The 288,358-nt window shown below is 39.4% G+C and overlaps 1 protein-coding gene and 1 non-coding gene across 2 annotated transcripts; both read right to left on the bottom strand.

Moving 5' to 3' along the window:
- Positions 1-58,981: 58,981 nt before the first annotated feature.
- On the bottom strand, positions 58,982-231,557 carry RSPO2 (R-spondin 2). The gene is made up of 5 exons (XM_019974109.2): positions 230,353-231,557; positions 145,048-145,236; positions 117,164-117,307; positions 114,968-115,156; positions 58,982-60,890 (listed from the first exon to the last, which is right to left on the bottom strand). Exons 1-5 carry the CDS (start codon positions 230,444-230,446, stop codon positions 60,775-60,777), a joined length of 732 nt encoding a protein of 243 aa, XP_019829668.2. The 5' UTR covers positions 230,447-231,557; the 3' UTR covers positions 58,982-60,774.
- TRNAC-ACA (transfer RNA cysteine (anticodon ACA)) lies at positions 90,665-90,736 on the bottom strand. The gene has a single exon. It is a non-coding gene; the product is annotated as a tRNA-Cys (tRNA).
- Positions 231,558-288,358: the final 56,801 nt, after the last annotated feature.

Below are 288,358 nucleotides of genomic sequence, written 5' to 3'. Positions count from 1 at the left end.
AGTGTCACATTTTATACTGTCTCCACTCTTTCTGCTTTGGTTGTTGGTGTTGTTCAGTTGCTAAGTTGTGTCTGACTTCTTGTGACCCGATGGATTATAGCACAGCAGTCTTCCCTGTCCGTCACTGTTTCCTGGAGTTTGCCCAAGTTTATGTCCATCATGTCGGTGATGCTATCCAAGCATCGCATCCTCTGCCACCCTCTTCTTTTGCCTTCAGTTCTTCCCAGCATCAGAGCCTTTTCCATTGAGTCGGCTCTTCACATCAAGTGGCCAAAGCACTGGAGTTTCACTTCAACATCAGTCCTTCCAATGACTATTCAGAACTGATTTCTCTAGGTTTGAATGGTTGGCTCTCCTTACTGTCAAAGAGACTCGCAAGAGTCTTCTTCAGCACGATATTTGAAAGCATCGATTCTTCGGCACTCAGCCTTCTTATGGTCCAACTCTCATATCCATACATGACTACTGGGAAAACCAGAGCTTTGACTAGATGGACCTTTGTCGGCAATGTGATTTACTTTTTAATACACTGTCTGAGTTTGTCATAGCTTTTCTTCCAAGGAGCAAACATATTTTAATTTCATGGCTGCAGTTACCATTTGCAGTGATTTTGGAGCCCAAGAAAAAAAGTCTGTCTCTGTTTCCATTGTTTCCGCATCTATTTGCCATGAAATGATGGAACCAGATGCCAAAAACGTTCTTAGTTTTTGAACGTTGGGTTTTAAGTCAGCTTTTTTCACTCTCCTCTTTCACTTTCATCAAGAGTCTCTTTAGTTCCTCTTAGCTTTCAGCCATTACAGTGATATCATCTGCATATCTGAGGTTGTTGATATTTCTCCCAGCAATCTTGATTCCAGCTTGTAACTCATTCAGCCCAGAATTTCACATGATGTACTCTGCATATAAGTTAAATAAACAGGATAACAATATGCAGTCTTGATGTATTCCTTTCCCAATTTTGAACCAGTCCGTTGTTCCACATCTGGTTCTAACTCTTGCTTCTTGACCTGTATACAGATTTTCAGGAGACAGGTAAGATGTTCTGGTATTCCCATGTCTTGAAGAATTTCCACAGTTTGTTGTGATCCACACATTCAAAGGCTTTAGAGTAGTCCATGAAACAGGAGGAGGGTTTTTTCTGGAGTCCCCTTGCTTTCTCTCTGATCCAATGAACACTGTCAATTTGATCTCTGATTCCTCTGCCTTTTCTAAACCCAACTTGTTCACTCTGCTAAACTAGGCAGTATTCTCAAAGTCTCCCTTTTCTATAATTCCCATAATTTTTTTTTCTGGAAAAAATTATAGAACCATTCTGATTCACTGAAAATCCATGATACATATAGCTTAGCTGATGTTCTATAATATTTTTATACTTATTTTATTGGCTCTTAAATACCCTCCTCCACAGCCACTATACTAAAGGTCCCCAGATATTTCCACTCAGATTAAATAACTCCACCTACTTGTATTGAGAAGGAAGCCATATGACATATTTCCTCAATTCTCTTCTCTGAAATGTGTCTTGATATCATACCATGATTGGACTGTCTTTGTAAATACAGAAAGTGAGAACGCAAGGTACACAATAGACAATTACAATGATAGACTGCTTCTATATATAGCTAAAAGTTCATGTAACTGCTCAGCCATCTGGCTTATACATGGAAGAGAGTAGACTTACAGAATTGGCTGAGAAACACAAGAGGAATCATCTGGTCGTCTAACAAACATAGCTTGAGTTCCTAATCTGCCAGGAACTGTAACTAAGATGGAAGATAATGGTTCGGTCCCATGGGGCTCCACACAAGAAAGGCTTTTTCCAGTTTGAATTCTCTAACAATCATCTAGTCTATCTTGAAAAACCTATGAATACTCCATTAGTCAACTAGATATCTACTGACCACATGAGATATAGTAAAAATTAGTGGGTTTCTTTTTTCACCCTACTGTAAGAAATAGAAATAATTGAGTTGTTTTTAACTCAATATTTGTATGAAATGACAATTCTAGGTCCTTTATCCAGTGTTCATTTTATACCCAGCACTGTTTTTATTTTCCCATTGCTTTGAAAATGGACCTGTTCTCAGAGTCACCTGTTTGACAATGACTCTTCAGTGGTTTCTTCTAGTCCTGATTACCCCTCTAAGCACTCATCATGCTGCCTGCTGGACATGTCCAGTTGGTTGTCTTGCTGTCTTTCCAAAGTTATTTAATCAAATTTATCCTTAACTCAAAACTAACTACTGTTTCTAAATTTTATATTTCTATCATTTCTATCATTGCTAAAATCTAGCACCATTTTATTCTTTTAGTGATTTTGTTACAAAATCTGATAGTCACCACTGATGTACTGTGTCTCAAGCCTAAGAAATTATTAATCATTGATCATGTTGGTTCATTATTTCTAATGTTCTCTGATTCACTTAAAGAAATGTTCTACCCACTCTTCCTAGCTGTTGACTCTATTCCTGAGGACTAAAGAGTAGGGTACAGTTAAAGAGTAGGGTACAGTATCCCTCAATCTCTCTCTTTCTATTTCTTCATATAAGCACATCCACACTTTTTATTTTAAAGTTTTGTTGCCTATTAATTATAGTCTTTATCACAATGTAAATTAGTTTTGACCATATTTATCTACAGCTACCGAGAGGGAAATTCATTTCTCTCCATTTCAGTAAATAGCTAATAAAATAGAAAAATGGAAGTATACCCCTAAAATACATAAGTCATTTGCAATTCAGAAAAACTGTTTCATTGTTGCTTATTTTTATACATACAAGTTAAATTAGACCACTCTTTACAACATTATTGTCTCCATGGGATTTTTTTTATAACTCTGACTCTGAAAGACTGGGCCTTACCTGGATGTATAATCTCCATCTCCAGGATTAGCAGAAGATTGACATTAGTAGTAATGTCAATTACTAGTAGTAGTACTAATTACAATTAGTAGTAAGGCTAGTAGTAATCCCATTTTCTTGCATTGATTGATGGTAACTCTTCATTAGACTAGCCTATAAGAACCCCGAAGGGTGGGACCTTGTTTTCAAGCATCTGGATTCTTAGATCCTAGCAAAGAGCATTGCATGTAGTAAATTTGTCCAATAAAGAAACCCTGACTAAGATAAACCGCAGACTTGGGGAAAATAATGGCAAATGAATTGTTAAGCAATTGTATTCAGACCTCATGAAACAGTCCATAGGGTCGCAAAGAGTTGGACATGACTGAGCAACTGACACAAGACACACATTCAGAAAATACAAAGAACTGCTCAAAACTCACTAATAAGAAAACAAACAATCCAATGTTTTAAATGGGCAAAAGAGTCAAGCAGACACTTCACTGAAGAAGATATAAAGATAACAAATAAGCACAGGAAAATATGCCAACAGCACACTAACTAAACCCAATGATATACTACTATACACCTATTAGAATTTCTAAAATGAAAAAAAAAAAAAACCTGACCATATCAAGTGTTGGTAAGGATGTAGACCAACTGGATCTCATACACTACTGAGAATGTAAAATAGTAAGATCACTTTAGAAAATAACTGGTCAGTTTTTAAAATCTTAAACATAAACCTACCATAAGACCCAGCCATTCTACCCTTAGGAATCTATTTAAGGGGAAGAGGGTTTCCCTTGTGGCTCAGCTGGCAAAGAATCCACCTGTAGTGTGGGAGACCTGGGTTCGATCCCTGGAAGATCCCCTGGAGAAGGGAAAGGGTACCCACTCCAGTATTCTGGCCTGGAGAATTCCATGGACTGTATAGTCCATGGGATTGCAAAGAGCTGGACATGACTGAGCAAGTTTCACTAAGGGGTAAAAAAGCGTATATTCTCACAAAGACTTGCACACAGATGTTTCATGGTAACATTTTTGGGAATAGCCAAAAGCTGTAAAGGACCCAAATATCCATCAGCTGGTAAATGGACAAATTATGGTATATTCTTGCAATGAAATTTGTTGTTCAGTTGCTCAGTAATGTCCAAGTCTTTGCAACCCTATGGACTGCAGCTTGCCAGGCTTCCCTGTCCTTCACTATCTCTCAGAATTTTCTCAAACTCATGTCCATTGAGTCAGTGATGCCATCCAACCATCTCATCCTCTGTCGTCCCCTTCTCCTCCTGCTTCCAATTTTTTCCAGCATCAGGTTTTCCAGTGAATCGGCTTGTCACATCAGGTGGCCAAAGTATTGGAGCTTCACTTTCAGCATCAGTCCTTCCAATGAATATTCAGGGTTGATTTTGATTTACTGGTTTCATCTCCTCGCTTTCCAAGGGACTCTCAAGAGTCTTCTCCAACACCACATTTCAAAAGCATCAATTCTTCAGTGCTCAGCCTTCTTTATGGTCCAGCTCTTACATCCATACATGGCTGCTGGAAAACCATAGTTTTGACTATATGGACCTTTGTCGGCAAAGTGATATCTCTGCTTTTTAATATGCTGTCCAGGTTTGTTAATAACTTTTCTTCCAAGGAGCAAGCATCTTTTAATTTCATGTTTGCAGTCACCATCCACAGTGATTTTGGAGCCCAAGAAAATAAAGTCTGTCACTGTTTCCATTGTATTTGCAGTGAAATATTACTCAGCAAAAAAAAAAAAATGGACTAGTATAACAACATATATTAAATCTTAAAATAATAATGCTGAGTGAAAGAAACCAGGCATAAAAGAATACATATTGTATTATTCCAGTTATATAGAATTCTAGAAACTTTAAGTAATATATAGTGACAAAAATCAGGTCATTGGTTGCTTGAGGACAGAGTATTGCCAAGGGGTATAAGTAAGCTTTCAGGGGTGATGAATATGTTCATTATCTTCATTGTAGTAATGATTTCATGGATGTTTACATACGTCAAATGTTACCAAGTTGTACACTTTAAATATATGCAGTTCTTTGTATGTCAATTATTCCTTCATAAACCTGAGAAAAAGAGAAAAAAAAAAAAGGAAAACTCTTACTTTCACTGTATTTGAAGATTCCAATCATAGGGATAAATATAAGTCACAGAGGGAGACTTGCATTTTTTTTAAATGAAAATCTGACTAAGGACTATTGCTGCAAATGTAAGATTGACTCATTCATTCACTTGTGCTGTGCTTAGTTTCTCAGTCATGTCCAACTCTTGTGACCCCATGTACGGTAGCCTACCAGGCTCCTCTGTCCATGGGATTCTCCAGGCAAGAATACTAGAGTTGCCATTCCCTTCTCTAGGGGATCTTCCCGACCTGGGGATCATACTCAGGTCTCCTTCATTGCAGGCGGATTCTTTACTGTCTGAACCACCAGGGAACCTATTCATTCATTCACTTAGTATCTACTTATTTAGGACTTGTTATCTTCTAGGTGCTGTTCTAGGCACCAGAAATATATCCTTGAATAACGAAGGCAAAGTTCCCACTTTCTCGCAGATTAAACTGTAGGGATAGAGGAGATGAAATACTTATTGCATAGACAAACTGATTCCCTGTTTTTGTCAGAAAGAGTACAGCAGGGGAAGCAGATAGACAGGAACGATGCGGGGTTGCAGGGAGAGGTTTCTATTTTAATTTGGATGGTCAGGGAAGATCTGACAGGTAACGTTTGAGCATAAAACCTTTTTCATACATCAATGCTTTTAATTCACAAATTTTCATAATTTCATTTTTTGAGATTTTGGATAGGGAAATAATGTTCTGGAGAGCAACTTATAATTCCTTGATCCTTTATGTGACTCACTTCCTCTATCTTAAGTAAGAATTTGGGGGGTTTGGTGGTAGGGGAGTGAGCTACAGAAAGTTAAACAAAAGTTAAAATGTATATAAATTAAAGGCCTGTGAGAATTCTAAAAGCCAGACACCAATTAGGGAGCTAGTTTCAAATTAGAATCATCTCTTTAATTACAACTTGGAAAGGAATTACCTTGCTCCCCATAATAGAACATGTAGCTCCCTTTCATTTTGCAGCTGAGCCTAAGCATTCTGTTTTTTATTTACCTTTTCTTGTCTGTACTGACTTTTATGTGATGAAATCAACACATTCATATCAGTGAATGATGAGATCATTTCTGTCTGAGCATATTGGCCCCCCTGGGTTATTGTCTACCATTTACCATCCAGCCAGCATGTACTAAGCCCCTACTGTGCTCTGTGCATGAGGCTATGGAAATGAATCAAACATAGACCTTGAACTTGAATGGCTAATATTGTCTCCTGTAAATATATGTCTTCTACATATATTTAAATGTAAATGTAAATACATTTACATGTATTTTTAGTAGATACATGTAAATAAGTGAGACATGAAATTGTGGGAGATGTTGACTTACAAGATGAAGGAGAAAGGTGGCTTGTCATGCCCACTATTATGGGTGTCCTTGGTGACCTTTTTGTGAGTGGAGTTCTTTCCCCCCTCGCTGTGTACCATGTCTTTAGCTCTTTGGAGCCAACAAATCTGTTATATCTTTAAATATCTTTAAATGTCTTCCAGCTGTTTACCTATAAAGTTGGAAATAGGTAGCAATAGAATTAAAATATACAACAAATATAAAATGTCTGACAGATTAAATGTACAACCGATGTTACTTTCCCCCATGTTTTACTCATCCTAAAAATCAAGTCTTATTTTACATTTCAGAGGGTCTACAAAATTATGAAATGTTTCAGATACAAAAGAGCTTAAGGAATAAATCAGTAAACTTAGCCTCAGAAACAAAATAATATCAATATAGTTGACATCTATGTATCTGACTCTTTCATCTCTCTCCTAATAGTCAGTCAGTTCAGTCTCTCAGTCGTGTCCGACTCTTTGTGACCCCATGAATCACAGCACGCCAGGCCTCCCTGTCCATCACCAACTCCAGGAGTTCACCCAGACTCACGTCCATCGAGTCAGTGATGCTATCCAGCCATCTCATCCTCTGTTGTCCCCTTCTCCTGCCCCCAATCCCTCCCAGCATCAGAGTATTTTACAATGAGTCAACTCTTTGCATGAGGTGGCCAAAGTACTGGAGTTTCAGCTTCAGCATCAGTCCTTCCAATGAACACCCAGGACTGATCTCCTTTAGGATGGACTGGTTGGATCTCCTTGCAGTCCAAGGAACTCTCAAGAGTCTTCTCCAACACCACAGTTCAAAAGCATCAATTCTTCAGTGCTCAGCTTTCTTCACAGTCCAACTCTCACATCCATACATGATCACTGGAAAAACCATAGCCTTGACTAGACGAACCTTTGTTGGCAAAGTAATGTCTCTGCTCTTCAATATGCTATCTAGGTTGGTCATAACTTTCCTTCCAAGGAGTAAGCGTCTTTTAATTTCATGGCTGCAATCACCATGCAGTGATTTTGGAGCCCCCAAAAATGAAGTCTGCCACTGTTTCCACTGTTTCCCCATCTATTTCCCATGAAGTGATGGGACCAGATGCCATGATCTTCATTTTCTGAATGTTGATCTTTAAGCCAACTTTTTCACTCCTCTTTTACTTTCATCAAGAAGCTTTTTAGTTCCTCTTCACTTTCTGCCATAAGGGTAGTGTCTGCATATCTGAGGTTACTGATATTTCTCCAGGCAATCTTGATTCCAGCTCGTGCTTCTTCCAGCCCTGTGTTTCTCATGATGTACTCTGCATACAAGTTAAATAAACAGGGTGACAATATACAGCCTTGACGTACTCCTTTTCCTATTTGGAACCAGTCTGTTGTTCCATGTCCAGTTCTAACTGTTGCTTCCTGACCTGCACATAGGTGTCTCAAGAGGCAGGTCAGGTGGTCTGGTATTCCTATCTCTTGAAGAATTTTCCACAGTTTATTGTGATCCACACACTCAAAGCCTTTGGCATAGTCAAGAAAGCAGAAATAGATGTTTTTCTGGAACTCTCTTCCTTTTTCCATCATCCAGCGGATGTTGGCAATTTGATCTCTGGTTCCTCTGCCTTTTCTAAAACCAGCTTGAACATCAGGAAGTTCATGGTTCACATATTGCTGAAGCCTGGCTTGGAGAATTTTGAGCATTACTTTATTAGCTCAAAATTCTAGTGAGATGAGTGCAATTGTGTGGTAGTTTGAGCATTCTTTGGCATTGCCTTTCTTTGGGATTGGAATGAAAACTGACCTTTTCCAGTCTTGTGGCCACTGCTGAGTTTTCCAAATTTGCTGGCATTTTGAGTGCAGCACTTTCACAGCATCATCTTTCAGGGTTTGAAATATTCAACTGGAATTTCATCACCTCCACTAGCTTTGTTTGTAGTGATGCTTTCTAAGGCCCACTTGACTTCACATTCCAGGATGTCTGGCTCTAGGTCAGTGATCACACCATCGTGATTATCTGGGTCGTGAAGCTCTTTTTTGTACAGTTCTTCTGTGTATTCTTGCCACCTTTTCGTAATATCTTCTACTTCTGTTAGGTCCATACCATTTCTGTCTTTTATCGAGCCCATCTTTGCATGAAATGTTCCTTTGGTATCTCTAATTTTCTTGAAGAGATATCTAGTCTTTCCCATTCTGTTGTTTTCCTCTATTTCTTTGCATTGATCGCTGAGGAAGGCTTTCTTATCTCTCCTTGCTATTCTTTGGAACTCTGCATTCAGATGCTGATATCTTTCCTTTTCTCCTTTGCTTTTTGCTTCTCTTCTTTTCACAGCTATTTGTAAGGCTTCCTCAGACAGCCATTTTGCTTTTTTGCATTTCTTTTCCATGGGGATGGTCTTGATCCCTGTCTCCTGTAAAATGTCACAAACCTGCCTCTTGAGAAACCTATATTCAGGTCAGAAAGCAACAGTTAGGACATCAGGCACTCTGTCTATCAGGTCTAGTCCCTTAAATTTATTTCTCACTTCCACTGTATAATCATAAGGGATTTGATTTAGGTCATATCTGAATGATCTAGTAGTTTTCCCCACTTTCTTCAATTTAAATCTGAATTTGGCAATAAGGAATTCATGATCTGAGCCACAGTCAGCTCCTGGTCTTGGTTTTGCTGACTGTATAGAGCTTCTCCATCTTTGGTTGCAAAGAATATAATCAATCTGATTTCGGTGTTGACCATCTGGTGATGTCCATGTGTAGAGTCTTCTCTTGTGTTGTTAGAAGAGGGTGTTGGCTATGACCAGTGCATTCTTGGCAAAATTCTGTTAGCCTTTGCCCTGCTTCATTCCATATTCCAAGGCCAAATTTGCCTGTTACTCCAGATGTTTCTTGAGTTCCTACTTTTGCATTCCAGTCCCCTATGATGAAAAGGACATCTTTTTTGAGTGCTAGTTCTAAAAGATCTTGTAGGTCTTCATAGAACCATTCAACTTCAGCTTCTTCAGCGTTACTGGTTAGGGCTAGGCTTGGATTACTGTGATATTGAATGGTTTGCCTTGGAAACAGAGATCATTCTGTCATTTTTGAGATTGCATCCAAGTACTGCATTTCAGACTCTTTTGTTGACCATGATGGCTAGTCCATTTCTTCTAAGGGATTCCTGCCTGCAGTAGTAGATATAATGGTCATCTGAGTTAAATTCACCCATTCCAGTCCATTTTAGTTCGCTGATTCCTAGAATGTCGACGTTCACTCTTGCCATCTCCTGTTTGACCACTTCCAATTTGCCTTGATTCATGGACCTAACATTCCAGGTTCCTATGCAATATTGCTATTTACAGCATGGAACCTTGCTTCTATTACCAGTCCCATCCACAACTGGGTGTTGTTTTTGCTTTGGTTCCATCCCTTCATTCTTTCTGGAGTTATTTCTGCACTGATCTGCAGTACCATATTGGGCACCTACCGACCTGGGAAGTTCATCTTTCAGTGTCCTACCTTTTTGCCTTTTTCATACTGTTCATGGGGTTCTCAAGGCAAGAATACTGAAGTGGTTTGCCATTCCCTTCTCCAGTGGACCACATTCTGTCAGACCTTTCCACCATGACCCTCCCGTCTTGGGTGGCCCCACGTGGCATGGCTTAGTTTCATTGAGTTAGACAAGGCTGTGGTTCGTGTGACTAGATTGACTAGTTTTCTGTGATTATGGTTTCAGTGTGTTTGCCCTCTGATACCTTCTTGCAACACCTACCATCTTACTTGGGTTTCTCTTACCTTGGACGTGGAGTATCTCTTCACGGCTGTTCCAACAAAGCACAGCCGCTTCTCCTTACCTTGGACGAGGGGTATCTCCTCACCGCCACCCCTCCTGACCTTGAACGTGGAGTAGCTCCTCTCGGCCCTCCTGCGCCCATGCAGCCACTGCACTTTGGATGTGGGGTTGCTCCTCTCCTAATAGTAACCCCTTCCAAAAGTAATTTCTATCCAAAATTTGCAGTCTTCAACCCATGCATTTCTTTATATTTTTACTACTTATGTATACATATATACTGCATGTGTGTACAATGTTATTTTGTATGTTTGTAAAACTCTACATAAATAGCTTCATACTTTAGGTATTCTGAAATTCAAGATTTTCCTGCAAACTTGTCTGTAAGATGCATCCTTGTTGATATATAGAGAACTGGTTCAATCACTTCTCTGAGCTCTTCTTTGTGAACATTCCATGATTTCTTTATTTCTGCTATGCTTGGTAGACTTTTAACAAAAGCTACTCCAACACTGCTACCTATAAATATTCCTATATAAGATGTCATATGCAAATGTATGTGTTTCTTAGCATTGTACTTGGAAGTGAAATTGTTGGATTATTGAATATATGCAGCTTCCATTGTATAGATGTTACCAAATTGCCCTGAAAATGTTGTTGTAAGCAACAACCCAAGGGCCCATCGATACATGAATAAAGAAGATATGTTATGATACACACACAAATACACAATAGAATATACAAAAGCAAAAAAAGTCAGTGAGTCTGTTTCTATCTTGTAAGTAAGTTCATTTTTAGATTCCTCTTATAAGAAAAATCATATAATATTTGTCTTTCTCTGACTTACTTTACTTAGTATTATAATCTCCAGGTCCATCCGTGCTGCAAATGACATTATTTCATTCTTTTTAGTGGCTGAGTAATATTCCATTGTATACATGTACCAACTCGTCTTTATCCTTTTGTCTGTCAATGGACCTTTAGGTTGCTTCCATGTCTTGACTGTTGTAAACAGTGCTATAATGAACACTAGGATGCATGTACTGTTTCAAACCATGTTTTCCTCTGGTATATGCCCAGGAGTAGAATTGCTGTATCATATGGTAGCTCTATTTTTGTTTTCTGAGGAAGCTCCATACTGTTCTCCATAGGGCTGCTGCTGCTGCCAAGTCGCTTCAGTCGTGTCTGACTCTGTGCGACCCCATAGACAGCAGCCCCCAGGCTCCTCTGTCCCTGGGATTCTCCCTTTCCATTCCCACCCACAGTGTAGGAAGGTTTCCTTTTCTCCACACGCTTCCCAGCATTTATTGTTTGTAGATTTTTTGATGGTGGCCATTCTGACTGGTGTGAGGTGATATCTCATTGTAGTTTTGATTTGCATTCCTCTAATAATTAGCAATTTTGAGCATCTTTTCATGTGTTTCTTAACCATCTCTCTGTCTTCTTTGGTGAGATGTCTAAGTCTTCTGCCCATTTTTAATTGCGTTGTTTGTTTTTTGGATATTAAGCCACAAAATTTTTATAAATTTTGGAGACTAATACTTTGTCGGTCACATCACTTGCAAATATTTTCCCCCATTCTGTGGGTTGTCTTTTTGTTTTGTTTGTGGTTTTCTTTGCTGTTAAAAACTTTTAAGTTTAATTAGATCCCATTTGTTTACTTTTCTTTTTATTTCTATTACTCTGGTGGACAGACTGAAAAGATACTGCTATGATTTATGTCAGAGTGTTTTGCCTATGTTTTCCTCTAAGAGTATTACAGTATCCAGCCTTACATTTAGGGCTTTCATCTATTTTCATTTATTTTTGTGTATGGTATTGAATGTTGGTTTCATATCTTTTACATGTAGCTGTCCAATCTTCCCAGAACTATTTATTAAAGAAACTGTTTTTTCTCCATTGTGTGGTCTTGCCCCTTTTGTCATAGAATAATTGACTGTAAGTGTGTAGGTTTCTTTTGGGATGTTCTATCCTGTCCCATTGATTTATATTTCTGTTTTTGTGCCAATACCATATTATTTTTGATGACTAGAGCTTTGTAGTATAGTGTTAAATCAGGGAGCCTGATTCCTCCAGTTCTGTTTTTCTTTCTCACATTTACTTTGGCTATTTTGTGTCTTTTGTGTCTCCAAACAGATTTTAAATGAGGTGACTTCAGTGGTTAAAAAAAAAAAAAAAAAAGAGTGAAATCTTGCCATTGAAAACAACATGAATGGACCTAAAGGGTATAAAGCTATGTGAGATAAATCAGACAGAGAAGACAAATACCATATGCTTTCACTTATGTGTAGAATCTAAAGATCAAAACAAATGAACATTTACAACAAAACGGAAACAGAGTCATAGATACAGACAGAGAACAAACAGGTAGTTGCCAGAGCGGAGGAGGGTGGGTGATGAGAGGAATAGATGAGGGAAGTTAATAGATACAAACTTTCAATTTCAAAATAAATGAGTCAGGGTTATGAAATGTACAGTGTGGAAAAAAACGTTTTCAAATGAAAGAGTATGAAATGGTAATTCAATATGGTTTCAACTGACATTTTCCTTTCTACCAGTGGAGCTGAGCATCTTTTCATGGGCTTAGTGGTCATTTGGGTTTCTTCTTGTATGAATAATTTTTGCCAGTTTATTCCATGTGTCTTCATAGCAGAATAGGATGCAGTTGAATCTTTTGGAATATATATTTTTAAAAACTTAAATGAGGGGGATTCTTTCTGCGCTCTCCGTGTCTATGCTGAGAGCTTTGTACTTTCCTCCTCTCTAATAAATCCTATTCACTTGCTACCTTGAATGTTTGCATGTTTGTGGATTCCGTTCTTTGGCTGCATGAATAAGAACTCAGATTCCTGTTTCATCTTTTGGGAGCTCATCTGGGATTCCTCAGTGCCAACTCAAGCACAGACACTCACTCTCAATTCTGTCATTCTGTAAGTCCTGTCTTTGGGGGGACTCTCTACCCGGTGTCAGTGTTTATGCTGAGAACTCTGTACTTTCCTTCTCTCTAATAAATCCTATTTGCTTGCTACCATAAAACAAAACAAAACATAATGAGATTTTCCTACCACCTTTATCCCCAACCACCCAGTTTTCCTCTTTGTAATTAACTTGTTTTCAAATCTGAAATCTGTAAGCAACACATGGGATTATTGTTTTTACCTGGTGATTGTTCCATTTGTGCAGTGAGGGGGAATATAGTAAGTAGAGTGAAACTTAGGGTGCTGTGGCAATTTTTCAAGGACTAGAGAGACCAGAGTCAGTCAAAAGGCATTTATTATCCTTGTGCAGAGAGACAGGGTGAAAATAAAGGAGAGAGAATGGTCATTGATGGTTGAAAGTCACCGAGAAAATTGAGAATGGAAGGTCTCATCCCACTGGAGAGCTTAGGCTGGAACTGTCCTTGAGTACAGCAGTCCTAGGACCCATCAGCTTGGGTATGAACCTGTCTGTCTGTATACAAGGTAAAGAACACTGGGTTGTACAGAGATGAGGGAGTCCATTCCTGGTATCCAGAGTTTCTTTACAAAGCCTGTTGAATCATGCAACATGATGGATGTTGCTTCAAGGTTCTCTGACATTATAATGAATAATATGCCTATGGCTTGTATTTATTGTTTGTTATACAGGAAATACTTTGGACACTAACTCATTGGATTTATCAATACTTCTAACAGATTATTGAACCATTTCACAGATGAAAAACCTGAGGTTCATACTAGGGAATAGTTTACCCGTAGTCATAACCGACATGTTACAGCTTGCCTTGTGAGGAAGTCTAGATTCATTTAAAATTCTTTGGGAAGGAGAGTTTAGTTAGTCTCAAGTTAAAGTTGTTGACTCACCCACCTGCAAGTGAGAATGACCAGTTTATCAGGAAATGGCTGGGTTATTTCATACCACACCTCACATAGCATTTCTTTACAATGAAGGTATCATATGTACAGAGTATATAAATCTCAGAAAGGTGGATGCCAGGTCACCACTGAGAAAGATCTGACTGGAAGCCCAAACAGTTGAACATTTCTAAACATATAGTACTTCTTCCTTAGTGCTATCATCCTCAATCACATAGAGGGAAAAGTTACTCTTACATCACACCTTTCTGGATTTATCGTAAAAATGATGAAACCTCAGATTTTGGCAATTTTCAGTTCTGCAAGGAATTTTTAACAACCTAGCTCTAAGATCCCACACTTGCATATGCTAACCAAAATGAACTCCTCCAGCATTTTCTTTCAGGGTTCCCTAAAACATTCCCCACTCTCCCAAGGTCTCCTTTCTCAGAGGCTGTGAGAAGTACTTGAGTGTGAACTTGAGGGTCTTACTGCCAGTTGTTGTTATTTAGTTGCTAAGTCATGTCCAACTCTTTTGCAACCCCATGGGCTGTATAGCTCTTGTCCAGTGGGAGCCTGGCAGGCTCCTCTGTCCATGGGATTTCCCAGGCAAAAATACTGGAATGGGTTGCCATTTCCTTCTCCAAGGGATCTTCCTGACCCAGTAATTGAACCCACATCTCCTGCATTGGCAAGCGGATTCTTTACCACTGAACCTCCAGGGAAGCCCTAACTGCCAGTGCCAGAAGGTTAATTACTACTAAAAGAAGTTTCTCAGATGAAAATTCAGTGTCTTTTATAAAAAAAATATTAAACATGTGTTTTAAAAGGTAATTTGTTCTCTCTGAAACCCTTTGTGCTTTTCAGCAGAATGAATCAAGCCAATTTGGTGGTGGGGGGTGGCGGTGGGTGTTCATCTTTAAAACTCATTTGACCCCTAATACATAGAAGATGTTTTACTTCTTTGAAGTTTCCTTTCACTCTGAGATGACAGGGTTTTGTGTGTGTGTGTGTGTGGTGTGGTATGGTGTGGTGTGTGTGTGTGTGTGTGGTGTGTGTGTGTGGTATATGTGTGTAGTGTGGTATGTGTGTGTGGTATGTGTGGTGTGTGTGGTGTGTGTGTGTGTATGTGTGTGGTGTGGTGTGGGGTGGTGTGTGTGGTGTGGGGTGTGTGTGTGTGGTGTGTGTGGTATGGTGTGTGTGTGTGGTGTGGTGTGTGTGTGTGGTGTGGTGTATGTGTGTGTGTGTGGTATGTGTGGTGTGGTATATGTGTGTGGTGTGGTATGTGTGTGTGGTATGTGTGGTGTGTGTGGTGTGGTATGTGTGTGTGGTATGTGTGGTGTTGTGTGTGTGGTATGTGTGGTGTGGTGTGTGTGGTGTGGTGTGTGTGGTGTGTGTGTGTGTGTGGTGTGGTGTGTGGTGTGTGTGATGTGGTGTATGTGTGGTGTGTGTGTGAGGAGTGTGTGTGGGGTGTGTGTGTGTGTGGTATGTGTGTGGTGTGTGTGTGTGTGTGTGAGGGGTGTGTGTGGTGTGTGTGGGTGTGGTGTGGTGTGTGTGTGGTGTGGTATGTGTGTGTGGTGTGTGTGTGGTGTGGTGTGGTGTGTGTGTGTGTATGGTGTGTGTGGGTGTGTGGGTGTGTGTGGGTGTGTGTGTTTGCGCGCGTGTGTGCACGCACTGGTTTGGTTTTACTGGAGTGAACCCAGGAGATATGTATTGAAAAGTTTAATTGTGTGCTTAGTGTGTTCTAAACATTTATGTTTATCAGATCGAAATAACTTTGTTTCCAAATGGTAAGGATTATACAATGGTTATTCTCTATATATCATTCTTTCCCCATGAAATTCTTACCTAACTTGAAATAATGATGAAATAATCTCAGTCTAATAAAAAGTGTCATGCCAAATTGACCCTGAGCAGCAATGAAAAAGTAGCACATAAAAGTGGTTAAGCGTATTACGCAAAATTCCCATTACTGTATTCAGCCATCTCGCTTTACGAAGCACTAATATTTCTCTTAAATAGGGTCATGGATCATTAATTCCCTGCCTGGCCTTGCAATCTCTTATTATTAAAAGTGTTACTTAGCAACTTTTAGACATTGAAGTTAATCCAAGCACTAAAAGCCAAAAGGTCTGTTGGTCTCTTCACTCTTACTGTAAAAAAACGATCGATGTCCTGTGCTAAAATATTTTTCATTTGCTTTCTTAGAATTATATTGTATTGACTGGGTTAGGGAAAAAAAGGAGTAAAATATAAATTTCCTTGGTTCCCATAGATGAGAGAACAAAATCACAAACATATTTGGTATTCATCTCATATGTTCACCTCACTATTCTGCATAAATGAAAATGATTTTCTTCTGTCCTCCAAATGTTGGATTCAGTCTTTAAGCAATACATATTATGTAATATCTAGCTGGTAATCCAGCAGGTCCAAATATGCCTTTTTCTGCAGGTTTGATTCAGTGTCTGCAATTTTTTTTTCTGAAAACAATCAGGTTTATGTTGATTACCATATACTAACTGGTGGGGCTATTAGAACTGTGTAGAATGAGAACTCCATTTCCACTGCAGCATGTGAATTTAATGCTGCACATGGCTATCTTGAAATTCATATGTTTTGAAGAAGACATTCAACATTTTTTGTTTTGTACAGATCTCCACATGTTATGTAGCTAATCCTGCTTACATGTCTGTCTTCTTACTGGATTTGAGCTATTGGAGGGAAGAGGTTGGCCAGCTAACCCGTGTTGCATGGATCTGTTGTTTCATGGAGAGCAGAAAGTTTTGATTACTCAGACAGTAAAGAGTCTGCCTACAATGTGGGAGACTGGGGTTCAATCCCTGGGTCAGGAAGATCCCCTGGAGAAGGAAAGGCAACCCACTCCAGTACTCTTGCCTGGAAAATCCCATGGGTGAAGGAGCCTGGTAGGCTACAGTCCATGGTGCCATAAAGAGTCAGACACGACTGAGCGACTTCACTTCACTTCAGTACAACCTGATAATACATTATTTATTTTAAGTTTTGAACAGAAACTTCTTTTTTTCAAGTTGAAGTCTATACCTAAATGATGCAATCAGTGTATTTTAAGTATCTCAGTTAGGGTCCTAAAATGCTTTGGGTACCAAGGCATGAAAAATTAAGGATAAAAGACAGTTTTTCTCAAGAGGAAGTTTAGAATTAAATATGATAGCATAGCTTTCTACCCGAGAGGAGAAAGCATCTTATTATTAGGGTTTTAAAATCTCATTATTAAAACTTGCGGATTTAATAACATAGCTGCTCTTAAACAGTGGCTATTGGCTATCATCATTCTCTTCTCTGTGCTCTGCATATAAAACATACTTGTATTCGTTACTTTTTTTCCTTTCAATTAGATCTCAAAATAGGGAATTTTCATGCACTATTGGTGGGAATAAAAATTATGATAAACTTTCTATAATGTAATATGCAATAATAATAAAAATCTTAAAATATACAAACTCTCAACTGACCAACATTTTAATTCCAGGATTTTCTCCTAAAATGCATTACATCTATAACAGTAAAATATAGGAATAAATAGTTTATTTTAAAATAATATATATTATATTAATGATTGAGGACAGTTACAGAATAATTATAAATAAATATAAATTATAAAAGTTGTAAAGCCATGCTTAAATTTTTATGATTCCAATTTTATTTTTCAATGGATAAATGCATTCAGTTCAGTTCAGTTGCTCAGTCGTGTCTGACTCTTCGTGATCCCATGAACCGCAGCACTCCAGGCCTCCGTGTCCATCACCACCTCCCAGAGTTCACCAAACCCACGTCCATTGAGTTGGTGATGCCATCCAACCGTCTCATCCTCTGCCGTCCCCTTCTCCTCCTGCCCTCCCCTTCTCCTCCTGCCCTCAATCTTTCCCAGCATCAGGGTCTTTTCAAATCAGTCAGCACATTAAGAAGTAGAAATAAACATACTAAAATACTAAAAGGAATGCTCTTTTGGAAGAAGGGATTATAGATAATTTTTTGTTTTCTTTTTAATTTCTATATTAAAATGATTGTTACTTGTTTTTAAAAATTAGTTTTCCACATTTGAGGTTGCCTCCTTCTTTGTTAAAGATGTTAATCTAAAATTATATGCCTGTGTATCAAAGATTGTATTTAAACTACAAAAACTCTTAAGTTCTATATGAATTTTTCAGGAATGGATGTAAACCCCAATGAATCCTTAAATGCAATGATGTTGAACTTGGAAAGGGTTCCCTTATTCCATTCTTTCAAAAAACATTGCCTGAGAATCAGCATTGTGGGCAAACACCAACTGTCCAACTTTGCAAGTCACCTTAACACTGTAGGAAAGCAACAGACATTCCCTGGACTTGGGAAAGAACTTTATAATGACAGATCCCTAAGTAAATATGTAAGACTGGGTCTATTGAACTGGTCTCTTTGCAAATGGTGGCAGAACCTTTGTTTTAACAGAGTAATTTATTCACAGCTCACTTTTAACACTTCATATTCGAAGTGTTCAAGTATCATTTGCAGGTCTGTTTTCATTGCTAAACTTCATGCTGCTTGAGGGCATGCATCACGTATTTTTCACATACCACTCTTCCTAATGCACAGCACAGACACTGGCAGATAAGACACTATATATGTTTTGAGAATGAGTGAGAAATGTGCAAAGGCAAGACTTATTTATCCTAATGTGGGTCATATTGCTTGACCTTTGGTGTTCAATAAAGCTGTATAAGTGCTTTTTACATTTAAATTAAACAGAACCAAGTTTTGGTGTCAAAATTTTGAATAAGATGATGGAAATCGGCCTTAAATTTAGTTATAAAACCTGTTTAGTCCTAGAGGAAACACCTCTACAGTTTCACAGAACATTTGGCTGCCAATTTCAGATTCATTACTGAACAAATATTAGTTGATAGCCTGGTATAAAAAGAACCATAGATGTAGATAAATTACTCACTCAGTCTGTTTCCTGTTGTGTCAAATGGGAATACCACTATTTGCTTGTTGTACCTCACAGTCTTGTAGAGGCCAACTTTAAAAAATAACAAAGCTCTGCAGAAACATTACTTATCATAAGTCCCATGTCAAATGCTCTGGGAAAGCAATGCTTTAAACCCCAAAGTCCTATCTTCAGGGAATTTATAATCAAATTACAAGTTTGAATTGTTCAGTCTAACAATGGTGGGGGAGTGGTTAACAATGGGGGGACAGTTTGTTTGTTTTTTTGGATCACAGAGCAGAAGTACCTCCATGATAAGTCAATCCATCAAAGCCACCTATTTCTACTATAGACTTTGTGAACCTGTGCTTTTTAGCTGCTCAGACTTTCAGACAGTTTGGAACCTTAATTTTTGTAATTTTGCACATTTGAAACAATGACAGGCAAAGATTCTTATTGTTCTTTTTGAGTTTTTTCTGCTTTGAATAACATATAATTTCCAACAAAAATCATGGACCATAACTTTTCCTGAATTGTTTTTCTCAAATTGAGACAGATTATGGGAAAACAGAGGGGCTGGTGGAGTGGGAAAGAAAGAAACAGAGAGAGGAAGAAAAAGAGAAAGGGAATATGAGGGGCAGAAAGGGAGGGTGGGAAGCTGATAGAGTAGAATCAGGACCGTCTTCGAAGGTTGCATTAGATCTTATATTCATCCTCTTATCTCCTAGGCTTGTGAAAAATTTACCATATTTCCTGGATGAGGACACTTGGTAAATATTTAATATCTTCATATAAAAGATTTTTTTAAGTTATAATAAGTTTTCTCAAAATCATTATCATCATTGCTACCAGAGGAAGGGAGAGGTTATATTTAAGGAATAAGCCTATACAGTAGTATAGAATTGGCACCACTAAGAAATTCTGTCACTTTAGGTAAACTTGAGCATGTCTAAGATATGAATTGAATCTGCCTTGAACTGGGACAGTTTGAGTTTTACCTGGAAGAACACAGAAGGAATTGCTCAGGTAATAATAGCCCAGAGATTTATGCAGAGCAGATGTGGGATGTGAGGTAGTGGGGAAAAAACCACTCCTATCCTTCTTTTATCTGGGCCCCAATTTCCTGTAACTCCATTGTCTAGGGAGTCCAGACCAGTTTCTGGACTCACTATAAACTTTACCCAACCTTCAACTATACTCATTTTTATGTAGTTTTATATTAAATCATCCAAGGCCCTCACAGAATCATAGGGTGAGTTTGTGGTAGCTTTTCCCCCAAATTATTCTGGAATGTGTTTGGATTGGCATTTGAGCACCCGTTTTATTTGTCTCCGAGTGTAAATCAAAGAAATAATCATTTCTGGGTAGAGCCAGATCCAAATATCTCCAACACAGCTGAAGTATACATACGGTCAGTAGAATGTTATTTATTTTAATTTATTTTTATAGAATACTGTTTGTACATCAAAAAAAAAAAGTTTTAAAAACAAATCATGTCAGCACTTAATCAGTACTGTGAAGTTAAAAAAAATCATATAATCTGAGAAAATATATTTAATAATTGGTGCCAATTTTTAGATGGTGGTCTTTTGAATTTTCTAAATTTCCTAATTAGGGTGTAGCAAATTTAATGACAAAGAACTGCACACAAGCACCTAATTATAGTGGAGCACCACTGATATTGAAAAGCTAAAGAAAGGGTAACTGACATACCATCCATTTTGCCTGTTGCTATTCCGCAAAACACATCAGAGTTCAAAACTATAAGATGAAACACATTCAGCCAGCCTATTTTCAAAAGCTCAATTGCCTGTGTTTTTGAAATGCACTAATTTAAATTTAAAGACACATATTTAATGTTTCCCCTTTGTAGGCTTTTCAGCAGCAAACACACGTGGCATCACCATCTGTTTTCTGCCTGGTTCATTACCAATTCATCCCCTGCTCTGTGTGATCAGATCAAGAGGGTGGACATAAATTTGGCCACCTGGGCACTGGTGTCATTAATGGGCAGTCCAGCCACACACTCATAAAGTGGTTTTGCTTGGAGCTATAGCTTCGTGGTGCTTCCTTTTTCCATTTGATCAATGTTGAGTTTTGCTCAGTAAGCTCTTAATAGTGTAATTTCAGAACAAACTAAGATCCAAGAGCTTTTCAGGAGTCCTACACATCTAGGAGAAAATAATTAGTGTTTTCAGGGACAAATACAGATTGACAAAACAAGCAGGGGTAGAGTCAGAGAGAGAGAGTAGAAAGGCGGTGAGAGACACACAAAGACACACAAACGGGAACAGAGAAGCATACACAGGGCCTTGTCCCTTTTATTTTAATGCATATGTATATGAAAGAGTTCAGACTATTTCAGTATAATTCTGAGTATGGTTTATGATTGAAAATGGGTGAGTCCATGTTTTTTCTTTGTTGTAATAGAAACCCATAGCTATTCATCCCAAATCACTTAGTTCATCACAAAATAAAGATGTTATATTTAAAACAGATGTTTTACATCCCTAATTAAAGCTTTAACTGACCAAATATCATGTTGCAAACTGCAGTGAATGGAGAAATAATATGATAAATTATGAAGTCAATTAATACAGATAAATCACCCTGTTTCCTTTTTTCTACCTCCTTTAAACATTGAGCAAAATCACGGAAACCCGGTTGTCTTATAAATATGATAGAAAATAATTTATAGTATAGAAATTTAATATAATTGAAAAATCTTACAATTAATATAAAAATTATAACCTGTGAATCTCATAAAATCTTTCTTGTGGTTCTGAGAAGTCAGATTTTAATAATCAAAAAATCAAAGATGTACCATTAACCAAATCCTTTAGTGAAAGCCTACTATGTTTGCAATATTGAGAAATAGAAGGATGGAATATATAGCATGGACTCTCATCTCAAGGATTTACAATCGATTGATGAGATTATTCATTTGAAAAAAGTTATATTAAATCTCAAATGATTTTTACAGTAGAAATTCAGAGAAGGAAGGTATTGTAAGTCAGGAAAGTAAGGTTACATGGAGGAGGTGATAAGAATCTTGTGAAGGCTGGTGAAAAGTCTTCTAAAGTTACTGTAACAAAATACCATAGACTTGGTGGTTAAATAACAGAAATTTATTTCTCTTAGTTCAAAGACCAAACGTCTAAGATCAGGTATTGGAAGGTTTGATTTTTCTTTAGCCCTCTCACCTTGGTTCACAGGTAGCTATCTTCTCATTGTGAACTCATACGGCTTTTCCTCTGTGCATACATGCCTTTTGGTGTTTCTCCTCTTGTAAGAGCACCAGTCTTACTGGATTTAGATCCCAACTGTGTGCCCTCTTATAACTTTATCACCTTCTTGACGGCCTTATCTCCAAATACAGTCACACTGAGGGTTAGAGCTTCAAAGTATGGATTTTGATGGTGCATAATTCAGTGTGTAATAGGTGGGATTTGGATGGGGATATTTTGTGGGATGAGTGGTCAGTGATGTGATACATGATATGATAAGGCAGTCAAAGATCAGCCTCTTAACGTAGAATAATTGCAGGTTATTAGTTTCAGTCATTTTCCTCTTTGGCTTCATTGAAGTATAATTGTGCATTATTTGATATATATTATGGTATATATTATGAAAGAATTCCCCCCATACATCACCTCACATATTTATCATTTTTTTGTGTGAGAGAACATTTAAGTTCTACACTCAGCAAAATCCATCTATACAATACAGTGTTATCAACTGAAAATCACCATTAAATACAGATGGTCCTTGTGATTTTTCAGCTTTACAGTGGTATAAAAGTTATATGCATTCAGTAGAAACCATGTTTTGAATTTTGATTTTTTCCCTAGCTACTGATATTCAGTACAATTCTCTCTCTGTTTTTTTCTCTCTCATGATGCTGGGCCACAGTAGCTAGCCACAGCTTTCAGTAAACCATGCAGTCTTGAGGGTAAAGAACTACTCTGCACCCAAACAACCATTCTGTTTTTCACTTTCAGTATAGCATTCAGTAAATTACATCAACTTTATATTAATAAAGTATTTAATACTTTATTATAAAATAGGATTTGTGTTAGATAATTTTGCCCAACTATAAGCTACCACAAGTGTTCTGAGCACATTTAGGTTAGACTAGGCTTCCTTGAAGGTCAGACAGTAAAGAATTTGCCTTCAATGAGATAGACCAGGTTCAGTCCCAGGGTCTGGAAGATCCCCTGGAGAAGGGAATGTCTACTCACTCCAGTAACCTTACCTGGCAAATTCCATGGACAAAGAAGCCTGGTGGGGTTGCAAAGAGTTAGACACTACTCAGCAACTAACACTTTCACTCTTTCTCAGGTTAAACTATGTTTGGTAGGTTAAATGTATTAAATGTATTTTGACAATATTTTCAACTCATGATGGGTTTTTGGGGACCTAACTATGTAAGTCAAGGAATATATTTGGATATTATGCATCATGTAACTAAAAATTTGTACCTTTTTACCAACCATTTCTTTTCCCCCACCCCTGGCAACCACTTTTCTACTCTCAGTTTCTAGGAGTTTATTTTATTTTTTTGATTCCACATATGATGCCATGCAGTATTTATCTTCATCTGTCTGGCTTATTTTGCTTAGCATAATGCTCTTCAGATGCATCCATGTTGTTACAAATTACAGAATTTTCTTCTTCTTTTTTAAAAAATCGAGTCGCCAGTGCAGGTTCGATGCACGATACTGGATGCTTGGGGCTGGTGCACTGGGACGACCCAGAGGGATGGTATGGGGAGGGAGGAGGGAAGAGGGTTCAGGATAGGGAACACATGTATACCTGTGGCGGATTCATTTTGATATATGGCAAAACCAATACAATATTATAAAGTTTAAAAATAAAATAAAATATATTTTAAAAAAATTTGTTTTTTTGGCTGTGCTGGGTCTTCATTGCTGCACTGGCTTTTCTCTAGTTGCAGCAAGTGGGGGCTACTCTCTAGTTGCAATGGCTTCTCGATATAGTGGCTTCCCTTATTGCTGAGCATGGGCTCTAGGGCACGTGGGCTTCAATAGTTGTGGTTCCTGGGCTCTAGAGCACAGGCTCAACAGTTGTGGTGCATGGGTTTAGTTGCTTTGCAGCAAGTGGAATCTTCCCAGACCAGAGATCGGACCTGTATCTCCTGCATTAGCAGGCGAATTCTATACCACTGAGCCACCAGGGAAGCCCCACAATTTTCTTCCTTTTTAAGGCTGAATAATATTTCATTATATATATATACACACACATATATATGCATTTTTTCATTATCCATTCATCTGTTGAGGGCCCCTTAGGTTACTTTCATACCTTGGCTATTATGAATAATGCTGCAGTCAATGTGTATGCATGCTAAGTTGCTTCAGTCATGTCTAACTCTTTTTTTGACCCTGTGGACTCTAGCCTGCCAGGCTCTTCTGTCCATTCTCCAGGCAAGAATACTGGAATGGGTTGCTATGTCCTCCTCCAGGGGATCTTCCCAACTCTGGGCTTGATCCCGGGTCTACTTATTTCTCCTGCATTGGCAGGCGGGTTCTTTACCTCTAAGCATGTTCTCTACCTATAAGCCCGTTCTTTACCTCTAAACACCATGGGAGTTTAATTATTTCTTCAAGATAATGATGTCATTTCCTTCGAATGTATAACCAGAAGTGTGATTGCTGGATTATATGATAGTTCTATTTTTATTTTCTTGAGAAGTCTCCATGCTGTTTTCCATAATGGCTATACCAGTTCACTTTATCACCAACATCATATAAGCATTCCTTTCTCAGCTTATCATCTTGATTTTTTGATAAGAGCCATCCTAATAGGTGTGAGATGCTATCTTATTGTTGGCCTTTTAGTTTAGTTTTGTTTTGGTAACAAGAATCATTTTAATGGAGACAGTGAAGAGATCGGATTCTGGAATAAGTTAATATTAGTAAAGAGTGAGTGTGAAGTGTTGTCTTTTTAATTCACTCGGGATTATCATTTTCATTATTCAATATTTTTTCCAGTTTTACTGCATTATAATTGACATGTGACATTGCATTAGTTTAAGATATATAACATAATGATTAGATATATCTACATTGTGAAAGGATTATCTCAATAAGTGTAGTTAATATTCATCACCTCACAGTTACAATTATACTCTCCTAGCAACTTGTGCTCCAAAATCACTGCAGATGGTGACTGCAGCCATGAAATTAAAAGATGCTTACTCCTTGAAAGAAAAGTTATGACAACCTAGATAGCATATTGAAAAGCAGACACATTACTTTGCCAACAAAGGTCCATCTAGTCAAGGCTATGGTTTTTCCTGTGGTTATGTATGGATGTGAGAGTTGGACTGTGAAGAAGGCTGAGTGCCGAAGAATTGATGCTTTTGAACTCTGGTGTTGGAGAAGATTCTTGAGAGTCCCTTGGACTGCAAGGAGATCCAATCAGTCCATTCTGAAGGAGATCAGCCCTGGGATTTCTTTGGAAGGAATGATGCTAAAGCTGAAACTCCAGTACTTTGGCCACCTCATGCGAAGAGTTGACTCATTGGAAAAGACTCTGATGCAGGGAGGGATTGGGGGCAGGAGGAGAAGGGGACGACAGAGGATGAGATGGCTGGATGGCATCACTGACTCGATGGATGTGAGTCTGAGTGAACTCAGGGAGTTGGTGATGGACAGGGAGGCCTGGCGTGCTGCGATTCATGGAGTCGCAAAGAGTCGGACACGACTGAGCGACTGAACTGACTGAACTGAACTGAGCAACTTGTAACTTTATAGTACAGTGTTGTTAACTATAGTAATTATGCTATAGACTATATCCCCTTAATTTTTTATTTTATAACTAGAAGTTTATACATTTTGACTACCTTCATCCATTTCCCCTACTGTCAACCCCCTGCCTCTGGCAACCACTAATCTGTTATCTGTTTCTATGAGTTCAGATTTTACCAAATTCCACAATTAAGTGAGATCGTACAGTATTTGTGTTTCTCTGTCTTATTTACGTCACTTAGCAGAATGCTTTCAATTTCCATCAATATAGTCACAAATGACAGAATTCCATCTTTTTTATAACTGAAAATTATTTCATTGTGTGTATACATATATCACATTTTCTTTATCCATTCATCTCTAGATAAACACTTAGGTTGTTCCCATGTCTTAGCTATTTTAAGTAATACTGCAGTGAACATGGAGACACATGGATGTGGAGATATCTCTTTGAGTAGTAATTTTCCTTTAGTTGAATATCCAGAAGTGGCATTGATGGATCACATAGTTCGTTATTTAATTTTCTGAAGCGATGTCACACAGGTTTTCAGTACAGCAGTGAACAGGGGTTCTCTTTTGTGTCTTCACTAGTATTTGTTATCCGTTACTGGTTTTTTATGACTGCCATTTTAACAGATGTAAGATTATATCACATTTTGCTTTTGATTTGCATTTTCCTAATGATTAGTGATCTTGAGTATTTTTTCATATATCTCCTGGTCATCTCTATGTCTTCTTTGGAAAAGTGTTTATTTGGGTCCATTATTCATTTTTTAATTTGGTTATTTTTTTGCTATTGGTTTTTATGTGTTTCTTACGTATTTTGGATATTAACGCCTTATTAGGTGTGTGTTTTGCAAATATTTTCTCCTATTCCACAGGTTGTATTTTCATTTGATTAATGGTTTCCTTTACTGAGCAGAAACTTTGGTTTGATGTAATCCCATTTGTTTATTTCTCCTTTGTTGCCTTTGCTTTCAGTTAAATCAGAAAAAAAAAAAAACAAAACACCACCGCCAAAACCAATGTTAAGGAGTTTACCCCATATGTTCTCTTCTAGGGATTTTACAGTTCAAATCTTAAAGTCTTCAATTTATTTCAGGTTTATTTTGATGTATGGTATAATTTAGGGATCTGGTTTCATTCTTTTTCATGTGACAAGTTCCGACACATTTATTGAAATGACAACCCTTTTGCGTCATATATTCTTGACTTCTTTCTCATAGACTAATTGACCATACATACATGCGTTTATTTCTGGGTTCTCTATTCCGTTGCAGAGAGCTATGTGCTTATTTTTGTATATGTGCTATTTTGTTTTACTTAATGTAGCTTTGTAGTTTAGTCTGAAGTCAGAGAAAATGATAAATACAGCTCTGTTCTTCTTTCACAAGATTGCTTTGGCTACTCAGTGTCTTTTATATTTCTATAAAATTTTAGAATTATTCTTAGTTCTGTGAAAAATACATTTAATAGGATTGCATTAAATCTTATCTGTGTATTGTCTTGAGTAATATCATCATTTTAATAATATTAATGCTTCCAGTCCATGAACAAAGTATATCTTTCCATCTGTTTGGATCCTCTTCAGTTTCCTTCAGCACTGTTTTATAATTTCCTTTTACCTCCTTAGATAGATTTATTCCTAGGTATTTTATTCTGTTTTGGTGCAATGGTAAATGGAATTTTTTTTTTTGGTTTCTGTTTCTGACAGTTCATTGTTAGCGTACAGAAATGAAACATTTCTGTATATTAATTTTCTAGGTAGCAACTTTATTTTTTTTTTCATTTATTTTTTTTTTAATTTTTTAAATTTTTAAATTTTTTTTTTTTTTAATTTCAGGTATGGTATGGGGAGGGGGGAGGGAGGAGGGTTCAGGATGGGGAGCACGTGTATACCTGAAATTTAGGTAGCAACTTTATCAAATACATTGAGCTCTAGTAATTTTTTGGTAATGTCTTTGGGATTTTCTGTATATAGTATCATGTCATCTGCAAACAATTTGGACATCTTATTATCCTTTTTTTTTCTTTTTCTTTTTTTGCTCATTGATCTAACTGGGATTTCTGCCCCTATGTTGAATAAAAGTGGTGAAAATGGGCATTCTTGTCTTGTTCATGATCCTAAAGCTTGCAACTTTTTACTGTTTAGCATAACATTGGCTATGGGCCTATCATATACAGCCATTTTTATGTTGAGAAAAATTCTATTATACCAACTTTATTGAGAATTTTTATCATAAATGGATGCTGAATTTTGTCCAAAAGCTTTCTCTGCACCTGTTGAGATGATCATAGGATTTCTATTCTTCATTGATTAGCAGATATTGAACCAACTTTGCATCCCTGGGTAAATCCCACTTGCTCATGATTCATGATCTTTTTAATGTATCGTTAAATTTGGTTTGCTAATATTTTGCTGATGATTTTTGCATCTTTGTTCTTTTTTATTGGCTTGTAATTTTCTTTTTTGTGATATCTTTGGAGTTGATATCAGGGTGATGCTGACCTTGTAGAATAAGTTTGGAAGTGTTCCTTCCTCTGAAGTTTTTGGTAATAGTTTGTGAGGACAGGTGTTAACTCTTCTCTAAATGTTTCATAGAATTTACTCTCTGGTCATGGACTTTGGAAAATGTTCCTCTGTCATCTCATTTTGCCTAATTTGCTGGTTTTTTCCTGTGTATCTGGTAGGTTGGTTATGTTTTCTGACTTGGAGTAATGGCCTTATGTAGAACTGTCCTATGTATCCCAGTAGCACATTCTACTCTGATCACCAGAGATATGTTCTCCAGGGGTAGCCCCCTGTGGGGTGTGTGGGTACTTCTATTGTGGTAGACTGGCTGCTATGGGTTATCTGGTAGACATGGCTTGCCCCCAGTCCAATTGGTTGTCAGACCCTTCCTTGTACAGAGGCTGCCATATCTAGTTGGCAGGGCTAGGTCATGAGGCAGCTGGCTACAGAAACCCAGGGATACCCAGGGCTACTGTTGGTTCACTGGTGGTAGAGCTGACTCCTGGGGTGGTTGTTTTCAGGGTCTGGATTCACAGATCTAGTGTCAGCCTGCTAGTTGGTGGGGTTAGTTGCAGACATGGTTGGCTTTGAGTTCTGAGATATCCCAAAGCTGATGCTGGTCTACCAGTGAGTGTGGCTAAGTTTTAGTGTGGCTCGTCTCTTTGAAGGAGATCAAGGTGTCTCAGAGCTGTTGTTTGTTGGTAGATAGATCTAAGTCCCAGGGCCTCTGGCTGTAGAGTTCTGGAGGTCTCAGAGCTGGTGTCAGCCCATTGGTGTGTGGGGCTGGATCCTAGAGCTGCTGGTTGAGAGACTCAAGTTGTCTGAGAGCTCTTGTAGGCCTGCTGGTAGGCAAGGTTGGGATCTGAGGGGTCCCAGGTCTGATGCCATTCTGCTGCTGTGTTGACTGTGTCCCAGTAAGGCAGGCTGCAGAGGCTCAGGTGATCATGGGGCTGGTGTCCACCCACTGGTGAGAAAAGCTGGGTCCTGGAGCTAGTGCTGGCCCACTTGCAAGTGGAGCCAAATCCTGGGGTCTCTGGTGCAGGGCTTAGGTGTCTCTGAGCTGGCTTAAAACTATTGGTGGGTAGGTCCAACACCCAGGGGTTTCTGGGTGTAGTTCAAACTGACTGTTAAAGCTGAGTCCTGGGGTTTCTGTCTGCACAGCCCTTAGGCCAGGAGCTAGTGTAGGCCTGCTGGTAGGTGGACTGGTTCCTGACAGCTTTCTGGGGGTTCTAGGGGGTCCAAGAGCTTGTCTCAGTGGGTGGTTGCTGGGATTAGACCCAGGGTTCCTGACTGAGGGGTGCAAGGTATATCAGAACTACTGTTTGCCTGCTGGGGGGTGTGGCTGATCCCAGGGTGAGGCTTTGGTGGGTAGGGCCAAGGCCCAAGAGGTTGCAGGGCTCATGCTAGCTCACTGGTAGATGCAGCCAGGTCTCAAGTTCTCTGGCTACAGGGCCCTGCGTGTCCTGGAGTTGGTGTCAGCCTCCTGGTGGTGGGGCTGGGGCCTAGGATTTCCTGAAGTTGGTATTCACACTCTGGTAGGTGAGACTGGTTCTGAGACTGGAGCTGGATCACTGGCGGTCAGACCTGAGTCCCAGTGTCTCTGGCTGTAGGATCCTGGGTGTCCTCGGGCCACTGCCTAACCACTGGTATGTGGGGCCAGGTCCTGGGTGCTTTAGTGATCAGGATTGTATCCCAGCGTGGTTATGGGCTTAGGAGGTCTTAAGGCAGCCTGCCTGCTGGTAGGTGGGGCTGTGTTGTTGCCCAGCTAGTTGCTTAGCCTGAGGTGTCCCAGTGCTGGTGCCAACAGGCTGGTGGGTGGGGCTGGGACCAGGTGCTAATAAGCTGGAGGGAGATTTCCAAAATGAGGCTTGCCAGCACCAGTGCCCGTTTGATAGAGTGAGCTCTCTATAATGCCTGCCACCAGGGTCTGTGTCCACAACATGAACTGCAGTTTTTCCTTTCTCTTCAGGAGACTTTACAAGAGCAGCAAATGGATCTGACCCTTGCTTCTTTCAAATTATTGCTTCTTCCCTGGGTCTCGGAATGTGTGAAATTTTGTGTGTGCTCTTTAAGAGTGGAGGCTCTATTTCCCACAGCCCTCTGGGTCTCCCCAAAGTAAGCTCCACTGGCTTTCAAAGTCAGACATTTTGGAGAATCAGCTTTGCAGTGTAGGATCCTGAAGTTTGGAAGCTCAGTGTGGGGCTCAGGCCCATTGCTCCTTGAGGAACCTCTGCAAGTTTAATTATCCTCCCATTTGTGGGCCACTCATCCTGGGGTATCATACTTGACTATACCACAAGTTGTTTATATCTTTAGTTATAGAAGATTTTTTTTTGCTAGATTCTGGTCTTTCTCATCAATAGTTAAAATTTTGGTGTGCCCATGACAGGAGGTGAACTCATGGTTTTCCCACTCTGCCATCTTGGCCTGGACCTCTCTTTATAGTTATTTTTAATCTTTATTCAAGAGTTATAAGTGATTTACCCACACACATTATATGATAATATTTTGAATTTAACTATATATTTACCAGTGAGTTTTTTACTATCATATATTTTCTTGTTACTAAACAACATCCTTTTGTCCCAGCTTGAAGAATTCCTTTTAACATTTCCTGTAAGGCCAGTGTAATTGTGATGAACTCCTTCAGCTTTTCTTTGGCTGGGAAATTCTTTATTTTTCCTTTTATTCTGAAGGACAACTTTGCCAGGTAGAGAATTATAGGTTAACAGCTTTTTTTTTTTTTTTTTCTTTTAGCATTTTGATTATGTCATTCCACTCCCTTCTGGCCTACAAAGTTTCTGCTGAAAACTTTCATAGTCTTATGGGGGTTCCCTTATGCATAACATGTTGCTTTTCTCTTACTGCTTTTAAAATTCTCTTCTTCTCTGTAACTTTTGACAATTTCATTATGTTTCTTGGTGTATGTCTATTTAAATTTATCTTATTTGGTTCTCTGTGGGCTTTCTTGATCTGGATATCTGTTTCTTTCCCCAGGTTATGCAATTTTTCAGTCATTAATTTTTTGCATAAGTTTTTTGCTCTCTCTTACTTCTCCTTCTGACACTCTCTATAATGTATATACATTGGTCCACTTGATAGTGTTCCATAAGTCCCTTAAGCTGTCTTCATTATTCTCTCTCTTTTTTTTTTTTTTTGGCTCCTCTAATTGGATGACTGCCCTGTCTTTGAGTTCACTGATCCTTTATTCTGTTTTACCTAATCTGCTATTGAACCCCTCTATTGAATTTTTGTTGTTGTTTAGTTGTGTAGTTATGTCTGAGTCTTTGCAACCCCATAGGTTGCACACCTGCAGCACACCAGGCCTCTCTGTCCCTCACCATCTGCCAAAGTTTGCCCAAGTTCTTGTCCATTGCATTGGCAAAGCCATCCAGCCATCTCATCCTCTAATGCCCTTTTCTCCTTCTGCCTTCAATCTTTCCCAGCATCAGGAACTTTTCCAATGAGTCAGCTATTTGCATCAGGTTACCAAAATACTGAAGTTTCAACTTCAGCATCTGTCCTTTCAACGATTCACAGTTGATTTCCCTTAAGGCTGACTGCTTTGAACTCCTTGCTGTCCAAGTGTCTTCTCCAGCACCATAACTCGAAGGCATTACTTCTTTGGTGCGCCACCTTTACAGTCCAGCTCTCACAACTGTACATGACCACTGGGAAAACCATAGCCTTGACTATACAGACCTTTGTTGGCAGAGTAATATCTCTGCTTTTCAGCACACTGTCTAGATTTGTCATAGCTTTCCTGCTAAGAAGCAAATGTCTTATGATTTCATGGCTGCAGTCACCATACACAGTGATTTTAGAGCCCAAGAAAAGGAAATCTGTCACTGCTTCCACCTTTTCCCCCTCTATTTGCCATGAAGTAGTAGGCTAAATGCCATGATCTTAGTTTTTTTAATATTTAGTTTTAAGCCGGTTCTTTCACTCACCTCCTTCACCCTCATCAAGAGGTTCTTTAGTTCCTCTTTGCTTTTTGCCCTTAGAGTGATATCATCCGCATATCTGAGGTTGATGTTTCTCCCGCCTATCTTGATTCCAGCATATAACACATCCAGCCCAGCATTTCTCATGATGTGCTCAGCATACAGGTTAAACAAACAGGGTGACAGCAGACAGCCCTGTCCTACTCCTTTATCAATCTTGAACCAATCACTTGTTCCATAGAAGGTTCTATATTTTTAGGTTCAGTTGTTGTATTTTTCAGCTCTGTGACTTTCGTATGTTTCTATATTTTCTCTTTGTCAAAATTCTTGTTTTGTTTGTTAATTGCTTTCATCTCCTCAGTGAGCATCTTTATATCATTACTTGTTTGTTTGTTTTTTTAACAGTTAAAATAAAGGGATTTTTTTTCTGAGCCAAATTGAGGCTTATAACCTAGGAGACAGATTCTCAGAAAGCTCTGAGAATTGTTCTGCCTGTTAGAAGTCAAAGTTCCAGTTGTATATGTTTTTGAGACAAAAGATTATATATCAAAATGATATACTAATATTTTACATAATGTTCATCAAAATATATTGTCAAGGTAAGCACAACAAAGTGAGTACTAAGACATTGTGACTCTCCCTAATTTAGCTTAGCAAAAACTATGAGGCTGCACATTACCAAGAGATATAAGAAGCTATTTGAGTAGAAATACAGTTTTAAAAAAAACTATAGTTAAAAAATTTCCTTAAAAATTGATATAATTTGCATCCACATAATTTATTTGTTCTTAACTATCATACATAGATTATTCATGAAAGTTGTATGAGACATTAAATAAGTCATTATTTTAAAGCTCTTTTTTTCATTTTGCTGACAAATTTTGTAACAGATAAAAATGAGCCTATTTGATTTTACTTGACACAGGTACAATACACATGCATAATATGCATAATACTGATACCTTTAAAGACATGTCTATATTAATTTCACCAACAGAGTTAAACTAGATTTTATTTACCAAAAATAATCCTAGATGATATGAAATTCAAAAATATTTTGCTTAGCTTTATTATATTTTTAGAATTTATATTTAATTGTCAAATCAGTATTTGATATATATATATCAAGTGTATATATATATATATATACACACACAGACACACATAGATAAAAATAGACACAGGCAGAAATCGCATAGTTTTTATTTAAAACTTTAGGAGTGTTGCTGTTGTTCAGTTGCTCAGTCATGTCCAAATCTTTGTGACCCCATGGACTGCAGTACGCCAAACTTCCCTGCCCTTCACTATCTCCCAGAGTTTGCTCAAACTCATGTCCATTGAGTCGATGAGGCCATCAAACCATCTCATCCTATGTAGCCCCCTTCTCCTCTTGCTTTCAATCTTTCCCAGAATCAGGGTCTTTTCCAATGAGTCAGCTCTTCCCATCAGGTGGCTACAGTATTGGATCTTCAGCTTCAGCATCAGTCCTTCCAATGAATATTCAGGGTTGATTTATTTTAGGATTGACTGGTTTGATCTCCTTGCTGTCCAAGGGAGTCTCAAGAGTCTTCTCCAGTGCCACAGTTCGAAAGCATCAATTCTTTGGCACTCAGCTTTCTTTATAGTTCAACTTTCACATCCATACATGACTACTGGATAAGCCATAGCTTTGACTAGATGGACCTTTGTTGGCAAAGTAATGTCTCTGCTTTTTAATATGCTCTCTAGGTTTGTCATAACTTTTCTTCCAAGGAGCAAGCGTCTTTTAATTTCATGGCTGCAGTCACCATCTCCAGTGATTTTAAAGCCCCTAAAATAAAGTCTCTCACTGTTTCCAGTGTTTCCCCATCTATTTGCCATGAAGTGATGGGACCAGATGCCATGATCTTAGTTTTTTGAATGTTGAGTTCTAAACCAGCTTTTTCACTCTCGTCATTCACTTTCATCAAGAGCCTTTTTATTTCTTCATTTTCTGCCATAAGGGTGGTGTCATCTGCATATCTGAAGTTATTGATATTTCTCCCAGAAATCTTGATTCCAGCTTGTGCTTCATCCAGGCTGGCATTTAACACAATGAACTTTGCAAAGAAGTTAAATAAGCAGGGTGACAATACACAGCCTGATGTATTCCCTTCCCAATTTTGAACCACTTTGTTGTTCCAAGTCTGGTTCTAACCATTGCTTCTTGACCTGCATACAGGTTTCTCAGAAGACAGGTAAGATGGTCTGGTATTTTCATCTTGTTAAGAATTTCCCACAAATTGTTGTGATCTACACAGAGGCTTTAGTGTAGTCAATGAAACAGAAGTAGATGTTTTTCTGGAATTCTTTTGCTTTTTCTATGATTCAACAGATGTTGGCAATTTGATCTCTGGTTCCTTTGCATTTTCTAAATCCATCCTGTACATCTGGAAGCTCTTGGTTCACATTACTACTGAAGCCTAGCTTGTAGGATATTGAGCATTACCTTGCTAGTACGTGAAATGAGTACAATTGTGTGGTAGTTTGAACATTCTTTGGCATTGCCTTTCTTTGGGATTGGAATGAAAACTGACCTTTTCCAGTCCTGTGGCCACTTCTGAGTTTTCCAAATTTGCTGGGATCTTGAGTGCAGCACTTTCACAGCATCATCTTTTAGGGTTTGAAATAGCTCAGCTGGAATTCCATCACCTCCACTAGCCTTCTTCGTAGTCATGCTTTCTTAAGCCCACTTGACTTCATGCTCCAGGATGTCTGGCTCTAGGTGAGTGATCACACCATTGTGGTTATCCCGGTCTTTAAGACCTTTTTTGTATAGTACTTCTGTGTATTTTTGTCAATTCTTAATCTCCTTTGCTTCTGTTAGGTTCATACCATTTCTGTCCTTTATTGTGCTCATCTTTGCATGAAGTATTCCCTTGGTATCTCTGATTTTCTTAAGAGATATCTAGTCTTTCCCATTCTATTGTTTTCCTCTATTTCTTTGCACTGATAACTGAAGAAGTCTTTCTTATCTCTCCTTGCTATTCTTTGAAACTCTGCATTTGGATTGTATGTATCTTTCCTTTTCTTCTTTGCCTTTCGCTTCTCTTATTTTGTCAGCTATTTGCAAGACCTCCACAGGTAACCATTTTGCCTTTTTGCATTTCAGGTGCAATATAAAACTCACTAAATTTTAAAGAATAGTTTCAATAAGTTAAGTTCCTGATATGCCAGGGTCATTTATTATTTGATGAGAAAATTTTTGTGTACTTGTCTTTTTGTAATTCAGTCACTCAGTTGTGTCTGGCTTTTTGCGAACCATGTACTGCAGCGCTCCAGGCTTCCCTGTCCTTCACTGTCTCCTGAACCTTGCTTAAACTCGTGTCCATTGAGTTGGTTATGTCATCTAACCAACGCGTCCTCTCTCGTCCCCTTCTCCTCCTGCCTTCAATCTTTCCCAGCATCAGGGTCTTATCCAATAAGTTAGCTCTTTGTATCAAGTGGCCAAAGTACTGGATCTTCAGTTTCAGCATCAATCCTTCCAATGAATATTTAGTACTGATTTCCTTTAGGATTGACTGGTTGGATCTCCTTGCAGTCCAAGGGACTCTCAAGAGTCTCCTCCAACACCACAGTTCAAAAGCATCACTCCTTTGACTCAGCCTTCTTTATGGTCCAACACTCATATCCATACATGACTACTGGAAAAAACCATAGCTTTGACTTTTCAGACCTTTGTTGGCAAAGTAATGTCTCTGGTTTTTAACACACTCTATAGGTTTTCTTCTACATCATAGCTTTTCGTCTGTAGAGCAATTGTCTTTTAATTTCATGGCTGCACTTACCATATGCAGTGATTTTGGAGCCCAAGAAAATAAAGTCTGTCACTGTTTCCATTGTTTCCTTATCTTTTTGCCATGAAGTGATGGGACCAGATGCCATGATCTTAGTTTTCTGAATGTTGAGTTTTAAGCCAGCTTTTTCTCTCTCCTCTTTCACCTTCATCTAGAGGCTCTTTAGTTCCTCTTCACTTTAGAGTAGTGTCATCTGCATATCTGAGGTTATTGATATGTCTCCCTGTGATCTTGATTCCAGCTTGTGCTTCATCCAGCCCAGCATTTCTCATGGTATACCCTGAATGAATATAAGTTAAATAAGCAGGGTGACAATATACAGCCTTGATGTACTCCTTTCCCAATTTTGAACCTGTCAGTTGTTCCATATCTGGTTTTAACTGTTGCTTTTTGACCTGCATACAGGTTTGTCAGGAGGCAGGTAAGGTGGCCTTGTACTCCCATCTCTTGAAGAATTTTCCAAGGTTTGTTGTGGTCCACACAGTCAAAGGCTTTAGTGTAGTCAATGAAGCAGAAGTAGATATTTTTTCTGGGATTCTCATGCTTTCTGTATGATCCAACAGATGTTGGCAATTTCATCTCTGGTACCTTTACCTTTTCTAAATCCAGCTTGAATATCTGGGAGTTCTCAGTTCGCATACTGTTGAAGCCTAACTTGGAGAATTTTGAGCATTATTTTGCTAGCATGTGAATTGAGTGCAATTGTGTGGTGCTTTTTACATTCTTTGGCATTGGCCTTCTTTGGTATTGGAATGAAAACTGACCCTTTCCAGTCCTGGGGCCACTGCTGAGTTTTCCAAATTTGCCGGCACATTGAGTGCAGCACTTTCAAGCATCATCTTTTGGGATTTGAAATAGCTCAGCTGGAATTCCATCACTTTCACTAGCTCTGTTCATAGTGATGTTTGCCTTGACATGAACTTTTTAAAATTAATTTTTATTGGAGTATAGTTGCTTTATAATGTTGTTTTAGTTTGTACTGTTCAACAAAATAAATCAGCCATATATATATATGTGTGTGTGTGTGTGTGTGTATATATATACATATACACACACACACACACACACACACATACATATATATATATATATATATATATATATATATATATATATATATATATATATATGGGGAATTATGTAGGTAAGCCCTTTCCTGGGAGAACTTGGGGAATAGTCATTTTCACCTGTTCCCTCAGTCTGGGCTTGGGGTTTTAGCCATCATGGGGAGGGGAAGGAGATGTGCTTCTATACCCATTAAGAATCACTTCTTTGCTGCATTAGTGAGGGATCATGAGTGCCATCCCCATTGGCTCTCAGAACCAGGAGATCAGAGGCCTGTCCCTCAGGCAGCAGCCATGAATGCTGGGGTGTCCGATGTGAGTATGGCTCCCCTCATGGAGATACTTGTGACCTGGAGTGGCCTATGGGGAGAAAATGGAGGAAGTGTCCATCAGCTTCCCTGGCCTCCAGGAACAATAGTTGTCAGCCCCTAAGTGCATGTTAAGTTAAATGCCTGGCCCTTAGGCAGAAGCTTTTAAAGTAAGCAGATTTATTCCTTTCTGGGAGACTAGGAAATGGGCATTTTTGCCTTTTCCCTTTGCATTGAACCTTGGGGGATAGCCACTTAATAACAGTTTTCATGGGTTTCATGGGTGGAAGCTCTATTGGCTGTCAGAGCCAGCCAGTCCAGGGATCCGTTCTTCAAGTGGGAGCACAACAGCAGGGGTGCAGGTATGTCTAGAAGCTCCTTCCGGGGAGATACTAGTGATTTGTAGGCAGCTGCAGGAAGACAGGGAGGTGTCCACTGGTGTCTGTGGTCTTCAGGGGTGATCACAGACAGCCCCTGGATGTGTGATAAGTTAGGAACGTAACCCTCAGGTGTGTGTGTTAGTCCCTCAGTTGAGTCTGACTCTTTGCAACCCCATGGACTGTAGCCCACCAGTCTCCCCTGTCCATGGGATTCCCCAGGCAAGATTATGGGATAGGTTGCCATCCCTTTCTCTGGGGGTCTTCCCGACCCCAGGATTTAACCAGGTCTCCTGCACTGCAGGCAGATTCTTTACCATCTGAGCCACCAAGGAGGCCTCAGGTAGCAGCTTTCAAACTATGCAGATGGACCTCTCTCAGGTAAAAACTGGGAGATGAGCAGTTTGCTTCTTCTGCTCCCTCTGCACTGAGCTTTGGGTAGATAGCCATAGTGAGCATTTGTACCAGTTAACAACCTCTTCTTTGTTCGCTATAGTCTTGTGGGTCTCATGGACACAAGCTTCATTGGCTTTCAGAGCTAGGTGTTTTGGGTGCTTGACCCTCTGGTGGGAGTCTTAAAAGCTGAGGTACTAAATTATAGGGTCAAAAATTCTTCCATCTTCAGGAAGAAGCTGGGAGTTTGAAGCACCCTCTCAATTGTATGGTGCTGTCCTGGGAGTAGGGTTTATGGTAAACGTATGTCTTAGCCTTTCCTATCCATTTCACAGTGGGTATTTTCTCATTTGCCCGATGTGGAGGAGTCATTCCTCTAGTTTATGGGTCTCTTTTAGAGGTTTTACTCTGTAGCTGTACATTCAGTGTGTCTGTGGAAGGAGGAGGACTGAAACTCTTGATCAACCCCCACTATTGGTGTTTTATAGGCTGCTTACACTTGTTGCATAGGGTAGGTGTGTGGAGACAAACTATGGCAATCATGTGTTGCCTTGAATATCTAAGAATATTTTATGAGCCTTTGAGAAAGTATGACAACAAATTATTGCACCATGATTATCAGAATGTCAATCTCTTACATCAAAATGAGACAATTCACTAAAAGTAGATGTTATTGTTCTAATTCTAAATGTGTACAAGCTGATTATTTTGGTTAAATATCCTTTTGATTTTTGTGCTTTTGTGTATCTACTGTTTGCTGCTGCTAAGTCACTTCAGTTGTGTCCGACTCTGTGCGACCCCATAGACGGCAGCCCACCAGGCTCCCCCATCCCTGGGATTCTCCAGGCAAGAACACTGGAGTGGGTTGCCATTTCCTTCACCAATGCATGAAAGTGAAAGTGAAAATAAAGTCGCTCAGTCGTGTCTGACTCCTAGTGACCCCATGGACTGCAGCCCACCAGGCTCCTCCGTCCATGGGATTTTCCAGGCAAGAGTACTGGAGTGGGGTGCCATTGCCTTCTCTGATCTACTGTTTAGGTTTCAACTAATAAGTAAGAGTTTCTTGATCCTAATAAAAAGTGAAACATTACTCTGAAACCAAAGAATTGATGCTTTTGAACTGTGGTGTTGGAGAAGACCCTTGAGAGTGCCTTGGACTGTGAAAAGATCCAACCATTCAATCCTAAAGGAAATCAGTCCTGAATATTCATTGGAAGGACTGATGCTGAAGCTGAAACTCAAATACTTTGGCCACCTGATGCAAAGAACTAACTCATTGGAAAAGACCCTGTTGCTGGGAAAGATTGAAGGTGGGAGGAGAAGGGAATGACAGAAGATGAGATGGTCAGATGGCATCACCGACTCAATGGACATGAGTTTGAGTAAATCCCAGGAGTTGGTGATGGACAAGGAGGCCCGGTATGCTGCAGTTCATGGGGTCGCAGAGTTGGACACAACTGAGTGACTGAAATGAACTGAACCCTGAAACACTGCATTATACAGAGTAATGCCAGACCACGCAAGGTAACTGATGACTTCAGAATCTCAATGGATTAATACAATAAAGGTTTATTCCTTGCTTGTGCAAAAGCAGAATTAGGTTGACCAACTACCCAAGGCAACTGTTTTCTGTGCACTGACTCAGAAATCCAGGCTTATTTCATCTTGTGATTCTGCCTTTTTAGTCACAGCCAAAGAAGAAAAGAAATCATGAAGAGCATATATCTGCTTTTAAGGGCCCCAGCCCCGAAATGACACATATAGTTTCCAGCCAAATTTTATTGATTAAAGTCAATCACAAGACCCCACCTAACTAAGAGGATTGAGAAATAGAATATTCCTTGAAGATCAGAAAGGAGAGAACTGGATATAAGTAAGCACTAGGTTCTCTATCACGTTTAGTTTTTCCAGATAGTAGTAATATGTAGGAGAGACTAAACTTAGGAGAAGCATGTGTGATGGTAAAAAAAAGATTAGAAAAGAAAAAGAAAAACAACAAAAAAATTAGAAACATATTTACTTTAATTTACAAATGTAATAGAAGTACTTAAAACTTTAGCCATCTTATTTTATACAATGAACACTGAAAAATGTACTATAACACTTGTCTTGTTTTCCAGTCAAGTACCATGATTATGTATGTGTGTGCAATACCTAACTCTGTTCAGACATGTATGGTCAGAAAGCTGTTACAAAAGTGGCTCAATAATTACAAGTTTAAAAAATCCTCACTGTTGAAAATTACAAGCCTAAGGACCTATAATTCTCAGAAGTCTGTTTCCTGCTATTCACTTGATATATTTCATTAAATTTTAAAGAAATTAGAAAATTCTTTGTTGGGTCATTGAAATAATTATTTCATCATAAATGTAGATGAAATTGGTATCATAAAATATGGTAACCTGAAATTAAGTATCATTATCACATTTATGTAAAGAATTTCTATAGTTTTTAAGAATTTACTTGAGTTCATTCTATATCAATACTGTTTTCAAGGAGAAATAAAATTATTGGTAAGTTTCACTTCTGGAGTGTAAAATGAGGGGGAAAAAATGGAAAAGATCAAACTCCTTGATTATTACAAAATTTTCCTAATTGTCCTTCACTTCTTCCGGTGACTTTTCCTAAAATGAAGGTGAAAGGAACGATGTAAGCCTTGAATCCCAGCTCTTGTGGTCTCTCTTAGTGACAGATCCTGGTTTTCCTCCCTGGACACTTTCTACTGTCTCTTTACTGGTACTTCCTTTTTTGGTTGGTGTCTGAAGGTTGAGTAAGTCTATGTTTCTTTGCTCCTCTTTGTCCATTCATTCTCTGCATCAGCCCACAAAGTTCCTTGGTGCCAAGTGCCATCTGTACACTGATACAGCTCACAATTATATCTCTAGCCCTGACCTTTTCCCTAAACTCCATATTTATATCCAGCTGCCTATGTGGTATCTCCATTTAGCTATTTAGCAAGCATTTCAAACTATGTGAAAAATGGATTTATTTATGCTCCAGTTTTCCTTACTTCTCTATATATCCTGTTGCATAGGGCAAGAAACCTAGGGGACATATTCTGTTCTTTTATCCCATGTTCCTCCTGACTACCCTCTAGCAACTTCTCCCTTTGGTCTATACTTTGATCATGCTGACCCTTTCACACCTCAAGACCTTTGCACCTCAAGACACTGGTTGTTTCCAGTGTCTGGGCTACTTCTTTCCCAGATGGGCATACACCCAGGGTCCAGGCTTCATGCCAGAGTCCACCTCTTGAGAGAGATCTTCCTTGACACTTCTGCCATTATCACATAATCTGTTCTGTTGTCCATAGTAGAAGAGCACAGGATGACACAGTCTAAAAACCACTGAGCATCTAGGTTGCTTCCATGTCCTGGCTACTATAAACAGTGCTGTGATGAACAGTGGGGTATACGTGTCTCTTTCCCTTCTGGTTTCCTCAGTGTGTATGCCCAGCAGTGGGATTGCTGGATCATAAGGCAATTCTATTTCCAGTTTTTAAAGGAATCTCCACACTGTTCTCCATAGTGGCTGTACTAGTTTGCATTCCCACCAACAGTATAAGAGGGTGAATACATTTGAATCAGTTCTAATGAGGTGGATGAAACTGGAGCCTATTATACAGAGTGAAGTAAGCCAGAAGGAAAAACACCAATACAGTATACTAACACATATATATGGAATTTAGAAAGATGGTAACAATAACCCGGTCTACGAGACAGCAAAAGAGACACTGATGTATAGAACAGTCTTATGGACTCTGTGGGAGAGGGAGAGGGTGGAAAGATTTGGGAGAATGGCATTGAAACATGTTAAATATCATGTAAGAAACGAGTTGCCAATCCAAGTTCGATGCACGATACTGGATGCTTGGGGCTAGTGCACTGGGATGACCCAGAGGGATGGTAGGGGCAGGGAGGAAGAAGGAGGGTTCAGGATGGGGAAGACATGTATACCTGTAGTGTATTCATTTTGATATTTGGCAAAATTAATACAATTATGTAAAGTTTAAAAATAAAATAAAATTAAAAAAAAAAAACAAACCACTGAGCAGCCAAAATGAATAAGCCGGAAAATAGGGGCACTACAACCAGTCTATAAAGTTTCAGTTTTAAAAAGACATGGCATATTCTGTTTTCACAGGCTAATACAGTAAATGAAGCCAAACTAAGGCACTAAGATAATGGGGGAATACAGTTAAGGAATTATAGACCCTAGAAGTATAAATATAGACCCTATAAGTATAAATGACTATTTGATTACATGTGTAATCAAATAATCATTTTGAAAAGTGTCTTTTGCTGTGTCTAAAATGAGTCCACTTTTATAAGAACAAAGAGTACACCACTGACACCTGTTACAGAAAAAAGATGGGGAGGTCTTGATGTTGAAGGGACAGAAGATAAAGTATAGATATGATTCTCTAAACAGAACACAAGGGCTCCGCTATGCTACAAGATAGTTGCCACAATGAAGTTATGAAGGAGAGAACTTAGAACAAATAATTTTGCTTTTTGAGTTTTTACTATTTCACTTCAGGTTTGGGCCAGAAATATACTAAGAGTCTATGGCCAGTAAGAAATAAAACTGGAATTGGAGTGAGATATCAAGAGTGGAAATATCAATTCTGTACTTATTGCCATACACGGGGTGGTTTTAAAATGGCATATGCATTCAATGCACTTATTAGATGCCTCCAGAGGCAGAGTGTGAAGAGCTGAGGCAGAGTTAGAGGCAGCCTCTCAAAGAGTTTGCAAAGGGAGTCCACGAGCCAACAAGTTATCTTCTGTATCAAGGATTCAGGATAGTCCTGGACCAACAAGGGTCAACAAACCCAGCCTACAGATAATTCCAGTCTCCCACTTATTTTTATATAACTGGTGAGCTAACAATTTTACATTTTTTAAATGGGTGGAAAAAAATCGGAGGAAGAGTAATATATCAGGACATGTGAAAACTGAAATTCATATGTATTTGTACATAAAATTTTATTGCACTATAGCCATAGCCATTTGTTTATATATTGTCTTAAGGCTTGATTTGTGCTACAAGAGCACAGGATTGAATAGTTGTGACTGAGACATGTGGCTTGTAAAATCTAAAATATTAAATCTCTGGCCCTTTACAGAAAAAAATCTGATAACCTCTCTTCTCCAAAACAGACATAGGGAGGAAGGGTTGTGGTCAAATGTTATATTGATAAATAAAGTAGGAGGGAGAAAGGGAACCGATAGGAAAGAATTAGAGTTGGATGTGCACCCAGACAGCATGCTGCCATGGAAGCTAAGGTTATAAAACCCATGGAGGAGCGAGCTGGTTAAGACACTAGAGAACTTCAGAACACCAAAAAGGGGCCACTGCTGAGTTACTTAAAGGGGGATATGCATTTCTTCAAGTATAAGTGACTATGTGCCAAGGAGTATATGAAGCCACAGGACCCAATAAGCATAAAACATCTTGGAACATGATTTCACTCCAGGTTTGTTGGGGGATGCTAAAGGCTGGGGGAGTGGTTTTATATATAAACATTTTACTGAGTAGAATGCAAAATTTGTATGATGTTTTATATTAAAATTTTTATGTTGCATAAATAATTTGTATATTTAAATCAGGATGCTGAAACACTTCAAATTTTAAATAAGTCGGCTCCATGTTAGAATCCTGGAATTGTAAATTCACTTTTCTCTGTCTTTAAGGGTACTTTCATGGGAAGGTTTGAAAAACAGGACATGGAATACTCCAGAGGGTATTTCTGAGAGACAACAGGTGCCACCATCTAAGGCTTTAAGTTGACCTGGAAATCAAAAATAATATACCTCTGAAAGGTTATGACTCCTCTGTCAACTCCAATCTATTGGTAGTGTTTCCTTGGAAGAGGTTTGCTGGGAGGGATTCTGAGACTTGTGTTTAGTTCAGCAGTGTTTAGATTAGCAATGCGTTCCAATGTTGGGGGAGGTGATCCATGGCAGTTTGCTTTAATGATTCACCATAGATTAATATGAGAATCTATTATCTTTGACACACTTTTCATACTGTTTTACTGCTTAATCAGAACTACATTAAGCATCTACTTTCAAAGCCAGATTTGCCCTTATGTCTCTGCCTTCATGATTCAGGGGTATCAACAAACATGACAAGCTTATCCAAGTTTACCATAAAAGAACCCTTGAAAATTTTACAGTAACTATCATCCGAGTCCATTCTTAATCCCCACAAAATACATAAGAAAATTAAAAAGACACTATATTCCATGTGAAAATTTTAAATATTTTATTATACAAGGATAGGATAGCATTTGAGAGGCTAGCAGAATAAATGTATTAATACAAAAATAAATGAAAATTTGAGTGAAGTTGGGGCAAGAATATTTAGGATAAAAATGGGAAAGTTTAGAAGAGAGACAAAGAGGATCAAACAGGCTTAAGTGAAGAGGTAGGGAGAAATTCAAGAGATGTTTCTGATGTGGACTCATTAGAATCTAGTAGCAGATTTGATGTATAGAACAATGATAGTAAATGGTGAATACAAGAGTCTTAGCTTAACCAACTAGGTATGTAAAAACATTAATTATTAAATGGGGAAAGCAGGAAGAGGAATTGATTGGGGAGGTGGGTAAACCAGTGATTATGCCATACCATCACAAAGAACTACATTATCCAGGGTCCCTGGTGTCCAAGCAAGTTAAGACAGGTGCTGTTGGAAGACTGGAAGTGACTGTAGGGAGAAGCTAGGGTATTTCTTAGTCTCTCACTTTGCTTCAGGCAGCATTTCTCTTGGTGACTGGAATCTTTTCCGAGATTTCACTTCCGATTAGACAAGCTCTGTCTGGTTCCAGCTTCCCTAGTGGCCATAGCTCTAGCCTGAGCTACAACTCTAGCTCTAGCTGGGTGGCCTTGCCTTCTGGATTTTGGAAACTCCACCTCATCCTGTTACCCCTCTTGATAGTGGCTTTCTGCTGTTGCTAATCTGGTTATCTTATCATCCCAATTTTAGTTTCTCATCTCCTTCATCACTGGTATAAGCAATTCCCAATATTAAATTTCCTATTTGAAATACCTAGACTGTTTTTTTTTTCCCCTAACTGAAACCTAAATGATAAAGTAATAAATTCAGTTCTAGAAATATTGAGCTTCAGATAAGTATGGGGCCCCCTGGTAAAGATATTTAGTGGAGGCTTGGAAATAGTTAACAAAGCCCTGAAGACAGAGATAACAGATACAAGCCAACAACTGCAGGTGGCAGTTAAAGCCATAAGGTTTGATTTCCCAGGTGGAATGAGGAGGTGGAAAGATTAAACCAAAAGGATTAAGCAGTGGGCTAACCCCTGAAAAGTCAATATTTTTTCATTTAAATCAGGAAAGAACTGAAGACTGAAAAGGAGTAACCAGAGAAGTAGAAACCCAGGTTAGGAATGTCACAGAAGCCAAATGAGAAACAAAAGTCCTCAAGGAAAGGGCCCAGTTGAGTCAAAATTGGTGAAAATAGCAGATAGAACACATTAAAAGATTGAGGCAAATAAAGCAAATATTTTCCTTTGTGGCTAGCAAAGGGACTGTATCGCTACATCTGTCAGAACAATTATAATACAGTGGCGGAAAGAAACAAGATTATGAGTTAAGACACAAATGAAAATAGGAAGAGGTTGAACATGTCAAGGAATGTAGGCTACTTTTTTGGGATCCTGAATGATGAAGACCTTGAAAGAAAGAATACCTTAAGTTGGAGGGAGAGGAAGGCCTGCAGCTATGAAAGGAGTGGATACTGAAGGTCTAACTGAAGAGGAGATGGGTCAAGAGTAGAAGTAGAATGGTTATCCTTTTGAAATAAGGAGGATAATATGGGTGGTCAACATGTTCAAGGTTACTAAGCCTGCTTTTTCTAACATGGTATTATCAAGCAGTATCCATCATGCACAGATTTCTCTAAAATGAACAGAAGTACCATTCACATTTGCTCTCCTACTCATAGCTCCCCTCTAAATCAACAACAAAAATGTAGTCCGATGAAAGAATCATGATCATTTTTATATATAAATCACACTCTTAAGGCTGAGTGTTAACTGTTCTCCAAATGTTTCCACCAAGACATGAAAAAATGGATGATATGAGCATCATGAGAAAGAACAAAGATATATTCACAAAATTGGCTTCCCTAAGTGCTAATCTGTCAAACTTTTTTCTCTTGTGATGAGGTCATTTAAGATTTACTCTCTTAGCAACTTTCAAATATGCAATATTTTTTTGAGATACAAATTTATTAACTACAATCACCATGCTATACATTACATCCCATGACTTATTTTATAAATGGAAATCTGTTGCTTTTGACTTCCTTCAACCATTTCACCCACCCCCGACTCACATTTGTTTTTTTTTAATTGAAGTATAGTTGATGTAAAATTATGCAAGTTACAGGTATCAGATCAGATCAGAACAGTCGCTCAGTCGTGTCCGACTCTTTGCAACCCCATGAATCCCAGCACGCCAGGCCTCCCTGTCCATCACCAACTCCCGGAGTTCACTGAGACTCGCGTCCATTGAGTCAGTGATGCCATCCAGCCATCTCATCCTCTGTCGTCCCCTTCTCCTCTTGCCCCCAATCCCTCCCAGCATCAGAGTCTTTTCCAACTCTTCATATGAGGTGATCAAAGTACTGGAGTTTCAGCTTCAGCATCATTCCTTCCAAAGACATCCCAGGGCTGATCTCCTTCAGAATGGACTGGTTGGATCTCCTTGCAGTCCAAGGGACTCTCGAGAGTCTTCTCCAACACCATAGTTCAAAAGTATAAATTCTTTGGTGCTCAGCCTTCTTCACAGTCCAACTCTCACATCCATACAGGACCACAGGAAAAACCATAGCCTTAACTAGACGAACCTTTGTTGGCAAAGTAATGTCTCTGCTTTTGAATATGCTATCTAGATTGGTCATAACTTTCCTTTCAAGGAGTAAGCATCTTTTAATTTCATGGCTGCAGTCACCATCTGCAGTGATTTTGGAGCCCAGAAAAATGAAGTCTGACACTGTTTCCACTGTTTCCCCATCTATTTCCCATGAAGTGATGGGACCGGATGCCATGATCTTCGTTTTCTGAATGTTGAGCTTTAAGCCAACTTTTTCATTCTCCTCTTTCACTTTCATCAAGAGGCTTTTGAGTTCCTCTTCAATTTCTGCCATAAGGGTGGTGTCATCTGCATATCTGAGGTTATTGATATTTCTCCCGGCAATCTTGATTCCAGCTTGTGTTTCTTCCAGTCCAGTGTTTCTCATGATGTACTCTGCATATAAGTTAAATAAGCAGGGTGACAATATACAGCCTTGACGTACTCCTTTTCCTATTTGGAACCAGTCTGTTGTTCCATGTCCAGTTCTAACTGTTGCTTCCTAACCTGCATACAAATTTCTCAAGCAGCAGATCAGGTGGTCTGGTATTCCCATCTCTTTCAGAATTTTCCACAGTTTATTGTGATCCACACAGTCAAAGCCTTTGGAATAGTCAATAAAGCAGAAATAGATGCTTTTCTGGAACTCTCTTGCTTTTTCCATGATTAAACAGATGTTGGCAATTTGATCTCTGGTTCCTCTGCCTTTTCTAAAACCAGCTTGAACATCAGGAAGTTCACAGTTCACATATTGCTGAAGCCTGGCTTGGAGAATTTTGAGCATTACTTTACTAGCGTGTGAGATGAGTGCAATTGTGCAGTAGTTTGAGCATTCTTTGGCATTGCCTTTCTTTGGGATTGGAATGAAAACTGACCTTTTCCAGTCCTGTGGCCACTGCTGAGTTTTCCAAATTTGCTGGCATATTGAGTGCAGCACTTTCACAGCATCACCTTTCAAGATTTGGAATAGCTCAACTGGAATTCCATCACCTCCACTAGCTTTATTTGTAGTGATGCTTCCTAAGGCGCACTTGACTTCACATTCCAGGATGTCTGGCTCTAGGTCAGTGATCACACCGTCGTGATTATCTGGGTCATGAAGATCTTTTTTGTACAGTTCTTCTGTGTATTCTTGCCATCTCTTCTTAATATCTTCTGCTTCTGTTAGGTCCATACCATTTCTGTCCTTTATAGAGCCCATCTTTGCATGAAATATTCCTTTGGTATCTCTGATTTTCTTGAAGAGATCTCTAGTCTTTCCCATTGTGTTGTTTTCCTCTATTTCTTTGCATTGATCACTGAAGAAGGCTTTCTTATCTCTTCTTGCTATTCTTTGGAACTCTGCATTCAGATGTTTATATCTTTCCTTTTCTCCTTTGCTTTTCACTTCTCTTCTTTTCACAGCTATTTGTAAGGCCTCCCCAGACAGCCGTTTTGCTTTTTTGCATTTCTTTTCCATGGGGATGGTCTTGATCCCTGTCTCCTGTACAATGTCACTAACCTCATTCCACAGTTCATCAGGCACTCTATCTATCAGATCTAGGCCCTCAAATCTATTTCTCACTCCCACTGTATAATCATAAGCGATTTGATTTAGGTCATACCTGAATGGTCTAATGGTTTTCCCTACTTTTTTCAATTTAAGTCTGAATTTGGCAATAAGGAGTTCATGGTCTGAGCCATAGTCAGCTCCTGGTCTTGGTTTTGCTGACTGTATAGAGCTTCTCCATCTTTGGCTGCAAAGAATACAATCAATCTGATTTCGGTGTTGACCATCTGGTGATGTCCATGTGTAGAGTCTTCTCTTGTGTTGTTAGAAGAGGGTGTTTGTTATGACCAGTGCATTTTCTTGGCAAAACTCTATTAGTCTTTGCCCTGCTTCATTCTGTATTCCAAGGCCAAATTTTCCTGTTACTCCAGGTGTTTCTTGACTTCCTACTTTTGCATTCCAGTCTCCTATAATGAAAAGGACATCTTTTTGGGGTGTTAGTTCTAAAAGGTCTTGTAGGTCTTCATAGAACCGTTCAACTTCAGCTTCTTCAGCATTACTGGTTGGGGCATAGACTTGGATCACTGTGATATTGAATGGTTTGCCTTGGAAACCAACAGAGATCATTCTGTCATTTTTGAGATTGCATCCAAGTACTGCATTTCAGACTCTTTTGTTGACCATGATGGCTACTCCATTTCTTCTGAGGGATTCCTGCCCACAGTAGTAGATATAATGGTCATCTGAGTTAAATTACATTCTAGTCCATTTCAGTTTGCTGATTCCTAGAATGTCAACATTCACTCTTGCCATCTCTTGTTTGACCACTTCCAATTTGCCTTGATTCATGGACCTGACATTCCAGGTTCCTATGCAATATTGCTCTTTACAGCATCGGACCTTGCTTCTATCACCAGTCACATCCACAGCTGGGTATTGTTTTTGCTTTGGCTCCATCCCTTCATTCTTTCTGGAGTTATTTCTCCACTGATCTCCAGTAGCATATTGGGCACCTACTGACCTGGGGAGTTTCTCTTTCAGTATCCTATCATTTTGCCTTTTTTTTTTTTTTTTTCAAACTACAGATTAAGAGAGTTTATTCAGTTAAAGAACTGCTTTAGTCTTGGCTGCTTTCAGTTAATAGGATAAGAGGGCTGGGAAATGAAGATGAACTTTTTAAATGGCCTGTAAAAAGACAGTGTTATATAATTACTAAGCAAAGAACCTCAAACTCAAGCTGTACTAAATATTCTAATTCTTATTGATAGATCTGAAAGTAAAGTATAACTGCAATTTGAATAACTGAAGTTTTAAAAGCCTGATATCTAGGTTTAACATTTTTTGTTGTTCTTTTTTTTTCAGTTTTTCATTTTAAATTTTATTTATTTATTTTTTTAAACTTTACAAAATTGTATTAGTTTTGCCAAATATCTAAATGAATCCGCCACAGGTATACCTGTGTTCCCCATCCTGAACCCTCCTCCCTCCTCCCTCCCCATACCATCCCTCTGGCTCGTCCCAGTGCACTAGCCCCAAGCATCCAGTATCGTGCATCAAACCTGGACTGGCAACTCGTTTCATACATGATATACATGTTTCAATGCCATTCTCCCAAATCTTCCCACCCTCTCCCTCTCCAACAGAGTCCATAAGACTGTTCTATACATCAGTGTCTCTTTCGCTGTCTCGTACACAGGGTTACTGTTACCATCTTTCTAAATTCCATATATGTGTGTTAGTATACTACTTCACTCTGTATAATAGGCTCCAGTTTCATCCATCTCATTAGAACTGATTCAAATGTATTCTTTTTAATGGCTGAGTAATACTCCATTGTGTATATGTACCATAGCTTTATTATCCATTCATCTGCCGATGGACATCTAGGTTGCTTACTGTTCATGGGGTTCTCAAGGCAAGAATACTGAAGTGGTTGGCAAACCACTTTAGTTACAGGTATACAATATAGTAATTCACATTTTAAAATTTATACTCATTTATATTATCAAATATTGGCTATATGTCCTATGTTGTGCAATCTATTCTTATAGATTATTTTACACATAATAGTTTTTACCTCTTAATCTCCTACCCTATTATGCCTCTCCCCTCTTCACTCTCCCAACTGTACCCAATGATTTGTTCTCTATATCTGTGAGTCGCTTCTTTATGTTCACTAGTTGTATTTTTTAGATTTAGCAAATTAGGGAAACTCAGCAGTGGCCTCAGGGCTGCAAAAGGTGAGTTTTCATTCCAATCCCAAAGAATAGCAATGCCAAAGAATGCTCAAACTACTGCACAATTGCACTCTTCTCACACGCTAGCAAAGTAATGCTCTAACTTGTCCAAGCCAGGCTTCAACAGTATGTGAACTGTGAACTTTCAGATGTTCAAGCTGGATTTAGCAAAGGCAGAGGAACCAAAGATCAAATTGCCAACATCTGCTGGATCATTGAAAAAGCAAGAGAGGTCCAGAAAAACTTCTGCTTTATTGACTATGCCAAAGCCTTTGACTGTGTAGATCACAACAAACTGGAAACTTCTTCAAGAGATAGGAATACCAGACCACCTGACCGGCCTCTTGAGAAATCTGTATGCAGGTCAGGAAGCAACAGTTAGAACCAGACATGGAACAACAGACTGGTTCCAAACATGGAAAGGAGTACGTCAAGGCTGTATATTCTCACCCTGCTTATTTAACTTACATGCAGAGTACATCATGAAAATGCTGGACTGGATGAAGCACAAGCTGGAATCAAGATTGCTGAGAGAAACATCAATAACCTCAGATATGCAATGACACCACCCTTATGGCAGAAAGTGAAGAAGAACTAAAGAGCCTCTTGATGAAAGTGAAAGAGGAGAGTGAAAATGTTGGCTTAAAACTCAACGTTCAGAAAACTAAGATCATGGCATCCAGTCCCATCACTTCATGGCAAATAGATGGGGAAACATTGGAAACACAGTGTCAGACTATTTTTGGGGGGCTCCAAAATCACTGCAGATGGTGACTGCATCCGTGAAATTAAAAGATGCTTATTCCTTGGAAAAAAAAAAGTTATGACCAACCTTGACAAAATATTAAAAAGCAGAGACATTACTTTGCCAACAAAGGTCCGTCTAGTCAAAGCTATGTTTTTTTCCAGTAGTCATATACGGACATGAGAGTTGGACTATAAAGAAAGCTGAGCACCAAAGAATTGATGCTTTTGAACTGTGGTGTTGGAGAAGATTCTTGAGAATCCCATGGACTGCAGGGAGATCCAGCCAGTCCATCCTAAAGGAAATCAGTCCTGAATGTTCACTGATGCTGAATATGACTGATGCTGAAGTTGAAACTCCAATACTTTGGCCACCTGATGCAAAGAACCAACTCATTTGAAAAGACCCTGATGCTGGGAAAGACTGAAGGCAGGAGGAGAAGGGGATGACAGAGGATGAGATGTTTGGCTGGCATCACCGACTCAATGGACATGAGTCTGAGTAAACTCTGGGAGGTGGTGATAGACAGGGAGGCCTAGCATGCTGCACTCCATGGGGTCACAGAGTCAGACACGACTGAGCAACTGAACTGAACTGATGAACATTGGGGTGGATGTATCTTTTCAAATGATAGTTTTCAAATATATACCCAGGAGTGGAGCTGGTGGGTCATATGGTAGTTCTATTTTTAGTTTGTTGAGGAACATCTATACTCTTTTTCACAGTAGCTGCACCAATTTACATTCCCACCAATAATGCATGAGGGTTCCCTTTTCTCCACATCCTCACCATCATTGTGTTCTTTTAGATGCCAGCCATTTTGACAGGTGTGAAGTGATAACTTATTATGCTTTTGATTTGCTTTTCCTTGATGATTAGTGACGTTAATCATCATGTGCTTGTTAGCTATCTGCATTTCTTCTTTTAAAAAAAAATGTCTATTCAGGTCTTCTGCCCATTTTACATCTTGAGATTTTTTTATGATGTGTTGTATGAGCTATTTATATATTTTGGCTATAAACCCTTTATTGGTCACTTAATTTGCAAATAGTTTCTCCCTTTTGGTAGGTTGTCTTTTCATTTTATCAATAATTTCCTTTGCTGTACAAAAGTTTTTAAGTTTAATTAGGCCTTGGACTGCAAGGAGATCCAACCAGTCCATTCTAAAGGAGATCAGCCCTGGGTGTTCTTTGGAAGGAATGATGCTAAAGCTGAAACTCCAGTACTTTGGCCACCTCATGCGAAAAGTTAACTCATTGGAAAAGACCCTGATGCTGGGAGGGATTGGGGGCAGGAGGAGAAGGGGATGACAGAGGATGAGATGGCTGGATGGCATCACCGACTCGATGGACATGAGTTTGAGTGAACTCCAGGAGTTGGTGATGGATAGGGAGGCCTGGCATGCTGTGGTTCATGGGGTCGCAAAGAGTTCAACATAACTGAGCGACTGAACTGAACTGAACTGAAGGTCCCATTTGTTTATTTTTGCTTTTATTTCCTTTAGGAAATTATCCTGAAGCTTTAGGAATCAGATACAAAAACATATTGCTACGATTTATGTCAAATAGTGTTTTGCCTGTGTTTTTCTCTAAAGGTTTTATGGTTTCTGGTCTTAAATTTAGGTCTTTAATTCATTCTGTGCTTATTTTTTGTATATGGTATTAGAGCATGTTCTAATTCCATTCTGCTACATGTAGCTGTCCATCTTTCCCAGCACCACTTGAAGATACTGTCTTTCCACCATGTATATTCTTGCCTGCCTTGTCCCAAATTGGCCAGAAGTCTGTGGGTTTATTTCTAGGCTCTCTATTCTATTCCATTTTTTTCTTTTTTTTTAATTTTTATTTTTTTAATTTATTTTAGTTGGAGGCTAATTACTTTACAATATTGTAGTGGTTTTTGCCATACATTGATATGAATTAGCCATGGGTTTACATGTGTTCTCCATCCTGAACCCCCCTCCCACCTCCCTCCCCATCCCATCCCTCTGGGTCATCCCAGTGCACCAGGCCTGAGCACCCTGTCTCATGCATCGAACCTGGACTGGTGATCTGTTTCATGTATGATAATATACATGTTTCAATGCTATTCTCTCAGATCATCCCACCCTCACCTTCTCCCACAGAATCCAAAAGACTGTTCTATACATCTGTGTCTGTTTTGCTGTCTCACACATAGGGTTATCGTTACCATCTTTCTAAATTCCATATATATGCGTTAGTATACTGTATTGGTGTTTTTCTTTCTGGCTTACTTCACTCTGTATAATAGGCTCCAGTTTCATCCATCGCATTAGAACTGATTCAAATGTATTCTTTTTAATGGCTGAGTAATAGTTCATTGTGTATATGTACCACAGCTTTCTTATCTATTCATCTGCTGATGGGCATCTAGGTTGCTTCCATGTCCTGGCTATTATAAACAGTGCTGTGATGAACATTGGGGTACACGTCTCTCTTTCAATTCCAGTTTCCTCGGTGTGTACGCCCAGCAGTGGGATTGCTGGGTCATATGGCAGTTCTATTCCCAGTTTTTTAAGGAATCTCCACAATGTTCTCCATAGTGGCTGTACTAGTTTGCATTCCCACCAACAGTGTAAGAGGGTTCCCTTTTCTCCACACGCTCTCCAGCATTTATTGTTCATAGATTTTTGGATAGCAGCCATTCTGACCTATGGTACCTTATTGTGGTTTTTATTTGCATTTCTCTGATAATGAGTGATGTTGAGCATCTTCTCATGTGTTTGTTAGCCATCTGTATGTCTTCTTTGGAGAAATGTCTATTTAATTCTTTGGCCCATATTTTGATTGGGTCATTTATTTTTCTGGAATCAAGCTTTAGGAATTGTATATTTTTATATTGTATATTTATATTGTAAAATTAACTGTATATTTTTGAGATTAATTTTTGTCAGTTGCTTTGTTTGCTATTGTTTTCTCCCATTCTGAAAGCTGTCTTTTCACTTTGCTTATAGTTTCCTTCATTGTGCAAAAGCTTTTAAGTTTAATTAGGTCCCATTTGTGTATTTTTGCTTTTATTTCCTTTACTCTGGGAGGTGGGTCATAGAGGATCCTGCTATGATTTATGTCTGAGAGTGTTTTGCCTATGTTTTCCTCTAGGAGTTTTATAGTTTCTGGTCTTATGTTTAGATCTTTAATCCATTTTGAGTTTATTTTGGTGTATGGTGTTAGAAAGTGTTCTAGTTTCATTCTTTTACAAGTGGTTGACCAGTTTTCCCAGCACCACTTGTTAAAGAGATGGTCTTTTCTCCATCGTATATTCTTGCCTCCTTTGTCAAAGATCAGGTGTCCATAGGTGCATAGATTTATCGCTGGACTTTCTATTTTGTTCCATTGATCTATATTTCTGTCTTAGTGCCAGTACCATACTGTCATGATGACTGTAGCTTTGTAGTACAGCCTGAAGTCAGGTAGGTTGATTCCTCCTGTTCCATTCTTCTTTCTCAAGATTGCTTTGGCTATTCGAGATTTTTTGTATTTCCATACAAATTGTGAAATTATTTGTTCTAGTTCTATGAAAAATACCATTGGTAGCTTGATAGGGATTGCATTGAATCTATAGATTGCTTTGGGTAGTATACTCATTTTCACTGTATTGATTCTTCCAATCCATGAACATGGCATATTTCTCCATCTATTTGTGTCCTCTTTGATTTCTTTCATCAGTGTTTTATAGTTTTCTATATATGTCTTTTGTTTCTTTAGGTCGATATATTCTTAAGTATTTTATTCTTTTCATTGCAATGGTGAGTGGAATTGTTTCCTTAATTTCTCTGTTTTCTCATTGTTAGTGTATAGGAATGCACGGGTTTTCTGTGTGTTAATTTTATATCCAGCAACTTTACTATATTCATTGATTAGCTCTAGTAATTTTCTTGTAGAGTCTTTAGGGTTTTCTATGTAGAGGATCATGTCATCTGCAAACAGTGAGAGTTTTACTTCTTCTTTTCCAATCTGGATTCCTTTTATTTCTTTTTCTGCTCTGATTGCTGTGGCCAAAACTTCCAAAACTATGTTGAATAGTTGTGGTGAGAGTGGGCACCCTTGTCTTGTTCCTGACTTTTGGAGAAATGCTTTCATTTTCTTTTCTTTTTTTTTTATTATTTTATTTTATTTTTAAACTTTACATAATTGTATTAGTTTTGCCAAATATCTAAATGAATCCACCACAGGTATGCATGTGTTCCCCATCCTGAACCCTCCTCCCTCCTCCCTCCCCATACCATCCCTCTGGCTCGTCCCAGTGCACTAGCCCCAAGCATCCAGTATCGTGCATCGAACCTGGACTGGCATCTCGTTTCATACATGATATTTTACATGTTTCAATGCCATTCTCCCAATGGCATTGAATCTTCCCACCCTCTCCCTCTCCCACAGAGTCCATAAGACTGTTCTATACATCAGTGTCTCTTTTGCTGTCTCGATCACAGGGTTATTGTTATCATCTTTCTAAATGCTTTCAATTTTTCACCATTGAGGGTAATGTTTGCTGTGGGTTTGTCATATATAGCTTTTATTATGTTGAGGTATGTTCCTTCTATTCATGCTTTCTGGAGAGTTTTTATCATAAATGGAAGTTAAATTTTGTCAAAGGCTTTTTCTGCATCTATTGAGATAATCATATGGTTTTTATTTTTCAATTTGTTAATGTGGTATATTACACTGATTGACTTGTGGATATTAAAGAATCCTTGCATTCCTGGGATAAAGCCCACTTGGTCATGATGTATAACCTTTTTAATATGTTGTTGGATTCTGTTTACTAGAATTTTGTTAAGGATTTTTGCATCTATGTTCATCAGTGATATTGGCCTGTAGTTTTCTTTTTTGGTGGTATCTTTGTCTGGTTTTGGTATTAGGGTGATGGTGGCCTCATAGAATGAGTGTGGAAGTTTACCTTCTTTTGCAATTTTCTGGAAGAGTTTGAGTAAGATAAGTGTTAGCTCTTCTCTAAATTTTTGGTAGAATTCAGCTGTGAAGCCGTCTGGTCCTGGGCTTTTGTTTGCTGAAAGATTTCTGATTACAATTTCAATGTCCGTGCTTGTGATGGGTCTGTTAAGATCTTCTGTTTCTTCCTGGTTCAGTTTTGGAAAGTTATACTTTTCTAAGAATTTGTCCATTTCTTCCAAGTTGTCCATTTTTTGGGCATATAGTTGCTGATAGTAGTCTCTTATGATCCTTTGTATTTCTGTGTTGTCTGTTGTGATTTCTCCATTTTCATTTCTAATTTTGTTGATTTGATTCTTCTCCCCCCCTCCTTTTTTTTAATGAGTCTGGCTAATGCTTTGTCAATTTTATTTTTCTCAAAGAACCAGCTTTTAGCTTTGTTGATTTTTGCTATGGTCTCTTTTGTTTCTTTTGCATTTATTTCTGCCCTAATTTTTAAGATTTTTTTCCTTCTACTTTCCCTGGGGTTCTTCATTTCTTCCTTTTCTAGTTGCTTTAGGTGTAGAGTTAGGTTATTTATTTGACTTTTTTCTTGTTTCTTGAGGTAAGCCTGTATTGCTATGAACCTTCCCCTTAGCACTGCTTTTATAGTGTCCCGTAGGTTTTGGGTTGTTGTGTTTTCATTTTCATTTGTTTCTATGCATATTCTGATTTCTTTTTTGATTTCTTCTATGATTTGTTGGTTATTCAGAAGCGTGTTGTTTAGCCTCCATATGTTGGAATTTTTAGTAGTTTTTTTTCCTGTAATTGAGATCTAATCTTACTGCATTGTGGTCAGAAAAGATGATTGGAATGATTTCAATTTTTTTGAATTTACCAAGGCTAGATTTATGGCCCAGGATGTGATCTACCCTGGAGAAGGTTCCGTGTGCACTTGAGAAAAGGTGAAATTCATTGTTTTGGGGTGAAATGTCCTATAGATATCAATTAGGTCTAGCTGGTCCATTATGTCATTTAAAATTTGTGTTTCCTTGTTAATTTTCTGTTTAGTTGATCTATCCATAGGTATGAGTGGGGTATTAAAGTCTCCCACTGTTATTGCGTTATTGTTAATTTCCCCTTTCATACTTGTTAGCATTTTCCTTACATATTGTGGTGCTATGTTGGGTGCATATATATTTATAATGATCCATGTGTCTGTTTTTGTGCCAGTACCGTACTGGATTTAATTAGTAGCTTTGTCGTATATAGTCTGAAGTCAGAATGGGATTCCTCCAGCTCTGTTCTTCTTTCTCAGGATTTTTTTGCCTATTTACAGTCTCTTGTGTGCCATGAAAATCTTAAAAATCGTCCTAGTTTTTGTAAAAAATACCATTGCTATTTTGATAGGGATTGGAAAGGAAGAAGTAAACTGTTACTCTTTGCAGATGACATAAGAGTATACATAGAAAAATCCCAAAGATGCCACCAAAAAACTATTAGAGCCCAAAGAATTCAATAAAGTTGCAGGATCCAAAATTAATGTACAGAAATATACTGCATTTTATACACTAACAATGAACTACCAGAAAGAGAAGTTAACCTCCAATTTAAAGTAAATTAAAAAACACAAAACAGAAGTTAAGTGAACAATCTCATTTACCATCACATCAAAAAGAATAAAATATAAAGGAATAAACCTACCCAAGGAGGCAAAGACCCATAATCAGAAAATTATAAGACACTGATGAAAGAAATTGAAGACAACATAAGCCGATGGAAAGGTAGTTTTCTTGGATTGAAAGAAAAATGGCCATACTACTGAAGGCAACCTACAATGCAGTGCAATCCCTATCAAAATACCACTCAAGCTTCTTAACTGAGAAAGTTGTAGTTCCGTATTTTACTTCTACAGATGCTAAGATACCTGAAAATACTAAGGAAAGCAGTTTCACATGTTCTATTTATATACACTGTATGAAGTATAGGAATGGTACAGCCACTTGTGGAAAACCACCAGATGTTCTTTGTATAATTACCCTGAAGCTGTGCACTACCCTGTAGTCAGTCAGTCTCTCTCTCTCTCTCATGAGTGCATGCACGCAGTTTGCTTATAACTAGAGGTTTAAAAATCAAGTAGCTTTAATCAATTCCTATAAAAGTTTGAGCAAAGAATATCCAGACATCAAAAATAGTTTGAAGGGAATGGATATTTTCATAAATATATTCTATTTTGTTGATAAGGAAGATAATTTGGGGAATAAATAGCCAAGGACACAGGTAATAAGAGTAGCAGGTAACTTGTGTATTGCTCAGTCTGCACCATGCTGTACTGACCATACCTTACACAGTTTACCTTAAGACACAACCTTACACAGTAGGTAATACCATTACCTCCTTTTTACAGACGACAAAACTGAGACCCAGGAGGACAGTTTGCTCCAGGTTACTTCAGAGTCCAAATGAGACCTCAGGCAGTGTGGCTTTAAAATGCCCACTCTTAATCACTCTGCATGCATGCCAAGTCTCTTCAGTCATGTCCAACTCCATTGCTGCAATGCAATTTATAGCTAAACTAATCTCCTTGATATACTTACAAACACAGGTTTTAAAAAGTTGCTTCTTTTTAAAGACCACTATTTGGGGCTACAGTTGCTAAAATATTGCTTTTCCCCCTAAATGTATCTCTAAAGAAAAGAATATCTCCACAAAAATAATTTTGAATTTTTTAATGCACAAAAAGAACATCCCAGAAACAGAACAAGTATTGATTTATTAACAATGAAGCACTATATAAAGAAGCCCCCTCCCCACTTAGTAAATAGGAATATAGTCTAAATAGATGTGAAAGGAGGTGAACACTTTAGGATTAAATGCAAACCCTAAAGTTGTATACAACATTCATATATGGCTTATCTCATAGCAATATTATTTTCATAATGATGTACATGACATTTATACTTATTGGTAAGATGCTTTTGACTCAAAAGTTAAACAAAAATGCAAAGAGGTAGTTTAGCCAATGCAAGGTGAGAAAAAAAGGCTTTTACCTTGCTTTGTTTTTTCCCTCAAAAAAATCTTCCACCATTCCTTTTGGTTCTAATTTTCTTCTGGATCATCCAAGAAGGTAATAATGCTTCTGGACGAAGCATCATTATCAAAACCCTCTAAGAACTGATACCCCCTAGTGGACAATGGTGTTTTTGGAAACCACTACTCTGAAAGTCACCTGGGAAGTCTCCACAGGGTTCCTCTCTCAGTCTTGAATCAGAAATTCTGGCTTAAAGGGGCCCTGTTAAGATCTGACCAGTAATTATAGGAATTCATCGTGTTTTCTCCTCCAATTCCATGCATGGTCTCATGAGGTGGTCACTTCTACACGGACCCAAGAATATTGGTAGGTGCTCTGTCATTGCAAGTCAGGAACTGCTTTAAATAAAAACTATACATATTGAAGTCTGAAAGTAAAAATTTGAAAAATTCTCTAGCTGGCCTGTGAAACTGCATAAGTAGTAGTATAAGTACTGCATGTACTTGCTCATGGAGTTGTGTTTCATAAAGTCATCACATCTTAGACTCAAAGGCAGTTTTTGGCTTCTGACCTCCAGATGCCTCATGCTTTAGCTATGGTGAGGAGTGGGGAAGGTCTATTGATATTCAAATTCTCTGACAAGGGTCATTTGATCCTATGTACAAACTAGCTTATCCTATCTTTACAATGAGAAATAAGCCCACAAAGAGAAGTTTCAAGGGGCAGCAAAACATTCATCAATTCGCAAAACTAGAACAGTCATTTACGGGACGATGGTTAGGAACCACTAGAAACGGGAGACATAACATTAATTGGGTATGACTTGTTACACAGAAAAAAGCATAAATATACAGTAAATAAGAGGTTTATATGCAGCCCCAGCAGGGTATGTACACATCCGAGCTGCTGTGAAACTGAGCAGGAATTTCTGCCGCTAAGAGCAGTCTCTGGACACAACAGTTGGAAGGTAACAGATGCCGAGAACAACGTGTGGTAACACTAGGCAGATATCCACATACACTGATCCTTGAAAATACACAGCGTGGGAAACACAGGTCACAAGTGAAACAGCACTTTGCCTGCCAAGGGTCGTCCTTCCATAAATATGCACAAGTCAGTTCTCCAGTTGGGGGGTGGGGGGTCGCAGCCTTGCGCCTCCGGGCGGGCAGCCCCTCCGCCTCGGGGCACACAGGGAACCCAGTCACATGCTCTGCACTCACTCCTGCTGCCTTGGCTGCAGGTTGCAATCGCCCACCTTCACAGTCTCCCGATGCAAATCAAAGCATAAATAACACAGAGCCCACGCTTGTGGCTCCTCCTTTCACAAGGTTACTGGGAACAGCTACTGGTCAGAGCAGCACAAATGCCACCATGTCCGGGAGTGTGGAGAGTAGCTGTGTGCACTTTTGCAAAAAACACCACCCCCTGCCCTCCACCCAAAACAAAACAAAACCTCCACCCTCCGTGTCTTTTATTTTACTGGTTAGCTCTGTCTGTAGCTAGGAAGACGCTGTGTTGCTCCTGGGCTCTTTCTATCAGCTTCCTCTTCTTTTTCTTGTTTTTTTTCTCCTTTGCTTTTGGAGTTCTCTTCCCTACAATAACCGGAAGAGAAAGAAATGAAGACATGTCAGAAAAGGCTCTTGCTCTCGGAAAGAAAACACAAAACATTAAGAGTTTTACACAAAGCCCATCTGGAAAACATCACCTATGGAAAAAGCAGCCTCAAAGAGAAAATTGTTCACATTAATTTTGACGGAATAATAATAATTTACTAAATTGGATATGCTGTCTCAGAGACTGATCTTCCTGTTACAGGGAACTGGCATATTTAAAAACCTCCCAGCGGCCTGATCAGTCTTGCAAATATCATTCTGCCACAAAAATTCCATTTATCCCCTCCTCCTTTTAACAATGCTGCCCTGTACTAGACATCTTTACATATTTCTACTGCTCCACATGTCAGTGGGTCAAAAGAAAATAAGCATTTATCTACAGTAAATATACCAGAAGTTTCAAACGCCCCTCTCCCTGCCCCAAGGGAGAAAAAAATGTCTAGCTTTTAACATTATTCCCTCAGTGTTCTCCAAAGGCCAATATTTGAAATGACATATGTGGAATACCTCTTTATTTTCTATAAAAATTCATGAGGACATCATTTATTATGTGGTTTATGGCTTTTTATATAAATCCTCCTAACCAAGGTATTCTTACTGAGAGCAAGAAAAATGCTTGTTTCTGAGGAACTAGCAGGGGTGTGTCTTACTACCAAAAAACAATCACACCCCGTTATTCCTGTTTCTCCTCTTCACCTTAGCCACTAGGAAGCCCAGACCACAGCTAAATAGTTGAAGTTTTCCTCCATCAGGAGTTTGAGGATGCAGTTTTCCCTTGGTCTCTACTGTATTTGACTTCTTCCACTTTGTGGTTACCATTTCCAGTCTTTATAAGGTCTCAACATTTCTTTGCAAGTATGTCTACATAGAACTGTGAGAAAAAAGAATAAGGAACATAGATGTTTGCTTTAGGTCCTTTGCCCTCTTTGGGTTCTAAGCACATAGGAATCATGGGACTTTTAGAACAGGAAAGAGCTTGAAAGTTCATCTGCACTTGTAGTTTGGTACTGTACACCTTCAGTACAGGAAGGTTCTTCCTCACAGAGTGAAAAGAATCCTCCTGTCAGCTCTTTTTCCTCTTCTACCTGTCCCTACTTCCGATTTTATCATGTAGTTGCACAAAACATAAGCTTCTCTTCCTGTGAGGTATAGCTATTCGGTACCACAAATAGAACATTCCATTCTAATCCATGATCTCCATCCTTCCTACATCTAAGAAATCCAATATTCCTGAGATCCTTTTATTACATAGACATAGCTGGTCAGCTTTTCAATCCAGACAGTGGAGAAGGTGGCTGATGACATGACATGGAAAATAAACAGACCAGAGGTTAGGATGATAGATACGTGCTGTAGGAAACTAGAGTCCTCCAAGATTAAAGGAGGTCATGGGACTTTTAAGTGAGGAAGGTGGTTCTCATTTCTCCTCTTTCTGATCAGAAATGGTCTGTTTTGTTTGAGAATGAAAAATAGTCTCACTCATGAGATGCTGGCACCTGGTAGGCACATAGTTGGTATTCAATAAGTACAACTTTGCTGAGTTAAACTTTTTATCACGAGAACAAAGATAGGATGCTATGGTAAAATAGTAAGAGTATAAGGGTACCCTCGTATTAAATTATAAATGTCCTTGAAGTTAACTTCTGGTTCTCATTAAATTCTGGCATTAATGTTATAATGGCATTTTGTCATCTTTAAATGTAGTTAATCCTACCCAATGAAACTTTAGTGGAAGGCTTCATTAATCAAAGAAACTGTAAAGTTACAACTATTTAGTAACACTGTATCTAATGAAGAGACACACCTAATGAGGGCAGAGAAATACTTAACATAAAATAGCATATTTTAAAAGACGCTCCACTTATAAAGTTTTATGAAGGTTTTCTTAGTTCTATGTTCTCTCTCTAAAATATTTTGTTAAAAAAAATTCACTGCTGACTACCATTTAAAAATTCAGTCCATTTCTGTTTCATTTATTTAAAGGCTGGAATTTCTTTTAGAATCAAAACAAAATTAAATGAAAAAATATTTATGCAAACATTCCTAGATTTTAAAATTTGTTAAGATATATGCTGAATATACATTAAAGAAAACTTCACAATCACCATTTCAATTCTTCATATAAATTATGTAGTTGAATGATAAATGTTCCCTACTTTCACTAACAGCGAATCCACGCTTAATGACTGAAAAGAGAAGGTTAGTTTCATGTCACTTACCTAATGTATTATTGTGATGTAACTGTAAGTGCCAAGTGGTTTTTGTGTTTGCTGGCTGATGGAACGCTGTGTGGTAGGAAAGTTATTCAGTATCTGCATAAGGCAGTTCATATTGTGGCAGAAAATTCAGAAATGCTTCTGAACACTTAGTTTTTATGATTGTATGATTATCCCACTGGTAATAAGTTATATGGTACTGGTTCCAACTAGAGATGTTTTGGGAGATTTTATTACAACCCTAAAATTTGCCTTAGATCTCTCTCTTAAATGACATCTCTGTGCTATTGGTTCATTGCTTGGTTTTGTTTTTGGTCAGCCCTATTTCTCATGTCAGAGAAGGCAATGGCACCCAACTCCAGTACTCTTGCCTGGAAAATCCCATGGATGGAGGAGCCTGGTGGGCTGCAGTCCATGGGGTTGCTAAAGTCAGACATGACTGAGCGACTTCACTTTCACGCACTGGAGAAGGAAATGGCAACACACTCCAGTGTTCTTGCCTGGAGAATCCCAGGGACGGGAGAGCCTGGTGGCTACCGTCTATGGGGTTGCACAGAGTCGGACACGAATGAAGTGACTTAGCAGTAGCATCATTTCTCATGTAGGATATATTGCAAACGCCAAAGGCTTAAAGCTGGTTAGCCAAGATTTGACCATGCTGCTGCTGTTAAGTAGCTTCAGTCGTGTCCGACTCTGTGCGACCTCCATAGACAGCAGCCTACCCGGCTCCCCTGTCCCTGGGATTCTCCAGGCAAGAACACTGGAGTGGGTTGCCATTTCCTTCTCCAGTGCATGAAAGTGAAAAGTGAAAGTGAAGTTGCTCAGTCATGTCTGACTCTTAGTGACCCCATGGACTGCAGCCTACCAGGCTCCTCCGCCCATGGGATTTTCCAGGCAAGAGTACTGGAGTGGGGTGCCATTGCCTTCTCCAGATTTGACCATGGACAGTACTAAATGAACTGAAAACATTTTATGGTCCATAGTAGGTTGTTTTGACTTTAAGCCAACTCTGAGTAATAAACTATTAAAACATAACCTACCATAAAGTATGAAAGGGGTCTTGCACACATTTTCTGAACTCTACTAAGACTTTCAGATATAAAGAATTGGGAAGATTAAACCTAATAAAATATATATATTTGAAGGTAAGTTATATTGGACACGTGAGCTTCTTAATTCATTTCCACTTAAGTTCACAGTCAACATCTGTGACTATGAAATTAGACTCAGAGAATGACTTCTGTACCTTCAGATTATTTCACATTACCAAGCACTTTCACCCTGAGCATTTAAGGGCAAATATGATGCCAGTCACCCAAAGAGTAACTCAACTCATGAACCTAACTTTCTTAGTTCACAAGAGAAAATGTTCTGCCCAAGATGAGCAGAAAAGGTTTGAGTTTTATGAGGAGATTGTCAGTCTTCAGGTATGTTCAACTCCAGTGAAAAATTCTACATATCCTGGGTACTTGAGAGTGGCCTTAAGTCACTATTAGAAGAATCTCTTCAAGATCAGGCAGAATTTGATCTACAGAGCAAATATTAACAGCCCTGTTATATAAATGCAAGAAGATGACTGGCCCAGATATTACAATTTTTAAGGAAAACATTGCATTTCATAGAGAAAGGCCCCTCTTAGAGGAAAGAAACCCAGTAGGTAGGCAGTCTTGTAACTGAGTTGTCTAGTAACACATTATGGCTGTGACTTTCAGTTTCTACATTTATAAAATGAAGATACTACAATCATCTTTCCCCTCGAAGCTTATGAGGCATTATGTAAAAAGGTGTTCCTAGGATGAAAAGATGTGTAAAATACCACGAGCGAGACATGATTATCATCAAAATGAACAAAGTTAGAATGATGCTATCAAAGCTACACTAACCAACATAATGACACTGACTTGCACACATGTGGAAATGGTCCAACAGGATAACCTATCAACTCTTCTACAGAAAAAAGTGAACAGTCCCTTATGGAAATACTCGTAACATCTAGCTGTAGATTGCTGCTATTAGAATCAGAAATAGGATAGATTATTTTGAACCAAGGTATCAGTCAGAATCACAAATTACATGAAGCTGTGAAAATACCAGCTCCACTGCCAATCAAACATGAATTTCATTCTTTCATAAGCTCCCTAATTCAAGGAAGGTCTTCAAATGATTTTTCCTCTTACTAGATTTAGCTAAGAGTCTTTTCATCATTGGAACAATGGTTCTTGTACATACATCATAACATACAAAGGCTGTCTAGGGTTTGCATCTTGATTACTAAGTGCTTTGAGAAAGATTTCCTTATGGTAAATACAATACAAAAAAATTGAAAAATAAATTCAGTAGCTGTGACTATGGAAAAAGATAAAAGCTTCTCTCTGTAGACACACATGTACACACACAACAGGGCAAAGTAAGCCACATCATGCAAATGAAATTGACCATAATTACCCTTGTTATAGCCACAACTATGATGAAGAGGCTAATCACCTGAAACCAGTACCAATTTTTACTAAATTTTAATGATAAGTCTGTGATGTTGACTGGAACCTGGGCTTCACTGTATTTATGAAATTCACTATGGGGACTTGGGAGTCACCTCCAGTGATCCTTCAAAGCAGCTGAAACTGAGGACTAGAAGTCTATAACTACTGACTCAATGAATCTTAGACTTCAGATGGGGTGCTGGATGCATAACATAAGGTTGCTTCAACATCTAAAGCCACAAGGACTGAGATATAGACAACAAACAGAAACTGGGTTATTTCTCCTTTTTTGTATGAGCAACTTTAGTTTGCCCAATAGCAAACTAAAGAAACTGAGATTTATTTATTTAAGAGTGATTGATAATTCTCTGGAAAAGTGCCAGCTGCTTCCTGAAATACTTTGAAAGCTAAAAATAAACAGACAAAAGACAAATATAATTCATAAAGGAAGTAAAATAGCTATTAAGTATATTTCAAGAATCAAATCTCATAATTAAAACCTCCAACTAGGATGAGTTGTCACCGGAAAAATTCTTAAAATATGTAAAAGCTAGTGAGACTGTGATAAGATAGGCATCAGGATGCATTATGAGAATATAAAATTGATACAGCCTTTTTGAAAAGCCATCTGGCAATGTGTCAAAAACATTAAAAATATTCTTAACTTTTGACTTAGATCTAGAAATCTATCTTAGGAAAGTGACCTAAAGTTGGACACTTAAGATATTTACACGTAAGAGATGTTTACTATTATTCTAGAAAAATTGCAAATTACCTAAATGTCCTACTATAATTTTTCATGACTTCTTTTTTTATGATTACAGAAATAATAGTTTGTTTTCAGCTATGAATTGAAGTTTTTTGTATTTTAAGGCCATGACAAATTTATTCCTAGGAGTACTACTATAACTTGTCCCTAAAACTTATCATAATGAGTACAAGGAAAAGCTGTCATTCAAAAGCATTCATACTGTGGTGGTAAGCATGTTCCTCAGTAGGGGCATCAGTCACAAAAGTATCTAAGCTGTGAAATCTTAAGAACTACTACCTAAATATTTTAGACATTAAGCTCACAAAGCTTCTTTTATCTAGAAAGGAGTCCAAAGAGGCAAATATGATGAACATGACCGGGACCTACCCCTCTATATTCTACACAGCCCAAGATAAAAATCTTACCACTGTTCACAATGGTTCAGAACAACATAGTGATGGTTATGTATTTACATCATCTGGAAAGCCAGAGAGAGTGAGCTAGAATGAGTAAAGGAGATGAGTCTATTTGGTTCCTTGATAACAGTAGTACAAAGTTCATTAATTGTATTTTTATCTGGTTTTTCAAAAATATAGTTAAATAAAATAAAATTTTAAAAAATAAATAAAATTCAGTGAATTCACTAAAGAAAAAAAAATAAACATTTCACAGAGAGACTGTTGTCTTTTTACAGGACTGGCAAATTGTTCAATAGTTGTTTGATGACTGTGATCAAATTTTCTTTGAGAAAATTTTAGGGACAATCCAATAAACGTCATGGTGTTGAAAAATAACCAGCCACCTACTAAGGAAACTTCACTAGACATCTTGAATTTCAAGTCATAATTTGAAACTTCCAAGTAGTCAGTCAGTCTTTTCATCTTTACGTAAAAAAAAAAAAAAAAAAAGAGCATGTGCTTTTAAAAATATACACACAATCTGGAGATAACTTACTAGTTATCTTGTTCATATTATAAGGCCATTGGTGGAGAGTGACAACCATCCAAAGTAAAGAATAACCAAGAAAATGGGTTTCTCTGAACATATAACATGAAAATGATTCAGAATTCAGAATACGTACTACCTATGCAGATTTATACTAACTTGTAAGCACTAATTCAATAAACCAATTCTGTGTATGTGTAGAATTTTACTGTTCTTTGTTGCAAAAAGACAATTACAAAATGGCTTCCTTTCTCTTTGAGGCCTCTCTACTCTTCTCAGAGACAATTTAGTAGGCATGAGGTCTGCTGCCTATTTCGCTGAAAGGGAAGTCCCATTTAGTTTAAAAGTCTTATTTCATTGTTCAAACTGATGAGCGTAGAAGAGAAAAAGTAATCCTGAGGATGACCTAAACCTTTATGAATTAAGTGTATTACCACTACGATGTCCTGCACGTGGTGTTTCAAAATTTCCTCAGTGAGTAGCTCTGGATAAAATTATTGTGCTTCAGGTATAGGACACAACTTCTATGCCTGAGTCCTTATCAACTCATGTGAAGCAATCAAGATTACAGAAAAGTAACTTGAATAATATCTGAGTTTGTTCCATATAATATTGATCACTCCAGTTGATTTAAGTTCTTTGATATCTGGTACCTCAAACAGAAAAGGAAAATCAATTTAGACCAAGTTCCACAGAGTTTAAGATGAGTAAGAATAAACAGAGAGGTGGCTTCAAAAATATCTCAAGTTGTTTTCATAACTACTTTAGATTCACTGTAAGGACAAAGAGTTTCGGGGTAGTGAAGCCTGAAATATCCTGTCCAGAATTTCATTTGTGTGAAAAAACAAATATATAACTCTACCACAAGGGGGCAATAATTCACTTTTACTGTAAGAGTATCTCTGGTTTAAAATATATATACAGGGGAGTTTTTAGGCTCTCACTTCTTAAATACTTTCTTTTAACCGCAACTGAAGGTCTTTTTTTTCCTTTTTTTTTTTTGGCTGGCAATGGTAAGCTCTGTAGTGGACTAAAGAATACATAGCAAGATCCAAATGCAGGGTGAGGAAAAATATAGTAATTACATTTCTATTAAAAAGATGTTTGAAGGTAAGGAGGCGAAGAAGAAAGAAAACAAGATGAAATCTGCTGAAATTATGCAAGCATGTATTTAGGAGGAAAAAATATTATTCATAAACTCAGGTTTCCATTTTCTTATGAGGAAAGTTACCATAAACTACCTGCAAACACCAGGTCTTTTCCTCTCACATCTCTTTATCTACGAGAATGGAACTGTAAATCTAAAAATGATCTTCATTAACTTCTGGTCCAGGAAATGCATGGAGATTTAATGTCAAGTACAAGAGCTGATCACTAGGTGATGATTCCTAACCAAGGCTTCTGCTGGCGTTGGCTTCCCAACCTCAGTCAGTGGGCTGTGTTCAAAACAGTGGAGAGACAGCAAGTATGCCTGACATCACTACCCTCTGCTCTAGTCCAGCTCTGCTAAATGCTTTAGAAATGAAGCAGGCCAGGCACACAAAAACTCAAGTGACCTATCCAAGTTCCTACAGCTAATCAGCAGCAGAACTGGATTTGGAACCAGCTTTCAGTATTTCTCTCTCAATTCTACAGCTTTAAAAGTCCCTGGATAAGAACACAGCAATAGTTACTTTTCAAAAGACAGAAAAGCGTTAGACAACAACTAATATTGCTCTGACAGACTTCTAGGAGGAAAGTCCATGACCTCATCATAACTGAAAACCCTTTATGAACTGTTAAGTACAGCATACATGATAGCTTATCTGTAACCTAGACTTTCTGTAAATATACACTGCATAGATTTATTGCTTATTCTTTTCCATACCTTTTATCAAGATGCAACCTATGAAATTTCTTGAGGGGGTAAGTGGATTGGTGAACATTTCTGCTCTAGACTACGCACTTTAAGCACTTCATGCACATTCTCATGTCATTGAACATCATCGAAAAATGTAAGAACCAAACCATTCTGCTAGGATGTACAACCACGCACCCTAAGTTTACTCAAAATAAGTAAAATTTGCAGAAAACCATCATGCTCATTTGCCACTCTTAAATTAAGTCAGAAAAACATCAACTTCTGCAGAGAAAATGATACTGATTTCACTTGATTAGGAGTGATGGGATAAGCAGAGAAGAATTTCAAGTTGCTCCAAAGCTGACTTCATACTGTAAGGGAAGGTACCTTTTAAGATAATTCTATTTGAATAAGATGATTTAATCCCTTTGTCTTGATCTTCAATCGATAGCCATTAGGTAAATGAAAAAAGAAGTCCAAGAAATGATATTTAGGACTATCATCATATGGCAAGCATTTATTTAATTTGGATTCAACACAATTTGGAACTTGAAGACATACCTACAAGTAAAAAGAACGTAAGTAATGGTTTCTGTATGGTAGCCACATCAGAGCGTCTAGCCTATGGCACACCTAGGTGTCAGGCCCGACATGAGGACAGTCAACATGGGGTGACATGAGGGGATGGGCGCTCCAGCCTCCATAAATGTGCCCCCTCCCCTGTGCCCTTGTAGAACTTTCAACGTCCCTCCCTAAAATATTTGCCACCTTTTGTTGCAATTTTATGTGTGCTTGTATTTCATGGCTACTAGTTTGTGAATAAGTACAAATAGCCACAATTTAATGCCAATATGTGTCACAGAGTACTGGTTAGAGACTTTCTAAAAATCAAGTTACAGATATTCACTCAAAGAGATCTCAACTGATATGGTAAGTTAGAGCAAAGACTTTAACACCGAATATGGTCAGGAGCCAAAACCATAGGGTCTCTGTCGTCCATCATCAAGTGAACTCTCTTGCTTTTCCTGGGCTCCACAGGGCTTTTGCCCTCAACTACAGCTTACACATGAACTATGAAGAGACCTCTGGCCCTGAAAAAAATCCCATGACCTTTTAGCTCACCTCCCCCTTACAACAGCCTCAATCTCTTTTGCCTGAATTGCATACTCCCAAGGGAAGAATTCAGTGTGCCTTGCTCCCCGCTGAGCTAAAACACACAGTCATGGATGCCTGGCCAGTCCACAGATAGGTCATTGCCAGGTCCAGCCTGGAGTGGCAGGGGAGTCCCATGACACTGGATGGGCCAGGCGTCTAGGACACATGGTTAAGGACATGGGTTTGGGGGTCAGGTAGTCATAGATTCAAACCAGAGCTCTGCCTCTCCAAAGCTAGTGATCTTGGATCAACTGATCAACTTTTTCTAAGGCTTAGTTTTCTCTTTTCTAAACTGATAATATCAATCATATCCACCTTGACATTGCTGTAGGGGTAAAGAAAATGTCAAGTTTCAGATACTCTACCTGGCAGTACATGATAAATCACTTCTAGCACCAGATGAGGTGCCTCACGTGTATTTTCTAATCCTTATGACAGCCTGCAAGGTAGGCATTATTTTCACTTTGCAGATGAGGAATGTCAATAACAGATATGCAGATATGCAGATGACACTTAGATATGAGACTCCAGTACTTTGGCCACCTCATGCGAAGAGTTGACTCATTGGAAAAGACTCTGATGCTAGGAGGGATTAGGGGTATGAGGAAAAGGGGACGACAGAGGATGAGATGGCTGGATGGCATCACCGACTTGATGGACGTGATTTTGAGTGAACTCCAGGAGTTGGTGATGGACAGGGAGGCCTGGCGTGCTGCAATTCATGGGGTTGCAAAGAGTCAGACATGACTGAGCGACTTAACTGAACTGATGAGGAAATAGGTTTAGAGAAGTTAAGTAAATAGCTCAGAATCACACAGCTCGGCAGTGAGTCAAACCAACATCTGGCAGATTCTAAAACCTGTACTCTCTCCATTATACTCTTTGGATCCCTTGTGCCCAGCAAAATGTCTTTGATCTCATAATCATTTAAATGGCTGCTGAACAAACAAATTAATCAGTAAATACTAGACTGAAGAAAGGCATCAACCTCCCCACCCAGTCCCCCCACACATCAGGGTGCTTGTGGGCTGTATTAGCTCCCCAGTGGACCTGGCCTACAACCTCCATTTCTCATATTAATTATTCTCTGGGGTTAAAGGCCTTCAAAGTTTCCTGGGGTCAAGCAACACATTTAGCATTTTGAACTCAGTATCAACATTGCGCCCGTGGTAAAACTCAAGGGAAGACGACACAGGGATGTTTCTTTTTCAGCTGAGAGTTCCAAAAGCTAGATCATGAGCCAGAGACAGTAGAATCCTCCAGGGAGGTGTTTTCCTTTTTTTTTTTTTTTTTAGTGTAGGTTCCCTAACCATACACTCACTTCTGAATGAAACATTCAGGAGGGAAAATCCAGAATTTTTGGCTAAGCTTCAGACATGATTCAGTGCAAAATCAAGATTATATACAAGTCTAGAACATAAAGCTATGCTGAAAAGGGTGTGGGCAGTAGAGAGAAAGAGCTTTGGAACAGCAGAGAGAAAGGAGAGCTAGTGTGTGGGTGCTCAGTTGCATCAGTCATGTCCGACTCTGCGACCCCATGGACTGTAGCCCACCAGGGTCCTCTGTTCATGGGATTCTCCAGGCAAGAATCCTAGAATGGGTTGCCCTTTCCTCCTCCAGGGGATCTTCCTGACCCAGAAATCAAACCCCTATTCTGCAGGTGAATTCTTTACCACTGAGCCACCAGGAAAGGCCCAAGGAGCGCTAAACATCCCTGTAAAATAAATGGCATCCTCCTTCCAACTCAGCTGAGACGTCACTTCCAAGTTATGAAATGAGGCAAACCTCTTTGTGCCTGGACTCCCCTCCCAAGGTTCTGCTTGTGGTGATGCCCAAAGAAAGCAGCAGAGATCAAGCTACCCATGTTGGAAGGCATGCACACACCATATCTTTTCATTCAAGCTGAGTTATTCATGCTGTAGGTCACTCGGGTTACAGCAGGTTCATTTCTCCTGTGATTATATCCCACAAACTTGCTTCACTCTATAGAATCTATCAATTCACTCAATATATTCTGTTTTGAAAGACAATCTATTTGGTTTGCCAAAATTCTAGAGTTGGACCAAAAAAAGAAAAAAATTCTAGTTGAAAAAAATTAAACCTATGATCAACTTTGGAGCTTCTGCCTTACTTGGGTACAGATTTGGCACTTTAAACAAGAGTACCCCTCATACCTGGTGACGCAAAGACTAGGGGTCTTAAAATGTTACTGGCTGTATCACAGAAAGGAGGAGACATATTACAAATCTTTTTCCTTCTTTCAGAAAGATACTATGAGTTTCCTTCATGTTATTAAATCATCACCACGATGCTCTGTTAGCTGTGTGCCAGGACAAAGTGTTTTATATACGTTATCTCATTTCATACTAAAAATATTCCTATGAAATAGATATTCTCTTTGGTCTGACTTTGCAGAAGGAGATCCAGAGGGTCAGAGAGGTAAGGTGACCTCAGGTGACACAGCCAGTAAGTAGGAGAGTTTGGATTTGAACTCAGTCTGGTCCCAAAGCTTACCCTCTTATTATCCCTTATGCTATACTTTCTCTCATCACCTTTGTGGTATAATAACTGTGATCCCCTTAGGGGGAAGCAAATAAGATGGAGTCAGTATTACACTCCTCCCTTTAATCATAAACTCCCACAAATCCTACGATTAGGTCATTCGATTAAACAGTTGAACCATTAAATTCCTAAGATGAGGGCGGGGACTATCACTGGTTTGTTACAAGACCAAGATGATCAAGGGCATATTTTCTTTGTTATTCTTACAAGATAAGGAAAGTAAAAAAACACTTGCCAAAATATATAGTCTCTACAAGTAAAGATCAGACAAATGTTTTGGTCACTGTGAATCTATGTCAACCACCAGAGTAGCAGCAATGGATTTCAATTAGAAGAAAAATACTTTTCAAGGTACTCTAAATAACATTTCACACAATTAATGATGATTAATTAAATCTAAATAGCATGTTCCACACAATTAATGATTAGAGACATCACATTTCTAAGGTTGTAAAAAGTCTGTACCTTTTCCTGGGTTATCTTGAACCCTGGTATCTTTGTGATTCAGTTCAGTTCAGTTGCTCAGTCATGTCCGACTCTTTGCGACCCCATGAATTGCAGCATTCCAGGCCTCCCTGTCCATAACCAGCTCCCAGAGTTCACTCAAACTCATGTCCATCAAGTCAGTGATGCCATCCAGCCATCTCATCCTCTGCCGTCCCCTTCTCCTCCTGCCCCCAATCCATCCCAGCATCAGAGTTTTTTCCAATGAGTCAACTCTTCGAATGAGGTGGCTAAAGTATTGGAGTCTCAGCTTTAGCATCAGTCCCTCCAATGAACGCCCAGGGCTGATCTCCTTTAGGATGGACTGGCTGGATCTCCTTGCAGTCCAAGGGACTCTCAAGAGGCTTCTCCAACACCACAGCTCAAAACCATCAATTCTTTGGCACTCAGCTTTCTTCACAGTCCAGCTCTCACATCCATACAGGACCACAGGAAAAACCATAGCCTTGACTAGACGGACCTTTGTTGGCAAAGTAATGTCTATTCTAGGTTGGTCATAACTTTCCTTCCAAGGAGTAAGTGTCTTTTAGTTTCATGGCTACAATCACCATCTGCAGTGATTTTGGAGCCCAGAAAAATAAAGTCTGACACTGTTTCCACTGTTTCCCCATCTATTTCCCATGAAGTGATGGGACCAGATGCCATGATCTTCGTTTTCTGAATGTTGAGCTTTAAGCCAACTTTTTCCACTCTCCTCTTTCACTTTCATCAAGAGGCTTTTTAGTTCCTCTCCACTTTCTGCCATAAGGGTGGTGTCATCTGCATATCTGAGGTTATTGATATTTCTCCCGGCAATCTTGATTCGCTTGTGCTTCTTCCAGCTCAGCGTTTCTCATGATGTACTCTGCATATAAGTTAAATAAGCAGGGTGACAATATACAGCCTTGACATACTTTTTGCCTATTTGGAACCAGTCTGTTGGTCCATGTCCAGTTCTAACTGTTGCTTCCTGACCTGCATATAGGTTTCTCAAGAGGCAGGTCAGGTGGTCTGGCATTCCCATCTCTTTCAGAATTTTCCACCATTTATTGTGATCCACACAGTCAAAGGCTTTGGCATAGTCAATAAAGCAGAAATAGATGTTTTTCTGGAACTCTCTTGCTTTTTCAATGATCCAGCAGATGTTGGCAATTTGATCTCTGGTTCCTTTGCCTTTTCTAAAACCAGCTTGAACATCTGGAAGTTCATGGTTCATGTATTGCTGAAGCCTGGCTTGGAGAATTTTGAGCATTATTTTACTAGCATGTGAGATGACTGCAATTGTGTGGTAGTTTGAGCATTCTTTGGCATTGCCTTTCTTTGGGATTGGAATGAAAACTGACCTTTTCCAGTCCTGTGGCCACTGCTGAGTTTTCCAAATTTGCTGGCATCTTGAGTGCAGCACTTTGACAGCATCTTCTTTCAGGATTTGAAATAGCTCAACTGGAATTCCATCAGCTCCACTAGCTTTGTTCATAGTGATACTTTTTAAGGCCCACTTGACTTCACATTCCAAGATGTCTGGCTCTAGGTGAGTGATCACACGATTGTGATTACCTGGGTCGTGAAGATCTTTTTTGTGCAGTTCTTCTGTGTATTCTTGCCACCTCTTCTTAATATCTACTACTTCTGTTAGGTACATACCATTTCTGTCCTTTGTTGTGCCCATCTTTGCATGAAATGTTCCCTTGGTATCTCTAATTTGATTACCAGATATCAAAAGAGCAGAACATAGCTAATTATATTTTCCACAAGTATCCTACTGTTTAATAAAATGAGTTTACTTCCCCACAACTGAAAATGGCATTTCACTCTCCAGAAAGTATACTTAGACTGTTAAATATATAAGCTAAAATCAAAATAAACTACTTCACATATGTACACACACATATACACATAAATATCTGTAGTATTTCCCAAGCACTGCTCATGTTCATGATTGTATCACTATGTTGTAGTCAGTTTTGACTTATGTGTTAAAGAAAAACATGAGAAATGAAAAGTTTACATATAACATGAAAAAAATTAATGTAAATGATTTAAAATAAATCATCACCGAACAAGATATATCCAAGAGGAGACTTGCATTCCAAACTACTATAATTTCAGTAAAGACATCACCTGAAATTTGATAAAAACTACATTTCAAGGTCCTGTGCTGAAACTTGACCTAAAGCTTCAATATGAAAATGGTTATTTTAAAAAGGACTTTTGGGAAATATACAGAGAATCAAAAAAGATGTCAATAGTCATAGGATATGTTAACAATTATCTTTTAAAATAGAACTGTTCTCAACCTTTCTACTTTGTTGCTAATCAAAAATAGATATTAATACAATTATAGCTACAAAGCTATCATTACAACCATGTGAAGTGAAAGTCGCTCAGTCATGTCCGACCCTTTGTGACCCCTTCTATACAGTCCATAGAATTCTCCAGGCCAGAATACTGGAGTGTGTAGCCTTTCCCTTCTCCCAGGGGATCTTCCCAACTCAGGGATCAAACCCAGGTCTCCCTCATTGCAGGCAGATTCTTTACCAACTGAGTCACAAGGGAAGCCCAAGAATACTGGAGTGAGTAGCCTATCCCCTCTCCAGGGTATCTTCCTGACCCAGGAATCAAACCAGGGTCTCCTGCATTGCAGGCAGATTCTTTACCAACTGAGCTATCAGGGAATAAAACCAAAATAATTTCTTTGTCTATTGGAGAAGTTAGAGAAAAAGTTACTGAGAACAGATGTGAAAAGCTTTCTGCTTTACCACTTTTCAAAAATTAGGTTACCATTTTTCAAAAATTAGGTAACCATTTTTCTGACAGTAGCTTAATTAGAACTCAGTTGGAAGACAAGGGATGAATTAAGAAAACTTCTGGAAATCACTTCCAGTCAGTTTGATTCTAATACAAAACAGAAATAAATGTGTGGGTGATAAATGTAAGATTGTTACTTATACTTTGATCCTTTTTAGAAGTAATATTAAATTACCCTAATGTGTTTCCACTTGGTCAACTGATGAGAAGAGCTGACTCACTGGAAAAGACCCTGATGCTGGGAAAGATAGAAGGCAGGGGCAGAAGGGGATGACAGAGGATGAGATGGTTGGATGGCATCACCAACTCAATGGACATGAGTCTGAGTAAGTTCTGGGAGACAGTGAAGGACAGGGAAGCCTGGCGTGCTGGAATCCATGGGATTGCAAATATGGGACACGACTGAGCAGCTGAACAACAACAATGTGTTTCCAAGTCTTCTTGCAGAAGAATTTAAAATTCTACCAAATAATGCCATTGAAATATCTTAAATTCTGGTTCACCGAAAGTCTCAGTAGCAATGAGGTATGCAACCAAAATTACCAGGGACAATTTCTCTGAGGGGTGTGTGTGTATTCCTAAGTGCATGTGTATCCAAAATATATCCTCCTCCATAGACTAGGCATATTAGTTAAGAGGCCAGCTTACTTTCATGTAAATATGTGTGTTTGTCTTACAGCATACAATTATATATTTTTGTATTATGACCAGCAAATTATAAGTTTCTTTTAAAATAAGACTAAAAAATTCTGGGGAATTTAAAAATGGTAAACTGAAGAAGGCTTGCAAAATTCCAATGGTAAAAGTTTATGACTTGGAGTCATCAATAATCAATGCTATTTTTCTGGCTCTGACGAAGAATATTCTGCACTGAACAGCAAAGTTTCTTTAAGGGGCCAGTTTTCATCCATAAAATACAGGAAAATTATTCCTATTAACTTAGGACAGAGCACAACTTCAGATCTCTCTTCCAGTTCCTGTGCTCATAAATAAAATATGGAAATAACCAAAAATATGGACAAGAGAAAGTTGTGTGGTGACAGGGAAGAAGAGAGGGAGGAAGTAAAGAAAAGGAGGGAGAGGAAAATGATTGATCATTATGGCTACCATTCAACTCAAATGCAAATTGGTCTAGGGGACCATTTTAGAAATATTTCCTCATTTAGAAATCAATCACTGATGTAACTCAAAGACAAGGAGACATTTTCATCATGATAGGATATGATTTTTGAAGCCTTACTAAACTACTACTTGTTAGAGCTTATAAGCTTATATAAAGATTGCTTTGTCATAGGTCCTATCCTAAGGATTTCCATTATAGAAACACCAATGAAACTAGATCATAAGGAGGTTCTGAACACATGATCTGCTAGGAAAGTGTGCAAGGAAGATGTTATAGAAACAAAATGGCAACATTTGGGTCCTATGCATTTTGTTCTAAGCATTAAAGTAAAAAGGCAGTATGATGACTATAGTTACTATAGTGTGTGTATGTGTGTGTGTGCATAGTCATGTCTTATTCTTTGCAACCCTATGGACTGTAGCCTGCCAGGCTCCTCTGTCCATGGGATTTTCCTGGCAAGAACACTGGAGTGGGTTGCTGTTTCCTCATCCGAGGGGATCTTCCCAATCCAGGGATCAAACCCATGTCTCCCATATCTCCTGCATTGCAGGTGGATTCTTTACTGCTGAACCACTGGGGAAAATTTGCTAAGAGTAGATTTCATGTGCTCTCATCCAACACACGAAACAATAGGTATGTGAGAAGATATGTTAATTAGCTAAACTGTACTAATCATTTTGTATATGTAAATCAAATTATCATGTACACGCTGCTGCTGCTGCTAAGTTGCTTCAGTCGTGTCCGACTCTGTGCGACCCCATAGATGGCAGCCCACCAGGCTCCCCTGCTAAAGTTACACAATTCTTATTTAAAAACTAAAGAAGAGAAAATGGCCATTTGATTTGGTCCCTGGGACACCATCAATGACCTTTAAAGCAGGAGTTCAGAGATGCTGAATGCAGAAACCAGGCTGGCTGAATTAATTCAGAAATGAAGGAGTGAAGCAGAGAGCATAAAGGCTCCACTAGAAAGCGCTGTTCCAAGAAAGAGATGGAAGGAGCGACCAAGAGATTCTTCAGAATGGGGAAATCCGAGGTTACTGACACCTGAGGAAGAGAAGCAAACAGCAGATTGGAGATGCTTTCTATGGCTATGATGTGTCTGGCCACATTCACATGATCAAAGGGATAAAAAAAAAAAGCAGAGAAGGGAGTCTCTCCAGGCAAAACCGCATTAGCACCTTATCTGGTAATATTAGACTTAAGCAAAGGAAACTATTTAATTCCTGTGTAATTCACTCTGTATCTGGAGTGCAGGGAAATCCAGAGACCATGGACATGTTTAATAACTTTCTTTGGTTCCTGATCCCTTCCTCATACCATCATTCTTAGATCTTTTTAAAAGAGAAAGCCAAAAAATTAATGGTCTTTCCAGCAGGAAAAAATTGAATTAATGTATTCTCTGTGCCAAACTGTGATAATAAAAAGTAAATAAATAAAGGAAAAAGAAAAGTAATATTTGAGCTTAAATCCTTTTCCAAATTCATTTCACGTAACTCCACAAATTGCGAATTACACATGTTGAGTACACTGATGAAAGACTGTGGCTTTTCCATTGAGTAATAAGTACTCCCTAATGCCAGCAAAGTTCTATTTTATAGGTAGGAGTCAGACCACTTCCAATTAAGGGTTATCTGAATGTATAATGTTATGCAGGTAAAGTGCTTTTTCCCTAAGTGTTACTCCATGGGAATTTTATATACCATCAACTACAACTGGTATGCACGCATAACATGTATACATTCAAAAGTAAGCGCAATAAGTATGAAGTAGATTTAAAAAATAATGAAGTTTTTACATATATGCTGGCTTAAGTGTAAAGTAATACAGTCCTTCTGAAAAGAGACTTTCACCTGTTTTCTTCTAGGAATTTTATGTCTTCACGTCCTACATTTTGATCTTTAATCCATTTTGAGTTCATTTCTGGTGATGTAAAATGGGGGCCCAAATTCATTCTTTTGCATATGGATATTTAGATTTCCTCCAGCCATTTGCTGAAGAGACTCTCCTCTCCCCATTGAGCATTCTTGCCTTCTCTGTCAAATATTAGCTGACCTGATATGTTTGGGTTTACTTCTCTGTGTCTGCTCTCATGCCAGTACTAAACTGTTCAGATTGCTTTGTACCAGGAAGTGTGAGGCCTCCAGCTTTGTCTTTTCTCAAGATTGCTCTGGCTCTTTGGGGTCTTCTATGGTTCCATATGAAAATTAGGATTGTGCTTTCTATTTCTGTGAAAAACAGTGTTGGAATTTTGATAAGAGATTACTCTGAATCTACAGATGGCTTTGGGTAGTATCAACATTTTAGCAATATTAACTCTTCTGATTCCTGAATATAGGATATCTTTCCATTTGTGTCTTCTTCACTTCCTTTCACTACTATAATTTTTGGTGTGTAGATCGTTCACTCCCATGGTTAAATTTATTTCAATGGTATTCCCTTTTACTGTTTTTGATGCTATTGTAAATGGACTTATTTTATTTCTTTTCCCAGTAGTTAATTCTTAGTGTACAGAAGGGTATGTTTGTATGTTGATTTTGTAGCCTGAAAGTTTACTAAATTCATTTATAAGGTATAAAAAAATTTTCGGTGGAGTTTTAAATTTTTTCTAGGAGCAAGATCATACAATCAGCAAACAGCTAATTTTACTTCTTCGTTCCCAATTTGAATGCCTTTTATTTCTTTTCCTTGTCTAATGGATTGCTCTGGCTAGGAATTCCAGTAATATGTTGAACAGGGGTGGGGCAAGGAAGCACCCTCTCAACCACATGGTCTTTGGTGATGCTTCAGGAAGAATATCTTCAGTGGCCACAAGGGCAGTTGGGGTTCTCAGAGGTGAGCCCCAGTTCAGAGGCTAGGGACCAAGGCAGGCAGCAGTAGTGGCTGGAGCCTGTTGTGAACACACACTTGGCTGTGGCGGGGCCAGCTGCAAACACACACAGTGGTGGAGCCAGGGCAGGCGGAGGGGCTGCGGTCGCAGCTGCAGGTGCACCAGCAGCTGTGAGGGCTCTGGCTGTCAGTGTGACCGTCCCAGCTGCTGACTCTGGTCTCCAGGGCACAGCAGTGGAGCCTGGTGTCAGGAGTCAGGCTGGCAGCATGTGACGTACAGCTGGAGTGACTAGCTGCAGGTGCGCAGTGGTGCAGCCCAGTGATCGCAGACAGGGCTAGATCCAGATCCACAAGCAGCTGTAGGAGCCGTGCTATCAGCTCATCCTCCCTGACTGCGTGGTCTCTCCGTGGGCGTGCACACAGCAGTAGAGGCCAGTGATGGAGGCTGGGCCAGAGGTATGCAGCTGTGCGGCTGGAGGGGCTAGCTGCAGATGAGCCCACTCAAGTGGTTCAGGCCAGTGACCAGGCCAGATCCAGGACCACAAGCAGCCCTGGAGGTCTTGGCTATCAGCGTGCACGTGATGGCTGTAAGACCTCGTCACATGCACACATGGCCATGGAGGCTGATGATGGGCGTGAGACAAGCAGTGTGCAAGTGCACAGCAGGAGGGGCTGGCCCAGAGAGCACACAGAGCAGAGAGGTCAGCTGGGGGGCTCCAGGCTGGCGTCAGCCAGGCACACAGCCACAGAGGGTCCCCGGCTTTTGCTGGGGTGGGAGGGGCCAGGGGAGTGAGGAGGGACTCAGGCGGCTGGTGTCAGCAAACACGAATACCTGGGGGTGAGAGCCCAGTGAAATCAGTGGTGACTGTGCGGGCCCCTGGTTTCTTCGGTAGCAAAAGCTGCTGTTCTCATCTGCAGGACAGGCCACTGGGAGCTGTGCTTTCTTCCTTTGTGGATCTGACACTGGAACACTGGCAGCCGTCTTTACAGGTCATGCCCCAGCTCTGCTGGTCTCTGGTGGAGGTGACTGAAGTGGGTCCTTTGAGTAGTATCCCTGAAGGGCAGGGGAGCTGGTCACTCAGCTCACTCTTCCTCTCCCTGTGGGGGGAACTCTTTGCAGCTGGGGAGTCTCCTTTGGTGCCAAGAATGTGGCCTTGGGGGCCAGGATGATGAAGGCAGAAAAGAAACGTTCTTCCTTCCCTTTTTGTGGGGTTGTTCTCAAGTTGTTTTAGTCAACTGAGTTGCTGAAGTTTCTCTGATTCCAGAGCTCTCCCAGTGCTGTTTTTGTTTGTGGCTAGCTCTCTACTTGATTGATTTTTGTGGAGGGATGGAGGCTGGGGATCTCCTACTCTGCCATCTTAGTGAAATCGCTGATAACTCTCAACTTTATAAACAGAATTCTAGAGCTCAAGGATAACTTTATCATTGTTCTTTAAATTGTACATAGAGGTTACGTGCACTTTTCAGTAGGTATACTATTTCTCTAAAAAAATACAAAATCACCATAAAATATGCCCCCAAAATAGAAAAACAACCCTCAGAAATAACCGTTAACCAAAAGTGTATGTATCTATATATACATACACACATTCTGTAAACAAAAGTGTTACCATTCATAAATGCTAATCAACCACTTGGTTTCTTACAGTGTTTTGCAATGTTTTTTCAAGAAATGAATACACTGGCATTATACTTTGTAATTGTCGTACATTTAAGTATATCGCTGTCCTGTCACTACAATAATCCTCACTATCTGAATCAAATTCATTTCTGAAAAACAGGCTGGATGGCAAATTTTTGGATAGTGGAGGCCAGTCTTCCATTTTTGAAATGGATAAAGTAATTTATTTCCAGTTTATGAAAATATCCCAAATACTTTCCCAGAATATCTCTAAAATCCTTGAAAATATCTATGTAACAATCCAGCCAAGGTTTTCTGAATTAAAAAAAAATAACCTAACGACTTGTTTAATAAAATTCAACAAACTCTTTAATGTGTTTGTGTTACCCAAGCAATGATGCTATATAGTGCTGAGTTCAGTTCAGTTCAGTTGCTCAGTCGTGTCCAACTCTTTGTGGCCCCATGGACTGTGGCACACCAGGCTTCCCTGTGCATCACCAACTCCTGTAGCTTACTCAAACTCATGTCTATCAGGTGCAGTGCTGAAAGCCTTCTACATTGGGACATAAAGTGAGCAGTGAGAAACAGGATAGTGGTGTGACCCCAAGATAGCTGCCGGCATTTTCTTCCCTTCTTGTACCCATATGCCATCCTCTCACCCACAGGAGTCTGATCCTCCACTCCCTTTGAATCTGGACTTGCATGACAGACACGGTACTCTGGAACTTCTTTCACTAGAATCATTACAGCTCCATGCTAGGTCTGCCATCCTGTAAGGAAACCCAAGCTAATCATGTGGAGAGACTATGTGGATAGAGAGACATCAGTTAATACCAACTGTTCTGACCACACCAGCCTAGGACTCAAACATGAGAGTAAGAAGCCTTCAGATGGATGCACCTTCAGGAGTGACTTGATACAACAGAATAAGCACCCCCCAAATGAGAGCCTCCTCGCTGCAACCTGTCTATGCTTGGATCCATGCAAAATTATAATCAACTTCTTCATTGTTAGCTACTAAATTTTGGAATGTTTGTCATGCAGCAATGCACTATCCTATTGAGAAGACTAACTGAGGTAGGATTGAAAGGCACTCCTCCTTGCTTGGAGTCACATCATTGAAACCTTTTGGCTGGCAAGTGCATGTGAATCCATTATGACAGAGTTTGACTCATAAATTTGGAGTAAAACTTTTGCAAGTTACAGAAATATCCCCTTAGTGACAATTCATGATTGTCACTAAGGTAACACGATATGTCAGCAAAGATAACTTAGCTGGGTTACAAGATTATAGGGTTAGATTCTTCATCTTTCAAAATTTAAATGCTATTTCTACTACTTAAAAAAACAAAACAAAACACCAAAACTGGAAGCTTGAGGACAGCTTGACTTTGATTTTTGTCCTTTGGATGTAAAGTACTTTCTTTAGAATTTTCTTTTTATCCTTTTTTTAAAATTATTTTTTATTGAAGGATAATGGCTTTACAGAATTTTGTTGTTTTCTGTCAAACCTCAACATGAATCAGTCATGTTTTTGCCAGGCTATGACTATAGGTAGATCTCTCTTTAACAGACTAAGTTATTTGTCTCTATAAAACCAGGCCACTTTTCAACTCAGATTTTTTACTGTTAATATCTATCATCTTTTCCATCACCATTTTTAGCAATTTGTCCTTATCTGCTAAAATTCTATTCACTTCCCAAGTTTCTCCCCTATACAATTATTCTATTTCCCAAAATGATCGATTCAGTACCTGACACTCTCTAATGAACATGTTAATATGACCATTTTGTGTTTAGTTTGCTTCAACTTTTTATCTTGCCTGACCTCTGTTTATCTCAGTCTATTTGCTATTACTTTCTAACCTATTTTATGAATATTATGTTTTCCCTTTATCTTTTTGAGGACAAACTTTCCCCCTAATTTTTTCCTCTGTCTTATAATACAATATCAGGAATCTGAACTTTGCTAAGTTTTAGAATGATTTCCCTCTTATTTTACAGTAATTATTCCATAAATTCACATTTTCCTCCAAAAAAGTATAGTCTACTCAGATTTAAGGGATGAATTGGTCGGACTGCCTTTAGAGCCTCTCTTTGCCCATCTTGGTGTTGATTAAATTCCATATTCATCTCAACTCTTAAACAGCACTTGATTTAGCCAGCTCCCAACCTAATCAACCTAAAAAGGCTGTGCACCAAACAATTGATGCCTTCAAACTGTGCTGCTGGAGAAGACTCCTGAGAGTCCCTTGGATAGCAAGGAAATCAAACCAGTCAATCCTAAAAGAGATCAGTTTTGAATATTCATTGGAAGGACTGATGCTGAAGCTGAAGCTCCAATCCTTTGGTCACCTGTTGCAAAGAGCTGACTCATTGGAAAAGACCCTGATGCTGGTAAAGATTGAGGGCAGGAGGAGAAGGGGACGACAGAGGATGAGATGGCTGGATGGCATCACTGACTCAATGGACATGAGTTTGAGCAAGCTCAAGGAGATGGTGAAGGACAGGGAAGCCTGGTGCGCTGCTGTCCAGGGGGTCACAAAGAGTTGGACACGACTGAGCGACTGAACAACAACAACCTAATCTGTGCTTCCCAGGTGGTGCTAGTGGTGAAGAATCTGCCTGCCAATGCAGGAGATGCAGAAGACACAGGTTTGATTCCTAGGTTGGGAAGATCCCCTGTAAAAGGAAATGGCAACCCATTCCAGTACTCTTGCCTGGAAAATTCCATGGACAGAGGAGACTTGCAGGCTACAGTCCATAGGTCCACAAAGAGTCATCAGACATGACTGAGCACACACACACAACCTAATCCAATGCTTAGGCATTTGTTCTCTGCTATGACTATGCTGAACTAAAATGGAACCTTCTCTAAATGACTGTCTAGATTTCAGTCACAATAAAGAGAAACACATTAAATTATGATCTTTAACAATCACTCCCATCAGGTTCCCGGCACCCTCTGACTTACCGAAGTTAAAGGAACCACATTTTCCAGGACACAATGTGCATGCTTATGTAAATGCTTATTTTCTGGGAACTGGTATTTGTAAGAAGAGCAATACCTATAGACTTTAGAGAGAAAGATGTAGGGAAGAGGAATCTGGCTTCATAGGCAGTTTATCCTTGTCACTAGGAGCAGAGGCCCTGAAACCAGACAGTGCAGATTCAAATTGTGGCCCCATTAGTCAACTTGTTCAAACCACACAGTTAATGCTGATCATCTCTGTGCCTCTATTTCCTCATCTGGAAATCAAGAACAACAACAGAATCTAACTCACACAATTATTATAGTAATTAAACAAGCTAATGTATTTAATGGACTATTGTAAGTATTCACTATTAGGTATATCACTATTAGTTCCAATTATCATTTTGTTGTTATCAAGCTGAGGCCACAGAACAAAAGGACATCCCTCCGGTTTTCTAACTGACACAAAACTTTCATTTCTGACCCAGGAGCCAGTGGGTTGCAAGTGCAGGAAGTATTTCTAGCTTTCAGGGAGACACAGTCATCAGCAGCATAATGTAAATGACCCTCTGCTTGTGTTTTTAAATATAGTCCTTTCGGTTCTTACTGAAACTTCCCTCTGGATTCTGATGACAAGCTGTGGTTGGTTTTAGTTTACAGTGTCATCCATTTCATCCTTATCAGGGTTTTAGGGAGAAGTCAGGAGGGTCACAAAGGCAAATCCATCTAGATACCATTCTAAACCAGAGGCCATTGATCATTAATCCTAAATATGTTCAAATGCTAAAACCTCAAGTTTACATAACTAAGGGCGGCTCTCAAGTCCAACTGTCTTATGTTTACACCAATGGCAGATGTCAAATTCTAAAAACCACCTCTCACTATTCAGAATTATTAAATGTGGACCCTAAAAATATCACAGTGCTGGCCAGGACATGGAGAACGCATCTACTCCATCAATCTGCCTTAAAATGTGTCTGTATCCATTTAACCTGGAAAAAAGCATATTGGAGACCCAAAGGAATACTTAAGTATTCTTAAAAACCTTAAGTACCAAGGAGCTCTTGATTATGTGAATTCTAAGCCTTCTCCTGTGGTTATAAAAGTACTGTTTTTCAGAAAGAAAAATACTTGGCCACCAGGTTCTGTGTAATCTTTATGTTCTTTAAACCTTATCATTCTTTACTGCCCTTTTTCTCAAGTATATAGTTAACAGTCACTTAAAGTGAAGTCTCTCAGTCGTGTCCAGCTCTTTGCGACCCCATGGACAGTAGCCACCCAGGCTCCTCCATCCAAGGGATTTTCCAGGCAAGAATACTGGAATGGGTTGCCATTTCCTTCTCCAGATAGTTAACAGAGGCACTGCTTAACTGAGAACGTTTGCAGAAATAATTAGGCTTATGTAAACACCACCCATTCTTCTTTGGAAATCTCTTATTTATTGTAACAAAAAACTAAAAGTTTAGTCTTGCCAAATTATGTAAAGACTTCTCCAACGCTGTTTCTAGCCTCACCTTTTGATTCCTTTTACTGGAGGTACTTACATTATATAAAAGTAAGGGAACTGGGAGAAATGCCATTCCAAAGTTTTATGTATACAGCATTTAAAAGTGGTAAGTTCGTAAAGTGGATACTTTTCAACAGTCATCTGAGTTCAGGAAAGCAACATTGCCTAGGAGGTTAAGAACATGCTCCTTAGAGACTGAGAAACCCAACGTAAATCTTCACTCTGCCACGTTCATTCATCCATAGCCTCATAGCTAGTGTCTTCTAAGCCTCAGTTTCTCATTTTTAAAATGTAAGAAATAGTTGTTCCTACCAGATAAAGTTGGGGTTATGATTAAACAAGGAAATAAAGTTTTAGCCCAGTTCATGGCAAGTACTGGGCTGCCCAGCAAGTTTATTTGGGTTTTTTCATAAGATATTATGGGGGGGGGGGGGGGGCGGGGGGGGGGGCGGGGCGGAACCAGAACAAACTCTTTGCCATGCAAATAGTAAGCGCTGAATGTATGTTAGTAGTGGTGGTGGTGATGGTGATGATGATGATAATAACAAAAAGACTATTCATGAGACAGATAGGAAGAAATCTCCTTAGCATCCCTTAAACCAGCCACGTGAGACAAGCTGACTCACAGCCAAACCACAGGGGAGGTTTGATCACATGCCCAACACTACCATAAGCCCGTCAGAGCCCTTCTCTTCCAGCTCGGATGGACTGTTAGCTTTCTGACTTGTATTAGAAGTTGCTCTTCCTCCCACCTCTGGATGGATGGGAACTGCTGCTTTGGATGGGATTTACATTACATCCTCTGACTTAAACAGCTTTGCAAAAGTAATTTTTCCTTGTTTTGAGAGGATAAGTAACCCTACAGAAGTACTTGGGTTCAACAAAGTGAGGATCACGCAACAAAAGGCAAACACCCAAAGGAAAACAGAAGTGTAGAGGAGATAAACTCACTTCAGGATGGACGACCAGAGATACATGCACAGTTCCCGCAGCTGGGGCCGATGGCAAGCTATGCGCCCCCTGTCTAGCAGCTGAAAGGCAGCCAGGTCCTGCGGCTTGGCTCCCTCACAAACTTTAAATACGCGGACTTGCAGAACTGCACCCAAGGAAGCAAATAACATGCAAACTGCTTTCGGCTAAGAATAGAGAGAAAAGACAAGTTTTTCAATAACTCCAAGCTTGAAGAGATTATACAGATAAATGGGTTCAGTTTTGCCAAGGTAGAAACGTTCAATTAAGTTTTCAAAATCTCTAAAGGATGCCTTAAAACTCTCTTCTCTTGCTTTGTCTCTCCCATCTCACAACTAGCTAAGGTGGGTTGTAGGAAATTTAGATAAATTTAGTATTTTAAAGAGCTGCTTTTTCTTCTACTTTTTTCTACCCACCCAAATAGTTTTCCCACTATGAAGGGAAATGTGAAGCCATTCTGTCTATACTATTAACTCTGATTTTTTTTAAGAAGCTGTAAGGCAGAGTATCTACCAGTGAGGAAAATTTTGCCAGTGGAGATTATGCGATCTCTTTTCAGCTAGAGTATTCATAGAAAAAAATCTACGTGTCTATTTTGCTACCTATTTTAAGTCATCTGGTTGATTCTGCTGTGCTCTCCTTATACTGGATCCTCTCTCTAGATGAGTGCCATTAAAATTGTTTTTATCTGTCTTCTTTAATTGGACTGATATTACCAATATCCTGATTAGTTAACATCCATGTGAGGTATTATACTACGCCAGGCATTTCACATGTATTGATCCACTTAGTTTTCATTACAACTTTGGAAGTGGGTGTTATCATTTTACAAATGAGTAAACGAAGGACTTGAAGTTAAGCAGCTACAAGTAAAGGAACCAGGACCTAAATTCCAAAGCTTCAACAATATGTCATCATGCCTGGTTAAGTGAAAGTTTCAAGAGTTCGAAATACAGTAGGAGTGGAGAATAGGAAACCAGATTTGAAAGAATAACAAAGATAAAAGAAGAGGGTTTCAACTTCCCAGGCTCTGCTAGCCCAATCTCTGTCACTCTAATTGCTGTACTGTCCCACTGTCTCCAGTTCTGAAGGACCATGAGTCTTTCAACTGCTCAGCTGATGAACATGGTGAGTCCCTCAGACATCTGACCTAATAAATGTCCTTCATGACACCGTGTTGCCACCAGGATTTCTTGTGAATGACAGAAGCAGTCTGAACCACGATGAAGAAAAACACCAAAAATTATGTAGTCTTGGTTTTGTAATGATTTTGAAGAATGTTGCTTCATCTCTAAATAAGTCATCTAACTCATGGCAGGCACTCAACAAAGCCTTATTGAAAACACACAACTCTGATCTTGCACTTGGAGAAACTGCTTCCTGTCAGGGGCCCAAACACCATCCCCTACGTCAATAGCGGAGCCATGCGCTGAGGTTGAGCTGTTACCAGACTGGTCCTGACCACCGTGTGACTACAATATGGTTCAAATCCTAACTTAACTAACTGACATGCTAAACCACCAAGTAGGATTTTATAATCCAATTTGCTGCTCATCATTCAGGCAGCTGTTTTAACCAAACTGTGCTAACTTGTTTCAGGACATACATAAAATCTAGCATTCCTCTACCCAGGCTAGAAACATGATAGCACTTTGCCAGGGGATAAAAAAGCTGAGACGGCTCCCATTAAAACCTGTGACACAAAATTAAGCTAATTACGAGATGCAAACTTAAGGTTTAAACTACTTAATAATTCTTATTAATCTTACACTGAAAATTGAAGCTAACAATAGACAAGAGTTACTTTATGTAAACTAACTCTCTTTAAATTAATGCTACTTCCTTTATAGTAAAAAGAAATGTTAATATAAAGTAGGTCTTTATTCTTCACATACCCTCCAAATCATAGCTTTGCAACACTTATAGCTCCAAGATAGCCAAAGTCCTGTAATGCCCTTGGTAATTTGAGATCTGCAGTACACTTTTGACACAGCCTCCTTTATTTTCCCTTTAAATGCTGTCAAAACACATGAATGTTATCACTCCATATTACTTATGTTTGGATGCCTGGTGCTCCCAAAACGAATTGAATCATTTTTGGTGTCAAGTTACAGAAACAAATATTATACCAAAAATAGAAAAGCAACATAAACCTTACAAAAGTCCAGTTACATAAAACTAGGAACTAACAATGAATATGAAACAAGATGTTGGCTAAAATTTAAAGTGAGGTGATACTAATAAAATAAATGCAACATGTATTTTTTAAAAAAGACTATCACTAAATAATAGTTAATCTAAAAATGTCAGCAACATTTTTTAAATCTGTATATTTGTTTCAAGGTAATACCTGGATGAAATTAGATTCTAATTTCACATACTAAATAGGTACTCTTCTAAAGTTAGAGGGGGGAAAGACCAGTCAAGAAACTACTAAAGTAGTCAAGGTAGGAAAGACGAAGGAAGAGTGGGACTGAGCAAAGACAAGGAGTGCTCAATAAGTTGTTGAGGTGGTAGAATCAAGTAGAAAGTGAAAATCACTCAGTCGTGTCCAACTCTTTGTGACCCCGTGGACTACCGTCCATGATATTCTCCAGGCCAGAATACTGGAGTGGGTACCCAGCCGTTCCCTTCTCCAGGGGATCTTCCCAACCCAGGAATTGAACTCAGGTCCCCTGCATTGCAGGCAGATTCTTTACCAACTGAGCCACAAAGGAAGCTCAAATCAAGTAGAATCAGTGACCAAATGAATATGGAAAATAAGGATAACAGAGGAGTCAGATGATTTCCGGGCCAAAATGAGTCAGGAGGTGATTCCAGTCTCTAAAATAGGACATAGTAGGTGGCAGAGCTTATTGAAAGAAGAATTAGAAGTCATTTTAAATGTTTTAAAATTTGAAGTATATCAATACATGTAGAAATGTTGGGTCAGGGGTTAGGGTAATGAAGTCACTGAGAGGGAAGATATAATAAAGAAAAGGTCATAACAGACAAATAACACCTTGAGGAGAAGGGCCAAGACTCAGGAATACTGGGGTAGCCTGGAAAGAAAAAGGTTTGTCTTTTTCATGAGAAAATGCAAGTTGAGTAGGTACAGTATTTGAAAATATACACATGGAAAGAAAGGTAAGGAAGTTTAATTGTCTGTCCTAAAGGGAAGATATTGTCATCTGAAGAGTCAAGATTAGGAATAACTTCTGTAAAAAATGAGAAAGAGCTTAGAGACTAAGAGGTAATAGAGTCTTCCAGCTGGGCTGAGGAATTCACTAGGATTGTGAGGTCTTCTGTCCACATGGCTTGTGATTTCCTCAACCTTAGACTGAATCAGGTTTGGAGGATTCTGAAGCATTAGACGTGAAATGAAGTGAAGTCGCTCAGTTGTGTCCGACTCTTTGCAACCCCATGGACTGTAGCCCACCAGGCTCCTCCATCCATGAGGTTCTCCAGGCAAGAATACTGAAGTGGGTTGCCATTTCCTTCTCCAGGGGATCTTCCCTACCCAGGGATCGAACCCAGGTCTCCTGCATTGTAGGCAGACGCTTTACCATCTGAGCTACCAGGGAAGCATTAGATGAGGCTAAGTTCCAGCTATCCTACTGAGCCTGTCGTTCAGTCACAGAAAGACTAACAGCCGTTATGCAACCTCCTCAGAACACTGCCTCATGGAGTTTCCACTTATATATACATACGCCTCTCTGATCTGATGCTGAGTTTAAGTGAACATTGTTACTATCAACATGAAAAAGATGGCATAATTTTTCCAGTATTACAACCAAAACCACATACACGTTAAGTCTGCTGTAAAAGTAAACTTAAGCTCACATAAAACAGTCAACTTTTGAAAAGAAACTGGCCAAAGAAACTGCATATTTGTTCATATGAAATATTGTTGTTGTTCAGTCTCTAAGTCATGTCTGACTCTTTGCAACCCCATGGACTGCAGCTCTCCAGGCTTCCCTATCCTCCACTATCTCCCGGAGTTTGCTCAAAATCATGTCCATTGAATTGATGCTATCTAACCATCTCATCCTCTGCCATGTATATTTCAAATACATATGAAATATACATTTATTGAAATGATCCAATCTCTTTCCTTTACATCAGTGCTCCTAAAAGAAATGCTGATCTCCAATTTATCACCCATATAAATAATACAAATTGGTGTTTAAAAAAAATTGTAAGTATCATCACATGAACAATTCTAAAAAATGTTGAAACCTGTGAACAGATTTCTGGGGGAGCACATATGCCAAATTTTACCTCAAAGGAATATTTTAAAATTCATTTTCTTAGAACAATTTTTCAAAAGAAAAGCTTAATTCTTTTTGTTTTAGCCGCTTAATTTAGCCCCTTAATTCTGTTTGTTTTAATCGGCACTACTCAAGGCTTAGAAAGCTTAGAAGACAAGAGCAGAAGCTAAAACTATCATTGTACAACACAAAAGATTAGAAATTCAACATTTTTATGCAACTTTGTACTCATTTCAATCCATCTAAAAGTTAAAAACTTTATACTTAGACTGAACAATCTAGTCATAAATAACCAGCTGTGATCATTTCAAAACTCTTTTCCATTGTGAAGGTTTTAGACCTTCATCTTAAAAAATAAAATGACCACATAATTCTTTATATCTCTTTTTTCCTAAGCTTCTTAATAAATACACATGCTCGTTGCCTACCATGGGCAAAGGTTCCAAAGACAATTCACAAAAGACAAAGCGCAGCTGGTAAACAAAGGAGTAGAAGAGGGAGCCCCCTCGTTAATAAATGAATATAACTGAAAACAGATGAAATATTTTTCAAAACATAATTGTTTTAAAATAGAACACGTAGTTCTGGCAAGTTGTAGCACAAGGCTAATACTATTTTGCCAGTAGCACAATAATACACATAAGTCCTTTGGAAAGACATTTGGCAATATGAATTTTGGCTAAAAAAACATTCTTTGATATAGTAATTCTACTACTCGAACTAAGAAAATAGTTCAAAATATTAGTACATTTATAATAATAATCACAAAAATATTTTCTTGTAAAATAACTTTAGGGTATTTTTTCCTGATTATAATACTAAGATAATGTTATACAAAATTTAAAAACTTCAAAAAAGTACAAAGGAGGAACATTTTACATAGTTACATTCATTCAGATATTTACTGACTCCTACTTATACAGGGCTTTCCTGATAGCTCAGTTGATAAAGAATCTGCCTGCAATGCAGGAGACCCTGGGTTGATTCCTGGGTCAGGAAGATCCACTGGAGAAGGGATACGCTATGCACCCCAGTATTCTTGGGCTTCCCTGGTGGCTCAGCTGGTAAAAAAAAAATCCATCTGCAATGTGAGAGACCTGGATTTGACCCCTGGGTTGGGAAGATCCCCTGGAGAAGGGAAAGGCTACCCACTCCAGTATTCTGACCTGGAGAATTCCATGGACTGTATGGTCCATGGGGTCGCAAAGAGTTGGATGCGACTGAGTGACTTTCACTTTAACTAAACACTGAGGACTGAGAAGCGGGTGTGACAATCCTTTCCATCGGAAGCATAAACCATGTTGGCTTATGGTTGATTGACTAATACTTGTAACTAGGGATGCTATTGATTTTTTTCATGACAACTCTTTTTTTGTTTAGGAGCCTTGTTGACCAAAAAAAAAAGAACTCTCGCCCAAAGCAGGAAAATCTTAAGTGCTCAAATTTATATTTAGATATAGTAAAAAAAAAAAAAATAGGATTTTACCTGCAAGGTGTCTTCTTATTATGATTATATCATATCTTCCTATGACACTTATATGTAATATGTGTAAAGTAATTATATATATAATTTAATATATATTTTACACAAGTCAGACTTTAATATGGATAAAAATGTCCAGATACACATAAATTATGTACTACTGCAAATCTATAAGCTAGTAATTTTAAAACTTGTTTCAGAAAACATAGTAGTAGTACAAAAGATACCTATCATGAGATAAGGCTCAAAGTGGATATAATCTAATATTCATCTTTGAATTTTGCCATCTCATGGCTTCCTGCTGAGTCCTGGATTTGTGGGAAGTCCTTACACCTGTGGGAAGATAGTCAAGATTGGAGGAAACCGTGACCAGGTCTGAATTAAAGACAATTGCCCGACTAAGTGGGCAGAATCGGAAGACATAAAGGCGCAGGAGTGCTGCATCAGGGCCACAAAATAGTACTGAATACTTAGTGGCAGAAGGTGCCCTGAGCCTCATGAATAAATGACCTAGGTTTATGTGTCTGAGAGAAGGAGCTAGGAATCTGGAATAGTATGACTGCTTTCTAGAAGCTGAAGCTCTCTAGCATCCTAGCAAGTCATGCAGGGTCAGCTGGAGGAGTTGACAGACCCACACTAAGAAACAGTAAGCATCGGGAAACACGAGCTATACACAGACGCTATGTGCTCTCTCCCCCTAAAGCCTGAAAGGTCCCACTTCATGGGAAAGAACAAGAGTTTCAGACATGGGTCCCAGGGAAAGTAGTTAATGAGTGGTAGCCCTGGTGAGACAGTCTCCGGATGTGCAACTGCAAAGCCTTTGCTCTCTTTACTCCTTTGCTCTTTCTGCCTCTCATCATTTGAGGGCTGCAAAACATAGAAACAGAAATAGCAGGTGGCCCCACAGTGGAAGCCCAGGCGGTGGTGGCATCAAGGCTGAAAGAGGTTGACACCAACTGGAGATGCCAGGACATCGAGAAGCAAGACGGTTCAGAGGTGGAATATTTACCACTGGATATGTAACCTGCAATTCTACATTATGACTTTTCTGGATAGTTTTATCACCAAGCCTTTGAGTAACTGACTATTTCACCAAATGGATTTGTTCCATATTACAGGGAGAGTTCCCCCTCCATGTTTTCAGCAGACCACTTAAGAAAATATACATCTTGGTCACATATATACATACAGAGGGAATATGAATGAATGAGGTATATAAATACTGATATTTCTTGTATGTTTGCTTAAAATCCTGAACCTGTCCACAATAGGATTCTTGAAATTGCAACCTAATAGGGCTTTTTCAGGCAACATTCTCGTAACATAAAAATTTAGTGTCCTTTAGAGTTTAAATGTCAAGTTAGAAGAGATTAAGACATTTAATAGACTCAGCAGTTTTATTGTTACAAATAAAAATGTTAGCTTTGCTGCATTTCTTGGCATGTTTATTGAATCAAATATTTGACTTCTGTTGTCAAGTGTATATGAATTCAGAGCTTGAATATATTAAGAAATTAAGATTAACCCAGAAAGGTCCAAGTAATTTCATTCTTGTGACAGTTCACAACTACCCACCATTTTCCGAGGCAATGCTCTTGGAGCCCTCTTTAAAATACATTATCTTAAACCTTCCAGTTATGAATTCCTGCAGAATTACTTAATGTATTTAAGTTAAAGGTTTTCTTTTCAAAATATACAGTCTCTTTGCCCACAACACTATCAGCACAAAAGGTCATTTATTAAAGCTGTAATATCCCACCCACTTAGTGAGAATAAATAAATACAATAAAACAGACCATAACACCCCAGCCTATCAACCAAATGGATTAAAAATTGGGGAACTCACCTGATTGTGGCTCTAGAAATGTTAAATGTATTTGGAAGCTAAACACAAAGCATGGGTTCAGGAAAAAGGAGCCCCTCCCAAGAGGCATATAGTCTCTGAGGAGACCCGTGACAGATGTGCCTATGCACCAAAATAAAATAAAGATCTGGCTGACCAAGCTGAGAAGGAATTTAAACACAACAAAAACTCACGTTAGCACATGTTGGTGCCAAATGTATTCTGAAATCTTTGTGAGTAAAGCATTTTGATGAACTGAGGCTGTAAGTCATGGACTTGAAATGAAAACCTTCTAAGCACCTACCCCTGCCTGCCGGCCACAAATGCTCCCCGCATTTTGCCATAACACAGGCTAACATTGTACTGTGGCAAGAGATTTGAGGTTCTGCTGTTATTATGTTTTTAATGAATGGTGGGAATCAAAACAAAGCTTTGAATCAGCACAGAATACATGCTGAACACATCTCTCAAAGAGGGAAGCCAGGTCTCAGCAAAGACCGATGTGTCTACAGAAGATGGGGAAAGGTGTTGTGGAGAAAGGAAACATGTTTGTGAGCAAAAATAAGATTACAACTCTTGTCATTAACTCTGGCCAAGCCTAAACAAACATTTTTTTTTCTTCCAGTTATTATTGAGTCATATGGCCACCGGCAGGAACTGTTATCACTTCATTTTCTGCAGAATGTTTCAGAAACTTGAAACCTCCCACACTTTCCCCCATGTGAATACTTTGGATTTTTAAACAACCATGAAGTGTTTGCTTCCAAAATTGAATACATTTGATGGCCTGGTAGTACAGCTGATCCCTCACAAAATGTTTAGTAGGGAGAATGAGGCGGCAGAGAAGGTACCTAGAAAGTTACTAGACCAAAGGGCACAATGATTTAAAAGTTATTCTGGGACAGCTACATGGAACAGCAGTTTAATTATGAGCATTAAAACTGTCTCTGTTGTGCTTTAGCCTCTGTTTTGCTGTTCAGTCACACAAAACAGAGAACATTTGCAAGAGCACAGCCTGGAACACTGAACATAAAGAAGTAAAATAAATTTGTTGTAATCTTCCTCACGTTACTGACCTCCATGAAGCACCTGCTCATCTGTACAGAAACATGAAGTAAAAGATGCCAAGTAAGTTAAATGCCAAGTATTATGTCCTATGAACATAATAAGAAAAAGCAAACTATCTAGAATCTCAAAGGCCAGTGTGGAAAGGTGATGAGGAGATGAGCAGCATCTGCTGCTGCTGCTGCTAAGTTGCTTCAGTGTGGGCTACAACCTTGGTAATAAAAAAAAAAAAAAAAATCCTTGATTTTTCTGCAGCTGTTTTAAAAATAAAGTGCCTATTTGGGGTGTTTTTCTCTAAACATCATCTCTCCCCAAAACAAAACAAAACAAACTACAACGCTTAATATCATCTTTGAACTAGAGATAACTTTAAGGAAATCTCTGATACCAACAGATCCAAACTGACCTCTCAGAAGTCAACACAGCAGAACACAGCTTCCTCAACCTCATAGCTTGTAACCCCCAAACCCTTTTCATTTTGCTATCATAACATCATATTCGATTTCAACCAGTTTGAAAGGCATCCTGCCTTTTGCCACTGACCTGGCTAAAGAAACCACTTTGTCCCAGGGGGGTTTCCCCTCACTTTGGTCTACCCTTTCCTGAGCTCAGGGCTAGTTCTTAAATCTTCACAGAGGTGGTCGTTTCTGCTTAGAAGGTCAAGTGTTGAATTTTGCCTAAAAGGAACCTGAAATGTGAAACACCAGGTTTCACAGCTCCAGCCAAGTTAAGTATGTGTGCTTTATAACAGATGCTAGCCAGAAATGCAAAGGATTTCTGTAAAGTTTTAATCCTGTTATCAATCCCTTGAGACACACCCCCTTACCCCTGATCTCTCCCCTGGCTATGGTTCTACATTTTTATGGCATGTTTTATAAAAGAAAAACACTAGTAAAGATACCCTAGTTTCTGGTTTAGAAGTCCCAAGAGATGACACCGAGGTGTAGACTTAGATGGTTTTCTAATTAAAAAGTCAGATGGTCTGTTTCTCTGAGAAAAGCTTCAGTTCCCAGTATGTGCCTGTGGGTGTTTTGCTCATGGCCTCTTGGCCCAAAGCCATTTATGATCTGCCTCAACAAGCCCCTTCCTGAAGTTGGGTCTCTCAAATGGAGAGTCAGGATATCAACGAAGATTTGTATACCTGAAATATGTACTGTTTTATCATAATTTAAAAAATATATTTTAAAAGAACTTGGAGATCTGAAGAACATAAGCACAGTTTTGAAAGGAAAGTCATTATATAGAAAAAGCAACTTGAAAAATTTTAACAGGTGAAAAAGAATCAAATACACTGAACTGTTTTAGCTATTGATAAAAACACCAATTATATGTCCCTTATGATAATTTTTTTTTTTTTTTAGGGTTAGAGGGAGTGAATTGAAAGAGCACCATTGTTGGGGGGGGGAGGCTTAAAAGGGAGGGGATATATGTTTACTTACAGCTGATTCATGTTGCTGTACAGCAGAAACTAACACAACACTGGAAAGCAATTATCCTCCAATTAAAAAAAAAAAGGTATAATATACCTCCTTTATGAACCTCAAGCAAATTGCCATCAACATTTTTCTACGGTGCCTGTTCCCTTCTTTCAGCATTTGGTTCTTGCTTTATAATTTCAGCTGTAGCAGCTTTCAAACTTTTCAAATCTTGAATCACATTGTTAACATGGCTCATGGTTTGTAGAATATCTATTATAATGAGAAACCATGCATCTTACAAAAAAATGCATATTTTGTTAATTTCTTTCAAGCCTGTTGATCAACAAACCCTTACACTGAGAAGACAGCAATTGTATTCAGACTCCAGAGTAACTATTTTCAACTCATCTGGAGCTGTGGCGTAGACCACAGTCAGAAAACCCATTAAAGAGCCTGAGAACAGAGCTGCTACAATTCACTCTCTTATATTCTTCATCTAGAAATTATCTTCTGTGGTGGCTTTCTCTAAATCAAACTGCATGGAAGTCTAGGACTTGGGTATACAGAAGCTTCACCAGATCTTTGGTCTAGATTATGGTGATAATAGTAACATCTGCAACAACTAAATGTGTTAGTTACTCGGTCATGTCCGACTCTTTGCAATCCCATGGACTGTAGCCTGCCAGGCTCCTCTATCCATGGAATTCTCCAGGCAAGAATACTGGAGTGGGTAGCGATTCCCTTCTCCAGGGGATCTTCCTGACCCAGGGATCAAACTCCGATCTCTTGTACTGCAGGAGGATTCTTTACCATCTGAGCCACCAGGAAAGCCTACAACAGCTAAATAAGTGAGTACAAAAAAAAAAAAAATCAGTATAATAAAGAGTACATTGAAATCATTTATACAGAGGTAATTTCTGTACGTGGTACATAAATAAATATGGAACATTTTTATTTCGTGTTTTGGGGCTACATCTGTAGAATCCACTAAGATAATCCTTGCCAGATAATTCATAAATTACTTAAAATATTAAATGCAATGAAATTTACTCCACCATAAGATACCACTCTGATAAAGGCTTATTTCCATCAGAATGGAAATCAGTCAGACCAAGAGTGAACTTAACAAGTGAGGAGTTGACATTTAGGTGATTCTATCCTGTTTTTAGTGGCTAGGAAATGGCAACCCACCCCAGTATTCTTGCCTGGAGAATCCCAGGGACAGAGGAGCCTGGTGAGCTGCCGTCTATGGGGTACCACAGAGTCAGACACGACTGAAGCGACTTAGCAGTAGTAGCTCAAATGGTCAAGCATCCACCTGCAATGCAGGAGACCTGGGTTTGATCCCTGGGTTGGGAAGATCCCCTGGAGAAGGAAATGGCAACCCACTCCAGTATTCTTGCCTGGAGAATTCCATGGACAGAGGAGTCTGGTGGGCTACAGTCCATGGGGTCTCAAAGAGTCAGACGTGACTGAGCAACTAACACACACATTCTGTTTTTAAATAGAAAAGCAGCCTGGTTTCACAGTTGGCAGAACCCAGTAATTCTGTAACTCTGAAGTAGTCCTTGATTGAACACTCTATATACAATGTAGTAAAACTAAGAAGTGAACTCTTTATAGTTAGTGTTCAATAGATCAGGTAGGTTATACCCACTGAAAACTGACCCAGAGAAAAAACATGAAAAAGGAAATAATTTGAATTAGGTTATGCGAAGGTACAGAAACAGATGATTTTGAAGAAATGTAACATACGTAACTTTCTTTCAGGGCTATAGAACTGCCTTGAATTATCTACCACCAATTATCTGTCTTCCATTAAACTGCCACGATCTATAAGCATTTTTGAGTGGGCATGTTCTGTGCCAGATTTTGCAAGTCGAAATTCTAAAATCACTTTAGGGAATCGACTCAAATCAGAAAACTGAGATAAGTATCTCCAAGTGTCCAAAGAGCAGCCCCAGTCTTTTTAAGAATTGATGAGGGTAGCTGCATTGTCCATGGTTACGGAATAAAAGTAGGCTATCTCTTCCAATTCTACAACCAATACACATTAGATTTAGAAGCCTTGGGGATACCAGAAGCTGCTGGCATCCTATGTAAAAGGGGAAGATATATTAGCTGAAGAGCTAAATGTCCTATTTCAGACTCTGTGAACATTCTGAAGATCCTATTGTACAATCGTGGCCTAAACCTCTTGAAATTCTGGCATTATAATGATCTCCAGAGATACACTGGTCTCCCATTCAAGTACTAACCAGGCCCAACCCTGCTTAGCTTCTGAGATCAGATGAGGTTGGGCACCATTCAGAGTGGTATGGCCGTAGACTCCAAAGAGAGACATTGGTAACAATGGTATCACCTAATTTAATCACACAAAAGTTCAGCAAGTTTAATTTCCTCTATGTGATAAGACAGAAATTAAGATTTAAATTTAGGAGTCTTTTGACTCCAAAATTCTTTAATTCCTTTATAGTACTGGCTTTGTAGCCTAAAATATCACTAGGAGGTACAATTTAAAAGCTCCATTGTTTCCTTGGTTGACAAAAGGGAATATCATCTTGTATTTAATATACAAAATATTTTTGTCCCCCTTGGGAAAATCCAGATAATGGGACACGAAAGCTTTTTTCTTGGTCAACAGGAAAACTATTTCTCTAAGTTCACGGGTGAGGGTAGTTTTGGCTAAGAGCTAATTCTGATTTTATCACTATTAAAAGGAATGGATGCTAACACTTCTTTTAAAAGAAGTCTGAATGTGTGGACAGTAGTTCTGGAGCAAAAGTATAAAATGAACTTCTCCTGTCGTTCCTTTTTGTGTTTGAGCTATCTTTGTTTCCTACAGGGCTTCTATCTCCAGTAGCAGACAAAAGCTCTAATCTTCTCAATATGGAAAATACCAGCATTAAAGCCAAATAAAGTCGAGTTTAAGATAAGCACACTAGATTTCATCAAAGCAACTTGGCACTCATCAAAATTCAATCCCAGTTAGCTGATGCGATTTCATCAGGCTGCTTAAGAAGCAGGGAAATAAACAAAATGGAGAGACAATGAAAACAACGTGACAACTGTCAAACAAAATGCCGAGTGCAACATTGAACATTTCCCTGAATGCAGCACAGAAAGCACTAGCTCTCATCCCCGCCACACGCACACACACACGCACACACACACACGTAAGTGTGTGTACAAGAATAAATGACCAAAAGTTTTGAATTTTCAATCTATCTTTCATTGGGCATTCATTGCATAACACTGATTGTGGAATCATTGGTTACCAAATACTAAAAGTTGCATAAGAGATGAACAACTTAAGGACTGTCCGATTTAAAAAAAAGGGTTTTAAAATATGGGTGTCCAAGAGGTCACCACCCTTGTTTGAACTCCTTTAAGCAAGTTCTTAATAAATGTAAGCTATTATAAAAGGCATGGTTCGAATTAGGCTACTACCGATATTATAGTTTTGCAACCAGATATGCTCACATGTCATCCACCTGGTGGAAAATTTCACATAGTGGTTCTTGGGATATACAGGTCTTATGTTTCTGATAAAGCAGAAGCAAACTGGTAACGGCAACACACTGCACAGCTTCAAACAGGGCTACAGAAGTTAGCCAAATAACTCTTAATTCAAAGCATATCTGATGACTGTATTAGGTCAGTCTGTGAGCTTAGAGCTGACAATTACACCAAATAGAGGAAGATCTGAAATGCTACTGACACTTGACATTTGAAGCAGAAATTACTTTAAATTACTAAGGTCATCAATACCACTCTCAACATGAAAATACAAGAATACTACAAGAAATCTTTGCACACATGTTAAACATGCGTGTGGTTTCCTCCTATGGTTTTGATGTAAAATGAAAAGAGACAAAAGGAACAGGAGTCTACACGGTATACATCTTACAGGAATTAGCATTAGTTACTTTTTACCATTTCATTTTCATCAGAGGTTTATTTCCTTTAGAGTTTTCAAGAAAGGGATAGTTTGGAAAGTAGATTTTTTTAATATATGTAGATATTTTTAAAAATAGGCTCTTTGTATCAGCCAAAGTCTGTTGTACATTTTCTCCAAGATAATAATCAAAGGCTTATTATGAATTCAAGTTTCTAGTTTTTGGTTATTATCTAATAATTAAATCAAGGCTATATCAATGACAAAATGATCATAGGAGTTTTTCACCAAAAAGTGAGCAGAAAAGATGTAAGACCTACCAGGATTTTCCCCTAGGAACAAGGGAAGATAATACCTACTGAGTAAAAATGTTAGAGAGGCAGCTGAAGATGAAATAAAGTTGTGTTTGGAGCCTATCATGTGCTTGTCCATCTAATACCATATTTAACTCTATGTAATTTGCATACCCAATTGAAAAACTGTAAACTAGCTAAAGGCAGGATTGGGACTGTCTTATTGGTCCATCACAGAATCTTGCACAGTCCACCTTAATGAAAAGCACATATTTTATTGAATCAGCCCGAGCTGAGTTTTATACCACTATTTGGAGAGAAAACACTGCAAAAATAAAGTGCCAATCAATACAGGAGATGTATGTATGCAAGAACATGAAAACCCTAGTCACAGCACCTCTGAGGAATTCCCAGAGATAATTATATGCTGAACAGAAAAGAGGCTGTGTGGGGGTCTGTGATGACCTAGAGGGGTGGGATGGGAGGGAGGTTCAAGCGGGAGGGGATATATATGTACTTACAGCTGATTCACTCTGTTGTACTGCAGAAACTTAACATTGTAAAGAAACTCGACTCTACTTTTTAAAAAAAAAGGAGGCTGTATGGAAGCAAGAGCTCTAGGTTTGGTGTCTAAGCCAGAACCAAGCTTTGCCCTTATCCTCTATTACCCTGGGGAGTTCACTCATCCTCTCTGCACCTTAGCTTCTGCCATGTAAAGGAAGGGATGTGAATGAATGCAACTTAAACTTGTTTTAGAGAGACAAGTTCCCACCTGCTACCCCACCGCCAAAGGAAAGCTCATTAAAAAAAAAAAAAAAAAAAAACCCAAAACATAAAAAGGGAAAAAGTAAAGCTATTCTCTCTTAGCCAGGGTGAGAGACCAGATACTTCCTTGCCGGGCCTCCTCCTCACAAGCCATGAAGCAACCCACGTCCTGTGAAATCCTGCAGAGAATCTAGTTTGGCTACTCCTGGATCTATGTCTAGAGACTTCTTCCCTTCTATGGATCCCATCCTCCCCTCAACCTATGGATCTTACTCTCTCAAGATTAAATGACGGATACATAATGGGTTGAAGAAATTGAATTCCCATAGCAAAATGTCTTTAGGTCAGTGAAGCGACACACATTACCGTGTCTGTTATATATCCGCATCCTGTACCCATCCTTCTTTCTGAGGATGAGCTTTGAGGTTTCCAAATGAATTATCATAAATCAGCAGAAACTCTCTTCCTTGTGTTAATTCTTCAGTTAGTCTCAATTTTTTTCTGGCACCAGTCAATCCATGAGGCTTAATTTGGTAACATTAATTTTGAAGAATTTACTGAGTTCACTTTCTATTCATTTTGCCCCAATTTTTCCTTTTTTGCTTCCTGACACATACTTTATATCAAGTAGATGCCCCATGTCTACTTATATGGTAGCTATACACATCCATTTTTTATGTTTTTTGCTCATTTGATCTTCTCCCTGTACTCAATTTTACTTACTCAAATCCCCCCATGACTCCAGATCTATATTCTGAATGTATCACCCTTTCAGCCACTGTTAACCTTTCCTAGTTATACTCCAACCTTAATCCTTTTCAACATTTGAGGCTTGCTCTGTCCTAGGCCTGTGCTAATCAGGACTCTCAGTGGCTGTCCCAGCCACTTCTGGAACTGTTTCAGTTTCACCACCTAGATTACACTGTGTGTGCTCGGATGCTCAGTTGCTCAGTCATGTCCGACTCTTTGTGACGCCATGGACTGTAGCCCACCAGGCTCCTCTGTCCATGGGATTATCCTGGAAAGAATACTGGAGTGGGTTGCCAAAATGAGGTTAAGAGAGTTTAATGTTGAATATGCTGAAACCACTGTTAACTGAAATGCAAATTAACCTACATTCTCTCCGACTACCAAAGGATATTACAATCTTCTAGGTAAAGAGAATAAAAAGGCTTTAAGTTGAGTACAGATGACAGAAATAAAAAGGAACAGTGGAGAAACAGAACTGGATAAGCAGTTATTTTAAAAAGATGAAATAATAACAACCCATATTTTCTGATCCTTGATCCCATGCAAAGCAGGTACAAATGATGTTTAATCCTCTTAGAAATCCTATGCAGCAGGCATCTATTATTATGTTCCAAATATAATACATGCTGAAGCGTAGAAAGATTAAACTTTTCAAGTTTTCAAACTTTTTAGGTGGCTGAGCAAAGATCTGAGCTTTATTTGTGTGAATATGAGGAAGAGATTTAAAGGCAGGGCTGAGGTCCTAGGTAAGTGGGAAGCTAGTGATGCCTTTAGAAATGTTAGCCATTCCCAGAAAAACAAGGTTTTGCAAGGATAGTAGGGTAGGTTTCGGCTGCACTTAGTCTGACATGCTGGCGGGACATCTAAGGAAGCATCAGTGGCCAGATCTGGGGGTTTGGGGCTCAAACAGGAGATGGATGATTCATGTTGAATGAGAGCATGACTAGGTAAGAGTAAACCCTGGGAAGAATGGAAAATACAGCAGAATTAACAAGGAAGTTACAACAAAATGTAGAGAATAATAAGAATTCATCAACTTGCATATATGCTCATTTACTCCTACAACAATCCCTTGACATAATATCCCCAGTTTATAAATGACTAAGTTTTAGGAAATTAAGTAATTTGACTAATGCCATTCAACCACTATGGGACCAAGACCAGCATAAACCAAATTTACAACTCTTTCCACTAGTTTTTCATACTGCTTTTTTCCAATATACACTCATTCACTACCATTAAAGGTATAAGATAGAAGGTTGATGACTATTTATCAAAGATAGCCAAGTTTGTGTTGGGGACTTGGAGGGTTAGAGAATTAGTGGGAACAAATACAACATTATTTTCCATCCCACACCACAAACAGTGCAAATTGATAACTATACACTTTTCTCCTAAACAGCATTTAACTCAGATTCCTTCTCAACCCAGCATTCCAGGCAGCTGCTAGTAAACATGCTGGATAAAACCATCTTAGATTATACAATTGAAATAGGATCCGGCAGAATAATTTCATCCTTGCCCTGAGTAATATTTGATTTGCATACTTTAAACTCTCAGAATACTCCAAGATGGCTGGTAAGGGACATCCATTCAAAGACTAACATCATAAATTAGAAAATAGGGAAAAATACATCCAAGGGTCTTGGTAAGTGGCAAATGGAAGTGGCAGTTAGGAAGCAAATCTAGTTCAGTTAAAGTTGCGTTCCCATGGACTATAGCCTGCCAGGTTCCTCTGTCCATGGAATTCTCCAGGCAAGACTATTGGAGTGGGTAGCCATTCCTTCCTCCAGGGGATTTTCCCAACTAAGGGATCAAACTGCGGTCTCCTTGCTTTGCAGGTGGAATCTTTACCATCTGAGCCACCAGGGAAGCCCATAGTTCAGTTAAGGCGAATGCAAAATGTGTCTAGATCTTAAAAAAATAAACCGCACTAATACAAACTGGGGAATGGCTTGGCTTAGAAAGTTGGCAGAAAAAGATTTAAGGGTCACAGTGGACGGCGAGTCAAGGCAAAATCCCGTGCTCTTTAGAGAAGCAAGCATTACAGAAACATGCATAAACATCAGAACCCAGAAGTATTCTCTGGGAATTCTCCCAAACTCAGACTCTGCATGATGCCCCGCCCCAAGTCTAGACATGTGGTTTACCTTCTTCTGTGTGTATGTGCTCCGTGTGTCTGACTCTTTGTACCCCATGGACTGTAGCCCACCAGGCTTCTCTGTCCATGGGATTTTCCAGGCAAGAATACTGGATTGGGTTGCCGTGCCCTCCTCCAGGGGATCTTCCCCGCCCAGGAATGAAACCCTCATCTCTTGGGTCTCCTGCGTTGGCAGGCAGATTCTTTACCACTAGCACCACCTGGAAGCCCACCGCACTGTACCAACACACCCTCAGCCACCCCCACGTTCAATCAGCATTCGTGCCAAACACTCCCACACTCAGAAGTCCCCTAGGACTCCCCTTTGTTCAAGATAAAATTAAAAATCCTGTTCTTTCCAAAGAGGTGCCTCACAGACTCAGTTTACAACTTGTATTTTTGCTGTGAGCTGCCTACGACTGCCATCCTCAATATCTGAACTCCAGCCAGGCTCTTCTGCTCAGCCTCCCTTGGACACAAGAGGTACTTGTTGGCATCTGTATCTTTTTCCTACAATATTCTGTCTCAAACGATCTCCCTATTCAAACATGATTCCCCCCCCCCCCTCCTATATGTTTTGCTCCTCAGGAAGCATTCCCTTGCACAACAGCTAAAACAGGACATGTTTCCTATTATTTCAGGGCCTATAATAATACTTATATTTACAAATTCCATTTTATTTCTTTGGTTACTTTACATGTTTCTTTATATTACTTTGTAATGTGCATTTTCTTCATCTGCAACTAGACTATAAGCGTTTGTTTCTATCACCTCCCACTCCCATTTGCCCATTTCTTTAAAACATAAGATTTAAATAATTGATTTGATGAACCTATAGACATAGCTAGGGGAAAATCACAGCATTCGAAACTCAGCTCCACCACTTAATACCTGAATTATATAAGGGAAGTAAACCTGAAAGAAGCATTAGAAGGTAGCTTGTAACATATTTTAATAAAGTCAATTCAGAATTTCCCTAGTGGTCTAGTGGTTAAGAATCTGCCTTGCAATGCAGGAGACATGGGTTCAATCGCTGGTTGGGAACTCAGATCCCACATGCCATGGGACAGCTAAATCTTGATTGATTGTATAGTTCCATAGAGAGATAAACAGCAAGCAAACTAGAGTCCATGCATCGCATGATGCAAGGAAGAAGATCCCGCACGCCACAATTAGGGCCCAACACAGTCAAATAAATATATTTTAAAAAATCTTTAAAAATAAAGTCAACTCAGTAAGAATTTACTCAAAATCCACGTGGTTCTCTCATGTCAAACCACGTTTAAAGGTCAAAATAATTGAAGGCCAGGCTTAGAGAACAAATATCACAAAAAAGGTATTTAAAATGTTAGTGTGGGGCCTGAGGTAATCACCAGAAGTAACTCAGCATCTAAATACACGACTTCTGAACTTAGTTAAGAACATCTTACCAGGCAGAAAATACACTTGGCTCATTGAACAAGCTCAAAGCAGAGTTGGCCCTCAGTAGAAATGCACACTTTCTAGATTCTCTGGATACCATGAAGTTCTCAGTGGATTCAATATTCACTAAAAGATCCTACTGGGTGACTGTATTCAAATGTAACTGCTAAGTCAGAAAGTCCTGATTCCATGATGCCTGTTCCTCTGTAGACTCATATTTCACCATTAAACCTTCTCCCTTCACTGAGGGATAAACACGTCCAAGCTGCCCTCCACCTCCAGAAACATACATATGTTTGACATGTGTGTTGTTGAAGACACTGTCTGCCTTACTACTCCTTGCTCTCGGGATGATTTCCCACTTGACAAATCTGTTTAGTGTTTACCTTCTCATGGAACTAGAATATTCCCCTTACTGTGAGAATTATTCATTTCCTTAATTCTACAATGTAAGTCTCACCCCCTGTGCACACCTTAATGTGTCTGAAGGTGAAGTATACATACATGTGTGTGTGTCATGCATAAATGTGTGAATATGCATATACATTCATATATACATGAACGGAGAAGGCAATGGCAACCCCACTCCAGTACTCTTGCCTGGAAAATCCCATGGACGGAGGAGCCTGGTGGGCTGCAGTCCATGGGGTCGCTAAGAGTCAGACATGACTGAGCAACTTCACTTTCACTTTTCACTTTCATGCATTGGAGAAGGAAATGGCAACCCACTCCAGTGTTCTTGCCTGGAGAATCCCAGGGACGGGGGAGCCTGATGGGCTGCCGTCTCTGGGGTCGCACAGAGTCGGACAGGACTGAGGTGACTTAGGAGCAGCAGTATGTGGGCATGTGTATATATTCATGTGTTTGTGTATATGTATAGGTATACATGTGCTGTATGTATATACATATGTGTACGTGTGGTGATTTTCTCTCCAAAAGCTGTTATTAAATTGATATAAGTAACCATTTATTTTTAATTAAGATAGAATCATAGCCACATTTTCCCACTACCTGGTAGGAAACCCAAGGTCAAATTTAATTATTTCACCCAACACATTCATATGGTCCATTCTCCTTGCCAGTCCTGAGCTCTTATTCTAAGTTTTTCCTAGTTCTGATCTTTAAAAATTTGTCTTGTTTTAGGATGTTATCAATACTTTTTACATTAAGTTATCATTAAATCCTTTGCGTAATGAGCAGGCTGTAGGGTATGACACCAGTTATTAACGTCTCTGCACGACACCAGTTCAAACAATTTTACTCATTTCCAAAGTCCTTAAAAACAAGAAAATAAGGCTGCTACACAGGATATTAGGTCCAAATATTACACAAACAAGTCAACTGTAAAGCAGAATCTATTGCCCTTAACATTTTGAGTTTAAACTGCAATCAAGTTTTCCACCTGAACTTTGCCCCTCTCTGCTGCACAAAGTAATTTTGTCGTCTTAACCACTTCTGTACGGTGACAACATGAACCACGCTGGGATTTGAGTAGAACTCTGTCATCATTTCCACGAAAATGTTTTCTTTCTGCGTCCTAATCCTGGAGGAGATCCATGAGTCCAACTGGAGGTCAATCCAGTAGCTGGAGCATTTACAGGAAATCTCACCGAGCGACCCGCCTGTGCTCTTTTTGTCAACACCATTTAAAGAGCCCAGAGAGGTGTCTGCTGAGGAAAATAAGTTGTTCCAAGAAACCATTAGAGGATTTATACTCAAGACTCCCTTATCTCATAAGGGGAAAAAAAAAAAAGTCCCCTGTAAGAAGGGGAAAAAAAGAAAATCTACCACTGACACCATGTGTGTCCTATTAAAGTTGTTTTTATTTTAGAGTGTTGTAAAAATTGTTTTATATATTTTACATTAAGATCAGAGTAGCTTACTGCTGGGTAGAATTCATAAAAGAAAGCCTCCTCCAAAACGTTCCTATCCTTGCCTTGTGACACATAGACCTTCAGTGGCATACGTAGTTGAGAAATCCTTTTTACGAGCACTCATAAAAGAGACTAGTACATGTTGCTCCAGACTCTAATTACATGGGGCTCATAGAGATTCCCGGCGGGAAGCTGCCGAGAATGGCACAGAGGTGTGGGTTCACTCACTCGCTCCCTGACCCCTCGGGCAAGCAAGCCTGGCCCCAGGGCAGGCTCAAAATGCAGCTGGGAGAAGATGCTGTCCTAAATCCCCTCATTCACTCCATGTGAGGGGCACTGGCCATGCCCCTGAATTTCTGTGTCTGAGTCCAAGGCTGCACTGCACCTCGCCCTCTCTGGACTTTGCATGAGCTCCCGTGCACAGCACACCAGGCCCCACTTTTCTGCTCCCTCATTCCTCAGACCCTTACCTTCTGAAATGTGAGAACTGAAAAATCTGAAGAAAAAAAAAAAATCATTGCCCCCCACGCCAAGAAAAAAGCCCAGACAAGGAAGAACAAAAACCACCACCACCACCTACCACCAGGTGCATTGGTTATCCCCTACCCACTTTTCCAGAAATAAGTTAAAAAATGTAAAAATAGTGTGTGGGCGTGGGGACAGCAGCAAGAGGGGATGCACCCCAAGACACAGCCTGAAGGCTTATTGTTAAGACAAATGAAGCAGGACTTACAGATACTTTACTGAGAGAAATGTTTGGGAAGCAGGTGGATCTTTGTTAAATGTCAATTTTATATGATAAGCATACATTTACATTTAAGATGTGGCTGCTTATGAGTGACCACCAACTTATAATCAAAATAAACATTACCATTTGCTGCCACATGTCCAGAGTACCCGGGAAACAGTACAATTTTCCTAAGGCAACTAACATAAATCACTGATTTTAAAAGAAACAATTTAGCATAGCAAACAAAGAGGCAGAAAGAATTCCTTTTCTAGATGCTCTCTTCTTCATATAAAAATGTCAATATCTACATTCTTGACAACTCTGAAAGTTTCAAAAGAAAAGAGGTTTTTCTCTTATCCTCTCTCCTCCAAACTACTTTTGAGGTTGGCATGTATAAAACAGACCACATAAATTGCAACTCAAATGTAAACAAAATGTACAGAAATAAAGAACATATGTCTAAAGCATATTTTCTTGACCCCATCTACTGAAAATGTGCTTATTTCCTGCTCTTGGTTTAATCCATCACAATCTACAATCATCTTTAGTTATAGTATCTAATACCTAATCCACATGTTGCTGTCAGTTTATACACAGAAAACAAAAACTAAAGAGGTCTTATTAATATTGCCTTTAAAAAGTAGATGTTTGCATGAGATTCTAGTTCTAGCTTGCTAAATAGTATTTTCTTTTAAACCCTATCAAGTTAAAAGCCAGGGCTTCCCCAGTGGCTCAGCAGTAAAGAATCTGCCTGTAATTCAGGAGATGTGGGTTTGATCCCTGACGTGGGAAGATGCCCTAGACAAGGAAATGGCAACTCACTCCAGTGTTCTTGCCTGGGAAATCCAATGGACAGAGGAGCCTGGTGGGCTACCGTCCATGGGGTTGCAAAAGAGTCAGACACCACTTAGTGACTAAAGAACAACAAAGTTAAAAGCCACTTAAAAACACAAAGTAGATGCTGGTCAAATAATGTCACATAAGAGGAGGAGTGAGTTATTTTCAAGTTGAAATCCTAAGTAGTAGCAGTTTTTATATGTAAATTTTAGCACAGTCCTGAGAAAATATGACCAAGGGCTTAAAGAATTGCTCCATATTGTTACTAACAGCTGCAGTATGGTATGCTGAGGCTGCCGTGAGCAAAAGACAGAAGGCCATCCGTGCATCTGTCCAAGCATTACCTAAATTACTTTAACCACCTGATTGCTTAGATGTGTCAGAAAGAGAGAAGCCATTCCAGGCACCGAGCTACTAAAAATGGGGTTGGGTTCAGATCCCAGGGCTCCTGGGCAGGCCAGGGAGCAAAGGGGCAGAGAAGAGTGCTCGGTGTGGTTCTGTGGGGACAGCCTCAATGGGAGGGCGACCTTGAAAGACTAAGGATGGAAAGAACAATCTTGCACTTGCACTTTTCCCCCCAACAAACTGAGGGTCAATGATACCAAAATTACGGAAGAAGATGGCCTTCTCCTGTAAGGTAGGAATGGCTGTAAGTAGGAACGGCAGAATCGAAACAAAGCCAGTGACTCGACACTTTGCATTTATAAAATGACCTTTGAGGTATGTTTCACTAGCTATCTCAAGCGGGAAGATGTTGGGAGGTGATAGTGATGGCAGAGTGTCATGTTTTTAAGAAACATTTAGTAAAACAAAAATAAAATGATGCACTGAGGTGGAGGGAGAAATAAAGTCAGCTACTTTGATGTCAGACAACTATGGGTTTATCTTTGCATTTTATGATAAGGAACAAGGGAAAGGTACAAGTAAACATGAGCTTCCCACTCTTGGCTTTACCATTAATAACTTGCTACATCTCTGTGGCCCAGGAAAAGAATCCTAGATCTCAGTTCCTTGCTCTTCTCTAATAGGTAATGGGAGAATCAATGATGTTCAAAAAACATAGCCATTGAGTCAAGAGCTAAAAAAAAAAAAAGAAGAAGAAGAAAATTTTCCTTAGGTCTTCAAAAGATCTCCTTCATTCAGATTTGTGATCAAATGTTACTCCCTCAATTTCCCTGAACACCCGACATAATACACACTCAATCCAATCTTTCACTTGCTCCTTATCCTGCTTTGCTTTTCTTCACACGGCTCCCACCTCCACATGAAATAAGGCACTCATCCACTTCTCTAATGCCATGATACCCTCTAGGAAAAACACTGTTAGGACTGTGTACTCATGATTGGTACACAGCACTGCTCAATAAACACCTGATGAATACATTAAAATTAGTTGTCATGGGACTTTACAGATAGGACAGACTATTTCAGGTTGGGGTGGCATTGGTCAATCCTGTGAAAGACTACTGTCCCCTCCAAATGACATTTCCCCCCACCATACATGAACGTCTCCCAACTTTGTAGCTGAGTAGCCATGATTTTGTTCTTCCATTTATCACTTAAATATGATAATTGCATATTTTTCTATTAATATATTGCCTAATGTACAACATAGTGCAGACTTTAAATTTATTCCATTTAAGCTGCAGGTTATATATGAATAGGATAACTTGGTCCCAACATGATTAATTCTATTAGTGAGCTCAGGGTGAGAGGGAGAGAAGTGAAGACAGTTACATCTGCTAGGGGCCAAGTCTTCATTTTTAGTAGTCTGTTCTTTTATCCCTTGCTTCCTACCCTCATTGTTCAGTTTTTTCCCTCTAACTCATTGTCACCCTTTCCCATTATCTTTCTATGATCCCCTCCTCTTTCCTTCTCCATCCTCCTGCCCTCTTTCTCCGTATCTCCCACTAACTAAACTATAAGTCATTTGAAGATTTTACAAGAATCTTGCTCAGTCTTTGAGAGTCTTAGAAAAGGAAGGAGGAAAGAGGAAGAGTGTGAACTGCCAGATGGAAAAGGCTGCGTGAATGCACAGCTGTAGCTACTGGAAAAGTGTTCAGTTCTCGGTCATAAAACAATATTCCCTTCCTCACCCTTCACATGACAACCACAAAATATATCCATGTCATTTTTGGCAATTAGTCTTAGAATCATTGGATTTTAGAACTGGACTGGATCTTCAAGATTGCCTACCCCAATACCCTCAATTTAAAATAGGAAATAGAAGCCAGGAGAGGTCAAGTGACTTGCCAAGGATCATAGAATTAATGAGCTGACAGGGTGCAGAGACCCAGATCGTCTGATCACCTGACCAGAATCCTGAAGAATGAGTGTCAGAAAAGCCCAAGGAACTCTACAGATTACATCATCAGAAATGAGAGAGAAGATAACTGATCAAGAAAAGTTTGGAAATGGATGCTTACTTCATGTCATATATCAGTCCATGACTTAAGATATTTTCAAATATCCTTTCATTGTTTTAAAGCAAATAAGCAATGATAGTTAAGAAAAAATAGGCTAAAGCATTACATTGTTGTTTTTAAATCTTACAGCCATTTATTGTTTCATTTGTAATAGTTTTTAGTGTAATATCTTATATATTTACTTAGGACTACTCCATTTTGCTGACCTCTAACTTATGCCTTCCAGTAATGAAAAGCAGCTGATTTTAATGTGCCCGTGCTCTAGTGTGAAGGAGGTTAAGGCTGCGTTTGTGTGCAATCAGGTTAAGACTGGCTCCAACAGGAGGAAAATCCATACATATGTTGAAAAGATCTGAAAAATGCCTGTATTCCCAACCTGATTACGACTTACATTTTTGCATGGTTTGTCAAAGCAGATCACTGAAATCAAGTCAAGATGTAAAACGGGATAAAGTGGTTTTCTTCTCCATTCTTCCATTAATCACCGTGACCTACAGAAGAAAGGAACCTTTTCCTCTCTCACCTGAGGCAAGGTGGGATACTCCACTGAAAGTTATGCCAATTTTTATCAATTGGTGCTCAAGTTCCAAAATTAATTTTCTAGTTTTCATTTTCTACATTTGTAAATAGAAGTTATTTTATTGCAGAGTCATTTTCCATTTCTATCAATTTTATGTTAGTTTCTTTTTTATAAAACAGAAAACAAATTCCAGTATAACTTTTAAACCTACTAACTGTAAAGATTACTTAAAAATTGAATTTATTAAGCTGGATATGTTGATACAGGGATTAGACAATAGCTTATCTCTGCAAATGTCTGTCCTAATAAATAATATTTGGCAAAATCTAAATGTAAATTAAATAAGAGTTCATGACTGGTTCACTTGTCAAAGAAAATATTAACAGATGATACATAAACTTTTGTTTTGACATGATTTTAATTGCTGACAGTGTCAGGTTATATCTCTTAAGACAGTACACTGCTTTCGGAAGCATAAAAAAAATGCAATAAGCATTATAGGTTAAAAATCTAGCTGTTATCTACAAAATTCTCAGCAAGACCAGGGCTAAGTCAAAATAGTTTCTGAGGGGAGGGGGGCATGCTGGTTCTTGTTACACATAAGCATGTTTGTTATAGGAGCATTTTCAGGTTAATTTTTGCTATTAACGTAAACCACAATTGGGGGACCATGTTGCTGGAAGAGGAGTGGGGGGTAGTTATATAAACAATATACAACAAAGAAAGCCTTTATTCCCAATACCTGAATACATCGGGTTTGTTTTTAGGCACAAGGTTGCAGGTTAAATGCTCTCAGCTATCCAAGAAGTGGCTTATTAGTTTTGTAAGAAAATATTTTCTTATATTTTGACTGAAAAATACCCAGTGTAACCGAACAAAACCATCCTTGTTAGTGCAAAGCAGACCCAAAAAAACTTTGTTTCAAAGACTCAGCAAAGAAAAGCAAAACTAATTCAAGAGGAAAAGCTGCCTTCCTAATAGTAGCTTCTGAATCTGGATCTAATAGTTCTCAAAAGGCCGACTGGAGTCTTCAAGTCTTAAAAGTTTTGTCTTCCTCCATGGATCACAGACATTCTCTAGGAGGCAGCAGAATATGGATATAAATCCATTCTAAGCAGATATATATTCTTCTCTGGGCTACAGCCACAAAGCTGAAAGCTATGCCCCAACAGCAAGAATGAAGGCAAACGAAAGTTTTGATTGTTTCATAGGGCAATTTTCTACATGCAGCTTTCTTTTTTTGCTCTTCTATTTTGTGCACTAGAAAAATCCTAACTTCATTTTTGGCAATGCGGCATCCGCTAGTGATAAAATAAACAGTAACGAGATTATGCTTTCAGAAGCACAGCATCAGCGCTAAGAACTGCATTTCAACATACTGACTCGGCTCCAGCCAGCACCTGAGCTATGTACACTTCTCCCAATTTGTAAGTGGGCCTAATCCTGTTATTACAGAATAATTACTGCAAATCAGCACAATTACTACAAAGACACAAATAAACATACACATACTAGTAGCTGTTTTCCACAAATTATTACCAAAACAGAGAACCGGCTCATTGTGGCAACATTAAGACAATGTTTATTCCTCCCAGTGTTTGGGCAAGTTTATTTTAAGTTGTCATCTTCAACTAGTAGTGATACAGATGATTTTACGGATTCCATAAACTTTTCTAATCTAAACTCTTCTCAACTGAAAGTTGGCTGCTTCTCTTAGAGCAACATCTGCAAAGGCCTGATTTCATAAGAACTGGCTCTTATGGTACATTAGTGAAAAAAAGAAAAAGAAAAACACTGACACACACATACACACACTTTTGGAAATCTCGTTTTAAAAGTTGATTTGTAAAGTTGTCTTCTAAATTACTTTCAAGGTATCATGAAATTAAACAGTCATTTTATATTCTTCACAATTTAAGCATTTGTCTCTAAGGAAGTTCGATGTGGAATTTTACCTTCTTGCCAATGTTATTATCAGGTTTCCTTCTTGGATAAATACTCTTTATTGGGAGCAAGGGTGATTAGGGACGAGGAAAATCCAGAAAGCACATAGTCCACAATAGGGATTATCTGAACTCACCTCCTGGACAATGCCTCATGGCCATCTTACATCTCCTGGATTCTGCAATGGTTGGACAGGGTATCGTGTCTTTTGCTGGCTTTTTAACAATTTGCCGTGTTCTGGTTTCCAGACCCCACTTAAATCCACATGTGCGATTATTTCTGCTACAGGTTCCCCATTCACTCCAGTGGCCAACCTCACATCCTTCTAAGAGAGAAAAAACAAACACAGGTAACAATTTGGTATACATTTCTCCATTGTTACAAAATTTATATAGCAGTATTTCTCTACTCCTTCACTTTCAGATACCAAAAATTAAGCTGTATAGCCCACAAGACCTATATATACCTTTTGGGAAATGTTGGCATTATGGAGTTACAGATAGAAGTAAAAAACTGCCACATAAGTAATTTTAAAACTATTACTTTCTTTTTGTCCTGGTTCATTTTTTGATGGGATGCTAACTGGTCCACTCTAAAGACACTGAGTATATTATCTTTAAAAGATTCAACAGCTAAAACCTACAGTAAAATATACTGTTTTCATACCACGAAGAGGAGACAAAATTTTACAGGTAAATTCTCCATGCCCCCACTGAAATTCACAAGTGTGTTAGTTTTAGTTAGAAGTAAATATTAATACTTTATGAAAAGGATAGGGAATGTTTTTGCATTTTCTGATTATCTCATTTCCTTTAATAGGTGTCTGGAAACCACAGTAGGTATTTCTTATTCCCTAAATTGATGCCATAGTTTAAAAAGTAAACAAATATCAGATATTTGAAAATGTATGTTTTCCCAGGTATGTAAAAACTTTTAGCATCCTCCTTTTTTAACTTCATATAATGAAAAAGTAGGCTACTCTGCAACTCCCCTGGGATAAAAGAATAAAAATATACAGAGTTAAACCTCATCAAATTCACCATTAAAAGCCCCTAGTGTAATAGCAGAAGAGGACGCAGGCACAGAATCCACACACAATGAATATTTCTTCATCCAGATCTCATAAGGCATCATGGTGACTCTTAGGTTTTTCAAAGCTATTTAAGATTTTTATCCAGGGGAATGCATAGGACTGCTGTTAATTTGTTAGGACTACTGTTAATTTGTTAATGCTTAAAAGTTTCATAAGAATTTCCTCTGGACTTCTATAATTGGTATGGGTCTTGCCTCTCAAAAACAAATCCAACATTTTGAATGTGCTCTTTTGGTGACTTTTCTATATTTTTCAATAGAGTGTTGCTTATATGCATGTATTAATTCACACATATATAGAAACATAAGCACACATTTCTTCAAAAATCTCTCATTTAAATGTGTTCTCTGCAAGCTTTCAAATATAGTTATAGACTACCTTGGTATTTACGCAGGAAAAAAGTTCTCAACTGAAGTCTCCATTTTAAAAAGATGGAAAGTCTCACTCATAATACATTGCTCTGTTGTACACCATACCAGATATAAAACATGGCAAATAAAATTCAGGCATGTTGGGGGTGGGGGTGGTGAAGATGCCATTACACTTGATTAGATTCAGCCATTTGACAGAGCTTTACATTTTAATCAGTGGCATTAAAAAGTGCCAAAAGGTTTTTTAAACACAAAACCCCCCCAAAATTTGTAAAAATATGTATTCCTAATTGTTATTTACAAACAGCATATACGTGCAGATTAAATTATGCATTCTACATACCTAAATTTAGTAAAATTGTTTTAATGCACTTTGCAACATGCAGTTAATCATCAACAAAGTTTATGTGGCACAAAAAAAATCTCTTCCTAATTGATTTTTTTAATATGAATGTGTGGCTAAGCAAGAAGATACAAAATTAATACACATAATGAAAATGAGAGACTAACCACATGACCCTGCTTAAAAAGTTCCTTCAAAACAAAATGTTCTTCTCTAAGTTACTAAAAAGATAGTTAAGAAATGGATATATTACATAGATCATAAAAACATTATTCTAAACATTTCAGTAGTTTAACCTAATGTTCTACCCGCAAATTTTGTAGCAAAATGTAATTTATGATACTACCCAATGGCAGAATGACTAAAGAACTCAATAGCATAGAACTTCAATAATTTTCAGTTCTAATTAATAACATGAGAACCAATTCGTTTTTAGGATGGATACATCCAGCATGCATTTTTCCCCCAAGAAACAGGTGTTAAAATAAAAGTGGAAATTTGAAAGTTACATGAAACACTACTCACCCACACATTCCATGGTTTCATCTAATGCTGCAAAACCATCTGGACATTCCTCAAAGCAACGGCCTCTATGCAAATAAAAGCCTACTTTGCACTTGGTACAAAAGTCTTTGCTAAAGCAAGAATCACAGTTTTCTATTCTGCATCCTAAAAACAATTTTAAAGAGAAAGAAAATTTCAGTCAAACAATTTACTGGTTTTGCAAGTAAAACTTTCATAAACTCACCATTGGAATTCTAGTGGTCAGAGAAATATGTGTTTAGCTCATTAGTTTCCTGATGCCATCTCCTTCTACATCACTCCTACCTCTTCCAACAGCTCACCACATCAATAGGCTGAGAAAAAATTGCAGCCCAGGGCCCTAGGCAGCATGAGATCCTGCAGAAATTTTTGCAACTCTAAATGGGATTAAAATAAAGGTTAAAAAGAAAACACCCCCACTACAAATGACACTGCTGCTGGGATTGTAGTCTGTTCTGCTCTTCCAAAGACGTACTATGAAAAATGCAATGGAAACAACCTAATCAGTCTCTTCTGGTCCAAGACAGTTAACTAAAATTCTGTAATGAATTTACTTTCATCAGTGGGTGTCAATCAGGAGGGGGACTGTAGGTCATTTTGTGGAAGACCCACAATGTGCCATACATTTCCACTTCACAACAGTCTGTCAGGGTGAGCGGTAGTACCCCTATTTTGCAAATAAGAAGCCTGAGACGAAGTCAAGAAGTTGGTAGTGGCTGAGTCGGTGCTGAGAGCCCTACACAGACTGCCTTCTAAATCTCTTCTCTATAACACATTAGCTGCATTTCTTTGGAAACAGTTGATGAAAGAGAAGTGCTTTCACGTCTGCCAGGTATGGTTTTGACCTTGACTCCCAGTTCTGACCTTCCCAGTTCTTGACTTTGAACAGCTATTTATACATGCCTCTCTGAGTCTCTATTTCCTCTGTATAAAACAGGGGTGTCACTAACTTTGTAAGGCTGTTGTGAGGATTTGAAATAACACGTGTAAATTGACTAGCTTATAATAGGTGGTCTGCTCCAGTGGATTAGAAACATGTATTTTTCCATCAAACCATCACATTACAACAAGGTATAAAGAGAAGCAATAATTTAGACTTGTACTCAAGATCAGATTCCCTGGTATGCCAGTAACATCTGGGCCAGAGGTAATTGGCATATAGAGGTGAAAATAAATAGACTCTAAACTATTCTTCAAGGAGAAGGAAGGAAAGGTTGGAGAATTGGTTAATTGAAAGGTGAGGTTTTCAACAGATTACAGTACATTATTACTTGTAACAGATTTAATTGCTGGCAATTAACAGCACATAAAGCTCTATGAAAACTCCCTGGCAACCCTTTTACTCTTTTAACAAGCCTCTGAGTAACTGTTTTTGGTGATTTAATGATTCAGAAAAGCTTTCAAATCTAGTTTCTGCAACCAAAGATACAATTGAATAAAAAATGTAATCAAAACATGAAATCATTGAATTCCAAAATTTTAAAAATTAAGACGGCAAAGCCAGAATGTGGACTATAAACACTAAAAAAAGTTTCTGTTAAAACAATTACAATATAAATAATGACAGTTTCTAGACTTATAAAAAGACAGTGGCAACTCATCACCTTTTAATTTTGAGTCTAAACAGGACTTTATGTATTAAATCACCACCCTGAAGCAGCTAATTCAACTTCTAAAATGTTACACAAATTTACAATTGGAAAACCAACTATGTGTGGGTGAAAGTCCATAGTCAAATTATACTATTGCTCTTTTTGGGGAGGATGGTGGGCATAGAAGAACAGTTTATCACCCTATAAAATGTTCATTTGTAGTCTTAAATGCTGTAACCTATATTTTAATAGAACAGTGATCTATTGCTGGTCAGTAGCTTCTTAACCATGGTCAAAATACATGACCATCCTGTCCACAAATTGTTGGCTTTCTTGCTACATTTTTTTTTAAAGCAAGCCGCCTTTCTTGTTAGCAGTATTATTTTCCAAGAAGTAATGATAAACATTCCAAAGTATAAAAGAGAACTAAAGGGTGAAGAGAACAACGCATTATATTTTAAAAAAGAGAAGACTGTACACTTCATAAATCAGCTGTTATCTATAAGATCTGATTCTAACGTGGTCTGCACCAACAAGCCTTTTGGCCAAAAAGTTATAACAGTATGCATTTGGAAATAATTTTACAAGATCCTTTCCTAATCATTACTGTTATGTGTAGGTCCCTTTCCTCATTTCATCCCATGCTCCTAATACCAGTCCATAGAATGATAGGTGTTCCAGAAATTCCACATTCTCTCTAAAGTCCCTTTTTCAGGTGTAAATCTGGCTAAAAGAAGGTTTAATTATTTGTTCTCAAATTTAAGTACAATAAAATATTGATGCATTCAAATTGTAAAACACTTCAACCATGAAAAAGCACAAGGTGAATTATAAGCAATGACTGAGAATAAGCTCTAAGCCACATCATTAAATTAAAAAGGCAAGTGCAGGGTATATAGAATACGATGCAATAAAACCACGACACGAGACTATGTGTGTCTGTATGGAGTAGCTAGAGAAGTTAATTTGGGACTGGGAATAGTGGAATTTTGAAATGTTAAAAGTTATATTTCTGAGCTATGAATTTTTTAATTGTAATATATTTATGTACTAAAAGTAAAACAAAAATGATATTTCAATACATACTTGTGACCTACTTAAATATACAGAAAATACCACTATATTAACATTCCAAGTGAAATTCTTTTGATTTTTACCAGGCAAGACTGAATAAAAAATTATTCAGTGCCAATTTTTTTTTTTTCAGATTTGGGAGCATGAAATTATACCCCTTATAAAGTGAAAGTGAAGTCACTCAGTTGTGTTTGACTCTTTGTGACCCAATGGACTGTAGCCCACCAGGCTCCTCCATCCATGGAGTTTTCCAGGCAAGAGTACTGGAGTGGGTTGCCATTTCCTTCTCCAGGGGATCCTCCCCACCCAGGGATCGAACTCAGGTCTCCCGCATTGCAAACAGATGCTTTTACCATCTGAGCCACAAGGGAAGCTATATATGATAGGGACCTACAGGTAACAGTAACCATCAGGAAAGGATCTTGCATATGATAATGGTAAACCTGCCTTAGCCTTCCAAATAATCATTTGACCATCTCCTGCCAGTATCCTTTGTTTTCACATGTTCAGCAGTGCTTTCCAAATCATTAGGAAAAAAGCTAAATATTTGTTTATTCATTGAAGCATTTAAATAATAGCTTTGATTGGTGGTAAAGAATCCACCCTTATGGCAGAAAGTGAAGAGGAACTAAAAATCCTCTTGATAAAAGTGAAAGAGGACTGTTCTATACATCTATGTCTCTTTTGCTGTCTCCCATACAGGGTTATCATTACCATCTTTCTAAATACCATATATATCCATTAGTATACTGCATTGGTGTTTTTCTTTCTGGCTTACTTCACTCTGTATAATTGGCTCCAGTTTCATCCACCTCATTAGAACTGATTCAAATATATTCTTTTTAATGGCTGAGTAATATTCCATTGTGGATTCATGTTGATGTATGGCAAAACCAATACAATATTGTAAAGTAAAAAAAAAAGTAAAAGAGGAGAGTGAAAAGGTTGGCTTAAAGCTCAACATTAAGAAAACAAAGATCATGGCATCTGGTCCCATCACTTCATGGGAAATAGATGGGGAAATAGTGGAAACAGTGGCTGACTTTATTTTGGGGGGGCTCCAAAATCACTGCAGATGGTGATTGCAGCCATGAAATTAAAAGACGCTTATGCCTTGGAAGGAAAGTTATGACCAACCTAGATAGCATATTCAAAAGCAGAGACATCACTTTGCCAATAAAGGTCCGTCTAGTCAAGGCTATGGTTTTTCCAGTGGTCATGTATGGATGTGAGAGTTGGACTGTGAGGAAAGCTGAGTGCCAAAGAATTGATGTTGAACTGTGATGTTGGAGAAGACTCTTGAGAGTCCCTTGGACTGCAAGGAGATCCAACCAGTCCATTCTAAAGGAGATCAGTCCTGAGTGTTCATTGGAAGGACTGATGCTGAGGCTGAAACTCCAATACTTTGGCCACCTCATGTGAAGAGTCGACTCATTGGAAAAGACCCTGATGCTTGGAGGGATTGGGGGCAGGAGGAGAAGGGGATGACAGAGGATGAGATGGCTGGATGGCATCACCAACTCGATGGACATGAGTTTGAGTGAACTCTGGGAATTGGTGATGGACAGGGAGGCCTGGCATGCTACGATTCATGGGGTTGCAAAGAGTCGGACATGACTGAGCGGCTGAACTGAACTGAAAGAATTCACCTGCAATGAGGGAGATACAGGCTCAGTTCGTAGGTCCAGAAGATCCCCTGGAGAAGGGAATGGCAACTGACTCCAGTATGCTTGCCTGGAGAATCCCATGGATAGAGGAGCCTGGCAGGCTACAGTCCATGAGTTGCAAAGAGTCAGACATGACTGAGGGACTGAGCATGAATCCATAACAGCCTTTGCTAGAACTACAGGTTTCCCTGGTGGCTAAGATGTTGAAGAATCTTCCTGCAATGTAGGAGATTGGGTTCGATTCCTGGGTAGGGGAAATCCTGTGGAGATGGAAATGGTTATCTACTCCAGTATCCTTGCCTGGAGAATTCCATGGACAGAGGAGCTTGGCAGGCTGCAGTCCATGAGGAAACAAAGAGCTGGACATGACTGAATAACTAACACTTTCACTTTTCACTTTTGATTGGTGCCAAGTTGTAATGGTTCCAAATCGGGAAAGGAGTACATCAAGGCTGTATATTGTCACCCTGCTTATTTAACTTACATGCAGAGTACATCATGCAAAATGCTGGACTGGATGAAGCACAAGCTGGAATCAAGATTGCCAGGAGAAATATCAATAACCTCAGATAAGTAGATGACACCAGCCGTATGGCAGAAAGCGAAGAGGAACTGAAAAGCCTCTTGATGAAAGTGAAAGAGGAGAGTGAAAAAGTTGGCTTAAAACTCAACATTCAAAAAACTAAGATCATGGCATCTGGTCCCATCACTTCATGGCAAATAGATGGGGAAACAGTGGAAACAGTGGCTGACTTTATTTTTCTGGGCTCCAAAATCACTGCAGATGGTGACTGCAGCCATAAAATTAAAAGATTCTTACTCCTTGGAAGAAAAGTTATGACCAACCTAGGCAGCATATTAAAAAGCAGAGACATTACTTTACCAACAAAGGTCCATCTAGTCAAAGCTATGGTTTTTCCAGTGGTCATGTATGGATGTGAGAGTGGGACCATGAAGAAAGCTGAGCACCAAAGCATTGATGCTTTTGAACTGTGGTGTTGGAGAAGACTCTTGAGAGTCCCTTGGACTGCAAGGAGATCCAACCAGTCCATCCTGAAGGAGATCAGTCCTGAGTGCTCATTGGAAGGACTGATGCTAAAGCTAAAACTCCAATACTTTGGCCACCTGATGTGAAGAACTGACTCATTGGAAAAGACTCTGTTGCTGGAAAGATTGAAGGTGGGAGGAGAAGGGGATGGCAGAGGATGAGATGGCTGGATGCATCACCCCTGCCTGGTGCAGTGCAGTCCATGGGGTTGCAAAGAGTCAGACATGACTGAGCTGAACTGAACTGAAGTTGTAATGTGATCCAAAGCTCCTCTGACCTTCATACCTTCCTGGTCTCAGTCACTCTTTGCCATAACATAAAACCAAAGCAGGCCAGCTACACATTGAGCAACCTGAACTGACACAAGTGATTTAATCATGAACACCTTGGAATCAAAAGATTTTTAAGGCTAACAACTGCATAACACACTTCAGCCCTGAAAGCCTTTGCTCCCTGGCTTAAGGTCCATCCACAACCCCTTGCCCAGTTCAGCCACTTGTCTTGAAACTGAAGAGAGTTCTAGAAAACCACCATTTGTGCAACCTCATAGATCTGTCCTTTCCCCTCCAGCCAGAAGCCTCTCCCCAAAATTCTTAAGCTTTAAACAGCTCATATTCACATCAACTCTATTAATTCACTTTTATACAAAAGTATATTTTTATATAAAAGTAAAACATCCTCATTACAAATAAAAATTCAAAACAATACAGAAGCTTTAACAGAAAATACAGAAATATTCTTACCTGAATGACACACCATGTCTACTCCCCAGAAATAGCCTCTGTATTAAAACTTCAGGAAAATCTTTATGTCCATTTTATAAACAAGGGAGTTTCAAAATATCAATGGGATCATTCAATACACTGGTAAGCTTTATAAAACTTCATACTGCCTAAGAAAATAGGTTTATCAAACTTGACTAAACATGGGTCTTGTCTATAAAAATCTGGGCTTTAAGTCCCTGTTCAGAAATACAAGACCCTGCTTTATCCAACGTACACGTTTCTAAATTACAGTGCCTCCTCAAAAATGTAATCCACCAAATGAGAACTGCCAGTGTCGGTTTAAGTAAAATACTGTCCAAGTAAAACTGTGTCCAAATGCTAACTGATAGGGCTGTCATTTGGCAAGGGAGGCTCGCTCCAGCCAAGAAAGAGAAAAATAGCCCGGGCATCCCTTCTGTCCTCCCACAGTATCCATCCTGGCTCCATTATAACAGTTCCCAAATTATACTCTAGTTCAGTTCAATAGTTCATTCCATACATTCTCAAAAAATGGGAGTATGTGCCAGGCATTGTGCCATTTTATGAGAACATAAAATTATAATACTCATTCCCTGTCCTGAAGGTGCAAAAGCTAAAGAGAAGGGGCCATGTGGCACTTTCAGGGCATTGCAACATAGCCTGAGATATTAGAAGCATGTGCTGGGTACATTAGAGGCAGAGAAGAAAGATCCATTTCTCTTCTGCTATTACAAAGTTGATTTTTTTTTTTTTTCAGTCTCTGAATTCCTTGTTTCTAATACAGTGCCGGACACATGGTTGAGTTTTAGTGCTTGCCAAGAGAATGCCATTTAAAAACCCAATTCCTTTATATTAAAAACTCATTTGAATGTTTAATATGAGATGGCTTGCACATGCACTGTAAATACCTTTAATATAAAATAAAAACCATGCTGCTAGTAAAAGACTACAAGTCGTATTGGAGGAACAAGTAGTCCAACATCTGAAAACAATTATAATGAGAACGTAAATATGGAAGTGTGGCAGGTCATAGGAGCTATGGAAGTTGGAACCTCTGCTGAGCAGGTGTGAGATAGAGGGGAGAGAAGAATCCAAAGAGGGCAACTCCATCTATAAAACACATTGGAGATGGTTCCCATGGTGTGTGATGGTCCCTGAAGGGAGGCGAGAATGAACTGCAGGTTAGATGGAGGGGGTTACTTGAGTTTAGATGGATGTGGGTGGGGGATTTCACCTCTTATTTTGTTTAGTTTCAAAAAAGGAGGTGAAATTGTAAACTACCTCTACTTTGTGTGGTTTTAAGTATTTGAGTAACAAATGAATAAAAATGAAGTTCAAGATTAGGTCTTCATCTAACTAGATGTAAGAGGTCCCCATAGACTGTGCATGGCTGTTTTATTCCCTCACTTCAACAGATAAGAGCCCCTCAGGGCCAGACATCAGGATGGTAGCTAGTGCATGCGTGCTAAATTGCTTCAGTTGTGTCCAACTCTTTGCAACCTAGAGGCATAGATAAAAAAGCAAAGTTCCTGCACTTCAGGATCTTCTGTCTACTAATAGAAAAGACACCCAGACAGGCAACAAGGAAATAATGTAACTATGCTTAAGTTTATACAGGGTGAGCTGGGGAGAGCTTATTTTCAGCTAACCAGGTGGTGCTAGAATTAAAGAACTTGCCTGCCAATGCAGGAGACATAAGAGATGCAGGTTCGGTCCCTGGGTCGGGAAGATCCCCTGGAGGAGGGCATGGCAACCCATTCCAGTATTCTTGCCTGGAAAATCCCATGGACAGAGGAGCCTGGCAGGCTATGGTCCATAGGGTCGCGAGAAGTCAGACATGACTGAAGCAACTTAGCATGCGTGCATACAAGCTTCTTGAAAGCAGGAAGAGTGTGGAGGTAAGGAATAACCACTGAGAGGTTCATACTCTAAGAGCTAACAGGCACGGGAAAAGGAGTTACAGTGAATCAACAGAACCAACCAACTGGGTGGAGGAGAAGGTGCTCCCCTCCATCCCTCTCCTCTTCCTTTGGTGCCCACTACTCAGGGCCTTGACACCCCGAGAGGGTTTTATTATCTCCCCAGCAAAATCTAGATGACAAAAACCATCTCTTATTTGAATATCACTGTGTGGCTAACAATATAAACAGAAAAATGAAAACCTTAAATGAAAAACAAAAAAATCAACCTTTGCTCAACTCAACTGTGGAAAATGTAATTTGTAATTCTATAGGTTACAATCAGTTATTGGAGAAAGGAAGGAATCAGTGAGGTAGAGAGGACCTTAGACACACACTGAGGAACCTGTTATTTCTTGGTCACCAGGGCTGTGGGCCTCAGGCTCCTCAGTACGTCGTGAATATCTGATCGCGTATGGTTCTCTAATCATCCTTTAGTGTTGGCACCTCGATTCAGAACCTGGCAGACACACCCACACAGAAACAGGGCGCAGGGGGTAAGGGCATTCAGTCTTCAGGTTGCAGTTGCAAGGATCAAAGAACATCAAGTCAACCCCTGGAAAATTAGAGGTTTCTCGGCTCAGTTTTCACTCAACTTTGAACAGAAATTAAAGGAACAGGTTGCTCCAAAAGACATTTGAAATTAGACTTTAAGCAGTTGTTTCACATGGAAAGTACTAGACTGTGCGACTTCATATGAGGTTTCTTAAAATTGTTTAAATATTTTTAGGCTTCTCTAACAACTTCAAATACTGCTGTTTAACATTCCTTCTCAAAACATGCAATGGTTTATAAATATCCCTAAATAAAGTTCTTCAGCTTTATGTTACCCAAGTCATTCCTCTGCAATGTGTACTATTGCAGTAATCCCATTAGAGTAGGGCTGATGAAAACTTATGACTTAAAATCTAAAATTACATTTTTTCTGGTAAGGTCTAGTTACACATAGCTCATCAGAAACTTCATTATAGTTCAACCTAAAGGAAAAAAAGGACAGATTCAGAGGCTTCAGGACTCGGTGTTTCATACTTACCACTGTGCTATTTGAATGATGATGCAGAAACCCAGCATTAATTTCACTAAATTAAGAGAAGATCCAGGATAGAAGTCTGTGTAAAGCCCACCAGAATGAATTTAAGTCAAGAGTGTATTTACTATTTAGGAGAGTTAAAACAGAGTGAAATTCAACTGTGTCAAGTGCAGAAGAGGACACTTTGAACAAGAACCAAAGGCAGAAAATGAGAACTATGCTGAGAATATAGTGTTCTTGCAAATAGTACAGTGGTTAGCAGAGCTGAGCTTACAATCTTGGCTCCCTTACCGTTGTGTGACTGTCAACAAGTCAGTAAAGCTCTCTTTGCCTCAGTATCCTCACCTTTAAAAAGCAGGTAACATCAGGCCCTATCTCAGAGTTGAGAAGAGTCAGAGGTTTAACAGAGGCAAAGATCTCAGCATAATATCTAAGAAAAGAATGCGAACTATTACAAGTGTAAAAACTTGCCAACAAGGATAGTTTAAGATGTCATGTGGAAGGAAGCTCAAATAAGGTATCAGCATACTGTGTGTATGGGTATATGTGTATATATTTATATATCCTATACATTCATATAAATTTTAACTATATACCTGTGAGTATATATGTATATATATGTACTTCTGCTGCTGCTGCTGCTAAGTTGCTTCAGTCGTGTCCGACTCTGTGCGACCCCAGAGACGGCAGCCCACCAGGCTCCGCCGTCCCTGGGATTCTCCAGGCAAGAACACTGGAGTGGCTTGCCATTTCCTTCTCCAATGCATGAAAGTGAAAAGTGAAAGGAAAGTCACTCAGTCGTGTCTGACTCTTAGCGACCCCATGGACTGCAGCCCACCAGACTTCTCCATCCATGGGATTTTCCAAGCAAGAGTACTGGAGTCGGGTGCCATTGCCTTCTCCATATATATGTACTACTCAAGTGAAAGGCATTATCCAAAGACCACTGTCTATAATAAACATAGTATATCCTTACTCTTGTTTAGGTCACACAGCTAAACACACTGAATGTGATCATTTGCTGAGTATCGACATGGAAAGTCATCTATTTCAAACATTCAGAGCCAGGATTTAGGGAAGTTGAGATCTAAATGTAATTTTGAATTTGGTGGGGGAAGTTACATCCTCTTTGTGCCCTGGTCCCTTCACTGTCAAATACGAGGAGAAAATATCTGACTTACCTATATCAGAGTATCAAGTTAAAGATCAGAACGCAAAAGGTTAAAAGATGCCACATGAAATCTGCATTACATTCTAGAGCCAAATAAACCTAACCTTCAGCAGATTGCTTCAAATACTCAGCATCCCTTTCTAAGCACTATAAAGATGTTCAGTTTATGAAGTGCATTAAAGATGGCATGGCCTTTGGAGCAGTGACAAGGATGGGAAAAATCTTGCCCTGACAGCAATTTTAATCCTCAAATTGCAATTTGGTAGAATGAATGGATTCAGTCCAAAAATATATACACTGTTTTTTCAGATAACTACAGAATTCTGTTTTATATGCTTTTTAACAAAGTGTGTTGTTAGTTATTCAGTTGTGTCCGACTCTTTGCAACCCCATGAACTGTAGCCTGCTAGGCTCCTCTGTCCATGGAATTCTCCAGGTAATAATAGTGGAGTGGGTTGCCATTTCCTCCTCCAGGGGATCTTCCCAACCCAAGTCTCCTGCATTGCAGGCAGATTCTTTACCAGCTGAGCCACAAGTGAAGCCCAATATCAGAATTGAAGCCTTATTTCAACTTCAGAGTATATATATGTTGTCAAAAATTGTTTTCTCCTGATTTAAAGTGTTACAACACTTCTTTTGAAAAACTCTCAAATTTGTAAAATATGTTGCTGGTACCTTCACTGCAACATCTGACTATTTAAAAATTATATCTTGCCCACCCACACAAAGAAATCTGAAGCAACATTGAGCCTTGTGTAAAATCATGTGGTCAAATAATAAGGAACTATAAAAGTGTTGGCTTCATTTCTCATATGTTCAAGTGATGGATACTTGAAATAACTCTTAAAACAATGGGGAAAAAATGGGAATACATAGCTAGATGTTTAAAGGGCTTTTTTTCCCATTTAAAGAATATGAAAGAAAAGGACACTATCTCAAAATAAATTAGAAAAGGAATGTGATAACAGTGAACGAAGTTTCAAAAATTATAAACCAAATGAATCTCTCTTTTCAGATTTTAAATTCCTGCCAGTAGCCAACCTCTCATGTAGGTTACTCCTTGTGCTTTCCTTTTTTTGGTAGCTTGTTACCCTTTTATATTAAGGTGGAACCAAAGCAGTTTAATAAATTTCAGACCTGAGACTTAGTCGAACTTTTCCAAATGTTGGAAAATGCAGATCTCTCCACCCAACTAAATGGAAAAGCATATGTAAGCTAATATCTGCCTTGTACTCCACTCAACCTCCACCCAAGGAAAATAGGAAGAATCTCTCAATTCCTTCACACTCCAAAGAGGTAAAAGCCTTTCACCTTTTCCTGTGAAAGGCCAGACAGTAGGTATTCCAGGTGTTGTGGGCCCTACAGTCTCTGTCTAAACATGATTAGATTAGATGATTACACATGACTGTTTTCCAATAAAACTTTATTCATGAACCCCAAACCTTACAGTATCATTTTTATGTGTCATAAAATACCATTTTTCTGACTTTCTCCAACCAATAAAAAAATCTGAAAATTATTCTCACCTGAAGGGTCCTACCAAAAAGGTGACAGGCCTGATTTTGCTGCTGGTCATATGATGCTGACTATGAAAGCTAGAAAATGATGGAAATTCATGGGCACATTAGAAAGGGGAAAAAAATAAAAGAATTTCATTTTTAAAACACCAAATGAAAGCACTTAAGCTTAGAGAGACACAGAGATGTCTTATACACTCTGGCTGTGTTACACAAATACAGTATCAAACAAACATAAGGATGCTACAGTTTAGTTATTTTGGCATGGGGCAACATTACTTCAATGTTCAACACACTATATTGATAAATTTAAAAGGACGACTACTTATCAGTTTGCAACGTTTGCAATCAGTTTGCAGGTCAAAATTCCACCCTATTTTAATAAGCTTTTACTTTCTCAATTATGTGTGGAATTCACTTGTCAGTGAAGGGGTTGACTGAAGAGGAAAAAAAAGAATACTTTTACGAAACAAGATTTTGGCTAAAACCTGCATCGTGTTTGTAGATAGTGATCTGATACATTTACCCAGCTCTGTTTGTGAAAGTAGCTTTGTCATGTCTGCTTCCTCGTTTGATGATAAAAGTAGATATGGTCTTTGCTGTGCCATGCGGTGGCAGCCAACCTTAGGCTTGTCAGTGGACTAACCTTGCTCTGTAAGTAGGAATAATACTACCACCATCATGGATTGTTGAGAACAAATGAAAGAATGTACTGGAAAGCACTTTAAAAATGAAAGTGCAAAAGAGGTGCCATAGACAAAGGGAAATAGTGCAAGGTAGCATCTGTCTTTAACAGAGAATGGTATTGTCGGACTTGGGTGTATCCTGAAATAATAGGCTCATTCAAGACAGCTGCAAAACCCACAAGAAAATTAAATGTAAGCTTGAAAAAGAGCTCTCCTGTTAAATATCAGGACAGACTCCAAACCTTGCTACCATACTTTAAAAATTTTTAATATTTTATAAGTAGTATTGAAAATCACATAGCCGTGTTTGCCGCAGAGAGGAAGCTCTTAGAATATCTATTTGATGTAATCTGTCTTCCAGATCAAATAGCAAGAAAGAGCACCCTTTGAGTTTTCTCTACAGGTTATCTGATACCACTAAAGCAGAGTCTTTCTTGCTACAAGTAGTCACAGCATGGCTACCCTAGGTCTGCATAGTAAACAACTGCAGCGTGAAGCTGAATAACCATAACTGGAGTTGGTAATAGTGTCTCCAGTCTGGCCTACATCTTAAATCCTTGATGGTGCAACCATACTGGTGTTTCAGATCTCAATGATTAAACTAAGATTGTTTGACTGCAGCTACATGAGGACATCTGTGATCTTTCAAAAACACAAGTTAGTCATGTCATTTTCTTGCTTTAAAATTTTTCAATGGCTCTCCTTCACTTCTGGAATCAGTTCAAACCTTCAGTTTTCAAACACAAGATCCTTCTTGCTAGACATACCCATCTATTAATACTACTTTCATTCGTCACCCTGTGTACCTTTCACCCAAGCCATGAAGTTTCCTCAAAACCCCTCAAGTCTCCCAGCACCAAGATACCCATGATGGTAATTCTCATAATTGTTAATAACTATGTTCACTATGCTGCTGCTGCTGCTAAGTCGCTTCAGTCATGTCCGACTCTGTGCGACCCCATAGACGGCAACCCACCAGGCTCCCCCGTCCCTGGGATTCTCCAGGCAAGGACACTGGAGTGGGTTGCCATTTCCTTCTCCAATGCATGAAAGTGAAAAGTGAAAGTGAAGTCACTCAATCGTGTCCGACTCTTCACTATAATCACCCAATTAAATGGAGAGCCCTGAAGAAGACAGAGCATGTCTTATTCTATTCAGTATTCACAGGATACAGGTGCTTGACACAACAGATGACGACAGACGTATCTGCTGAATGACTAACAAATGTAACTGAATCTCTTTCAGGTTAGAATAGACACTGAAGCAGAATCCACCTCATGAATGTTAATGCAATAACATGATTTTGTTACAAACAAAAATACTTAAATAATAAAGAGCTCCTTTTCCAAATTAGGCATCAATTTATTACAAACTACACTGAAGCGCCTATGTTTCATTTTTTGTCTTTAAGAAATAAATGTATACATATTCATGTAAACCAAGTAAAGATAAGGTTTGGAAGGAGAGACTGAACACAGCAGAAAATAGACTTAAAGTACATATAAGGTCACAGAGAAATCAATATTAGAGAAGTGAATGGCCAATACCAGGTAGCACTCCATTACCAAGTTTTTTATAGATATAAGAATTATTATGAATTAGAAGTTTGTTATTAGAATTACAAATTAGAAGGTTACTATGAACTAGAAGGTTATTATTTCAGAGTGTGTTACATAATTTGTCTAAGCTTGCAAAGCTACAAACTTACTGCAAAAGCCCAATCAGAGCCCAGGAGTTCCTTATAATACAGTGTTCTTTTAAAGTGATTTTCCACAAATTAATTTCTTTTAGAAAAACCAAATGCCTTGCAATTGTTAATGGGATTTAAAACATTTAAACTAACCATTCATTTAAAAAACTAGTCAAATAAACTTTGATATCTTTATATAATGCTCAGGCTTGTAACTATACGTAATAGTTTTATCTATATTACATGGTTTATTTTTAAGGAATAGTATAATGGAGAGAATATTCCATTGGAGTCTGTATCTCAGACACTGAGGCCACTCTGCTACTGACAAATCATGTGACTTTAGGGAAACACTTCTTTCATAAGCCTCAATATGCACATTTGTTGGGGTTGGGGGGAGAAGGGGGAGAGGGAACAGAATCAATTAGGTTTCTTCCAGATCTATGTGTAGTTTTTAACTAGTTTAAAGGAACTTCTACATGCTTGCCAGAGGCCTTGTACGGTTGTGAACACACACAGATTAATCAGTGAAAGTGTTTATTAATTGAATAAAACATTCTCTCCTTTAAGAACTATTAGAAATATGCTGTTATTACCTGCTTTCCTCAGCACAGCACAATAAGCTATTGCTTATCTTTATCTGAACTTTGTTTACAGAATGAAAAGATAGGAAATGTCTTCACAGTATACCCAGTTTAAATGAATAGAAAAGAACTCACAGCTAACAACATATTCAGTGGTGACAAGCTAAAAGCATTTCTTCTCAAGATCAGAAAGAAGACAAAGGTATCTATTCTTGCCATTTTTATTCAACATAGTTTTATAAACCCTAACCACAACAATCAAAGAAGAAAAAAAAGAAATCTAAATTGGAAAAGAAGTAAAACTGTCATTATTGAGTAGATGACATGATACTATACATAGAAAATTCCTAAAGACGCTACCAGAAAACTACTAAAGCTCATCAATGAATTTGGTAAAGTCACAGGATACAAAATGAATACACAGAATCTGTTGAATTTCTATAAACTAACAAAAGGGATTTATGAAGGCATTCAGAATCCCAGCATGTTAGAGTAAACTTCTCATAGACTCCCCTGGTTTTTATAGATAAGGACACTGGAGCTCACAATATGAGGGTCATCCATTGTCAAAGAGTAAAGTTGTAATACCTGATCCATCTCCATTCTTGAGCCAGCTGTAGACAAGGCCCACAGAAAGCCCCTCCCTATGGGTAGTCACCATGATCCTGCTTTTCTGCCAGTTAACACTCCCCTGCTCTTCCCTTTAAAGTCTGGTCAAAATAAAAGTTTATAACGCTTCTACTAGTGCAGTAAAAGTGAAGGTGTTAGTTGCTCAGTCATGTCCCACTCTTTGCGAGCCCATGTCAGTCTCCTCTATACATGGAATTCTTCAGGCAAGAGTACTGGAGTGGGTTACCATTTCCTTTTCCAGGGGATCTTCCTGACCCAGGGATCAAACCTGGGTCTCCCGCATTGCAGGCAGATTCTTTACTGTCTGAGTCCCTAGAAAAGCTAGGGACTCAGACAGTCTTTTTTTTTTTTTAAAGAAAAGCTACTTTAAATCAGAATCTTTTGTCAGAAACTCTGTCCACAAAATCAAAGCATATGGGAATCAGATTCCTAGATAGTAAAACACAATTATAAATTCAAATACCATATGTGCCAGAATACATACACTATTGGAATCGTAGAGAATTAGGAAGAGGGAATTATGACAAAGTGGAGGAGGCAGAGAAGGGAGCCAGCATAGAGTCAGGAGCATTGGAAGCCTGATCCAAAAGTCAGTGTATTCCACCACGGTCAACTTAGTAGAATCCACAATCAGATATATGATCATTGATTTTTATACACTGATGATTAATGAGGGATGTGGGGAAGAATACTCATCACAATATCCTTATGTGTTTATGCATATTAAAATGTGTCTTTTACTAAATGCAAAGCCTTCTCTTCCATAATCAGCGACAGAGACAACATAATTATTACATGTAGCAGTGATTCCCGAAGCCAGCCATGGCAGTATGACCTGGAACCTCATTGAAAAGGCAAGTTCTAGGGCACCACGTCCAATCTACCTAAGCAGAAACTCTAGGGGAGGACCCTGCAACCCCTGTTTTTATAGATGATTCTGATGTACATTGCAGTTTAAGAATCACCTCACTTAACTCCTTGCTGTCACTAGAGAAAATTCAAACAAGTAGACTGCCTGCCCAACTTATGGATCCTCCATCCTCATCTTCCAGGATTCCATTCTCAAACTTTCTCCGACTCTCAGCGGACTCCCGCTGTGAATGCCCTTTTTCCTCTTGCTCTTACTCGCCCTACTCCTCCTTTGGGATCATTTCAGATGACACACTCTCTACAAAATCTTGAGACTTACCCACATCCAAGTGCATGTTAGCTGATGTTCATGGGTTCCCTGAGCACCCAGGGCATCACTATCGAGGTTCTTACCACATCGTATTCCCTTGCACTTTTTTCCTAAAAACACACATTGCCCTTGTATAGTGTATATAAGGTAAGCATCAAGTGTTTGCTACATTTGCACACTTTTTTACGCAGCCTAAACCAACTCCCAAATTACAGTGTGCCCTCTTTCCTCACCAGATAAATACATACTATTAGTACTAGGAAAATTACTCAAGACCTTCCTTTATTATTACGCTTCCTTGACTCTAGCACAGCCTCTACTCCAAAATAAAGACTATGAGAGACTCCTTCAGTGTATCCCTAATCCACTTGCTAGTTTGCTGAAGATCAAACCCAAAGTAAAACAACTCTAATACAATAGTTGTTGTAGGACATTTCTGGTTTCATTTAAGTATATAATCAGAATTTCAGTCCCTAAATTTGAATATTATTTTTAGTTGGAGCTATATCACTTATCATCTCCAGATTTCACATCAAGTAGTCTCATTACTGGCCCTTTCATACTTCATGCTCATGCATGTCCTCTGAATTCCTCCTAGCTCTTCACTACTGATCTAGCCACCCAGGCTAGATGGTGACAGAAGGAGAGAATATACCTAAGCCACAATTTCCAGAGCTTTTCATGACTGTTCTCACCTAACCACTGACTTCTCCCTTTTCTGTTGCTAAGTTTGCAACCCCATGGACTATATTCCACTAGGCTCTCTGGGAGTTTCCAAGCAAGAATACTGGAGAGGATTGCCATTACCTATTCCAGGAGATTTTCCACATTTAGTGATTGAACTCGGGTTGCCTGCATTGCAGGTGGATTCTTTACCACTGTCCCACCTGGGAGGGGCTTCCCTGCTGGCTCAGAGGTTAAAGCGTCTGCCTGCAATGTGGGAGACCTGGGTTCAATCCCTGGGTCAGGAAGATTCCCCTGGAGAAGGAAATGCCAACCCACTCCAGGATTCTTGCTTGGAGAATCCCATGGATGGAGGAGCTACACAGTCCACGGGGTTGCAGAGAGTCGAACACAACTGAGAGACTTCACTTTCACTTTTCACCTGGGAAGACTTCCTTTCTCTATCCTCTGTTACATGACACACCAACCCTACTTGTCTGTGTGTTTCAGCAGCACTTTAGGTAATGCTGCTGTATATTACTACTGTCTAATTCTGTATCAGTTTCACATGTGCAGCCCAACTGTATATTCAGTCAATTTGTAAGTATTTTCCAAATAAAGACTTTAACTTTATTTTATTTCTCCTGTAATCCCACAAACACTGAGGTTACACCAACATATCTGCTAGAGGTCTGCATCTTCACAGATCATTGAACAATTATAAAGCCTTTATGGTACTCAAAGTAATATCTATATCCCCTTATTTATAGTTGTTATCCAGATTTTTTTTTAAAACATTCTAACCATTTTTCTAATACCTTGACTTTTTTTTTTTCAAATGCATCATTACACTGTATGATTCAAGAATGGCAGGATTTTCCAAAACGACTGAAACTTGACAATGTAGTAATTTTTAAAAAATACCTAAATGCTGAGTAGCCTGTGGCTCAGATCATGAACTTCTTATTGCCAAATTCAGACTTAAATTGAAGAAAGTAGGGAAAACCACTAGACCATTCAGGTATGACCTCAATCAAATCCCTGACGAGTATACAGTGGAAGTGACAAACAGATTCAAGGGATTAGATCTGATAGAGTACCTGAAGAAGTATGGGCGGAAGTTCATGACACCATACAGGAGCAGTGATCAAGACCATCCCCAAGAAAAAGAAATGCAAAAAGGCAAAATGGTTGTCTGAGTAGGTCTTAAAAATAGCTGAGAAAAGAAAAGACAGGAAAAGCAAAGGAGAAAAGGAAAGAGATACCCATTTGAATGCAGAGTTCCAAAGAATAGCAAGGAGAGATAAGAAAGCCTTCCTCAGTGATCAATGCAAAGAAATAGAGGAAAACAACAGAATGGGAAAGGCTAGAGATCTCTTCAGGAAAATTAGAGATACAAGGGAACATTTCATGCAAGATGGGCACAATAAAGGACAGAAATGGTATGGACCTAACAGAAGTAGAAGATATTAAGAAGAGGTGGCAAGAATACACAGAACTATACAAAAAAGATCTTCATGACCCAGATAATCATGATGGTGTGATCACTCACCTAGAACCAGACATCCTGGAATGTGAAGTCAAGTGGGCCTTAGAAAGCATCACTACGAACAAAGCTAGTGGAGGTGATGGAATTCCAGTTGAGCTATTTCAAATCCTGAAAGATGATGCTGTGAAAGTGCTGCACTCAATATGCCAGCAAATTTGGAAAACTCAGCAGTGGCTACAGGACTGGAAAAGGTCAGCATTCATTCCAGTCCCAAAGAAAGGCAATGCCAAAGAATGTTCAAACTACCGCACAATTGCACTCATCTCACACACTAGCAAAGTAATGCTCAAAATTCTCCAAGCCATGCTTCAACAGTATGTGAACCATAAAATTCCAGATGTTTAAGTTGGATTTAGAAAAGGCAGAGGAACCAGAGATCAAATTGCCAACATCCATTGGATCATCGAAAAAGCAAGAAAATTCCAAAAAAGTCACTTACTTGTGCTTTATTGATTATTCCAAAGCCTTATACTGTGCAGATCACAACAAACTGTGGGAAATGCTTAAAGAGATGGGAATACAAGACCACCTTACCTGTCTCCTGAGAAATCTGTATTCAGGTCAAGAAGCAACAGTTAGAACCGGACATGGAACAACAGACTAGTTCCAAATTGGGAAAGGTGTACGTCAAGGCTGTATATTGTCACCCTGCCTATTTAACTTATATGCAGAGTACATCATGTGAAATGCTGGGCTGGACAAAGCACAAGCTGGAATCAAGATTGCCAGAAGAACTATCAATAACCTCAGATATGCAGATGATACCACCTTTATGGCAGAAAGTGAAGAAGAATGAAAGAGCCTCTTGATGAAAGTGAAAGAGGAAAGTGAAAAAGTTGGCTTAAAACTCAACATTCAGAAAGCTAACACCATGGCATCTGGTCCTATCACTTCATAGCAAACAGATAAGGAAACAGTGACAGATTTTATTTTCTTGGGCTCCAAAATCACTGTAAATGGTGACTGAAGCCATGAAATTAAAAGATGGTTGCTTCTTGGAAGAAAAGTTATGACCAACCTAGACAGCATATTAAAAAACAGAGACATTACTTTGCCAACAAAGGTCTAAACCGTCAAAGCTATGGTTTTTCCTGTGGTCATGTATGGATGTGAGAGTTGGACTATAAAGAAAGCTGAGCACCAAAGAATTGATGCTTTTGAACTGTAGTGTTGGAGAAGACTCTTGAGAGTCCCTTGGACTGCAAGGAGATCCAACCAGTCCATCCTAAAGGAAATCAACCCTGAATATTCATTGGAAGGACTGATGCTGAAGCTGAAACTCCAGTACTTTGGCCACCTGATGCAAAGAACTGAGTCTTTGGAAAAGACCCTGATGCTGGGGAAAATTTAAGCCAGGAGGAGAAGGGGACAACAGAGGATAAGGTGGTTGGATGGCATCATTGACTCGGTGGACATGAGTTTGAGCAAGCTCCAGGAGTTGGTGGTGGACAGGGAAGCCTGGCATGCTGCAGTCCAGGGGTCTCAGAGAGTTGGACCCAACTGAACTAACTGAAATGCTGACCTTAGGGTTAATCAATTAAGGGATGCTTACACATTCAAAATTACCTGTTTTTTAAACTTGTGTCTTTTCATTTTAGAAACAAACTATAACATTCTCCCAGCCCATAACACATTTTTCACAGTGTCAAGACAAGGACGGAATCATAATATAGAGTGAAAAAAAAGTAGCCAGTTTACTGGATACAAAAGTATGAAATCTCAATTCTGTAATTTTTTGTTTGCAAATGATTTTGTTAAAACATACAGTCCCTGGCAATACAAGCATGTATATTATTTTCTTATACATAAAAAAATTACTAGTCCATTTTCTTTCACTTTGGTGCATTTTAGATCCCCTTCCTCGCACGTTAATAAAATCTTGACTGATATGAGGTAGATAGATTCTTTATAGACTGCTTATTAAACAACTGTTCTGTTCAGGGCTAATTTCCTCACTTAGGTTTTAGATCCTAAGTTATTCTGTCTCTTAAATGATCTTGTTTTCCTTAATCATCCCTTTCTCCATCTCAACTGGCTATATTCTGTTCAAACCTCCCTCTACCTTCCCCCTCCCAGACACACACGATTTCCTAATTTGTAAACCTCCTACCTATCATCAGAGAGTCTTTTTCAACAAGATTAGCGGTGAGGGGAAAGAGAAAGTGTCCTATAATCGTGGCTCCTCCCTAAGGCTCCATGTTCTCCCTGAAACCACAGTAATTAGGCTAGCGCTCCAACAGCAGCAGAAACAACCTCCACCAGGGTCAACGACTTGTTTAAACAGCACGGTTTTGGCACTGACCCTTGATACTTCAAGTCTCCCTACCTGCTTCTGGGACTTCATTCTCTAATTTCCCATTTTCCTGGTATTTCTGTCAGAGCCTCCACTACAGGCTTTGCTTTGCTTGCTGTAAGAGGTCCACATTCTTCAGGCTTCAATCCTCAGAACTCTTTCCCTCTGTTGATATTCTTTTCTTCTTGTCAATAATTCAGTTCTGTCTCCTTTGACAGCTCCAGCCCCTGACATCTAAATGCTTATTGGACATCCTCCCCAGGATGTCCTCTCAAGCTCCTGCTGCTGCTAAGTCACTTCAGTCGTGTCTGACTCTGTGCAACCCCATAGACGGCAGCCCACCAGGCTCCCCTGTCCCTGGGATTCTCCAGACAAGAACATTTCCTTCTCCAAGCTCAACGTGCCTCAAATCAACCATTCTCTACCACCATCCTTCTCTCGAGCAAATATACTCTTCCTATATTGTGTACCTCAATGAATTTTACTCTCCAGCTCTCAAGTCAGAGTCATAAGAGTAATCTTAATTTCTCCCCTCACCTTTGGCCAACACCCTCCAATTGATTAAGAAGTCCTATTGATTCTTCCTCAATATCTCTCTCCACTCCTCCACTTCCACTATAATTAACTTAGGTCATTTATTCATTCAATCTATTTACTAAACACCCACAATATGTCAGACACAATTATACATAACATGAGCCTGAACAATACAGACTAAAAATCCCTTCCTTCTTGGAACTTACATACTAGCAGGAGAGGTGAATAGAACAGATAAGTAAAATACACAGTGTGTTAGTTACCCATAAGTGCTAAGCAAAGAAGGGAGGGAAAGAATGACTGAGAGAGGGAGCAAAGAAGAGTGGAAGGGATAAAGAAATGGAAATATTGCAATAGGGAAGGTTAAATTTTATATAGATTGGCCAGGGAGAGTCTAACAAGGATGCAGCTGATTTTTTTTGTTCGTTTGTTTGTTTAACCCAGATGCTTGATCTTGCTACCTTCATTGCAGACTCTCTTCTAGCCCATTTTCCAACTGAAAGAAAAATATTTCCCCAAATCATAAGCTTATCGTTCCCTTACTTGTCATGCTTCATTAACAGCTTGTGGCTTTCAGGATATTTCTATTACCTAAATTTAGCACATAAGGTCTGCACTGACCAAGCCCCCAGCAACCTAACTAGCACCATTTCTGGTTTTACAGTAGAAATGTACTCAACCACCTGCATCTTACTTCAAAATGAATGATTTTTTTGGTGCAACTCCATACCTTTCCATGTGTTTTTTCCCCTTTTTTTCTTCCTATAATACTTAATCCTAATAATTCTGAAAACACACACAGTCTTTATAAGTGGCATCTCCTTCATTGCTGAAATCCACCACAAACATTAGAAAGTGTATTTTACTCAGTTGGTAACTTCATCCATAAAACAGAAACCCCATAGCCTACTTTCCACATTTATTTGAAAGATAAAATGAGAAAAAGTACATCTAATAGCATAGTTGGCACAGGATGGAAGCTAAATAGTTAGCAGCGTCTACCACATAATACACTTTATTAACTACCTGTCTTTCCACTAGACTAGGCTTTCTCAACCTCACAAGTACTGACATTTTGGGCCAGGTAATTCTTTGTTGCAGGAGGCTGCCCTGTGCACTGCACAGCATTGAGTGGTACCCATGGCCTGTGTCCACTAGATGCCAGGAGTACTGTAAAAGCCAAAATGTCTCCAAACACTACTAAAATATTCTCTAGTGGGCAAAAATCATCCCTGGTAGAGAATCAGTGCACTACACCATAAGCAACTCGAAGGACAGAAACTAATTATTACTCGTTATTTTGTCTCTAGGTATCTAGGATTGAAGTCAGCATACAGTAAGTATTCAATAAATGCATATCTCTAGCACCATAGATTAATTTTACCTATTTTTTGAAAAGCATGTAAATGTATATATTATTTTATAGCCTCTTTCATTCACTGTCAGATTATGGGATGTATTCATGATGCTTCATGTTGCAGTTCATCTCGAGTTCCCCATATACTTTTTTAGACACTATCGTTTGGACACTTGAGTTGTTTCCAATTTGTAGCTAGTATAATTAGTGTTGTCATGAATAACCTTTTGCATGGTTTTGGTTACAAGTCAGCATACCAGTTTTGTTGAAGGAGGAGAAAGGGGAGTAATTGGTAAGGATCCACTGAGGATTCCTGGGGGTGCTGTTAACATTTATTCTCAAGTAGTGGTACCATATGTATGTCCACTTTGTGGTAATTCATTGAATGCTCCATTTATGATCTGTGAATATATCATTCTCTTTTACACTTCATTTGAAGTTTTTATTTATATTACTAAGGAAACAGTTGTGTACATAGATGGAAAAAGAAGGCCAAAGATTCTGGCGAATATTCTACAATGCCAATATTCATGTGAAAAATAAATGTTTACCTTCATTTGTGTCATCAGTTCAGTTCAGTCGCTCAGTCGTGTCCGCCTCTTTGTGACCCCATGAATTGCAGCACGCCAAGCCTCCCTGTCCATCACCAACTCCTGGAGTTCACTCAAACTCATATCCATCGAGTCGGTGATGCCATCCAGCCATCTCATCCTCTGTCGTCCCCTTTTCCTCCTGCCCCCAATCCCTCCCAGCATCAGAGTCTTTTCCAATGAATCAACTCTTCGCATGAGGTGGCCAAAGTATTGGAGTTTTAGCTTTAGCATCAGTCCCTCCAATGAACACCCAGGACTGATCTCCTTTAGGATGGACTGGTTGGATCTCCCTGCAGTCCAAGAGACTCTCAAGAGTCTTCTCCAACACCACAGTTCAAAAGCATCAATTCTTTGGTCCTCAGCTTTCTTCACAGTCGAACTCTCACATCCATACATGACCACTGGAAAAACCATAGCCTTAACTAGACGGACCTTTGTTGGCAAAGTAATGTCGCTGCTTTTTTAATATGCTATCTAGGTTGGTCATAACTTTCCTTCCAAGGAGTAAGTGTCTTTTAATTTCATGGCTGCAATCACCAGCTGCAGTGATTTTGGAGCCCAGAAAAATAGTCTGCCACTGTTTCCACTGTTTCCCCATCTATTTGCCATGAAGTGATGGGACCGGATGCCATGATATTAGTTTTCTAAGCATTTGTATCATAGAAAAGCATATGTAAAAAAAAGGATGTTTTATACTTTTTGTCACTAGTACCCATTGTTGGTGAGAAGCAAGGGAAAATGTCTGCTATCAGTAAATATGTACACAGGCACAACATTCCCAGAAGACCATTTGGCAATATATATGAAAAAATCTTTGAAATTTGCATTATGCTTGTATCTCAATTATATCTCAATAAAGCTGGGAGTATGTGCTATGTTTGAAAGTTTATCTTATGAAAATAAATCAGAAAAATGCATACAACTACATATGTGTATATAAGCAAAATAATTTATATACAAGGAAATTCTTCATATAACTGCTTATGATGGTAAAAACTGAAAGCAAATTTTCAATAGATAATTAGCTAGATGTATTACGGTTATCTATTCAGTAGAAAACATGCACTCATATTTAATGACAAGGAAAAATGTTCATAGCACATCACGTAAAAACAAATTACAAGACAGGATGAAACATGTGTAAGGAAAGAAAGACATAAATATGCACAGAAACAAAATGTCAAGAAAAGAAGCCAGAATATTAGTCAGCCATAGAAAAGAACAAAATAATGCCACTTGCAGTATATGGACCTAGAGATTGTCATACTGACTGAAGTCAGACTCAGAAAGACAAATATCATATGATATGGCTTATATGTGGAAACTTAGAAAAGGGTACAAATGAAGTTAGTTGTAAACCAGAAGTAGAGTCACAGATGTGGAGAACAAGTTTATGGTTACCAGGGGATAGGTAGGGGGAGGAATAAATTGGGAGATTAGGATGGACATATGCACACTACTATATATAAAATAGATAACTAATAAGAACCTATTTAATAAGAACCTATTTATAGCACAGAACACTCTTCTCAAAACTGTAATGGCCTATATATGGCAAAATAATCTAATAAAAAAGAGTGGAGTGTATCATCGTCTATATAAAATATAAATAACATGCAACATATGCCAAGTACCCATGAAAAAGAGCCAATATTACTAAGAATGAACCATGGTCATCCTCAGTCATATACTGAGAATTAAGAAATAATCTTCCACTTTCACTTTGCTTCACAGGAGCCTTGTTAATAAGCACTTCCCGCTTGTACCAAATAAGTAATGATTTCTAGGTCAGTAAATTGCAACATTGATTGCATTCACTTACAATAAGTATAACCATGGCAAACCCATTTTCACATGGAGATTCTCTTCCTAAGGCTGATTTACAGTCACTGCTCTCCTCTCCGTTTCTGAGAAAAGGGATCACCTTAGCCAAAATGTAAGTGTTAAGCCCTGTCTCAGAGTGTCTAAGGAAGACCCTGTTGATAGCCTGGGATATTGCTGAATGACTACCCATTCCAGTTTGCCCAAGACAGTCCTGGTTTATGCCCCATGTCCCTGCATAGTTGTTAAGAGCAGCCACTTTCAGTCCCCAATGTCCCAGATAGAGCAAAACATTAATGGCCAGCCTCCTGTACATACACAGGAATGCTAAGCATAGCACGTGGAATAAATGCCGAGCCATCTGAACTCTTGTCTCATCTTCCCTGTACTGTTAGTCTAGAATAAGCACCCACACAGACCATCCATGTGCTCAAGTCCCCACCGCCACCACATAGACGGTCTAAAGCAATCTGAACAGGAATCCAGTTCAAGTTGGCCCCATTTTGCTATGGGTGGCTCAAAAACTATGAGAATGCACATTATTAGCTACCTCGAATCATACACTTTAAGGATAAAGTGCATATTTGAAAAATTTGATCAATGTATTGATACTTTGGGGGAGCTGTGTCTGTCTAGTTTTTAATCCAAATAATTCTATACAATGGAAGTATCAATACATGCAAATTTCCTGTAAGACTGTATATTTCTATCTGTGCTAATGGCAAAACTATTCACCCAACCACCTTAGCCAGAAACCCTATGACCAAATTTGATTTTCTCTGCACTCTGTGAAATTAGTTAGTTACTAAGTCTCATTGATTTTAAATCTCTGAAATTCACTGCCCACAAACTTCTCATCAGAACAAGATTTCACATCTGCAATTGTTACAGTAGGCTTCTCCAACTCATCTCCTGCACTTCTGCAAGAATTAAATAAAGCAATTTCTCTAGTTTACAACCTGCTCAAAACCCTCAGATAACATCCAGACTTCTTAACATGGCACTCAAGACCTTTATTATTTGCACTTAAGCCTCCCTTTTCATCCTCAATTCCAACCATACCTCACACAAAGCACATACTACTCAGTGGTTCTCCTCCAGGGATGGTAGTGCTCCCCTAGGAGGTGTTGGGAAATGTCTGGGGATAATTTTTATTGCCATCGTGATTTGGGGCAATGAAGATTATTTAAGGAGCAAGGACTAAGAATGCTCAGTGACCAGCAGTGCAGGACTTGTGCCTTGTTCAAGATGCCGACAGCACCATAAATGAGACTTCTCATTGCCCAAACACATTATTTTTTCAAACGTGTTGTTTCTTCCTCCCAGATTCTATTTAATCTTCCTCTATTAGTTGTGCCTCCTTCCAAAATAACATTGTCCCTGGATGATAAAACTCCAACACTCTTCCTACCTAAAGACCTCAGCTGATTTAATAGTCATGCACAATGTGTTAGAGGGAATTAAGTCACTCCCGTAACACACTAGTTGCCTGCTGATCTAGTGCTTAGTACATTGAATTATGATTAAACTTCTTACCCATCTGTCGTTTCACTCCATGTGCCCCTTCTCCTTACCCATTCTATCCTCTAAAATTTGAGCTCTTTAAAAAAGGGGATGTTCCTTTGTTATTGCATTTTTTTAACTCCAATTTCTACACTAGAAGTTGAGAATCATGCTATAATGATAAATGATTTTTGGATTAAAAAATTGTACTTGCATTCCTTTCCATAGAATGACATTCCCTAATGACCTTTTTGTAGTTGCTAAACTTAGAATACTTTGAAGTAAACTAAGTATTTTCATTATATCTTTTATCAGTAATGGTGCTTTAAATTAATGTATTAAAGATTAGACTAATTCAGGTATTACAAACTTAAGTATAAGAGGAAAAAGAAACTTCAGACACTGTGGTAAAACCCAAGAGGCTATTCCCAGTATAAAGGTATTTAAAGTCCTTTATTTTTTATAAGTGCTAAGCAAGTATGTCTTACAAAAATCTGCCTACCATGTTTGTGTCCAAAATACATGTTATGAAAAAGTACTTACGTACTCTTAAAAGTGTAGGTACAATATTCGCTGTTGTTTAGTCACTGAGTTGTGTCCAACTCTTTTGCGACCCCATGAACTGTATAGCCCGCCAGGTTCCTCTGTCCATGGAATTTTCCAGGCAAGAATACTGGAGTGGGTTGCCATTTCCTTCTCCAGGGAATCTTCCCAACCCAGGGATCTAACTCATGTCTCCTGCTTTGCCAGGTGGATTCTCTACCACTGAGCCACCAGGGAGGCCCCATGAACAATACATTTCTATACAAAAGATAAAGTAAAAGTGTTCTTATCCCACCCCACTCATTTTTTTTTTTTAAGTTTAAGCTTAAACTATTTCTGTAGTACATTGAAAACATACTTAATCAAAATTTTAAACTTTTAACTCCCCCTAAGTTGCATAAGCAGTAAAATAGGGTGGACAAAAGTCAACTGCTTACTTGCACATCTGTTCATATCTGGGGCTCGATGTCCATAGTACCCGGATGGGCAGGAATGCAGACATTCTCCATACTGGCGCATGCCTTCTCTTCGAAGAAAGAAGAACAACTTCTGTTGACATCGGCTGCACCCATTGTCCTTTGAACAAGACAAGCAACCCTTGCAAATGGGATTTGATACATAACTAGCTGTAAAAGAAAAAAGAATACATGCTTAAATATGCATATGGTCAGACTTCTGGTGAGCACAACATGCTAAAAAGACAAGTATCTCTTTTCCTTCTGCTCTAATCATATAGAAATGCTAAACAAAATAACCTTTGCCATTTAGAAAAAAAACAAAAAGGTTAAAACACAACTAAACTTAGCAACAAAGAAGAAACCCAGAGGCAGACTTGAGGCTGAAAGCTCAAACTAAATGGCTGGAGATGTTGAAGCAGACAGAGGCAGACCTCATGGCAGGGTCCTGAGTCCAAACCAAGGAAACGTGCGTGGCAAACCACATCACTGTAAACGTGAAGCCCACAGTACTGCGAGTAACTACACTTCAATATAAATGAGTAAAGAAGTGTGCACATAAAGAGTTAACATTTGTCTCTGTGAGGAGAAGGGGACGACAGAGGATGAGATGACTGGATGGCATCACTGACTCGATGGACGTGAGTCTGAGTGAACTCCGGGAGTTGGTGATAGACAGGGAGGCCTGGCGTGCTGCGATTCATGGGGTCGCAAAGAGTCGGACACGACTGAGCGACTGAACTGAACTGAGAGTGGAGTCATGAAGGCTGTTTTTCCACGAAACAAGTATTAGAAGCCCCAACTCCAACTGGCCAGAGAAAACATTTCCAACCCTGGATTAGGGGGCATACAGGAGGAGAGAAAAATATAACCCATGAGAAATAACTACACCAAATCTACGAGACATCTGAGTGTGGGATCCAAGTTCAAATCATCAATGTAGTATGGGGTTTCTAAGTCAAGAGGTTAGATCCAGGAATATCCACAAAGAAAAAAAAAAAAAAAAGTATGAAATGACGCTACAGAAATTTTCTACAACCCTGACACCTGGGACTTAAGGAAAACCACCTTAACATCAAAATGAACAAATCACATGTGCAAGCAAACCCCCATGAGGAACAATCAGTCTGAGTAAGAGATTTCATACCTAAAGAATAAGAAAGAACAATATGAAAATAACCTTAAAGTGAGTATCTTTAGCACATTGGAAGGGATGGAATGACTAGAAATCACGTGCAGGAAGAAACAGTATCATAAAATATGCAAATGAGAAAGAAATTAAAACTCTAAAGCTGAAAAAAATTTTATGGACAAGTTGAATGGTAGACTGGGAGAGGGACTTAGCTAGAAAATAGTTTTAAAGAGGTGTACCACAAAAGGTAAGAAATACGTAAGAAAAAAAATAGCATCTGAAATATATAAACCTCATGAAGTTCACTACAGTTAGTGACAAAAAGGATAATTAAAAGAAAACATTCTGTTTCTAGTCCTGGTATAAAATTTAAAAATGATACAACCTGAAATCCCAGTACAATTTCTAAAATATGAAAAAGTCATGTTAACTTTTAGTTATCCTTACACCAAGCAAGGTCATAAATACAAGATATATAAGGCCACACTGACTTCATTTTCCTGAGTTAGCCCACGAAAGTCTTAAGAAGGAATAGAAAATTCATCAATTATTGAAACTTCACTTTGAGACTACAATCCTATTTGCCCTACATATAATCTTTATTGCATAAGAAACAAACATTCAGTATTCAGACTAGCAGCGATACTCTGAAGTATGCTATATACCACACCCGTCCTTTACTTAAAATGTTTGAGTATCCAATATATGTACCTCTACTCGGAGCAGTTCTTCCTAGGTTTCAGTTCCACAAACACTCTCCCCCCACTTCTTCTGGGTTCCCTGATTGTTCTTACAGTCTCTCCTCCAGAGAGATCCCCAAAACAAGGTCTTAACCTAACATTTCAGAGAAGGAGCCAAAAAAGAGCTAAGGTACTCAGGATCAGAAACCAAGGCCAAGATAACCCTTTGCATTGGCCATTGAGGTCTGCTTCTTCCCACCTATTCTAGGACTTCGTCCTATCAACTGTTCAACTGCTTTTATCTACATAGTGAATCTATTTTATGGACTTTTTCTTGCTTGCAAGCCTATCTATGCTTCCCAACTAATTTCTTATTTACCACTTATTTTCTTTAACCTGCAACTGTGGAGCAAAAAAGAATCAAATCAAATGGAAAATCACCTCCTCATATAGAGTTCCTAATAAAATCATAACAAACTTTCCAGATACCCCTTCATATATGTACACTTATACGACAGTTAAAATATGTAACTGGGATTTTTCATAACTGTGATCAGACTTTACATGAAGTATGATAACTTGCTCAAATTTCATCAGGTCGTGAGCATCCTCTCCTACCAATGAACCAGACCAATATCACTCATGTTTCTTGGAAATGTCAGTTTTATCTGTAGCCTCTACCCACCAACACCATTCATTCAATTATGCCCAACACTGTTTTTATGAAGACCACAACCAGTTTTTAGAGCCTCGATTCAAGACCTCATTCTCAGTCTCTGGTCCTCCCAACTCCTGTGTCTAGGCCATTACTAAAAGTTTTCTTCCTCTTGTAGCTCCCGTGATAATATCTTCTGAAGATGTAATCTGAACCCTTACTCTTGTGATTTCCACTAATCTTATCAGAGGCCCTTTCTACCTCTAGCTTAGACACCCTAACCACCCTACCCTCTGCCCTACCTATCTTTCTCTACTTCTCTCTCCATTCTACTGTAGGGTCAGTTTTTCTGCTTTTATTCTCATCATAAGATTTCTATTATGCCTTACTCTCATGAAATAATTACAATTTATAAAATGTTTTCACATAGCTGACTGGAAATACAAAGTGAAAGTGAATGTATTAGTTGCTCAGTCGTGTCTGACTCTTTGACACCCCATGGACGGTAGCCCGCCAGGCTCTTCTATCCATGGAATTCTCCAGGCAAGAATACTGGAGTGGGTAGCCTTTCCCTTCTCCAGGGAATCTTCCCTTCTCCAGGGATCAAACCCAGATCTCCTATATTGCAAATGGATTCTTTACCATCTGAGCCATCAGTGAAGCCCCTGGAAATAAGCCTAGATTATTTACAATTTTCCCGGATGCCTCTGAAGAGGTTTTATTATAAGATTTTGTTATTATTGTTCAGAGCAGGGTGTAAGGAATCAGTATATAAGTTTCAAAAACTGAGACACAGACTAACTTCCATGCAAGGAGGAGATAAAGACAGAGTAGGGTGGGTGGGGTGTAGAACGTGAGTGAAGGGAACAGAATCAGAAAGACTCAGCAGCTCTATGATGGATGAAATGGCTTTGGCAGAGGAAGTGGTGACTGGGGAGAACCCAACTCATTTAATTTTCAGGGCTGTCTAAGAACATAACCCACCTTAAGCAGAAAGACCCTTATGGCATGATATTTGGAGATGTAATTTATGACTCTTTTGTGGGGGGCGGGGAAAAAGCCTTTAAGTAGGAACAACCGGGAGACTAAGGCAAGGACAGGAGCTGCTGGCTGGAGCTCAGCAAAAGGCAGCCGCACACCGCAGAGCGCTCTGCAGTGGTTCACTGCTGCCTTTTGCTCTGCAACTTAACTACAAATATGAACTCGTAATATCAAGGTTATCCCAGACTTAGCTTCATAAGTAAAAAGAGAACTTGGAAGATTTACATATGTAGCAAAATAGTTTAAGGAGAAGGTTATCCCAGACTTAGCTTCATAAGTAAAAAGAGAACTTGGAAGATTTACATATGTAGCAAAATAGTTTAAGGAGAAGGTTCTCTGGACCACAGTCATCACAAAGTTAAGTGAAGCTGTACTTAAAGTTCAAAAGTTAAACCCAGAGCTATCACTATAAATCACACTGCACAGTGAGGAGGATGGAGAGAAGAGAATTACAGAGCCAAGAGACTCATTATAAATTAAAGGCTTTTTGTTTTGTTTTGTTTTTATGTATCAGAAGTCAACTTTCATCTTGACCACAAAGATTTCAGAGTCAACAAAGTGTATTCCACATTTTTAAAAAGGTTTTCTTAAAATCAGTAAATGCATTGCTTTATTTACTTGAACTTTAACTGACAATGAAAATGAAGTAAGGAATACTTACCTGAGTCCATATCTTAGATATCTTTATAACCCTACATAAGAGGAATCCTCTTAAAACAAAAGTGATGTGAGCCACACCCAGCCGTGAGTGCTGTCTCTTCACTTGCCCCAACCTTCAGCAGTGCTCCTCAAAGCTGAAGGATAAGAACATGTGTAATTTTTGCAGTTTGAAGCTTCACGGCCCAAACCTCAAACAAATTTTTCAGTTTAATTAACCACTGTCCAGTGTCAACTATCCTGGTCTCCTCTATGTTGTAAATCAGAAGCTAAATTCAACAAGAACTTCTTCATCCATTATATGGTGACTATACCAATCTCTTGGAGAAGGCAATGGCACCCCACTCCAGTACTCTTGCCTGAAGAATCCCATGGACAGAGGAGCCTGGTAGGCTGCAGTCCATGGGGTCGCTAAGAGTCAGACACGACTGAGCAACTTCACTTTCATTTTTCACTTTCATGCATTGGAGTAGGAAATGGCAACCCACTCTAGTGTTCTTGCCTGGAGAATCCCAGGGATGGGGGAGCCTGGTGGGCTGCCGTCTATGGGGTTGCACAGAGTCGGACATGACTGAAGCGACTTAGCAGCAGCAGCAGCAGCAGCATACAAATCTCTGGGCTTCCCTAGTAGCTCAGATGGTAAAGCATCTGCCTGCAATGCAGGAGGCCTGGGTTCAATCCCTGGGTCGGTAAGATCCCCTGGAGGAGGACATGGCAAGCCACTCCAGTACTCTTGCCTGGAGAATTCCATGGACAGAGGAGACTGGCAGGCTATAGTCCACAGGGTCGCAAAAAGTCAGACATGACTGAGCGACTAACACACACACACCCCAATTTCTATATATCTAAAGCCAAGCAAAAATTAGACCTTTAAACATGACTAGAGTAATTTATTTTGTCAGGATCTTAATAAGTCAAATGGCTCAGCGTATTTCTATGAGATTTAATTCAAGTGTGCAGGTGAATAAACAGATCTTAATTCCCAGCTTTGAAGACCGTGTTTATTTGCTCTCCCCCGTAAGCTTCAACTTTTCCAACCCTGAAGCCTGCTGAGATCCAGGGCCTCATCATTCCAACCAAAACACTTTTCTAAATCTAGACCCACCCAAAATTCTAAAGATGAAATATATCACATAAAACATTAAAAATCCTCTAAAAGGTGTTAGACAGTGGTATTAACACAAATCCACACATATCTCCTTGACGGGAAAAGGAATATACGGGTATAGAAAACAAAAAATCACGAGGCAGAAACCAGGTAACAATTCCTTATATCACTAGTAAGTACACAAGGAGAAAAAAAACAGCTTAAGTAAAACTCTTTACTCTTAATTCTAGTCACGTAATTTATATTCCTCTTAAATTGCAAAGTAAGTTTGGTTTTTTACGAATCCTGATATTTTTAAGTTTGATGCTTTGTTAAATCAAACCCAGTTATGCACATTTTATCCCATAGAACATTTTATGTAGGTGCTGAATGCCCATCTGTTTCTAATATACTCCTAATACTTCTTAAAAGTGTTCCCCTGTTTCTGTTGTAAGCCCTGCCAAACAAGAAGAAATCTAAATTCTTACTAGCTGAAGGCATCCATTCCTGACAAAGAGTACAGATTTCTAATTCTGAAAATAATGAGACTGAATAATATCCTGTTAGCATAGCATCTTAGCCTCATTCCATATTTTCAAGTTAAATAATGTTACAAGTCCAACAGCTTTTCAAAAAAATGAACATTTATTATTAACTTCATTGATCCATCCTATCACAAAATTGCTAATATTTATCTCCACCCAATTCCAAATTCAAGATACATATTTGGAAACAAAAACCCTATCTCTGGCACCAATAATAGAGAACTTGCCTGTCAGATCCTATACAAATCAAGTTGGGCATAGATCCTTCCACTAGAACTTGGCATCACTGGGATAAAAAATCCTGTAATCATGTATAATACCAAGCTCAAACCTGACTAAGCCATCAAGATTATGAATGATCAAGCCATGCAAAATTTGACCCAAATGAGAAATACCTATCTTTCAGAGTACTTTATTTTACATTAAATTTTTTTACATTAAATTTTAAATATTGATAAAAATGAAATATGTAATCTGATCTTTGATGCAAAGACAACAGATTTTAACATGCTAGATATTCACCATTAAAATCATGCCTTAGAAAACAGATGTTAAAATGAACAATTTTAATAAAGCTCTGACACAGGTAAGTTTCTAAATGTCCACTGAAGTTTTAGAGGAGCTAAAATAACATGAGTTTAGGGGAAAAAAAATGAGAAGGGCAAACTTGTGCCAAGAATTCAAAAGTTTCATAACCTGTAGAACTGAAATACACCTTCTCAGAATCATTTTTTACCTTTTGTTATGAGTGCTTCAATAGATACCAATATTTTTAGGAAAAAGACTTATGAAACTTTTAGCTTCTCCAAGAAGTATTAGCTTTGAGAAACCCATGTCCATTGGGTGTCTGAAAATGTTATTAGTTGATAATTAATAATATCATTGTTTATCCACCTAAAACATGTCTTTTAAGAATGAAAGACTGGATATATCCCTAACTTCAGAAGTATTCCTTAGGAAAACAATACTTCTAAAATTTTCTAAGCCTCCCAAAATATTGAAATCATCTCTGAAAGTGATGACTTCCCTAAGGACTTCCCTGGTGACTCAGACAATAAAGTGTCTACCTATAATGCGGGAGAGCCGGGTTCAATCCCTGGGTCAGGAAGATCTTCTGGAGAAGGAAATGGCAACCCATTCCAGTATTCTTGCTTGAAAAATCCCATGGACAGAGAAGGCTGGTAGGCTACAGTTCATGGGGTTGCAGAGTCCGACATGACTGAGCAACTTCACTTTCACTTTATACTTTCACCTTCTGAAAGAAAGTCGTGTCTGACTCTTTGTGATCTCAAGGACTGTAGCCTGCCAGGCTCCTCTGTCCATGGAATTCTTTGGGCCAGAACACTGGAGTGGGTAGCCATTCCTTTCTCCAGAGGATCTTCCCAACCCAGGTCTCCCACATTGCAGGCGGATTCTTTACCATCTGAGCCACCCAGAGAAGCCCAAGAATCCTGGAGTGGGTAGCCTATCCCTTCTTCAGGGGATCTTCCTGACCCAGGAATTGAATCAAGGTCTCCTACATTGCAGGCAGATTCTTTACCAACTGAGATACCAGGTAATATTCTTAATGACATCAGGATTAAAGGAATTTAATTAGATGATGTTTCTGCTCCTACCAAAGTATGTATCTTACTGTACAAAAGCTCAACTCTACTAGAAGATTTTAAAATATGGAGGGAGGAATTTAAGTAGAGTTACAGGTTTATTTTAACACATGAAGTGCTAATATCATCACAAAAAAATGAGGAAAAGGACCACAACTGTAAGCTGCTAATTCCTCTCGAGTGCTCGCACCACACGAGTCATAATCCTCATAGACTGGCACCTCAGCAATACATTTACAACCAAGATTAGCCGTGGCTGTTGTGTGGTTAACCAGATGGGAAATTTTTTTTTAAACACATTACAAGGAAGCAGAAAGCGTGTATGAGGCATGTGTCATGAGTGCTTCAAGTCTGAATTAACTGAGATGTCCCAGGGAAGCCCAGAATACTCAAAAGGCAGGTCAAACAAAGATGATGAACTAAGATATGGTTGCAAAATAAATATGGATGGAATCTTACATGGGTTTGTTTGAGGGCACAACGGACCTATTCAGAAAACAATAAACACATTCCCCTTCTAATTTAACAAATCCTCATTAATATTCAAGGCAGCCTGCCAAAACTGGAGGAAATTGAAAGGTTGCACCAAAGCAGTCACTACAATAATCAGGAAAAATTACTTTGGTTCAACACATTTTACTTTGAGACAAAGCAGTATCCTTTCAACATAGTTCACCCTACATGTAAGCCCCTGAAGCAGATGCAGGTTATACATCTGGTGCTGTGAGCCACAGATTTCCCAAAAGAGCTTCTGAATGCACATGTTACTTTGCAATGCAAGGTACCTAAGTGTTTTTGTTTGTTTGTTTTTAATCAGTACCCATCAGGTCCTGATCCTGAGAGTTTGGCAGCACTGAGTTCTAGAAGCTCAAGGAAGGTTGAAACGAGCACTCTGATGTGCCAGTTCTATGCACTCATCAACTAACCATCAAGTAGAAAGTAAGAACTTGAATGAATTAATTGAGACTCAGAAACATTTTTCCAAAAACAGTCATTAACACCCAACATCAAGTAAAAAGACCCAAGCAAATATGAAAGTAGCTATGTATAGATGCTAACGAAAAATTAAAATCATTAGCCCTCAAGTAAGCATATACAATTCCCCAAAGAGTGAAGTATTTCTCAGAATGAACACTCACTGTCAAAGTCAAGCCCTTTAAGAATTAATTATTCCTCTTCCCCTCACTCCCACCACCAACTCTGACACAAAAATCTTAATGCATATTCCCAGGCTAAATGTTAACTCTGACAGGTAACAGGGGAAAATGTACAATTAAGGATCTTAACATGCTCATCCCAAAACTAAACTATTAACATGGTCAAAGGCATAAGCTCTTCAGTTTCTACAACAGCTATGGCCATTAACATTCATTAGGTGATGAAGTCAGAGAACAATGTAAGATGCTTTGAGATTGCTCATTTGCCCAAAGTTATATGATGTTCTGAAACAAAGGAAGACATATATTTTACATTGTATAAAATGAGCCACCAGCTTGAATCTGGGACGGAGGGAAAAAAAAATCACTCCATCAAACTGTTCTAATGCCAGAAGATATGTAAGTTTAAAGTTAGAATGTGTGGGATCCTCTGAGCCGTGCCTAGAAACTGCTGTGTAGTATAGATTACTCACGTCAAGGGTTGGCTGGGACTTTCTCAACATACTTAAAAGACCCTGTGGAAATGTTGACAGAGTGTTGGTGCTAATGGTAACTCAAACATGAGCAGATCTAAATATATACATTTATGAAGATTGTGAAACCACCACTTTCACACGAGTCCAAGTTTACACAAGGAGATAATCCAATTATTTAAATAGAAAAAAGAAAACTGCTCATAAACAGAGCTGGACTTCTATTCCATAAAGTACTTAAATACTTCTTATACTAACAGTATTTCAAAATAAGTTCTGCATACTTCCTAAGTACTATAAGCTAAGTGCCATGGTGCCTGACCTACCCAACTGCCTATAGGAAAAAACGCCCCCTCTATCCAAAGATTAAATTGGTTTTTTAAAAGGGGAAACAGGGTATGATGGAATTCTCACTGCGTACAAGTTAGTCAACTGTCTCTCATGGACCACGTGGGTCTTAGAATAGAAATTGACTCCTGCTTATTTCAGTGTTTTAATTTTAAGACAATAAATGGAAAGTCAACTGGATAGCTTATTTGGTGTCATAAACACAGCCCTCAAGAACCACCAGTGTCATAACTAACCAGATTAAAGGATCCATGTGTTTTAGATGTGGGTTATACCACTGTATTTTAAAATAGAGAATGAATACTGTTAGCTACACTGTCCTAGAGACAGGTCTCTTCAAATGAAGATAATAAAAAAAATTTTTTTAATTGTCTTAATGAAAAACACACTAGCAAACCCTTAGGGCTGACAAGCATTATTGTCTAACAATTATTCAGGAATACACGATTATGCAAAAATAACAAGTGAAAGATTTATTACACTCAATCTAGGTCACTGTGTGGAGAAGGCGATGGCGCCCCACTCCAGTGCTCTTGCCTGGAGTCCCATGGACGGAGGAGCCTGGTAGGCTGCAGTCCATGGGGTCACGAAGAGTCGGACGCGACTGAGCGACTTCACTTTCACTTTTCACTTTCATGCATTGGAGAAGGAAATGGCAACCCACTTCAGTGTTCTTGCCTGCAGAATCCCAGGGACGGGGGAGCCTGGTGGGCTGCCGTCTATGGGGTTGCACAGGGTCGGACATGACTGAAGCGACTTAGCAGCAGCAGCAGCAGGTCACTGTGGGTGAAATACCACACAGACTTAATTAAAATTAGAAAGGTTCACTATTAAATCTTCAGACCTACACAGGGTTTGCTGCTGCTGCTAAGTCACATCAGTCGCGTCCGACTCTGTGCGACCCTATAGACGGCAGCCCACCAGGCTCTCCCGTCCCTGGGGTTCTCCAGGCAAGAACACCGGAGTGGGTTGCCATTTCCTAGTTCTCAGTAATTTTTAAGCCAATCACCTGCATTTAACATTTATCAAAGTTCATTTTAACATGCTTTGTCAGTTTGTTAAGTTTATAGCAATCAATACCTTAGTTTGAAATCGTGCTACTTAATCGTTCTTGTTCTAAGAAGTTATGTGTATTCAGAACAAGAAGAAATGAAAATGAGGAAAATCAATATGGGAGGAGAAGAAAATGAATACAGAGGAACACACTATGCGACAAATTGCAGGCTATATGCTTTCATCATTTTTGAAAGCAGTGCTTATTACTCATAATTTCTGTTTATCAGAAGTGAATAAACAGATTAGAGAGTTTAAGAAACCTTTCCAAAGTCATACACTTTGTTAGTGACAAATTTAAATCCAGCTCTGACCTCTGATTTCAAAAGCCAGGCTTTTAATTTCCTCATTAAAAGATATATGTACAGCACCTAGGGATAAAATGCATTGTACCAAGATTAAAACCGTGAGAAGTTTCTTTCAAATTAGGCTGTGCCCTTGTAATTTGCTCACTGCCCCATGCTCTGTTTTTAGCTACAAGGAAATAATCAAGCATCCTTTTGATGATTAGTCACTAAGAGTACTAAGCTAATTCTTTCCTAACATAACTAGGACTATACTAAGTCCCATAAATCAACAAAATTAGGATGTCATCCCCAAGAACACTTCAGAGTCAAACTGCTGATATACCAAGAAGGATAATAGGGGAAACTGAGTTACAGGTTTCTTCTGGCAGAAGTTAAAGAGAAATCCTCAAAATTATAAATGGAAAGTCTTTTAACGGTTTTGGCATACAGCAAAAGGCCAGCACTTTAAAAACTGGAATCTCCAATTGACAAGTTCAAAAACACATCACCCCCAAACCATGCAATTTCCTGCAAATGGGCCACTCTCCTCACTGTCTTTGAAGACAAATCCCGCCCTGGACAAGGAGCCTTTGATGTAACACAGCAAGTGTACCTATGTAATTAGAAAGGCTCTGTACGCCATCCAAATGAGTCCAACTAGACTTTCAAGATGCACTGCAGTGAAGCGGTACGGACTGACACACCGACAGGGTTCAAGAGCCAGTTGCCTCTGCTCCCAGCCACAATTCTCCTTTCCTCCTCCAAGCAAACTGCACCTGCAGCGCTGGAAAAGTGTCAATACTAGTTGGTCACTCTCAAAAAGTGGCGAAACCGGATGTGTGCACGTTTACAGACATGTGCTCGCTCAGTCGTGTCCAACTCCTTGAGACCCCATAGACTGTAGCCCACCAGGCTCCTCTGTCCATGGAATTTTCCAGGCAAAAATACGAGGGTGGGCTGCCCTTTCCTTCTCCAGGATATCTTCCTGACTCAGGGATCGAACCTATGTCTCTGGCATCTCCTGCATCGACAGGCAGATTCCTTACTACTAGCGCCAACTGGGAAGCCCGTTTGCAGGTATAGATTTGTATATAGAGTCCCACATTTATGCCTGTATATATAAATATATTCATATACTGTTTTCTGAACCATTTGAGTACAAGTTGTGAATGTTACATTCTACACTGAAATAACACTCTACACTGAAATTTCATGTTCAGTATATATTTCTAAAACAAGACATTGTCTTATAATACCTTCCATATTGATATAATCCAATACTATGTTCTAACTGCAGTCCATATTCAGTTATCCCAATACTGTTCCTTTTAATCTACTTTTTTCCTAGACTAGAATCCCATCCAAGATTATGCATTACAATAGGCTGTCATACCTATCAGTCTCCCTTATTCTGGAACAGTTCCTCTTTTGTGAGTTTGATATTTTGGAAGAGAGCAGGTCAGTTATTTACAGGATATCTATTTGAGTGACTGATCTCACATTTGGGGAATAACGTAGGAACTGATGGTATGGCCTTTTTTGTGTAGATCAAGAAGCACTTGATGAATCTGGTTGCAATACTGGTGATACTAATTTTGATGCCTTGGCTAAAGTTATACCTGCCAGGTTTCTATATTATAAGGTCACTATTTTACCCTCTGTAACAGGGGCCCCAAACCCCAGGGCTGATACTGGCTCCAGACCTGTTAGGAAATGATCGAAGCTTCATCTGCAGCTCCCTGGTGGTACAGAATCTACCTGTAATACAGGAAGGAGACCCGGGTTCGATCCCTGGGTTGGATCAGGAAGTTCCCCTGGAGAAGGAAATGACAACCCATTCCAGTATTCTTGTCTGGAGAATTCCATGTAGAGGAGCCTGGCAGGCTACAGTCTATGGGGTTACAAACAGTAGGACACAGCTGAGCAGGCTAACAGCTTCACTTTCACTTTATCGCTCACATTGCCTGAAACATCAGTCATGTTACCTGCACCATCCCCCTCCACACTGCTGGCATTACTGCCTGAACCATCCCACCTCCCCCCGCTGGACAAACTGTCTTCCACGAAACTGGTCCCTGGTGCCAAAAAGGTTGGGAACTGATGCTCCAGAAGACATATTTTTTGAGGAGATATAGTAAGACTAAGAACCCATCCTGTTCTTCAAACTTCCACACTGGTTTTAGTATTCCTTGATGAGGAGCCATGAAATTAAAAGACGCTTACTCCTTGGAAGGAAAATTATGACCAACCTAGAAGCATATTTAAAAGCAGAGACATTACTTTGCCAACAAAGGTCCATTTAGTCAAGACCAGTTTTTCCAATAGCCATGTATGGATGTGAGAGTTGGACTGTGAAGAAAGCTGAGCGCCAAAGAACTGATGCTTTTGAACTGTGGTGTTGGAGAAGACTCTTGAGAGTCCCTTGGACTGCCAGGAGATCCAACCAGTCCATGCTAAAGGAAATCAGTCCTGAATATTCACTGGAAGGACTCATGTTGAAGCTGAAACTCCAATGTGGCCACCTGATGAGAAGAGCTGACTCATCAGCTCTGATGATGGGAAAGACCCTGATGCTGGGAAAGACTGAAGGTGGGAGGAGAAGGGGACGACAGAGGATGAGATGGTTGGATGGCATCATCGATTCAATGGAAATGAGTTTGAGTAAACTCCGGGTGTTGGTGATGGACAGGGAGGCCTGGTGTGCTGAAGTCCATGGGGTGCCAAAGAGTCAGACATGACTGAGTGACTGAACTGAACTAGCTTGATGTGTGTGCCTGTGCACTCACTAAGTCGTGTCCAGCTCTTTGTGACCCCATGCACTGTAGCCCACCAGGCCCCTCTGTCCATGGAATTCTCCAGGCAAAAATACTGGAGTGGGTTGCCATTTCCTCCTCCAGGGGATCTTCTTGACCCAGGGACTGAAATCGTGTCTCGTGCATTGCAGGTGGATTCTTTGCCACTGAGCCACCTGTGTAGCCCAGTGATTCTTGCCTGAATCAACTATTCTTTGGATGACTCTCAAAGGTGATTCTCTAACTCCGTCATTCTTCTCCATTTATCAGGGGGCATTCTGGCGTTGGAATGAGCTTTCCCTTCTCCCTCATTTGTTGGTCTGCTTGTTTGTTTATATCTGTGGGGAATCACAGACTTTGTTCATTGTACTATCATATGTTATGTTTGTGCTCAACTTATCCTAGATTTGTTCACTGAGAGCCTTTAAAGGTGTTGTTGTTCATTCACTAAGGTGCTGTGGATTTTAAGTTGTATTTTCTGTGCACACTGCCAAGTGCTTAGGGATAGAGAAGAAAGAGATTCATCCTAGAGAGCTAAGATACAGGTGGTAAGATGACCTGGGTCTTGAAGAGAGACCAGGAGTTTGTGAGCTGGAGGAGAATATCCGAAGGAGAGAAACAGGACACGTGCAGATATCTGTACACGGTTGGAGGAGGCTGAACTCTTTGTCCTTGTGTGCCAGATAAACCTTGGCCTATCTTATTGACAATCTACCTTTCAGACAACAGCAGAAACAGCAAAAGGAGACACTCAATACTTAATTGGAATACAAGGAAGCATTTGCTGAGAATTATAATATTCAGTTCAGTTAGTCGTTCAGTCATGTCCGACTCTTTGCAACCCCATGAACTGCAGCACGCCAGGCCTCCCTGCCCATCACCAACTCCTGGAGTTCACCCAAACTCATGTCCATTGAGTCGGTGATGCCATTCAGCCATCTCATCCTCTGTCATCCCCTTCTCCTCCTGCCCCCAATCCCTCCCGGCATCAGGGCCTTTTCCAATGAGTCAACTCTTCACATCAGGTGGCCAAAGTACTGGAGTTTCAGCTTTAGCATCAGTCCCTCCAATGAACACCCAGGACTGATCTCCTTCAGAATGGACTGGTTGGATCTCCTTGCAGTCCAAGGGACTCTCAAGAGTCTTCTCCAACACCACAGTTCAAAAGCATTAATTCTTCAGCACTCAGCTTTCTTTACAGTCCAACTCTCACATCCATACATGACCACTGGAAAAATCATAGCCTTGACTAGACGGACCTTTGTTGGCAAAGTAATGTCTCTGCTTTTGAATATGCTATCTAGGTTGGTCATAACTTTCCTTCCAAGGAGGAAGCGTCTTTTAATTTCATGGCTGCAATCACCATCTGCAGTGACTTTGGAGCCCAGAAAAATAAAGTCTGATACTGTTTCCCCATCTATTTTCCATGAAGTGGTGGGACCAGATGCCATGATCTTAGTTTTCTGAATGTTGAGCTTTAAGTCAACTTTTTCACTCTCCACTTTCACTTTCATCAAGAGGCTCTTTAGTTCCTCTTCACTTTTTGCCATAAGGCTGGTGTCATCTGCATATCTGAGGTTATTGATATTTCTCCTGGAAATCTTGATTCCAGCTTGTGCTTCCTCCAGCCCAGCATTTCGCATGATGTACTCTGCATATAAGTTGAATAAACAGGGTGACAATATACAGCCTTGACGTACTCCTTTTCCTATTTGGAACCAGTCTGTTGTTCCATGTCCAGTTCTAACTGTTGCTTCCTGACCTGCATACCAATTTCTCAAGAGGCAGGTCAGGTGGTCTGGTATTCCCATCTCTTTCAGAATTTTCCACAGTTTATTGTGATCCACACAGTCAAAGGCTTTGGCATAGTCAATAAAGCAGAAATAGATGTTTTCCTGGAACTCTTTTGTTTTTTCCACGATCCAGCGGATGTTGGCAATTTGATCTCTGGTTCCTCTGCCTTTTCTAAAACCAGCTTGAACATCTGGAAGTTCACAGTTCAGGGGTTTATAAGTATAGAATATATAGAAACTGCAACAGTAGAAGTAAAATCTAAGGCTTTAAGAATGTATTTCTTTTTTAAGTTTAGAAGGATACAGGATTGGCTTTGCAGCCAACATTTCTAAGTTAGAAAAGGAATTAAGAGGATATTTTCAAAATAATACTCTACTTACATAATCTCAATGAGGAAAAAAAATGAATGACATGATGTTCTATAGAATTCAATAAGGTTTCATAGGAAATCCTCTGATGAATTTAAACATTTAAGCAACATGTACAAAAGGATATATTCATGAGAAAAACAGAAAAATCACAAAGAAATATGAAGAAGGCTAAAGTTTCCTAAGGTTTATGGGAAATATTTTTAAGAGCAAAATTAACAAGATGACATTGTTAAGCTCAACTTTTAAATATAATGTAACAATAGATGAAAGAGACAGAAAACTTATTTTCTGCTTCCATTTTATATTTATTAAAAATAAAGACATGAAAAGAGAAAATATCACAGATTAATAAAAAATAGTGAATATGGGATAGACAAGAAGATCCTAGTAAATATATCTTTCTTTTAATATTAAGAAATTGATTCCTGAAAAAAATGGAGGGCTTTAAAGATGGGACATGAATAAATGTCTCATTTTCAATAAGTTGGGAAAACTGAATTTCAAGAACTCCAGATTCTAGAAGATGGTTTAGGACACTAGCATTGTAAGCACTCTTAAAATAATTAATATAAACACCTATTTTGGTATTTATAAGTCACTAAGAACAAGTTATTTTAAAATTAACCTAATTATTTAAAAACATCATAATATCCCTTGCTTTCTCTCCCTACCTATGCATCATTGTCTCTTTCTATATACACAGAGATCTACAGATAGAAAGATACAGAAATAATACAATCATATTTGGTAAATTATTTTACAAGTAAGTTGCAGACACCACAATACCTCACATGCAATTATCCTGCATATACCTTCGGAGAATAAGAACATTGTCTTACATATTCACAGTATCATTGTCAGACCTCAGAAATTTAGCATGGACAAAACATTATTATTAATACGCTGTCTATATCCATCCTTTGTCTATATCCATCCATCCACTGGGGATGTCAGCCATCCCCAATGTTTTGTTTTTCCATCTATCCAGAAACTAATTAAGAACTGTGGGCTGCATTTGGTTGTTTCTTTAGTCCTTTTAATTTGGAACACCTTCCCCGCTATTTTTTGTCTTTCTTGACATCGAGATTTTTAGAATCAAAGCCAGTTTTCTTATGGAATATCCTTTAATCTGCATTTGAATGACTATGGCCATATAATTTGGGCTTCCTCCTCAATGGCTCAGAGGGTAAAGAATCTGCCTGCAGTGCAGGAGACACAGGAAATGTAGGTTCAATCTCTGGGCCTGGACGATCCCCGGGAGGCAACCCACTCCAGTATTCTTGCCTGGAAAATTCCATGGACAGAGGAGCCTGGCAGGCTATACAATTAGACATGCCATTTTTCCATCATTGATACAATCATTTAATTCAGGCAGGGACCATCATCAACTAATACCATTAGGTAAAAGTTTATTGGGAAAAAAATATCCCCCAGGAGATTACTTACTAATTCCAAAGAGGGAAGTTGCCTTTATAGTGAGGAGATTTGGTCGAATCCACATTAACCAAGGGATCAAACTGAGTATCACCACCAAAAACAGAACAAGTTGCCTTATGTGCTTCCTGATGTGGTGAAATGGGGAGTCATATTTGTCAAGAATTTTTGTCAACAGATACTTCTTCTAATCACTTTGTAATCACTAAGTCTCCATTTCATTTTCAGGGATGCTCAACTTAATATTGCAGAGACACGTTTCTTCCTCTTTATTCTTTTCATTGTTACTCATAGTACTCTGACAGCAACATATTTCAAAAAGAAGTGGAGCCAAAGAGGAAGATAAGGAGCTAGTAGACAGATGATGAAGGATTGTCTGCTCTCATTAAGAAGCAATTATCAGTGCACCAGCCCCAAGTTTCCTGTATCCTGCATCGAACCTGGACTGGTGATTCGTTTCTTATATGATATTATACATGTTTTAATGCCATTCTCCCAAATCATCCCCTCTCCCTCTCCCACAGAGTCCCAAAGACTGTTCTATACATCTGTCTCTTTTGCTGTCTCGCATACAGGGTTGTCATTATCATCTTTCTAAATTCCATATATATGCCTTAGTATAAAATCCCATGGACGGAGGAGCCTGTTAAGCTGCAATCCATGGGGTCACTAAGAGTTGGACACAACTGAGCGACTTCATTTTCACTTTTCACTTTCATGCATTGGAGAAGGAAATGGCAACCCACTCCAGTGTTCTTGCCTGGAGAATCCCAGGGACAGGGGAGCCTGGTGGGCTGCAGTCTATGGGGTCATACAGAGTCTGACACGACTGAAGTGACTTAGCATAGCATAGCATAGCATACGGTATTGGTATTTTTCTTTCTGGCTTACTTCACTCTGTATAATAGGCTCCAGTTTCATCCACCTCATTAGAACTGATTCAAGTGTATTCTTTTTAATGGCTGAGTAATACTCCATTGTACAGGAAGCTTGGGGCTGGTGCACTGGGATGACCCAGAGGGATGGTATGGGGAGGGATGTGGGAGGGGGGTTCAGGATGGGGAACACGTGTACACCCGTGGCGGATGCATGTTGATGTATGGCAAAACCAATACAATATTGTAAAGTAAAAAAATAAATAAAATAAAGAAGCAATTAATCAGGCCCATACACACAGGCACTTGTGCAAGCACAGACACATATATACATGCCCATACACCCCAAGCAAGTGGGCTGGGGTGACATTAGGTACTTTTTGGGAAAATCAGTCTATCATTGTGGAATAGAAGCATTTCTAAGGCCACCACATGAAGTCGTACACTACAAAGCTCTAGGGGACACTATTTACATATAGCAGTTCTGCCTCGAAAGAATATGAAGCAGAGAGTCCCACCTGATGGCCACGAGCCCTAGGCAGACTATAGAAGTACTTTGTTTTCCCCCTAAATTTTTTTTTCTGGAAATTCAGCTTTCTTGTTTTTTCTTGAATAATCAGATGGTATGGGCATCATACTATCATTCCTGCTTAATAACCATCAACTGAGGTATATGGCAGTTGCCTCCATCAAACAGACATGCCCTGTCCACTTCAGCTCATCACTTTCCATGGTCTAGCATGTGACCAGCTTCACACACAGAGCAGCCAACTGGCCTCAAGGATCACCTTCCATAAAAGAGAGAAGACACTCAAGTTCATGCTCTCATTGACGACATTTTCATAACATTCAATTCACTTACTGCCTGGGAGATGTACAGCATCTCACAAACCACTGTAACTTCCTCTCTGTGAGTTAATAATCATGAAATGGCAACTTTTTCACTGTAGCCTAGTAGAGACCAGTTGGCATAAAGAAAAATAGTATTATTAGATAAGAAATATCGGTGAAAAACAAAATTAGATTCAAGTATTAAACTACTATAAATATTTAAATGTACCTAAATTTCACACATATGTGATAAAAAAAAAAATAATCATTTTGTAAAATGGCTTGCTGCTGCTGCTGCTAAGTCACTTTAGTCGTGTCCGACTCTGTGTGACCCCTGTCCCTGGGATTCTCCAGGCAAGAACACTGGAGTGGGTTGCCATTTCCTTTTCCAATGCATGAAAGTGAAAAGTGAAATGTAAAATGGCTTACATATTTTAAAATCTATGTTCACAGAGCAAAAGAATTTCCTGAAAGGCTGTGTGATAAAGTCAGAAATTGCAAAGAAATTCTTATTAAACAAAGAAACAAATTGGAAAAATTATAGCAACACACAAAAAGAGTACATTTTTTTTGTGTATTGAATACTTGTAGATTAACATGGAGAATGGTTTTCTTAGAAGAGGAAGCAGGGAACTTAAACTGCTAAACATTGATCAAAGAAATGGAAAAATGTACATGAAAATATGTTCAACCTCACTAGTGACAAAAAATATGCAAATTAAAACAAGAAGTCAACCTCATCATATATTAAAGTTTAGGAGTTGGCTGATTAAAAACTATCAGTAAGCATTTAGAAAATGATGACCTCATATACTCCTGGTAGTAACATAAATTAGTACAGATCTTCTGGAGTATAATTTAGCAATACTGTAGTTTTCCTTTGACCCAGCAATGTAACTTTCAGGAATACTACAGAAAGAAATGGACAAATACATAAAGGTATAAAATTCACATCACAGCATTTGTTTTTATAGTGAAAAAGTAGTAAACTGCCACAATGTCCAGCAATAGAATACTGAATAATTTATATTAGATCTAAAATACGGACTTTAAAGATCATTTGTTATATATAGCAATGTTACCATGCAAACAAGGCTCTGTTGATATAGAAAAATGTGAGAAGGCAAATTATAAAAATGATACAGGATTCATTTAAAAACACATACATGTGTATAATGGCATTATATTCTGGAGTATAACTCATTTTTTTTCTTTTAAGTTCATTCTTAGTCCTTAGGTTTTTCTTTATTCAAATAAACAAGTGGAATTCACTGGCTCAGGGAAGAGTTTCTCAAAGAAAGAAGTGCAAATACTCAAATTTTAAGTTTCCAAATGAGATTTTAAAACCCTTAAAAGAAACAAAACCTTCCCATTCCTTTCATTTCACCATGTTATGAGACACTGAGTTTTGACTTTCAAAAACAGAGGCAAAATTCACAGAGAACAAAAGTTTCTTTCCTAAATAAGCATGAAAGATTATCAGAGCCAATTACCTGCTTAGACAGGATAAAGACCCGATGAATCGCCAGGTGGGGGAGGAAGAAGAGAACTCTCAGTTTAGGCGGAGTGTGTCTCTACCAAGGGTTGTATGCCCTAACCTTAATATTCATATCTTGTCCAGATAAGCTAGAGAGTCAGACCAGAAGATATATGTGAAACCCAGGAATACAGGCACATCTAGCTGTGTGCTTCCAAGCTGGACACTTAAGAGCCACGAGATGGAGACGTGGGAGTGAGGTATGGAGAGCCTACGAAGGCCTCTCATGCCCAAAGCAGTCTAGGAGACCATCTGAAATTACCTCACATGCCAAGAAGAGCTCAGATGGGGCTGATAGAGTCCACAGGTTAGGGCCAGAGGGCAAAGGCCTTGAGGGCATGAACTGAGGTCCTGGCAGTAGTGTGCAGGGCTAGCCGTGCACGAGTCAAGACCAGCGCTGACCATGCACAACAGCGCAGAGTGGCGCCGGGATGACAGAGGCCCCTCACTGCTTCTTCTCCCCAGACAAACCTGATGCAAACCTTGCTGAGGAGCCAGTGGTGAGGAGGAGGAAAGGGCAGAGCTCATCTGGGGATGAAAATGGAAAAACACTTAATTGACAGAGTACTCGAATTTACCAGGATTAATTTTCCACTACTAAGAAGAACAAGGCTTCAAGACAGACACTAAACTCAAGTGTAGAAAATAAAGCAACTTTGCTGCACCCCTGGGCATGTGTCTTAGGAAGTGTCTTTATTCTAAATACACACAAAAAATATCTTAGAAATACAGATGCAACAACATTAACAGTGGTTAATGCAAGGAAGGAGAATGAATCCATCATTTTTCTGTACACTCTTTGGCATTTCATCAAGTCTTACAATAAACCCATGTTACCTTAAGAGAAAACAAAATTACTTTGGAAATAAAAGCTAAGTGACAATTATTCTGCCTTAAAATGTTTTAAAGAATTGAAAGTAATAATTCCATTTTAAAAATAATTTTGGTAGCAAAATACAATGGACTACTTTTCTCCACTTCTTAGTTTCTACTTTTCATTATCCTACTTTCACATGTGGAGTGGAGAGAAAAACAGTCCTTAATGCCTGTGATTCATCTACAAGAACAAAGTTGCCCATGTGCCGTTTGCATCATAGGCACTGAACGCATGTGCATACCCCAGCAAAGGTCATAATTTTTCAGGGAAGTGTTACTGTCTCTTTATAAAAAATAAAAATTTTAATTTGCTTAAAATACACCCAGAAACCCAAAGGCCTTAATAACCATAATTACAATTTCCTCCAAATAGAACATTCATAAGCCTTAAATCTCTCTACTGAGTTTTATTGCTAGTAATTAGGCAAAGTACACAGAACTAAGAAGTGTGTGCGTGTGTTTGTGTGTGTTTAATTTAATAGAATCAAGAAACATTTGTATCATTTAGCCCCCACTTTCAATACTGAACTGAAATATTCAAGAAGGAAAGGGAAGAGAGATGGGAAGAATTCAGACGAGGTGGAAAAGGACTTTCTAGATTAGTTCAACATCCAAATAAATGTAGTATTTGGATCATGCTCATATAAGTTATTTGTTTTAATTATTCCCTAAACTTTCCAAAAACATTTAGTGGGAAAGCTGAAACCAAGATTGGTTTTTCAAACTACAGTGCTCTATTAGCAAGTAGTCCTTTCAAGTCCTGCTCTGCAAAATGTGGTCCCTAGACTCCAGGCAGCAGCACCCTCTGGAAGCAGAATCTCAGGCCTCCCCCTACACCTACTGAATGCAAATCCATTTCAAAACAAGATCCCCCCTTGACTCCTACACATTACTTTAATGCATTCAGATCCAAGTTTTGAATGTAGCACCTCCCTCCAAAATAAAAGTTATAATAAGGAAAATTAATCTCAGAGAGATTAATTAACCCTAACCCTAAATCTGCTTTTTGTGCTTGCCTACACATAGATTATAATCAATTCAAAGGGGAATTTTATCTATCAGAAAAATCAAAAATCATAATTAAAGTAAAATCTTTCCATTGTAGTTTTTCAGTCTTAAACTGCAAATTAAAAATGGGTTAATGTTCAAAAGAAACATGGGTGTAAGATTTATTTTCCAAGGTTATTTGTTGACCCTATTTAACCCTCAGGATAGGAAACTACTTGGTTACCAGGTACCATCCTCGTCCAATAAAAGCTACATAATAAGAGATCTCTCAAACAGCTGAAAGATGAGGTTTAAGAGTACATTATATAAAGAAGAAGTAACAACGATTAGGAAATATAGAAGTTAAGATTTTCAAGTTTTCATTCATTGAAATTTACAACCCTCATATTGGAATTTACCCTAAATTTACAACCCACACAAACCTGGCACAGAGTCTACTGGGTCTTGCCACATTGGATCAGACTCACGCTTCTTCCTGTCCAGGATTCTGATGATGGCACCAAGGGACATGCTGTGGGAAGAATGGCTGTTCTTTGATGTCAGCCTCAAAGGTTAGGAGTGTACCCAAAACATCCTAACTCCCTGTAATAACCCATTATGAAGCTGTCATCCACAAAGTTAGTTAAATCATTTTTGAGGTTATTTATATTTTCTACCCCTACTTCCTCTTAGAGAAATCAGTTCCATAAGTTTGTAACTAGATGGGTAAGGTGGTGTTTTCTAGTCCTACTGCTCAACAAAACAGAATAAGGCAGTGTCCATACTATCAATATTATTCACATCTTCCATGATGTAAATGGAAAATGGCCACGTGTCCTCACAGCAATTGTGTCCATTGATTCCTATTGTTTTGTTCTGTTTTCTTTTCTCTCCATGGGCAGGCATTTTCTATTGTGACCATTTTAGACTCCTTGTATCTTCTCCAATTTCATTATAGATCTTTTGAAGAGAGTATCAGTCTATTACAAGGAACCAGTATACTGCTAATTTGTTCACAGACAAGAGAGGACTCTCCACTTGATTTCAAAATTCATTTCCTGACAACTTACGACCAAACTCAAATTCTTAGAGATGCTGTAACCTGTCATGAAAATTAGAAGCAAACAAACTAGAAACTTAACTTCCCATACTGACAATTTTCCTTCTTTGTTAATTTTTTTGTTTGTTGGTTTTTCCCGGTGGCATTGGGGAGCTTCTCTCTTATATTTGCCCACCATTGTGAACATAAATTCATCCACCCGTTTCTGTTTCTCAGGTAACCTCTTGAGAAATGAGTTAATGTGCAAAAATTTCTCTTCTTGTATGGCTCAACCTCATAGTATCTGGCAGAGATGAGCACTGGCAGCAAAAAGTACAACCTACATACCCTTTAAAAATAGTAAGTTACATTGACCATTAATTTTTAAGATACCCAGCTTGGCACAGACTTTAAAATTGAACCTAGCTCTAAACTGAGGTCTCTGTTGTCGCATAGCAAAAGTTCCTAAATAAAATCTGCTTTTACCACTTTACTGTCCAGTTCTAGTTTTCTTTGACAACCACAAAGAAAAGAAAAAGATGCCAAGAACAGGCAGCTATGGTAACTTTTAAGGGCTTCTCTGGTGGGCTCAGTCCATAAATAATCTATCCACAGTGCAGGAGATCAGGTTCAATCCCTGGCTTGGGAAGATCCCCCGGAGAAGGAAATGACAACTCATCCCAGTATCTTGCCTGGAAAATCCCATGGACAGAGGAGCCTGGAGGGCTACAGTCTATGGGGTTGCAAGAGTCAGACATAACTTAACAACTAAACCATGGTAACTTTTGAAGGTGAGGGTGCAGATAAAGAAAAGATACCCTTCTCCAAGGGTAGAAGCACATTCTCCTAACTGCCACCATCCACCCAGGTGCTAGAGAAGAACTAGAGAGGAAATTAAGAGAGTTAGATCAGTGAGTGCTACCACAGAGCCTAGCCTGAGGTTCAAATATGGGAGTGAGGAGATGGCTATAGAAAGTCTTCAGAAAGTATCCAGAATCACCCAAAGCAATCAACTTTGAAGAAGAATAAAAACATTTTCTGGCATGTAAGGTCCCCAAAATATATATTGCGTGTACCTTTTCTCAGTAAGTTATTGAAGGACATGCTCTACAAAAATGGGAAAAAGTGAAAGTGTTAGTCACTCAGTCGTGTCTGACTCATTGTGACCCCATGAACTGTAGCCTGCCAGGCTCCTCTGTCCATGGAATTTTCCAGGCAAGAATACTGGAGTGGGTTGCCATTTCCTCCCTCAGGGGATCTTCCTGACCCAGAGATAGAACCCCAGTCTCCTGCATTGCAGGCAGATTCTTTACCGTTTGAGCCACCAGGGAAACCACAAAAACAGGGGAGTAAGTTAAAAAAGGAGAAAGAAAGGAAAAGACGGAATCACACTAACGCGAGGCAGAAGGAATCGCCAGAACAATTACCTGTGAAGCAGCATATATAGCAATCAGTTTAGACTGTACCATATCAGAGACTCCGAAGTTTCTTCAAAGGATACAATTAAGAAAATAGTTAATATATTCTAACATCCTAGGAAGAGATTCAGGCAAGCTGAAGAGAAGAGTTGAATTAGGGATGCATATATAAAGGAAAAACCATCTCCAGAAAAAAACAAGTTCTGCAGGAAACAAGATGTAATAAATATATATATATATATATATATACACACACATATTATGTGAGTCAGCTGTGTTTGCATGGTTATAATAATATAGACACCGGTTACTCATCCTTCTAAAATTATACTATAACCATATGGGAGGATAGGGAGGAGAAGCGAGCTTGTTCATAGTGAGGAAGGGCAGTAAGGAAAGCGGGTAAGTCCTTATCTCCCGTAGTGGAATTATGCCCCAGACAGTGCCCCAAACTAAAGTGTATAGCAGGAGCAATAGGAGCATGTGGTGGACAGTTAGGACCATAAACACCCAGAGATTCTAAAGGCACTGAAATTAGTCAAGAGAGAGTTAGGAGGAGGGAACTGGGACAAGGACAGTAGTTTTTCATGACAACCTTGGTAGAACTATCTGACTCTAAACCATATGTGTGTTTAACTTTGGTAAAACATAAAAGACATGGTATTTCCTTGTGATATTAGTAATGAGTAATTTATCTCTACTTAGGAATTTTTTAAATGTATGCAATTAAATTAGAAGAAATTACAAGCTAAAGATTTAATTACATAGCACTTACAAAGTCAAAGAGAAATAAATATATAGCTGAATGGTAATATTTTGTGGGTTGTCAGCAGTTAATGCCACAATATTCAAATTCCCAGATTTGTTCTAACTGCTAGCAAGTAACAAAAAGACTTCAGCATCTCAAGTCTCGTTGTACAGTGTCTTCCTTCATTCAGCAATTGAACAATTTATTGGATGTAGAGAAAAGTATTATTTGCCATAATGTTTTTATTTAATTATGGATAAATTATACCCTTAATTCACATTTATATTTCCCTACTAAAAGAGAAATCTTGGCAGAAAGCAAATCTCAAGATGGACACAAAGTTCATCTCATTCTGTGATGAACCATTTTAGAGGGGGTGTCTTCTATTTTACTCAGAGGGAATGAATCCAAGTTATTGTGTGTGTTCTTATATAAAATATTGGGTTTACAAGGAAAGAATGCCTGTACTAATGACACATGGCATTTGTAATAAATCCCTCTCACACTGTGGTATATTAACCAGTATTTCCCAAAACTCCCTTAGGTCAACACAAGAGACCTCAAACAGCCAACCAGATTAACTAGGACCACATCAAGTAAAACCAGGCCACACAGGAGTACTTTCCTACATAAGAGACAAAACAATACATGTATGATTTCAATAGTTTCTCAAGCTGTTCCAGTGTTGGCTAAAACTTACATCTTTCCAGACTTAGCAAAAATACAGACATTATCCAGGCCTAAGGAGTTTCATATTCAGTAAGAATTAAGCGTCTTTGTTCCTCTTTGCCAAGATGTCTCAAAGTCTTAAATAGAAATGGAAAGGGGGTAAAGATGTGATAGAAAATCCAGATAAAGCATTAAAAGTAAATGCATGTATCACCAAATGTGAAGTTTCTTTTCTGTAAAACATGAAGAATCTCAAAGTGCCAGTACTCTGAATTTCATGCTTTATGATCTTTTAGTGAATTTGGTTTTCAAATTAACAATTCATTCTTTAAGAAAACAAATTTTATGCCAGCCCAAGAAGTGCACATATGCTATCGCATATACGTTTGAAATAGTTTTGAAAACTGACATATGGTGGTAGAGTTAAGTGTAGCCAATACAGTATAAATTATAAATACAAGAGAGGTGTATATAAAAGCAAACTTGATGGAAGATTTATTATTTTATTCCCAGTCTATGGACCTCATAGTCTCTAATATTTTCAAGCCTAACAAAATGAATTCAATTCAAAATGTTACCGTGAACTACCCAACACTGACTCTTGTTATTAAAAATATATATATAACCCATACAAACCTTTCCATTTTATATCTTTATTACATTTTCTACAAAGCTGACCCAAGCTCCACGGTAGCCTCTCCCTTTTGGTGGGCTTCCCTCAGCCTTTTGGTCTGAGCCACATAATAATCATATATTTACATGCTACTTTTAACATTCATTTGGAAGTTTTTTTGTTTTCTCGGGGTTTTTTGTTTTTTACTTTTCATTCAAAGCAAGCTGGGTGACAAAGAACATAATCTCCTCCTTTCTTTTTTGTTTTTCTGTCTTAGGAAGGGTGAAAGTCCCTGTTGATTGAGTGCATGTTAAAAATACGACAGTCACATTTTTCTTGCTAATATAGTAATCCCCCACTGGTACAGGATGTTTTTCTCAAAATGTTCTTTAAGAGAATAGACTTGGTGCTTCTTTGTTTAATACTGACATTAGGAAAACGAACAGGTCACTCACCACCTGTCAGACATTATTAATTAGCTACCTACCCTTGTTTCAGGATCCCAGTTTTCTTTAGGAAGGCAATATACTTGGTAAAAAAAAAATTACTTCCCAGACCTTCTGGTAGTTAGGAGGCATTTGTTACATGGCACATTATGCATGGGTGCATGCTAAGTCACTTCAGTCATGTCCAACTCTTTGCAACCCTATGGACTGTAGCCTGCCAAGCTTCTCTGTCCATGGGATTCTCCAGGCAAGAATACTGGAGTGGGTTTCCATGCCCTCTTCCAGGGGATCTTCCCCACCTAGGAATCGAACCCACATCTCTTTTGTCTCATGCATTGGCAAGCAGGTTCTTTATCACTAGCGCCACATCTAGGCAGGGACAAAGGTATATGCCATTCGAGTCTCTCTTATTTTTAACAGGAAAACAACAGCTTTTCCCAGAAGCCCTATTCAGGAGATTTCTGCTTATATCTCAGAGACCAAAACCTTTATCCATCCTAGACACCCATCCCCTCACCACAGTCAGTTACCAATTCCTAATTTTCACTTACCACACATGCATGCTAAGTCACTTCAGTCAGGTCTGACTCTTTGTAACCCTTTGGACTGTAGCCTGCCAAGCTCCTCTGTCCATGGGATTCTCCAGGCAAGAATACCGGAGTGGGTTGCCATGCCTTCTTCCAGGGGAATCGTCCCAACCCAGGGATTGAATGTGCGTCTTTTATGTCTCCTGCATTGGCAAGCAGGTTCTTTACCACTAGCACCACCTGGGTAAAGCCCAATCTTTACTTTCCAGTACATCCTGCACTCCAATCCCTCTTTAACATATCTATTACCATATTTCTAACTGCACCACTTGGGCCATTCCAACAGCCTACAAACTTTCAAGCTTCCACTTCTCACCCCCCTCCATCTAATCCCTTCTCCATGAAACTTTCAGAGGGACTTTTAAAAATTAAATTAAAATCCTGTCACTCCACCTGTTTAAAAATCCACTATGGTCTCTACTACCCAAAGAACAAGTCCAGTTGCATCTCTGAGCTATGCCTCAGCCCTCCACAAAGCTCCAGTCCCAAACTCTTGAGTTTCTGTTTCCACTGTTCACCATCCACCCCCAGAATACCTTTACCCCGCCATCTGCCCTTATTTTTCTAGTTACTTTATATTTGTTATTCAAGTCTTATATCAGGTTCTATTTTTTTCATTAATTCAACAAAATTGACAATAAACTCCCCCCATAAGATGTGGAGTAGAAGGACATGTGGTCATCGTCTCCTGCGAGAACAACAAAATGGCAAGGAACTGCTGAACAACCATTGACAGGAGAATGTTGGAACCACCAAAAAAAGATATCCCATGATCAAGGGCAAAGGAGAAGCCACAACAAGATGGTAGGAGGGGTGCAATCATACCAGAGACGCTTGGAGGGCACAAACAAAACCTTGTGTATACCAAGACCAAAAGAAAGGAGCAGTGACCCCCACAAGAGACTGGAACAGACCTGCCCGTGAGCGTCTGAGAGTCTCCTGCAGAGGCATGAGTGAGCGGTGGTCTGGTGCGGGGACAGAGGCTATGGCAACAGCAGTCCTGGGAGGCACAGTGTGTGACATGAGTCCTCTTGAAGGAGGTCACCATTAGCCCCACTATAGAGCTGCTGGGCAGGCAAGTCACAAACTGGAAAACAATTATACCAAAGAAGTTCTCACACTGCTGTGAAAATTCTAGGCCCCATAACAGACTTCCCAAAGGGACCAAGAATCTCCAGGGAACCTGACTCGGAAGGTCAGCAGATTTGACTACAGAACCTCCACAGGACTGGGGAAACAGAGACTCTTGGAGGACACAAACAAAACCATGTGCACACCAGGACCCAGGAGAACAGAGCTGTGACCCCACAAGAGACTGAGCCAGGCTTGCCTGTGTGTGCTTGGGAGTCTCTGACGGAGGCATGGGTTGACAGCAGCCTGTCACGGGGTCAGGGACACTGACTACAACAGTCCTGGGAGGCCCAGCATGCTGGCATAAGTCCTTTTTCTGAAGAAGATGACCATTACCCCCACCATGGTTTGGCCTCAGGCCAAACTGCAGGGAGGAAACACAGCCCCACCCATCAGCAGAAAATTGGATTAAAGACTTACTGAGCATGCCCTTGCCCACCAGAACAAGACCCAGTTTTCCCCAGAGCCAGTCCCTTCCATCAGGAATCTTGCACAAGCCTCTTATCCTCTTCCATCAGAGGGCAGACAGAATGAAACCACAGTCACAGAAAACTAACCAAGCTGTGAACACATGGACCACAATCTTGCCTAACTCAATGAAACTATGAGCCACGGCGTGTGGGGCCACCCAGGACAGATGAGTCATGGTGGAGAGTTCTGACAAAACGTGGTTTGCCATTCCCTTCTCCAATGGACCACATCAGCATTCTTGCCTTGAGAACATCACGAACAGTATGAAAAGGCAAAAAGATATAACAGTGACAGATGAACCCTTAGGTTGGTAGGTGTCTAATATACTACTGGAAAACAGTGGAGAAATAGTTCCAGAAGGAATGAAGAGGCTGAGCCAAAGTGGAAACAATGCCTAGTTGTGGATGTGTCTGGTGGTGAAAGTAAAGTCCAATGCTGTAAAGAACATTATTGCATAGGAACCTGGAATGTTAGGTCCATGAATCAAGATATTGGAAGTGATCAGACAGGAGATAGCAAGAGTGAACATTGAGAGCTTGAGGAATCAGTGAACTAAAATGGACAGGAATGGTCAAATTTAATACCGATGACCATTATATCTACCACTGCGGGCAAAAATCCCTTGGAAGAAATGGAGTAGTCCTCACAGTCAATGAAAGAGTCCAAAATGAAGTACTTGGGTGCGATCTCAAAAATAACAAAGATCCCGGTTCGTTTTCAAGGTAAACCATTCAGTATCACAGTAATCCAAGTCTATGCGCCAACCACTAACGCTGAAGAAGCTGAAGTTGAACGGTTCTATGAAGACCTACAAGACCTTCTAGAACTAACACTCAAAAAATAATTCCTTTTCATTATAGGGGACTAGAATGCAAAAGTAGGAAGTCGAGAGATACCTGGTATGCATGTGCATGCTCAATTGCTTTAGTCGTGTCCAACTCTTTGTAACACTATGGACTGCAGCCTGCCAGGGTCCTCTGTCCATGAGGATTCTCCAGGCAAGAATACTGGAGTGGGTTGCCATGAACTCCTCCAGGGGATCTTCCCAACCCAGGGATCAAACCCAAGTCTCTTATGTCTCCTAAATTAGCAGGCAGGTTCTTTACCACTAATGCCACCTGGGAAGCCTGAAGAAATACCTGGAGTAACAGGCAAGTTTGGCCTTGGAGTACAAAATGAAGCAGGACAAAGGCTAATAGAGTTCTGCCAAGAGAGTGCGCTGGTCATAGCAAAAACCCTCTACCAATAACACAAGAGATGACTCTACATTTGAACATCACCAGATGGTCAATACTGAAATCAGATTGATTATATTCTTTGTAGCTGAAGATGGAGAAGCTCTACATTGTCAGCAAAAACAAGACTGGGAGCTGACTGTGGCTCAGATCATGAACTCCTTATTGCAAAATTCAGATTTAAATTGAAGAATGTAGGGAAAACCACTAGGCCATTGAGGTATGACCTAAATTAAATCCCTTATAATTATACAGTGGAAGTGACAAATAATTCAAGGGTTTAGATCTGATAGAGTGCCTGAAGAATTATGGACAGAGGTTGGTAACATTGTACAGGAGGCAGTGATCAAAACCATCCCCCAGAAGAGTAAATGCAAAAAGGGAAAATCGTTGTCTGAGGATGCCTTAAAAACAGCTAAGAAAAGAAGAGAAGTGAAAGGCAAAGGAGAAAAGAAATGATATATCCATCTGAATGCAGATTCCTGAGAATAGCAAGGAGGGATAAGAAAGCCTTTTTAAGTGAACAATGCAAAGAAAGAGAGGAAAACAATAGAATGGGAAAGACTAGAGATTTCTTCAAGAAAATCAGAAATGCCAAGGGAACATTTCATGCAAAGATCAGCACAATATAGGACAGAAACGGTAGGGACCTAACAGAAGCAGAAGATATTAAGAAGAGGTGGCAAGAATACACAGAAGAACTAGATGTTAATGACCCAGACAACCTCAATGATGTGATCACTCACCTAGAGCCAGACATGCTGGAGTGATAAGTCAAGTGGATCTTAGGAAGCATCACTACAAACAAAGCTAGTGGAGGTGATGGAATTCCAGCTGAGCTATTTCAAGTCCTAAGAGATGATGTTGTTAAAGTGCTGTACTCTATATGTCAGCAAATTTGGAAAACAAAGCAGTAGCCACAGGACTGGAAAAGGTCAGGTTTCATGCCATTCCCAAAGAAGGGCAATGCCAAAGAGTTCCAACGACCGCACAATTGCACTCATTTCACATGCTAGCAAAGTAAAACCCAAAAAACTCTTCAAGCTAGCCTCAAAAGTACATGAACCAAAAACCTCCAGATGTACAAACTGGATTTAGAAAAGGCAGCAGAACCAGAGATCAAATTGCTGACATCTGTTGGATAATAGAAAAAGTTAGAGAATTCCAGAAAAATATCTACTTCTGCTTCACTGACTACACTAAAGTCTTTGACTGTATAGATCACAACAAACTATGGAAAATTCTTAAAGGGATGAGAATGTCAGACCACCTTACCTGCCTCCTGAGAAAACCTGCATGCAGGTCAAGAAGCAACAGTTAGAACCAGACATGGAACAATCGACTGGTTCAAAATTGGAAGAGTACAACAAGGCTGTATATTGTCACCCTGCTTATTTAACTTATATGCAGGGTACACTATGTGAAATGCCAGGCTGGATGAAGCACAAGCTGGAATCAAGATGCGAGAAGAAATATCAACAACCTCAGATATGCAGTTGACACCACTGCTATGGCAGAAAGTGAAGAGGAACTAAAGAGCTTCTTGATGAAGGTGAAAGAGGAGAGACAAAAATCTGGTTTAAAACTCAACATTCAAAAAACTAAGATCATGGCATATATGGTCCCGTCACTTCATGGGAAATAGATGGGAAAAAATGGAAACAGTGACAGACTATTTTCTTGGGCTCCAAAATCACTGCAGATGGTGACTGCAGCCATGAAATTAAAAGACACTTGTTCCTTGAAAGAAAAGCAATGACAAAGGCAGATAGCATATTAGAAAGCAGAGACGTTACTTTGCTGACAAAGGTCTATATAGTCAAAGTTATGGTGTTTCTAGTTGTCATGTATAGACGTGAAAGCTGGACAATAAAAAAGGCTGAGTGCTGAAGAATTGATGCTTTTGAACTGTGGTATTGGAGAAGACTCTTGAGAGTCCCTTGGACTGCAAGGAGATCCAACCAGTCCATTCTGCAGGAGATCAGTCCTGGGTGTTCTTTGGAAGGAATGATGCTAACGCTGAAACTCCAGTACTTTGGCCACCTCATGCGAAGAGTTGACTCATTGGAAAAGACTCTGATGCTGGGAGGGATTGGGGGCAGGACGAGAAGGGGACAACAGAGGATGAGATGGCTGGATGGCATCACTGACTCAATGGACATGAGTTTGGGTGAACTCCGGGAGTTGGTGACAGGGAGCCTGGCATGCTGCAATTCATGGGGTCGCAAAGAGTCAGACACAACTGAGCAACTGAACTGAACTGAAATAATAAAGAGAAAAATCTCTAAGGTTTGGTCTCAATCATTTTGAACAATCTTACAACAGTGATAGATCACAGATTTGAAAAACACATCAGCTGTATCTCTTTTCCAAACAAAATATTAACCCACTTCCTAAGACAGTCTGCTGCTGCTGCTAAGTCACCTCAGTTGTGTCCGACTCTGTGCGACCCCTTAGATGGCAGCCCACCAGGCTCCCCTGTCCCTGGGATTCTCCAGGCAAGAACACTGGAGTGGGTTGCCATTTCCTTCTCCAATGCGTGAAAGTGAAAAGTCAAAGTGAAGTCACTCAGTCGTGTCCGACTCTTAGTGACCCCATGGACTGCAGCCCACCAGGCTCCTCCGTCCATGGGATTTTCCAGGCAAGAGCACTGGAGTGGGTTGCCATTTTCTTCTCCAGGGGATCTTCCCAACCCAGGGATCGAACCCAGGTCACACGCATTGCAGGCAGACGCTTTAACCTTTGAGCCACCAGGGAAGCCCCATCAGTTCCCTAGGCATGCTGAACAGAGTCCATAAATGAAAGCAAAATAAATTTATTATGGCAGTTCTTGAATTTTTAAGACGTGTTCCTTTTTATTTTATTTTTTTTTTTTATTTTTATTTTTTTAAACCTTCTGCGCTCCCCTCTGCCGAGCCCGGGCGGCGCCAGCTCACTTGAGGAGGGCAGGGACGCCGCCACGGCCGCCGCGATGGCTGTTACGACACGAGCCCTTTTTATTTTAAAAATCAGTTTAAATTGGATATTAAACCAAAGCCTTTCCTCCATTCCACACAAACAGGCAGGAAAAGTCTAATTCCCCAGCATCTTGGGGTACACAGGGACTGGTTTCATGAACTCCCCATTGAGCTACAGAGGAAAAAGACCTGTCTTTCACTTAAAGGATAGGGTTTCATCCCTCTCATCAGCTGGCCTTAGTTGTCTCATTGCTGATGGGCTCAGGATGGAAGAGTGATGAGACCATCTTCATCAACAGCAACCTTGTCAGGGAGGGCCTCATGCCCAGAGCAATGTCCCTAGGTGTTCCTTTACAAATTTCACTGGGCCTTCCAGCTGACACTGTCCACACTGTGTCCCCTCAGTACAAGCTTTACCTGGCCCCCTCCCAAGCACGCTGCAAAGGTCCCATCAAGACCATAATCCTAGTCCCATCCACTCTGTAACCAAACATGCAGGCTGCGTCTTTAGTGTTCCCATCTCCCAGTCTCCTTTCTCTTCTTCAGACAGAAAGACAGCAATAGTGAAATGTCTAAACAGCTTCCAGCAAAGGAGGGAAAAGTCCTTCTCCCCCTTCTGACAGTAGCAACAAAATTTAGGAACGATTTTCTAAAAGCCCCCACCCTTATCTTTGGGGAGTCACTGCCCCTTCATCCTCGAGCTCCCAAACTTTAAGAGTTTATATGTTGTTGTCTGCGTTAGTGACTCAGCCATGTCCAGCTCTTTAAGGCCCCATAGACTGTAGCCCACCAGGCTTATCTGTCCATGGAATTCTCCAGGCAAGGATACTGGAGTGGGTTGCCATCCCCTTCTCCACGGGATCTTCATCCTCAAGCTTGCCAACTTTAAGAGTTTATATTGTGAGGGTACAAATGTATAGAAAATATAAGAAATTGACATGAAATAATAGTTGCATGTACAGAAGGGTAACAACACTGGAGACAAGCTTTTTACTTTGTTTTCTTTCTTCATTTTCTTTTTTCTTTAATAATAAAGATGTATCTGTATACAAGTGTAACTAAATGAGGATGAAAGGAGAGAAAGAGGAAGAGAGGAAATTAAGGAGATAGATTGATTGCTTCCTTATAATGAAATGACTCAATGATCAAATTTTTGAGTTAAACTCTTTTTGTGTTCACATTGCTATTTATTAATTTACTCTTCAGAAATAGTGAGAACAATTCTTCTTTGTGGTTACTGCAAACAAATAAAATTACATCATCTTAATCAAATACGACAAATTCAGAATTAAGGAAAACTTCATAGGATTTGAACATCCCTGAGGAGTACGCCACATTACCTCTAGAGCCCATTCAAACACAAAGCTTAGGAAGCACCAGCTTCTGGTTAAAGTCAATCAACTCAGAAACAACAGCGTCTTTGTCAAGGAAACCCGAGTTCAAGTGCGTGAGGATCACATAAAACGCAACACATGGCATCTGAGCTAAAATGCTATGCTTTGATTTTAGATTAGACGTTAAGAAATCAGCAGAATGTGAACCCTTAAGAGAAAGGATGCACAAATAAAATTAAGACTGGCTTCCTCTTAGAGGGTGACAGTTGAACAGGAAAATGGTAACAGTAAAAAGTGCTACAGAGCAGCCCTAAAAACACCTTTACTTGTAAATCCACAGTGTAGAGAGTTCTACTTAAGACACTGTATTATGGTCACAGATAAGAGACATTAGATAACCAAGTGTTTAGAAAGTACACTCTTTGGGAGACTACTGATAATAAAAGAACAACTATTAATTCGGAAAAGCACATGGCCCTGCTTGTGGTCTTTAAGGCCTGTATCCTGTACGAGGAGGAGGAAGTGGTGGATGGAAGGAGTTATGCAGAGCTGTGTCTCAATTACAGCTATAAAACCAGCTCCCCAAATTCTTTTAGAACCTCTCGTTAGAAGGTACTCAGATTACCTAAGATAATAAAAAGCCAGGAAGCATAAGGGCTCTTTTGACCACACATTAAACATGAATTAAATTACTGAAATTTCATGGTGAGTAGTCCCAATATGGTGTGTTTCTGTGTTTAAAAGTAGGAGAATTTAACAATTTTATATACTGAAGATGCTTCCAAAGGGAAAAAAAAACAAATACGTAACTCCAAAATTCTCTTCATCACAGAAAACTTTGGCAATACTTGGATTAAATTGCTTCAATGAAATAAAAGTTATATCAATCTGAAAATATATTTGCACAAGGTTATTCTCTGTAGCCTTGTTTTTCCCTGCAAAATACTGGAAACAACTTAATTGTCTACACACAGAAGAGTAAGTGGATAAATGAGGACACAGCCACAGGACAGGATAGAGCACATCCATAAAAAGAGGGAGGAAGAACTCTAAACTTAAATGGAATGATTTCCAGAATGTACTGTTAAGTAAAAAAAAAAAAAAAAAAGAAGAAAGAAAGAAAGAAATCAAAGTGCAACAGGGTAACTAATGCATGTTACCTTTTATTTCAGGGAAAAGGAACTAGATAAGAAAATTTTTAAATGTCCACTCACTTGTGCAACATATACATAAGATAAACTAGAAGCTAGTGGAACAGGTCACTGAATTAGACAGGTGAAATGGAGTTAAAAAGATAGGGGAATGTAAGTAGGTTAGAAGGGGTAGGGTATGAGAAAGGCAGACACCTCTTATACTGTTCTGAATTTAATAATCATGTTAATATTTGACATACTCAAAAAATAAATGCCAACAGTAAGGAGGGGGAAGAGGGACTCCTCCCATCAAAAAAGCCCAATCTAACTGAATTTCAGATGAACAGAACCACACTGAAATGAGAGATCTAACCTAAGTAACTTTTGAACATAATATTTTGACTCCATATCGTTAAGCAAAAGACAAAACTGTAAACAAACACTGACTCTGAGCAGGTTGTGTTTCACAGCCGTACGGGTTAGCATCTCTAAAAGCCTTCTATGCAGATTCTCAAATTGAACAGATGAGTAAATATATTGCAGATGAGAGGTTTTTCATTGCTAGAAATGAGTTCGAAATATGGGAAAAGATCACACTAAAATGAACCCTGTAATGTTGGGTTGGAACTAGAGGCTACTGCATCACAAAGTCATTTTTAATATGTTCATAGAGATAGATTATATATGTATAAACAGGTATACACACAGGCACAGAAATACATGCACGTGTTTTATAGCTTTGTTTACTGAGAAATTCTAGGGTTAATGCCATTCCCAATAGCAATGAACATACCAAGTGTCCAGATTCTGTTTTCCAAATTCTATTCTCAATTAAACTTGCCGGGTAGCTCAGCTGGTAAAGAATCCGCCTGCAATGCAGGAGACTCCGGTTCAATTCCTGGGCTGGGAAGTTCCCCTGAAGAAGGGATAGGCTACCTACTCCAGTATTATTGGGATTCCCTAGTGACTCAGTTGGTAAAGAATCTGCCTGCAATGCAGGAGACCTGGGTTCGATCCCTCGGTTGGGAAGATCCCCTGGAGGAGGGCATGGCAACCCACTCTAGTATTCTTGCCTGGAGAATCCCCATGGAGAGAGGAGCCTGGCAGGCTACAGTGCATGGAGTCACAAAGAGTTAGACGCAACTGAGTGACTAAGCACACAGCACATTCTCAACTAAAAGAAGCTGTAGCCTCCTGGAGAAATGGTTGATTCAAAGGTGAGGTCAGGCAAAAAAAAAGTACAAAACCAGCCTGAGACACCTTGTGCCAGAAAGCAGAGAAGTCTTCAAGGAATGTTGGAAACATGTCAGAAATATAGATTAAAAGAGCTCCCAGTGGCCCAATCTACGACAATTTGAGCAACAAAATTGTAATTAATAGATTATAATCCATAGAAGAAAACAACAAACCATGAATCTACACTGCTAAGAATGAATGAATGAATGAGGGAGAAGAGAAGCTCTTCTTTGTAGAATTCTAACTAAAATAAAACATGTAAGGAATTAGATTTCCCCTACTTGGAAATCACCATAGTAATAATCATTTTAGATCAGATCAGTTGCTCAGTCGTGTCCAACTCTTTGCAACCCCATGAATCACAGTACGCCAGGCCTCTTGTCCATCACCAACTCCCGGAGTTCACTCAGACTCACGTCCATCGAGTCAGTGATGCCATCCAGCCATCTCATCCTCTGTCGTCCCCTTCTCCTCCTGCCCCCAATCCCTCCCAGCATCAGTCTTTTCCAATGAGTCAACTCTTACCTTTGTTGGTAAAGTAATGTCTCTGCTTTTTAATATGCTGCCTAGGTTGGTCATAACTTTTCTTCCAAGGAGTAAGAATCTTTTAATTTTATGGCTGCAGTCACCATCTGCAGTGATTTTGGAGCCCAGAAAAATAAAGTCTGACACTGTTTCCACTGTTTCCCCATCTATTTCCCATGAAGTGATGGACCCGGATGCCATGATCTTCGTTTTTTCAGGCACTAAAGATATCAAGTACATAATTGATGAGTAAAAGATTTTATAGCATCAAAGCATTTCCAACAAGACACTTATTTCAGAGAGAGATATTGTAACTTTACAGACAAGACACCTTAGTGATCAAAACTAGTATCACCAACAATGGGACAAATCAGTACCGAGTGCTTCTTGATATGATGCACTGAAAAAAAAAATACATCATTTCTGTCATAGCCCTGGCAAAAACACAGAACTTCAATGTATTCATGAGACCACATCAGACTATCAATATTAGGAGTTTTATATAGAATAACCAACCAATACTCTTCAAAAATGTCAAGGTCATGTTGTGAAAAGGCTGAAGAGTTGGTCCAGATTAAAAAGCAAATAAACATAAAGTAATGTGTGATCGCAGACTGGATCTGAAACAGACTTCTCTTCTTTTACTACGTAACACAATAGTGGGACAATTGGGAAAGTTTGAATAAGCCCTATAAACTAGGTAACAGTGTATTTCAGTGCTATTTTATTTTAATAAGTGCACTGTTGTTATAAATTGGGTTTTCATTTTTAAGAATGAAATGATGTCTTCCCCATTTTTTTTAATGCAATTTATTTTATTTTTTAATTTTACAATGTTGTATTGGTTTTGCCATATATCAACATGAATCTGCCACAGGTATACACATATTCCCCATCCTGAACCCTCCTCCCTCCTCGTACCATCCCTCTAGGTTGTCCCAGTGCACCAGCCCCAAGCATCCAGTATAATCCATCGAACCTGGACTGGCGACTCGTTTCATACATGATATTATACATGTTTCAATGCCATTCTCCCAAATCATCCCACCCTCTCCCCCTGTGGCGGATTCATTTTGATATTTGGCAAAACTAATACAATTTGTAAAGTTTAAAAAAAAAAAAAAAGACTGTTCTATACATCAGTGTCTCTTTTGCTGTCTTGTGTACAGGGTTATTGCTACCATCTTTCTAAATTCCATATATACGCGTTAGTATACTGTATTGGTGTTTTTCTTTCTGGCTTACTTCACTCTGTATAATAGGCTCCAGTTTCATCCACCTCATTAGAACTGATTCAAATGTATTCTTTTTAATAGCTGAGTAATATTCCATTGTGTATATGTACCACACCTTTCTTATCCATTCAACTGCTGATGGACATCTAGGTTGCTTCCATGTCCTGGCTATTATAAACAGTGCTGCGATGAACATTGGGGTACACATCTCTTTCAATTCTGGTTTCCTCGGTGTGTATGCCCAGCAGTGGGATTGCTGGATCATAAGGCAGTTCTATTTCCAGTTTTTTAAGGAATCTCCACACTGTTCTCCATAGTGGCTGTACTAGTTTGCATTCCCAACAACAGTGTAAGAGGGTTCCCTTTTCTCCACACCCTCTCCAGCATTTATTGTTTGTAGACTTTTGGATCGCAGCCATTCTGACTGGCGTGAAATGGTACCTCATAGTGGTTTTGATTTGTATTTCTCTGATAATGAGTGATGTTGAGCATCTTTTCATGTGTTTGTTAGCCATCTGTATGTCTTCTTTGGAGAAATGTCTATTTAGTTCTTTGGCCCATTTTTTGATTGGGTCATTTATTTTTCTGGAGTTGAGCTGTAGGAGTTGCTTGTATATTTTTGAGATTAGTTGTTTGTCAGTTGCTTCATTTGCTATTATTTTCTCCCATTCTGAAGGCTGTCTTTTCACCTTGCTTATAGTTTCCTTTGTTGTGCAGAAGCTTTTAAGCTTAATTAGGTCCCATTTGTGTATTTTTGCTTTTATTTCCTTTACTCTGGGAGGTGGGTCATAGAGGATCCTGCTATGATTTATGTCTGAGAGTGTTTTGCCTATGTTTTCCTCTAGGAGTTTTATAGTTTCTGGTTTTATGTTTAGATCTTTAATCCATTTTGAGTTTATTTTGGTGTATGGTGTTAGAAAGTGTTCTAGTTTCATTCTTTTACAAGTGGTTGACCAGTTTTCCCAGAACCACTTGTTAAAGAGATTGTCTTTAATCCATTGTATATTCTTGCCTCCTTTGTCAAAGATAAGGTGTCCATAGGTGCGTGGATTTATCTCTGGGCTTTCTATTTTGTTCCATTGATCTATATTTCTGTCTTTGTACCAGTACCATACTCTCTTGATGACTGTAGCTTTGTAGTAGAGCCTGAAGTCAGGCAGGTTGATTCCTCCAGTTCCATTCTTCTTTCTCAAGATTGCTTTGGCTATTCGAGGTTTTGTGGATGTCTTTTAAGGACATGTCTCTAGTTTACTCAGTTTCAGAAAAAATAGATAATATGATATAGCAATTATAAAGTGTGGTAAGATCGCACTTAAGGAAGCTGGGTAAAGGTATATAAGATTTCTTTGTACAATTTTTAATCTTTTCTATAACTGAAATTATTTCAAAATAAGTTAAACAATATAAAGATTCAAAGTTAGGCAGAAATAGCAATTACCAATTCATTTCAAAATAATTAACATAATAATTACCTATTAAAAAACTATAGCAATTAATATAAAGAAGTTTTATGAAACTACTTCCAGTTTTCCAAGAAACCAGATCTCTATTTCACGTCTATATTTCCTGGAGTTCTTGAGTAACTCATAAAAACCATCTCTGATATTTCTTAGATAATAAAGCTTATTACTTAAAAAGACTAGAATACTCTAACATTGCAGTTTCATCTTAGATTTTTCAGTGGCGGGAGTTATGTACCTGATTAACAAATAGTTATTGAATGAGAGACACTTTCTAGATGCTTAAGCAGATAACATCTACATCTGGTTCATCCAGTTCTGTGCCAACAACAAACAACCATACACGTGTTACCCCGCTGTCTTTGCCAAATGAATCATCAGTCTGGTGAATCTGGTAGGACTACCACATGCCAGCAGAACATTCAATACAGTCATGATAATAAAGCTATTCTTGAATAATAATTTCAAGGAACTTACTAGAGATGCATCCTTCAATGCATTTTTATCCAGGAGAATACAACAGTAGAGAGCTTGCATTTAAAAACAACAATAACAAACCATCCATTATATACAACAATTATATACAACAATTCATTATATACAATTCATTCCTAATCACAATTCATTCGATTTTTTAATTGTGATGTAACTGACATAAAACATGATGCAAGTTTAAGGTGTCCAATGCATTGATTTTATACATTTATATATTGCAATGTAATTACCACCACTGTGTTAGCTAACACCACCATGACATCACATAAACCTCTATTCATTAGAACGGACAGATCAGGATGGATGTAGTTTTGGGAAGTGAATTCTAAGTAGCTCTGAACATGAACAATACAAATGGATCATACAGCTCTTAGAATTTCATCCTTCTCAAAAACAGAATCCTTCTTGATGTTTCAGTTTACTCTCTAAAATATTCTCATCTAGTTTATATCCAATAGTTTGCAAACTCCTTTCTACATATTTGCCATACTCTAAGATTCAATGTAACCCCCATATCCTTCCAAAATTCTTCAGTGGTTCCTAACATCTACTGATAGCCTTTGGCCTCTCACCTTTCATTTTCAGCCTAGCGAGTCCCTTAAGGAAGCAACTGTACAACCTGCCAAACACGTAGCCATTCCATATACTGTGCATGTGTGCATGGTAAGTCGCTTAAGTCATGTCTGACTCTTTGCAACCCTATGGACTGTAGCCCACCCGGCTTCCCTGTCCGTGGGATTCTCTAGGCAAGAATACTGCTGCCATTTCCTATATATCGTACCATCTGACAAACTTAAGTGCCTAGCCAGACACTCAAGAGAACAACCATCCCGTTTGTATAGAACTGAGGGGTTTCCTGGGATTCTAGACTTCAAGGTGTCTCAGACAAATCAAGGTGTTAGGTGATGCTAGCTCTATGACCTAGCAACTGACCTCCATATATCCCACATGCCCCCCGCTTCTTATATTCCCTTTCTCTGGCTCATCCTTCCCTGTCATTTCCACATATCAAAGTGAAAATTATTCACATACTTGTCTAAATGCCACCCTGTTGGTCAAACGTTTCCTTCTCTCCTATCCTGGAGGTAATTTCTCTTCACTATAAATTTCAAAGTATCTCAACTGTTTAGACCCTTGTGGAGCTTGTACTCTGTTGAGGGAGGAAGAGTTGAGTCGCTTACTCCCTACATCTGGTGTCCCCTTTTTCACAGGGTAGGGGCAGAGTATCTTTATACATAATACTGTGCACGTTCTCCACCTTTTCACTAATTCTTTACCAAGAAATGAAGAGGAAGTCCTCTGGATGGGGAATTTGGGACAAGAAACCATGCACCCCTGTCCATCTTTCCTCTTTGGAATTGTCTTGCGTTGCCAAAGTGTTCCAGCAGCAGGCCTCTTTGTGGAGTCCTGTGGTTGCATACGCTGCCTGCATCTAGCCAGACAGACTCATTCAAATCCAAGGTATGGGATTGGGAAGTTCATTTTTGCCGAACATCAAAGCCATGCTCTCCAGTAAGCTTTACCATTAACAAAATGATACTTAATTTGTCAACTGAAAACCCCAGTCTCTCTTGTTATCATTCACAACTTAGGCAGGTAAAAGGAATGTTATTCATCAACTTCCACCTCCTCGAATTTGTAGGTTCCTGTAACTGGGCCTGTATCGTCTCCATAGCATACTGGACAGTGCCTTGCGTGTAGCAGACACTCCTAACCAAATGGGTAGATAATAACCTCTCATTATTGAAGTTCTTCACTACTGACAGAGTGAAGTCAGTTTATGCTAAGTGAAATAGAGAAAGACAAATACTGTATATCATTACATGTGGAATCCAAAAAGTACAACGGACTAGTGAAAACAACAACAACAGAAAAGCAGACTCACGTATATGGAAAACAAATTAGTAGTTACTAGTTCCAAGAGGGAAGTAGGGAAGGGTCAGTTTAGGGAAAGAGGATTAAAAGTTTCAAACTATTAGATATACAATGAGCTATAAGGATACATTGTAAAAACATGAGGAATATGGTCAATATTTAAAATAACTATAATGGAATATGACCTTTGAAAAATTATGAACCACTATATTGTGTACTAGTAAATTTTATAATATTTTACAGCAACTATCCTTCAATTAAAAAAATCAACAGGTTTGGTTCTTCTTAGCAAGGTGGTCTTGGGTAAATCTCATCATCAGAGTCCCATTTTCTCCCCAATTAAGGAGTTGTTATAGAAACTTATGAGCCATAAAGCCTAAAATATTTACTCTTTGGCTGTGTACAGATAAAGTTAGCCAATCCTCTTCTAAGAAATGATGTGAGGATTACAGACCAGATGTTATTTACTGGTAGTGCCTAGCATATTTTGGCTGTTACCAATTTAAATGCCATGGTAATATTTAAAGTAATATTTTTAAAAGAAAATTTCTATGGACATACAATATTAACAGCTCAAACATGCTATACTCAGAGAGTCCACACCTAAAAGAGGGGAAAACAGACCATAAGAATCATCATTTTTAATTTGCTACAAATTATGGGGCTCAGGAAGCATTACTGACCACAAAACTCTTACACTGCAAAGCATCTAAAACATTTATCACTGTGTTCCCAAGAACGATGATGACTCAAGAGAAATAAAAGATACACTAAACATTTTTTCCACTAAAAGGGAATCTTGGAATAGAATTTGAGCAACAAGAATATTTACATATTTAGTATTCTTTAGTGGATGAGAAGCAAAGAGTACTGATGAGAGTTATTCCAGCTTAGAATAAGTTGTGAAAGCTATTAAGTCTGACCAAGACACTGCAATAATTCTTCGTCCAATTAACTTTGACTTCTTTAACTTTGTGTGAAGTGCCATGGATAGATAGTCCTGGCCATTGCAGAATTCAAAGTCCAGTGAGGAACACAAACGTGCATTTAACAAAGTTATCTAAACTCTCCAAGCTGGAGTTCAGTGCTAAGCTAAGAAAGCACGTTCTCAACTCTGTATTGGTTTTGTTTGGCATCAGGGATGAAAGGGAAGAGTTTTGCAAGGAAGGGTCCTAGGACAGGTAAAAAGACAAGACAGCTAAGCTTGTGATGCTGGCCAGCCCCTTGGACTGGATTTTAGTTCCTGAAGTAGGAGAGAGAAATCCTAGCCAGATGGGCTGGCAGAGAAGACTGTGGAGAGACAGTATTCATTTACACGATCAAAGTGCAACTTAGGGTTTGGAAGAGTGCCAGTCTCTCTGGCTATGCCTGGAAACCAGCATGGCTCCAGAACTCCACAGGTTGGCAACTTGAGATGTTTCAGAAGCAAGTCTTTGGTCCTGCCTGGTACCTGTACTGTCCTAAGCAGGGACCGTAGTGAGGCTCCTTCAAATGACTTCATAAACCACAGACATTGACTAATCCTCTCTAAGGGAAGAAAGCCCTAATATAGGATGCTATATGGTGATGACCAATGATGCCCAGAAATAACTGGACAAATTGATAGGGAGTGAAACCCACAATCCTTTAGTCACTCCCCTGCTGGCTTAAATGTACCCGCTCATTTAGGATACAAATGAAAATAAAATTAGCACATTGCACTAAGTGCTATGATAGACGTCTGCACAAGCTCCTGGGGAATCCAGAGGAGGGGCTGAAAATTCAACCAGTGGAGGTGAGTCAAAAAGAACTCTGAGGAAGATCAGTTGTGGTCTTAAAAATGTAAAAAGGAGAGCCATTGCTTACTGTGAAATGGTTCTCTTTCCACACTTCTGTCAGCTATTCAGTTTCCTTTCTTCCAAAGAGAACAGTGTGGCAACGGGATATATTTCACCAAGCGTATCTTCCATTGAAATCCTTGCATGAGGTCCCTAAAGAATTGGCAAGCATTTCGCCACTGATGATTATACACCTGTGTTAGTACTTTTGAGGCTCAAGATGACTCTTAATGCTCTCAGAGAGACTTAGTGTTTCCCATTTATTGAGTTCTTTCAGACACGACCTATTCCATTGTTAAATTATTCTTGTGTCTCACAGGATATGCATCTAAGTTATATTTTCAAACTGGAACAAGTATAACTTGAACTAGCCTCTTAATAAATCATGGTATTATAGGATTAAACCTACCACCAGATTCATCTTTCTTCAAATGATGGCTGTAGAGAGGGTACTTAAAAGATCTGAAAGACCTTGTATCACTAATGGATCACCATTACATGGTGCAGAAAACGTGACTCAGGAAGTTGTAAGTGTCAACAGATGGGGTCCATTATAAGCTTTCCTTTCTCGTGGTGTAACTGAAGGGCCTTATTATGCTACCAAGTTGAAAAAATAAATTGTCATGTTAATTACTGATTATTAAAAACACCATGCATTTCGAAAAATAGAGAGTAGACAGTCAATCCTAATCTTTAATGTTTGCAAGCACCTTTTCAGAATAAATGGAATACAAGTATTAAGTGTCACCTGGATGAGAAGAAGAAATAACTAAAATCGGAGAATAAAAGACCATAATTTTATACAGAAAAATTCAAGATCAACCATGAGTGAAAATGTAAAAATATTTACTGATGCTAGGAATGCTAAAGACTGAACCTTTGGTTAGACTTTTGTTTCTGCATTTTTTCTCTTGCTCTGTAAACAGAAAAGGGAAAAAAAGTGACCTTGACCTTAAACCAAGAGATCCATTAAGCTGCCAAGGTTGTTGGCAATCTTTTGTAGACAGCAACTAGTGTCTCCAATTTGGGGCACTAAGAAAAGAGAGGTGATAGAATGAAAAAATGATTGGTGCCCCACACCTCACTCATAACCCAGTTGGCCCAGCCACCACGACGGTGGCTTAGACTGGCAGAGACCAGTGAGCGGGAGGGGACAGAGGGAAAGTTGTCACCCAGCACCAGCACCCAGCTTGTACAGGAGGCTGCCCCAGCCCAGGAACTATGACTAGGCCACAGGCATAGAGTACAAATAGAAGTGCGGACCCCCATCCTGGCTCTTCAACAACTTCAGTAGAATATCTTGCACACTCCTGTTCTAACTCTAAAGTTAAGATGTTTTCTAAAGGAAAACAAAAATAAGAGAGAAAGGTAGACAGGATATTATAGAACAAAACTGGTTTTACCATATCTAGGCCTAATTATAATCATAAACATTTAACAATTACATAATTCACATGTAGTCTATCCCTCTCCCTACTCATTCATCTTAATTCCTGATCAAGTATGAACTTCTTGGGGACAGACACTCTTAAATTTGTGTCACTGACACCTTAATAAAGTCTGTATGACACGAGGGTTGATCAGATAATCAGTTGATCTATCATGTGTCCTGGTCACACTTCCTAGATATATACAGAACATTTCTTCTTGGCTGACTCTGGTTTCAAAGTGAGGGCATCAACATTAAAGAAAAAGAAAAAAAAAATCAAGCTCCTGCATCAAGTTTCATGTTTCTTCTCAAAATATATAGTAAATATACTACAACACAAATTCTTGGTCACCCTGTTCTTCCATTCCTCAGATCCAGTAAGTTACCAAGGCAAAAGTGAAAGTGTTGGTTTCTCAGCTGTATGCCACTCTTTGCAACCCCACAGACTGTAGCCTGCCAGGCTCCTCTATCCATGGGATTCGCCAGGCAAGGATACTGGAGTGGGTAGCCATTCCCTTTTCCAGAGGATCTTCCCAATCCAGGGTTCAAACCTGGGTCTCTCACATAGCAGGCAGATTCTTTAACATCGGAACCACCAAGGAAGCCCACCAAGGTGTAAGGATACTTCTAAATCCTTCTAGCATCTGTTCTCATGGCCCAATGCTAGGACTCTCATCCAGCTGCTAATTAACTTGTGCTGCACTTACAGCAAGAACTTTCAGGTAACCTCCCTGATTCAGCTTCCTCCCCTCCAAACCACCAGTTTTCCCCATGCCCCACTTCCATCCCTCCTGGAAGACAGTCATGCCTGGAAGGCAGGTGCCATGTCTTACCAACTCAGTGCCCCTTTCACATGTTTGCAATAAAAACTTTCCAGTGCCTCATGGACCAAGGTACCACATGAACATCAATGTATATTTAAAATTAAACTTCTTTGAACTCATTATTTTATGTAGAGTCTTATGAATCTTTGTAATTGCAAGGGAAGAGATCATTTACTTATTAGGAAGCAGCTCTTGCTATAGATTATCTATATTCACCTGTATTACTACTCACCTGTGTACTGTGCTTCTCAGACTCTTGTTAAGTCACAAAAATAAATGAACAAGATGAAGAAAAGGAGGCTGGATGTGCTTGGTGCTGGTGTGGAAAGAAAGGCATGGGAGCAGAGAAATGCAGCACCAAGTTGAACATTCCTTATGCAATTCCATCATAATTGGAGAGCTAAAAATGACAACCCACTGGCAACACCCTTCGCTGAGTCACAGTATTTTGTGTGTGCATTTTTCTAAGAGCAATCAAAATGGTAATTGCAGAACTAACTTTAGAATATGAAATCACTGTTTCTGCACCAACATGGAATGCAATGTGAAAAGCAATCTCTCATTAAACCAGAAACTGTGGTTTACAGTGTTTAAAAAGTGCCTTGGGTCGCTCATTCTCAGGGGATAGATCATAGTGCTCCTTAAGGACAGAAAATTTAAAGAAAGTATTAGTTCCTGCCACAAAATACTTAAGAAATCCCATGAGGTTCTGGATTTTCCCCCCACTTGTTCTAATTACATCAGGAGTAAAACGTTCTTCATGCATGTCCTTAGTACTACTCCTAAAAGTGTCCTGTTCCCAAACTAGGTTCCCAACTCAAATAAGCAAACTGTAAAAAGCCATTTTTGAAATAATCTGAGAAATTTGATTGCAGTAAGTAATAAATGATGCTGATGAATTGTTAATTTTGCTAACTCTGGAAATGGCACTGTGATTATAAAATAACCTCATTTTATTAAATGATGAGGTATGTTAAGGTAACATACATGTGGTCAAATTTTATTTAAAATACTTTATCAGATAAAAAAGAAAAAGAATATATATATATTAATTAATGTTGAGTCTGAGCAATGACTATAGGGGGTATTGCCTATTTATGGTTTGATAGGAAAAATTCATAAATAGGGAACACCCCCTATAGTCATTGCTCAGACTCAACATTAATATATATATTCTTTTTCTTTTTTATCTGATAAAGTATTTTAAATAAAATTTGATCACATGTATGTTACCTTAACATACCTCATCATTTAATAGAATGAGGTTATTTTATAATCACAGTGCCATTTCCGGTTTGATAGGAAAAATTCATCGGAGAAGGCAATGGCACCCCACTCCAGTACTCTTGCCTGGAAAATCCCATGGATGGAGGAGCCTGGTAGGCTGTAGTCCACGGGGTCGCTAAGAGTCGGACACGACTGAGCGACTTCCCTTTCACTTTTCACTTTCATGCATCGGAGAAGGAAATGGCAACCCACTCCAGTGTTCTTGCCTGGAGAATCCCAGGGACGGGGGAGCCTGGTGGGCTACCATCTATGGGGTCGCACAGAATCGGACACGACTGAAGCGACTTAGCAGCAGCAGTAGGAAAAATTCATAATAAAAATGTTTGTAATGTACATAATAAAAAAGTTTGTAAAGTCATCTTTCCATTTTGTGTAGAACTCAGAGGAATGACTGCAGTGACCCAGTGGAGAAGGTGTTAGGCCACAGCAGCATCAAAGCAGAGAAGATTCGGGGTGACCAGGCTGTGGCTAAAGTCATGTGAAGATCAGTGCAGGAAGTGTCCTCAACAGAAAGTCTAGGAGAGATGCGCACGTGTACATAGAACACGTAACAATTTTGCGATGGCCTCACATCACCAAGCAGACTCCTACACAGACGTGAAGAGCTATTTTCATGTTTTGAATGAAATTACTAACTTTCCTCCAAGCCTTTGCTTTGGTTTCCCCCCAACCATCATGCATGTGTTTTACATTAAATAATTGAAACCTACTGAAAAGTGCCTCCAGGTAAACACACCTTCCAAGTTTTGACCACTGCTCAGTAGGGAGGGGAAAAAAGGAGGTGATGGGAAGGGACAAGATTAGATCCTTTTCCGAGAAAATAATAAGGTGGACACAAAAGACCAAATGATTACCTGGGGATCTGGCATTAGCAAGAGAACTTTAGAAATCTCAGTCTCTTTTCGGAATGAATCTGCAAGTCACTGCCTCTTGAAGATGCTTCCTAGGAAAAGGCACCAGATAAGTGGGTTTCCCAGGTAGCACTAGAGGTAAAGAATCCACCTGCCAATGCAGGAGACATAAGAGATGAGAGATTCAATACCTGGGTTGGAAAGATCCCTGGAGAAGGGCAGGGCAACCCACTCCAGTATTCTTGCCTGGAGAATCCCATGGACAGAGGAGTGGTCCATAGGGTTGCAAAGAGTCAGACATGGCTGAAGTGACTTAGCATGCATGCACACGCCAGGTAAGTACAAGTCAAAGACTTCATGATACTTCCGACTGAGTTCCAACTCTGTCTTCTTCCTGTGTTTCATTTCACTTCTGAGTATTCCTTAGTATCACAGACACAGTGAGTAGTTTCCATGTCAACAGCACAAGCTCACAGCGACCACTGGCTTCCCCCACAATTCTTCAGCAGCTGTGATTCCTGGATGCAGAGTCCGAGTTTTTCCTCAGAGAGTCTGCTTCAGTTTATCTGGAAGGAGGCCCAGGCTCCCCCATCATTAAATGTTCCCCAGATGATTCCCACCATTATCAAGTTTAGGAACCACAGACAAAAATCTTTGCATGGATTGCCTAATATGGAAAACTTTTTCTTGATTTTGTTAAATATATTAAAAAGACAGAGATACAAGGGCATCCTGTGAATATGTGCATACTGTCCTCCAAGTATTAAAAAGCAATTTTTTAAAAGTTTGTACTAAAACCAAAGATATTTTATGTAACAACAACAACAAAATCCCAGAATATGTGGTACAATTAGCATTCCCTTCATATCAAATCAAGCACAACTGGCATTTTGCTGTCCTCACAGATCTTGGTAAAGCAAACAAAACAAAAAAATCCCACCTGACATCACTGAGGTCTATAGCAAAAGATGCACTCTGTCCCCATAAAAGTCTGACCACTTTTAAGACTCAGCTCCTCCGACACCTCCTCTGACACCATAGAAGCCTATGGCACATCCTATATATCTGTGTCCACAGCACTTAACATTGAACTGTGGTTATTTAACAGTTTATCCTAAAAAGCTGAGCATCCACAAAATAAAAGCAATGTGTTGCTCATCTTCACACTACCAGTATCTAGGAAGTACTGCGTCAATGCTTTGTTCAGTGTCTACTAGGTGGTACATAAATAATCACCCATGTTCTAGAATTATTTAAGTAATTAACTCAGTTGCTTGGTCCCTTGGTGTATATGACAGTCTCCCTGGTGGCTCAGCTGGTAGAGAATCCGCCTGCAATGCGGGAGACCTAGACTCAATCCCTGGGCTGAGAAGATCCCCTGGAGAAGGGATAGGCTATCCACTCCAGTATTGTGGCCTGGAGAAGTCCGTGGACTGTATAGGCCATGGGGTTGCAAAGAATTGAATACAACTGAGCAACTTTCACTGTACTCAGTCCCTTGGTATATATGACAAACGAATATGAGGCTGGATTCCTTAATTTTCTCTGATATTTCCATTCATCTGCTCCTTCACTATGCTCTATATCTTAAGAGATTTTAGATCTTAAGGGTTCTTATCCTCATATGTTAAAATCATCTTGTTGCTGTTTAGTCGCCAAGTCATGTCTGACACTTTTGTGACCTCATAGACTGTAGCCTTGTCAGGCTCCTCTGTCCATGGGATTTCCCAGGCAAGAATACTAGAGTAGGTTGCCACTTCCTTCTCCAGGGGATCTTCCTGACCCAGGGATGGAAACCCTGTCTCCTGCATTGGCAGGCAGATTCTTTACCATCTGAGCCACCAGGGAAGCACTGTATAATGCCTTAGCACACTGGAAAAAAATAGGTCCATACTAATGTCTATTAGGTAACCCACTCCAGTACTCTTGCCTGGAAAATCCCATGGACAGAGGAGCCTGGTAGGCTGAAGTCCATGGGGTTGCGAAGAGTCGGACACAACTGAAGCAACTTAGCAGCAGCAATGTCTATTATCTTGCATTTTCTGAACACTGGCAGCAAAGAGAAAATTCCACTCATTTTCAAAAAGAAAGTACACAGAAATGAATTCTAACATATCTATTGCTTGTACCAATTCCCTCATTGCTTAATAGTAGTAATATTAATTGCCAGCATTTGAGAATATTCTATTTGCCATATTTAATATGCTCTGCATGTATTAACTCATTACTGTTTTTAAGCACATTATGAATATATTATTATTCCAATTATACAGAGTTAAAGTAAAGCACAGAAAAGGTTACCTATTGGGTTAGCCAAAAAGTTTGTTAGAGGTTTTTGGCAAGATGTGACAGAAAAATCCAAACAAACTTTTTGGCCAGCCCAATATCTTGCCCAAGATCATTCAGTCACTAAGAGATGAAGCCAGGATTCAAACCCAGGCAGCCTGGCTTCAGTGCTTCAAGTGTGTTTTCTTGTATATTTAAAAACAAATGAATAAAATGAGCATTTCTCATAAGGTTCCTTTCCAAAAGAAAAGAATGAGCTGGTAATGAAGAGGTCTGAGATCATCCATGCAGCCCCACACTGGGCCAGCCCAGCTCCTCTCACCTCCCTCAATCTCAAGAGCCCCAGTAACTACTGAGCTGCCAAGCACATTTACCCTTTCTCACTGCTGGCCAAATAATAAATAGTATAAACAAGGGATTAATCAAGAAACTAATACTGAGCACCTGTTGCTAGAAGACTCCGAGGAATAGGAGAATAGAAGACATAACTGAAATCCTTGAAAAGCATCCAGTCTAAAGGGCTGTATGAACAGGCATTAGATCGTCTACCGTACTAATAGGCGGTAAGTGTTGTGACAGAAATTTCTTGCTTTAATCCACTAACTCCTCAACTGGGATGACCACTGAATGCATCTGAACTGGGTCTGGTGGGCTAGACTTCAAACAGAAGGAAGGTAAAGGGAAATTAAGGTATTTTAAACAGAAAAAAAAAAAAATGTATGCAAATGCATGGAAACAATCCATCCTGTAATTCAGCGGAAGCACAAATGGTCTCAGAAGACAGCTGAAAAGGTAGGTTGAGTCTCGACCAAACAGACATGGAATATCACACTGGGTAAGAAAATTAGTGTCCAGACACTAATAAGTCCTTAAAAATCTGAGCAGGAAAATGATATGATCAAAGGGAAGTAATAGAAGGACTAATCCAATTTGATGTCTAAACCTTAACAGACGGACATGGGTGATGAATGGAGACAAAGATCAGTTAAGAGACTTTTGCAACAATCATGACTAAAACACTGATTTGGGCCAGAGCACTGGCGAGCTGAATTTTGGACTTGATTTGTTATGAACTAAAACTAACAAAGATAACAGATGAGTGTGGAAGGAGACAGAAGGAGACAGAATGTTTGAAGATGTAGTCAAAATTGTCAACCTGGGGAAGTGAATGGAGGTATCACTAAAAACAGCAGCAAAGTCAGTGACATGCTAGGTGAGTGCAGTGTGGATTTCATTGGTTTAATTGTGACCAGGGGAGGAGGTACAGAGACTTCACCTTTTAGGAGAAGTTAAGTTGACCATGAAAATGACGCTCCCCAGGATGCAAATGAAAACACGGGGCTTGTCTACAGAGAGATTTTAAAGTTATGGAGCAATTTAGGAGGGGAACCCCAAAGCATGAACTAAATTCAGGTCTTTTTCACTCAGTCGTGTCCTATTCTTTGTGACCCCTGAACTATAGCCCACCAGGCTCCTCTGTCCATAGAATTCTCCAGACAAGAATACTGGAGTTGGTTGCCATTCCCTGCTCCAGGGGATCTTCCCAACCCAGGGACTGAACCTGGGTCTCCCACATTGCACGAGTCTTCTTTACCATCTGAGCCACCTGGGAAGGTGCAACATTTTAGAACCAGATAAACCCTGAACGTGTGACAAGAAAGAAGAATCTGACAGGGACTGCAAAAGATTTTTTTCCCCAAAGGTTGAACAATGAAAAGAATGCAAAATGAAGTGGCAAAGGGGGCCACTTTAAGGATTGTAGAATCAAAGGTATTTTTATTTTACATGTAATATGGAGGATATTGAAAGACTTTTGATAAGTAAAAGGAGTCAGTGTCAAGGAGGAGTGAGAGACAGATGGAAGGTCAAATGAAAGAGATCCTATCGGAGAAAAGCTCCAAAAAGAGGACATAGGGCCAAAAGTACAAGTAGTGAGAGCCACTCAGTCGTGTCCAGCTCTTGCGACCCTATGGACTGTAGCCTGCCAGGCTCCTCTGTCCATGGATTCTCCATGCAAGAATACTGGAGTGGGTTGCCGTTTCCTTCTCCAGGGGATCTTCCTGACCCAGGAATCGAACTCACGTCTCCTGCATTGCAGGCAGATTCTTTACCGACTGAGCTTAAGGGAAGCCCTAAAGTACAAGTAGAAGTGCCAAAAGCTACTCATCTGAGATAGGAGGAAAATATATATATATGAAAGAAAGTGTGACATTTTTAAAAGAAGGTTTTAAGCAGAGTAGGGTATGGTAACAGAAAGGTACAATATGGTGAGAATGAGAGAAAAGATTAGTGAGCTCTCATTGGACAACTTTGATTTTCCTCAGTAAATTAAGTGGTGAGGTTGTTATCTGATTGATAAGAGACTGCACATGTTAGGGGAAACACTGACTGAAGCCCCCCACCCTGGCCAGGCACCATAGGAACCATTTGCATGAACTATTTTACAACAGGACGTCCTGGTAAAGAACATGGAACTAATAAACTGCCACCAACTGGAAGAGTTCAAGAAAGGTCAAAAAGAGACTCCATGCATCCTACCAACCTCCCAGAATCCTTCTCACTGGAATCCATCTTGGCTGAGCAATGTGCGCACCCCCAGGAAGGACCCTGAGTCAGAACGATTGGCCAGAGACAGCCCAGAAACTAATCCCATCACCATAAAATCCAAGACTGCAAGCACATGGCAGAGCAGTTCTCCTGGGTTCCCTTACCCTACTGCTCTCCGCCCAGGCGCCCCTTCCTAATAAAGTCTCCTGCTTTGTTAGCACATGCGTCTCCTTGGACAGTTCATTTCTGAGTGTTAGACAAGAGCCCAGTTTCAGACCCCGAAAAAGGTCCTCCTTCCTCCAACGCATGGACAAAAAGACCAGGATTGCAGAAAAACATTTGAAAGAGTTACTATTAAAAGGACTGCGATGAAGAGTCCCAAAGGAGTAATGAAGAGCATTTCCATGGAGTAGGAAATCCCACCTGTGGGCAAAGAGCATCCCAAATACCCCGTGGCTGCATGAGATTTACACCACAAAAAGGCAAAGGGGAAAAGCATTAAGACAATAAAGACAGCATTTTGGAGGGATTGAATGTTTATGTCCTCTCAAAATTCTTGTTGAAACCGTAATCCCAGTGTGACAGTATTTGAAGGTAGAGCTTTGTGGGGGCGGGGGTGGGGTGGGGAGTGGTGGATATAAGATCATAAGAGTGCAGCCCTCAGGAATAGGACTGGTGCCCTTAAAAGAAGCATAGACTTGGCTAGCCTTCTCTCCATCATGTGAGGATACAACAAGAAACACTGGAAGAAGATCCTTGCCAAACCCAATCATGCTGTCACCCTGACCTCAGACCTCCAGCCTCCAGAACTGTGAGAAATAAATTTCAGTTGCTTATAAGCCAGCTTCTCTATGGTATTCTGTTACGGCAGCCCAAATGGACTAACACAATGACCATAAATCCAGTCAGAATTCTGAGTTTACCAATACGTTGACAGTCCAAGAAAAATGAAATTTTGGACTATTAGCAGTTTTTAGACCTGTGGTTACCAAAGGTCAAAGAACAGGCTCAATTACTTTATGGTAAGGAAAGGTTAAGCTATATAAGTTGTAAGCAAGAGAAGACACAAATTTGAGAACTAGGAGTTAGAAGGGTTTTGAGATGCAGTCACTTCAACAGGTAATTGAGGAGAAAATGAGATCAAGGACAAGCTCTCATGGGTTACCAACATGATACCTACTGGTGCTGAATTTAGAGGAACCTCATGTGATCCCTGGAGAAGGCAATGGCACCTCACTCCAGCACTCTTGCCTGGAAAATCCCATGGACGGAGGAGCCTGGTGGGCTGTAGTCCATGGGGTCGCGAAGAGTCGGACACGACTGAGCGATTTCCGTTTCACTTTTCACTTTCCTGCATTGGAGAAGGAAATGGCAACCCACTCCAGTATTCTTGCCTGGAGAATCCCAGGTACGGGGGAGCCTGGTGGGCTGCCATCTATGGGGTCACACAGAGTCGGACACAACTGAAGCAACTTAGCAGCTTAGCAGCATATGATCCCAGTTTGAAACAGCTAATGAAAGATGGTGAAGGAAGATCCCGAAGCTACAGGCATGGTGACAATGTGCAGAAAGCAATGAATGTAGTAGACTACAAGGAAGGAGACTGTTAAACAACCATGGTCAGAAACAGTGGTGAAGATGAAGCACAGAAATGAGAAACAGGCCTTCCTTTTCCAAGGAAATCTAGAAAGGGGGAGGAGGGTGGGTCCTCCACAGGAGGCAGACTCCAGAAAAGAGGCAGTATGCTTTACCCAGATTTCCTTACAGCTCATTAAATGTTGAGCTCATGAATGGCAAGAAGATGGAAGGAGTCATTGTAAAGAAACAGAAGCAACTTCCCTATTAACATAGCTTTCTCCTGACACCTGGAGAACCACAGTGACAAAATGGGGAGCATGGAAGAAGAAGATTCTGGGTTCTTGAAGATGATGACTAGCACAGTGGTGGATGCAAGATAAACTTCGTGTCCAGGGCAACAGTGATGGATAACAGATGAAGGAAGTATGAACGCAGCAGACCACGGGGCAGCACAAACTTGGAAATGGGGTGGGGGGTCAAACACTTTGGAGTCAGGCCCAGCCTCAGACCCTGGTTCCATGACATGTAAGCTTTAAGAACTTCTCTTACCTCTTTGCTCCCTTAAACTCCTAGTCTCTGAGTTTCCAAAATCCATTCCAACCTCATGTGGCAGTTGCAAGCCATAAATGAAATAATGAGAACTTGTTAAGTACACAGCTGAAACAAACTCTGTACACAAAAGCAGTAAAAATAAATGACAACTATCGTTATGAGAAGGAAAGAGGCACTGAAGAGTCTCATACAGAGGCTGTGAAAAGTGAAAACAGCCTCGGGCAGACTGTGGATGAAGGACAGAAGAAGATGAGAGTGAATGCATGACAGCAAGTGCCTTGATAAGGAGAGCTTTTAAACCTTAATGGTGAGTGCACTCAATTTGCAACGGGGAGTTCGTTTTGATGAAAACCCTTGCTCTGTTTACAGGTAATGTTAATGCTTCATCACTTGAAGATTTTGCACTCTAAAATCCTTCTTGTCTAAGTCTTAGAGAGATCTAGGCAGTGGGTGGTAAGACTGCCACTGATGTCTCTTCTCGTTTCAGCAAGGTAAGGATTATGTTTTATCCACTCTGAGTCTCTAATGGTGCAAAATAAGTAATAATATTTCATTCCTATTAAGGAATGAAAGAAAGTATTTAAGTTGTGTCTAAAACACTATGCTACTCTTTTTGCTAAATTACTATAGGAGAATAGCTATTTTTATCTGGTTATACTTTTTACCAAGATACTTTGGTGGGGGTGGGGAGTAGCATCTTGGAAAAAAAAAAATAGTGTCAGCACCTCACACCCTAAAGCATGCCAACATTCTCTCATCCCACATTTAATTCAAAAGAAAATTACAGATATACCCATGACATCGTGGCTGAATTTATAACTGTGAAAGCCAATCAAGAAGCACAGGCATCCGAAAGCTCTGCAGCCAGCCAGGGTTATCCCAACAGAGGTAAGGACAGGAAGGGAGTCTCTGATGGGCACGGATGCTCCAGAGACAAGTGAAATGAGAGTCAGTGTGCAGATCATTGCTTTGACAACCAGGAATTTTAAGGAATGTTACAGGGATAGAACTATATTTGAATTGTTACCAATAGGAGCTTTTAGAGGGAAAATAATGCTTAGATTTCCACTAAAATTTTTAAATATAAAAGCCATGTTTTTACTGACTGACAAAAAATCATTTCTAGCACAACACCTGCCACCCAGCAGGAACTCAAAATACCTTTTCTCAGTGATTCCACGTCCCGTGGAAGAGTGGATCCATCCAATGATTGTACCGCACTTCTAAAATGGGCTTACATACTGTCACAAATGTCACTGATTCTGCAGTCCAGAAAAAAACACTCTGGATATTTACAATGTGCTCAAGAAAGGAAAAACTCTGATTTTAGAGGTCAAGAAGTATCACCAGTATCTACACCTCTAATTCCTCAAAAAGCTAATAAAAGTTAATTTTAAACACAAACATTTCTCTTGATCACAAAGCCTACATGTTAGACACCTGGATTCAAAATCCAAACACTCAGAACATTAATTCCCTTCTCCCTTTATTATATAACCTGACACATTCAATATTATAAAGTAACTTTCATTCACTATTCACAAAAATACCAAAACTCCCAAGCACTAACATTTTTTGGTGGGCGGGGGCACTGGGTAGTGGCAAGCAATGTCAGTTTCACATGCGGCTACAACACAAACTTGCTGAATCACAGTCGTCTTTTCTAGAGATTAGAAGATAGCCATCTTGTCCATGTATGTTACACTGATATATACATCTTAAACAGTAAAAGACCTTTTCAAACTACATCTACTTAAGTGAAGTTTCAGGGGGAAACGTGAACAATTTGCTAACTGCTTACTCCACTCAGACCGCCATAGAGTCGGCACTCCAGGATACATAGATATGGTTGGAATTAAGCTGTGTAATATAAAACACAGCTATGTTTTTAATCTGTCCTCCTACCTCACCATCTTTAGTCACTAAAGTGAAGAATCCCTGCATCTCAGGTTCACATAAGTCAATATTCAATAAAACATGAAATGCTTCTTATCTTGGAGAAGCAAAAAGCCAACGCAGGTAGAGTTAAATGCTAAATGCCTGCTTTTTCCAGACAGTGTAAATGATGCCAGTGGCTGCTTAAAGAAGGCTTCCCTGCACACACTGCACAGAATATGGAAACCATTTGTTAATGAGAAGCCATAATTTAGGCCTAAGGCCTTATGAAAAGAAAACGTTTATACATTTGCAGAACAGCATAATGAGATCTCACAAATGCAAAGATAAAATGTGCTATCATTTATCTTGGAGTAAACTATCTGGGGTTTGACTGCCTTGAGAGAAGTCCAAATCAAGAACCATTATAGATTTTTCTCACACCACATTCACCATGAAACATTTAACAAATACTTCTTTTAGACTACTCAAAAGATTAGAAAGAAAATTGTCCATTCAGTGGCAGTCAAAACCAGTAAGATGGCAATACAATATGATGTACAGAAGAAAAACACAGAGAACCGAGACTAGCAGCGAAAAAGATCATTGGTCATTTTTTTTACCTTTAGGGAAGGAACAGTCATATTCAGCCATGCAAACTTTTCTCTTAGGTCAAAATTGGCACCTAGGGACCAAAAACATCATTTGCAAAATACATCTCTTTAGCTTCATGGTTTGTCAGTGACCTGAAACACTGTGTTCTTCCAGCCCATAATTCAAGCCTGGCCCAGTGTGTTAATGCAATTCTGCCAACTTATACATGAAATGGACAAAAACTTTAATATTCATCCTATCAATCCCCTCTCCCAATACAATTGTCAAGGGAAATACTCATTAACCTTTCTAGAAATAAGATAAACCATTTGGGTGTGCAGACAAAATACTAAGGGACAAAAAAAAAAAAAAAAAAAATCAAGAAAGGTTAAAAAAAAAAGAGAGGAAAAAAGGAAAATAGCAAAGATGGAGACTGGAAACTGCACGAGTCAGGGTCACAGAGTAGGACGTAGAGACTGAGTGTTCAGCAGGACTCCACCCACAGCCAGAAAGCCATTTCTTTTCCAGTGGTCACCCGTAGAAGCAGGGCAAGCAACTGGGAATAGCTTTAACCACCTTCCTGTTCTCCAGTACTACTTAATATAAACTATAGGCATTATCTAGGACATGAAATATTACTAATGAATGTGAAATTTAATCATGTACCAGAAAACATCATCTGAAGCTTTCCCATATTATAAGTATCTGAATTGTAGTCTATAATACCATGCATGACAGAGGCCAGGCCAAGCACATTTAGGGGAAATTTGGGGAATTCGTGACCTCATGTCTTGTCAGCAGAAGCGTTATATTCCAATGCCAATGAAAAATCTGAACATTTTACTGCAACATGCTCTTCAAAACACTTCAGGAAAATTCTTCAAAGGTAGGTTCTTCTAACTCAGTGAATAACTTGGTAAAATAAAAAAGTGCCTGCAATTAGAGAGGAAGCCTGTAATTCATTGTGTTTATACCATTCACCCAAAGTAATGGGATAGATAAGGGACTGACACCCTAAAGATTTCTTTATTGTAAAAAGAAAATTTCTATATACAAGGGAACTGCTTCTGCGTAGTTGCTAAATATTTATGTTTAAAATTAATGATAGCCAGAACATTTTTTTGTCCTTACTATGTGCTGGATACTATGTTAAGCACTATTTAAGTATCGCTATCCAGTCTTTACAATTACCCTAAGGAGGCAGGTACTCTTAATGTCCATTTAACAGATAGAAAAACTGAGGCCCAAGAGGTTGAACAACTTGAAGAAGACACACAGCTTAGACCCTAGGGTGCTACCCATTAAGTACCCTGCCTCTCTTTAAATGCCTCATGTCAAATTATGAGAAAGAAAATTTTTAAAAAGCAAATTCCTAAGGAACTTTAAGAAAGTAAATTCCAGGGCCACTGGGAAAGGGATTGGGATTGACTCGTCAACATTTATTCACATTAATATCCCACACTAGGCTTCATGATAACCCAATAGTTAAACTTAGAAATAACAGCCACAAACAAACCGTGAAATTACAGAAAATCTACTAGAGTCAGGAAAATAGAAAGAAGGACGTCGATTTTTCTAAGTTCCAACACTTAATCATTTTCATTTACTTGGAACCTTGGCTTTCTGGACGGACTTATTCTCTGCTGTACCTTTAAAATCCTAACGTTTAGAAAGAACCATAAAACTCATCCTATTCACATTTTTTTACCCCAAGCTGGTAATTATAAAGTTTTTTTAAACATCTATCTGGTACATAATTCCATAATCTCAGAATAAAAAAGAAAACACTAGACCACTCACTGCTCTTTTTCTACTACAGTTAGTCAGCATTGGGAAACCTTCAGAACCCTCCAAACCACTTGTGTTTCCAGGATATATTTGTTTTAAATCTATTGCATTTTCAAACAATTTCCACAGGCCAGAAAAAAAGGCTTTCCAATGAAAACAAATTGCCTTTTACTTATACATATTTAAGTGCTAGAATGTTTGCTTTCTTAAGATTTTGGACTTAAGGTATAGATCAGTTAATCAGAAAAATGCTTAAATTTAAGAAGAGTTTATGCAAGAGTAAGATCCATCCTTTTGGGTAATTCGTCACTTCTTTCAGAGCATGGAACTAAACAGCTCCATTTATCTATTAAAAATTAGTAACAAAAATATGTATATACAGAAATCATGAAGCAGAGATAACAAAACGGTAACTTTATTTTTGTCTGTGGATATGGAGATGTTTATTTTACTATTCCTATGTTTCTGATTATTTCCAGTTTATCAAAATTAAAAGTGAAAAATATATTTTTCAAGTAACAAAAGCTATAAGGCAGAATTAATAACATCTCATTTGGAATGAACAAAACAAAGAAATAAATTGCAAGCATGAATAAAACAAGCTCCAGGGGAAAATGCTGCCACTCCCTGGTCTGTGTTAAACAGGACCTGAAACCTGGCTGGGCTGATCACCAGTTCCCATCTCATCACCCTCTGCGGCTGGAGAGGGGGCCAGCAGCACATACAGTCTATGAGATCAGGGAGGAGAGTACGTTATCTACATCTCCAAGAATGGAAGAATCACCTAAAAAAAAAAAAAAAACAAACTGATGCTCTGCTGCTTTGTCCAGTGTTCCTTTTTACTGACTTGAACCTTCAGATTTCTTGCTGGGAGATTAATTACAGTAACAGCTACAGCAACATACCACAAATGAATCAGAAGTGAAGTACCCTCTTACACCATAAAATCAAAACCACATGGAGGGATGTGTGCAAGAGCTGAAGAAGGCCTCGGGGCTTTCAGCAACGAGCAAGCATCACCAGCCCCACTGCACCACTATGCCGCCAAGAATAAGCTTGGTGAAGAAAAAGAAAACTCATTGAAATGTGAAAGGAGAGAATCAAAACTGGTAGTTGATTTTTTTAAGCTCATCTAAATACTAAAATAGATGCTGTGACTTGTCTCACTGGCAGTCAACAAGTTGAGAGTGAGCACTGCAAAAGCAGTTTTTGGGTGTGGGAGCAAAAATCAGGACTCCAAATTCTGCCCAGTTGAGATTTGGGTTGAAGGGCTCCATCAGCAGGAAAAAAAAAAAAAACCTGCAAAGAAACAAGTTTTCTTTTGAAGTGGCTTCTTTCACTGGACAGAAAGTATGAGTACTAAGAGATGTCAAATGATTTAAAAGAAAATTTTTAAATACTTACTAGCTGTTGCCTGAACACCTTGTCAATTTAGATAGCAAAGCACAGAGAAAACGCATGAATGTTTCAAGACTGGTACAGAAGAGTCCTGATCTCATCAGGACTTGTTTTTAATATGTCTGATATCTTTTTAAATTTTGTTTTTATTTCCAAGATTTTTTTATGTGGATCATGTTTAAAGTCTTTATTGAATTTGTTACAGTATTGCTTCTGTTTTATGTTTTGTTTTTTGGGCCATGAGGCACGTGTGATCTTAGCTCCCTGACCAGGGTCAAACCTGTACCCCTTGCATTGGAAAAGCAACGTCTTAACCACTGCACAACCTCCCCCCCAACCCCCCCGCCCCAGTGCTTGGGAAGTCCCTTATTAGAACTTTTGAAAGGACAAGTGGAACAGATGAACTAAGTAAATTTGAATATTATCCCAGTAAATGAAGACAGACAGGGAGTTAAGTCTTAATAGGGAGTTAAGTCTTTAGAGACAAAAGGTGGAAGAACATTTACGAACTCAAATTCAGTCTTTGAACACAAGGCCCAAAAAGATTCAAGGACTATAGTCGTGGTGAGAGCTGACACTGCACTGGAACTCTAACCCAGGACTCCTGACTCTTAAGCCAGTGGTTTTCTACTAAACTGTCTCCAAAGAATTCAAATCACAGGCACATCAGCAAGCTCCGGAAACCTATCGTCAGCACAGTAGTTATATCTAACAGCCCTGCATCCTATGCTTAACAGTTCACTAAGAGGATAGATCTTATGCTAAGTGCTCTTATCACAAAATAATAATAATGATACAGATGGGAGGGAACTTTGGGAGATGATGTGTATCTTTATGGCCTTGATGGTTTCACAACATACTTCTCCCCAAGTACAACTCCTCACATGTCAATTACGTCTCAACAAAAAGCTTTTTTAAAAATTACATACACACCCAAGGTTAAGTCAGTCGATTAAATTTTTTTTCTGTAAGTATTTTCCTGGGCATTTCCATGTTCTTTGGTAACCTTTATCAAACTAAAGAAATGTACATAAAATTTAAAAAAAAATGTTAAAAAATTAAAAAAATGTACATGTTAAAATGTGCATGCTTATGTATACCTTTTAAAAAGTAAAAGTTCTGTTAATATAAAGAAGGAAAATTTTAGCTTTTTCAGCTGGGGAAGTATTTCAAATGTGACTCATTTTCAAATTGAAAAAACTATTTATATAAACTGGATCAAGCAGTATCGAGATCATACAGAAAGCCAGCAAATAAACCACATGCTGACTTAGGGTTCTAGATTAAGGAGTTTCTCTGAACTCGTTACATTTTGAAAGGTGACCTTTGCACTTTAGCTCACATTTGGTATCTCTAAGCCATGTACATTTTCTGTTCGTCACCAAAATCTGTCAGTTTAAAAGAAAAAGCTCCTTCCTTTGAGAAATTTAAACTTATGATTCTGAACAAACTTCCAACAGGAATGTATTCCTTAAAAATTCATTAGAATGAATTTTTATTATTTTATTTTTTGGTCATAGCTAGCCAAAGGTGTTTTATTAATTCTTTCTTAGTATCTAGAATGAATTTTTAAAAGACATCATTTCAGGGAGTTTTTCAAAACCATGAATGGAGAATTTGTTAGAGACCTAGGATGGGAGCAAATATGAGCAAAGACGCATCGAGTAAGCAAGGAGGAAACATAACCAGCAGCAGCAAGGGGTCACTGCTTACTGCCAGGCTCTTCTCCAAGGGGTCGACAGGGACCCTCTAATTCTTACAACAAAATCATCAGCTAGGTAACTCCCATTTCCTCCTCTTTACAAACAGCAACACTGAGGTAGAGAGACATGAAATATGATTGATGTTACAAGGTAATTAAGAAATGGAAGAACTGCAAGTGCAAAAATTTGGACCAAAGGAAAAATAGAAAAATGAATTTTATTGTTGAAAAGATTCTGGGGACTATTTAGTCTAAATCTTGTATTTTAAATAGGCAAGATGTCTGGTCAAAAGGTAAATTTAAGGTCTGTCTCTTACACACACAGTTTGTGGCAGAGCTAGGAGAAGGCAATGGCACCCCACTCCAGTACTCTTGCCTGGAAAATCCCATGGACGGAGGAGCCTGGTAGGCTGCAGTCCATGAGGTCCCTAAGAGTTGGACACGACTGAGCGACTTCACTTTCACTTTTCACTTTAATGCATTGGGGAAGGAAATGGCAACCCACTCCAGTATTCTTGCCTGGAGAATCCCAGGGACGGGGGAACCTGGTGGGCTGCCATCTATGGGGTCGCACAGAGTTGGACATGACTGAAGCGACTTAGCAGCAGCAGCAGCAGCAGTGAAGAGTTACTTGTCAGGGCTAATTCAGGTAGGGCAGAGAGCCCTTCACAGCCATTCCCACCAGAGAGTGTGACTTACCAGTGACTTTAGAATAAAAGTAGGAATAAAAGCCTCAGATTTTATATATCCTAGTCTTAATTAGGGGCTTCCCTAGTGGCTCAGCAGTAAAGGATTTGCCTGCAATGCAGACAGGTTCAATCCCTAGGTTGGGAAGATCCCCTGGAGAAGGAAATGGTAACCCACTTCAGTATTCTTGCCTGGAGAATCCCATGGACAAAGAAGCCTGGCAGGCTACAGTCCATGGGGTCACAAGAGTCAGACATGACTTCTTAGCAATGAAACAATGGTCTTAACTCTGGTACAGAGCCTTATACCAGAATCTTCTAATGGATCATAAATCCTAAGCCATTTACTGCCATCAGTTTATCCTGTACTCAGGGGCTCGCAGGGTGGGCTTCTTGGTGGTAAGGTGTCCACAGCAAGTGGTACAAAACTCCTTCCATCCCCACTGCCTGCCTGGAAACTTCATTAGCAGCAATCATCACTCTCCTCTTACCTGCCCTCCTTCACATCCACAATCTCAAGACTTCCCAGAAAATAAAAACACATTCTCTTCTTAAAAGGGTTTAAAGAAACCCTTAATCTTGACCAAAAATCCTTCCCGTTATCAACAGTACAATGCAACACAATGCCCTTCCCCAGAGTCTATAGATATTTCTGCAAGGAATGCCACCAGATCCTAACCCTAAACTGATGTTTATCACAAGGCAAGCAAAATAATCCACTGAACCTTTAACATTAAGGAATTTCCCTGTATCCATAATAAAAGCAGACATTCCTTCTCTGTTGCATTTTAAATTCCCAAAAGTTCAAATATATACTGGGCACGAAAAGTGAAAGTGTTAGCTCCTCAGTCATGCCTAACTCTTTGCGACCCCATGGACTGTATCCCACCAGGCTTCTCTGTCCATGGGATTTTCCAGGCATGAATATTGGAGTGCCTAGCTAATCCCTTCTCCAGGGATCATCCTGACCCAGGGATCAAACCCAGGTCTCCTGCATTGCAGGCAGATTCTTTACCATCTGAGCCATCAGGTATAATCAGTAAGAAATAAAGACAAGAAATTTTCAATATTTTCCAGTTATACTAAATGAAACATATAAAAATTACATAAATTATGTAATATTAAATTGTTTATGTAAAAATGATTAGATATAGTAAGCTGTTGTTAAATTTTATAGTTTTTATGTGAGCGCACTGTGCTGTACATTTAAGTTTCCAAAATCCCTATGACTAAGAAATATAAGGACCACTTTATAAATTGTGACTCTTATGTTTAAGATTCCATGAGATCTTTTCCTAGAGCATCATCCATTCCTCCCCCTGTGAACCCAGAAGATGTTTCCCATCTGTATTCTCCTTTCAGCATTCTGTCCTGAATTTCTTGTATACTGCTACTGATAGTCTGCATTTATTTGTTCAAAAAACATTTCTTTGATACCCACAGCCTAAGCACTGTACTGGGTACTACTGATACAATGTGAATAAGGTCACCATAATTTGGAGCATGCTTCAAAAGCTCCTGTGTGAGTAAGGGAGCTTGTATCAGTTAAGGCAAGAAGCTAGCCCCTCCCTTTTTCTTGGTTTGGTTTTTTCCAGCTTAAAGTATAATCGACAAATTTGTAATATAAAGTATACAATGTGATGTTTTGATATATGTATACAGTGTGAAAGGATTCCCCCAATCAAGTTAATTAACATATTTAATTTACACATCTCACATTTACTTTTTTTTTTGGTGAGACTATTTAAGTTCTAGGAAATCTCAGTAACAGTACAGTGTTACCAACTATAGTCACATTATACATTATCCCCTTAGAACATCTTCTTTTTTTTTTTTCATATTTAGTTCTTTAAAAAAAATTTTTACAATGCTGTGTTGGTTTCTGCAGTACAACTCAAATCATCCATAACTAGGCATATATCCCCTTCCTTGTGAGCCTCCCTCCCCTCCCCTATCCCAGCCCTCTGGGTCTTATTCATCTTATAGCCGAAAGTTTGAACCCTTTACCAACCTCTCCCTATTTCCCACACTCCTCAGCCCCTGGCATCCACTTTTGTACTCTGTTCCTATGAACCTGAATTTTTCTTTTGATTCCACATATAACTGCTACCAGGCAGTCTTTGTCTCTGGCTGATTATTTCACTTAGCATAATACCCTCCAGATTCATCCACATTGTGTCAAATGTCAGAGTCTTGGTGGCTTTAACACAAAAGGAGTTTGTTTCTCGCTGACACGGGGTTGGGTGCAGATGTGCAGTAGAGAGATTCACAGGGGGTCACTCAAGGACCTAAGCTCCATGCGCCTGGTAGTCCCGCCACCCCTGCGGGCTCAGAGAAGGGGGCTGGGTCCTCTGCACCAAGTTGGCCAACTCAAGATGAGAAAGAGCACCCTTCTGGCAGGAGGCTTGGGAAACAAGTCCAGAGGCAGGAAGAACATCTCTTCTGCGCACTTTCCAGGACAAACTGAGGCCACGGCCACACCCAACTCCAAAGGAAGCTGGAAAATATAGTCTAGCTACGGACGCCCAAGAGGCAGAAGAAACAAATTATGAATGTGGAGTGTTCACTGCCACAGGAGCAAAGAAAATTCTACTGTGTTTAAGAAATAAATAGCTGATATAACAGAGAGGGCTGGGACTCAAGTGAGGTGAGCAAGGCTCTGACAGGAGACGCTGAAAGTCGCTCTCTCTCAGTCTCAGTACACTCTTTGGATCCATGTGTGGGCACCCCTCTTGCCTCACTGTATCCTGGCCCTGTTGGTTTAACTGCAGAAAATAGATAACCACGCTGTTTTAGAAACAGTTACTAGAAAGGAATTTGTCACGAAGAGGATGAGAAAAGAACTTGTTAGTCAGACCTAGCAAATGCAAGGTCCCAAGTCAGGAACCAGTTGATGGTGTCTGAGAAACAGGAAGAGTCCGACCAGACTGAGATAACAAACAGAGAGCTGGAGAAATAAAAAGTGACCAGCTCACACATAGACTTTCCAGCTGAGTCGAATTTGGGTTTTATTTCAAATACAACGGAAATGCACTGAAGCATTTCTATGGCAGAATCAGATGCTCCGACTTTTGTTTTACAAGCAATTGCTCCGACTGCCTGTGGTGAATGGATCACTGGGAGAGGAACTGGAAGGACACACGTGTGGTTCGGGAGAGAGATGGTGATAGCAAGTGGCATACCAAGATTGACAGTCTAACAAGCGGCAAAAGATACAGAAGAAGGATTCAAAATATACTGGAGCGGAGTAAAGAAATCATAAGCATTGCTGAGAAGAAAATAAAAGTGTATGCAACTAAGTGGATATTAATGTTATATGAAGCCAGGGGGAATGAAAGAAAATGTTTTGTCTATTCTAAATAGTGAGCTTCTTGAGAGTAAGGGAGATGTTTCTTTCTATTCTCAGTTGTAGGAATAATCCAACAAGATTTTTTAAAATTATTTTTTAATTGAAGGATAATTGCTTTATAGTATTGCCAACAAGACGTTTTTTAAAAATAGAGTATAGAAGGCTCAAGGCAGGGTGCACACCATCTCCCGTCTACAGAATAAGAATCAGTATCATATCCTGGAGAACAACTGGCAATAAGATCACAAGCTTCACCTTTCCATCTTGTGGTTAAGGGCATGGCTGAGTCAAAATCCCTAGACTGATGCCAGCTCTATTAGTGAGTGCTACACCTTTGGGCAAATTATTTCCTCCCCTGTTCCTCCAACTCTTCCTTTGTAAAATGGAGAGAAAAATAGAGCCTACCTCACAAGGTCATTTGAGGATTAAATAAGATGACATGCAGCATGAAGATCTGTGACTGGCACATAGTACGTGCTCGATAAATGCCATGGTTAAAGAATTGTTATATCTTATTCTGTGAATGACTCCCAAGGAAAAAAGATGCGGAAAAAGACGAACAAAGATGTTCACAGTAGCATTACTAACACAGAAAACTTAAGTTGTTTAACTGTCTAATTATAAGGAAATGTATTTTAAAATGTCATGATGGAATAGCATTGAAACATGTATGTTACCATATGTAAAACAGATGACCAATGCAAGTTCAGTGCATGAAGCAGGGCACCCAAAGCCGGTTCTCTGGGACAACCCAGAGGGATGGTGTGGGGAGGAAGGCAGGAGGGAGGTTCAGGATGGGGGACACATGTACACCTGTGGCTGATTCATGTCAATACAAGGCAAAACCACCATAATATTGTAAAGCAATTACCCTCCAATTAAAGTTAATTAATTTAAAAATAAATAAAATGTCATGATGAACAATGACTTATGAAATAAACATATCATTAAAATAATTACAATTGTGTACTTGATGTATTAAATTTGAAAACCTTTTATTTATGTACAAGGTGAGGAAATATCTTGAAGGAGAAAAATCAAAATGTTAAACAGTGATTACTGCTAAGTGGAAAGATGACTGGTAGCTTTGTTTTCCTTGTTGTTTTATTCTCTATTTTCCATATTTCCATTAAAAAATTAATGTTGGAACTATATCCATAATAAACTCTGCAGTTAGTGGTTTTTAAATGAATGACTTACATGAACATAGTATAAAGTCTTTACCACTTGCTTCCAAGACAAAACACCTAAATATCTCAACAAGATGGGGATTTCGTACCAAAATAAATTGCAAATCAAGTGAAGAAAATGGGACATGAACTACTGGCCCTAATTAGTGGATATAGCTCATTTTTTCCTGCTTTACACAGATTGAAGTGAAGCACCTTGCCAGTTCTGTTTCCCTGACTGTCAATATAACCAGTTTCTTCAGCTCATAACACTTTCTGTTCTCTTAACACTGTGAAGGCACTTTACTTCTAAGAAAACCACATACCTACCAAGTTGTCTTGCTAGCCACGCTCTAAATGTGTTTATATTTATATTCAAAAAACTTTTTAGCATGCTCATATCTACTCTTCCCAATAGACATTTGTGGGAGTAAATCTTCAATTTCACTAAATAAAATTAGGAAATGTAGATACTATAGTATTTTTCAACAGGTAATACAAAAATGATACCAATGGTAACTTAATTCGTAGCAACGAGGTAGGTTTTTAAATGGATAAAGGAAAGACTTCTGTAATTATCGAGAAATAGCTGCAGCTAATAAGTAGGAGGAATTGTTTTCCTACAACTTTTACTGCCACTTAAGTGCTGAAGACAATCTCTAGATCCTTCCTTCACATACCTTCAAGTTAAAGACTGCACAGCTAAAACTTAGCCGCCGATGGGCGTGGGGCGCCCATTCTAAGCGGCATGCAGCCATTCAGGGCAACCTTTGAGCAAACTTTAATCCTTCTCAGGTGACATTACTTCTATTCTACAATATCCAGTTGATCTCCTCAAATACTTTCCTTCCTCTCCTCCCTAAGCCTTCCAGCGAATGTTTAAGTAGCACAAAGTACTGTTTTTCTACCCAATGAGTGTCAGATTACACTAGGCTGATGCTACTGTATGTTCACTCACTACCTTCTCTGAAAGCTGTTAACAGAGAACATTATCAGGAGATGTCTAATAGAATTCAGGTTTGCAGAAGGCTTGCATTTCATTTCTGTTAGCAGAAGCCAAAAAAGAGGTGCTTTTTTTTTTTTAATGTCATCCAGCCCTAATGTTTCAAGTAAGCAGAAACTACTGGAAGACTTCACCTCCCCCATCCGACAGGCCATGGCTCTACACAAATCAAAGCTGACCCACTGGCCAGTCAAACAGGCATCGACTCCTTACTCTGAACATTACTCTGCAATTAAAGAGGAAGAATTAAGTACTGCCTGCTCTAAGAACTGTTTCATAGTTAACAAAATAACTATGGTTGAAAAGGAACAGTTCTTTCTATTGAATTTCACGCAATAATTGTGGAAGGAATAAAAGTAGAAAACAAACAAAAAAGCCATTTTACAACCCCTAAAGTAATTGATAATTCACACAAAGATCAATGGGAGAAACTATTACATGAAAAGTTAATAGGAACCTCAGTATGGAAGAATCGGGCTGTTACCACATGAAGCTACTGGTTAACCTTAGCATCACTAAGCATGGGATGTTGTGTGCTTCTGACATATTATAATATGAGGTCCACAGCAGCAGCTGTAAGCATTCTAGTCGAAAGAGTTGAGCCTGACTGTAATTAAACCTTCAAGGAGAACTTCTAGATTACAAAAACATGGCAGATAGAGGATGTCAAATTACCCCCACAAGGGAGCGAAAGGAAAAATTTGAAATGTCAGATGTTCTGTAGAAAACAGACCTGATCTTTTTGGTAAGTCAGTGATATGGAAAACTAAGTGGGAAGAAAGTACTGCTCTAGAATCAAAGGAACTTGAGGAACATACCAAGTACAGTGAGTGGGTGTTATGTCAATGCCGATTCATGCATATCAGCTGTATAAAGACATTGCCAGGGCAACTGATGAAGCTTGATGACATTCTGATTATGAGGTGTTACCAAGGAATAAGAAATTTAGTCAAGTACGTTAATAACATCATGGTTTGCTAAGAAAATGTTCGTATTTGTAAGAAATGCATACAGAAATAAGGTAAAACGGTGTAATATCTAAGATTTGCTTTATAACACAGCAATAAAAACTTAAGGATATGAAGAATAGATGAAACCAGTGTGATGAAATCTCAATGTTTGTTCAACCTGGGTGACAGGCAGTCATTATGCCACCCTCTCTGCTTTTGTGTATGTTTAAAACTTATCACATTCAAAATGTGAGAACATTTAAGTATGTTCCTCCTAGCCCTTTATCTAGAGCACACAAGTATGAACAGATCCAGCTCCCGTGTGTGTGCTCAGTTGCTTAGTCATGTTCCACTCTTTGCAGCTCCATGGACTGTAACCTACCAGGCTCCTCGATCCACGGGACTTCTCAGCCAAGAATACTGGAGTGGTTGCCACTTCCTGTTCCAGGGGATCTTCCCGACCCAGGGACTGAACCCTCATGTCTTGTGTCTCCTGCACTGGCAGGCAGGTTCTTTACCACTAGCACCACCTGGGAAGCTCCTACTCAAAGTACTCCTAGTACTCCTAGTACTCAAGTACTCCTAGATACTACTCAAAATCAGAGGGAACTAATTTAAGATACCTCTAATACCAGAAGCATGTTGACCATGTTGATACTTGAGTAATTGAAAACATTACTTCATAAAGGAGGCTAACAGCTCCTGGAGTTCTGTAAATTTCAAAAAGAAGGCAGTTGAAGAGAATTCTCAGGGTTTTTTTGGCTTCCCTGGTGGCTCAGAGGGAAAAGCATCTCTGTGCAATGCAGGAGACCTGGGTTCAATCCTTCGGTCAGGAAGACCCCCTGGAGAAGGAAATGACAACCCACTCCAGTATTCTTGCCTGGAGAATCCCATGGATGGAGGAGCCTGGTGGGCTACAGTCCAAGGGGTCACAAAGACTCAGACACAACTGAGCGACCTTTCACGTTCTTTCTCAGTTTTAGCTGAACAAGAAGTCAATTTGATTCATGTATTTATTTGAAAATGTAAATCAACACACTCAGATGGATTTATGCAATTTCATGGAATTTTAGCGGCAAAAAGGAATTTGCGGGTCCCATTTCAAAACCTATACACTTATAAACCATGTCTAAAGCATCCCCACGCCCAGGGCCACTGTGTGCACAAGTCCAGAGGTGTCATTAATATCACGCTTTACATGTAGTACACAGTCTACATACAGTGGTCTCAACTCTAGTTATTAATATTATACCTCTATTGCCAATACTTTATCTTTTAATACTCTTGTTATGGTATAATTAATAATACTTATTTCAGAGTTTTGAAAATGAGGATTTAAAGAACCTAAAAGGTCTGACACAGTTTAGGACCTATTGGTTGTGTGGTACTCGCTAAAATATATGCTGAAGCCATATACCTCAGTACCCGTGAATGTGAGTTTATTTTGAAATATTATCTTTGCGGCTGTAATTAAGAGAATATGGGGTATCCTCCAACATAAATGGTATTGTTGTAAGAAGAGATGAGAAACCAAACACAGAGGGATGACAGCCTTGTGAAGATGAAGGAAGTGATTGGAGTTAGGCCGCCGCAAACTAAGGAATATCTAAGGCTCCTAGAAGCCAGAAGAGGCAAGGAAGTGTCCTCCTCTGTTGTCTCAAAGTGGGCATAGACCTGCTGACACCTTAATACCGTGCTTCTAGCTTCTAGAACTGTAAGAAAATTAATTTTTGCTTTTTAAGTTACCTAGTTTGTGGTACTTTGCTACAGGAGCCCTAGGAAATCAATGCAGTATTATAACATGTGCTGCCAACTCTGAAAGTAGTGCCATCTAGAGGACACTGGTGTGCGCTGAGGACCTTCACCTACCTCGTTCTTTAATGTAGGTAAACATTTCTCTTAATGCAACCAACTCGTTTTTGCAACTATATCATTACTATACGCCACTGTCACCTCAGGATCAGTCAAAAATGAACGATAACCCCTTCTCTCCCACATCCTTTTCTTCCATAGTCGATTTCTTCAACTTAAGATCTAAACTCTGTATTTTTCTTGTTAAGATTTCATTCAGGGACTCCCTTGGTGGTCCAGTGGCTAAGACTCTGTGTTCCCAATGCAGGGGGCCCAGATTTGATCCCCTTCTCAGAGAACTAGATCCCACCTGCTGAACCTAAGTTGAGATCCTGCATGCCACAGCTAAAAGCTGAAGATCTCGAGTACCACAACTGAGACCTGATGGAGTCAAATTCACTAACTTTTTAAAAAAGATTTTATTCCTAAGTTCCTCCTGCTATTATTCCCAGCCATCAGGATCTTTTTGTAACCAACCAACATTTAATGTCCTCTTCAACTTCATATTATGCAAAACTGTGGTTGACATGTTATCTGTATTCAACCAAATCATTAAGAAAATATTGTTCCAAACAAGACTGAAGAGAGGTCCTTTATTGTAACAGTGTGTATCAATCCATTACTCACCACTCTGTCAAATGTAATTCAAGTAACATAATCTTAATATTGCATAATATGCATGCATTTCTGTGTTCCAAAAGAATTTTTAAGCCTAGTATGCTTTCATAAGTGCAAAGTAGTATGATTAATAAATTTTTTGTCAAATGCTTCTTTATCTTCCAGTCTAGTCACCCCATTAAAGAAAGCAAAGTATTGGTATGGTAAAACCCATGCTGGTTATAGCTGCATTGAAATCTGACTGTCTTACAATGAAATGTTCTCGAAACTGACATCATGGTCACGTACCAATTGAGAAATATCTTTTGCTTTTTGAGAATTCAGATTAAACTTCAACATGGATGATATTTATCATTGAAACTTAGAATCATAACTCAGAGGAATGAGATGCAGAATCTAAAGAATTTTGTTTAGTGTCCTCTATTTAGGAAGGACAGAGTTAGGTCTTATAATAATTTGAATCCAAATAATTGCCAGCACAAATTTCTATTTACACACCTCTTAGACATCACATGCATTACAAGTGTGCTCATCATGGCTCTTACAGTGTGAGTGGCCCTCCAACATTTCTCTATGCTCAGTACAGCCTCTGTTTTGACAACACCCTTAAAAGATATGCTCTACTGTTGGAGAAGGGCCATTTCCAATGATTCAGGGCATCAAGAAGGGGTCTTTTACATGAATGGATAGTTTCTTAAATATAACCCATACTCTTCCTCCCTGTGAGCCTCCTTCATTTTGCCTGAGTCCCAAAAGAATGAATCACATCCTTTTATTTAAATTACATTTGACAGAGTGGTAATGGATTGAAACACACTTTGCAGGAATGCTCTGGTATAGCCTCTACATGACACGCCCCAAGTCCTGGAAAGAACTGATCCTATTTCTGCTCTTTCCTCCTCTCTCTAGGTCCAGGCTCTCCCATTTCTTCAGAACTCCCTCAGAATTCAGCAACAACAACAAAAAAGATGACGACTCCAAGCTTGCCAAAGTCTTTAGAACAGTTATTTACATTGAGTCACTTTTGAGTCAAAATCACACTGAGATCACCCACAGCAGCTGCGAAGAACTAGTTACTTTCACTTCTACATAAGAACAATTAAATCGCACAAAATTCATAACTTTAAACAATCAATTTTCAAGGGACAATTGCCCAGCCCTAGATCAATTTTCAGGATAGTATTATTTAAAGAGGGGACAGAGAAATCTTTCATCATTGACAGATTCGGTCAAGAATCACATCAGTCACTACATGACTTACTGACCACCGGGAGTGGTGTGAATAGCTGCCCACGCTCCGCAGCCAAACTAACCTCAACCCACTAATCACGATTCTGGGAACCACCGCTGTCCACTATCAAACAACATTTGGTTTTTCAAATTAGTCTCCTAGCCCTAACAACTGGACTGCCAAGGAATTTCAAAAGCTAGCTTTTGGCTACAAGAAAAAGGCATTACAAAATGAAACAGATTACAAAAAGAAAAAATACAAATGGAAGGTGATCAGCAACAAGGGGACAGAATTAAGTTCTCTATCAGACTATTACATGAAGGAGAAAGAGAACTGAAAAAAAATTAAACTTTGGATTTTCAAGAGAAGGTCAGACAATTTTTACCATTTTCAAAGGGTTACAACGTGAGAGATCTGTTGAATGAAATGGGTCTCTACATAAAGACTACAGAATTTGACAAACAGTTGAGAAGTATTAACTTGAAGTTGTTTGGTCAACTCCAAATTTTACCAGCTGCTTACACTTTTAGGCTTGTAGATTATGGTAAACCTTCTTTTTAAAAAAATAAAAACTAATGTTTTCCAAAGTAGTTACAAAAGCTGTAATGCACTTCCAGGTTAACACAATCTCTATCTAGGCTTAATATCTGCCTCACAGTCATTAAAATTGTGAGGTTGGTTAAGTTTGCCTTTTGGTGAGAAGGTCTTGTCATAAGGAGTCTAGGGACCAAAACCAGACATTTCAGTAAAACTGAAAGCTCTCTTTATGATTCTTTTTCCCTTCCTCTCCATGAGGAAGTCAAGTTCTTCACAGCATCAGTCTTACTGGAAATTGTAGAACAGGTTTGCCACCTGAACCTACTGGACAGAGAGAGCAAGGCAAGCACAAAACCTAGAACAAAGCACGAGGAAAAGAATGCAAAGTGCGCCCTCTATCGGTCTATTTTAAAAGCTGGTGGCTGGTTGGATCGCTGAATCCATAGATAGGTTAAGAGACCAAGGCCATCAGAGTAGGAAAATTCTAAGTGGGGTGACCCAGCAGCAAAAATCTAGTAAAAGCATGCTTGGTCAGAAGTCAAGAGTGCTCTGCCTGGTTCTGACCGGTCTGTGAACTGGCAGCGTGATACATACAAATCCCATCAATGCCAGCACTGCACATCGTCAGCTGGAAAATTGCAACACTGATTTCTAAAACTTTATATTACTGTTTAGTTAACGAGATAAAAATTAGACCATACGAGAAGTTTTAACAGAGCCCCTTATTTTGTTTATTTTGTACTTTTATAAACTTTTTAGGGAATAGAGACAATATAACAACTATTGCCTTTGAGAAAGGGATTATTAGCCAAGTAATTACTTACTGCAATAAGTCTTGAGGTAGTGTTTCCAATGTGTCCTCATATTATGAAGTACACACATGGCAAATGGCTGGAAACCCACACACTGAAAATAAACTTTTAGGAAACAAATGTCTATGTGAATCTGAAGCAGCCAACGGGCATCATGCTCATTAATACAGTCTACTTCTATCTCTTTAACCAATGCTTCTTAACTTCTTTAAGGAAAGATAACCATGGCCACTTTAAGGCTGCAGTGAAAGCTCTAGAATCTCTCTTTACACTCAAAAAAAAAAAAAAAGAAAGAAAATATTTGGAGACTCACAAAATCCCTGGCCCCATCTCTGGACCCCAAGAAGCTTTGCTCAAAAGAAATGTGCAGAGCCAGTTGTTTTATAAGTGCTTTTAGTATCTTTCAGCAGGTAATGAAAAAATCAAATGGCTTTAATTGTAAAGGTTTTCCCCAAAATGACTAGATAAGGTGAAGAACTACCTAAATTATAGTTTCTTAAGAGTAAAAATAATACTTACTAGCTTTCCTCTAACCTTGATTGGCTATTCTGATCATATGATGGTTTCATGATATAAATGTGTATATGTATATATTATATATATACACATACACACACACCTACAACACACATATTTACATACAAATGCACAAGCACACCCTCAGAGACACATACATAATTGTTCTGGCTACTGCTGCTGCTGCTAAGTCGCTTCAGTCGTGTCCAACTCTGAGCAACCCCATAGACAGCAGCCCACCAGGCTCCCCCGTCCCTGGGATTCTCCAGGCAAGAACACTAGAGTGGGTTGCCATTTCCTTCTCCAATGCATGACAGTGAAAAGTGAAAGTGAAGTCGCTCAGTTGTGTCCAACTGTTAGTGACCCCATGGACTGCAGCCTACCAGGCTCCTCCGCCCACGGGATTTTCCATGCAAGAGTACTGGAGTGAGGTGCCATTGCCTTCTCTGGTTCTGGCTACTAGAGTACCGGAAATTAAAGTTCCTATAATTAATATTCAAGAATGAGGACTTAAAAAATTAGCAACACAAGCATGCAAGCTTTTACCAGATCACACTATAATCTTCAGTCAGTCAGTTCAGTCATTTCCGACTCTTTCTGACCCCATGGACTGCGGCACACCAGGCCTCCCTGACCTTTACTATCTCCTGGAGCTTGCTCAAACTCATGTCCATTGAATAGGTGATGCCATCCAACCCTCTCATCCTCTGTTGTCCCCTTCTCCTCCTGCTTTCAATCTTTCCCAGCATCAGGGTCTGTTACGGTCCTAAACCTCAGTTATTTCACCCCTCAGCCTTAAGTTCCTTAATGCCAGTTATGTTAGCATTATTGAGTTGCGGCAAGTTTAGAGGCTCAGTGAGACTCTGGGTCCAAAGAATATCTGAATGACTTCAAAGGTGATTTCTTTTTTTAAAATGAATGCTTATGTTTAAAGTGTACTTTGTTCAGGAAAAGTCAGTGAGTTCAGGAGGGCTGGGTTCTAGTTCTAGCTCTCTTCCACTTAACTATTGGTTTTTTAAATAACACATTTCAGTAAGCACCTCAGCTTCTTCATCAGTCAAGCCAGTCTCACCTCCTTCAAACGGCAGCAAAATGTCTGTGTTCTCCTGGTAGGCACTGGACAAAAACTGTGTAGTCTGTTCACAGCTACACCAAAACTTGTTGTAATACACACACGCACACACATGCACACACACACATCTGTCTCTCATAGGTATGTCTACATAGCTATATTAAAGTCATAAATATAAGATTGAATGTCTGCCTGCACTAATTTATGCTATTAATATGATTGCCTTTTAAGAAGATAAAAACTACTTTCTTTTTGGTCTAAATAATTATTCATACAGACCAAGAGTTTGGAAATGAAAATCCCTTTTGGCCCTTTCCTTAGAAGTATTTTTATTTATTTCTAATTTTTTTATTTGTTTTTATTTTTTGTTTGTTTTTCTAGAAGTACCTTTAGATACAGGTTACTCCCAGTTTCCCCTCCCCTGCCCCAACTCATCCTCTATCATCCACATAATAAACAGTTATAGGAGAACACACAAGGGCACTCGTGTATTCTGTGAAATGCTGAGGACCATCAGAGGCTTCAGAATAAGGCTAGACTGGGGACGCTTTCATATGTCAGCATCGCTTATCTTTAAACTCTAAAGAACAGTAAATAATGAAATTATATCTATTATCTAATTATTCATTCAAACTTCAACCATGTGCAAAGAACTTTGAATTTAAAAGAAAAATCATTTCTAATGCTGTTTGCAGCAACATGGACGGACCTAGAGATTGTCATACTGAGTGAAAAAGTCAGAGAAGGAGATACATTGCATGAAACCCCTGATATGTGGAATCTAAGAAGAAATGACACAAATTAACTTATAAAACAAAAAGATTCACAGACTTAGAGAACGAAGGTACAGTTTCTTGGGGGAAGGGACAGTTAGGGAGTCTGGGATGGACACGTACACACTGCTATACTTTCAATGGATAACCAACAAGGACCTACTGTAAAGCACAGGGAACTCTGCTCAATGTCATGTGGCAGCCTGGATGGTGGGGAGTTGGGGGAGAATGGACATGTGAATATGTACGGCTGAGTCCCTTCACTGTTCACCGGAAACTATCACAACACTGTTAATCAGCTATACCCAAGACAAAATAAAAAGGTGAAAGCTGACCCCCCAAAAAAGAAAAACATTTCTCATTAAGTCTTTAGCAGTATTTTAAGAGCAAACAACAAAGTCTCAATGACTTTTTTGTTCAGGCACAACTTGTGGAGGAAGCACTCTATTTGGCCTGGTTTGAGAAGTATGACACCACCCTTATGGCAGAAAGTGAAGAGGAACTAAAGAGCCTCTTGATGAAAGTGAAAGAGGAGAGTGAAAAAGTTGGCTTAAAGCTCAACATTCAGAAAACTAAGATCATGGCATCTGGTCCCATCACTTCATGGCAAATAGATGGGAAAACAGTGGGAACAGTGTCAGACTTTATTTTTTGGGGCTCCAAAATCACCTCATGTGAAGAGTTGACTCATTGAAAAAGACTCTGCTGCTGGGAGGGATTGGGGGCAGGAGGAGAAGGGGACGACAGAGGATGAGATGACTGGATGGCATCACCGACTCGATGGATGTGAGTTTGAGTGAACTCCGGGAGTTGGTGATGGACAGGGAGGCCTGGGCGTGCTGCAATTCATGGGGTCGCAAAGAGTCGGACATGACTGAATGATTGAACTGAACTGAAGATGAATGTTCTGCCCTAGAGGAGCTCCATATATAGAAAAGATGGCAAATACGGCAAAATAATCAGAATAAAGGTAAAATGAGAGTCCCATAGGAGTAGCATGAAAAGCTAAGCAAGCTTTTAGGGAAAATTCCAGGAAGGCTTCACAGAGGCAGTGACATTTTATTTAGCTGGGCACCACCGCATGCTCAACAACACAAAAGCATGAACACACAATGGTATGGTTGAAAACGAAATAATTTAGTATAGCTTGAGCGTACAGTACTTTCATGGTGGTGGAAGATTAGAAAAAGGCTGTGATCAGATGGTGGAGCGCCCTTGAATGTAAAGTGAAAGAAGCTGGGACTTATTCTTAGGTCAATATGGAGACCTGGGAGGTTTGAGGTTTATTAGCAAAGAAGTAACATGCTCAGATCTGTGGATCACATTGAGAAGAATTCAGTGTGGCAGCATTGTAAAGGATGGAGTGAGGAGGAAGTGGATGATGAGAGATGAGGAGTGAGTGAGAATCTGATCTAGGAAATACTTTTGGGGATGGAAAGTGTGGGGTAGATACAAGCAACATTTCTGATGCCTCCTACCAAGACTGAACAAACCAATAATAGAGACAACAGGCAAGCCAAAGACTGTAGTGAGGCTTCCAGCCTCAACACACAGAAACCCATGAACAGGAAAAGGGAACACAAGCAGAGGAACATATTTGGGAGAGCGCATAGAATGTGTTGTCAAGTTTAGTGTGCATGGAATGGAATCTATCCACATATGAGGGTGTGTGAAGTATCTATCCATGCGGCAGTAGCTGGGAAATCAGAAAGTAATATAACCTGAAGCTCAAAAAAATGGGGGATAGAGCTAAAGGACTTTACATGGAAAAAGCAGTTGAGCATACAGGGATGGATAAAATCCTCCAAGGGAAAGAAGAAAAGTAAGGAAATACCCGCATATTCCAGCTGTGAATAAGGAGACCAAAGAAGGAAAATGCACAGAATATGGGAGGCAAAACTGAGTGCCGTGTCACTAAGAAAAAAACAACCTTGGAAAGGAGTGATCATCCTAGTGACGGGAAGACCGGAACGACATAGGCAGGGTTGGCATTGAGGTGAGTATTGAGCATGGATGACCACTAAGAAAATCCTTCCCATAAAACAGAGGTAGAAGCCAGGTTGTGACAGATTGCAGAGTGAGTGAATGAAAGAGGATCATAAGGCAAGACAAGAGAAGGGCTGAAGTGAAGCAAAAGACTGGAAAGAAATATGAGAAAGAAGGAAATTTCAGGGCAAGAGGGATAGCAGCATGCTTGAAAAGAGGGCTACTCATACAGAAAGGTCCTAGAGGCGAGAAAGACAAGGGAGGGGTGGGCCTTGGAAAGAGTAAGAACACTGTGTCCTTACCCATTCCCTCTCCTAGTCCTTAACCCCTCACCACAGCTTTCTTCGGACCCCTGTCCTGCTCCTAAGAACAAGATGAAAAACGGGAAAGATGAGCAAAAGCCCTTTTTAGTTGCAAAAAGCCAACCATCCATGGTCATACTGTCCCCACTCCACACACACCTACATATACACACACATATAAGCATGTAATAGATATGCCTTCCCTATATGATTATATATTATTTATGTACTTTATTAATTAGTGCCTTCCATATGCATTCCAGCTCAAAATGTGAAAACTTACCAATATGACATGCAACACTCTTTATCTAATGGTCAACCCTTGACTGTGGCAGATTATGGAGGGGGAGGGGAACGAACATCACAACATTTTGAAAAAAGAATATTTTGAGCTTACTACCTCCTTTTAGCAGGGTGGTTCTGAAGTATTATGTCAAATGATTTGTCAGTCATCTATTTCCTGAACTTGCGAGGTGTAAGAGTGCTTATTTCCAGAAAAAAAAAAAAAAAGGTTCAAACGGCAGTCAGTTGGGAGAAAAGGAATAAAAAGTGGCCGGGACAATCTATAAACTGGCCAGTTAGTCTCCGAATACATCAAGAGGCGGCTGTTCATTAAGAAATTAGAAGTGTCATTTCCAACTTGTGATTTCTGCAAACATTGGATTCTACCCAGGCTGAATTTATAAACAGTTAACAAAGCCAGAATTAAGTGGAGGCCTGACGAAATGTCACCTATTCTTAATCACTTCCAAATTTCAGGAGCAGAGTAAGATGTTGGTTGGGACATGGCAACTTTCTAACCTCTGTGCATTGGTAAGATACTAGCCAGAAAAACTCAGAATTATGTTGAAAGAAAAGCCCATTAACAACAGAAGAAAAGAAAGAATGTATTTATGCTACAAAGTTAAACATCACACCGAGCGTTTCTGAAACACTCTGGAACTTAGAAAAGTAAGCATACAAAATGTATTTTGAAGCTTTTAAGAGTAGGTTAATATGTTCCATGTGCCATTTTTATTTTCAAAGAATACTGTGAGAAATAAGCTATCATTAAAAGTACTTGTGAAACTTGCAAATATCTCCACATCTTTTCATTCAATTTTTAAAAATACAAATTAATTTAGCGCTACAAGTTTTAAGAGAAAGCATGAGTCTTTTTATTTTTTAACCAAAGTTGCCAGAAACATACCACACTATTTGTGATAAACATTTGTTTCATGGAAGAAGCCAAGTCTAATCATAGGAAAATGCGCAGTTATGGAGGGAGAAGCTGAAGCTTCAGTAGGGAAAAGCCTATGGCAGGAAACACTTGTCATATCGCGCCCCCTACCATCAGACCACCAGAAACACAATTACATGTCTGGGAGCCTTGCTGCTTTTAAGAGTTTCATGAAGCAGTCTTCATAAATCCCTGGTAAATCTGTGACCGGTAAAAATCACTGGGACAAAAGATATATAAAACGAAATCACTACATACTAAACTCAAGAAGTCCTAGGAATACCATAAGAAAGTCATGATATCTATCCACCTTTCAGTAATTCAGCCTGAAATGTGACTTACAACCAACACCCCAAATAAAACAAATTGAATAACCCAGTTTACCATGCAAATAAATCATAAGAGGCCCAAGACAGATTCAGGTTATACGGGTTAACAGTAGCTAATAATGACTATATTTCAAAAGGGACTGGAGAGTGAGAGGGCCAATGAGTTATGACTGTTACCACGTAGACAAAACACGAGTTGTCAATCAGCTTTTCAAAACATTGGCATGTGTCTCCCCTCTATAAGAAATCCATCCACACTATTGTGTTTGTGCCTTACTTTCGAATATATTGCTGCCAGGCCCCAGCAGTCACTATCAAATGCATTTCTATTGTCTGGTTTTGTTTTCTAAATAAGCAGACAAAAGACTCGTAGGTGGCTAGTGTTGTTTATGATGGTCTCCCCTTAAGTTTTATCTGATATTCTAGTCTCTAATCCTCTGGCCATATTTTGAAATAAAGCATAGAGTTAAATGATACATTTGCTCTCTATTCTAAACTGGATGCAATTGATTTTAACTGACTAAATTATCTGATCTCTGCCAAGAATTTTATTTCATTAAGAAAATGATATTATAGAGCATCTGAGATCATAGAGCAGACTAAACATAATGCCAAAGGAGTTCTGAGAATGCTCCACAGTGAAGGTTTGATTATTTGCAGATGGAATATGAAAAAAAGGAAAAGAATCAGATCCCAGGCATTAGCCTAACCAATCCTGATATCACTGCTGCCGACATCACAGCACAAAGTCAAGAAAATAACTGGTCTTCTAAGCCAGAGCACCTTTTTTTTATGGTACTAATCACTTTTCTTCCTAGAAAGTAATACTTAGCTGCCACCATCCAAAACAAAGGGAAAAGGGGAAATGTTGGTACCACAATAGGCTCTAGCATGTCAACTGTCACTACTGACATGATTTGGCTAGTACTCAAGCATTCACCAAGGAACTAATTTAAATCAATCTCCTTTGGGAAGCCAATTGTTTGGTATGCGCAACAATTGGTGTATGATCAATCAGCGGACATGAGATCAATTAAAACCAGCTTAAGCCTGTGAAGAGGGACAATTCACACAACCTGAGTTAGATCTCTATTCATTTCAATACTCTCACAATGCAATCCTTAAGCTTTCTTGCAAAGCAGAAAAGCTACTATCACCCTACACTGACTAGCCAGCCCTTTAAGTAGTTCCACTTTTAATTAAAAACACAGTATGCCTTTTGTTGGCACAGATAGTGTGGTCACTTTTAAGGACCGAAGTTATTTTAGCCAGCAGCTTGAGATTTGGGAAGGGACATCTGTTAAGTGAAACACACACACTTTGATTTTTTTTTCCTTTACAACCTTACTAGTTTATATGTAGTTTGAAAGCATTTGAAATTTATTAAATTGAAAGGTTTGTCTGGCACAAGTTTCTACAGTGGCAAAAGCTGCACACTTTAGAATCGGGTTCCTGAAGGTCAGCACTTGGGGATGTAGCAGTAATTGCCTTGAGATTTTGCTAAAGCAGCTTTGAAACAAATAGGTTTTGCATCAGACCCTTAAGGAGGCATAGGCAGAACTTTGGAGATGGCACTGCAAATAAAAGCATGCAGTATCGCTTCTGGCCGCAGGGGTGCTGTAAAGCCATGCTCCACCAAAGAGCATCTATGTGTTAAGTTCTACTAGAGCAACAAGCTCGATTCCTCCCCATTCAACCACAATGCAACAAGCAGTGTGGATCAGAAAGACATCGCTGAATTAGCAAGTCATTTAATAAACAAGAATTTGGCAAGGGGTTTTAGCTCTTTCTGTATGTTGAATGCTAGTCTTTTCAATCAAATAGACTGTAACCTCTGTTTATAAGGAGGAGGGTGGGGGGAACCTCTCCAAACACTTTGACCACAGTGTAATCAAAACCTGCCAGCTCTACCAAGTGATACCTGGTAAGAAAATACTGGGGTGGAGAAAGGAAAAGGGAGGTGAAGGAGATGGAAAGGGACTTTTGCAAGACATAACAATATTAAACTTTCACAGCCTCTGGGAAGAAATTCCTCCCTAATGTATTTATTCAGAAAAACTTGTGAAGATAAGCATTTTCGAAATGTCAGAAATGAAAGACCAAGAGTAAGAGAACCGGGGGTTGGAGAAAGGGGTGTCCTTTTAAAGCACAGCTCCATGGTGTCAATTGCAAAGCGGAGGTGGCGGAAATCGCACACGACCAGCTGTCCTGGGCTCTGCCCTCAGGCCGGCCAACCTTCAGCCCCGCGTTTAGGTGAGAACAGCTTAACGACGTCCTAAAAAGCTTTGAAAAAATAAAGGCGCAAAAAGCTCTCTCCAAAATCTGGATGCAGGACTGGAGAGTCCATAAAACGAGTCAGAAACAACCCACATCACAGGTCGAGCGAGACGTTCACATCCCAGAAAAATCCAAATCTGTCAACCTCAGGACAAATTCTAACTGCGCAGAAGTCCAAATTGCTGGACCAAGATGGATAAATTCTGGGGAGCTGCTGTGAGGCAGTAGTGCAAGGTGAGCGTGTGTGTTGGCGGTGGGAGTGTTGTGGTTTGTATTTAAATCCTTCAGGAGACTTCATTGTGTTTAGCGGCCCTTCCCCTAAAATGAAGTTAGATTAGCTGCAGCCGCAGCAGGACTCAAAACACGGGCGCACTAAATCTTCGGGGAAGCTAGCTCTCTGAAACCGTTCTGGAGGTTTCCACTGGCCTTCCGGCAGCGCACATATGTGATGGAGAGGGAGGGGCGGCTAAAAAGCCACACGTGAGTGTCACCGAGGCCAGGAACCTCAGAAATAGCTGCTTGTGAGGGAAGTAAACGCAGAGGGCAAACTCGGGCCTGTCCCCAAAGTATCATTCTGCCAGCGAGCGTTCCCCCCAAAACAACCTGCGCACGAGCTGCTGTTCAGTGTACCAAGTTCAGTGAGTCCTTCCACCTCGTCTTAAGGTCCAGAGGAAGACAGTATTGCTCTTTTCCTGGAAATGCAGATCCTCCACAACGACTTGGTACTCCTCCCCAGCCCTCTCGCTCGTGCTTTCTGGCCCACGCGCGCGCGCAGACACAGACACAGCACAGATACACATACACACAGTTGTAGGTAGGCCGGTCGAAAACCATCTGGGGACAGGGTTTGGGGCGCACGTGGGTGGCGAAGGTAGAGAAAAATGAGAGCAGGGGAGATAGTTGAGAGGACTAAAAAGAGAAAAAGACAAAAAATAATAAGGAAAAAAAAGGATGCCAGATTAAAAAAAAGAGAGAGAGAGAGACCTATAGAGAAGAGTTCAGAAGTAGAAGCTCGACAGCTAACGTGGGTGCGGACCGCACCTCTCAGCCCGGAGCGCCCGCAGGAAGCCGGGCTCACCCGGCTCGCCGCGCCTCCTGAAGACAGAAAAGACCGAGCTCTCGGCAGCGCCCCGGGGCCCGGAAAGTGAGGAGCCCAAAGGCCGGGTGGAGGGCACGGCCCTGCCCACCTGAGCCCGGGGGCGAGTGCCGCCGCCGGCGCCCCCGACCCCACGCGGCTCCGGCAGAGTAGAACCCACCTCTCTTGCTGCGTCTCCATCGATTGCCTTGGCAGTGGCTGTAATCCATACAGTTCAGGATGATGAGGGCAAAGGAGAAAAGACGAAACTGCATCTGGGCGGTCGGGCTGGGGAGAGACGCCTCTCAAAGTAGGGAAACTGGAGGGCTCATCCGAGGAGCCGGCGCAGACCGCGCTGCTGGGGAAGACGCCGAGGGGGGAGCCTCCACTAGCCAGGGGGGCCGCGCGGGTCAGTTCGGCATCTCTCCGCCTTGAACCTGAGAGACGAGGAGGAAAAGCCGGGTGGAGAGAGGCCCAGGGAGGCAGCTGCCTTTTCACGCGTCCCAATTTAAGAAGGGAAGGGAGGGGGAAAGCGAACTCACTGCCTGGCGCGAGCCGCGGAGCGGCTTAACCCGGAGCGCACAGCTGCAGGCAACTTGGAGAGCAAGGTGATTACAATCAGTGAATTAGCAACCTCTGCGGACTTACAGGCTCCGACCCCGGGGAAGGGACGTTGCGCGGGCGCTTCGGGAAAAGAAAAGACCTCCACGGTCCCCGAGGGTGCAGGTTAAAGGCTCGCTCTTAGGTCCTCTGGCCCAGCAGTGGGGTACCCAGGCGCTGTGGCCACGGTGGCGGGCGCGGGTCGCCTACCGTGAGCACTCACGTCTCAGGCTGCGCGGCGTGCCTAGGCGCGGCGCTCCATCCCGGGATCGCTAAGCGAGACACCTCGCTAGCACGTGGGCTGGGGAAAAGTTTGCCGAGGCCCGCAGGGAGCGCGTGGCAGCTCTGGGGTACGGGCGGCCGCGGTGGGTTCGAAGCGCGCGGAGGTTCCTCCGGACTGACCGCGCCTAGCAGGAGCGCGGCTGGGCGGGCGGGACCGCAGCCTCTGGGATGCTGCGTCCCGGCCGGTGAGTGCGATCCTCAGGCGAGGGGCACGCCCGCTCTCACTCTCTGGATCCGTATCCAATTGTGCGGTTTCCAGAGCTCTCTCCACAGCCACTTTTCAGCTAAGGTTTCTCTCTTTCAAGCTGTGGGAGACAGAACGCTCCTGGGAGGGCGAAGGGATGGCGAGCGCACTTTCCGATGGAGATGCAGCAGGGCCCAGGCTTGGGATGCTTCTATAAGTAGGTGGTGCTGTGGTCCAAGGCAACTAAGTCAGGGCTGCCTTGGAGTTCCTGGGTCCTAAAGCCAGAATCTCTCGGGTTTCCCTGAGGTCCTAAAGAGCGCTTACAGCCTCCAGAGAGCCTACCCCCAGGCGAGACCCCTCTGCGCTTTCCTGGAGTAGGGAGCTAAACTGAAGAGTGGCTGAGATGGACGCGTACCCCTAGACTGTGCAAGCCCTACAGCCCAGCTGTCCTCACCCCCAGGGCGTCTGCTCTGGTGCTCCAGGGCCGGTTCCAACCTCAGCGCCGACCTTCCTGCGGGAAGACCTGACTGATGGCTTCTCCTAGACCTTCCTTTCCGAGCTCTGAGCCGGGACTGCTGTTTCTAAAGCGGAGTTTAAACCTGAGCCTCAGCCCGAAAGATGCCACACCTCTGATACTCTTACATTTACGTCTTGGCTTTGTTTTATAGGAAGACGTCTTAGTACAGCTGAATCTAAAACGCGTCCTCGGTTTAGGGAGGGAAAGGGGTGTTCCAATCCTTTGCTTATCCTTAGAAGTCTTTCTTGACTTTGTGTCTCCTCCAGAAAAACTTCCAAAAACCTTTGATCCCTTGCTTGCAGTACTCTAGAAATTAGGGCCTTGCTTCTTCGAAGAGAAGTTCAGTTCTTACTGAAACACTTCTTATTCATAATCCTCCTCCCTCCCCCACCCTCGCAGTCTCCTTAATTGAACTTTTAGGTGCCTTGAGTTTAGGGAATACTCTGTTTAACGAAGTGCTACATACTCTTGATGCTATTAGATTTCATTCTGGTGAAATCTTAGGTTCTGAAGTCATTACTGTAGGAATGAATTTACTGCCTAGGCAAAAGATAAGAATTTATACTGCTAACCAGGGGTTTAGGAATGTTTGCAAATATGACCACAAGTACCATATTATTATGCTAGCATTTTGTACCATTTAAATTTCTCTATGCCTTCAGTTTAAGATGTTCAGAAGTTTGGAGATTTGAAACAATCATATAAAACAATAAGGCTATTAAAATAGTACAATTATTAATTGTCCCATTAATACCTATCCATAACTTTTTATAGACATTACTATTTATATAGCAGCATTTATGTGACTAAGAATTTTAGTGTTATTCATTTTATGTATATCTGAGAACATCCAAGTCATCTGAGTTGAAGTCCCTGGTCCCATTTCCCAGATAAGAAAATTCAGCCCCTGAGATTGGCCCATAGGGCACAAACAGAGTTAAGGACATAATGGCTAGAGCAGATTTGTTTCTTAGCTTTCAGAACCTTTGATTTTTGTCACAGAATTTGGAAGTAATTGGAAACATTTCAGTTTAGGGAGTGGCCCGATATTTGGCATGATATTACAGTGACTACCCCCTAAGCATTATAAATAACATTTCTTCCACAGACTCACAAATACACACACCAAATTCATTGCACTTGCAAAGAAATTCAATCCATGACACAACAAACTCCTCTCTAAATAAACCCTCTGCCTTTATAGCCTTGGGATCCATTCAAGATTAGAGATCATCAGTGTCTTTTAAAATATTTAAAGACAAAAGTAAGTACAAGACCAAGTAGATCTAGCTCCATGTGGGTTGTTTTAGACACATCTCTGGATCTTTTCCTTGTCGGTACTTTAAGGACATTAGAACACGAACTCTTTTACCCCTACCATGTTCTGATTTACAGTCAATTTTCTATTTCTGTCAAGAAGTGAGTCCAACAGCGTGAGGACAAACTCATCGTTGATGAGTTTTCATTGTAGAAAGATGAGAATTAGCCACTGTCATCCTTAAATTTACAGACCACTTTCAATCTTCTGTCTTCAAAGGTTACTTTCCAAAATTGTAATCATTTGGATTGCACTGTTGGCATTTTTAAAACCAGAGATACTTTTCAGCTTAGTGAACTCCTAAATCCATTTCACACATAAAAAAGAATGTTAATAGTATCACTGCTGAATATTGGTTAATGCTGTTAAGATAAGAACGGACCCTGGAAGCCAAGAAGATTCCTAATTCCTTTCTCCTTGTGCTCTCTCCTGGTCTGTCTCTAAAGGACACCAAGGAACTTCAAAAATCTTTCACACTTTGTTCTTAGGGTACTTAGGATCTCACACTTAATCTCTTTGGACTAGTTTGTTGATAAAGCAGAATTTTTTTTTTCCTTTTTTGCCATTCACTGAATATTTTTCCTGATTTCAAGAACCCAGGAATGTTTTTGCTACTAAAAAATACACCCCTAGCAGATCCTAAACTATCATTAACTTTAATCCCATATTTCTGCATCCTTTCATTTCTAAACTGTGAAAGTGTTGTTGATGAGGCTCAGTGCTCAGAGTTTCTCCATCATACTCAATGGACTTTTTCTTTAAACTGACTTTAGATGGTGGTTTCATTAAACTCGCTTTATAAACAGACATGTGTCTGGTGTATGTTTACAGAGAACCATACTGAGGAGGTTGACATCATCCCACTCACTGGTGATAGAGAAGGTTAACCGAGTGTGAGGGAATGCCTTCCACAGAGATTCTATCCAATTACAGTGTATGAAAGTGCCCATCTCCCTATAAACCAGCCAATGTGTTTTGACCTTTAGCACTCCTAGGCAAAATATGATATATCAATGGTTTTAATTTTTATTTCTTTTAAATGAAATTATGCACCTTTAATATGCTTAGGCAATTTATATTTCCTTTTTTATCAACTTTTCAAAGATATCATTTACCTTTTTTCTGCTCTTACTCACTTAATTTTATTTTGTACAATATACTATAGATATATATAAATATATTATCTTTTGCTATTTGGGTTGCAAATGCTTTTTCCAGGTTTATCATTTGTCTCTTTACTTAAATTTTAAAAATAATTTTATTTAAAATTTGTCAGTCTTATCTTTATAATTTCTTTGTGTTACACTTGTAAAAAGCTCTTCTTCATGCCATTCTTTTTAGTTTTTATTTGGGAGTTTTCTAAGACACTTTTTTCAATGTTAAAAACTGTACGATGTTAGTGGTTTCATGACTGTATGATGTGCCTACATTAGAATAGAGTTTACATTTTCTAAATTTTTGCTAAGTATTTATGTTCACAGATTTGGTTGATTTTGGCTCTGACTCTCATTTTCATCATCTAATTGATTTAGAGTCTTCTTATCTTTTCTGTTATCAGATATTCATATTCTCAGAGTTAAAGTTTCCCACAATCTTCTTATTGATTGTTGAAATTAGTTGGTGTCATACTTACTCTTCCACTCTAGAATTTATCCATTATTTACTTTGGAACAAATTATGGCATTTTTGCCATTGTATTAATATTGATAGTATTTTTTTTTCTGTTAAATATAAGCTGAATGTCCATTTTGCTAGTTACATGTGATAGCCTATGTTCATTTATTATATTTTGTATGAGATAATTAAATTAATTAATACAAAAGATCTTCAACCAGGTCACTGACCAGTTCTTATCCAGGCTAATTTGTTGTTTTTAAAAGCCACATCATAATCACTTATTTAACATTTGAAAAATGTGTAAATATTTGACTCCTCCAAATATTAATACTATGTCCTGCCACTTGAGAACTCTTCTGTAGACTGATGTGATAAGGCCCATTTCTCATTTTGTTCTCCATCCTCATGGAAGAGATCCAGGAGGCTCTCTTCAAAGGAAGTCTAACTCAGACCAGCTCATAAAGAAAAAAACATGAGATTTGACCTGAAGTTTTAAAATTATTCCCTTTATTTAATCTTGTGCACTCTGAACTCTTTTGAACTAAAATAGTGTCATTTCCATTCTTTTTTGTATGAATGTGGTTGCTGGAAGGAAGTGTTACTACACTTGGTTAATAACAAGAGATAAAGATTCTCAGCTATTTTAAGAATGAGACAGTTTTCATTAATAGAAGAGAATGTCTCTTTTTGCTCTTTGTGGACATGCAATTAGTTATGCTAATTGAGATGAACAATAGAACAAGTAATCCCTAAGAGCAGGAAATAGGCTTCTTAGAACTTTTTTCACTACCCATGTCACAAATAGACTTGCCTCTCCTAAGCATTTGGCCTGTCTTTAACTTATGGTTATAATGAGCTCTGTTACTTCTCAGGAGCAAATTTGTGGTCAGACACTTTATGTACTAGTCTCATTTCTTGGTCCATTTTATATTTCTACTCTTATTTTCCCTTTGCTGTGTTTTTTGCACCTATTTTTAGTGTTGTATTTTTCAGTATTATTTGCATCCTTATAAGCTGCTTTAACTTTGGAACAATACAGAAAACTTAATAATACATACCTTATACACATGATTCAGTTCAGTTCAGTCACTCAGTCGTGTCTGACTCTTTGCGACCCCATGAATCGCAGCACGCCAGATAATTTTATATTTATGTTGTATATATATAATATATATATATGTAGGTTGAAGACCATAGGGGTTCTAATTCAACATAGGGGTTCTAGCTGCCGACTATGTCTATTCCAATTGTTCACTCTAGAACTGAGGAAATAACCGTGGCATGAATCATGGGATCCACTAGGCCCATTGAGAGGTGAACCCAAACCCAAACTCTATTAATTACCCAGTCTTCATAAGCCACTTCTCTTGACATTTTGGGTGTCAAAAAATTAACCAAAGTCTAGTTACTTCTCCTTCCCCAAAACATAGTCATCTGAGTAAATGGCTCCAGGTCCTGTGGGGGAAGACCGGGAAAAAGATTTATGGTGAGAGTCCTTCCTCAAGAGACCTTACCTTCTCTTCATTCAAGGAGTTCTCTTCATTTTATGGTTCTCAACTGGCTCAAGTCTTGGTTGGATAAGAGGCTGGGGCTTCCCTGATGGCTCAGTGGTAAAGAATCCACCTGCCAATGCAGAAGACACGGGTTCTATCCCTGATCCAGGAAGATCCACATGCCTCAGAGCAGCTAAACCCTGGACCACAACTACTGATCCTGTGCTCTAGAGCCAAAGAGCCGCAACTACTGAAGCCCTAGAGCCCGAACTTTGCAACAAGAGAAGCCACCGCAATGAGAGGCCCGTGTGCACTGCAACTAGAGAAGTCCTCGCAACAATGAAGACCCAGCAAAGCCAAAAAAAATTAAAAAATTATTTTAAATAAAAGAAGAGGCTGTGACTATTGTGGTGACTCAGATTATACTTCTATAAGCCAAAACTAAGGTTTTTCTCATATATAACACTTTAGTAGTCTGTCCTGTCTACCTCAGTCCTAGGAAAAAGTAAGTTATAAATACCAACTACAATCACATAACGAGCTGCAGAAACATACTGCAGCAATAAGTACTTCTTTCTTGATTTGATATAAATGTCAAATATCAATATTTTGTCATCTCCTATTCCTATTTACAGCTGGTAAAGAATCCGTCTGCAATGTCGGAGACCTGGGTTCAATCCCTGGGTTGAGAAGATCCCCTGGAGAAGGGAAAGGCTACCCACTCCAGTATTCTGGCCTGGAGAATTCCATGGACAGTCCATAGGGTTGCAAAGAGTCAGACACGACTGAGTGACTTTCACTTTCAATTTCATTCCTCTACTATTTAACATAAAATGTATAAATTGCAGCTAACCTTATATCTGGAGAAGGCAATGGCACCCCACTCCAGTACTTTTGCCTAGAAAATCCCATGGACAGAGCAGCCTGGTAGGCTGCAGTCCATGGGGTTGCTAGAGTCAGAGAGGTCTGAGCGACCTCACTTTCACTTTTCACTTTCATGCATTGGAGAAGGAAATGGCAACCCACTCCAGTGTTCTTGTCTGGAGAATCCCAGGGATGGGGAAGCCTGGTGGGCTGCTGTCTATGGGGTCGCACACAGTCAGACACAACTGAAGCGACTTAGCAGCAACCTTATATCTCAGTATTTAAGCTACAGAGTACAGAATTGTGAGTATGACTCAGCTAAAAGAATGACTGTCACCCCAAGATGAATAAAGGGACACATGAGACTTTGAGTATCCTCTTTTGGGAAGCAGGTCTATATGTTTTTGTGTGGATAGCTGAGCCAAATACTGTGGAAACATAAATTTGTGTTTATCTTTATTTGTAAGTTAAATGTGGTCAAAAGACATGTGTAGTGGGTGCCAGATTGTCAACAGCTGGATTGTTGTAGTTTATGCTATCACTTGCGTTAAGTTGGGAACTGTATTTCTCAAATCCTCTGCTATGCAATGATACTGAATTGCAGCTGGCTTAAAGAGGAATTTGAGCTTCTAGGGTAACTCAGTCATAAAGAATCTGCCAGTCAATGCAGGAGACTCTAGTTCAATTCCTGGGTCAGGAAGATCCCCTGGAGAAGGAAATGACAACCAGTTCCAGTGTTCTTGCCTGTGAAATCCCATGGACAGAGGAGCCTGGCAGGCTGCAGTCCACGGGGTCACAAAAATTGATTTCGCGATTCAACAACAAAAGAGGAATTTACATGGGATTTGGGGGACAGAAATTAAACAGTGGTCACGACTTCCCAGAGGTCTTTTATCAGCAAGATCCAGTGATGGACAGAAGGTATGCAGTGGGTACGAGCTTGAAACTCACTCTACTCTACGTCCTGCTTTTCTTCTGAATTCTGACCCTGCTTACCCAGAACCCCTAGTCCTACTACTAGATGACCAGCTGCAGAGGCAGTGTATTTCCAGAAGCCACCACAAATTCCCCCTTTGCCATCACACTCTGGTGGTGGGGTACACTTGGCTTCCCAAACATATTAGTGACTCCTCTGCCCCTCCAACCCTCCAATCCCCCTTCCAGAACTTCCCTTCTTCAGGTCCTCTCCCAGTGACATAAAGTCTAATTCTTCTAATAGTTCCATCTGTAACACCCAGTGACTTTACTCTCCTGCCTGAACCATGGCTGACGTAAGTATTATCTGTTGATTTTTCCACTGTTAAATATGAGAACTTATTCCCTTTTCTTCCTGCTTCTCCCCTAAACACCATCCTCTGCCTGCCTCAGCCTCGTCCTTCAAGTACGGCCAGATCAATATCGCATGGCTATGTGGCTGTGTCTGACTATGTTTTCCAGAGCTCAGTCATGTGTAAACTGGACTACTGTTGCTTTCCTGGGCAACTCTGTTTTCTCTAAAACTATCATTACCTTGTCTCCTCTGCAGAGTTTTCTGTAGCTTACCAGAAACTGAACCCAAACATTTATCTTAATCACTTCTTAATATGTTCCTTCGTCCCACGTGGACCATCAGCTTCATCTTCTTCAAGTTTCTCCTGAAGGCTCTGGAGCACTTTTGCTCAACTGGTTCCCCTTTGTGCCTGATACACGATTGTCATTATGTCCCTTCACTAAGTGCCTGGGAATTCTTTTCTCTCACCTCTAGTGGGTTTTTTTGTTTCCTATGACCCATGTCTTCCTTTTTCCAAGTTAATTTTCACTGTGGTGGAGTATATGCTCCAGGAGTTTCCTGAAAATTTTTGTATAAAGGTAAACATTTTTCGAGACTTTTCTATGTCCAGAGTGTCCTCATTTTACTCTCACAACTATTAGGATAAGGTATAAAATTTCGTGTTGAAATCATTTTTCTTTAGTAGTTTGAAAACAGGACTCCATTGCTTTTTACTTTGCCGTAATGCTTTGAGAAGGTCAAACCTTTCTAATCACTGATTCTTTCTCATGTTCCTCTCTGTAGCCCACTCCCAGAAGATTGAAGGGCTGAAATTTCACTGATACTACTTTGTCATGGATATTTTTTTATTGATTTTGTTAGAAGTTTGATGGCCCTTCTAACCCTGAAAATGTATGTTTTTTAGTTCTATAACTGTTCTTTAATTACTTGGTATATGATTCCTCTCAAGCCCATACACACATTTTTCTTTCCTCCTTTTTTTTTTTTTTTTTTTTTTTTTTTTGAGAATCCTAGAGTGGCCCTCTAATTTTCCCATATTTTCTCTCCTACTTTTCATGTCTTTGCATTTTTTCTCTACCTTCTGGAATATTCCCTCAACTTCATCCTTCTTGTCTTCTGGTTAGGTTTCATTGCTCTTCTCACTTTATTATTATTTTTTTTTAATTTCAGGAGCTCTCTTTCATTTTAAGGTTGTCTTTACTGTGCATAGTCTTATTATTTTCAAGTTGTGGTTTGTTTTGGTCTTTATCTTTCATCTTAGAGACTTTTCTTGATATTTTATAATTCTTGGCTATTTGTTTATATTTAAAAGTGAGAGATTAACAAGCCAATCTTTTTAAAAAAAAATTCTTACCACTTTGGTGATGCTTGCCAACTTGAACTTTCCTGTGTGGTAAAAACAGAACATAAGTAACCTGAACGAGGAATTTATTGGAAGGAATCAAAATACAATTTATTTAAATATTTTCACTAGGGTTGGTCAGATTTCTCAGAGAAAAGTTTTCCAATATTCTGCAAAGATGGAAGGTTGAGGGGAGGCAGTTGTTGTCTTGTCTTTAATTCTTCCTTTCTCTGTGATTTTCTCCCCTTATGAAAAAGTTATTTTACTTAAGATTTCATAAGACTTCAGAAGAGAGAAAAATGAAAGGCATGGAAATCCATTCTATTATTACTTGCCTTTGTATGTTTTTCCTTTATTCACTCAACAAATAATAATTGAAGTCCTGTATATTGACACAGTTATGGATGCTGAGAATACAGCCATGAGAAAGAAAGATGAGATCCTTATAGAGACTATATCTTAAGTGGGAAGAGAGTTAAATGATAAAAACTAAATACATGGGGATTGTCTTAATAAATAAAAAGTGTTTATTTTTGTACATTTATCTTGATGCAAATTCAAAAACCTTACACATAGCCTTTCCCAAACACAACTAATAATTTAAATTTTGCTGCATTGACTTTATCATTCACTTTTCACTTTACCTCTACAGCTATGTATATTTTTCTGAACCACTGATGTGTAAGTTTTAAACATGGTCTGTTAGTTCTAAATACCTCAATGTATACTCCCTGAGAACAAGAGCATCCACTTATGTAACCTCAACATTATCAAAATTAAGAAGTTTAACATTGATAATATATTGTTACTTAATTCATACTCAGTATTCAGATTTTCTCAGTTATCCAATGTGCCCTTTATAGCTGCTGATTCCCCAGCATGGGCTTGAATCCAGGATCACACATTACATTTACCTGTCATGTGTCATTGTCCCCTTTAGCCTGGAACTCTTTCTCAGTTTTTCTTTCTCAATGATGGCCTTGATATTTTTGAAGAACACATTCTATTTTGCCTCCTAAGAAATCTGTTTGCAGGTTAAGAAGCAACAGTTAGAACTGGACATGGAACAACATACTGGTTCCAAATCGGGAAAGGAGTATGTCAAGGCTGTATATTGTCACCCTGCTTATTTAACTTATATGCAGAATACATCATGCGAAATGACAGGCTGGATGAAGCACAAACTGGAATCAAGATTGCTGGGAGAACTATCAATAGCAGATGACATCACCCTTATGGCAGAAAGTGAAAAGGAAATAAAGAGCCTCTTGATGAAGGTGAAAGAGGAGAATTAAAAAATTGGCTTGAGGCTCAACATTCAGAAAACTGAGGTCATGGCATCTGGTCCCATCACTTCATAGAAAATAGGGAAACAATGGAAATGGTGAGAGACTTTTGGGCTCCATAATCACTACAGATGGTGACTGCAGCCATGAAATTAAAAGACGCTTACTCCTTGGAAGAAAAGTTATGACCAACCTAGATAGCATATTGAAAAGCAGAGACATTACTTTGCCAACAAAGGTCCGTCTAGTCAAGGCTATAGTTTTTCCAGTAGTCATGTATGGATGTGAGAGTTGGACTATAGAGGAAGCTGAGCGCCAAAGAATTGATGCTTTTGAACTGTGGTGTTGAAGAAGACTCTTGAGAGTCCCTTGGACTGCAAAGAGATCCAACCAGTCCATCCTAAAGGAGATCAGTCCTGAATATTCATTGAAAGGACTGATGCTGAAGCTGAACTCCAATACTTTGGCCACCTGATGTGAAGAACTGACTCATTTGAAAAGACCCTGATGCTCGGAAAGATTGAAGATGGGAGAAGGGGACCACAGAGGCTGAGATGGTTGGATGGTATCACCAACTCAATGGACATGAATTTGGGTAAACTCCAGGAGTTGGTGATGGACAGGGAGGCCTGGCATGCTGCGGTCCATGGGGTTGCAAAGAGTCGGACACGACTGAGCCACTAAACTGAACTGAACTTATAGGAAACACTTTGAGATTATGAAAATACCCTCTTTCTCATCAAACTTTCACCCTAATTTTGTCATATATTAATGGTTTATTAACTGATAATTAATTATAACTCTGATATAGTTAATTATCAGATAATTAACTCTGATGGTTGTGAAATGGTGATTTTTCTAACTACATTATTTCTTCCACATTTATTAGTTGTTATTTTGTAGGGAAACCTGTAGGGAAAAGTTTTCTCTTTTCCCTGATCAGTAGATGGAAAGCATACGGACCCATAGATTCTTATTTTGCTCAATGTGTTATACTGTGTTATTACACTTATTTTCCATCTCAGTTTTCTCAGATTTGGCCTGTGGAGAATATTAAGCTGGGTTCTGCACTCCAAAAAATTGAACCCACGTCTGTCGTGTCTCCTGCATTGGCAGGCAGATTCTTTACCACTAAGCCACGCAGTTCTACCTTAGGAAGATAATTACTTTGGTAGCACTGAAAATGCATTGAAGGGAAACCAGTTCAGAGGTTAATTACTATGACTATATTATATATTATATATGATATATATAATTATATATATATATATATACACACATACACATGCGTACAGTTGATTCTCATTTCCATGGTAGTTGTATTCTACAAAGTCAACAATGAATTAGCAAATACTGACCCATTGCTCCTTAGAGAAATACAGGGTAAGATTCCCGTAAGCCTCTGGTCTCTTTCCATCAACCCATCAATACATAACCTTGTTTTATATATGTTTCTGTTTAAAGACACCTTACTTAATATATATTATTAATTCACTAACATCCTAATCACAGCAACAGCACTATAAATTCACATCTGAATGAAGTTGATTTAACATATTTTTTCCTGAAAGGCACGTCACAGCTGGGGGACACTAGACAACATTTCAGCACTACACTTGGGGACCTTTATAACTGAAATTACCAACAACAATCCAAAATGTGAAAAATCTGGCCCTAAATAGATCACAAAAATGATACTTGTTTACAGTATGAGATCTGAAAGAAGGCGAATGCCACCTCATTCAACCTCAGCTGGGAATATAAATGTCATGTGACTCAAATTTTTGCCACTCTGTACATGTCCATGAGTGACCATGAAAGCACCAGGAATATTGATTTTGAGGCTACAAATAAATTTTAATGAATAGGCAAATTTGCAAAAGCAGAATCTGTGGATAATGAGTATCGACTACATACCTCAGTTCAGTTCAGTTCAGTCACTCAGTCGTGTCCGACTCTTTGCAACCACATGAATCGCAGCATGCCAGGCCTCCCTGTCCATCACCAACTCCTGGGGTTCACTCAAACTCACGTCCATCGAATTGGTGTTGCTTTCCAGCCATCTCATGCTCTGACATCCCCTTCTCCTCCTGCCTCCAATCCCTCCCAGCATCAGAGTCTTTTCCAATGAGTCAACTCTTCACATCAGGTGGCCAGAGTACTGAGTTTCAGCTTTAGCATCAGTCCTTTCAAGAACACCCAGGGCTGATCTCCTTTAGAATGCACTGGTTGGATCTCCTTGCAGTCCAAGGGACTCTCAAGAGTCTTCTCCAACATACCTACATATGTATAAAAGTAAACCAGTGCAATGTTAGTGGAGACAAAAATGAAGGATTTGATCAACTAAATGTGGGTATGGGGAGAGATAGAAGGCAAAGATGATGCTGAAGTTTCTATTTTGAAAGACTGGGTAAATATTAATGCTATTACCAAAAAATATAATCCTGAAAAAGAGACTGGAGGAGAAAGATAATAAAATTTTGGAAATATAGAATTTTAGAACAAGGATAACATCCTGGCAGAGATAGACAGTAATTGTGATGATACGGAACTGAAGCACCAGAGGCCATAGCTAGACATAAAATTTGATTATTGGTTACACATAGAATACAATTGAAGTGTTAGGACTACAAGAGATTACTTAGGTAAGAAGCAAAAAAATCCATGATAGAACCTTGAAAAATGTACTAAAAAATTAAGGTGTCTAGAGGAAGAGAACCAATGAAAGAGCCAAGAAGACTGTGGGGGAAAAACTCAAATCTAAGGGGATTACATAAGTTTTCCTTGTAACTCAGTTGGTAAAGAATCTGCCTGCAATGCAGGAGACCTGGGTTCGATTCCTGGGTCAGGAAAATCCCCTGGAGAAGGAAATAGCAACCCATTCCAGTATTCTTGCCTGGAGAATCCCATGGACAGAGGAACCTGGCAGGCTACAGTCCATGGGGTCGCACAAGTCAGACACGACTTAGCAACTAAACCAAGGGGATTAAAAGAACAAAAACAACTAAAAAGGCTAGTAAATGATCCCCAAGCAGAACAGGAAGTAAAGGAAATACATGTCTAAACATGTATGTTATACAATTCTAAATATGCAACATTCTTTGTATATTTGGTGCCCCTTGCCTGTGTCACACTCTAATTTTTATCATGTTTTCAGATGTTAGAAATGATATAAGATTGGAGAAAGGTAGATATCCCACAAATACACCAGAGTCCAAATGGACCAAGATGATAGTTTTTTGGAAAAATTGGAAACAACTTGTACCATCAATGTCACGACAGAGAAAGTATATGAACCAAAAATAATGAAAAGCTGATCCATGATGTCATGTCAAGAAACAGGTTTTTCTATCCCATTGCAGTAAGGCTTATCTATAAGGAAAGAACAGGAGCAGAAAAACCAGGAGAGCAGACTTCAGAAAGAAAAAACCAGGAATATTGAAGCATTAACCAGAGTTTTCAGAGAGAAGACTTCCATTTCCTGGGAATGGCAGGCTGGGTTATTTGAACAACTCTCCTGCTGAAACCAACTAAAAATGCCAGGTATAATAAACATGTTTCTAATAGGTACAAAGAACTAAGAAGATATTAAGAAATAACAAGCCAAACAAGAACCCAGGATGGTAAGCGAACACAAAAGCCACTTTCAACCTGAAAACATTTGCCCAACATGAAAATGTGAGTTTTCGTTTTCTCAGGATGGAGAGTGTGTCTTGTAGGAAGGGAAATAGAAAATTCAAAGCAAGGTACATATTAGTTGAGAAATTAAATAGGAGACCCTCCTCTCAATAAGTTGGTACTCTAGCTACACCCTTGGAGTCAGGGTGACTCAGTAGCAAACCAGCCCCCACCACTTCTTGCATCTCAGATTTACATTACCTGAGCAGTCTACAGACCCTCAGAATTTAATTTGCATTAAGATGACCCTGGACTGAAAGTGTCTGTGGCTGCTGGCAGAAGCAAATTCTAAACCTACCCAGGGGACCTCCCTGGTGGTAGTGGATAGGAATCTGCCTGGCCATGCAGGGAACATGAGTTCAATCCCTGGTCCAGGATGACCCCACATGCCACGGAGCAACTAAGCCCTACGAGCCACAGCTACTGGGCCCACGTGCTGCAACTGCTGAAGCTTGTGCACCAAGAGCCTGTGCTCTGCAACATCAGAAGCCACTGCAACGAGACACCTATCCTCTACAAAGAGTAGCTTCTGCTTGCCGCAACTAGAGAAAGTTCGCACACAACAGTGAAGACCCAGCACAACCGAAAAACTACATAAATAAGTAAATAACCTGCCCAGGGAATAAAATAAAATACATTCATCCTGAATTCACATTATTTCTATGAATAATTTTTCGAATAGAAAAACAAAATACAAGAGAACCAAGTGTATACACACAAAAAAGTCACTATGGACAAGAAACAATGGACAACAGAGCAACAAAGATTATAAATATTGGTACAATCAATCAAGCAAACTATAAAGCAATTATGCTTTAGTGTATTTAAAGAAATACTAAAAACAAGCTTGATAATATCTGCAGGGAATAGAACCGACTGTGAATGAGGTAGGGAGACAAGGCTAAGGACAACAAAGCTTTGGGGAGAAAACTTGGAAGATTATGTTTGCATACATACTAATCTAATGAAGAAAATCAATAACAATACCATCACTTTCATCAAAGTGCTATTAAGCCCCCACTATGTAACAGATAGAGTTCTAGAAAAACATCTATTTCTGCTTTATTGACTATGCCAAAGCCTTTGACTGTGTGGATCACAATAAACTGTGGAAAATTCTGAAAGAGATGGGAATACCAGACCACCTGACCTGCCTCTTGAGAAACCTATATGCCGGTCAGGAAGCAACAGTTAGAACTGGACATGGAACAACAGACTGGTTCCAAATAGGAAAAGGAGTACGTCAAGGCTGTATATTGTCACTCTGCTTATTTAACTTCTATGCAAAGTACATCATGAGAAACGCTGGGCTGGAAGAAGCACAAGCTGGAATCAAGATTGGAAAAAATATCAATAACCTCAGATATGCAGATGAACCACCCTAATGGCAGAACGTGAAGAGGAACTCAAAAGCCTCTTGATGAAAGTGAAAGAGGAGAGTGAAAAAGTTGGCTTAAAGCTCAACATTCAGAAAACGAAGATCATGGCATCTGGTCCCATCACTTCATGGGAAATAGATGGAGGAACAGTGGAAACAGTGGCAGACTTTATTTTTCTGGGCTCCAAAATCACTGCAGATGGTGACTGCATCCATGAAATTAAAAGACGCTTACTCCTTGGAAGGAAAGTTATGACCAACCTAGATAGCATATTCAAAAGCAGAGACATTACTTTGCCAACAAAGGTCTGTCTAGTCAAGGCTATGGTTTTTCCAGTAGTCGTGTATGGATGTGAGAGTTGGACTGTGAAGAAAGCTGAGCACTGAAGAATTGATGCTTTTGAACTGTGGTGTTGGAGAAGACTCTTGAGAGTCCCTTGGACTGCAAGGAGATCCAACCAGTCCATTCTGAGGGAGATCAGCCCTGGGATTTCTTTGGAAGGAATGATGCTGAAGCTGAAACTCCAGTACTTTGGCCACCTCATGCGAAGAGTTGACTCATTGGAAAAGAGTCTGATGCTGGGAGGGCTTGGGGGCAGGAGGAGAAGGGGACGACAGAGGATGAGATGGCTGGATGGCATCACCGACTCGATGGACGTGAGTCTGAGTGAACTCCGGGAGTTGGTGATGGACAGGGAGGCCTGGTGTGCTGTGATTCATGGGGTTGGAAAGAGTCGGACACGACTGAGGGACTGAACTGAACTGATGTAGCCGATCTCTGTGGTTTTTGCTTGTCTTTTCCACTCCCTTCCTCTCAAGTAGCAATCTTATTTTCCTTAATAAGGAAACACACATACCACAAGAAAGACTCGCCTTCTTTCAGGCTCCAAGAGTGGCAGTGAGACCGCAGACTGACCAACTGAACCACTCCCTTCACCTGGTGACTGTAACTGATTCAGGAGTGGGACTGTTTTCCAAGAAATACCAATGAACATAGGACTTTTGCTGGAACTCCTGGGTTAGCTGGAACTGCTGAGGTTGCTAACCTGGTAGTCTGGAAGTCTGAGGGCTGTCTTAGGACCTTGAGGAGACAGTGTGCCTGTAGACAGAGCCAACACCAAGAAAAGAGAAGTGAAGAAAGAGAAATAGATTCCTGATGATAGCCTTTAAACATATGGATTCTATGCCTATAGGCCAGAAACATCTCCATTTCTTATACCAGGTAGTACATTCCCTTTTTATGCTTAAGTCAGTTAGAGTTGTGCTTCTATAACTTGCAAATTAGAGTCCTGGTATATAAGAACAGTATTCAGAGCCCTGGACTGGTCACCAAGGATGAAATATCTGAAAGAGGGAGAGTTGGTCTTGGAATGGAAATTTTTAAAAGAGAATATGGTTTAAAAATTCAGGTAATGAGACTTATCTATTGCCAATGCATCCTAAAAATAATCTCTTCCTACTCATTTTCATAGCATTTTATCAATTACCCGATCCCAGCACTCAAAACATTTTACTTGGTATTGTAGCAAACTTTGTATATCTTTATCTCTTCTATATGAGAGTTTAAATTTAAAAATAAAGTTCAGACTTTATTTTTCTGGGCTCCAAAATCACTGCAGATGGTGACTGCAGCCATGAAATTAAAAGACGCTTACTCCTTGGAAGGAAAGTTATGACCAACCTAGATAGCATATTCAAAAGCAGAGACATTACTTTGCCAACAAAGGTCCGTCTAGTCAAGGCTATGGTTTTTCCTGTGGTCATGTATGGATGTGAGAGTTGGACTGTGAAGAAGGCTGAGCGCCAAAGAATTGATGCTTTTGAACTGTGGTGTTGGAGAAGACTCTTGAGAGTCCCTTGGACTGCAAGGAGATTCAACCATTCTGAAGGAGATCAGCCCTGGGGTTTCTTTGGAAGGAATGATGCTAAAGCTGAAACTCCAGTACTTTGGCCACCTCATGCGAAGAGTTGACTCATTGGAAAAGACTCTGATGCTGGGAGGGATTGGGGGCAAGAGGAGAAGGGGACGACAGAGGATGAGATGGCTGGATGGCATCACCAACTCGTTGGACGTGAGTCTGAGTGAACTCCAGGAGTTGGTGATGGACAGGGAGGCCTGGCATGCTGCGATTCATGGGGTCGCAAAGAGTCAGACACGACTGAGTGACTGTTCTGATCTCTTCTATAAATCTGCATACCTGTGGAGGAAACAATCACATAGAATTTCAGAGAAAGAAAGTGCCTTGGACAGCCTTAGAAGAACCTTCTCGTTTCATAAATTGAAGTAGGGAGGACTTCCCAGGTGGTGCAGTGGATAAGAATCCTCCTGCCAGTGCAGGGGACACAAGTTCCCTCCCTGGTCCAGGAAGATTCAACATGCCACAGAACATCTAAGTCCATGAGCCATGACTTCTCAGCCAGCTGCTCTAGAGCCTGTGAGCTGCAATTACTGAGCCCCAGTGCTATAACTCCTGAAGCCTGCACACCTAGAGCTTGTGTTCAGCAACAAGCAAAGCCACTGCAATAAGAAGCTCACACACAGTAATAAAGAGTAGCCCCCAGCTGCCATAACTAGAGAAAGCTGGTGGGCAGTAACATGCAGCCAAAAATAAATAAAATTTGAGGTAGGAACTATATTTTATCTCGGTATCTTAGATAGATTTAGGAAGTAATAATAATTGAAAGAATGAGTTGAAATGAAAAAAGGGAAGGCAATAATATAGAAGAGAAATTAAGGGGGAAAAAAGAGACATACTGAATGAAATTTATGTACTTTGGAGGTCTTCCTTGGTGGCTCAGTTGGTAAAGAGTTTGCCTGCAGTGAAGAAGATCCACGTTCAATCCCTGGATCAGGAAGATCGCCTGGAGAATGATTCCACAGACAGAGGAGCCTGGCGGGCTACACAGTCCATGGGGTCACAAGAGTCAGACACGACTTAGCAACTAAACCTACCTCTGTACTTTGGAAAAAGGAGAAGAGAGGTTGGAAGACACAGAATAAAGAGAAAAAGAATAAGAGAAGACACAAGAAATTAGAATCATTAAGCAATACTTATGGGCATCTCCAGTTGTGAGCTACATTATTGTGCCTTCTTTTAGAATCTTGACCCTTCTGAGTTTCCTCTGCTTTCACAAATAATAAAATTTATTTCTTAATATCCCGAGTGCACATTAAATGACAAAAGGAAGGAACTGTGGATGCATTCTTCATGGCAGGGGGAGCCCTCATTTAAATCGTGGAAGTAGCATGGAAAGTAGAAGCACCCTGGCCTGACTGATGATGAGTATATGTAAGTTCCTCTGGATTATCCTGTTAGATGAGACTGTGGTTTTCAATGATTCGCTTTCCCTTTCCTTTAGGATAATTATCTCACCCATTGCCATGGAGTCTGCAGTGACTTCTCGTGGGAGAAACACTCCTCCCTGGCCCACTGATACTCCTCTTGGCCATAGAATTTGATTTTGTCAATATGATGTATGACCCATGCCACATCCAAGCAGAAGCTTTAAGAACCATGGTTTGTCTTGTTCTTTTTCTTTAGATGTGAAAATGACATTTCATGCATGCTGAGTTGCTTCAGTCGTGTCTGACTCTTCAGCCATGGACTATAGCCTGCCAGGCTCCCCTGTCCATGGAATTCTCCAGGGATGAATACTGGAGTGGGTTGTCATGCCCACTCCAGGGGATCTTCCCGACCCAGGGAACGGACCTGTGTCTCTTTTGCCTCCCAAATTAGCAGGCGGGTTCTGAAACCACTAGCGCTACCTGGGAGACATTTCCTGGGGGAGAATGAATACACATGAATGTATGGCTGAGTCCCTTTGCTGTCCGCCTGAAACTATCACAATATCATTAATCGGCTATACAACAATCCAAAACAAAAAGTTTAAAAAGAAAAGAAAGAAAATTATGTTTCAAATAAGAGCTGCTCCCTTATCCTGAATCCTAGAATAAGAGGATAGGGGCAGCAGAGCCATAGCTGATCTTCAGATACCTCTGTTGTTCTAATTAACTGGGATTGAGGGACAGTTTGTTACCAAAGCAGAGCTGACTTATACATCATTGTCTTTGATGTGCAAACTAAAGTTTTTTTTTTTTTTTTTTTAAAAACAAATGCCTGAGTTACTTTGTTTCCAGAGGTACATATGCTCTGAGACAAAACTGATTCAGAAAAAAAAAGGCAATGTTTGAAATATAAATGTGTATATGTTTATAAACCTTTTTTATTTCTCAATATCTATATTGTACATGAAAGAGAACCACAAAAATAAATCCATAATCTGTAAAATTCACAGATCTACAATGTCTGAGAATGGAATAAAAGAGAATAATCACATATTTTCCTAGGTTTCTTTCCTCATTGCAGGAAAAATAGATTACTTATAAATGTTAGAAAAAAAAATTATAAGGCAGTCTGTGTGTATAGAGAAGACCACCTCTTTCTTCACCACTACCACCATAAAAATATTTACAGACTATAAATATCTTGGTTTCAGGACCCACTGGTCATCTGATAGTTCTGTAATCGTCTCAGTGCAGAAAGAAAAATATGTTTCTTGGTTTTAGAGGAAGGAAAAGGAAAACAACTCCAATAGTTGCATTTTAAAATTCCAAGCTGCAAAGGAAATGTTTTCTTTCGTGAAAAACCAGTGAAGCAAGACTACCCTGAATTTTTATATAAAGCTCAAAAAAAGGGTAATGAACTGTGTAATACCACTTCAGAAAAGGTGAGCTTTTCATTTAAAAATGTGATAATAAAGAGCAAGAGTACTACCAGGAATACAGTATATATGTGAGTATGTATAGATTTAGCCAACCTGCTTACACAGTCCTCCTCTTCAAAAAAATCAAAATTCCTTTTCCTTTAAATATAAAACATAATAAATTTTATCCCCCCCCACACACCCAGTTTCTTTCCAAGTCACAGGAAAAAAGAAAATAACAATTAGAGGAAAAAAACTAAAGGAATGGCTTTTATAAGCCTTTTGAGTTTCAGTTTCAGGGACTTTTTAATTTTTTTTTTTTTCTGAAAAGCTAGATATGCATAAAAAATAATAAGAAAAATATGCTGTTCACTGCATCTGAATCCTCATCTTTCAAACTGGACCTATTTGTGAGTGTCAGTTAGAGCCTGCCAACTGTAGAAGCTGTATTCCTGCTGGAAAGTCCTAGCACGAGAATATTATATTTCTTCTGGAGGGGACCCATTGCAATTTGCTAATATTCTTAAGGTGAGAGGGCAAATTCAGTGTGCCAACTGTACACCAAGTCGGTTTTGGAAGATGCTGATGGTTGGGTGTTCAGAAAGAGATTTTTTAGATTCTAACGTTTCCTATTTGTTAGTTTTTTTTTTTTTTTTTTTAAGAAATACTCATCCATCAAACAAAGGGGTTAGATTTCCTTTCCTGTTTGGGGAAGAATCTGTTCTTTTCCCCTTTTTGGTGGCAATTCATTATTTTTACAAGATTAATCACTGGCCATAAATCTCATGTGTTTAAGGGACTTGGCCTGCTCTTTGCTGCATCACTGTAAAATATTAGTAAATCTAATATAACAGATTGTGTCATCCAACGTATGGGTTTTTGAAAGGGGAAGCCAAATGTAAGTAAATTGAATTGGCTGACTTCTAAGAACCAGAGAGTTGTATGTACTGCTTTAGAGTGAGCATAATCTCAGCCCACCTCTGCTCCTCCCCCTTCAGAAACAAATTCTTTAACTGCAATCCCCTGCCTGCTGAAAGGCTGGTCTTGTTGATCATGAAAGATCTTTATGCAGCCTAGTGAAATGGAATTTGGAATCTTTCTTTTCTTTCCCCTCCATTTCTCAGTGTACAAATAGCTGTATCAGCTTTGCCCCCACATGCAACTGCTCTGCAGGTGTTCATTCCTTCCAACCCTAACCAGGCATCTCCTCATCAGGTCCAATCACACTTCTCATGGTATTTTTGGAAGACAATGAGGTAACCCCTTCTTCCTTGGATGCCCCCTGCCTTTTAACCAGACAATCACATGTTGCCAAAATCACAAACTCAAGCAGTTATTCTAGATCAAATAGGTAACATAAATGAATAAAGTGAGTGGACAGGGACTATGGTGAATTACAGGTTCCATGTCCTATCCAGAGTCACTACTTAGTTCTGGCCAAATTTTTTCACATAAGCATTTGACTTATCAAAGCCAAGTCTTTCCTTTTTCCAAGAGAAATGGTTTATCAGTCTACAGCCAATCAAGAAAACCACACAAATAGAATTTTTCGTTGTTGTTCAGTCACTCAGTCATGTCCAATTCTTTGGGACCCCATGGACTAGAGCACGCCAGGCTTCCCTGTCCTTCATCAACTCCCAGAGCTTGCTAAAACTCATGTCCGTTGAGTCGGTGATGCCATCCAACTATCTCATCTTCTGCTGTCCCTTTCTCCTCCTGCTTTCAATCTTTCCCAGCATCAGGGTCTTTTCTAATGAGTTGGCTCTTCGAATCAGGTGGACAAAGTATTGGTGCTTCAGCATCAGTTCTTCCAATGAATATTCAGGATTGATTTCCCAATTAGGATTGACAAGGTCCCAGTCCTTTCAGCACAAGGGACTCTCAAGAGTCTTTTCCAACACCACAGTTCAAAAGCATCAGTTCTTCAGTGTTCAGCTTTCTTCATGGTCCAACTCTCACATCCATACATTACTACTGGAAAAACCATAGCTTTGACTGTAAGGACCTTCATGGGTGAAGTAATGTCTTTGCTTTTTAATATGCTGTCTAGGTTTGTCATAGCATTTCTTCCAAGGAGCAACCATCATTTAATTTTGTGGTTGCAGTCACCACTTGCAATGATTTGGGGGCCCAAGAAAATAAAGTCTGTCATTGTTTCCATTAAGGGCTTCCCTTGTGGCTCAGTTGGTAAAGAATCTGCCTGCAATGCAGGAGACCTGGTTTCACATCCTAGGCTGGGAAGATACCCTGGAGAAGGAATGGCTACCCACTCCAGTATTCTTGCCTGGAGAATCCCATGGACAGAGGAGTCTGGCAGGCTACAGTTCATGGGATCACAAGAGTTAGATACAACTTAGTGCTATCTTTCTTTATTTCTAAGAGGTTCTTTAGTTCCTCTTCACTTTCTGCCATAAGGATGGTGTCATCTGCATATCTAACATTATTGATATTCTCCCAGCAATCTTGATTCCAGCTAGTGCTTCATCCAGCCCAGCATTTCTCATGGTATTCTCTGCATATAAGTTAAATAAGCAGGGTGACAATATACAAGTCTTAATGGACTCTGTACAGCCAATGAAGAAAACCACACAAATCCAAATTTTTATGCTATGTTATATCCCAACTTCTACCTATAGCTAACAAACTTCAATTTTAAATATACATACATGCATACATGCATAACTTACCAAATTAAGTCTGTGGGCCTCCAGTTTGTGATAGTGAGTGACAGTATTTCTCTAGACAAGTAAATGGACAGAGTTAGCCTCTTAAAATAATTCACTGAAGTTCCAGTCTCAGCTTTTCGGGACAGCAGGACAGTGTCCTCCTTAGGACATTCACCTCAATAACTTCAGTCTATTTAACTTTGTGATCATTCATTTATTTATTCATTTACCCATCAAGCATTTATGGAATACCTATGCTAGGGGGTGGCTGTATAGAGAAATAAGACGTAGTACCTGCCTTCAAGGAGCTTACAAACTACCTAGGGGGTCTCACATATAAACTAAAGTAATATGGCTATTAACATCCTATAATAGGAGTTTGTTGACTGCAAAGAGATAAACTATCACAGTGTTTTTTTAAATCAGTTCTTAAAATACAGTGCCACTCTGTCTTCCCCCAATCTTCCACACCAAGCTTATCCCACTTCATCGACTCTTCTCTCATATATACTAATTACTGCATCTGCTGAAGGAGTTGGGTGTGTTTGCTGGCTGCTTCACACTCATTAAACTCCATAACTCTACCAAATTGTGCATACCAAGAAATCAGTTACCAACCACCCTCTTAGATACCCTGCATATGCAAATGGACAAATATAACTTAAGAGAGAAAGGGTATTTCTTGTTGCTCTCACTTTTCTCCTTCTGACTTCTCTCTTATTTTTACACCCCCAATCCCTTTACTCTAATATCCATTTCGCATATAAAGATAGAATATAATAAAAAAAGATAGAATATAGCAAAATGCCTGGCAAGAGTTTCAGCCACTAGAAAATAAAGTAATAAAGCTTAATCTCTCTTTAAAAAGTACATCATTTGCCCTTAGAGACATCTCACCCTAAAATGTAAATAGACATCCAAATACCCAGGATTGAGGAATGGCATTAGAATAGAAGGGTTTTCTGATGTTTGGGGATTATTTTTTTTCTGTATAATTTATAGCTGGATTTTGGGGGTCTCTACACAGATGAAAATCAACAAGTCAAGACAAGTTATTGACATCCCCTGGAATAACTGGTGTTTATTGAGCATCTTTTATGTTTCAGGTACTATGTTAGAGAATTTTTGCTAATTTAATAATTTAATTCTTACTATTACTCATTAATGTTACCACATTTCCAGATGAGGAAACAGATTTGGGAAAACCTAACGTGCTTAGTCGCTCAGTCATGTCCGACTCTTTGCAACCCCATGGCCTGTAGCCCACCAGGGTCCTCTGTCCATGGTGATTCTCCAGGCAAGAATATTGGAGTAGGTTGCCATGCCCTCCTCCAGGGGATCTTCCCAACCCAGGGACTGAACCCAGGTCTCCCAAATTGCAGTCAGATTCTTTACCGTCTGAGCCACTAAAATTACCCACTAGTTAGTAGCAAAGCCAGAGTGTAAATGAAGTTTTTCTGCCCCTGGACCTTTGCTCCTCCTACTAAACCATTAAGCAGACACCGAGTAGATCATTTCTTACCTAGTCAGGTGAGAGTTTACAAATATAGATCACTTAGCTGACCCCTGATCTTTTAGCCAAAGAAGAAAAGAGCCAGAGGACAATTGAAAATTTCAAATACAGTTATATATGACCAATTCTTAATAATAAGACTACAGTCTGCTTTCAGCCATGGTCCTGGCAAAGACACGGGGTATAATGCCACTGAATCACTTTCTCTGGTAATAAGTAGGATTTGGTAATAATTACATTCATAAGGTGATATTGGTTATTCTCTTGGAACTTATAGCAGGAGTAAACTGGCATCACTAAGACTGAGGATGGAAGAACTGACATATATACTTTTCATAGTACAAAGAGACAAATTGTCACTGGTTGCTATTAACATCAATTACCAGTGAGCTAATGCTGTTCAGCCTCCTCACAATCTCCCTTGGCTCAGCTGCCTACCTACTCCCACAGACTATAGATATCATATGCATTAATTAGTGCATATACTGAAGTAGTTATGTGTCTGCTGCATGCTTTACACCCAGTAAGGTTCATTACTCTATCAAATTATGCAAAGAAGTCAATCACACACCACTTTCTCAGGTTCTCAGATTGAAAAGCATAGATTCTAGAGTGAACCAGAAGGTTGAAGAGGGTCTGGTGTGGACCAAGTTCCCACCCATCTACTTCCCAATTCCACAAGTTCATATTCTAGAACTCTAATTATCGAATAGATAGGAGCTGGACATCTCTAATGCAAGCACAGGAGGAGGTTGAGGAGTAAATATTAGGCCTTGATATTTAGTGTGGATACAATCAACAGGAAAAAAAGTCAGAGCAAGAGCAGAGCTTGGCTCTTTCCCTATGATTCTGAGCCAATCCTCAACTCACGCTCTTTTTTCAGATCCAAAACCCTTCCATTCGAGGTTTTACATCACTCTGTCCCTCTAATATTGTCCACTGGTTTTCACTACTTGGAAGCAAGTTCAGCCATGTGATGAACCCTTGTCTGGTCTCCTTCCTGTAAGAGCTCACAGGGACAGAGAATCAGCTTTCTGCCTAGTGTACCCATTCTGCTCCCAAACTCTGTTCATCTGTGTGGTAACAGAGACTCTAAATGAAAGAGTCCCCTGAACCATTCCAGGGCCAATTATTTTAATAATACTTGATACCAACACATAATCATTTGAGACTATCCCTTACTGACTTTCCTTTGTGCTGTCATTTACTTCTTGATCAGTCTTCTTTATTCATCATCACTTTAGTACCTGGCTCACTGTTTCTCTCTCCATGACTTATTCCTATCATCTTTTTTAAAATTTTATTTTTGGAGTCTCAATTGATAAAGAGTCTGCCTGCAATGAGGGAGAGCCAGGTTCAATCCCTGAGTTGGGAAGATCATCTGGAGAAGGAAATGCCAACCCACTCCAGTATTCTTGCCTGGAGAATTCCATGGACAGAGGAGCTTGTTGGACTACAGTCCTTTGGGTCACAGAGTCGTACACGACTGAGTGACCAAAACTTTCACAATTGCTTTATAATATTGTGTTGGTTTCTTCTGTACAATAAAGTAAGTCAGCTATATGGATACATATATCCCCTCTCTCTTAGACCTCCCTCCCATCTCCCATCCCACTCTTTTCTTCTAATCATCTTGGTGAACTTAACTTTAAATAGATAATTCATCAACACCTAGGTCTTTCAGTTTCTTGACTTCTTGAATTGCAGGGATGGCTTCTTACACAGCTAATGAAAGAATATTTCTATCCTATTAGCATTGGAAATGTAAGAATTTCTAATTTGCATGGAAATGCAAAAAAATATTCTCATAGTATTATATCATTCATCGCATAATAAGTACTATATTAAGATATAGTTTAGGTTATATAAGGTTGCCTGACTCTGTCATCTAATTATTCTATTTTTAACACTGCTTATTGAAATTATAAGCATTCCTTTAATAATGAAATATAATGAAATTAAATACTTAAATGTAATAATCTAATATGTGAAAGACTCTTAATGACCATTTTTAAGCAGGCACATTAAAAACCCATATGCAAAAATCTGACTTCTAGTATCACAATAAAACTACTTCAAAATGCAAACTCCCCCAGCTTGCATGATCTCTATTATGCTGGATGCATAGTTTATATTATTATATAGTTATTGGCTGATTTACACAGTCAACATTGAATGTTATTTGCACTTATTTACTAGATGCCACTAATAGTATCTAAGAATAGTGATAAACTACTGATAAATAATATAAAACCATACCCATCCACAAGGAAATAATTATCTAATTATTGAAGAGATAAATTATCTCTTCTAATTATTATTAAGAGATAATTATCTCTTCTAATTATTGAAGAGATAAAATTATTGAAGAGAGAAAATTAGAAAAGATAAAGACATAAAGGGAATAAATAATTGATTTATGTTATGACAATGACTCTAAGTACATGAGGTGTACTAGTAAGTTATACATATCATCCACTAACCTATTCTGAATTATCCAAATGGGGGATTACATTGTCACGCAAGAAAAAAATATGGCTATAGATAGGCAGTGTAGAGCTGCTACTGCAATAGTTCCATGATATTACCAACATCCCAGTCTACTTCCCTCTTTATGCTGTGCCATCTTTAGCTTTTTTTTTTTTATTAATTTGGTTATTTTGTAACCGGGAGATGACTGCTACACTTGCAACTTATAGTTCAAGTTCTAGAGAGAAGATGAAAGAGAAAAAAAAATCATACAATTTATCAGTAGATACAGAAAAAGCATTTGACAAAATTCAACATTCTTTCATGATAAGAATTCTCAACATTTAGGTATAAAAGGAATGTAATAAAGGTCATTTATGACAAGCACAGCTAACACCATACTCAACAGTTGAAAGGCTGAAGGCTTTTTCCCTAAAATCAGAAACAAGACAAGGGTGCCCCCTCTTATCATTGCTATTCAACATGGTACTGGAAGTTTCAGCCAGAGCAAGTAGGTAAGAAAAATAAATAGAAAACATCCAAACTAGCGAGAAAGATAAGATGATAAGATCATATCACCTCTGTTTGCAGATGATAGGGAAAATCCTGAAGACTTTATCCCTCTCCAAAAAAAAAAAAAAAAACCAAAACTGTTGGAGAGAGTAGAAAAATGGTCCCAGGGGCTTGGACATAAGGAAAATAGGGAGGGATTGGCAAAAGACTACAAAGTTTCAATTATAAGAAGAATAAGGGTTTCCCCTTATAAGGTTCAGATAGTAAAGAGTCCACCTGCAATGCAGGAGATTCAATTCCTGGGTCAGGAAGATCCCCTGGAATAGGGAATGGCTACTCATTCCAGTGTTCTTGGCTGGAGAATCCCATGAACAGAGGAGCCTGGCAGGCGACAGTCCATGGGGTAGCAAAGAGTAAGATACAACTGAATGACCAAGTATACACACACGTATACTGTATAACATGACAACTCTAGTTGATAAAACTGTATTATACAATTGAAATTTGCTAAGAGAGTAGAATTTAAATGGTCTCCTTAATAATATGTGAGGTGATGATGTGTTTAACTAGATTGGAGGAATCTTTTCACAATATATACACATATCGAATCACCACAAGGTACACTTTAAATATCTTATTATTTGTCAATTATATTTCAATAAAGTTGAAAAACTGTTAGAACTAATAAATAAATTCAGTAAACCTGCTGGATACAAAAATCAATCATGTTTCTATACACTGACATTGAACTATCTGAAAAAAACTTTTTTAAAAACCCCATTTACAATAGCATCAAAATCAATAAAATACTTAAGAATAAATTTAACCAAGGAGGTGAAAGATTTATATACTGAAAACTATAAAACACTGATGAAAGAAGTTGAAAAAGACACAAAGATTTTTTGCTTATGGATCAAAAGCATTAATATTGTTAAAATGTCCATGCCAGCCCAAACCATCTGTAGATTCAATGTATCCTCTATCAAAATTCAATGTCATTTTCCTATAATTTGTGTGTAACCACAAGACACTCAATAGTCTAAACAATCTTGAGAAAAAAGAGCAAAGCTGTGAGCATTGTACTTCCTGATTTCAAACTATACTGCGCTACAAAGCTATAGTAACCAAAACAGTATGGTATTGGCATAAAAACAAATATAGATCAATGAAACAGAATGAAGAGCCCCAAATAAACCTATGCATATACAGGGAACTAGTATTTGACCAAGGAGCCAAGAATATTTTCAGAGAAGAATAGTCTCTTCAATAAATGGTGCTAGGAAAACTGGATAGTCACCATACAAAATAATGAAAATAGACCCCTATCTAACACCAATCACATAAATTAACTCAAAATAGATTAAAGGCCTAAATGGAAGATGTGAAGCCACAAAACTCCTAGAATAAAACATAGGGAAAACCTCTTTGACATCAGTCTTGGTAGTGATTCTTTTTATATGACACCAAAAACACAAGCAACAAAAGCAAAAATAAACAAGTAGGACTATACTAAACTAAAACATTTCTGCACAGCAAAAGAAACAGTCAACAAAATGAAAAGGCAACCTATAGAATGAGAGAAAATATTGCAAACCAAATAGCTAAGTGGTTAATATTTGAAACAGAGAGGGAAACACATACAACGCAAAGACAAAAACATAATTTGATTAAAAAGTGGGCAAAGAACCTGAATAGACATTTTCCCAAGAAAGACATAAAAATGGCCATAGAAAGGTGTTCAACATCACTAATCATCAGGATAATGCAAATCATGATGATATTTGTGATAAATGATAAACCTCATACCTCATACCTCAGAATGGTTAGTATCAAAAGACAAGAAATGACAAGTGCTGGCAAGGGTGTGGAAAAAAGAGGAGTCTGGTGCATTATTGATAGAACCGTAAATTGGTATGGCCACTAGGGAAAACAATTAAAACTAGAACTACCATTTGATACAGCAATCCTATTCCTAAGTATAAAAGTAAGATTGGCTATAAGTATAAGTTAAAGGAGATGAAATCACCATCTGGAAGAGATACTGCACTCCCATGCACATTGCAGTCTTATTCACAATATTCAAGAGATAAAAACAACCTTCATGTGAATGCATAAAGAAAATGTGATGTATATAAACAATGGAATATTATTCAGCCATGAGAAAGAAGGAAGTCTTGCCATTTGCAACAACATATATAAAACTTGAGGGCATTATGCTAAGTCAGATAAGTCAGAGAAGGACATATACCGGTATCACACATATGGAATCTAAAGATGCTGAACTTAGAGTAACTGAGAGTTGATTGGTGGTTCCAGGGCCTGGAAGGTTGAGGAAAAGAGATGCTGGTCAAAGGAATAAATTTCCAAATATAAAATGAATTGGTTATGGAAATTATATTCAGCATGATGATTATAGTTGACTATGTTATATAACTGTATACTTGAAAATTGCTAAGAGAGTAAATCTTAATTGTTCTTACCACACAAAAAGACACACAAAAGGTAACTATATGAGGTAAAAGATATAAGTAACATTAAGGGCTTCCCTACTGGCTCAGAGGTTAAAGTGTTTGCCTGGAATGTGGAAGACCTGGGTTCAATCCCTGGGTTGGGAAGATCCCCTGGAGAAGGAAATGGCAACCCACTCCAGTACTCTTGCTTGGAGAATCCCATAGAGGGAGGAGCCTGGTAGGCTATAGTCCATGGGGTCACAAACAGTCGGACATGACTGAGTGACTTCACTTTCACTTTCAATAGTAGAATCACTTATATGTATATGTATATCTTACTTACAAAATGTTATATGTCAATTTTTTCCCAATAAAGCTGGAAAAAACATGAAAGAAGCACCAGGAGGAAAAGGCGATACCATGTCTAAATTGGGAAAGCAATTCCTGGAAATTCATTTCTGTCTCACTAGCCAGAATATTATCACTCCTTGCCACAAAAGCGCTGTCCAGAACAAAATTGCTTGCATGCTGTCATTCAGTCATGTCTGACTGTGACGCTATAGACTGTAGCCCCCCCCATGCTTATCTGGCCATGGGATTTTCCAGGCAAGAGTACTGGAGTGGGCTGCCACTCCCTTCTCCACAGAACAAAACTGGGATTCTATAAAAGAAAAGGAAAAGTAGGGTTGATGTAAGTAGATGACTATTTGTTTCTGCAATATTGAGAATTGAAAGAACAGAGAAAATTCTTGGAAATGGCTTCATGGAGGAAGTGAAACAACTCCTTGATCTTGAAAGATGTCAGGATCTGGTTATCCCAAAGAAAACAGAAATTTACTCCAGTGGCAGGAGCAGCATGACCAGAAGTGGAGGGCAGATTTGCCTGATGAGCCTGACATATTCAGAGAAGAGACTAAGGAAAGACTATGCCTGGGAACAATGAGAGAACACTGAATAGATGGAGTGCATTCAAGTTGTGGAGATCTTTGTGAAGGCTTTGGAATTGACATGGAACAGATTAAGGACTGGGCATCCCCTGGTGACTCAGTGGTAAAGAATCTACCTGCAATGCAGGAGCCGCAGGAGACATGGGTTTGATCTCTGGTTTGGGAAGATCCCCTGGAGTGGGGCACAGCAACCCACTCCAGTTTTCTTGTCTGGAGAATCCCATGGACAGAACAGCCTGGTGGGCTACAGGCCATGGGGTGGCAAAGAGTTGGACATGACTGAAGTAACTTAGTATGCACATGTATTAAGGATCTATGGAAAGTTTTGAAGCAAGAGAAAGAATGTGTTTAACTAATAGTTTGAGAAAACTTTTTGTGGTTGCAGAATGTGGTACAGATTAAAGTGGAAAGAGATTGGACATATTTGCTTATGAAGTCACTGAATAACATTCAACTGCCTTCACTGCGTCAATTATAGTGGTTGCCCAACTGAAGGTCTTGGAGTTACCTTGACACAAGTGTTTCCTGACTAATGGTTCACAAACTGGCAACCAACCATGACATGTTCTCTGATCCTCCCAGAAAATGTGCTATTTGTACTGGAGTCTTCACTAACCAGTCACTATCAGAACAATATTGTCACTATATTTTTCAACATATGAGACATTCTCTACCTTGGAATTGTGGCAATGGGAAATTTTTGAGAAGGAAATGCAAGTGGTAATCTTTTAAAAGAAGGCCATTTTTATTTTGGTCAACATGTTTAGACGTGTTGACAGCATCCATGTGTAGAGAAGTGTGTGAAGACTAATTTTTATGCCAGTGTCTTTTTCAAACTCTGTGCATGAAACCCTGGTTTAATGGCCTGCCTGACTCACTCTCCATTCCTTTCCCATCCCTCATTCTCCATCCCTTGGGCAACTCATATTTCTACAGCAGGCTGAAACTTAGCCCACCCTCTATCTTCCTCTCTCCTTTTAGAGGGTAAATTCTGGAACCATAATCACCTAGCTCAATGACTCAGCAACCCAGCATGAAGTCAGCCTTGTTTCTGATTAACCTTTGAATCCCTTTCTGGTGATTGGGTTCTAGTTTTGTTTTTCCTTATTGAACACCCTGTTGTGACTGCCTGACCCAATGCCCACCTCTCCAGAGCTAGGGTTCTGCCTGGCTCCCGTGGGTCCTCCTTAAGGCCAGTGTCCTAACCCTGAGTCTCAATGCCCTCCTCTCTCTTTGCTAAACCTTTCTGATGCCTCTTCTCTTCCTGTTGACATTTCTAACTCTTTCTCATAACCAAATCCCCAGCAGCTCACCTGCCAATATTTATTTTCTCCTGTTTCCTATGGCTGAGATTTGACTGGTCTCCTGAGTCAAGTTTGTTGAACAACTGACTAAGACCCTGATTCAGATTAGTCCTTTATTTTTATTCAGGTTCACATCTCTGAGCCAGTCTTTCAGCTTTTTAATGTGGAAGGATTTTTCCCTAAAATATTAATACATTTTTATTCTTTATGTTTTTCCCTTCCCCTTCCATTCCAAGCAAGTAACCAGGCCCTTAGTAATTCTGTGATGCAGAGAATTTTGCTAAGAAGGCAGAAGCCACTTAAAGAAGATGGCTTTTTGCTTTTTTTTTTTTTTTTTTTTTGGCTATTAGAAAAAACTTATTGTTGTTTAATTGCTAGCTAGGTCATGTCTGATTCGTGCAACCCCATGGACTGTAGCCCTCTAGGCTCCTCTGTCCATGGGATTTCCCAGGCAAGAATACTGGAGTGGGTTGCATTTCCTTCTCCAGGGGATCTTACCAGCCAGGGAGCGCACCCGCATCTCCTGAATTGGCAAGTGGATTCTTTACCACTGAGCCACCAGGGAAGCCCTTTGGGAAAAACTTACTGAAGAGCTTATATTAAATGGGTAGAATACACATTTCTCTAAATGTGTATTCTACAGAAAAAAAAGGATGAGGACACAGGACCATCTCAGGGGAGTACTCCTGGGGCTGACAAGGCCTCAGAGATTTGTCTGTATGAGTTACCAAGGAACCTAGGCCCAGGAACCTCCATACCTGTTTCCCACCCCCACATACGCTACAGAAGGTACACAGCTACAAAAAATGGAAGGACCCTTCCAGCTTGGATGAAGCTGTCTCAATAGTAGCAGTGTGGACCTACAACGGGAGGGGAAGCAACAAGAATGAGACTGATTATCCCTCCAGCCTACTGTGATAGGGGTTCAAAGAGGGATTCAGTTTGGTATTCTAAGTAATCCTAGATAACATAGCTATAAATAAGGCACAAACACTGCCTTCAAGGAATTTCAAGATAACTATGGAAAATAAGACAAGGTCGTTATATGTCATGGTGTATATGTACTATACATATCTTAATATATAATGTAACATAGCCTAAGAACATAATATCTGTGCCATCAAAGAAGTAAAAAATTTTACCTTTGATTGGAAGATTCGGAAACATCCTTCACAGACCTAAAGAGTTTGGTAAAATTGACATAAGCAAAACCTCTCAAGTTGGAAAGAACAAAGAAGTTAAAGCAACATTCAGTGGGAAGTCCATTTGGCTGAAACTCACAATGCCTCAAGTGTCACTGGAGGAGATAAAGTTAGAGATGAAACAGGACATGGTGACACTCTGTTCTGCTGACAGAGAGAACAGAATATGCAAAGTGATCAGAGGAAATGTGTTTACAATGTGGGAGACTAATTCCAGACAGTAGAGTCATCCTGCAGTATGTCAAGAGTTAGTAGGGACATAAATACAAACTAGTGATCTCTTATCTCATTTATAACAAATGGTAGAACCAATCAACATAAAGTAAGATTGGCAACAGCCACATTGTGAGGACTTCAATTTGACCTGGGACAGTTAGACTTACTAAAAAACAGGCATCAAAAGGAAGTCCAAAAATTACAAATAGACTAAGTCATAATTGGTATACTCTATATGGGCAAAAAAACTATCCAAGGAATCAAATTTCACTGCAAAGTTCTCACAGGAAAAAAAAAGTCTCTGTAAAAATAATAAAACAAGTTAATTAAATAAGAATGAAAATGGAAATATTAGAAATGTTTAACTGTATGCTATAGGAATCAACAAGGAATGAAACTGACTTGGTACAAGTTACTCTGGAAAAATAGTTTCTCAATAGAAATATATATTTCCTGTGGAATGATTACTGTTGTGTGAGAACAGAAGCACCATAGGGGTAGGAACTTTGTCTTATCCACTGCTGAATCATCAGCACTTAACCCAATAAAGTCTCAGATTTTCATTTCCATTTAATTTCATTCAGCCAACTTGGTAATTATTTCAGTTCAGTTCAGTTCGGTCACTCAGTCGTGTCTGACTCTTTGCAACCCCATGAACCACAGCACGCCAGGCCTCCCTGTCCATCACCAACTCCCGGAGTCCACCCAAACCCATGTCCATCGACTCGGTGATGCCATCCAACCATCTCATCTTCCGTTGTCCCCCTCTCCTCCTGCCCTTAATCTTTCCCAGCATCAGGGTCTTTTTCAAATGAGTCAGCTCTTCATATCAGGTGGCCAAAATATTGGAGTTTCAGCTTCAGCATCAGTCCTTCCAACGAACACCCAGGACTGATCTCCTTTAGGATGGACTGGTTGGATCTCCTTGCAGTCCAAGGGACTCTCAAAGAGTCTTCTCCAACACCACAGTTCGAAAGCATCAATTCTCTGGCACTCAGCTTTATTTATAGTCCAACTCTTACATCCATACATGACCACTGGAAAAACCATAGCCTTGACTAAAAGGACCTTTGTTGGCAAAGTAATGTCTCTGCTTTTTAATATGCTGTCTAGGTTGGTCATAACTTATCCTTCCAAGGAGTAAGTGTCTTTTAATTTCATGGCTGAAGTCACCATCTGCAGTGATTTTGGAGCCCAGAAAAATAAAGTCAGCCACTGTTTCCACTGTTTCCCCGTCTATTTGCAATGAAGTGATGGGACCGGATGCCATGATCTTAGTTTTTTGAATGTTGAGCTTTTTTTTTTTTTTTTTTTTAAACTTTACATAATTGTATTAGTTTTGCCAAATATCAAAATGAATGTTGAGCTTTAAGCCAACTTTTTCACTCTCCTCTTTCACTTTCATCAAGAGTTCTTCTTCTCTTCAGTTCTTTACTTTCTGCCGTAAGGGTGGTGTCATCTGCATATCTGAGGTTATTGATATTTCTCCTGGCAATCTTGATTTCAGCTTGTGCTTCCTCCAGCCCAGCATTTCTCATGATGTACTCTGCATATAAGTTAAATAAACAGGGTGACAATATACAGCCTTAACATACTCCTTTTCCTATTTGGAATCAGTCTGTTGTTCCATGTCCAGCTCTAACCATTGCTTCCAGACCTGCATACAGGTTTCTCAAGAGGCAGGTCAGGTGGTCTGGTATGCCCACCTCTTTCAGAATTTTCCACAGTTTATTGTGATCCACACAGTCAAAGGCTTTGGCATAGTCAATAAAGCAAAAATAGCTGTTTTTCTGGAACTGTCGCTTTTTTGATGATCCAGAGGATGTTGGCAATTTGATTTCTGGTTCCTCTGCCTTTTCTAAAACCAGCTTGAACATCTGGAATTTCACAGTTCATGTATTGCTGAAGCCTGGCTTGGAGAACAAGTCTTTATTAGATGTTCTGAATAGACCTATGAACAGGAGAGACATTGCCCTTGACCAATGGAGCTCTTTTAGGGTCCCAGGGTCTCACCAAGAAATCTAAGCATGCATTGCTATCCAGTGAAGTCACTCGGATTCTGAATCCAATTTTTGCTCCTCTAGGCCTCAACCTATTCAAGTAGAACCCATCTTCTTTAGCCTCAAGAGTCATTATAAGCAATGTGGAGCAAGGTCTCACCATTGATTTTGTCTTTTTCAGATTCTTCTCTCTGGTTTTTTTGATATTATTGTTGATATACAATATTATAGAAGTTACAAGTGTAGAATATAGTGATTCACAATTTTAAAAGGTCATACTCCTCTTATAGTTATTATAAAATACTGGTTACATTCCCTGTGCTGTACAATATATGCTTGTAGCTTATTTATGCATAATAGTTTGTACCTCTTAATCCCCTGCCCTTATAGTGCCTCCCCGCTGGCAACCACTAGATTGTTCTCTGTACCTGTGAATCTGTTTCTTTTTGTTATATTCACTAGTTTGTTGTATTTTGTAGATTCCATATATAAGTGATGTCACACAGTGAATTGGCAGCATTTTAATCTCTCCCCCCCACCCCCATGGAACTATTTAGGTACAACTGTGTTTCAACTTATTCTCATCCCCAGCTTAGTAAAAGGTTGCAAAATAATACTCTACCACAAGTAAATTAGAATTCAGGAGTTAAGTCCAACTCCACTTAAAATGTACATAATTACCTCACACATTCAGAAATTATGATCCCAACTGCTTATAACTTTGTATTTTGTCATTTAAAAGAAATTGGATTATTTTCAGACAATCAACAGGACTACGTATAGCACAGGGAACTGTACTCAGTACTCTGTAATAACCTACATGGGGAAAGAATCTGAAAAAGAAGAGATACCTGTATGTGCAAGCATGCTTAGTCGTGTCTGACTTTTTGCTACCCCATAGACTGTAGCCAGCCAAGCTCCTCTGTCTATCAGATTTCCCAGGCAAGAATACTAGACTCGGTTACCATTTCCTCCTCCAATGGATCTTTCTGACCCAGGGATCGAACCCATGTCTCCTGTGTCTCCTGCATTGGCAGGCAGATTCTTTTACCACTGAGCTACCTGGGAAGCCCAGATACCTGTATATGTATAACTAAATCACTTTACTATACACTTGAAACTCATATAATATTGTAAATCAACTACATTCCAATATAAATAAAAATTTTTAATAAATCATTTTTAAAAGTAAAAACACATTAATTAATGTGGTATAGCCACACAACATAACATTATTCAGCCATAGAAAGGAATGAAGTACTGACACCAGCCACAACATGGTTCAGATGAACCTTGAAAACCTTATGCAAAGTGGAGGAAGTCACATGAAAGACCACATATTAGATAATTCCGCTTTTATGAAAAGTCCAAAGGTGATAAAACCAGAGAGACAGATCGATAGGACAGCGCTTGCCTAGGGCTGGGGGCTGAAAGGAGTGAAGAGTGCTTCTGGGTACAGAGTTTCTATTTAGGGGATGAAGATGCTAAAAACTTCGAGTATGGTGATAGTAGCCACTCTGTCAGTAAACTGAAGTCCGCTGAATTGTTTACATACTGAAGTTTATGGACTGTAAATTATGTATCAGTAAAGTGGTTTTAAAAATCACACACAAAGCAATTGCATTATTTTAAGAATTAAAATCAAGGTAATCTTTGCTTCATCTTCCTGTATATTTATCAAAAATATCCTTTCTTCCATGTCTACCAAAATATGGTTTCTGGACTTGATAAATGATTTTTAAAAAGAAACAAGAAAACCTTTTCCCTTCAAACCCTTTGGGGTAATTACAAAAAAGAAACCCATCCCGGGGCCATTGGTGACTAGTGCTTAACTACATGATTGTTTCACAAAAGAGAAAATGTCATTGGGTGTGAGTTGCTCTTCGAACCTAAAGTAAAAACAGATATAAGTTCTATTAAAAATACTCCCCAACTATTGTTTTCACAGAGATAAGTTCTCTTCTTTGTGAACACATTGAGCATATTTGGATTTCTCATGCCAGGACTGTGAAGCATTCTGATGGTAGAAAAAGCATAGGAGGTTAGAACAGCAGCTCTGTCTCCCCACTGTGGCCCACCATTCTCTTCCTCACTCTCTGCAACCATTGCCCCCATTTCCACCATGACCCACTCTTTTCTAAAACCTAACTCACTCATTTAACACACATTCACGGAGAACCTGTATCACTAAGGATGCTTTGAACTGAAGGCAAACCACACTCATTCCTCTTCCCATCCCCTTGTCAAAGGCATTTTGCCTTGATGTGTGGGAGGAAATGAGGAAATTAAGAGACTGTGCTACAGAGTTCTGAGGAGGACCTGTGAGACAGCCTCCAACCTGGGTCTGCCCATCGGGGTAGTATTTAAAGTTCTGCAGGAACAGCAAAGCAATTTAACAAACCATCCCTTCTCTGTTCTCCTTAGTAAGTTGCCACATCACAGAGCTTGAAAGACCAGAATATACCCTTTATTAATCTCATTACCAAGACTCAATCCCACCCCAGTTCTGACACAATAGGATTCTCAGAAGAGAAAACTTCACAGGGAAAGAGCAATAAATCAGGAGGCAGTTCCTCCTGTACTCTTCTCCAGCAAATGTATTTTCCAGGCAAATAGGAACAAGCGGCAAAAAAAAAAAAAAAAAACCCGCGAGCTCAGGTTTCCCTGTGATGCGATTACCACCTTGGAAGAAGGGGAGGAGGGTGGATGGAGAGAAAATCTGACCCTACCTTGGATTAAAAAAAAAAAAAAAAGCTGGCATTTTGGCAGTCCGTCTACAAGTGCTTTCAGAATGCCAAGTGCACGGCAGAACGCAGCAGGACAGAGGCCTCCGCTCCTCGTGATAAGCCACTGTTTCTCTCGCCCCACTTTTCAATAGTGTCGGGTGAACGGAGCCTTGCGCTGCAACCTTAGACCCGGGAGAACAGAGGCTGCGAGGCAACCAAACACCCGCTGCAACCACCGGCCCAAGTGCCAGGCTGGGGGAGGGGCCGGCCGGCCTTTCTTCTCTCTAAAGAAAGAGCTCGCTATATTGCCCTTGTTCTTAGCCTCTCCTTTTCTGCTGTGTACTCCAGGCAGGTGTATCAGTCAGTGGACCAAGTTGGATCAGCTCACACCATACCTTTGCTTGGTCAATTGCACCCTCAGGGGTCTCCCAGGGTGAAGAGCTTGACTTCCACCTCATCTGTCCTTTTTATTTTGCAGTGTCAGGAGAACCAGCTTGAGTCCAACACACGGAACTTGACTTTGGCTGGATATTCTTGGGCACCATACGTCACCTCTCTGAACTTGTTTCCTCACCTGTAAGATGATTATTATACTTGCCCTTCAGTGACAAGGGTTTGGGATTAATAAGATAATACATAGAATACTTACAGTTAAGTCTAACACACAACTTGAACAGCAGGGATTGAATACAGGTGTATGCACAAAACAGATGTGAAAAAACACACCTAGATTTTATTTTACCTGGAAGGGGCCTTAACGGTGCCTGTGTTGATTTGTTCCTCCTGCTCACCTGTCAGGATTTAACCTAAACCTCTCTGCCCCGAGAAAATCCTGCCCAACTTCAAAGAGTTCAGTGCTTTTTGCTCCTTATTTCCAAAGCAAATTGTTTGAGCATCTACACAACTGCAGTTCCTGCATGGTTGAATATAGTCATTTCCTTGTCTGTCAGCCCAGTCCTGCCATACTCTGAACACTTGAAAGGCAAAGAGGAGATTTTTCAGTGTGAGGGTTACAAGCACAGTCTCTGGGGCCAAACTGCCTGAGACTAAACCCATTTCTCTTTCTGCTAGTTAACTGTGTGCCTCTGTATTCTCTCTGAGTGACAATAATATTACCTGCCTCCCAAGGTTCTTAAAAGGGCGCACAGCATCACAGAAGTGCCATCTTGTATTACTGTTCTCCTCTGTGACTCCAGAGCCTGGGAGATAGCTGGTGCTTGATGCATGCGGGCTGAAGGAAAGTGATCCATGCATTTTATTCAGGGACAACACATCATATAGAGGCTCAAGAATGGCTAAATTGGTCCCCCCAAAAGTTGCAAAAAGATGCCAAAGAGATATTTGGTTACTCGTGCTCACTGCAGCACAATCCACAAATCCAAATTTGGATCCACCATGAGAATATAGAAATAACCTAAATGTCCACTGACGAATGAATGGATGAAGAAAATGTGGTGTATATATATTATATAGACATATATACAGTAAAAATATGTATATTATATGAACAGTGAAAATAAAATATATTTGTATGTGTATGTGAATTTGCTGAATGTTATTCAGCCTTAGAAAAGGAAATCCTGCCACATGCTACAACATGGGTGAAATTTGAGAACATTATGCTAAGTGAAATAAGCCAATCACAAAAGGACAAATGTTGTATAATTCTACTTCTATGAAGTATCCAACATAAACTCATAGGAACAGAAAGTAGAATGGTGGTTGGTTGTCAGGTACTGTTGGGAGGGGGAAACAGGGAACTGCTGTTGATGGATATAGAGTTTTAGTGATGCAAGATGAAATAATTCTAGAGAACTGCTGTAGATAATATGCATAGTTAATGATTTTTAAAATGCAGAATTAAAGCCAAAAAAAAGAAGAGGAAATAAAGTGAATGTGTCAAGTTCAGCACCACAGGCCTATTTATGCCCAGTTCATCTCTGAGGTGTCCATGGGGTGTCCATGGGGCAGTGAAACCTGACCTTGATACATGGTTCCCTCTTTATGGCAAGTACATATATCTCTATGTCTGCACAAAGATGTGTATTTTTTGCTGAGTGTCACGGACATCATTTGAGAGTCCTGAGGCTTTCAAGTGGGTAAACTGTACAGAATGAATGATATCTAAAGTGTTAAAGCTTTACTTTCTCTCTAGTCAAGTAGTTTGCTTGCCAAACACGTCTTCTGCTAGATAGCCTGATCTGTTTTTCATCATAGCACTTGTCTCCACCAGCATTAATAACATAGTCATTGGGTTATTGGTCTTTCATCTTCTAGTAAAGTATAATTCCATGAGAGCATTAACTTGGTTTTATTCTCTACTCCATCCCCAGTATCCGGAAGAGTTCCTATCACACAGCAGATGTTCAATAAATATTTGTTGAGTGACTGGATGGATGAATTGGTCCTCCTTGTTAGGGGAGGCACAAGAAAAAGTAGATGGTCCTTAGCTCACCAAAGTTAAGGTGCCTAAGTTGGACAAGAAATTGTCTTTAAAAGGATAGAATACCTTATTTCATTGCACTGCATTGCTTTACCCCCTCTAGTGTGGGCATACAGATCTCAGCTCTGCTGTGCAACACAGCAAATAAGAATTCAGATATGATTCTTTAACTAGATATGTCCAGGACACACTAAACTTTATAGATGATTGTCAACTAGATTATTCCAGAAATTGAACTTAGTAACAAGAATTCGTTAGACATACGAGATGGAAAAGAACAAATCCCTCAGGTCAGGCCAAGAAGACAGAAATAATTATATCCTGAGCCATTTCAATAAGTTCTCAGATAGCATTGCTTGAAAATGGGTTCAGAAACAAAGAAAGGAAAGTGTCTCAAACACCCAGTATCACCCAGGTATTCATTTCATAAGCTTTCAAATACTGAGTCCTCACACTGAGTGAAAAACTCTTCCTCTGCTGCTTTTCAAAGCCGACCAAATTCTCTACCAAAGACGTCAGTTAGATTTGTAAGGCTTAGAACCCTGGGACTGAAGAGTCACTCTTGTAAGTATCTTGTAAGTAAGTAAGTATCTTGATGCCCTCTTTGCATGCCAATTAAGGGGATGAACCACCTTCCCCCCATTCCGACATGTGGGGACACCCCATGTCTACAACCATCCAACAGGCCCTGTTCGTTCTGAAGCTCAGTTCCTTTGAGCCAACATTTCCATCTGTAGCATCTAATGCCATCCCCCCTGGGAGTCTGCAGAAGATTATTTTTACATGCTTCTTTAGGTTTTCTTGTGAAATACTGGATCAGAGTGCTTTTCAGAATGATAACTGGAGAGACTATCAAAGCTTCAGAGAGACAAGATACCAATGGCACTTTTTCTCTTTATTTTTCCTTGAAACAATCCCATGGAGGAGGCTTGGGGGAACCTTGGATTGGCTTATGATCTTCTTGCATCAACAAGCAGCGACCCAAACTGTCAGTAGCTGACTTTGCACAGCAGTTTGAAACCCAGAAACCAAAATAACTGCCAGTAAGAACCTACTGACAGCAAGATATTTCCCTTTTGTGTAACCCAGTCTCCGTTCCACCTTCCCTCCCAAAGATCATTCCACTGGGAGGGATCGTTTCCCTTCTCCTGCCCCTAGCAAGTGCCGCATGAATGCATCTGCAGTTTGTAAGACTCCTCAGTCAGATTGGATGTGGCAGGGAAAGATTTCGGTGGGATCAGAGCAGGAGATGAGATCTGAGACTTGAGCCCTCTCCAACCTTAACTCCCCATCAGGGTGGCTCAAGGAGAGCTCAGAGTCCTGGGACTATCTCAAAGAGTGAATGCATACATGCAAGTAAAACCAGATTAAAGCAACATCAGTGGCAGTATTCAAAGAGGAAATGGAGTCAAGAAGGGAAACAGGAAGCTGTCAGCAGATGTGAGCAAAAAAAGGAAAAAGATTTTGTCTCAGGGGTGGCAGTGGACAGACTCATTGAAGAGCAGTTAATATGCGACTTTAATGTTAATGATAATAATGATAGCTAGCATTTCTTATGGGGGAGCCTGGTGGGCTGCCGTCTATGGGGTCGCACAGAGTCGGACACGACTGATGTGACTTAGCGGCAGCAGCAGCATTTCTTAAGCACCTGTGATGCCCACTGTGGCAATTCTCTCCATACTTTAGCTTGTTCAGTCACAATGTAATATGTGCAACTGCCTTTAATTCTGTCTCTCAGATGCTGGTCCCAAGGCTTAGAGAAATGAATAACCTGAGCATGCTCATTCAGTTGCAGAGAAGAGCTATGATTTGAACTCAGGTCCCTGTGACTCCCATGTGGCTGTCCTAACCCCTGGGCAGGACTGCCATCCTGGGAGCTTTGGACTGAACTCTAGTTGGACTATTCCAGTTCTGACTCATGCCCTCCTTCTTCCAGCTCCCTGACAATCCAGCAGGCACAGGGAAAAGGCGGGGGTGGGCGGAATGAATCAGGGAGGCGACTACTGCTTTCTCCCTCTCCCAGGGGCTGCTCTCTGCTCAGATTCTTAGAGATGGGGTGGATTAAGATGGAATGACAGGGAGCAACAAGAAGTGCACACACGGGGCTCACTTTGCCATGCCACACGCCTCCACAATATATGTGACCCACGACTCCTGGCCCTGTGAGGTACCCACTGGACTTGTTCTCCATTGTCTCCATTTTCCTGTCTGAAAGCTCAGTTTGTTGATTATTCTTCTGTTTCTAATAATACTTTAGCTCAGCTCAGCTTTTGCTGACTCTTCACACTCTTTCCCATGAGCATTGTTCCCTTCAGCTGCCAATGTGGAGATCAGCAGAATGGGAACGCCAAAGGGAAGCCAGGGAGCCCCCGGGCAAGGCTTCCTTGGCAGCCGGGTTTTTGATTTGGCAGGAACAGGCAGGGATTCCAAAGAACACAAATATTCCCATTCTTCTTTTTGGCAGGATTAATGGATAAGTGCTTTAACAAAGATGGGAATAGGACAGAGGGAAGCTGGGAAGGAATGAATAAAGAGACCTTTGACAAGATAAGAAGCCAGCATTGAGCTCATCTTCTAGGCTGCGAAGATGATGTCTACGTTACACTCACTCAGAAAACAGCCTTATCTCCTATATTCTCAGCAGTTTTTTCCACATTGTCAGAGCTCCACACATTTTTATTTTCTATGGTGGGAACAAAAACCATTTTCTTCCCCAAAGCTAACTACAGTAATGACGATGATAGCTATCTTGTCTATGAGACCCATCATTTTATTTGATGATGGTGGTTGGTGATAATGAAGACTCACAACTTCACAGTGAATCACATACCAGGCAATGTTCTAACCAATTTATATACATATTAACTCATATACTAAGACATGAGTTAACATATTAATCCTTACAGAAGTTTGAGATAGATACTATTATTATCCCATTTTACACATGAGGAAACTGAAGAACAAAGAATTTGACTTGCTCAAGATCATGACCCTGAGAGGTAGGTATTTACTTCCCAGGAAACCAAGGTTCAAAAGAGTTTAGTAACCTGCTCAAGTTCACACACAATGAGAAAATGGTGAAGTGAAATTTTAAACCAAATCTTCTGGACTCCAAAGCATATGCTTTTGGAACATATGCTTGATTAACTCTCTAATTCTTGATTAACTTGATTGATTAACTCTCTAATTCTCTCTATTGAAATAGATATGTGTACAGACACACATATGTACATAATGCATATATATGTAAACACACATCCACACCCACACAGCCTAGCAAACCAGAGCTTTGATGGGGTCAAATAGCCATCTTGTGTTTCTCTCCAAGAATTTAGGACTGTTAGGTTCCAAGACAGCTTTTCTTAGTGCCTCTAAATATGTCACATGTGCACAAAAGGACCATATTTGAAAATGACTTGAGATATATAGAGAAGGCTGCTGAAGTCCCTTTTAAGGCCTTGTTCTGCCACTTGTGAGCTGAAAGGATCAATATTTTGGAATCCTGAAATTGTGAGAAGTTTGAGAAGTTCTATTTGAGAAGTTCTGCCTTAGAGAAATGTTCCAGGCACGTAAGCAGGAAGTGAATTGAAAACTTACCCCATGTTTCCTCCTCCTCATCTCTACTGTTTCTGTTTCTCCACCTACTCTGAACTTCAGTGTCTTCAGGAATAAAAAGAAATGTGCTAGACTTCCCTGGTGGTACAGTGGTTAAGAATCCACCTGCCAGTATAGGGAACACAGGTTCAATCTCTGGTCCTCGAAGATTCCACACGCCTCAGAGCAACTAAGCCCATGCACCACAACTACCGAGCCCTCCTGCCCTAGAGCCCTGCTCTGCAACGAGAGGCCACTGCAATGAGAAGCCCACGCACCGCAGCTAGAGAAAGCCCACACACAGCAACGAACAGCCAAAAATATATATATAGGGAGAGAAATGTGCTGAATAAAGTCAGGTTCACCACTAATAACAAATAAATAGGCCCCACCACCTGAAAAATCCCAGTTACAACTTTCCTTTTCCTTTCTTCTTCCTCCAGGGAAACTGAACAATAGTAATTAAAACGGAAGCATTAGGAAGCCCCGAGCTCACTGTGAATGCCCTTTGCCTGGAAGACAAAGCTGCAGATTCCACTTCCCCCCACCCCACGAACAACAACTACTGTCCTACGATGTCCATCATCAAAACCTGCCTGACAGATGAGCAGCATGGGCCTGTGAGGGTGCTGGGTTCCTTCCTAGCCAAAACGGTGAGCCACACCAAGTCACCGGGCGCAGGAATGCCCTGGCAGAAAGGCATGCTGTGTGACTGGCAGCCAGTCCTCTCTGGCTTTCAGTGTCATGTTTCTCAAATTCTAATTGATTTGCAACCACACCAGGAGGAGTTCTGCTCCATTTCTCTGTTACATAAAGCTGGATAGCCCTAGGGCGCAAGGGCTGTGGAGGTCTCTGGTGCTCAGGCTTGGAGTGAGTGAGTCCATTTCCAAAGCTGACTCCATGCAAGAGACAGAGAGAAAAGATGATGATAACCGCGAGCCTTCGCTTCTTTGCATTTTCCCCTTGGAAGCTGCACAGTGATAGATGCTGGGTAAACCTTGTTGCTTCCAATGCCAGATGCAAGGTACATGTGTTGTCAAACTAGGATTAGTTTGTTATTTCTCTTTTAAGTAGGTTAAGCTTTTTTAAGCGGGGGTAATTAAGATTATGACTAGACAACAAATGAAGAAATCATGGGGCTTAATGAGGGTATGGTAGTTACCCTCAAATGAAAAAGATAACAAGTTTGCTTTTATGTGTAGGAAAAAAAAAAATTTTTAAAGGAAAGATGAACAGAGAAACCTGGCATGCTGCAATCCATGGGGTCACAAAGAGTCAGACATAACTGAGCGACTGAACTGAACTGCACTGAAAGGAAAGATGGCAAGAAAAGATACACAGATACACAGCTCCATCTGCAATCCTTTGGCAGAGTTGGGAGCATGCACTGCCCAGGAAGGTAACTGGACGGTCCCTTTGGGAATTCATTTTTAAGAACAGTTTCCTCCCACTGCTTGTTGGCTCCTTAAATTATCTGTGGTTACTAAATTCAAAATACTTTACCCCCAAAGACAGAGGTGGTGATGTTGGCACAAATACTTTCTGATCACGGGCTCTGGATACCTGCTGAAAAGAACTCAGTGGAAAACAGAAAGGAGTAAAGGAGAGGAAAAGTCAGATGGTCGGTGCAAACTCTCTCAATGACTGTATCCAGAAACTGTTCCTCCAATCTGTCCTCCACTCCCAGGACTCCTTGCCAGGGCTTTCCACAGCTCTCACTGTCTCACTCTTGAAGAAACGCAAGCCTCGCAACCTCCTTGCTTCTAGTTGCTCCTCCCACCACTGTATCCACCACACAAGGGCCAGATGGACTGCTCTAAAAGGCCAACTTGTTCATGCCACTCCCCTGTTTACAGTTATTCCTGGGGCACAGAAATTTCACCTTGAGGAGCATCTCCTGTAAGTAAAACGTGAATGTTTTCAAAGACAAAAATATTCAAATCAGCGTTGTGTATTGACTAGCAACATATTTAATGTCTATCATTAGTGGACTGGTTAAATAAACCATGGTTCAACCACATAATTGGGAAACACGAAGCTGTGGAAAAGAATGAGATAGAGCCAAATGTGCCAAATGTGCTGATACAGAACAATCTCAAGATACAAAGCAAGGTCTGTATAGTGTGTACTAGAGTGTGCAACAAAGGGCAAAGACAAGAGACGTTACACACACTGTGTCCACAAAGATACACAAGTGGTTGGTGATCATGGTTGCTTCCCAGGAGGAAGGCAGTGGAACTGAAGATCAAGGGTGCCAAAGATTCTTTTTATTGTGTGCTCCTTGTACATTTTAAAATCATATGTAGACATCACCTTTGTAATTAGAAACACTAATTTAAAAAAGTAAAACCAAAATCCTCTGTGTAATGAAAGAATCTAACAGACGCACTTCATCGCCTGGCCCCGGCCTACCTTGAGTCCTCTGTTGGCTCAGGTCACACCATGCCATTTGCCACTGCCTAACCAATCATGCTACCCAAGAACATTGCAAACCTATGCACACAGATGGGTCTCCTTATTTACACATGGAAGATACTAACAGCACCCACTGCATAGTTTTTTGAGAATTAAATGAGATAAAACACAAGTGCTCATAACAGTGTCTAGCAAATAATAAGTTCTCCGTAAATATTAGTTGCTATTATTCTATCCTAAAGCAGCCCTTCTCTTTGGAAAGGCTTTTGTTCCCTTCTCTTCCAACTGAAAGGCTACTTACACTTGATGGTCTAGCTCAAATATCATCTCTCCACCTTCTTCACAGCCTCCAAACTCTGAGCACTGTTCATACCCTTTGTGTAGTGCTTTTCATAGTCTCTCGCAATTAATAATGTCCAGGGCTGCTTCTATCCATATCTTATGGGGTAAATAGAGCAAGGAATGTGACTATATAACTTTATAGAGTCTAAGTTTTCAGTAACTATTTAGAGAAGTTAATGTAATGAAAGCAGTAAAAAAATATCCAGAAGATGCAGCACGTACGTATCAAAGCAATCAAAATCCTCTCACAGTGTGTCTGCTAATGGTTTCCTCACTGTGTGACACTTAGAGGAATCTTCTGGGAAATACGGATTAGTATTAGTGCCAAGATTTCCCCACAAGGTGATCTAAGCACTTCATACCATTTTGGTTGTCAGGCCTCACTGTTCACAGTTCATCCTTCTTGCCAGAATTCTGGGCCAGCTTTTAGTACTTAGTAATATAGATTGTGAGCTAACACTTGGCCAATGTCTAATTTAAAAGATTGACTGTGCATTAAAAGCCCTACAAGACCAAAAAAAAAAAAAAAAAAGACTTGAATAAATCATTATAAGAACAATCTCTTGGCTGATAATCATTTTGGATTTCAGTCTCTAATATTAATATACTTAACAATATTCACTTGTCCTTCATGTTCATATGGAGAATAATAAATTATTCAGAGACATAAAATACAATTGCAGAGTTAAAATATCTGAGTGGGGAGAAAGGTTTTCCTACACGGATATATCTCTGCAGATAATGTGTTATCAGAATCACCTGGAACTACTTGTTTAGATGGGTTCTCAGGTTCACTCAAGGTCAACTAAATGAGAATCTCGAGCAACAAGGACCCTGGAATCTGCTTTGTCATATAGGATGCCGTGGTGGTTCTTGTGTTTGAAACCTTGCCACTGATTCATGATAATATTCATGAAATTCAGCTTGAATGAGAAAGTGCAGTAAATGTAAAGATCACGACATGAAATGTCAAACTTCTCAAATCACCAAACCCCTAAGGTGTGCTGCTTCCCTCTCGTGTGCTCTTCAGGCAGGAATTTTGGGTTTTGCCAGGCATCTTGCACCATGTCATGCTTGCAAAAATGCCAAGGATATAGCTTTGGACAACTATGGAGAACTGAAATATGGTCAGCTAGTGACTGAAACTTTTTCCCTTAGGCTATACATGGCTGGATGGCATCACTGACTCGATGGATGTGAGTCTGAGTGAACTCCGGGAGATGGTGATGGACAGGGAGGCCTGGCGTGCTGTGATTCATGGGGTCGCAAAGAGTTGGACATGACTGAGTGACTGAACTGAACTGAACTGATACTTTAAGTGTCCCAGTTTTAAGTAGAGCTACACTATCTTGCATGTCTCAGGCCTGCTTAGGAATAATGGTCATGGGAGGGAAAAGGGGAAGCAACACAGTGTGTCTTGGGGCTCAGTATTATAATATGGAAGACTGGGTCAAGACTGTGCTTTACCCTCTGTGCCCATGTGTTTTATGTTTTTAAACGCCTTTCTTTTGAGTAGACTCAGTTGCCTTTCTAGTCTTTCTTCACACAACACCATAAGTACATGGCATAAAGTTGGTAATCAAGAGCAACACATTCTCCTCTTCCTCTTCACCCACAATAGACAAGTCAGCTCAGTAGGATTTGGGAGTCATTATGCCATATGAATGAAATTACATTCATAGAGATTTACTGCAAAGCTATAGCCTCTAGTGGAAGGATCATTTGTTTTCAAGTCAGTATCTATGTTTAAGACCCACTTCATCTTTTCTTAGATGTACAACCTTAATGAAGCATTTCATTTCTCCTTTCTGAACCATGGTTTTATTTGCAAGAGAATAAGAATTTTCTACTTTTAGTAATAAAGGAGATAAAGGAGAAAAGAAATATATTTCTATAAATCTTTATAAGGATAAAAGAAATAATATTTTAAAAGCATTAGAATATTGTTTTGGGATTTAATAACATGTCATTAATTCAGTCAATAAATAACAAAGCATCTGGATAATACTAAGAGTAGTACCTTAAGCTACTATTGAAAAACAAACTATAATAATATTGTATGGACATTATTTAAGTAATAATATAATATATGTCATAAGGCAGTATGAGATCAAGTGCTAAAGTAAGAGCTTGATTTAAAAATAAATAAATAAGGGAAATGAAAAAATAATTTAGAGTTCAGAAAAGCAGTTTGCTAAGATCACCCTGAAAATTCCTGAGGCACTTGTATAAGTATATCTTTATTCACTCAACAAATATTTCTTGAGTCCCTGAGTATAAGCAGGGACTCTACTAGGCTCTGGGATGCAGTGATAAACAAGACGGAAAAGGTTCCTGTTACCATGGAGCCTATATTCTCACAGCAGGAGAAAGACAAAGAGAATAACTTTGTGTTCATGACTAATATAATTCCAGGTAGTGAGTGGTAAATTCTAGGGTAATGCATTAACGTAGGACTGTGTGCATTAGTCACTTGGTTGTGTCCAACTCTGTGACCCTATGGACTGTACCCACCAGGCTCCTCTGTCCATGGAACTCTTCAGGCAAGAATATTGAAGTGGGTTGCCTTTCCCTTCTCCAGAGAATCTTCCAGACCCAGGGATTGAACCTGAGTCTCCTGCATTGCAGGCAGATTCTTTACCATCTGGGCCACCAGGGAAACCCCAAAGTAGGACTAGTTGGTAGTTATTTTAGAATTGTCAAGGAAGACCTCTCTCAAGTTTTCAAGGATATAAGTTTGATCAGAGACCTAAATGAAGAGAATGAGCCAAGAAAAGTCAGAGGAAGGCAAAGGAGCACCAGGGACAAAAGCAGGAATGAACTTGGATGCAAGCTCCTGTGGGTAAACCAGTGTGGCTGGAGTTAGGGGAGCCTGGGGAGCAGTAGCAGGAGACACAATGAGAGAGAAAGGTGGAGGCCAGATTCCACAGAGCTGTCTCGGCCATCAGTAGAGAGGATTTTAGTCTAAACTGTGATGTGAGCCCATCTCAGGATTTTGAACAAAGCAGTAGCATAATTTAGTTATTTCTTTTAAGATAATCACGTATGAAGAAGAGATCCAGAGGAGAGAGAATAAATATGAGATCGGTTAGTAAATTAATACATTGGTCCAGTAAAGATAACAATGGCTAAAGCTGTAGGAGATGAGAAATGAAACTAAAAATATAGTCATTAAAAGAAGATATTAAGAGACTACCAAAAGGAGAAATGAGGAAAATATATACAGGCTGGTGGACAATATAATAAAAGTAAAGAGGATAAAGAAAAAATTAATTAGAGCCAGAGTGAGAAATAAGGAGTTCAGAAAGAGTTATTGTTTGGGTAACAGAGTGTAAAGACCCGGAATCTGGAGCCCATGCACTTGAATTTGAATGACAAGTCCATCACTTTTGGAAATGTTACTTAACATTTCTAAGCCAGTTTCCTCATTTGTAAAATAAGAATAATAACATCTATGTCATAGAGTTGTGAGAGTCAAATGAGAAAACATACCAATTTCCTGCCAAACTGTAGGTCCTCCAAAAAATATTTTTCCCCATATTGAATTTAACCTTCATTCATCCCCTTTTAATCACAAGAAATCTCTAAATACCATTATTTAGAAAAAAGAAGCGTTGTTGTAGTAAATCTACAATTATAGTTTATTTTAGTTACTCTATTCTCCAATGATCCAAAGAGAGTTCTAAAACTGGCCTAGCCTCATGGCAATTCAGGAAGAGATTTCTAGGCAAACTATGTGGCATGGTCAGATCACTTTAAGGGGAATCTCTGTGCCAAGCCTTATTTACCAGATGGCTCAGTCTTGGGTCTACTGAAATTGGGAACATTAGCAGGCACATTGTGGGGCAATTTTGATTGTCTGGGACACTGTATAAGGGGAGGCGGGCTTTAAGGTAATCAAAGCATAAACTCTATAGGGCTTTATGGATTAAGGTCACTGCCCCTCGATGAATACATAATGCCCTAAAGATGATTCTCTCTTGCTCATCCAAAAGGGGAAATGGAACAACAGAAGGGAGGTGGCTTCTATTTCCATTGTGCTGAACTAAGTGACATCAGGACTCACTGCAGTTTCCTATCAGAGCCTCTTCCTTTTAGTACAGCTTCCTATGCCTGTAGCATGTAGGAAAATTAAACAATTTTCTAAAAATTAGGATTAACTCCAGTAAAGAGTTGAAGATGAAGTGTTGAGTCAGAGTGCCCTCGTAAAATATACAGCTCAAGGCTTGGTCTTTCATACTGTTAGAAGCACTTGATTAAATTCTGAACACATGACCAAACTAAAAGAGGAACTACTGTTGGTACCATATGGGTGTGATATACAAAAAAGAACTGGTCGGGCATGGTGGAGAAAGAGAGGTAAAATCACCTAAGAAGATTAAATCTCTCAAGTTAGGAATGAAACACACAAGTACTTTAAAGCAATCAACGTTTTTTTATCCCATCTTATCCAAAAGATACCAGTTGAAAATACTGGCCACAAATTAATCTAGGTATACCATATACAGCACATTATCAGTCCCTTCATTGCTCCATGATGCTGGGTAAACCTGTATCTTCTGATTCAGAGGTCCCAACTAAAATACTGTGGTCCAATAAAAATTATTTGTGCCCCCCCCCAAAAATGGAGAATTTTGATAACAGATGTATTGATCCCTTAGAATTAAGTCAGATATTACCAATGACCATACTTTCTATAGTATAAGTGATAAATTTAATCATGGCAAGAAAAAAGGCTCCCCTTGGTTCGTAGGTATTTTGATTTGAAAAACAAATGGAGTTTTAAATCATCTTGTTGATTTCTATAAAGATTTTAATCAAACTACAGAAAATACAAAATATGGTTACTATCTTGTTCAAACAGAAGTAGATTTTGCTCATCTATCTCTATATTCAACAGATGTACTATTCAAAGTTAAATTTTGTAAAATTCTTATCTAGAAACTTCTTACTAAAGAAAATAAAAAGGTCTTACCTGCTATGTTCTACACACCTGTGCACAACAGTTATTTTTGGGGAAAAAGACTTAATTGCTTGCCCATAATATTGAGGTTTTTATAATAAAAATATTGGTCACTTTTCAGTTTCCATAAAATGTACAGAAGCACTTCATAAGATTATTGGCTTTATAGAAATGGAAGGAGATTGTGTCCTTAGATGTGTGACCACAGGATTGGTCTGGCCAGTGTTACTGGCACAGAAAAGATGTTAAAACATTAGCTTACTGTAAAATCATATTTTTAAAGTGTGAGACAAGAATAATGTCCTTCTCTAATATGAAAATGCATCCAGAAGGAGAATGGAAAAAAGATTACAGTAAAACAGAAGTGTATATGCTGTTTCTCTGAAACTTCAATGATCTTTAAAGAGGCCATAAGGAACCTGGAAAAGGGTGGATTGACTGCACGTGAATTGTTTGATGTTATGTGTAGATTTCAGCAAAATTCATACAGTGAAAAAAAATGACTCTTTTTTTTGAGAAATAAGACTGATTTAAAACTCAGAAAATGGCAGCCAAGTTAAACAGGACTTTCTCATTCCTTTACTAAATTACCCTATTTGAAATCCAACTTTTCAATTTCACAAGTTCAGATTACCTCTGCCTTCGACGCTGAGAAAGAGTATTTAATATGGTGATGTCCTATGTGCTTAAGAATGTTTAAAAATGATGAATGATTTAGATACGGATAACCTACTTGACAGAGAAGGCAATGGCACCCCACTCCAGTACTCTTGCCTGGAAAATCCCATGGATGGAGGAGCCTGGTAGGCTGAAGTCCATGGGGTCGCTAAAAGTCGGACATGACTGAGCGACTTCACTTTCACTTTTCACTTTCCTGCATTGGAGAAGGAAATGGCAACCCACTCTAGTGTTCTTGCCTGGAGAATCCCAGGGACGGGGGAGCCTGGTGGGCTGCCGTCTATGGGGTTGCACAGAGTCGGACACGACTGAGCGACTTAGCAGCAGCAGCAACATACCTGATTAACTTCTACATGCACAGGATCTGATTGATAACAGCTGGTGTGTAGATATAAAATGAATGGACTTTTGGAAGACCTTGAAATTAATTCTTATACATCTAAAAACATGCTGTTATTACCAAGTAAAATCCCAAATATTCCATGCCCAAATTGTTGGGATGATATCTGGATCAATATCAGATTGGATTGACATCAGAAATAAGAGGGCTTATACCTATGTACTATCTTTGGTAACTAGACTTATCATGGGGATCATTTTGAAATATATAGAAATATCAAATCACTGTGGTGTGTAACAGGCTCTAACACAGTGTTGTAGATTAATTATACTTCAGAAACAGACAAACCAACAAATAAACTCATAGAAAAAGAGGTCAGATTTGTACTTATTGAGATTGTGAAAGGGGAGATTCAATGAAGGCAGTCAAAAGGTCAAACTTCCAGTTGTAAGTAAGCACTTATAACTTACTTACAAAAGACATAATGTACAACATGATAAACATAATTACCACTTCTGTATAAGTGAAAGTTTTTAAGACAGTAAATCCTCATGAGTTCTCACCACAAGAAAAAAAATTTCTATTTCCTTAATTTTGTATTTGCATGATAAAACGGATGCTCACTAAACATGGTAATCATTTGACAACATATGTAAGCTGAACCACTATGCTGTACACCTTAAATTTATACAGTGCTGTATATCAATTATATCTCAATAAAATTGGAAGAAAAAAGAGCAGACCTGCAAGTCAAAATGAATTTTACATTCAACTACGTTTACTTCCACCACTACATAAAAGGAAAAAATATGTCCTAAGGCAAAGGCTTCCGGCATTCAGAGAGGTGTCACTGAAAAAGGAAACTGAGGGGCTTCCTTCACGGTCCAGTGGTAAAGAATCTGCCTGCCAATAAGACTCCACATGCCATGTGGCAACGAAGCCCCTGCACCACAACCGCTGAGCCCACATTCTGAGCCCTCGCTCCACAACAAGAGAAGCCGCCACAATGAGAAACCCGCACGCTGCACAGAGTGGCCCCCACTTGCCGCAACTAGAGAAAGCCCACGTGCAGGAACGAAGACTCGGCACAGCCAAATATAAAGAAATAAATAAATCTTCAACAAAAAGAAAAAGCAAACTGAAAGAGTACAAATATTCTACTGCTATCATAAGACAATAAGAAACATCTCATTGTTACTTTTTTGATTAAACAGATATGGGCAGTATCTGTTTAAATAATATGAATCTTAAAAATACATACAAGTATAGCCTGCAATTATTTAGTACCCCATTAAGAAAAAGAGTTAAAATAAATCATTACATCAGAGGAAAGAAATATTATCAAAATATTATTAAATCTTCCTCACACATATAATTCATTAGTCCTACTATTAATTACTACTAATTGCCACTGTTAACTAGTTTCATTGCTTTGGTTGGAAAAAAAATAGCATTTACATAACAGAAAAGTAAATAATATAGAATTTAATATAATTTCAAATAAAACCCATTTTTTCATATCTTTATTTTAAAGTAATAACACACAAATTATATACTATAGATGGCTGTCTCCCAGGTAGGAGCTCTACTAAGTCATTCACCCTAATATCTCCCAGACCAGTCCTGTTCCCTCACCCACCTGGTGCTCCTGAGCACGCTCTTCAGTAAATGTTCTTCACATAACTCTCCATCAGCCAATCTGATTCTGGGGAGCCCAGTGACAATGACCAACACAGAAATGTCTCCTTCCTTCATGAACTTACAGCCTAGCAGGAAAGAAAAACATTAAACATGTTAATTAAACAAAAAAAATAGGTCTGTGGAGGGAGAGACAGGATAGGGATCCATAGAGAACTAGAGAAAGTCCAACTGGAAGAACAAATCTGGCCTTCCCTGAAGAAGGGACAGCTAGTTAATTCTCTGAAGGCTAAGAAGAAAACCATCTGCAAGCCCAAGTTGGCAGCATTGGAATAAGTTCACGGTTGCCAACTAGTTGCCTACAGGGCAAATTCAGACTGATGGCAGACTTTGTTTGGTCATTATAGTGTCTTTTGTAAAAACTCAGGAGATTTTTTTTTTTTAACCTAATGTGTGGATTTCTGGCCTCTTGAAAAGTAAGAAAATTAGGCCTAAATCCCACATTACAACAATGGTGCATGAGGAGCCACTGCCCACTTTAGATGACTTACACCTTTTCCAGTTCACATGGTCCCCTTACCTTCCAGTCTTTGATTAGCTCAGAAAGACTTCCCCTAGATACACCAGTCTTTCAGGGAACGATCTTCCCACGTCTGTGACCAGCTCTGATAAGATTCCTTTTCAAGTCTTCTCCTTCTTTTTGCTTTTTGGAGAAGGAAATGGCAACCCGCTCCAGTATTCTTGCTTTTTGGAGGAGGAAATGGCAACCCACTCCAGTATTCTTGCCTAGAGAATCCTGTGGACAGAGGAGCCTGATGGGCTGCCGTTTATGAGGTCACAAGGAGTCGGACACAACGGAAGCAATTTAGCATGTATGCGTGCATTGGAGAATGAAATGGCAACACACTCCAGTACTCTTGCCTGGAGAATCCCAGGGACATAGGAGCCTGGTGGGCTGCCGTCTATGGGGTCGCACAGAGTCGGACACGACTGAAGTGACTTAGCAGCAGCAGCAGCCTGCTTTTTAAGAGACTAGAGATTACCTGACTACTGCCTTTGAGTTGTTTTCAGACAGAACCAAGTTGGCACCCGAGCTGCACTATACGTTTCTGGTCAAATTATTTAACCTCTCAGCATCTCCGTTTTCTTATTGAGAAAAAGAGCAATTTTGCAAGGTTGTTGAGGGATTATGTAAATTGTCTACTACTTTACATACAATAACAACAATAAAATAAAGGTCATAAAAAGGCAAGCTTCTTCTGTACTCTAGTGTTCTGTTTACCCCTGGACATTTACCTTGTTCCCAGAAGACTTTCTGAGAGTGAGGGATAGAGACAGAGCAATTTTAATTGAACCCAAATAACACAGATAATAATAACAAATAATAAAAAACAACCCAAATAATACTTTCAAATATCCAGCTATCTATCTCTTAGCTGGCTGGATATTAAAAAATAATAATAATAAGGAGCTCAGACTAAACCTTTTCATTGCTGGCTAAATTCTAGAAGCATTCAAATAGAATGTGAAACTTACTGAATTTAGTTCCCACCTGCTCAGCGTGCATCTTATTTCCTCGACAGCAGAATTAAAAGAAAAAGAGCAATGAGTAATGGAATGTCTGGGGCAGATTTTGGACACAAGAGATAAACTCCAAGTGTCTAAACTTGCACATGTATCAGCCTATATCTCTTTCTGATCTTCCTGGTAGAAGTACATTCCTTTGGTTTATCCCTGCTTGATCTCTTCCATTTTCCCACTGAGGACTGACCAGATTCTGCTTTAACCATACCCTCGATAGCAGAATGAATTTCATCGTCTCTTACAGTGGGGTGTCATTTGTCAACTGGAATAAGGGCCTCAATTGTAATGAGGAAGCCCTGAATATTGACAGACAACTGCTGGCTATCAATGCCTAACTCTTGCCTTGCGTCTGATACCCTAGCCCAGCTAGCTAGGTGTCAGAGGTAACATTCCTCTCTGAGGTTTCAATACCCTCCATCATGACCCCTTGACTCTGCTTGATGACTTCCATTATTTGTTTTTATATATTGAGGAAGGTGAGATTTTTAAGCTTACAGGGGGAGGAAAGCAACCAGTTGGACTCCATTTAGCACTTAGAAATGGATTGAATATCACCTTATTTGTTTTAATTCCTGCATACAATGTCCACAGCATACAATATCCTCTAGTTGAGCATGCTAACTTCCTGGATTCCACTCACTCTTACTTTTAATCTATTTTACTTTTTATTATGAAATACGTCATCCATAAAAAAGAATATATAAAGCATACACGTATATTTTTTAAAAAATTGTAAACAAAATACCCACGTTCTCATACATACCTTCATTATGAAATGATAGAACATTAATTTTTCATGAGACCTTCTCTTCCTTTCCCCAGATGTAATCACTATTTTAACTTTTGAAATAATCACTGTTATAAGTTTATCATTTATGTTTGTTATCCTGTAACAATGTGATTTAGTTTTGCCTATCTTAGAATTTTATATAAATAGATAATAATAGCTTTTATTTTGTGACTGCTTGTTTTACTCCATATTCTGTTTGTAATATTTGTCCACACTGGTATATAGGTATAATTAGTTAATTTTCCCTGCTGTATAGCAATTCATTGCATTACTTTACTATATTGCAGTTTCCTGTATCCATGCCAGTTGACATTTGCTTCTCCATCTATACTTTGCTCTGCTTATGCTTTAATGCCTTTATCCCAGCCTAATAGAGTCTCCTTTTTTCCTTCTCATGTATGCAGTTCTCTCAGAATATGAATATTGTTTTTCCTCATTCTTCCTCACCAATTCACTGACTATTCTCTGGGTTACTAATGCATACCTTCATTAATTAATCAAATACTAATTAATTAATCAAATACTAATTAGTTCTTAGTGGTAAGAACTTAGACTCAATACTTCATGGTTTAATACTCAGCATATCTCACAAATCTTTTATCAACACAGTTGGACTCATAACAGTGCTCAATTAGTACATGTTAATTCTTGGTTGAGAATAATAACAGCAATAACAATAGTAATCATAGTAGTAGTGATCAGATCAGATCAGTCGTTCAGTTGTGTCCGACTCTTTGCGACTCCATGAATCGCAGCACGTCAGGCCTCCCTGTCCATCACCAACACCCGGAGCCCACTCAGACTCATGTCCATCGAGTCAGTGATGCCATCCAGCCATCTCATCCTCTGTCGTCCCCTTCT

The sequence above is a fragment of the Bos indicus genome, chromosome 14, assembly GCF_029378745.1.
Source record: "Bos indicus isolate NIAB-ARS_2022 breed Sahiwal x Tharparkar chromosome 14, NIAB-ARS_B.indTharparkar_mat_pri_1.0, whole genome shotgun sequence".
In the NCBI taxonomy this organism is placed as follows: Eukaryota; Metazoa; Chordata; class Mammalia; order Artiodactyla; family Bovidae; genus Bos; species Bos indicus.
The sequence above is the reverse complement of the archived record's forward strand: the minus strand, read 5'-3'. Positions and strand labels throughout refer to the sequence as shown.

Excerpts from the sequence above, each read along its gene's own strand:
- RSPO2 (XM_019974109.2), bottom strand. The coding sequence starts at position 230,446 with ATGCAGTTTCGTCTTTTCTCCTTTGCCCTCATCATCCTGAACTGTATG. Across the intron at positions 145,237-230,352 it reads ATGGAGACGCAGCAAGAGAG|CTAGTTATGTATCAAATCCC; the intron begins GTGGGTTCTACT and ends TTTCTTTTACAG. Across the intron at positions 60,891-114,967 it reads CATGAGGCATTGTCCAGGAG|GGAAGAGAACTCCAAAAGCA; the intron begins GTGAGTTCAGAT and ends CGGTTATTGTAG.